Source organism: Nipponia nippon, unplaced genomic scaffold (assembly GCF_047370975.1).
Source record: "Nipponia nippon isolate SJK-2023a ecotype South Korea unplaced genomic scaffold, ASM4737097v1 scaffold_4, whole genome shotgun sequence".
NCBI classification, from domain to species: Eukaryota; Metazoa; Chordata; class Aves; order Pelecaniformes; family Threskiornithidae; genus Nipponia; species Nipponia nippon.
This window is the reverse complement of record NW_028262358.1, coordinates 11,498,659-11,750,000: the sequence shown is the minus strand read 5'-3', so window position 1 is coordinate 11,750,000 and position 251,342 is coordinate 11,498,659. Positions and strand designations below refer to the sequence as shown.

At 42.0% G+C, this 251,342-nt stretch overlaps 4 protein-coding genes across 22 annotated transcripts in view; 3 read left to right on the top strand and 1 right to left on the bottom strand.

The window, feature by feature from the left end:
• Positions 1 to 25,135, top strand: part of EHBP1 (EH domain binding protein 1) — a 227,228-nt gene extending 202,093 nt beyond the window's left edge. For 4 of the 15 annotated variants that reach the window (XM_087775725.1, XM_087775732.1, XM_087775728.1 and 1 more), the window contains 5 exons: positions 15,998 to 16,097; positions 17,253 to 17,326; positions 23,935 to 24,049; positions 24,203 to 24,289; positions 24,430 to 25,134. In XM_087775725.1, the coding sequence (XP_087631851.1) occupies positions 15,998 to 16,097; positions 17,253 to 17,326; positions 23,935 to 24,049; positions 24,203 to 24,289; positions 24,430 to 24,544 (491 nt within the window). In that variant the 3' untranslated portion in view covers positions 24,545 to 25,134. Of the gene's footprint in view, positions 1 to 15,997; positions 16,098 to 17,252; positions 17,327 to 23,934; positions 24,050 to 24,202 lie in introns of all 15 variants that reach the window. The other 11 variants (XM_087775735.1, XM_087775738.1, XM_087775731.1 and 8 more) reach the window with 6 other exon arrangements.
• A 2,789-nt stretch (positions 25,136 to 27,924) lies between these two features.
• Positions 27,925 to 32,442, top strand: OTX1 (orthodenticle homeobox 1). Its single transcript, XM_087775590.1, has 4 exons — positions 27,925 to 27,982; positions 29,147 to 29,639; positions 30,216 to 30,367; positions 31,079 to 32,442. The coding sequence occupies exons 2-4, from the start codon at positions 29,543 to 29,545 to the stop codon at positions 31,829 to 31,831; spliced, it is 1,002 nt and encodes a 333-aa protein (XP_087631716.1). The 5' UTR covers positions 27,925 to 27,982; positions 29,147 to 29,542; the 3' UTR covers positions 31,832 to 32,442.
• Positions 32,443 to 36,825: 4,383 nt separating this feature from the next.
• On the bottom strand, positions 36,826 to 197,063 carry WDPCP (WD repeat containing planar cell polarity effector). Of its 5 annotated transcripts, XM_087775256.1 has the most exons (19): positions 197,005 to 197,063; positions 193,892 to 193,975; positions 146,489 to 146,573; positions 144,727 to 144,771; positions 143,469 to 143,519; positions 140,860 to 140,930; positions 140,550 to 140,609; positions 131,205 to 131,319; positions 127,372 to 127,505; positions 122,710 to 122,901; positions 113,360 to 113,969; positions 109,201 to 109,389; positions 106,507 to 106,630; positions 88,222 to 88,285; positions 82,315 to 82,417; positions 55,230 to 55,365; positions 46,292 to 46,392; positions 44,678 to 44,706; positions 36,826 to 38,477 (listed from the first exon to the last, which is right to left on the bottom strand). In XM_087775256.1, the coding sequence occupies exons 3-19, from the start codon at positions 146,547 to 146,549 to the stop codon at positions 38,427 to 38,429; spliced, it is 2,136 nt and encodes a 711-aa protein (XP_087631382.1). In that variant the 5' UTR covers positions 146,550 to 146,573; positions 193,892 to 193,975; positions 197,005 to 197,063; the 3' UTR covers positions 36,826 to 38,426. The 5 variants fall into 5 exon arrangements, with proteins under 5 accessions (XP_087631382.1, XP_087631384.1, XP_087631380.1 ...); XM_087775258.1 differs by lacking the exon at positions 82,315 to 82,417 and having other exon boundaries at positions 38,358 to 38,477; XM_087775254.1 differs by lacking the exons at positions 36,826 to 38,477; positions 44,678 to 44,706 and adding an exon at positions 53,609 to 53,884 and having other exon boundaries at positions 46,343 to 46,392.
• Positions 197,064 to 198,344: 1,281 nt separating this feature from the next.
• Positions 198,345 to 209,993, top strand: MDH1 (malate dehydrogenase 1). The gene is made up of 9 exons (XM_087776800.1): positions 198,345 to 198,389; positions 203,695 to 203,793; positions 204,118 to 204,214; positions 205,195 to 205,370; positions 206,754 to 206,876; positions 207,009 to 207,185; positions 208,890 to 209,003; positions 209,213 to 209,302; positions 209,674 to 209,993. Exons 1-9 carry the CDS (start codon positions 198,387 to 198,389, stop codon positions 209,797 to 209,799), a joined length of 1,005 nt encoding a protein of 334 aa, XP_087632926.1. The 5' UTR covers positions 198,345 to 198,386; the 3' UTR covers positions 209,800 to 209,993.
• Positions 209,994 to 251,342: the final 41,349 nt, after the last annotated feature.

The following is a 251,342-nucleotide window of genomic DNA, read 5'->3' as shown; positions in this document are numbered from 1 at the left end:
TAGATATCTACGTTCATTGAGCCCCTGGAAGAAGGTGTTAAATGCATACAAAAAGAATATATTCAGTTGCAATTCCTGACCCACAGTCCTCAGTGCCAGTGAAATTACAAAACCAGTCCTTAATATATGCTTTAGGTCCATCGTGCCTCCCTTACAGAACGTAAACCTTTAAGGTATTGGCATTTTGTATGTGGGAATGGCAAAATTGCACTGAGTGTCCACCTGCATTTTTTGAGGGTTGTAATTGCAGGGATTAATCCCAGTGGTGTTTCCTAATACACTTGCTGGATGCAAAGCTTTATATTTGAATTGGCTGCAAGAAGGCTGTATTGTGTACAGTATATAATAATATATTATACCCTATGTACTTTTTATAAACAGAGGAAGCAAGAAAGAAAAAAACAAGTGAAAAACCAAGTAGCTATTGTTGTCCCAAAAAAGCAGAATCATCACTTTTACAACAGGGATCCTGTTGTCTTGCTGCAACAGGAACAGGTTAGGAGAGACGATGACATTTTGCAGCAAATAAAGTGCTGATCTTAACAGCTCCTTAAATGAAAAGGACTTTTTTTTTCATTACACATATTGTAATTTCACATCTGCGCGCTGTGTCTGCCGGTTGTTTCAGAGTTCGGGGCTTTGGTACGTAGTTTGTGACGGAGCGTTTCTTTTAAACTCCAGGCGTTCCTGTAGCGAGAGTTGACATCAGCTTCATTTACTCGTATGTATTTGTGAAAGTACTTACGTGAAGATCACAAATATGCACAGCGCAGCTATCTAGTTCTGCAAGTTTAATCCGAGTCCCAGAAAGTTTCATTGTGGCCCTATGCAAATGTATTTACATAGGAATGGGTCTTGGGTCCTTTAAAGAAGGCAACAAAGTTGGAAGACTGAGGCCAACAAATAAATGAAAGTTTCTCTAAATCCATTGGATAATAGAGGCAGTGTTAAGGCTAACCACAGTGTTGAACTAAACAGAGGGATTACTCCTGGGTTTTGCATCAGTTGTTTTCTGCCGGGTGGCCTCACTTGTCAGGAAAAAAAAAAAAAAAAAAAAAAAAAGTTTAACGGGTGAACATTCACATGGCACATTGAGAAAAGAAGTATGCTTAATTCCATCAAAGCTCAGAAATCAGTCATTAATTTATTCTAACCTCCAATTGTTGGTCATTTGTGAAACATCTGGCCTTTAAGTCATAGGAACCTAAACACAAGTACAATGTGAGTTCTGAAGATGGGAATTGGGTGTAGTGGGGGTGCTGTGTTAGCATGTGTACATGAGGGTGGGTGCACGTATGTGTGTGTGTTCCATAGGTTGCAACTGCCACTTAATTTTGGGGACTTTGAAACATATTAAAATGAATCCTTCAGTTAATTTACTCTCGAAATTAGATTATTGTTCATTTGCATCTTGGAAAAGTTCTGCCATTCAAAAGAGTCTCTTTCTTCATGGTGAGTTAACAGTTAGATATTTAGCAATCTTGCAGCTTGCTAGTCAGAAATAGTTTCTAATGAAGTTGAAATTTGAGATAGAAAATGTATAAAAGCTTTCAGGAAAGACATACCCTATTTTCCATATGGCTAAGTAATTGTTATGATATTTGTTTTAAAGCTGGACTTAGACACTCCTGACTGCCCTCTAATTTGATATGGCTGGTCCCGGCGATTCTTCTGGAGGAAACTTTCGTAGCAGAATGCAGTGAAGGAGATAAATAATTTTGCAGCTATAAGCACATTGCAAAGTATAGAAAATAATTTGGTCGCCTTTACTGTCGGGCAGATAACAGTCTTCAGGTTATTTGCCTCTGCTGGGAGTTGGAACCTGAGTGAAAAGAAACGGAATGATTAAAAGCAGATTTGAAATAAAGGTGCCACCTTGGAGCTGGCAAAATTCTGCCTTTTGTTAAGCTTAAAATAACGCCTGCTATTTAATTCTCAGAGCTGGGGGGTTGTTTTTAGTTGGGGAGAGAATATAGTTCTTCATGTCTAGCTTAAATATTGCAACATCTGTGATGAAATTTTGTGTATTTCAGAAGGTCACACAATGAAATTAGATTTTAAATATGATGGAAAAATTTAGATCTGTCAATCCACACGGCTATGGGGGGTATCTCAGAGCTTTCTGTCTTCAGGCACTTACCTGCTTGTACTTTTTTTTGTTTTTAAAGACCAATGTTCCTTCCTTGGCCTGACCATTTACTTTTCTTGGTCAGCAGAGGCTGGCTGCAGCTCTAAGGCTGTTTTGACAAACATAATGATGCTATCCAAGCGCATGACAAAAAGAAAGAATTTTGAAGGTTTTGTAGAAAGCAGCTCTCTCTCTTAATATTTGTTTATCCTTTCCCCCTTCCTAAGTAAATAAATCTTTAATCCCCACTCCATTGTAAAATTTACTGTATCCAAATCTAGACCATTGTAACTCCTTTCAAGCCGGGTTTTATCCTTTTCTACTAAAGGGATATCTGTGACTTTGGTAGCCTGACACACACTATATTAAAAAAATCCGATGAGTAAATTAGGGGTGACTCAATGTATTTGGATTCTTAGCATTTACTTGTCCCTGCCATAGTGTGGCTAGAATTTAGCGACGTGAATTTGAAGCGCGTGGGAATCCATGGGCACTCATGTGTTGCACGGTGCGTGTACGCATGTGCACATATGCACGACCCACCAACACAATACGTAAAAAGTCACGTTTTAACTTTGTTAAAGCCCTCATTTGCGAAGCACTGATGTCCATAGTACTAGTAGGATAGTGGAGATGAGAGGAAAAAAAAAAAAAATCTCTTTAAACAGCTTGTGAAATGTAATGTTTGAAACGGTTCTTTGAGAACGTGCAGATTATGGCTCTCGTAGTGACTCTTTCCAGCTTTCTGGGAAATGAGCTGTTGACATTCTTTTGGGTCATCATCCGAGATAGGAGGGCAACCACAAGGATTTAGCAGATAAATTCATCCAAAAAGACCTTTATCCATTTCATTGCAACTTGGAAATGTTCATGTCGAATAGCAGCATTAATGTAGCCCTTTTAGCCCTTCAAAGTGAGCCTTATATTTAAAAAAAAAAAAAAAATCAAATGACCAGAGTAATAACTTCTTTAGGTCTTCTAAGAGGTAATTCATTATTTACATAATTCTGGAGCATAAACCCATCTTTCCTTCAAGAGGCTCTGAAATAGAATTAGGGGTGAAAGAGTCTCTTTTGAATTCTAATCAGCTGGATCTGTCTCAAATTCATTTCTAGTTTATCGTAAACAGTGGAATTTAAATTAATTTCTTCTTATCTTGTCTTTTGAAGAAAACTAGCAACATGTTTAAAAGGTTTTATTTTTAAATACAGCTCAGAGTATATTTTATTTAGGAGTGTTTGTTCTTTTTTCTTTTTTTTTTTTTTTTTAACTTTATTAAACCAGGTGTCGGGCAGGATGGGTTTTGACAGCCAGACAACAACTATGCATTAGCATAGGTGATTATGAAATAAATAGGGGAAAAAAAAAAAACAAAAACTTTTTGACTTGAACTCGAATGATACTATATAGGCTGAATGTGCAGGCAAGGTTCCCACAATGCACTGTGAAAACCTAGGCTAACAACCACCCCGCTGCGTTGAAAACCCCCAAAAAAGACAAAAGCACAATGAAATAGAAAGCTTACCACCGGTAGCTTTCAAAACGACAAACTAGGCAAACTATACATCTCCACCACTCCAATTTTGTCAGAATGCTAATGAGCTTGCTCTGATCTTTACTCGGCTTCCCGTGTTTTCTACATCTTCAAGGACCACATGGCGCTAGCAAAATAAAGACAACTAAATGAGAATTTCGAATGCTTTTTGTGTTAGGACCTGGTGCCTTTCAGTTGACGCACTCGTTGAATATTCTCAACTTAAAAGCGTACAACAGGGGGCTGGGTATGAACTTTTTTAGCAGGGGGAAATTTGTACAAAAGTAAATGAGTGTGATGAGGAAAATATGAGAAAAATTTCTGATTAATTTCCACTCTATAATATCAATGACACCTTCAGCCCTTCTCATACTCCTCTAACAAGAGATGCTGATAAAAGATGAATGATTCTGTGTTGTTCACAGTGAATGTTTAGTGGTTTTTTAATAGCGGCATTCTACATAAAAGGCACCAGGAAGTACTCTGCATTAGCAGTTGAGATCACTAGTTAATAGGATGATGTCTTTTAGCTTTTGTCACAAGATTATTAGAAAGGATGGGTTTCTGTTCTCATCCCGGCATACTTTGGAGTGCTTGTTGAGTACAAGTGCTAAAATACAGGTTTCTCAGTATTGTTTCACATGCAAAGTAAAAGCCCTTTTAATGCAACACCTTTTACTTTTTTTTACCAGGTGATTTTTGTCATTGATCTCTTATCTGCCCCCTTGAGCTGTATTAATCACTTGTAGTGGTCTGCTTCTCAATGGGGACTCGATGATGTATATGTGTATAGATTCACTATCAAAAATAAATCCCTTATATGCTCTGCACCTTCACAAACCTGATTATCGAGCTGTATTTACCGGTCTGTATTATACCGTCTTGAATGCTTCTCACTGGAGTCGTCCAGTCTGTAACACAAATTTGCACTGGGGGAGGGAGGGGTAAGCTAGGAGGAGGCATCCTACTCCCTAAGCCAAGTTTTGTCTTTTAAAAACAATTGAATTCGCAATTCTCCTTGGAATTCTCAAAAGTAAATGCAGATTTGTATTCACCAGTGTCAGGGCTTGGGCAGGAAAGTGATGAATGTTCAGTTTTGCCTGAGAGATGAACTCCATTTAAAAATTCTTTTTGTTACCGTCTTCAGGCTCGCAAGCAGGCAGGATGAAAAATATTGGTGCATATATGTAAGGAAAAAGTTGTAGCTAGATAGGGAAATCATCATGGTCTTTCCATATTTTCATATGTTACCTAAATCAGAAAGAATGAATTAATAACACCGTAAGTTTTCTAGCTGTTTGCCAGCCTTGCTTTCCATATACACTGTTGTTCTGCTTAGCTCAGCATATTTAATCTCAGGTGAACTGAAAACTTGCCAAACCACGAGGTGGTAGAGAGTTGTCCAACCATACTGTGAAAGGCAAAGATGCACATGCTGAAGCACAGCAAGAGAAAGGACAGTATAACAATGGCAGTTCTGGCAAGATAGAAAATGTAAAAGTATCACTGAAAAAAACATCTTTACCATTTACCTTTTTACATTTAGCATAAAAAGTGAGTGTGAAAGTGTTTCAAAAAATTCTGAATACGTGAATGATATGTATGTGACACTGGTTTGGGTTTTTGCTGGTGCTAGTTTGTGAGCATTCCCTATTGGAAATACCTAACGATTAGGAGGCTAGAAGGATATTACTAATATCAGTTTGTGTTGGACAGAAGAATAGGTTTTTCAGGCAAGAACAAGAGTTAGTGATTTTTATTGTAACATGATAACAGTTCACAAAACTACGCATTGGTAGTTAATGCTTTTTTTGAAACAGAGCAATGTTATAAAGCACTTGATGAGACGCTTCTCTCTACAGTGTTCAGGAATGTTAACTTGCTGCCAGAGTTATAGTAATGGCAACTACTAAAAGCCAGCCCAGGTGAAAGAAGTGCAACGACATTATGATCGAGGTCTCATGTACAATATATGGTAACTGTGCTTCTATGTTGCATCCAAGTATGACTTGACTGACCTGAATCCCACTGAAGCCCACAGAGCTCTGTAGAAATGCCTGCTAGTACTGAATCCATGCAGTGCGAAGCCATTCATTAAAATTTGTTAATGCAAATAAACTGGCACACTAGTAAGCTGTTTTTCTGACATGAGTCTTCAGGGTCCCGATCTGTCCCTTTCATACACAAATTTCTGCACAAGTATTGGTTTTGTAGTTGCCGGAATTATGCGTTTTGAGCGACTGAGAACTTCTTGAGTTCTTGAGGCTTGTCAGCCTTTCTCCAGTTTCCCTTCTGTCATGTTGCCTCCACAGTCTCTTACTGGCAAGCTCTTTCCTCTCCAATCTCCATCTCTTCCCATTAGCAGTTCCTGTGAAGCGATTTTTTGGTAAAGGAAGACTGTCCGGCCATACTTTTCCAAATACCCAGCATTTCTGCAGCTGAGAAGCTCCCGCAGAAGGAACACTCCATGTCAAACCCCGGAGTTCACAGTTCTGACTCTCTAATTCACCACATCCCTTTGGTCTTAGATCAGTGCATTGGTAGGCAGAAGTTCCCGAGAGGAGACCTTTCTAAGACCAGACATGGGCAGCATGCGTGTTCAGCCTTCCCAGGCCAAGTTCATTAAATCATTAAAGCAGCTCAGCAGCAACAATGACCATATTTATTTTTTTCTCAAAGTAACACAGAATTGCCATTGGCTGGAAGGACTGAACGATAAGTTGGCCTCCTCTCCGTGCACTTCCCTGGCTTGTAGCCTCATCATTGCCTTAAAAGAACCTGTCAACAAAGTGCTTGAAGCCAGCTTGAAGAAGGGAGCCTGAGTGCAGCCCTGCCCGCATAGCAGGAGGCTACTCTGGGAGAGCCCTAGGCGCTATGAATAGACTTGCGAGCCTTCCAAAAGTCTTGCAAGACCCAACAGACACTTGCTTATTTTAACTGATTTCCATCTTTCTTTGTGGTATTGCAGTATAAATGCTCTTTCATGTGGTAGGCATAGTCTTTGGCTTTATGCCTGGAAGTTAGCTTTCACTGCAATCAGTGCCTGCCTGTAAAGAGAAGGCGAGGAGAAAGGCACTTTGGTCACCCCGGGGCTCCCAGCCCATGATGCCACTGCAGTCTGCAGAAAGCCCTGTTATTTTTTCTTGGTTTCTCCCATTTACCACGAAAAACACCTTTTCTGTCAAAACTGGAGACTGTGGGACCCCAGGACACCTCAGCCTAGCTGAACTTGCCCATTTAGCACTGGGAAGCTTTGGATCCCAGATGTACAAACCTGCCAATTCCCAGTAAGGTGTCTTCATTAACACTGGTACAAGGTCACATTCAGTGCCAGTCATCATCTCACCTCAGGCAGTTGCTTGGGTTAAATTCAGCCCTGTCTGTTAAAGAAGTCATTTTATACTGTCCGCCGCCTCTTCCCAGCTCCAGGAGAATATGTTCTGAAGGAAGTAAGGTGACATTTGGTAAAAATGGGATAACGTGCTGCCTAGTAGAGCACAATCCAATGACTTTAAGGTTAACTGGCCTCTCATTTCAGAATCTTACCCAGTCATCACTTGCCAAGTAAACAGGCAACTGGTCTACGGAGTACTTATGAACTAGAGGAATAGAGGAATTACTGTCTCTCATAACAAAGCATCCAACTCTACTTGTCAACCTGCAAGCGAAATAGTTCATCTGCCAGACCATCATCCCCTTCTTGCTGGATTTACAAGCGTGAACTACTGTTTTTTCCATAGCTTCAAAGGTTCGTGTGTATCAGTTAATGGCACGTGTTTCCTGTGCTGCAAGCAAGGGTCTGATGTATATTTTTCCCAAGCCCACGCTTCTTCTGAAGTTGTGCTACATGAGAAAATTTGGGTACAAAAGATACCAGAGGGTAAAAGGTAAAGGGCAAGTGTTGGTTCTGCTCAGTGCTAGGATCCTCGCAGGCACTGTCCTCAAGGCAGGAAGCATCACTTTCTTACAGGAGTCTCTCCAGATGTTTCAGTTGAATCTCATCTCTTGTTGTCTGAATTTTGGGCCACAAACTGTGTGTTTTCTTGGTCTGTATTGATGGTCCCACATTTAAAATACATTTGTAATCTTTATCAAGCCCAAGCATTCTGTTTCTGTTAATTTTCTGTTATTTTCTGGGGGCCACAGCGTTGACTTGTCAGGTAGAGAAAATCAGCCATCTTTCAAGCAATTCGTCTTTTGTGGAAGTTTTGGTCCTGTGATAATTTGAGGTTGCCGAGACTGCAGGCCACAAACGTTTGTCTTCCTGTAAGTCAGTCCCACTCCAGGTAGAATAAATTCTCGCATGCGCTGAGATGTGGTCAGAACCCTGACCTTCTGTTTACACAGCTCTCAAAATTTTAAATAGCCTCTCTGATTTATTATGCTTCAGAAACCAAAGAAATTACAAGTTTCCTGCTTGATATTAAGCTAATTTGATGTGTGCTTGTGATAAAGGCATTCCCTTGGCCATGGCTCCATTTCATTAGGGTTACAGTACTTTTGGGGTCTGAAGTAGAGTCAGAAAATGCACTGCAACGTAACTCTGCCTGGCAGATTCTTGGCAGTTGTTACCTACTTTTATGAGACTCCATTGTGTGGACATCAATGTCTCCTTCTCAGCTGCTCTCAGACAGCAAGTTAGTGGCCATGAATTTGCCTTTCTAATGTTCCTTAGGCATTTTCCCATCCAGTTCAGACTTGGAAAATTGTGCTAGGGCTTCATCTGCTACCTCGCTCTTCTGCAGCGTCACCTAAACAATGGTCCCATCCTGTTTATCTCTTGGTGGCTATTCTTGTTCATTTTCAGTGATTTTGAATAGCTGAGGAGGTCCTCGTTCAGTGAAAGGAAGTAGTATTCTGGAAGAAAGCTGGGCATGGTAATCTGAAATGGGAGGCGTGAAGCTCAAGGTGGAGCAGCCCATCTATTTGTGCTGTGGAGTGCCTACTACAGGGTCCGTTTTGACACTTAGAACTTTGAAGAATTATTTTGACCAAAATTCTGAGCTTTTCCACCGAAGGTTGTCCTCTAAGAGCAGAGGAGGGTGATTTTTCAGAAAATAGGTCTCTCTTGGGATGCCTCAGTTTCACTCAGAAAGTGAAAAACTGCGGATCGCTAGTCTTATAAAAATCTTCAGCGTAGCTTTCAGTTGGGTCAGACACATTTTGTGGTAGGCCTGGTGTAACCCTCCTTTATGAAGAATATCTCTTGTGAATATAGGCTTTTCTGCTTACGCATTTGTTAAATTCAGTAACTCGCATTAAAAACAAGAGCTCGTCTGTGCATAAGCTGCTCACAGTGAGCGAGACGAGAAGACTATTAAAATCAGTGGGAAGTCCGCTGTTGACTTCGAAGGGTTCGAGACCTTCCATCAGCCTTTGTTAGCGATGTGAGGCTGGTCAGCTAAAACACCCGGCATTGCTTCTCGTCCCTTCCCATGTTTCCTTTCCGTAAAGCTGTAATTGCCTCAGTGGATCAGCCCCACGGTCTGGTCCAGAACACTGTCCCGTAGGGAGACAGGTACAGGTTGAACCCAGGCAGGGGCAAGAAACTCTACAGGGGCCGGTTACAGGCTAACCTGGCCCCAGGGAACATTTCATTTAACCTCTAAAAATTAAAGGTTAACTCATGTCCTAAAGTGGGAGGATCCAATTCCTACTGCTGTGTGTGTGTGTGTTTGTTTGTTTGAATATTTATGGCTACAGCTTTGCCTTTCTATATTCAACATTCAACCTGGTTTTAATTCTTGCTGAGCTCTTAGTTTCAACATTGCCTCGTGGTGACGAGTTCTACTGGTAAATGATGAGGCTTTGAGGAAAGATCGTTCTTTTTATCGGTTTTAAACACACCACCTTCAATTTCAGTGAATTTCCCCAGGTTCTTACAAGACAAGATGAGACACATCTGAGAACTATTCTTTATTTGCTATTCATGTTCTCCTTCAGGTAAACAAGCCAATCTGACCGCTTGCTTCTAATACAGAAACTCATAAAAACTCGTCCCTGTGATTGGGTGAATGCAACTTTTTTTTTTCAGCGGGCAAATAAAGGCGGCACGGTACGTTTTCAAAAGACCTTCCCATTAAATTTGTGGAATTCACTGGCGTTTGGATGGCTCTTGGTGGTCATCTAGCTTCTGTCAGCTAACAAATAGCCCAGAAAGAGGAGCAGAGAGAAGCTGGCCAGTTTTTGTCGTTATTCGCCCTGCTCTAGTTCACATGCGCTGGCATTCTCCTGCTGGCCTCTTCACCCAAGTGTGTTGAGTGAAGAAAGCTTCTTCTATTCTATTTTAAAACTGTGTGTAAACATCAGCAAATGGGTAAAGAATGGGCTCTGTCTTAAGTAGGTTGTTTTTCATGTAGTTCTGTTGAGGTAAATGGGGAGACATGGGGAGTTTTCTGTGTTTAACCATGACACCATGGCACACACACTATACGCAGTGCAAATAAAATTTGAAAACAATTACTGCTTAAGACGACATACAAAGTGATTTCTGTAAACCTGTTATTTCTTGCCAGATTGAATGGGCTGGTTGGGGATGCTGATAGAAACCCTTTATTATTTATCTTCAGCAGGTTGTAATTGATTTTTGCACAACAGCTAAATACATTTACATTTAAGGATTTTTAAAAAAATATTAATCTATTGGCTTATCTTGACAGATTTACGACGGTATAAAGTGTGGAGGAGTTACTGTGTTCATCCATTTACACTGTAAACTGATCTTGTCCCTGCATGTTGCTGCTTTTTCTTCCTTTTAAGTGGTATTCACAGTGTTTCGCAGCACTTTCTTCTCAGTTTTCTTAGCAATGTACGGGTTTACTATGTTAATCCATATTGGGTTTACCTAATGACTAGCTGCCCAAATGGCTTAAAAATAATGGGTCTAATGGCACATATATGTACTGATAGCTGGCTAAGCATAAGGGCTGGGTTTGGAAGCATTTTTAGCAGGAAAGGAAAAAAAAATAGAAATTGTTTTTTCAAATTGATTCAGATTTGTCAAGATGCTTCTTATTTAAATATTTAAAAAATAATTAGCTTACAGTGTAAACAAAAATCCATTTGTAAATCCTGAAGAATGTGAAGGAAAAGGTATTTTTAAAAGGCTGCCTGGAAGCTGTACAACGTTAAAATAAGCTAGTCGCTTTTATTGTTCTCAAAAATGGTAACATATAAACATGCTTGTAATTCTTGAGCATTGTAGATGAAAATTGGCTCAAGTTGGTTTTGAATAACAGTCAGGAAAATTGTATTTGAATATGTGTGATGAACCACAGGAGAAAAGAAAGGGTTTTAGGGTAGGGTTTGGGTTTTTTTTTTGCTATCGTTAAAATTCTGGCTATCATTATTTTGGCTGTCATTAAAATGTGTCCCAGTAAGGGACAAAATGACCAAACTTTATGCTGCAGCCCTGATTGAATCCTGCACAGGAGCTATTGCAGCGCAGAATCACAACTCAGAAGTCAGTAGGATTTTCTCCTATCTGAGGGCAGAATTTAGTGTCTTGTGCTATTCTGGGTTTGGTGTTGGGCTCGTTCCTAATCATTGAGGAGGGTTCTGGTAGATGTCAAGTGAAGAGAAGAATAGAGCACGCATCCTTCACCACTCAAGCCAGACAATGAAATTAGAAAATGGCACTGAGAGTTGCTGTGAGAGAATTCCCCTGGATTCCTAGAGGAAGAATCAAACAAGAATGTATTGATTAAAAAAAAAAAAGAAAATAAAAAAAATAAAAAAGAAAGCACAAAGGGGGGGGGGGGGGGAAGAAAATAAATTAGCGAAACCTTGCCTCAGAACCTATCTAATAGTGAAGTCCGACATTAAAAGCTGTATTGTCTTTTTACATAAAGGCGTGTGTACTTACTGTTTCGTCTTAGTTTCTGGTTCTGCATTTTTCAAATCTTTTACCGAGCATTTTGCATGCATATGATGTTTGCAGCACTACGCACTTTTATTTGAAGACTGTTTTCAGAAGTCATTATTGAACTATAGGATAAAAAGGTATAAGCATAATTACGTGTTAAAGAGAATAAATATGTTCTGCTAGATAGTTAACCAGGTGAGGTTAAACAAGATAAGATGAATTCTGGTCTTTTTAGAAAACTGACAGTCTTCATTTTAAGCTACAATGTAAAGTGCTTTATCCTGAGATTAGGTATTGTGGCAGAAGCTAAAACTGCCTTTTTCCCCTAACCGTGCCAGAATACAACCTCCTTTTCTTTTTGCGCTAACAAGACTGCTTTACCACCACAGCCCACTCTAAGTAATTAAATCAATCCTTTGTACTTACCGTATTCTCCTCTAGTGACGGTACTAGATCTGATTATATGCTTCATGCATATTCAAAGTACGGCACTGACAGCTCTTTAATGAGCTCTTACTTAATCAGTACGAACAATGTTCATCTTGTTCTTTTTTTCCTCATACATTAGAGCTAGGAACAGTTGGGGAAAAAATGAAACATCCAGCATTCATTTGAAAAATATATTGTACTTTGAAAAGTGTCTAAGCTGGGGAAGTTGCATTCTGCCCTTTAAAAGTCTGATGGACAAATTGGATTACTAGTATTGGATTAAATAACAAATGGTTAGAGGAGAAATGAGAAAAGCTCGCTGTGATCACAGGCTTTAATATTTTTTGTTACTTATAAAGCTGAAGGGGTCTTTAACCAGTTATTAAAGTCAGGATTAATTTGTAATGGTCCAACTTACTAGCTTTAAAAGGGTTTTGTTGTTGTTGTTGTTGTTGTTGTTGTTGTTTTTTATCGAAAACAATAGTGTAATGCGTGTATTATGGAAAAAAATTTAAGTTTAAGATCTGTGGGCTATTTATAGATTTTCATCATCTTGTACTGGCTCAGATAAGGGGTTTGCATGCATGGGATCGATTTGTTCTCAAACATGTTTTTCACTTCATTTAAATAATCTGTACAGTATTTTTTTTTCCCCCAGAACAACACAGATATTTTCCCAATTTTAATTTTCAAGCATTTGTAGCAAGTCAATTAAATACTTGTTTTACACTTGGAAAGTGGAAATAAAAACAACCCCAGCAGCAGCAGGGTTTTACAGAGTGAAACTGTGAAATTGTGTTGAAGAAAGGCTTTTTCTAATTTTTTTTTATTTAGAAATTCTAAATATGAATTTAGCTTGAAATATCACTGCAGTAATAACACTCAGTTTTTCTTTGTTGAAAGTGTTTCGCATGCATCCTTCCACCAAGGGGGGGGAAAAAAAAAGAAGTAATACTCTAATGGTGGTGTATTTGCTGAAAAGAGTTATTTAAATTTCTTCTATATGGGAGTTCATCTTTATTTTGCTTGCCTGGGAAGAATCTGTTTCAGCTCCATGCGCAAGAATTTAAAAGCTGACAGTCAACAAATAAAATATCAGCATCGACTGCTATTAATATTGCACACATGTGTCATTTCACTGATCAAAAAGGCCTTCGCCGGGGTACAATTGGCCTTTTTCCAAATTGCAAGCTTTTTCTCAGCTTTTTCTTTTTTACTCTTTCTTCTTTTGTTGCTGCCCGGGGATTTGTGCCTATCGCAGCCGATATCACATGACCGGTGTCAGGGCATCACATGGGCCCAAAGCGAATACAAAAACAGATGAAAAATTCTGTAAAAACAATCAAGACTTTGTTAACTCACTTTTAAACCAGGCTATTCTATGGATATTGCCTGTGCTTTGGTGTCAGCGTGGAAATATCAAAATAAAAAACCTGTTCAGATCTGACTCAACAGCTCCAAGCTTTACCTAGATCTTTTCTCGTTATATGTTGCAACTAACTTTATTTAGGAGGAATGCATTAATAGAAAGAAGTTTATGTTCTTACCCTGAGATTGCATGGCATGAAATTCAAGTTCAGATCCGCCATTGAGTCAAACTCCTTTGAAACATTTCTGTCTCTTATTTCTTTTTCAAGGCTTGCAAAGTGAAATGCAGCAAGAGCTTGCATTTATAGTGGCACCTTTTAGCCAGAGATCCCAGACCACCCCAAACCCAACAAATTTAGTGTCATAAATGGATTAAAATGTTACTATGGCCACATGTGTCTGGTTGTGAGAACTTTTTTTCACCGGCAGTGTGGCAATTTCATGCGTCACAGAATAGACCGGTTGTTTTGCAAGGATAAAAAAGGCAATCTATCCCCTTTTTCTTTCCCTCTTCCCCAAATAAATTCCAGCTACTTGGTGCATTTCAACGAAAGGTTGCTAATATTGATTATCATCTACTTCTAAAAGCAGACCCTGTTAGATGGACTAATACAGCAATGCCTTTGATCTGTAACTTAACAGCAAAGTGTACTTATAAGTTTTAATCCTCTTGGGGGGAGTGCTGAACTGGTGAACGTTATTGTAAATGCCGTGGTCTAGTATTTTCTGTGCAAAACCAGAAGTTGGAGGTCTTGGGGGAGAGCATTTCTACGTGACAGATATCTTCCTTCATCGCTCCGTCATCGAGGAGCTGGACCCTGCTGCTTCTTCTTGGAAAAAAGCTGCAGGGCCGTCCCCAGTTTAGGATGCTCTGCCCTTCCCATCTTGCTGCTAGCAAATTGTGTACCCTAAAAGCACCCTTCCAAGGAATGGTTTCATCAACTAGGAGCTTGCCAGGGTGATAAGTGGATACGGGGGCATGTCTCACATTAGAAAGAAGAGCACACCAAATGGCATTGCTTTTTCTTACTGTGTGGGTCCACCAGCTTCACCCCAAGCTGACTTGCTTCCCTGTTCATCTCCTTTTCCTGCCCTTGTGTGGATGCACCAAGCCCACAGGCCACCGCAGGGGGAATCAAACAGCTTGGAGAAGGCCGGTGACCTTCCTTTGCATGCAGCAGGGACATAGCTGGGTGAGGAGGTGGTTCTCCATGCAGATCTGGGCTTGCACACTACCATGGCATTGGGGTGTGAACGTGCGCGTGGCAGGCACGTATGTGCAAGCATTTCAAATGCTCCCATTCAGAAATTGAAAGCTTTCTTTTAGAGCAAACCAATATTTCTTCTGGTGTCTTTCCAGCTTCTGGTGCTGGAAATTGCTTCTCTGCAACTAGAGATCCTATGGTTTAAGTTAATAGGATAGCTTCCCCGAGTGTACAGCACCTTGTATCAGAGATTTCAAAACCCTTTACAAATATCAACAAATTAACTTTTGCGAGATCGGTACGGATGATTATCCCCGTATTACACACGAGGTGCTTAAATGCAGAGATCTGCCCATGGTCTCCCAGGGAAGCAGTGTCAGAGCTGGGAGAAGTACTCAGAAGTCCCAGCTCCTGCTTCTTTGCCACTATACCAGGTTTCTTCCCAGATTAATTTTAACCATAAGAAATAAGAGAGTTTCATAATTCATTGAGGACCATATAGTCTTTGCTCCTCAGCTCAACTCGAGAGATGAGAATAGCAGGTCACTGCAGAGGTGCAGTCTCCGCAAAGGACTTTGAGGAGGTTTCTCCTAGGCCCCCAGCTCAGAGAGAGTGAAATTTGGCTGAGTGGCCCTGCTACATGAAAAGGACAGTCAGGAGCCTTCTGGGCACTCATCTCCCTTTCCCCCACATGGCCCGATGGTGCAGAGGTGGTAACACAGAGTCTTATAGAGTCCAGTAGAGCATAGCACTGCCTGACTGAGGGTCCTGATCCTGAGGCAATGATGAACACGGGCTGGGGAAAGGGGTGCCAGTCCATGCATATATACATGGGAACCCTTAGGCACCTGGACCCCAAAATGATTCGTGTCTGCGCAGATGCTCCCTTTGATTGCGGGTGAGGAGAGGAGCAGCCCTTTCCTGCTCATCGTCTGGAAGAGTGGCCTTAAGCCCAGAGAAGTGGAGCAAGTGCCTGAGCCTTGGCCAAGGGTTCAGGACTGCCATCTCCTCTGCAGCTGCTTTGATCCCTACCACGTCATCCTGACTGCGCTGGGTTCGCATGGATGGAGTGGGTCTTGCTCACAAGGATTGTTTTTGTGTTTGGAGGCCTGTGCTGACGAGACGTCTTTTAGCAACAAGTTTTTTTTCATTGGGAGCGTAGCAACAATATAGTTCTTTCGGAAGAATTTAAAAGATACAGTACTTTTTAAGAGGCGTTTATTTAGTTTGGGGTATCAGCGTGGTAAAGAACACTAAAATGTATGCTGAATAATGTCTGCTTTCAAAGATTTATTTATGGAGCAAGCAGCACTGGGCTGCAGGACTTGTAGTCATATGGTATTTTTACCATTTGAGAGTATGCCTTGTAATGCTCAATGATATTGGAGACCGATACTCCAAAACCTGAATTGAAATATGTAGCTCAATTTGTGAAATGCCACTGAGTAATGAAATTCTTTCGATTGCAGGAAGAAACACAGAAGAAGAAGAAGCTATGATGCAGGAATGGTTCATGCTGGTTAATAAGAAGAATGCCTTGATAAGACGAATGAACCAGCTTTCTCTTCTGTAAGTACAGATGGATACATGTATTTACAAAAGGATGATTTACTAGAACATTCACCCAGCAGACAGATGCAAAACTCTTTTTTTCCCGTTAGACTTCAAAAGTTCCCTCAAAAGTGAGCAGCATGGATGATTTGTGGAACACATTGAGTAACTTGTTTTTCTCATATTTCAGACTTGAAAATGAGAAGCGTGCAATGACACAAGATTAGCCAGAGCTGTGAAAAAAAAAAAAAAAAATTAAAGAGATATTAAGTACAGTTACATTTTCAAAGGCCCAACAGTAGAATAAAATTACATTTTAGAAATGCGCAAATAGATTTGGATTGTGCCTCAGATGTGACAGGTGAAGACTATTCGGAGAGAGAGCAAAATTTGAGTCGCTGCCTGCTTCGTAGAAATCCTCAATCCCATCGCTAGTTCAGCAGCACCGGACTGCTGAAAGGATATTAGTGAATCAGTCACGGTGCGATGGTACCACCGATAATGCAAAGTAAGGACAAATAAACTTTTTTTGCTAGCACTGGCGAGGAAGGGAGAAGACACTGCTCGTTTTTAGAGGCATTCTGCCATCAGTGTTTCTTCTCCAGCTTCTTTCGGTTTGTTTGTATTTCTTTCAGTAATGCCACCTAGTGTAGACGCCTGCATACTTCCCTGGGAAGAGCCTGTGCTCACAAATTTCCTACCGTGTCTGAACTTGACGGAAGATTCTACCTTCAAAATATTAAGCTTTCTAATCCTGTCTCTAATTTTCATTATTCATTAGGGCAGAACGTATATAGGATAATACTTCCAGTGTCATATTATCTTGGTGAATAGGCTGATGCTGGAATTTGTTCATTAGATCCGGGGGAATGTTTTATACTTAGGACATTCCACAACAGCCGCTCCAAGGATGAATATGAAATAATTACGTCCTGTAGCACAATAGAGTTAAATTGACAGAATTAAAGCTGACATTATAGAAAATGAAAAGGCCCTTTTACTGAATATGCCACCTGAGCAAGGTTTTAAGTTTGTGTATCATTTGTTTGGAGTAGCTTAAAGTTAAAGAGAAAAGTCGGTTATGAGTCCTAAAATCAATGTAAGTTAAAGGTTCTTTTAAGTGTTTAATGATTTAGTAATTAACATATTGATGAACTTTTGCAACTTGCCTAGGGAAAAAGAACATGACCTAGAAAGGCGCTACGAACTGCTGAATCGGGAGCTAAGAGCAATGCTTGCTATTGAAGGTAAGAGCAATGCTGGGTACCGAGGGAAGGAAAATGCTTGCTGCTGAAGGTGGCTACCTGCAAGTACCAAACATGGAGGCTTCTCTGAAGCCCAGTTAAGAATTAATGCTGATATTTACATTATTTCAAGTGATAGCACGCAGCAAATAGGCTGGGTCCACGATCACATCCTTATGTTTTATTCCGGGCGGGGAGGGGAAATGTCCAAGATATGGGACAAAGAAATATGGTCTCCTTGGAATAAACTTTGAAAACAAAGTGATGAGGAGGTAAAGAAAATTTGTCCGGAGTTTATTATTTTTTGTCGCAGTAATAATCTCCTGGCTTTCCTGTGGCATTGCGCTGCTTTGGGTGCTGCAGAAAATGGAAGGGGTGACCCACAGAAGGGAGCCTCCTTCCTTTTAATGTTTTAGATGTGTTTTACAACACTATCTCACTGGGGGGGAAAAGGTCTCATCGGTTTTGGTGGTAAAACACTACGTTTGCCAAGTAAATATTTCATCTCAAGCAACACCAGGATTAGTGCAATCCTTTGCACAGATTTTCTCCCTTCTCTGCAACTCTCCCGAGTTTAGTCACCTTACCTGAATGAAAACTCATGGGAAGATTGACACGTGGGATAAATGAAACAATTGCGTCCTTTCCATAGGGCTTTCAAGTGAATTGTACAATAATCCTGGGGATGATTCATAATAAAAAATAAACATCCAGATAGCTTAAACCATTGCTTGCATTATTTTCTTATTTAAATATCTTAAGTGTTTTCTAATGCTGCACCGCTTATACCTCTCAGTCACAAATGCTGTCTTATAGTTCAAAGATGTTTGCTTAAAAGTTAATCCTTTGGGCTCTGTAAAATGGACCTGTTGTCTAATCAATGCAAATTGATTTTGCTATTCTGTATTGACCTCTCAACCCTTTGACTGTCCATGGTAATTTCTTTCTTCACCTGATAAGGTACCTGATCCATAATAGATCAATTCTAATTAGTTTGGAGACTTCACTGGGAGCATAAGTTTGTTGGAAAAAAGCAGCAGGTTTCAGGTAGCTTTTTCATATCACTCCATCTGTGGTTGTATTTTTTGCATAAGACTATGTTCACTGTATTCTTGGATAAACTTGAGTCATAAATATATACATTGCTTTCTGCAGAGACAAGCCAGTTTAATTGGGAATCATACTAATGAAATATTTAAAACATAAAATACTCTAAAACCAGAGAAGAGTTCAGGTACTGGATTTAAAACCAAAGTTTCAATGCTTAATTACCTTTTATGTTTTACTGTCTTGGAACCATCCTAGCAGCAGCCTCTGAATGTCTAGCAGCCTATGCCATTCACATGTTGACTTGAACAAAAATCTGTCCTTTTTTAATTTCTTTTTTATAAGTTCAGAGGGAGATGCCAAAACCCAGGAAGGCCTTCTTTTTTTCTTTTTTTTTTTTTGTTTTTTTGTGTGTGCTACTGGTGATATGGTAAACAGGGGTTTAGGGAGAAAACATAAGTGCTGGAGAATTTTGATTTTGTTTTTTATTCATACAACAAAGTCCACGTTTAGCATTTTAACCCTCAGTAAGATTATTAGTCTGCTACAAGTTTTAGCAGCTATCTGCGTTTACCTAAAAAACATATTAGAGGAGAAACCCTCCCAAGAAAATGCCTGTGAAATGTGCAAATACGCATTTGTGACACCTCGCCTCTTTCTGTGTGCATCAGCGCTGTATTGCTTTCTGCGTCACACATACGCTGGGGTGCAAAGATGCACTTTTTGGGAACCACCGGTAAAACCACACCATTTATAATGTGATTTCACCAAAGAAGCACGGGCTGCCCGGACAACCCAGCGCTCTCTGCACTCAGGCCATTTGGCCGATTGCTAATGAACGCTTGGGCTCTGTGAAAGAGTTGAAAAGACAGATCTCACTTTTACCAGCACCAATTCCGAACCTGAAATATATGAGCAGGAAGGAAAAAAAAAACCTACGTAACAGGACAGGACTGGTTTATTTGTCTAAAAGAAAGGCAGAATGCACCAACCCAAACTGGAACTTAAAAAAAAGTCTTTGAAAGGTGGTAATTACTGTTTTGGTAAATTGCTCTAACTCTTCCACGCGTGACTGTGCTGTTTAAAAATCTATCAACCAATTTACTTAGCTAGTTGATGCCGGGGGGGGGGGGGGGGGGGCAGAGAGAGCCTTGCGAAAGGTAGCAGCCTGCTGATCGCAGATAAAGGCGGTTTATTGGCGGCCGGCCTGCCCTGCCTGCGCAGGCAGCGTGTGGGCAGCGCTGGCGTCTGGAGGTGCTGACCGTTATAATGTTCAGTGATGTGGAGACAGTGTCCTCTTAGCCAACCGCTAAAATGGAGGCACAGGCAGCTGAATAGCCTTTTGGAGTGTTACGGCACTTCACGCGGAACACATGAATGACCGAGGGTGGTAAAAAAGGCGTACTTTTCCCCCCGCCCTGGTTAGCCGTAGAGATAAGAAAGAGAGAGTTAACGCACTGCCTTCTTCCAGCCAGAAAGTGTTCCTCTCTTTCCACTGCCGAGACTGCTCCAACCAAGAAAGGCCTGAAATCCTTGCCTAATAGGCCAAAGAAAATATAGATTACTGGGTTTATTTTAACCTGCACACATGGGAAGGCATTTTGGCTGTCTGTTAGGGAGCCGGCTGGCTCGTGTAAACAAGGTGCTGCATTTCAGAGCCTGATTTTCACTGCAGCCGAGTGGCGGGATGCCTTACTTTCAGCTACCTTTCCTCTCGCTCTTTTCTGTTTTTTTTTTCATTCGGGATTTAATGCCTCCTTAGAAAAGATAAGTTCATTTTTGCACACCTTGGGGTGGTGTGTTCATTTTCTGCCCAAGAAATGGATCTTCTTTTGGATTTTGTACATCTTGATTTATTCTTGGCTTATAGTTTGAAGTGGGTGCTCTTCTAAAAGGATTTATGCATAGGTTCACTATTTTTGTAGTTATGGTTTATATGATAAGCTTTTTATATTTAAAATCAATATGTAATCCTGTGGAGGAGCTTATCCTCTAAAACCCCATTTGTAAATCTATTTTAGCTTTGTTACACCGCGCAGCCACAGTATTCCATAGATTGATTAGGTTCAGCAGCAGAATCCTATCAAATGGCCTGCTCTGATGATGATGCAAACTCTTTCAGGATTGCTAGTTGACTGGAACTAAAGATAAGACCTGACTGCAATCCCCCAATGTGCTCTTTACAAAACTACTGTTAATTTTCATCAAAGTGCCGGGCTTATTTATTATAGTGGCGAGGTTGAAGGTTTTACTACGAGAACTTTCGACCATTTCTATTAAAGCATTTCTATGGGAACCGGCCGCCTGTTTGCTCAAAGTAATTATCAGTTTAAGCAGTGGGGGAAAAAAGAAGACAATATGAAGTCAATGAAGATGAATAATTGAAAACATTTCTACTTTAACGTGAATTTAGCAAACTCTTGTCATTTTAAACTGCCCGTCGCGAGCGGTGGCACGGAGGCTTTAGCTTTCAACACTTCTAGCTCATATACAGCCTCAGAGCTTAATCCTATTTTTGTCCGGAGTGTAGCTTTTATAACAGTATTATTCTGAAATCTTCAAATTAATCATAGCCCATTGTAGCTTCCCAGAGCTGCAGTCAGCCTGGGTAACTATATGTGACAGGTGTTATAGGTAATCCTGGCTTAAAAGGCACAACAGGTAGGAATCCAACTTGAACACAGTTGCTTTTTTAAACATAGGGATGCTTCCCGAAACTGCTGCCCAGCAGTATTTTGTTGGATAAAACAAAATTGCGATGTAATCACATATAAAATGTTATTTAAATACTTCGCGCCAGTTCCTCTTTTAACCAATTGCTACTTGACTATATTTATTTTTTGGCGGGGGGGGAAATTCAGACCTTTTCTAGGAAACAAAGTAAAAATGCAAAGGAATATGTCTGCCAGCAAGTTTTCCTGTGGCGTATTTCGAACACTAATAATAAGCAAATGCAGAAACAAAAAAAACCCCGGTTTTGTTCCCTGAAGTCCTAATATGACATTATTTACCCCACAGGGCTACAAGATGGGGCAACAAAACCCATAGCTCTTAGAAAGGGACTTAACAGAGAAAAAATAGTCGTGAGGGACTGAGTGAAACCTGTACCGAAATATTTTTACTGATGTTTGCTGTTTCGAAAACTAAAACTGCTGCTGAAACTGGAGAACTGGGGGATGAAGGAAAAAAAAAAAAAAAAAAAAAAAAAAAGAAAAGAAAAAGGCTTTAAAAAATAAGAACTTTTCAACTAAGTGAAAACCGTCACAATTGCAAATAATTAAATCAAATCCAGGTAGAGACGGGGTTTTTCAGGTCTCTTTTCATGTAGAGCTTCATGTGCCCAGATGTGCCGGGCAGCCCAAGTCTCAGCACAGTTACCAGCAGAAGTGGGGGGAAAGTTAATCTGAAAGTTGGGGGCCGCGTCTGGGGGGAGCAGACACCCGTGAAAGGCTCTGCCACGTCTCTCTCCTCCTTTTCTGCCCGACTCACCGCTGCTGCCCTTCACGAGGCGGTTTTGTCGCGCTGAGATTGCGTTGCGCGTGCAGGGGCTTTATTTATGTGGGTAAAACCCTCCGGTTTGGGGAAGCTCTGAGCTGCAGAGGTGCAGAGCAGTGTGTTTTAAACGGGTCGAACGGAGGGAGCCTTCCCTAAAAGGAGCAAAAGGGCAAGCAGCGGTGGAAATGGAGAGACCGCGCTGAAAATTAGCACCTAAAAGGCTGCTACCTAAATCAAAACAGTTTTGTCGCAGGAGCAATGGCTTAGATTACCAGTAGTTTTGGCTGGTAGCTTCAATTCTAATCTCTTTACACCTGGAAAATAATTTCCTTAACAACGGTGGAGGGGAAGCAACGTGCTTGAAAAAGAAAGGGGAAAAAAGAAAAGATGGAGAAAAAGAGAAAAACTCCTGGGAAGTTTGGGCAGTGCCCTGCCAGGCCGATGCTCGGGGAAGGGCTCTGGTGCCGCCGCACCGAATCGCTCCCCGCTTGCGAGACGCCGCCGTGCATGTTCGCCTCTCCCAAGCGTGTCCGCACACACGTGTCGGCGTGGGCTTTCCCTGCGCGCGTGTGGACCCGCGAGTCGCTCGTGGGCCCGTGCGCCCAGGCGGAAGGCGAGGGCGTGATAAAAGTGGTCGCACATTCCTGCCTTTCTGCCACTCTTCCAACCTTTATTGCATGATGATGCATCTAATTTTTAATTTGTAAATACAAGGCTGAATTCCCTCTAGCACCACTTGCTTTCATAAAGCTTCTGAGCAGTTTGCTGTCTTGAATAAATTTGGCTTTGGAGGGGGGTCAGGGGGATTTGAACCACCGCATTCTTGCGGGGTTTGTGAAGATTCACATGGTAACCGTGGCGAGCATTGTTCGGGTTATCTGAATAAGCACCAGCCATGTGAGTTTTAACATGATCGCCCAGGGCAATGGAGAGCGCGGGGAGAAAGCCAAAAGGACTGCACCCTCTCCCCTTCGCCTTCGGGAAGCGCGGCCGGGAGGAGGAGGAGGAGGAGAAGGGGGAGGAGGACGCCGCCGGGCCGGTGGCGATGGCTTCTCCCGGTGGTTTTTTTTCTTTTTTGGAGCCGGTGTCCTCTTTCCCCCCCCGCTCCTCATTTGTCCTGCTATCTCCCTCATCATCTACTGCTCCTGCTTTTCATTGTTTACCTTCTTAATGAGGGAGGCGGGGAAGGCTGGGGCTTGACTGACAGCGCCCAGCCCGGACGGCCAGGCTGGAGAGCCGGAGGCTGCGGGGCGGCCCCGGGGGGCTGCGGCGTGCGGGGCCGGGCCGGGGGCTCCGCCGGGCCGGGGGCGGCGAGAAAAACCCCTTCGGGAGAAGCCAGGCGGCCGGTCCTGCGCTGCCCGCCGGCCCCGGGGCTGGAGGGGCCCCGCGGTACGATGTAGCAAGTGTATTTTTACTTCAAAAGGGAAAATGCTAATTAACTGATACCTGCTTTTAAAGTTACTGCGAAGCATATGGTGCCCAGTGTGAGATTCCTCCAGCTGCTCAGAGCAAGCGAGGAATTAGCAAAGAGCCGGGTTGCAGGGCAGCGGGCTTTCCTCCTCTGAGGGGAAAGCCTGGTAAATGGCGGGGCCCGTCCAGGCAGCACAGTCGTGAAAAAAAAAAAAAAAAAACAACAAACAAAAACCCACGAAAACAAAACAAACCCCAAAAAGCCCCGAAACGACCCCAAAACGGCTGCTGAGCAGCCCCAAGGCAGGTGGGCAGGAGAGGCCGGCGGGCTGCGCCTGTCCCCGCCGCAGCTCCCGCCGGGGCGGGCGGCCGCGCTCAGCAACCCGGGCCGGGATGGGCTGGGATCGGCCGGGATGGGCTGTGCGGAGCCGGGATGGGGCCGGGCCGGGCTGCGCGGTGCCGGGATGGGGCCGGGCCGGGCTGTGCGGAGCCGGGATGGGGCCGGGCCGGGCTGCGCGGTGCCGGGATGGGGCCGGGCCGGGCTGCGCGGTGCCGGGCTCCCGGCCGCAGCGGCCCCGGGTCCCGGCGCGTCCGGCTGCGCCCCGGCGGTGGCGGCCGCGGCGCCTCAGCGCTGTTGGTGTTTTGGTTTTCTCTCGCAGACTGGCAGAAGACCGAGGCGCAGAAGAGGCGAGAGCAGCTTTTGCTGGACGAACTCGTTATTCTCGTTAACAAACGGGACGCGCTGGTCAGGGACCTGGACGCCCAGGAGAAGCAGTGAGTCGGGCGAAGGGGGGGACCCGCCGGGCCGCCGCGGCCCCCGCGGAAAGTTTGGGCCAAGCCCGCGGGCGCCGTGGCCGTGGCCGTGGCCGGGGGGGAGCGCGCATCCACGCAGCCCCTCACCGCGCCTCCCGCCGCCTCTCTCCGCAGGGCCGAGGAAGAGGACGAGCATTTGGAGAGGACCCTGGAGCAAAACAAAGGCAAGATGGCCAAGAAGGAAGAGAAATGCGTCCTCCAGTGAGCGGCCTTCCCGCAGCGATGGCGAAATCGCAGCGCGGCTCTTTCTTACGTTTTTAAAATGCCGACATGAGACTGGGGGGGGGGGGGGAACATGTTTTGGAAAAAAAAAAAATTAAAACTTTTTTCCATTTTCTTAGGCCAGATCTAGGCTGCGCCGGGCCCCGCTTCGTTGTTTTTTGGTTTCCATTCAAGCGAACTCGCGTTGTACCATGGTTTCCTTGTGGGCTCAGCTCTCCTGCCAAAAGGGTTTGAAATGAAATCGCCGAGGCCCCGGGTGTGCGGGCGATGCCGGAGATGTGCAGAAGGAGGAGAAGAAATAAAGCCTGTCCTGGTTTCTGTAGCTGGAGGAGGGCTGAGTTTTGAAATAAATACGTTTTTGTCGTAATAGGATTAGAGAGGGGGATATAGGAAAAAAAAAAATCATTGGGAATGGTTTCATCTAGTCCTGCCATATGTATACTTAATAAGCTACCTACATTTTATAGTTAGGTCAGATCCACCCCAGTTATTATTAAAAATGTGCTGTATTTACCAGTGTTTTATTTCAGCAGTTCTACATTTCCCCGGGAGCAGAGCTGAGCTGCTCTCATTTACTCGGGGGGTTTCTCGGGACGCAAAGCCCGGGGAGCGGCTGCGAGCGGGGCAGAGCCCGGCCCGGGGCAGCGCGGCGCTTCCCACCCGCGTCCCCCGCGGGCCGGGCCGCGCCGCCGCTCCGCGTTATTTATTGTGACCGGCCCGCGCCCCCCCCCCCCCCCGCCCCGTCCGTGTGCCCCCACGCGTGTCCCGCGCTCGCATCGTCCCTTCGTGGAGCTCGTCTCGTTTATTTATTACAGTACCGAGTCATATATAAAATTTTCAATAAAAGCCGAATCTTTCTTACCATAACTGCCGCTTTCCTCTTTACCTGGGAAACTCTCTCCATCCCTCCCTCCCTCCTCCCTCCCTCCGCCGGCCGGGGAGGGGGCCCGGGGGCCGGGAAGGGCCCGACCCCGCGGGGGGCAGCGGGGCTCCGCCGCCCCGGGCCGCCCCGGCCGCCGCAGCTTCGCCAACGCAACGAAACGCACCAGAGGGAAAAGTTTTTCGTTTGTTTTTAATAAAACGCAAGTCGGGGAGGGGGAGGCGAAACTTTTCCCTGCGGGGCCGATGCCGCCCGCCGGCCGCCGCGGGGGATGCGCGGCCGGGGGCTCCGCTGCGGCCGCGCAAGGAGCGCACCCGCGGGAGGCTGAGCGGGCGGCGGGGCCGGCGGGAGCCCAGGCCCCGCGGGGACGCGGCTGCCGTCCCGGGAGGGACCCCCCCTCGTCGCCGGCGGCTGCGGGTGCAACTGCGACCCGCTCCCCGCCGCGCCCTCCCGCTCCCACCGGAAAAAAAAAAAGCCCCGTGGAGGGGGGGGAGCGCCCGGCCTTGTGCGAGCGGCCGCCGGCGCCCGCGGGCTGCGCCGGGCCGGGGCCGAGGGGCTGGGGGCTGCCCCGGGCCCGGCGGGGGCTTTGGCCCCGTGCGAAGTTGGGGAGGACGCGCGGAGCGCCCCGCCGGCGGGAGCGCAGGGGCGGCGGGCGGCCGGCTCCGCCGTGCCCCTCCGCCCTCCCCCAAAAATACGGGGGCTGGGGAGGGGGACGCACACGCTCCGAGGGCTCCGCGGCCGCGGAGGGCAGCGGAGGCTCGGTAGGGGAGAGGGCGGCGAAGCCCGCGGCGCTGCCCGCCCGGCCGGGCGCCGGGAGCTGCTGAGCCCCGGAGCCTGGGGCTGCCCCCGGGGGGCGAGGGGGGGCGGGGGGTGCGGGCCGGCATCCCCCCCGCCGGGGGTGCCGGTGCTCGGCTGCCTTCTAATGCGAAAAACTAACTCAGCCCTTGGGCTGCGGGAAAAATAAGTGTGTGCGTACCCCTCCCGCCCCCAGCCCCCGGCCCGGGAACCGGCCGCAAGAGCCCCCCCGCCCCGTGGCCGGCCCGGGCTGCCCTCCCTGCCCCTGCCCTTCCCCGCCGCCGGGGCCGGGGGGACGCGCAGCCCAGCCCCCTGCCCGCCCGCAGCCCCCGCCCGGCCGCCGACCTTACCTGGGCGCAGCGGGGAGAGCGCAGGCTCCGTCCGGCGGAGGGAAAGGGGGGGTCGGGGGGTCGACGGGGACCGGGACCGTCACCCCGGGGGGCGGCGAGACCCGCGCCCGCCCTGCCCGCAGCCCCCGGCCGAACCTGCGGGGAGGCGCCCGCAACCGGGGATTGGGCAACCGCGGTGGCTGTGGGGGCGTTGGGGCGGCACAGATGCCCCCCGGTGCGGGGGGGGGGGGGGCAGCCCCGGGGAGCGGCTGCTGCCCGCCAGGAGCGGGGCTGCCCCGGCGGGGCGAAGCGATGGGAAGGCGGCGAGGGGCGGGGGGAGCGCAGCCCGGCCCGGGAACTGCCCCGGCGGGACCGGGGCAAACCGGGGGGGGTTGGGGGGGGCGAAGTGCCCCCCCAAACCCTTCCTCCTCCCTCCTCCTCCTCCCTTTGCTTTTTGTGAATGGGCCGCGGCGCCTTTGTTGCGGGCAGAAGTGCCCGTGTCGCTGACTTTGGTGGGCGAGCGGAGGAGCTTGCAAACCTCCTTTTCTCTCTCCCTCTCGGCCCATCGTCTCCCTCCCGGCCGGATTAGACGGTTCCCTCCTCGCCCGGGAAAAAGAGGGGGAAAAAAAATAAATAAAATGGGGGGGGGGGGGGGACCCGCGCTTTGGTCGGGGCCGGCGGGCAGCGCCTTTGACCATTAGCTCGCTTTCAGCTCCAACTGCAATTAGAGGGAGTTGATTTGGGGAGACCAACAAAAACCGCGCAGCGGAGCCCCCGACAGAGGTCCGGGACCGCTCCGCCGCCTGCGCGGCTGCTGCGCCCCGCTCTGCGCCCCGCCGCGCCCCGGCCCCGCCGCTCCGCGCCGGCCCCGCGCCGCTCCGCTCTCCCCGCCGCCGCGGGCAACGAATCGGGCTGCGCGGCGGGGCGCGGAGCGGCGCGGTGGGTCCCGTCCCCCGCCCCGTCCCTCTCCCCGCCGCCCCCGGGCCGCCCCCGCCCGCTCACGCCCCGAGGCGCGGAGCAGCCCCTCAATTCCGGACACGCGGGGAAAGGTGCGGCCGCTGCTTTTTTATTCTTGTTTTAAAGCACAAAGTTTGGGCGAGCCTCCAGACGCCGGGGGGGGGCCGGGACCCCGCTCCCCCCGGCCCCCCCGCCCCGCGTCCCCCTCCAGCAGCGCCCTCCGCGCCGGCGCAGGCGGCGGCCCAAACTTTTCCGCGGTTCCCTGGGACGGAGCGGCGCAGGGGGCTGCCCGGGGGAAGGCGCAGAGCTGCGCGGGCGCGGAGCGGCTCCCCCCGCACAACTTCTCTAACGATTCCCGCCCCCCCTCCCCTCCGCGGAGGTTGCGCGGGGCCCTGCGCGCCCCCCCTTACTCCGCCGGCCAGCTCTCCGCGCCGCCGGGGCCGGGCCGGGCGCGTCGGCGGCGGGTGCGCGGGGGAGCGCGGAGCGGCGCGGAGCGGCGCGGGGCGGGGGGGGGGGGGCGCGGAGGGAGCCGGCGCCCTGCGCTGCCATTGCCCGGGCGGCTGTCAGTCAGGCGGGGAGCGGCCGGGGATTGGCGCCGGGCTGGTTACGCAGATGCTTTGCGCGCACATACAAGGGTAGGGCCGGGGGTAGGTGATCAATCCTCATCAGGGCCGCGGCTCCATCGCCCCGACAGCGCGGGCCGCCGGCAAGGTAACGCGGGGCGCCCCGACAAGTTGGGGGTGCGCGGCTCGGCTTCGGGCGTCGCCCCCCCTCCCCCCGGCCCCCCTCCCCAGCCCGCCTCTCACCTGCCCGACCCCGCCCGCCCCCCTCCGCGCCCCCCGCCCGCACCGCACCGCCCTGCGCGTAGCCCCCGCCGCGGCGGCGGCTCCGCAGGTGGCCGCGCAGGTGAGGCGGCCGGGGGCGGCGGGCACCGCGCTCCCCGACGGGGCGGGCGGCGGCGGGACGGAGCGGGCCCGCGGCACCGGCACCCGCGGTGCGTGTGTGCGCGGCGGGTGGGCACGGCCGGGCCGGGGCTGCCCCGGGATTTTCCTCTTTCTCTCTTCTTTTTCGCTCTTTATTTCCCGCTCTCCCCCCCCTCTCGCCGCCCGGGACGGTCCCGCTCCGCCGCGCTCCCCGGCAAAGTTATGCAACGGCGGGTCGCGGCGCTGCCGCCTGCCCCGGCCTGCCGGGGGGTGCCCCTCGCCCCCACCCAAACTGACCGCCCCCGCGGGCCGGGGTGCCCGCGCTGCCACCGGGGGTGGGGAGGGGGGTCCCGGCCTCGGCAGCGGGGGCCGCCCCCGGGGCTCGGCGGGGCCGCCCGGGGTCTCTCCGCCCCTCCCTTCCCCCCCTCCGCGTTTATCTGCTGCTTTTTGCCACCGAGCCCGGCCGCTGCCTCCCGAGCCGGCGGCCGCCGGGTCCCGCGTCCCCCCCCGGCGCTGGCGGAGCCCCCCCAGCCCCGGGACGGGCCCGGGCCCGGCTGCCGGCGCCCGCCGCCCGCTCGGGTGCCTGCGCTCTCCCTCTTCCCTCTTCCCTTTTTAACTCTTACCCATTTCTAATTAAAACGTCCCCGTCTGCTCGCTTTTAAATTAATTATACTTCCCTCCTCTGGTACCTCCTTTTGATTCCTAATCCAATTATCTTTTTAAATAATTGCTTTATCTCTCCCCATCGCCGGGCACTGTTGCCTCTCGGCACTTGCACTCAACTCTCCTTCGTTTAAAATAAAATCAAATACAAATAATAATAAGAAGAAAATTCGCAATCGACGGCCGCCTGCCCGGTGCCCCACGCCGGGGTGTGCCCAGCCGCGGGGCGCCCCTCGGCCGGACTCGGGGCGGCCGGACCCTAACCCGCCTCTCTCCGCTCTCTTCCCAGGCGCTCCGGCTTCGCCTCTGCGCAGGGAAGAAATCCACCTTTTCGTTTCCCGATCCTCGGTGGTGTTTTATTTTTTTCTTTTTCTTTTTTTTTCCTCTTTTTTTTTTTTTTCGCCCTCCCTTTGCCTGCGATCGCTTGAGGACCTCGCGGCGGTGACGGCGGGACAGAACGAAAAAAACTCCTTTTACACCGATTTCATGCTCCGTTTTTTAATTGTTGTTGGCTTTTAATTTTTTGTCTGTTGTTTGGGTTTTTTTTCGGGGATTCTTTTTGTTGGGGCTTTTTTTTTTATTGCCTCCTTTTCCCCCTTCCCCACCCCATACCTTTGCTTTTTTTATTATTATTTTTTATTTTTCTTCCTGCGGGACTTTGGAGGAAACCTGCCTGGCTTTTAGCATGATGTCTTACCTTAAACAGCCCCCTTACGGCATGAACGGGCTGGGGCTGACGGGCCCCGCCATGGACCTGCTGCATCCCTCCGTGGGGTACCCGGGTGAGTGCCCCGCGCCGCGGCCCCCTCCCCATCCCCGCCATCACCCACCCGCGCCCAGGCGGAGGGGAGAAGCTCCGTCCCGGGCGGGTTTGGAGGAGCCTGAGGGGCCGTACGGTTTGGGGTGGGGTGTGGGGTGGGTGCCCCCATTTGCCCACACCCCTGGCTGGGGAGAGCAGGGTGGGGGGGACAGTGCTGTTTCCAGCTGGATTTCCCCCCATCCCCAGGGCTTATTCGTTCCAGCAGGGATTTTTAAGGATAAAAAAGCTTTCAAAAAAAAAAAGTGCGTTTATTTCGACATAACGAAATCTCTCTGTTGCTCCCACTGGCGCCGGGCCTGACCCCTCCCCAGCCCTGTGCCGCTCGCCCTGCCCGCAGCAGGACGGGGTCCGGCCCGGGTGGGCAGTGCCCGGCTGCCGTGGGGCTGGGGGCTGCGGGGAGCACTGCCGCCCCTGGGGTCGGAGGCGGGGATGCTTCGCAGGCCCCTGCCCCAGGGGTGCCGGGGCTCCCGCCGTGCCGGGGGGGTGCGGGAGGTGTGAGGGGACCCGGCGTGACCGGTGTGGCGGTGCTCGCCCCCAGCCACCCCGCGGAAGCAGCGGCGGGAGCGCACCACCTTCACCCGCTCGCAGCTGGACGTGCTGGAGGCACTCTTCGCCAAGACCCGCTACCCTGACATCTTCATGCGGGAGGAGGTCGCCCTGAAGATCAACCTGCCCGAATCCCGAGTCCAGGTACCGGCCCCGCGTGGGGAGATCCTGCACCACCACAGGTTGGGGGGGATGTGGGGGCAGCCCGGGTCGGCTGGCATGACTCGGACCTGGTTCTCCATCCGCACTCATTCCTGTTTCCGTGGGGTCGGGATGCCTGTGGGCTCCCGGCCGCTTGGCTGTCCCACCATGGTGGCATCCAGGCAAAGGGGGACTTTTGTTTTTCTTTTTTATCCTTTTTTATTAATTTTATTTTTATTAATATTGTTCTGTCCCCCTCCACCTGCCGCAGGGCATAGCAGCCCTGCTACCTGGGGTCTTCCCAGGGTGCTCCCTCCAGCACTGCTCCCCAGATGATGATGCCCAGTGGGGTGAGATACGCAGGCAGCACCCCACGCGGGATTCATCCCCCAAAACCATACTTGGTCACTGCGCCAGGGACGTGCACAAGCTGGGACACCCTGGCCGCTGGCCCTGGGCACCTTTGCTTGGGGTGGGATGCGGGGTGGCCCGGGTGCCAGGCAGGGCAGGGTTTTTTTTTGGGGTGCGGGGGTGTGCGGTGCTAATGGCTGGGTGTGGGTGCTGGTGGAACTGGTGCTGGGGTGAGGTTGGTTGGGTACTCCCGGGGCGAGGAAGGGCGGCAGGGAGAGTGGAGGGCCCTGGGCCCCCGGCTCTCCCCGCCGCCCCTCCTCGCCCTGATGCTCATGCCCCCTGCACCCTATTTTGTCACCCCAGGTCTGGTTCAAGAACCGCCGTGCCAAGTGCCGGCAGCAGCAGCAGAGCGGTGGTGGGGCCAAGAGCCGTCCAGCCAAGAAGAAATCCTCGCCGGCTCGCGAGAGCTCAGGTTCGGAGAGCAGCGGGCAGTTCACGCCGCCCGCAGCGGCCTCCAGCTCAGCCTCTTCTTCGTCCTCCAGCTCGGCTTCATCGGCTCCAGCAGGTGCCCCGGCATCTCTCAGCACCCCGGCGTCGTCCATCTGGAGCCCAGCTTCCATCTCTCCCGGTGCAGCGCCGGCAGGGGTGACAGTGCCCGAGCCTCTGCCGCCGGCTGCCGCGTCCTGCATGCAACGGGCCGGCCCCGCTGCCGCCTCCGCCAGCTACCCCGTTTCCTATGGCCAAGGCGGGGGATACGGGCAGGGTTACCCCGCGCCGCCCTCCTCATCCTATTTCGGGGGCGTGGATTGCAGCTCCTACCTGGCGCCCATGCACTCCCACCACCATCCCCACCAGCTCAGCCCCATGGGGCCCTCCTCAGTGCCTGGCCATCACCACCACCACCCGCTGAGCCAGAGCTCGGGCCACCACCACCATCACCACCATCACCACCACCACCAGGGTTACGGCGGCACCGGGCTGCCCTTCAACTCCTCCGACTGCCTGGACTACAAGGAGCCCGCTGCTGCCGCCGCTGCCTCCTGGAAGCTCAACTTCAACTCCCCCGACTGCCTCGACTACAAGGACCAGGCGTCCTGGCGCTTCCAGGTCTTGTGAGGGGCCGACTGCCGTCCCCCCAAGCCGCCACGGACCCCCTGCCTGGGGTCTCCCCGCCGCCTCCGGGGCAGGACTCTGGCTCCGGCTCTTCCTTCTCCTCCTCCTCCTCCTCCTCCTCTCCCTTCTTCGTTAGCAGTGGCGATGCCCCGGGGGGGGGGGTCCTGCCACCCCCGTCTCTACTGACTGATATTTATTTGCTTCCTGCACCCCTCCAGTGGGTTTATTATAATTATTATTTTTTTAAATGCAACAGAAGAGGAGTTTAAAAAGAAAAAAAAAAAAAAAAAAAAGCCTAGCGTCTCCCCTGCCGCCCCCGGGCAGAGGCGCAGGCTGGCTCCTGCCCTGCCAGTGCCCCCCCAGCTTCATGCGGGGACCCTCATCCCCACCGCGTGCAGGAGCCCCCGGCTTGCCGCTCCCGTGCAGCCTCTTGCCGCTGGGAGCAGCGGGATCGATGTAAATACTAGGTCCGTTCCAGTGACCGTGATTATTTTTAGTTGATGCTGTTGGGTTGGCATTTATCTAGAGTCTAACACGGAACAGAACTTAAAAAAAAATATCTTTTTTTGATTTTAATTTTCTTCCCTAAAAATGACTCTTTCTCGGTCTCATGTCCTCTGTCCATCCTCGAGGCTCCACATGAGCTTGGTCGGGCCGTCCCGGGGGTCGGGGGGCAGCCTAGGGGGGTGCCCGGAGGGGAGGCGAAGGGGGAGGGAAGGGCTCCCCAGCTCATCCACAACCTGCAGATCAAAAAAACCAAAACTTTTGGAAAAAATTAAAAAAAAAAAAATAAAAAGGAAAGCAAAAAAAGCAGTAAAAAAAAAAAAAAGTTTTGGTTTATTTTTTTTGGGGAGGGTTGCAGGGGAAAGCAGCTCTGAGTTGGGGCTGGGGGGAATGTGACTTTTTGGAGGTGTGTTTTTTGGTTTGGTGGGGTTTTTTTCAGCCCCTTCTGTCGGTCGGTGCGTTTTTGCGGGTCTGGGCTGCAGTCCTGCCGCCCGGCTGCCTTACCCGCCCCAGGCCGGTGCTTCCCAGCAGCTTTGCCCCGCAGGGGGAGAGGGACCGTGTACGTGTGATTTTTTTGATGCCGTAACCCCACACTTACCCCTTCAACTGTAAGGCAACCCCCCCCCTTCCTTTCCCCCCCACCCCAATAAAATCCAAACTAATCAACGCGGTGGTGTCCTGTCCTCCTTCCTCCCCTCTGCTTCCTCTTCCCCAGCAACCTCCCTGAGGGGCTGAGGCGCTGGGAAAGGCTTCCCAGGGGGTCCCAGCAGGAGGGGGGGTGATGAATTCGCAAGTGCTCTGGAGAGGGGACCCACCGCTGCCTCTGCGGGTGTGGGCTGGGGACCTGCTTTTATGTTAATTGATGCTGTTAATTGGTTACTGATTTATTGCTGCACCGTGGTGCAGGCAGGACCCGCGGGATGGGCAAACGCTGGCTGAAACAGCAAAAAAAACCACCTGGTGGGGCAGCCCCACAAACTCAGGACCACAGGCAGGCCTGGGTGGTGGTGGGGTGTGATGGTCACTCAGACATACAGCCATGCAGACAGATCTCTGCCCCCCTGTGCAGGCAGGTGCAGTGGAGGGATGCTCTGCACCCTTGCTTCCAGCCCTGGCTCCCAGCGTTTCCCTCAGCTGCTGCCGGCTGTGAACCAGCCGGGGAAGGGGGATGAATTATTTCTCGTGACAATTTCCCTGTCTTTTTTTCCCCAGACCTTCCCCGCGGTTGTTGGAAGCTGCCCACTGGTGCTGGGGCCGTTCCCACTCCCACGGGACTGGGGCTGAGGGGACCACCGGGACCGCTGCTACGCTGCTTGGGCCAAGGACGCGCTGGTAGGGTGGCATCCCCAAATTCCCATCCTCCTCCCAGCAGTCCTGCAGCAGTGCCCACTGCAGCTGGGAGCTCTGGGGCTGTGCCATGTGCCCTCACCCCCGGTGCCCCCGAGCACTGGTGGGGCAGCAGATACCATGGGGGGTGAGAGGTGTCGAGGCACTGGCATGGTCCAGGTGGCCACTCTGGGGAGGGCTTTCACCCCTTGTAACCCCCCCTCTCCCTACCCCAGCATCCCGGTAGGGTGCGAACGGGGCTGGCAATGTGCTGTCGCGGCGGCTTGGGAAAAGGTTTGCAGTGGGAAAACCAGCGGGGTCAGCCCCGGGTGCCACCAGCGCAAGCCCCGTCTATCCTTCCAGGGTCACGGCCATGGCACAGCCCCGAGGTGAGGGGTGGCCGATGGCCTCCAGCACCTGCGTGCCGTGGTCGGGAAAGACGGGAGGGGACAGGTGCAGCCAAGTTGATTTTAGGGGATTTTTTTTTTCTTTAAATGCCTGTTTTTCTTGCTGGCTCCTTCAGTGCATATATATACACACATATATTCAAGTATTTTTTTATATATATCTATACATATGAAATAATTGATCTCTTCTGCAAGCACTAGCGAGGCACTCATCACACCAAAGGGCGGCTGTACAGGGAGTCTGAGGGAGGACCATGTGTGCTGGGTATGGCTACCACCAGCCTATGCATCCCCAAGCCTTTCTTTTAATGGGAAAAAGTTATCGTAGCCCTCCTGAAGCTGTAAAAGAAATAAATCTGTGCTGGACACAAAGTGAACTGAAGTTGCTCCCCCAAATTTAGTGAGTGCCTGAGAGACAAGAGCCAGCAGGTGTATAACACACACCCTCCCAACACACATGCTTCATCTTTAAACAAAAATTACAGACACATCATCTTCCTTAACAGATGTGGCACTTAGGGACGTGGTTTAGTGGGATTTGGCAGTGTTATGTTTATGGTTGGACTCGATGATCTTAAAGGTCTTTTCCAACCTAAATGATTCTATGATTCTATAAAAATTGTGTTTCATTATAACTCAGTAAATCAGCGCTCCTGAGAGACGCAGGTGGGAGGGGAGCCTGAATTTGCCTCCCTTGGTTTCGATGACATGGTCCTGAACTTCTGCATCCACCATTCCATGCTGCAGCTGGGTCCAGGATCTGCTTCAGAGTTTGGATCTCCAAGGGGTGCCCACATCCCCCAGAGAAATACCCCTCCGATTTGGGCACCCAGCAGCACCTGGTACCACAGCCCGGTGGCTTCTCCAGCATCCCCCACACCACCATATGGGCTGTGGACATTTTCCAGTCCTGCTCATGCAGAGCCGGAGCATGACAGCGGGGCTGATCGCTGAGCCCGGCTCGTGGTGAGGGCGCAGAGGAGACCTTTTCCTGATCACATCAAATAATGGCTTTGCCCTCAATGCCTGGCTTCTTTTTTTTTTTTTTTTTTTTTTAATTTAATTTCTCCCAACCCTGGAGTTTCTTCAAAGGTCGACAAGTACGACTCGAGAACAGCCAGTTTGCTGGAAAGCAACTAAAATAGTGTAATTTTTTTTTTCCCTCATATTGGGTAGAAACCTCCTCGAAAAACAGCGTGGTGACTAACCAGTGCATTGCCCACTGATGGGTGGTCAGGCCTCAGCCTCCCTCAGTTGGTGCCAGCAGCGTGGGCAAGATGTGACTTGTGCCCATCAGCAGGGGAGCGTGGGCCGGGGAGGGTGAGTGGGTTTGGGGGGTCCCAGCACCCCTCCCCCCCCATTTTGCCAGCTGGGGCTTGGGCGGCAGAGCAAACTTCTCCCACCGTGGGCTTCCCCGAGGCTTGAACAGGCGCTGCTGTCCCGAGCACAAGTCTTGGCAGGTAAAGCAGCACACGCGTTGCCTGGTGCCCAGCTCCGGGAGCAGGCGCTGGCGGGATCGTGGGGCTTTTTTGGGCAGCCCGGTTGTGAAACAGCCGCCTGGGTGACTCAGTGCCTCATGTCTCAAGCAAGAAGGCTGTTGGGTGCACGGCTACTATTTGGATTATTTATTTTTAAATAGCATTTGCTGCCGGATCCTGGTGCCACACTGAGCGCACCGGGGCTGGTGCTGCAGTGCCGAGATGCCGGGTTGCCCGGCACAAGCCAGGGAAGCTCCTGCCTCTCGCCCGAGTGCTGGCAGCTGCCTCCGTGCGTGGGCACCTGCTCCAAAGGCACATGGTGCTTTCTTGCCTTTAAGTCGAGGGCCAGGACTTGGAGGGGGAAAGAGGGGCAGAGGGGGAGGATACTACCCAGCTTGGGCTGTGGTTAGCTTTTATGCTTGGTGCTTCATCGACCTGAAATAATTTATGATCTATTTTATCAGAGTATTTGCTCTGAGTAGAGTCCCTGATTGCAAAGCTTTGCTTTTAAACCCTCTGCATGTGGTAGGGAGCTGTGACAGGAGAAGATGTGAATGCCCTTAGCAGTACCCAGCCGTGCAGAGGTGGGCAGAGGCTGGGCAGGGCTGCTGCTGGCCAGGGTGGCCGACTGCCGCTTCAGGTGCAGGACATGCAAAGTGTTATGGCCAAGCATGAATTACGTTATTAAAAAATCATAATTATAAATTACGTTCTAAGTTTCAGGAGACGTACCCACTAACACCACTTATTACAGTTATTTTGTAGACAGCCTTTCTGGCAGGGCGCAAAGAAAACAGATGATTACAGCTGAATAAGGAGCCATCGCACCTGACCATTTGTGGTTTTCCTTGTGCTGACTTCTACGTTAGCCAGTCACTGCTAATTCATGCACTTTGAGTAGCAATGAATGCATATAAAATCCCACATTGGTTCCACACCTATTTCGAATTTGTCAATAGAAATCTGCCAGTGTAACTCCCAGCCCAGGAACCTGCTGTACTGGAGAGTGCTTCTTTCATGTCGTATGGCTGAGCACAAAAAGCTGCAGGAGAGGAGGGTGAAAATGGTCAGAGGGCTGAAGCCTAAAGGAAAACATATGCCCAGTTCCAGTTAAATCCCTGTTCAACCCCTTTTTTTTTCCAGGACAGACAGGACTTTTCCAAGAAAGCCATGAGAGGATTTTTTTTTTTTATTTTTTTTTTAATGAAAAACTGTGATTTTAGGAAACGGCATTCTGGATCTTAGGTACATTTCTAGTACCACTTCCTGTATATTTTTAAGCTGAAATCCTCTTAGCATGCAAAGTAAATAGATTATGATATACTAAAGGATTAAGAATCACTGTCTGGTGTCAGATTAATCCCTCATATAGACCATCACTTGTACTGACAGAAATATGGCTGCAATTCAGTAAAATAGCTGTACGGCGAAGCAACGCATCGCAGCATCTTATGCAGAACAAGCACGTGATCGCTGCGGTCCATCGTTGCGCTCTGCGTATTTCAGAAACTAAATTTAAATCTATAGGACGCTAAAGGCATGCTCCAGTCCAAGTGCTGCGCGGCGCCCAGCCATTACAGGCACGGCTCTGCGTGGGGAGGTGATGCGGCAGCCTGCTCTGTTTCAAAGCTCTCTTTATTAATTTTTCCCTGTTGAGTGTACAAATCCCTATGCATTGCAGCCCATTCACTCCCTTCAACCTGGAAAGCAAGAAGTCTCCTTCGAATATACTCATGGAAAGGCGCCGATTTGGATAAAGTGCCGAAATGGGTTGAGCCTGTCATGCAGCAGAAATTCAGCAGGATTTTGGCTCGTAGGGGAAAATGGCTGACTGATGGTGAGCACAAATATTTTATTCGGGCAAATGCAGAATTTTTGTTAATAAAATACTTCTAATGGTTTTGGTTTTTTTTTTACACTGTGCTTTTATTTTCAGTCCATTCATTGTATAAATTTGCTGGTTGTACAAAACAGAGAAGCTCGCTGGCTTTGGGTTGCAACCACCCAGTGCTCCCAAAAAAGCTCAAGCTTAACCCACACACGTGGGTTAGAGCCCAAAAATCTGCATCCACACACACTGTGTCTGATCAAACGGTGGGAAGAAAGACCTGCGACGATGTTCACCCCTCTCCACAGTCAGAAAAAAACTAGAGGGCTGAAACAGGTTACGTTACTGTCTCAGTGCATTTTCTCTTCATGGTTAGAGGAGGCAGATTAAAATCTGGACTCCAATGGAATGATGTTTAAGAGGCTCCGTGTCTTTTTTTTCCAGGCAAAATAATGGTTATTCAACTAAGATGATATATCTAGATATGAAAATTGAGAGCATTCTTCGAAAAATGCTGCCAACTGTGAAAGGCTGCTCTTTCACAGAGGTATCCTGAATGAAGATTTTATCTGCTGGTATCTCAATAGGACGGTTTTCAGAGCCTTAAGTGGAAATTCAAATCTGCTTCCAAGTGAAGATTGTTAAAATATATAATGCCTAGAGAATTACAGACTTTCACCTGGGAAGTTTATGGATTCGTCCAATAAACAACACCATCCCTCCCCCCCCCAAATTTTTCCGCATTGTGTTTGTACGATAAATGGGGATCCACAATTATTCCCTTTTTAATGTCTTTGAATGACACGATGAAAATGTCACCAAATTGCCCTCCATAAGCAAACATGGGGCAGTTTGTACATGGACACGTTCGTGCTAACCCAGAAATAATTTGGAGGTCTAAGGGCAGCACTTTTTATAAGCCTTGTGCTTCATCTTCTGCTGGTGGCCAGGTCCAGGGGCGGCTGGAATTTTGCTGAAGGACTTTCCGTGAACTTCGCCACCTCAGTGAAGTTCCCCCTTCTTTGCTTTGGCAGCGAAGGGGATCCCATGCTTGGTCACACCAGCCCGAAGTGCACGACTTTGAGAGAGCCGCCGTCTCTGGTTTCCTGCGGGATGAAAGGCAGGCAGGATCAGGCAGGCTGCAGGGACACGCAAGGAGGAATGGAAACCTTACACGGTTACTGGAAGCACCATCCCAACCCAGGGAGAAGAGACAATTGCAGACGGTGCCCCAGTTTGGCCTGGGAATTGAGGATGCAGCCCTAAGGTGGTGCAGACTGCTGCATCGTGCAAGGCAAGGCACTGCTCCCCTTTTTTTTTTAGGCCCTTTGCAACCCCCCCTCCCCTGCTGCTCTCGGAGAAAGCAGGGGCTGCAGCTCCAGCCACAGCTCACGGTGTCCCCTGTGGTGGACACAGGGTTGGGATGCAAGGCGCTGGGAGCTGAGGCTCCACCTGCCTTCGAGCCCCCTTCCTTGGTGCCTGGAAGCTTACTGGTAAAAGTGAAACTTTAGATTTTTGTTACCTTTTAATTAAAACATACTATGAACACCACAAGGCTGGGTTAACGCCAGCGGGTAGCGAGCCAGGTTTTCAGAGTTACGCAGGGATGGCATTTTGCATTCCTCATACAATGCAAATACGTAATTTAAGCAGAAATTCCCTTTCTGCGCTCAGTGCCTGTGCAGGGTGGAAACCCCAGCCCTCTGGTTTTGCAAAGGGCATGATGATGGGGAGAATATGTGCCCCACCATAACAGGGGCTAGCGTGCCCATGAAATGCATGAAATACTTCGCCTTGGAAAGTGCTGTAGTCTAGTGAGTCACTGCTTTCTTTTGAATTACAGATGAGTAGACAGCCCTTCGTGATGCAAAGAAAAAAAACTAGGTGTGGAGCTGAAAACAAAGGGAAACGTGTGTTTGTCCTGTCTCGGAGAGCAAGACACGCTGGCTGGCATGGGAAGGGGGGTGGCCTCGGCCCCAGGAGCTGGCTGTCGGGGCTGTGTCAGGCCGCGGGAGCACTGGCAAGGGCGGACGGGACTCGTGAGTGACTCCCTGCTCCTTGACTTCAGGGAAGAGGAAAAGAAATTCCCCTAACTCTTGCAGCTTCATAAGGAACCTCTACAGAGCAGCAGCTCCATCTCATGGCATGTGCATTTCACCACAGAGATAGAAATCAGCCTTCGAAACAGCATTCCTGCGTACAACCTCCCTACCTCAACGCAGAGGGAGCACTCGAAGTGAGACGGCTCAAACCAAGTGCTGCATGGACATGGAGTTTTGTTTCCAGCCCGTTGCTTGGCACTACCCTTGCAAGGAGGTGGCCTTGCCAGAATATGACCCCCTGTTAATTCTCATTTGAAGACGATGAGAAAGCATCCCCGACGTCCCATCCGAACCAGTGCTTGCATCCCACCGGGTTATTCCAGTGTTGAAACTCAAAGCATAGCTTCACCACTGAGACTGCTGCTTAGGCAGGTGTCTTCAAGGAGTTTTTGAGTTGCTTTACTCAGTAGCAGCCCTCATGGGGGGGCTGTGTCTATGTAACTTGGGTTTTGGGTGGCTGCAAGCTTTCTGTGGGCTCTCCGTGCTCTCTGAACAGCACTTGCTGGAGGTTCCAAAAAATGAGAAAGATTTTTTTTTTTTTTTTTGCAGCGGAGTCACAGCAGTAAAGCCTTGAGGAGCATCAGTGGCTGAAGGTAAGGGGTGGCTCTTTTTTCCTTAGAGCTGTGTCAGTGCCTGATGCAGGGGGCTTTTTGCTGGTGCTTGCTCTGGGGACCAAGGGAATAGGTGGGAAGGTCAATGCAGGCTGGAGGAAAAAAAAAACCAACACATCACGTTTGACCATTTAGAGTTCAAAGTTGTTTGGGTAGGTCCCTGTTGTTCAAGGCTCAGGGTCCTGAGTGCATTAGAATAGGTATCTGACCTGGGTTTTGTGATTTGTGCCTCTGTCTGGGGAGAGGTTAACAAGAACCCAGCTCTGCAGACCTACCTAAATAAAATACTTCTTAAAAAAAAACAACCCTATTTGCAAACCTTTCTGGTCACACTAATGCAGACTTGGCAGTGTTGCATGGCAAGTCTGTGATGTGGCATCAAGCTTACAGAGGTGTCTAATGTTAATCAAAAGCTGAAGAGCGATAATGACTGGAACCCTCTTCTGACATCTGCAGCTCTTCTGATGTAGCACCCCGGCAATAAAAGAAGGTGTAATAATTTGACAACAGCTGATTTTCATAGTGCAGGAAGAGGGCTGTCCAGGAACAGGGGAAGTCAGCATTGCAGTGCTGCTGCCTGTGGTAATGAGCAGCTAGTCATCCAGAGCAGGAACACATGAATATCCTGACAGGAGAGCATCCACTTGTGCCCTGGAGAATTCAGATCGTGGGGCTTTGCATGGTAATGATGTGGTCCCGCTCTGGAAGGCGAACGGAGGAGAGGTACGGGAAGGCACACCCTGTAATTGAAAAGCCACTAAGCCATCTCGGACCTGCAGGGATAGCAGGATGGAGGCAGTGGTTTGCTCGGTGTCCCCAGGTCTGAGGCAGAACGGAGATCCCTTTAGTCTTCTGGAGTGGGAAATGCAGAGAAACATCTTCCCCCATGCTGCTGTACTGCTGCCAGGAGGCAACACTTTTTCTCCTGGGGATTATTCCGAAGGGCATGATGAAGATGGGAAAGGATGAGAGTGGTAGAGAGAGGAATAAATGAAGGATCCACAGGAAATTATTTTAAACACCTGTTTTTTCAGGTGGAGACTGCCCGATTCCAGGCTGCAGGAATGGCTCTGTGGAAGGACATGCCTGTTGTCAGGATCCATAGGTACTCCTCCCTTTCCTTGGAAATGCCTTGGTTCCCTTGGATAGCATCATACAAAACCTTTCTGGCTGATAGGTATTTAGCTGAGTGATAATACATTAAACCAATCATTTGGTAGCCATAAGGCACCATTGGCTTCAGCATCTCAAATTGCCATAAATAAGCCCAGTCTCCAGCCCAGAAATGACAGAGCAGTTGAGATTCACGTTTTCCAAAGGGTGTTGTTTGTACTGACATTGGTAACCAGGGTGTTTGGAGGCTTAATTTTATTTATCTAAGGCTGGGTGCTGCTAAACAGAGACTCTCTGAACCAACCTACATACTTTGCTCAAGATTATCAAATCCCAGAATAACGCAGGCCAGGAGGGACCTCTGGAGATCACCCTGCTCAAAGCAGCAAGAGTAGGCTGGGTCTGGAGCAGCATGGCCCTTGAGGCTACCCCCATCCCATCTCTAGCCTCTCCTGGAAGACAGGACTGAACATGAACACCAAATCCTGACCCCACCAAATACTGCGGATGGGATGCTCACTTCTCATTTGCTTCTCCCCTGTTGCTTGAAGAGCCGTACCCAACCGGGCCATGCACTGGGCAAGAAAAACTGCAGCTTATCCTCTCTTCTTCGGCAACTACCTAAGACATCCCCACCTTCGTCCCCAGTGATGGGATCCTCTGGCCACCGCTGGTCCCAAACCAGCTTGGCAAAGCCACGTGGTCTGCATTTGTCCTACCCGAGAGCTGAGACGGCTGTGGCAGCCCTTGCCCATCATCACCCATGCACCAAAGGGCTGCAGCAGGGACACACGTGCCCTATGCTGGTGCAAAGCCACTGGCACTGCTGGGGGGGATGCAAGCAGCCCCAGCAATAGCATGGTCTTGCCTCTGAGCTGCCTCTTGCATGCTGTAGGGCTAAGGCTTTCCTCTAGAAAACAAATCTTGTTCAACTGCTTGAGTGTTGTTTGGCTGTGTGACAGCCAGCTGCTCTGGCAGGTGACTGGGAACATTTCATTGCACGATCTTTACAGTTTCAGGGAGGAGAAGCTTCCTCATAGCTGAGAGTGGTAGCAAGTGAGGAAGACGTGCATTATGATGCACCTACAAAAGATAGGGTCCGTGTCAGATACGTCCCCACTGAGGCCTCCATGGCCATTTGCGCTGGGGACAGGTCACTTTTGGCTTCAGCCTTTTGCCAACGAACTGGCGAAGGGGAGGCAAAGAAAATCTTCCAGCTTGCAGCTGCAGAGATCTTCCTGCAGAATTGACTGTGCAAGAAGGGCTGGGTTTTGGGTGTGCTCCCCTTGCATGGCATCGAGCCCAGTATTGTGAGGGCTCCCTCTGAAGCAACGTGCGGGAAGTGGTGGTGGAGGGATGCCAAGCCAGGGGAGCAGGAGGGTGAAAGTGGGACCTCGGGGACGGGCTGTCCATCAAATGCTGGCACTGATGCAGCAGGCTGGTGGCGGTGTCCGGGTATAGAGCTGCTGCTGATGGTGGGTTTAGGTTGGATTTGGGATGGGTTGAACTAAAGCCAGAGGTCAGTCCATCTAGAAAGGAGCTGCTCTGATTTGCCGGGTGCTGGTTCCTGTGTTGGTACCCAACTGCTGCAAGATTTCTGCATTTCTACATGCCATTAAAAGTCAGGAAAGAACGGTGTTGGAAACGTATTCCCAGAAGTGCGAAGTGAGTGTTGCATGGATGACTCTTCTACTCCAAAAAACCTGGCGTGCACAACTCTTACCCAGCACGTCGTTTCCCTCTGCAGCCCAAGTGCTTGTCAGAGCTGCTGCTTCCAACAGCACCACATCTCCCTTCCCTTGGTCCTGTGAGAAGCAGAGCAGCTCAGTAAGGATGGAGGTGTCCCATTTTCCAGTGCACAAGCAGCTCTGGGATGTGTGGTGAAATCAGGGCACCTCCACCGGGGTCACAGAAGTCACATTTTGACCCACCAGCTTTTAGCAATGGTGACTGCTCAGTTGCAGTAACTTTTTGGAACCAAAGGATGCTTTAACCTCTCCCTTGTGTACATCCTTAATGATGTGATGGCAAAGTTTTGTTCTTTGTATTACTCCCATTATACAGAGTTTGTGATCGTGGATTTTATTGTGATAGTCCAGAGCTTTCAAATGAACTTCTCCGTTTATCATTTCAGCCGCTTATGTGGGGGCAAGGAGCATTTTACATGCAGCTCAGGGAAGGAGCAGTTAACTGCTGGATAACCCAGCTGCAAACCCAGAAATCCCACCAATGCCTCCAGACTGTCACCGATGCTATATTTTCCTTTAATCTGTATCCTGAGGCCACCGAAGCCATCAAAAGGTCATCAGGGACATCCCATTGAGTATGGGGATTTCTTCGACCCTGGCGTGGCAAACTCTGTCACCTGCTCCCCAGCCTTTCCCCATCCTCCACCCAGTGAAAATGTGCAGGGGCCCGCAGGAGGCTGCAGAGGTGGGGCTGCGCATGTTGTTCTGCAGCGCTTCGGGACTGGTAGAACAGCTCTTATAGCACAGTTTTACTTGGCACGGGATGGTTTTGTAATGAAAGAAATAAATAAGTGCCATCCTGCTCTGCTGGGAGGTTGAAGTGTTTCCTTTCTTTTTTTTTAATGATCTGTTTGTACCGAGGCCAAACATTGAAAACTTCAGCCTCAAAAACAAAAGTTTCAACAAGAACTGTAATTGGGAGGAGGCTAAAATACAGGCACTCTTGTGCCTTCATCCATGCTGCTGTGGGACAGCTTTTTTTTTTTTTTCCCCCTTCAAAGTAGAACTGAAGGAGTGCGTTGGTGCTGCACGCTGCTAACTCATCAGCTCTGGAGACAGGATCGCCCTATGGATGTGCTCCATGCACACCCACCGACACCCAAGCACACGAGGCACCAAACCAGGCTGGGTGGGAACATCCGCACCGGAGAGGCTGAAGGATTTGGGGGATGGGGTAGGATCTCCCTGCCCACGTGGAGGTCTTCTCCTCCTCTCCTGCCCCGGTGAGCTTCTCGCGAGCTGGAAGCGCATGAGCGCCCAAGCCAGTGCAGGAGAGGGAGGAGGACATAGGACTGGAGGCTGGCGGGGGGGGGAAGGGCCAGTCCACCTTTTTTGGCAGCACCTTGCAGTTAAATCAGCTTAAAGCAATCAGGAAACCATAGGGTAGTATTTCACTCCTCTTTTTACTGTGGTCTCGCTCTTGAAAGCGCCAATATGAGTGCTGGCTAGTTCGTCTAAGATGAACGTGGCTGGAGGACAATAAGTTCTTTCTTAGGTCCCATCCAACAGGCATCGGATAATAATAATTTTCAACTTTTATGTGCTGTGCTCAATTCAAAGCCACAGATGAAGCCCTGCTCTAGCAGCGTGGTATAGGAGCATTTTTACCAATTTCAGCGAGAGCCCTGCAGGCAGACAGCTTGCAGGGACAGGCTCGGGGAGTTTCAGGAAGCTGCAAAATAGAGTAAATAATAATAAGCAGAAATAAAAAAATAAATCAGAAATGCGTTACCTGCTCTGTAGGAACTGCTCTCAAATTGCCTTCAAAAAAAAAAAAAAGAAAAAAAAAAGATCACCATGTTATTTACATTCCATTGAACTTGATGAAAAACCCAAACAAACAAGAGTACTGTATTAGGTAACTCACTTTTTTGATAGGACACAGCTATTTCATAGCCTGTTATTCAATGGATGAATTAAAATATTTAATATATTGCTTACACAAGTCTAAACATGTACGATACGTATATACCCTCAAACGCTACACCAAGTTAAAGCAACTGTGATTTTTGCAGATAGGGCAGTGTGGAGACGTGAGGCTAGCGATAGATTGGGGTTCCCACATCGTCTTGACGGGATCCGTCGCAGGAGTGGGATGCATGCGGCGTGATGGAGCCATGGCTGCAGCACACCTCTCTACCTGTACTGGGGTAGCTCTAGGGTAGTGGAGCTTGATGCAGGCTGCCTGCCCAAGCACTCATCCTGTGTCTCAGGAGGGTTTCACAGCCTGTGTGCTGTCAGGTTGCTGCTGGAGGTGCTTGAATATGAGGCTTCGTGTTACAGCTTGAGCTGAATTAACAGCTGCCAACATCAAAAAGAAGTCCTGCTGCAGGCAATGTGCTTCTGCCCCTAAACTTGGTGCTGTATGTGGTGTCCTCTGATCCCCAGGCAATGCAGTTCAGCTCAGGGGATGGTCAAAAGCCCAAAGGAAAGAAAACAAATCATTTTTTTTGCTTGGGTTAATATGCTGGTGGCCCCGTGTGATCTCATGAATGTGGGCAGAAGGCAGCGGTGAGGGGGAAGCAGGACCTTCCTGTTTCAATGGTGGCAATCTGCTCGTTCAGCTTCACTGTAACGTGGAAGTGCACCCATAGCTGGCTTGTTTGAAGCTATATATTTCAGTTGTGGCTATAGGAACCGCAGTTACGCCTCGACTTTCCATGTCAGTTTGCCTGGAGTTTGCTCAGCTCCTACATACCTGTCAGTATAGTGGTGGGACACTCGGACAAGGCAGAAGACAAAAGTCCCCATCTCATACCTTCTGCAAATACTCTTACATATCCCTGCCTGCCTGACTTTACAGGATGACTCTTTAACCGTAACTTTCTCATCCTGGAGTAGTCCTAGCCTCTATTATACCATTGTACCTAGTAGCCTCTATTATACCATTGCACTACTTTAAATCTGCTATGATGGAGATACTGAATACTGTGCCGAAGCAAGACGGCTGCGTCCATTTACTCCAGAACCCCCCTGCAGAAGTAGTGTAAAATGCTGCTTCACAAGCCACATGAAGGGTGAAGCTCTGCTGCTGGAGGACCTGGCCATTGCATGCTGAATAACAGAGCAACGACCAAATCTAATAAACGCTTTGTCTCTCTTTGTTAAATCACGAATAGCACTGCGAGATAAGGAGATTCATACAATCAGATGATTTATTCTACATTGTGAGAGCTGGTAGCTGAGCCCTCATGCTCTCCCTGCTAGGTATACACAAACCAAGCTCATGCTGCAATGCCACTGCCTTATTTTTCTTCCTAGATCCAAGTTCTTTTTCAAGATAGCAATCACCATCTTTTCTAGCTTCATCCCCTTGTGCATATTTGAAAGCCACTCGTTCACTTACCTTTCTGGCTGCTGGAGAAGGGTTTCCCCGTCGGGGAGGCGGTGTGGCCATCCACTCCAGGCTTATGCTCGGTGTCCTCTGCCTCTCTGCGGCTGGTGGGTCTTTGAAAACAAAACAGAAGTGATAGGAGGGGAGGGAGCAAGGACTGAAGAGTTGGGGAGATGCTGCGTAGCAGAGCAAAGCTGTTTTGTTTATTTTCTATCTTTTCAAGTACACAGCAGCCTATGTAATTCCCTGGCTACAAACTGTAGCTCTTTTTTATCAGATGCCAGTACGTTTGTTGACTGAGTGTCACTAGGATCACTCATTTGACCGTGCAGGCATTCCAGCACCGTCTTGTCATTCAAAGATGTGGTGTAAAGCTGGTGGTTTTTGGAGCAGTTAGGGTTTTGTTAAGCAGGACAGGCTGGGGATGTGCAACACACGCAGCAGGCGCCTGGCACTGCAGCAGCCCTGCATGGAGACGGGCGGGCGGGTCCCGGGGAGAGGAGGATGCCAGACCCAAAAGGCAGATTTTTGCAGTTAAACCCTGTCCCCACACCACCCCTATCACTGAAATCCAAGTCATGAAGGAGCTGCAGGGAGGAAAATGTCAGCTATGCGCTACGAAAAATACGGATGGATTTTTTTTTTCTGTTTTTTTTTGGTTTTGTTAGTCTCAGTTTCTTCACTCATCATTAATCTCTGTTTACGTAGGCGTGTAGAAAGGCAATCCATTCCCAAGGCAGTGGAACTGGAAATCTGGAGGTTATTTTGTGCTATCTAAGCTTGCCGACTTGCCGCTCGTCCTGCCATCCACAAACGGCCAAGTGCCTGGTTAAGTCCAAGGAAGTGCTGCCTTCGGCAAGAACAAGTCCAACAGAGAAAATAAAATAAATCTCTCAAGCCAGGCCAACTGCGATCCCCTTTGGGGGAATTCTCCTCATCTGGGTGGATTTTCTCCCTCCGTGGACGTAGTTGTGTTTGACTCAAGTAGTGTTTTACTCAAGGGTGGCTTTCAGATATGACAGCAGTGTAGCTGTGAGAATGAAAACATGAATGCTTTTGTGCGGCACCCAATTTGTTAACTGCCACAGTGCGACATCTTGCTCAGCTTTGACAATACAAATCATACATTCCAGGCATAAAAAGCCCTTTATTACTGATGAGAATGTAAATAATTAACACAAAGTTCAAATTTTCCCTGCACCTTTGTCTCCACACTACCCGTTGGGCAATAGCTATGCAAGCAGCTGGGCATCTGTAAAGCAGCTAAAAGCAACTCTTTTCATCAGCTTTCCTGACACATTTTTAAACTCTCCCATCATGCTAAGCTTTATTGGTTTAGCGAAAGAAACTAAGAAACTTCATCGGAGACCAGATTATGCTGGTTGCAAAAACAGAGGGATTCTTCTGCTCTTCAACCCCATTATCTCCTCCGTAGTGTCTTGATCAGCTTTCTTACACACAGCCTCGGATTCTGCCGAGACCTGCAAATTGCTTTTTTGGCTGCCAAATTGCCATAACCCTTCTATTTTTATGTTTTAAAAGAGCTTAAAACCTTCCATCCTCTTTGGATGTGTCTTTAAAATTGACCAGTACTGGGAGGATTTCATGTATATCCGAAGGCTTAGAAGATGTTACTTCTACCGAGCTTCTAGTTTTACAGTCAACAGACATGAAAAGCCCAGCGGGGATAAAAGGAACTTAACCAGTTCTGTCTAATGCATATAAATCTACCTAAGAGCTCAAGGCACTGGAAGTACTCAATGCGCTGCATTTATCTGAGCCTAAGATACAGAGATGGGTCTTCAGCCCACATGCCACATGTCCCATTTTGATGCCAAGTTAATATGAATTAAGAGACTGAGATGAATAAACAAGGTCAATCTGGGCTGGGCCAAGTTGAATCAATGTAAAATAATTGTCAGTATTTTCTGTCAGCAACACTGGTTTATCTTGGCTCGGGATTCTTGGCGCTATAGATTACAAAATGTTTTCAGTGGAACAGTTGGCAGACATTTTATTGATTTTTCTTTGTTTTGTGAATGCTGGAAAAATTTCCATTAAGTATACGCGCTGCTCATGTGACGAAGCCAAATTGCTTTTTCAAACTTTTCTTTCTTCAAGTGAGCTAACGCGGTAATATGTTAGCAATCTAATTTAATCAAGAGGACCTTTGTCTGGAATCAAGAGGCCAGAGAGTGCACCTTGATGCATTTCGAGTACTTATGGGCTAATAAGAGTTAATTTTGTATTTTCAAGGTGCTGTACGCACATTGACTAATTAATTTGCCCAACACCCCTTTGAAGTTGGTAACGTATTATCTCAGTTTTACAGATGTAGAAATTGAGAGTGCAACTTTGCACAGAGCCACGTATGTTTGCCCGCTGTCGCATTCTTGATGCACGTGAAGCTCCTGCTGCCTTCACCGGGGCTGAGAAACAGCAAAGAATGAGAAGGGAGGCTGCAGCAACTGGGCAGGATTAGCACTGCTGAGCTGCTGTATCCCACCTCTGTGATGAATTTCCTACACCACATCGCCATATCCCCGCAGCACGCCTCTTAATAGAGTTACTTTGGAACTGAAAATTGCTAGGACAGATAGAGCAGCTTGTAGGATTATTGCGTGGACCCGTGGCAGACCGTATTTCTCAGCCTATATTCCTGTTCTTTTAAGACCAGGTTTGCTTCCTGGTTAAAGGGAACTTTTGAAAAAGATAATTGACGGGGGATGAACAAACAAACAGAAGTGCCATAACGGTGATGAATGCTTATTTTGTTTAATTGCACGAAACAATGGAGTAAAAAATCTGTTCAATGGGTTTTTTTAACGTGACACACAAAAGGGGATGCAGTGGGATAACTCTAATTCTCTCTCTCTTGACGCTGATTTAATAACCAACATATACAGATATGAAAGACTGTCATGCAGTCCCTTCCTGAGGTTTGATCAGTGATGCTACAGATTCAAAATATACAAACGTGCTTCTGAGCTTAAATAAAAACCTTGTAGAGCAGTAGAAATATGTGTATTTTTAAGTACATAAGCAACAGGAAAGTTTTATGATAAAAATCACTGTGATTATATATACACTTTTGCCTTCTATCCTAACCACTTGTATGAAAATAAGAGATATCCTAATTAAAATAAGAGTAGTTCCGGTTTGGGGGATGGGGACAAGGTAGATGGATAATAAGCTAAAAAAAAACCCCAACCCAGCTTCACACACATCCTGACACTACCAACAAACGCAAGATATTCAAATCCACTTGCATTATGGTAAGGAAACAGAATGACACACTGATGGGGAGGACACCCACACCACAGTTACTAGTACCAGTAGCAGAGGAGTGAGTGCAGCCATAGCTCTGTGCTGACTGTTATGTGCCAGGCTCTGACACAGTCACAGGCACTCACTGGTTGACTCATCCAGAAATAAGCTGTCCCACAGGAAGTCAATCAGTTCCTTTAATATGCTCTTGAGAGAATCAGTACATTACCTTGGTCCTCTGAACAACAGCATCCATACCTTCTCAAAATATTTTCCTTTTTTACAGGTAGCAAAAGGGTTATGCAGATTAAAATGTTTCCATAAATAGATATCAAGAATAAGGAGAGAGAGGACAAGAATTGCTATGCTACAACATAACTGACACTTGGCGGGACAGAATGGCAATGGTCAATGGCAAACATAAGCGAGAGATGAGAGCTTTGTCTTGTAAAGCTATTCACTTGACTGTGCATCACTGGTGGTATTTAACTGTCCTGTTCATGGTAGAGGGAAAGCAAGCAAATAAAATGCCTCTATCTGGAGCGTTGTCCTGAAATTTTTATTGCTCATAACTTACTCTGTGTGTGTGTGCACGGTTCAGAAAATTGACTACAGTTCTCCACTGACAGCAACACTATTGCTACTTTCATAAAATGTCACAGCGTTAAGCCGATTTTCTCTGTCTGTAAAACATACTTTAGTCTCAAACTAAGTTCTCTGCTTTCTGACTGTTAAGGCAAGAAGAGAAACCAGATTTTGCCTAGAATAAGTTCTCAGAGAAATAAACCCTTGAGACTATTTTATAAATGATCATTTTGGTTCCAGCCTTTTCTGTCCCTGTCTCCATCCCAGGCTATGGCTTTCCCTGTTAGGCAGAGCAGCAAAGGAGACGATGATGTGAAGAGTTAATTGAAGTGATTTGTTAATCATGCAGCCTGAAAACTGGGCTTCTGTTACATATATGCAGATCTTAGGCTCCCTGAAGGGCATCAGTAACAAGGTTCATTAAGTAAGTTAAACAGAAACATCTTCTGCTAGTCTTCACAGGGCCCCTGCCCAGGGCTTCTGGCCAGGTGTAAATCATGAGATACAGCTCAGCTGTCCCAAAACAAAGGTTCTGTCAAAGCTGAAATACAGGAAAGAAAGAAGTCCGGGTATGTGCTGGAGATGAGCTTTCAGAAACCTGGGTGAGATATAGATTTGGGACAGTATCTGGGTCTGACAGGGGTAGCAGTGTTAGAGATGCAGTAATGTAGGTCAATTGACTTCATGAGTTTGGTGTGACTAGCTGGTACAAAGATGTAAAGCCAAGGCAGACAACAAAAGACTTTGGGAAAGAAGAGCAGCCGTTGAGTACTCTTGCTGAACACCTGCAAAGTCCTGTCATGGTGTCTTACAGAGATTAGGGGAACCACTGCTACCCTGAAGACAGCAGAACCTGGGAGTACTGTCATGTACACTTGAATTCATGCAGGCGAAGTGCATGTGAGCGGTGCTACTGGCTTTGTGTGACTTGCAATTTACTTGTACAGATAAGGTTGTGGGGTTTTTATTGCAAGACTAATGACACTGAACACTGAGGATGGACTTGCAGTGAACAGGTTGATTGGGAAGTTGGAAGGGAGCTCTGGAAGTCATCTGGCCCAATCTTCTTCTCAAAGCAGATTCAACTGTTAAGTTAGATCCAACTGCAAGGTTGCTTTGGCTCAGGTCTGTGACACAGCGGGGACTTTTGATGGATAACAGCAGAAATGCACCATTGGCACTGGCAAACATCTGGAAGGTCAGAAAGAGACCAGCAGTATGTTTCCTCACGTTAAACTTGGAGCAATGCTCAGGAGTCCAGATCTGAGCTGACTCGTCACATCACCAGAAAGGACTCTATTTGCTGTAGGAAGTTACGGTACGCCAACACGCAGGGGAATGAAGCAAATGAAAGCTATAGACTAACTTTGCTCCCCAGACTACACATCAAGTCCTCAGAGACAATATCTCATGGATTTAAATGATGCTGAGGAAGTAAATCAACAAGTTGCCTCGAGTAATACATATAAAGCATGGCTGAAGTGACTTGGCCAAGACAGGAGGCTGTATTGTGCATGGGGTTAGGGAACAGAGAAGAACAGTAGTAAATCCATTGCAAAAATGGAATTTTCTTCTTTTGTTTTTCTTGAGGGAAAAGACATCAGAAGTAAATAGGAAATGATTCAGGATGTACATTTATCTCACTGGCGAGCAGAATACATAAACACCGAAGACTAGCGTTAAACAGCATGAGAAATGGAGAAAGTCAATAATGAAACAAAAAATGACCAAGCTAACAAACAATGAAGGGCCTTTACAGGAGGGAGAATGTGTCCTGATTATTGATTTTGAAACTGCAGGTAGTGGTTGGAGGCTGGGAAGAAGTGGACAGTGGAAATGTCAGATATGAATTTCTGATGCGGGAAATCGGTTAGAATAATAATGTTGCTGTGCACTTACTAAGAGTCTCAGCTGCAAGCACTATACAGCTGCGATTTCATAAACTTCACTGTGTTTTAGTAAGGTGGAGTTGTCGCCATTTTTCGAGTGATTTCACGGAGGCAGCAGAAAGCAAATAAGATCTAATTTTGGGTTCACATGTTGGATCAGTTTAAAGAAATTTCCCCAAGTGCTGAGTAACCACCTACCCACTATAAACTAAGTCCTCTGCCAGTGTCTCAGATTAGGGAGCCAAATCTCTAGCACAGAACAGACTAGACTAGACTAGACTGGACTATTTCAGTTGGAAGGAACCTACAATGACCATCTAGTCAAACTGCCTGATCAATTCAGGGCTGACCAAAAGTTAAAGCATGTTGTTATGGGCACTGTCCAAATGCCTCTTAAACATTGACAGGCTTGGGACATCAACCACCTCTCTAGGAAGCCCGTTCCAGTGTTTGACCACCCTCTTGGTACAGAAATACTTCCTAATGTCCAGCCTAAGCCTCCGCGGGCGCAGCTTTGAACCATTCCCCCGCACCCTGTGACTGGATGCCAGGGACAAGAGATTAGCACCTCCCTCTCCCCTCCCCCTCCTCAGGAAGCCGTAGAGAGCAATGAGGTTGCCCCTCAGCCTCCTTTTCTCCAAACTAGACAAGCCCAGAGTCCATAGTCACTCCTCATAGGACATGCCCTCCAGCCCTTTCACCAGCTTTGTTGCCCTCTTCTGGATGCATTCAAGGACCTTCGCATGCTTCTTAAATCATGGGGCCCAGAATTGCACACAGTACTCACGGTGAGGCCTCACAAACGCTGAATACAGCAGGACAACCACCTCTTTTGACCAGCTGGTTATGCTGTGTTTGATGCACCCCAGGATGCAGTTTGCCCTCTTGGTGCCAGGGCACACTGCTGACTCATATTGAGCCTGCTGTCAGCCAGCACCCCCAGATCCCTTTCTGCAGGGCTGTTCTCCAGCCACTCCTCTCCCAATTTATACCTGTGCCGGGCACTACTCCATCCTAGGTGCAGAATCCATCATTTTGACTTGTTAAATTTCATCCCATTAATTATAGCCCAATGCTCCAATCTTGGCCAGAGAGATGAAACATCGCAATGACTGCAAACTGAGAACTTCCTTATTTATGTGGGCTCCTAACACTCAAAACTTTCCTTTCTTTATACAAATTTCTTCAGATGAAGAAGTCTGATGCAGACTTGGCAGCAGATGCCTTATAGAAAACAATCTCTGTGAAACTGGAGGCAGAAGACAAGCCACAGTTATGTGCTTGTAACCATCTATGGTTTTTTTAAGCACAGAGAGAAGGTTGTTGGGAGTCACCTGTGCCTCAGCAGGTGACCTTCCCATGCAGTTGGCGTTGTCACAGGGAGTGCCTTTAAAACTCACATTTGTGTTGGCAGGCTTCAAGCGCCTGCGGCCAGCCAAGGAAGCTGTGAGAAGTTTTCTTTCACAGCTCCGCAAGAGGCAACCAAAAAACTCTGGGCTCTCCTGGGGGAGGTCAGCTGCAAGCACCGGGTGTCAGCAGGCGGAGGAGCTGGTCGCGTGGGTGGGGAGGTTGCTTTATACTCACCAACCTGGCAAGAGGCAAACAAAAGCCTCGGGAAATCCCAGTAGTTTATGCAGCTCCGGCGATTGCAAGGAGCCACTCGTGAGGCTCAGCAACTTTTGATGGCCCACCCGGGCAGGCGCAGGCAAACGTGGTCAAGCTGGGAGTAGGAGTAAAGTTGAACTCTGCAATCTCTCTCCCAAGACGCCTGAGGAAGGCAGACGCGGGACTGCCAGAGACGTGTGAGTCATAGCAACCTCCGAAAGGGAAAAGGTGAGCTGAAGGGAGGATAGCGTGTTTATACCTTGGGATGAGAGGCATGTTGGGATTAGTCTCTGCTCTAGTGCTCTGTTAAAGGAGCTCCTTTTATTGGAGCACTTGGAAAGTCCTCTGTAGTCAATACAGTCTCCAATGTGATCTTAGTGTCTTTATTACTTGCTCATATCAATACGGTGCTATCTCCATCTCGAAAGTTAAGACAGAATAATTGTGCACTATATTTTTAAAAGCAGGCCCCATCTCCAAATCCATTAGGTATCTCTGAAAGCTTTAGAGACAGTGTTCTGTATTCTAAAAGTTGTAGGCTATGTATAAAAGAAGTATTTCACTAGTGGTGTGCAGCTGGTATAATGTATATTATATCTAATACTGCAAAAGCTCAGTCTCTTCATGTGAGGAAAGACAGGAAACTAGGTAATATACAGATTTCCAGAAGGAGAAAGAAATGTGTTTCTTGCCCACATGAAGAGTGCTCACCACAGTTCTATACAAATGGTTAGGATGATTTGTCAATGTGGAAGTTCAACGTTGTGCTCACACTAGTTACTAAAAATGTTCCTACATACAGTAGGCATAGAAAATAAAAATAAGTGCATCTCTATACTCACTGGGAACAAATAATTGTTTCGTTTCTATCAAGAATGAATGAAGAAAAAGAAGACAAAGAAATGCTTTTTTAATCTTTGCAGAAGAGCTGTTTCATTCTAATTTCCCATCTGTTGCAAGGTGGTGTGCTGGTTCACTAGCAACAAAAGCACTGAAAAAAAAAAGTCGTCAGACCTGTTGTTTCTCTCATAATAGGTAAGTTCCAGGTTTTAATCAACTTTGGAAGAAGGGCATTCTCGAAAGATCATCCCAGGGATTTTGATCACAGGCTAGTGATGAGCTTACAGAAATCTGTAAGGTTCTGATCATGTTAGGTTTTTAAAAGTTCTGTTTACCACCTGTAACTGTTAATTCACTGCATTTCCATTGCTGTATTTCTCTCATCTGTACATTCATCAAGGAAGGCTGTGCTTGCCCAAATGGTTTAATTTTAAAATGGTTGTCCTTGTGCATGTTAAATGCTCAAAAACTATATATGTTTCTGGAGATTGCTTTGTGTCCATGTAATGTACTTCTGGCTTCCAAGTTTTTCTTAGTTCCTGCTCAGTGTTTTATTGTGTTTAGTCATGATGCAGATGACAACCCAGGTTGTCAGGAAAGTTCAGAATATCAAACATACATTTCAAAAGTATTTTAGTTAATTGTCTGCCCCCCCCCCCTCCCCCATTTTCTGTTATGGAAATACAGGATTTTCCTTGGCCTTACAAAACATCTTTGATGATAGACACACAAGTTGCCTGTGTGCCCTTTCCTGCGCTGCTCACCTGTGGGAGCAGCTCTGCGCTGGTGGTCTGATGGCCAGACCGGGAGCAGGCGGGTCGCACTCTCCTCTGTGCTCTGAAGATCGGTCAACGAAAGCTTCGCGAGATGGGTCTTCTTCGTCTGACTGCCCCAGAAGTTCTGTTAAGATTAATAAGATATGGTATCAGGCTTACTTAATTTAAAAGTACCAATCAAGTTGCCAACTGTTTGCCTTAGATGTCAATAAGGACAAGGGTGTCCTCTAGTAATGGATCAAATCGAATGGAAAACCATACGCTTATACAGCTTTCACCTTTGACTCTTCCCCTTGAAAAGGAGGCCAAGTAGCTAACGACCAGCAACAATAAAACATCCAAGAGTTTTTGGAAGGGAGGGAGTGAGCGTGTGTTGGCTTTAGTTAGCAAGGAGCAAATACCTTCTCTAAATTGTCACCTACAGAAGGTCTACCTGGCTGCCGAAGGCTGCTGCGTGTGAGGATTCCACTGTTGCCATACAGATCAAAGTCTTATCGGTGGGACTGTTCCCCCATAAGGGTATGTGTAACTCTTTCCTTTAAAAATAAAGACTTTCCTTAGCTTTGTTTCAAAATACTTTGGTTCACAAGCTAGACCTGAAGTCTTCAAGTAGGTGAAGGAAGGTCCTCCAATTCCCAAGTTCCAGTCTGAGCACTTTAGGGAAGGAAATCACTTGAAAATACACAAACCACGTAAAAATACAGAGGAGGAATTGCATATTCTAGGTGTGAGACTTAAAATAAATAAATAAATAAAAAATTTAATCAAAACCCAGGCTAGCAGAGTTTGGATTAAGGAAAAAAATCCTGTTACAGATAAAGACTTTAAAAGATTTTTCTCAAAATCGTAAGACTCTTTTGCGTTTTTTCCTTTTTAATCCTGTTTTTCTCCCCTTGTTCTCTGCCTTCCTGGATCCTGTATAAGCTAATCTGCACAATACCCATGGCAACACCATGGGTAGTGCAAAGAATATAATGCTCTTGTGAGCGTTGCCATACTGCTAGTTTACATTTTGGCTAGAGACCCAGAATGCTCACCGGCTTAGGAGGGCAAATCTACTTGTAAGCATTTCTGAATCTCCGAGTCCTAAAAAGCTAACGCCCTAAGATTGCTGCAGACTATTTCTACTCTTCATGCTACCAAAATCTTATCAGCATCTGCGGTGCAAGAGAGGGTGAAGTGTGGCGACCAGCTTGGCTTTCTCAGGTAAGTGATACTCTCCATCTGTGCTGCCATTTCCCACATGTGGAACAATGTGGGGAATCACTGAAAACAACCAACTCGGTCAGGGGCAACACATCTCCAAGCACGCACATCACGTTACAATAACTAAGGGAGCTAAACTGGCCCTGGCGTGATTTCTCCTCTACCTTGAATAAAAAATCCAAAGTAAAAAAAAGGAGGGGAGAAAAAAGGTGTACGAGCAATGCTCTATGTCTAGGAAACTCAGCTCAAGGGCAAGTAAAGTAGGTTTCTTTGGAGATCTCTTCTTGAAGCCTGTTGCAAAGTGAGCAGTCAAGAGAAGGAGGGGAGCAATACGGAGAACTTAAAAAGGCACAGGAGAAACTGCTTTTGATATGCGTGAAGAACTCTGGGAAAGGGCTTAAACAAAATTCCTGTTGGTGTGTGTAGGCAAAATCCACCGCAGCTCTTGTGGAATAAACCTCGACAGCCTCTGCTTGGGAACACAGCTCTCACTGCCTTGCTTCCACCTGTGAACCAAGTCTTTGGTCCTGAAGAGCCTCTCTCTTCACTTGGCCTTAGCTTTAAAGGAGGGAAATGTTAAGCCTTTTAGTTTTCTAAATGCCAAAGCTAAGACATACAGTGTGAGTCAAGCTGGTGTAATTAATCTTTTTTTTCTCTTCTTTTTCTTTTTTCACCTACTCAGTAATGTCTAAGGCCTACATAACTTGCCCCCTTAAAGTTACAAACTTTCACCAATATACGATCTCCATGGCTTCTCCTTAGACATCACTCCTGAGGCTGACCTAGCTGCAACGAGCAGTGGCATTTCAGAATGTAAGACCCTGAGAGATGCTGAGAGAGGAGTGTATATTGAGAAGGGAAACAAAATAGGATTGGGTCAGCTTTGTCTTCATCTCTTTCCATCATACTATCAATTTGCATTTTCTTGTACCTGCTGAGAACCAGATCTGAATAAATCACAGCCCTCGCACATCAATCACTTGAGTGTAACTCAAGCATGTGCTCTGGGGGGGGGGACCTAGCGTTTTGTAACGTGGAGTGGGCTACAATTTGGATGTATCCAGTCCTTGTGTGACATATTTCTAATATATGAACGCTATACGCAATTACAACCATGGCCGCTGACTTTAATACTTTGTGCTGTGGATGCAGCACAGCTACACCTGTTAAATAATGCTACTGGATCCATAGGAATCTCATGGAAAACAGAGCAGTCTGTCATATGCAAGCACACTTGTAGCCAAAATTGGGGGATGAGAGGGGTTCTTACCCACAGGAGTGCAAATAGATTTCTTTGCACTTTCATATCTAAATTAAATATCTGAAACTGACCTCAAGTTATGAGGATTGAACCTATTCTAGGCTGGGTATACAGCTGCAGCGTTGCAGTAGAACTTAGATAGGATCAGATGCCAGGAGTGGTTCAAAGCCACAAAACCATCAGATATGAGCTCCAGAGTAAAGAAATAAACATTTTTGTTGTGGGACATTGGACTGCGTTCCCTGTGAGAAGTGCTACAGCAGGAAAAACAAATGTGCAAGGAACACTGTTTAAACAACACAGCCCTTGCCAAACCAGGGACAACATATCCCACATTTAATTAAAAAGGGAAGGATCTTGGCAACAACGCCATAGAGCTGGGAGAGGGTGGTGGTCCTCACATCTAGATGAGGGCTCTGGCTAGGGTTTGGTGCTTAGTAAAGACTTGACTTTGTGCTAGCGTTGGGGATATCACAAGTTGCACCTCAGATTTCGTATTCAGGTAATCTGGGATCTCCCTTTGGCTTATTGCACAATAAACTCTTGCTGTTTTTATTTCTAACCTAGTATTTGCTTATCGTGTTAGGATCTGGGGATTTGAATCTGCATTTGAATTTTAAAAACTTGTATCACGGCTAATATTGTTGTTTCATCATTAAAGTCATTTATCAGATGCAATAATCTGAATTATATTGTGCTAAAAATCTTTATCTAAAAAATCCCATTTGTCATGATCAACATTAGGATAATGTTGTACACACTGCACAATGCACATTCTGCATTTCCAAAATTTGCTGATAGCTGCTATTGCTACATCTAGCGCTCATCTGAAATAGCCAAATGTGTTTCTTTACAAGTCCACTAAAAGTTTTCCTACATTTTAATGAGCAGGATGCTCTCTGGACACCGTACGCAGATGATGAGATCTCATCCCTTCCCTGCTCCTATATGTGTCATTATTTAACTGTATCTATTCTCTTTTGGATCTGTGTCTGCAAATCAGAAGCTGTTTCCATTCTCCAGTATCCTCCACTGGACTTTCAGGGATAAAAATGCATTTTAAAATGTGCAATCCCACGGTAAAATGAAAATCTTCTTTTAATATTGTTTTCAAAATTGACACCTCTACTTAACAGAAGCCATTAAATTACTTACAAAGTAGTAGCTGCTTTTGTAAAAATATAGCCTTTTTAGGCATGAAAAATAAACTAGTTGATAAGCGAGAGATAAGCCATTTGACTTCTTCTTTGTGTGCCCGGCATGGTATGCAGAGCCAATTCTGTACAATCTGATGTTTACAGAGCAATCGTAATGTACGACCTCCTTAGGCAACAGGGACACAAGAAGCCTTTAAAACGCTGAGGCAAGCATTTAATCAGAACTCTTCATGCTGATCTTTGAAAAATTCAATAAGTTCAAAAAATGTAACTCTTTCTAAAGATAAAATATCAGTTTTTTGCTTCAGGAGTTGCAAATATATCCCAATGAACTCCCAGTGAACCACACAGGCTTCAGACATACTGCTCTTTTTTAAAAAAAGAAGTAAATAGCAGAGGTTTTCTGAAAGAAACAAATCAAGGGTCTGAAGAAATGCAAATGGTTAAGCAAAGCAAGTGCTGTAAAACAGTACAGTTTAGCAATAACCCAAACAATCACACATTTTTTGTTAGACATTTAAACAAATCTAAATTATGTTTTTAACCTGAATAGCTATTTCCATGTGAATAAGATCATATCTCCTTTTATTATGCATTAACTTTTTTTTTTTATTTTTATTTTTTATTTTGACCTGTTGAAATCAAGCTCTCATGCTTTTGTGAGGTGTTTGGGTTTTTTTTTAAGCAAATAACTGCTGCAGGAGGCATGAGATTGAGCATGATCTCACGCATTATCAAGTTGCTCCACCTTAACTCTACACCAGGTCTTCTCAAACTACATGAACGTATTTCTAAAGCCACTGGGTAAAATTCTTTTGGTATCAAAATTAGTGGGAACTTCCATTGCTGACTTGAGTGTGGCCAGCTCTTTTTTCTGGCTACAATTGTTTTCCTGAAAGCGTCTTTCTAAATAAACAGATTCTAATAAATCGTTTACTTTCAACAAATTCCTGCAGGGAAACCACACAGCTTTGTGTGTGTGAAAAAATGTAACTCTAAACTTATCCGCTTCTTTTGGTCTAGTTTTCCATGGCTTCTTATTTTTAGATTATTTTTGTGTTGTTTTGTTAATTCCCAGTGCTGACATGTTTTCATTTGACAAATACAAATTGTCGAAATATTGTTTTTATAGCACTTTTAAAACTCATTGAGAACAGCTGTTACTGCTGAGAGAGCTGGAAAAGGTACATTAAATAATTTGTGTTGTAATTTAACAATTTGATACCTGAGAAGATAAGGCACTTCAATCACTACTAAGTAGAAGCAGCCCTTAATGGTAGCATAACATGTCATTATTTCACTAGCTGGATATTAGGCATATTAGCAGCAGCAAAACTGTTTCAGTGAGTGTGCCAGGAAATTTAAGAATTAAAATAAAAGTTATGTGATAAAACTAAAGAAGTAGTTAACATTTATAAACAACTCTTTTTTTTTTTTTTTTTTTTTTTGTAGCATAGACAGTTATATTTCACTTAGCAGTCTTCTGTAGCTTGCAGTGGAACCTGGCTTTAAAACTTTCTGCAAATGGAAATGCCAAGTCTTTACTAGCTCCGGCTGAGATTTCAATCTCTACTACTCATTTGCTCTGCTAGAATCATACACAAAATTAAGCTAACCACTATGTAGGCTGAGTAGTTAATTTTGTATCTCCCTGGAGCCTAAGTAATCAGGTTCCTTAGGAACTACCCTAGCAGTGCCAATATTATTTAATTTAAAAAGAAAAGGTGTGTCCTACAGGGTGATCCAGATGTGGTAGTACCAAGCTGTGATGGGTCGCTAGCTGAAAGAGACTGAATAACCAAGGATTTGCCTCAGTTCCAGGCCCTTTCACTTCAAAGGCTTGACTAGTGTCCCAGCAACAGAGATCTTGCACCTCTAGACTTTATCGGGTTTCCCGAACCATGTGAAGTTTGCTTCGTAATCTTGGGAGCAGGCAAGCGGCTCTCGTCTCATCTGCCGATGCATGTTAACAAGGTGGAGTGCCAAGACACAAGATGAGCAACCTAAGGCTGCTATTGCTCAGTAATTACAGCAGGCACAGGAGGGAGGACATTCCTGGTGACTAGCATTTTCTTTGTTTGGTAAGTGGTACTTTAGACCAGGTTTTTTTTTTCTTTTTTTTTTTTTTTTTCTTTTTTTCATTTTAAGTGACTGTCTAGAAATACCTGTTCTAAAGGAAAGCTGGGCAAAAGCTGCTGGTGAGCAGAGACACTCCCATTGTTTGGCGTGAAGGCTACAGCAGTGGAAATATGGGTGCGTGCTCCAGAGCATCTCAGTGAAAGCATTCAGGGAAGACCTGATTATTTTTAAGTGATGCTCTAGAGACTCCACAGAGGCAAGCCCCAACCCACAACGGGCGCTGCCGAACTTGCGTGTTCCTTCAGCTGCTCTTCGTGACGCCGGTGTACAGGGCACACCCTCTGCTTGGCACTTCCAGCCCAAGGACTGAGCACCTCTGCTCCCGGCTTCCACCCTCCAGGCATCCAGAGCAGGGAGATGTGCCAGCCAGACTGGAGGCAGGTAGGCTCAGGGGAGAAGAAAACCATTTCAGGGGGTTAACTGAAAGAGAAATACATCTGCAAACACAAGGTGCAGAATGGAAGCCTGCAAATAAGTGCTGCCAGCTGGAAGCTGGCCAAACTGATAAAGCAGAAAAGAAATTGAGGGTTAAATGTTTTGAATGCTGAAGGCTTGGAGTTCAAAGAGGAGCTCAAGGAAATTCCCAGCCACCAAATCCATACAAAGAGGCTCTAGGCAAACACAAGCTTTCTGCAGGACAGCTTTATCCCAAACAGAGTTTCCAAAAGGGAATGGTTCGGAAGAATGGTTAAGGGATATCTTTTAGCACCTGGGAGCTCTTGTGCAAGGGAAGATGATGCCCACAGGTGAGGTACGGCTGAGGGGCAGAAGGAGTTGCTTTCCACAGGGAAATGGATGAGAAGTGCATCTGCCCACATTGAGTTGGAAGAACAATGTGTAGCTGTGGATGTATTTTCGTAGAAACAGGCAGAAGGGAGCTGCTCCTCTAGGCCAGGAGGTGAGGGAAACCAGGTCAAGGCTGGAGGTCCCTCTGCCTTTCCTGGAGCATCAGCTCCTGTCCATGTCAGGAGCTGTACTGTACCTGATGGCAACCCAGTCTTCACCAGGTATGTAAGGACTGAGGGACTGCAACTAGGAACTCCTGCCTAAATCCCAGGGAGAAAACACCATTGGAAGGATGCTTCCTTTTCCAAAGAAAATCTCTGTTTCGGGTCTGCATGGGCTACCATTTTCTATGCAATGGACTGGGGGTAGGAAAGCCGCCTTTCTCCATTGCACCAGGAAGCTGTACTCAAAAGAGAGGATGGGACAAATGGTGATGTCTCTCTGATACAACACTCTCCATACCAGGCCCTTCTTGTGGTTTTGTGACAAGGACCCTGAGTTTCCAGCGCTGCCCTCCCCTAGAGGCTATACAACAAGATCACCTTGGTCTTCAGACAACCTTTTTTTTAACCAGCTGAGGTCAGAGTCCTTTACAAATGAGGTCTGCATCGTCATCCTATGCTACAGCGGAGTACGAGAGCGGCACGAGGACAGCAAGGCACAGCTGCGTAACACTAAGGCTCTTAGTGCAGGAATAACATTTACAGGTGGGGAAGGCTGAGTTGTAGTATCAACACTTTTTGAGCAGGTGCATAACTATGCCATAGTGCCGGAGCAAGGCTAGAGTTCAAGAGGTAGCTAATTGTATCTCTCTCAAAAAGGAATTGCCTCAGACCAGTTAATTTGTCAAGATAACGAATTGTAGCAATTCTCGTTTGGAGCTGGGCCACTAACACTGATCTGAACTGTATTTAAACTCTTGATGACAGAGACTGAAAAAGATATTGCAATACTGGAGGTACAGGTTCCTAAAGCAAAACTGCATGTATAGCTGGAGTTGAGAGGCAGCAAGGGCATGCAAGTACACATCCTGCATATCCCTTAGATATGAAGAAATTCCCTGGGGCACCGACTCTGGTGCCTGGGCAGGCAGAGTTCATCTTGAATCTTTGGGAGTGACTGAGGTCCAAAAAGGATAATATAGTACCCATCAAGTCTCGATTTCTGCAATATGAGATAACATGAGCAGAATTTTTACCTCCCCGCTTCTAAAAAAAGAAACAGACCCCAAAAGTACTGATTTGAAGTTATTGAAGGTTTTCTGGTAGCTGCAAGAAAAAAACCCTCCATGGGCCTGATGCTGTGATTCCCATGGCACTGTATTCTCCCAAGCTCCAGGTTGCTACTGCATTTTTCTTTTCTGTGCAGCAGTAGACAGGAACAAGTTTGGAGGAGAGGAAAAGCAGAAGAAAGCTTTGGTAAAAATGAAGGCTTAGCCCAATGACTGTCCTCTGTTTCTGCTGAAAGTGAAGTAGACAGCATCAGGTAAAATGAAATGATGTATGTTCTTGTGCCAGACCTTCTCCTCTGGCCGCCAGGTGTTCCTTCCTCCACAAGAGAAACATGGACCAGAATAAATCCTGTACATTGACTCAGGGTAACTGAAAAGAATCAGGGATGAGCAATACTGTCCCTGAAGGACACTCCAGACATGCTTAGGTTGGAGAGCAGGACAAACTTTCCCTGGGTTTCACTGGGATGCTCCTCCAAAGAAGCCAGGACAAAGCCTCTGCTGCTACTGGCATCTCCTATGAGTGGAGTAGGACACATTGAAGTCTCTTCCATTTGTGCTCCAGCAGTGCTTTTTGGTGTTAGAAAAAACAGGAATGTTTTCAGAAGTAATTTCATGCTGTTAGGTTAAGCAGAAATAATGTCAGGTAAAGACAGAGGAGTATGCAAGACCTTTGATAAAAGCAACCTGACTCTCACCTTGCATTGGCACACCCTCTCCAGGAAAAGGATGCACTGAAAACAAAACTGGTTGTTGATGAGTGTGCGACTATGTCAGTGCCTTAAAAAGCATCAACATGAGAAATTAGCCAGACAGCTCATTTCAGAATATTCCTACTGTGAAAGGTCTACTTAGGAATGAAATTACTTTCTTTCTCATGTTATTCAGAATAATCATTCTCTACCTGTAAGTCCACTTAATTTAGAAAAGCAAAGTGGCTTTTATTTTGGAATAAGTGCATCCACAGGCAGAGTTCTTTCAAAACAGCTAATCTGGTCATTGCCACACGTAAACAAGCCCTTATAAATTGATGAGGATGGTAAAGAACTCGTGAAGGTATGTCCCAGGACTTCTTACTCAATTTGCAAGCAGTTACTTAGACCTGTCTTCCTCAAGGCGAATATGGTGATCAACAGAGCTTACAGAGAGCCAGGTTCAATTTAAACAACATACGTTTGAAAAAGAAATGAGCTTTTGAAAACTGTCTCCTCCTGTTGTTCCCTCAAGTTCCAAGTCTATCTTGCTTCAGCTGATCCTCACTTTTAAATACCACAGTCAAGTGGTAATCTAGGATTTAGTAGATCTCAGAAGTGTTGATTGCCCAGAAGGCTGGGTCTAAGGCTGGTAGGGTCTGGACATCTCCAGACACATCTTCATCAAGTGCGTGCAGCCTCTTCTAGAACAAACGAGTGACTGATAAAGGGTAACTTTATGTTGCTTGCAGCTAGTTTCTTGGCTTTGGCTGCAGCAGAAATGTCTTGCTGTGTGCAGATTGCAAAGAGAGGCTTAAATGTTAAGGTAGAAAATTACAGAAAGAACAGATCTTTGCAGGACGGGTTATGTCATCTTGTGCAATATGTAGGGTGCTTATCTGTTTTTCTTCCCAAGAGTTTTCTGTTGCTAGAGTGCTCCTGGGAAAGAAAGGGCCATCTCAGACTGGAAATCTGGGCTGAGGTTGCTCTGACTGTGTTTGTGGTGGCTTAGTGCATGTGTCCACACAGCGTGGCAGCAGCAAGAGTTATGTGGGAGATGCAAAGTGACCTAGATCAGCACCCTTAATTCCTGCAGCTGTGCTAGTTGCTCTGTCCTGTGCAAGTGTGATGTGAACCAAATACCAGTCATGTTAGAGACTGACCTTGTTTTCTTGGAGAAACCTGTGTAAAAATGGATGTAACAACACTCTTGACACTTACCTCACAGGATGTTGTGAAGCTTAATTAAATGTGCGCAAAAGCATTTTGAGATCCTTAGATGAAAGATGTTTTTACAAATGCAAATTATAATAATTATGGCTAGTAACCACCATCAACTACTGAAACAATTAATTCAGGTTGCCACAGGCCATCACAACAACGTGTGCAAAGAGGCATCAGCCATTTAATGACATATGTTGCGTGAGAACTCAAAGCCTTAAAAATGCTGTAAACAAAGAGGAAAAAACTAGATACTCGGGGCTTGCCCCTGCCAGGTGCAGTTGGTGGAAGTTTCCTCTATTGCTTCCATCACCCCCGTGTTTGCATTGCGACTTGTCCCCAAGAAGAGCCCACCTTAAAGATTGCATCAGTGGGATCATTTTAAGTCCCAATGATTTTTATATTTAACATTGCAAGGAAACTGAAAATAACTGCAAATAGCTTGGCTCACAAAAATCAGGAAATACGTAAATATAACTCTGTTTTTTGTTAAATTCTCCCTCTCACCCCCCAGCCCAGCCCGCTTATAGCATCACAAAATAGACTTTGGCTACAGGGTATTATCCAGCTGACTTTCCAAGGGTGAAAACAAAAGCTAAGCAATCAAGATGTGTCTGGCCAAATACTTAAAGGCCCAGTGCACACATTTAGCTGACAACTGACTGAAATCTGAACCATTTTGCTCAGCCTTTCTTGTTGCTTCAAAACTGATTTGGGCTTAAATAGCTAAAACCTACAGGTGTTTAAATGCTCTCCCTTGTCAGCAGAACAGCCTCATCAGACATGGTCTGAGGATGCGGTCAGACTGGAAGAGATATCCAAAGACCCCACAGGTGAATCCCAAAGAGCAGGCTAGCCCACCTGTGCCCCTCAGGCTTATTTCATTGCTCACCTTTAAAGACTAAAATTCAGAAGAGTAGTAGTTACTAAGCATCCAACTTACCAAAGCAATTAGGCTAAATGCACTGCAGCTAGAAATTTAAGCAATGCACTGAATTTAATTTGAGAATTCATGGTCATAAGACTGAAATCTTTAACATTTAACCCAGCAGCAAATTAAATCAGCTTTCTGATCAAGTGAAAAATTCTATGCTATTGAAGTTTGAAAGTGTGAAGCACACGCTTATTAAAAGGAGTTTTTTTTCTTTTTCTTTTAATGAAGAAAAACTTGGGACCAGTTAGTTGCCTAATCCAAATAATGGAGAAATGGGAATACTATCTGTAAATAAAGCCCAGATTACAAAACAGCATTGCTTTCTGGCCTTTGCCAGACTAATGTGCTCATAGTCAGTGGGTTTCAAGGAAAAAAAAAAGTTACTCATGCTGGAAGGTTGTATAGACTAAATTTACTCCAATATCAATGAGCTTAATACCTGCAGAGTTTAACAGGAGCCAGCTTTCCATGTACCAAAATTGAAAATGCTTATATGGTTTTTCAGTCCCTTTGAAAATACTGACTTTCTATAATAGTTCTTGTGCTTTAAGAATTAGGATACTAAGTTGAAAATTTCTTGGATAAGTTTTCAGAAAATGAGGGCCAAGTTTTTATGGGGTCTGTGTGCGTGCATGTGTCTCCAAAGAAAATTAGCAACAGTGGCGCAATGTATAGAAAACATGCTACGCAGTAGGTACCAACACGTTATTTTAAACCTACAAAGTCTAAAACTTTAGTGTGATGTCTATCACGCAAAGTTGTGCGTTTGCACACACATGCACACATATATATACACTCACAATATGCATATTGACATCCTGTTCCTAAGCTCTCTTAATGACACTTATGCAGTGCTCTGTTCAACGTCTCTTGGCTAAATCCTACAATGTGAGATAAAACTTGGATGCATTTTCTAAGTGCACCTCAAGGCACTAGGACATAAAAGAAGTCGGGGTATTAGAGCACGTCTCATTTTAACCATCTCTGGAGCACCCTGACTGACACTTTACAATTTACAAGAAAGGTGTGGCTAATAAAGCCACTGAAGCAGATATAAGGGCAGCTTGTCCCTGATAGGCATTTACGGCCTGTCACTCACCCACTCCAGGGCTTTGCTGCACAGACTTGCTGATAACCACCAGCACATTCTGTGGTTCTGGTGCCCAAAGGCCTTAAAAGCCGATGTGACCATATTGGCATCTGAAAACCCCGACTGATGGGTTGACACTTTCCTTCCCACCCCTTACCATTAGAAGATACTAATTTAGAGGGAAAAAGTAAAGCTTTGGAAAGGGGACACACTACATTTCATAGGCCCTTTCGAAGGGGAAATGCAACCTTGTAGAAACAGCGGGATTTTCATTCCCAGGCTGCTCCTTCCACTCCCTGGGAAGATCTTCATCTGATTGGTATCTCTCAATTACAGAGTGGCATGAATACCAGAGTGTTTTGGGTTTTTTTAAACCTCATGGAGGTAGTTTACACTATACACTGCCTTCTGCAAACACAAATACTTTCTCTCTGCCTATTTAAATAAATTCTGTCAGCAGGAGCAGCGGATGCCGCTTGGGAAGCTCAGAGCCCTGGAGGGAGCTGTGGGCAGCTCCGGGTGTTGCTTGTGCTTCTGAAGGTAACCAGGAGGAAAGTCCATGGAAGCGATGCAAAGTGCTGATGCCTGATGCCAGGGAAAAAAAATCACCATGGCTCCTGCTGGAGTCCCCTAACCGGCCCATTTAATTCACTTTCTTGCTCCTCTTCTCATTGAAGTAGACAACAGGAGTTTGGAGATAAGATTCTGTGTCAGAAAGATGCTCACCTTTTCAGAAAAAAACATGTTTTTTTTTAAGAGAAGGTAATTAACCTAGACTGCATTCTCTGATATCTTTTGAATACAGCATTGCTTGTCAGCCACTCCTTTCATCACTTAAAGTGCATTTTGTATCCATGGAAAGCAATTAATGTCCAATAGAGAAAGTTTGCCCTTACAAAGCATCTTTCCACATTCCTGCATTGCTGCAGCAATCTTTTCCTTTCCTTACATGCCACCACCAGTCCTTCTCACACAGCCGTGCATCACCCAGCCATGTTTACTATCTACCTGGTTATTCCTGTGTCCTTGTAGTCCTTCCTTACAGCCTGATTCTGCTCCCTCTGCCTCTTCTCTGACTTCGGGTGGAAACTCTTCCTTGCACTTCATGTTTTGTGGGACATTTTTGGACTGGTTTAGGCTGCAGGTGGGAACTCAGCCCATTGCAGGGAGAAGGGATCAGTCAGAGGGAAACTGTCACCGCGATCCTTTCTGATTTATAAAGAGCAGCTTGAAGCAATACTCTCTCTACAAAGAACAGTGCTCAGTTAAAGCAGGCTAACAGCTCTCTGCTGCTTTCAGGTCTATTTTACTAATGATTTTGCTTCAAAATCAGCAAAGTTACCTTTGGACTCACTTAAACTAGGTGAGAGTGCCACGTGAGCAGGTTGTGCCTGGCCCCGGAGCCTCTACTTATACTTATACCTACCCTGGGGCCCTGATGGAGCAGGGGGTACAGCCAGCTACAATGGACAGTGCTGGGGGTTTCTCCAACTGCTAGCCCAGCTGGCGTTTTCATCTGCTCCCTTTGTACCACAAAGAAGAAGAAGAATCTGGTCTGAAACCACATGTAAAAATAAGGAGCTCTTCAATTTATATTTCTGAAGTCAAAATAAATGTGTAGGATAGCAGGGAACTTTCAAGCCCCCACCAGTACCAATATAAAGAAAGGTTTAATCACTGCTATTTAAAATAGTACAAAGCGAAAGAGAGTTAGCATGCAAGTAAACTAAAGTATAGGAGACAGCTTTCTAGGCAAGCTGAGTAGCATAATGAGTGGAAGAACATCATCGTGGCAACTCTTAATATGAAAACGGTCAATGATTACATCACAATCTTATATTAGCAGGTGGCTGGAGCCATTTAATCAGGCGTCTTTTCTATTCCTAATGCCTATAGTTATCTACTATAAAGACAAGGTCAAATTGGCATGAGATTTTTCTTCCCCCACCCCCAACTTGAAGGGGGGCAGGGCTACCAAATTTTTGAAGTCTTTGCTCTTGTAAAGAGAACCACAGCTATCCAACTTGGGGAGCTGTAGCAGAGATGGCACCTGACAATCCTTGCCTTGGCTAGGATTACTCTGGGCTGTGCAGTCGGTGCTCAAGACACATCACTCCTGTGTCATGCAGTTACTAGAAAACTGGAGGTAGCTAAAAGAAAAGCCAGCATGTTCAGATGCTTATCACAGCAGCATGGTGTTACTCAAGATTTAATCTATCAACTTAAAAAATACCCCACCAAATTTAAGTGATGCTCACAATCTCTTCCATCTCAAAGCAGAAAAGAGGAAGGCAAAGCTGAATCCAAATAATTTTCTTGCACAAGATTCCCTGATCCTAGTGAAGGCCAAGCCGATTTAGCCATTATGTTGACCCGATCTAAATCTGATTAAAGTTAACGGTGGAAACATTTCCAGTTCCAAACAAAAGGCAAAAAAATGCTATTCTACAAGTACTTGAGGTATTCTCAATCTTAGAGGCAACTGGAGAAAATTTTTAAAATTAATTTTGTTCTAAAAATACTTTTTTTCTCACAACTGATTTTTATTTTAAAACTGTACTAACTTTCACAACTACCATGTAACCAAAAGCTCTTTGCTACATTTACCATCTCATTTTGGGAAGCGCCTGAAACTTTGTTTAAAACAATTGCAAACTCCTTAATATATGTCATGTTTTTACTATTTCTTCATCATGCATACCACTGATACACCAAAATAAGGTAGTATTTCAGACACAAAAAGTTGCTTTAAAACTAGTTTTTAAGTTTTTGTATCCTTTTCTTCTGAATGAGTGGAAATTCTAGGGTTTTTTTCTAATATAGTATTTTAACCAAATGTGCAGGACCTATCTATAAGCATCAACATCGGCAGGCATTAACTTACATAAGTAATTTAAGATTTACATATGGACAAAGCAGTTTACCTCCTGCGGACTGCAAATTACTAATAGTATTGACTGTTTCTTTTGCCCCAAAATAGGGTGTCAGATCAGTGTGTGCAGAAGCTCTTGCCCTGGTTTTGTAAATATTACACATCTTCGACAACTGCAGCACCGGGAACCTGAGACACACTGAATGAAATGCCAACAGACTTATGTGTTAGTAAATAACTTCAGTTAGTAAATAACTTCAGTCAGGTGATGGAAAAACCTGAAATACAATGTTTCTTGCTTTCTTCAACGTTCTCCTTCCTCTCAGTAGCATATTGTATTTTTCCTGAGTCAAAAATGAGAAGTTTAGGATGGGGTGGCATCCCTGCACGCCCCGGAATAGTCTTTGGGTATCATGGTTGTTGTCACACTGACACCTAATGGCAGATATGAACTAGAGTATTACGGCTGATTTCCCAGGGGCGTGTTTTTACCCTATGCTGTAAAAATTCCTTCAAATCATAGAAAATAAGTGAGCTTAGAAAATGGACTTCACCTGACTGTGTGGTTAACCTCTGGGAGGGCAGCGCTGGACACGCAACACCAGTGGGGAGAAGCTGAGGGCGCAGTGCTGAATTAGCATGGCAAAAGCGAGGAGCTGTGGCATGGGACTTGGGTGCTGCTGAAAGGATGGGCAGCCCGTCACAGAGAGCCCACACAGCCCCCAGAGGAAAACAAAAGCACTGAAGGCTAAATTGAACTGGCCAAAGTCGTCCAGTAGGTTGATGATGGCTGGAAAGGCCTAATTTGCCAAGCCACTCTCCACGATATTAGAAAAGTCATGGCAGTCAGGTGAAGTCCCTGGGGACTGCAAAAAGGGAAACATTGCACCCATTTTTAAAAAGGGTAGAAAGGAGGACCCTGGGAACTATTGACCTGTCAGCCTCACCTCTGTGCCTGGGAAGACCATGGAACAGATCCTCCTAGAAGCTATGCTAAGGCACATGGAGGACAGGGAGGTGATTTGAGACAGCCAGCACAGCTTCACCGAGGGCAAGTCCTGCCTGACCAACCTAGTGGCCGTCTATGATGGAGTGACTGCATCACTGGACAAGGGAAGAGCTATGGACGTCATCTATCTGGACTTCTGTAAGGCCTTTGGCACGGTCCCCCACAACATCCTTCTCTCTAAATTGGAGAGATATGGATTTGATGGGCGGACTGTAACTGGCTGGCTGGTCGCATCCAGAGGGTAGTGGTCAATGGCTCAATGTCCAGATGGAGATCAGTGACAAGTGGTGTCCCTCAGGGGTCCATACTGGGGCCAGTGGTGTTTAATTTCTTCATCAATGACATAGTGGGATCGAGTGCACCCTCAGCAAGTTTGCAGATGCCACCAAGCTGAGCGGTGCAGTTGACACACCTGAAGGACGGGATGCCATCCAGAGGGACCTGGACAAGCTTGAGGAGTGGGCCTGTGTGAACCTCATGAGGTCCAACAAGGCCAAGTGCAAGGTCCTGCACCTGGGTTGGGGCAATCCCTGGTATCACTACAGGCTGGGGGATGAAGGGATTGAGAGCAGCCCTGAGGAGAAGGACTTGGGGGTACTGATAGACAAAAAGCTGGACATGAGCTGGCAATGTGCTCTCGCAGCCCAGAAAGCCAACCGTATCCTGGGCTGCATCAAAAGAAGCATGGCCAGCAGGTTGAGGGAGGTGATTCTGCCCCTCTGCTCTGCTCTGGTGAGATCCTACCTGGAGTGCTGCATCCAGCTCTGGGGTCCTCAGCACAGGAGGGACATGGACCTGTTGGAGCGGGTCCAGAGGAGGGCCACAAAAATGATCAGAGGGATGGAACACCTCTGCTATGAAGAAAGGCTGAGAGAGTTGGGGTTGTTCAGCCTGGAGAAGAGAAGGCTGCGGGGAGACCTTATTGCAGCCTTTCAGTACTTAAAGAGGGCTTATAAGAAAGATGGGGATAGTCTTTTTAGCAAGGCCTGCTGCAACAGAACAAGGGGTAATGGTTTTAAACTAAGGGAGGGTAGATTTAGGCTGAACACAAGGAAAAAATTTTTCTCGATGAGGGTGGTGAAACACTGGAACGGGTTGCCCAGAGAGGTGGTAGATGCCCCATCCTTGGAAACATTCAAGGCCAGGCTGGATGGGGCTCTGAGCAACCTGATCTAGTTGGAGATGTCCCTGCGCATTGCAGGGGGGTTGGACTAGATGACCTTTAAAGGTCTTTCCATCCCAAAGCGTTCTACGATTTACGATCCTATGATATGATAATTTCATCCAGTCCCTGACCTGCTGTGTTGTTTCTGATCCTGACGAGTGGGCAGCAAAGCTCTCAAACACACAAGGGAACAGGTTGCGACCGTGTAGTTGGTAATAACATATGAAAACAAGGCATTGACTAAGGCTCATGCTTCCTTCAGAAATTTTTGAGGAAATCAGGAATTTTTCCAGAATGTTTTACTGTTAAAATTCTGTTTATTATGGTGATCAGAGTGGAGTGCTGTGGTCCTAATTCTTCCCTTACATACCTAAGAGGCAACAGCAGCACAGTCAGTGGGACCATCTGGGCTTATGCTGCAGCAGACTATGCCCACATGGGACTATGCCCACAGCGGTGAGCTAAACATCTCACCATTTGGTGGCTAAAAGCAAGGGCCTAAGGTGAGCACTTTGTGGCTGTTTTTCTTTGGCCACAATGCATCCTATGTAGCAAAATAAATAATTAATTGTAGCCATATTCTTTCATTTGGTTAATAAAAGTTTGTATTATTTAGCAGAAGTGCAGCGAAATTTAGCAATGAACTTCAAGTGATGATTCAGGAGAAGTTTAGACTGAGTCCCAAATCCTTCCTTCCATGGGTTACGTGGCGCAGTTCAAGGGTAAGCTCATGTAAGGCTCCTGATGGTTCATGAGCAGAGCAGCAACGCTTCTAGGTGACATAAGATCAAGTCCTGGGGTTATTCTGCAAAGTCTTTGGGATGGCCCCAGAATCTGCTCTTCAGATGTACTTCAGGCGTATTTGGATATCTCCAGGGGGGATTTTCAGCAGTAAGAACATTAGCAAAGGAAATGACTAAATTTAGCAGAGGTATATGAATAACCATAGTATGATGTAGCAGAAGGTAGGTTATATCAAGGGAAAAACATAAGGTAGCGGTTGTTATGAAACAGTGTTATATTTCTGAAAAAACAAGCAGTCACACATAGGTTTTTAACGCAATTCTACAGGAAAGAATATCGTCCTCCATGTTGCTTTACAGTGAAGATTTTTAAACTATCAGTTAAGTGGTTAATCCACGGGATCTAATTTATGTGAGAACTATACTCTGACTTTTTACTGATCTTGTGGTACGCAAGGACTCAAAGCTGTGCTCAGAGCCATCACTGGTGAAGGACAGCAAGAAAGTCCTTGTAACTCCTGCCACTGGTTCCTTATGAGAAGCCAGGGCTGAGCTCTGAGCACCACCCAGACAGGGCTGGTGGAGTCAGGCATGGCAAGCCTCCCCGCTGACATCAAACACAGCCTTGCAAACACATTTGAAAGAGACTGCTTTAAATATGGGCAAGAGCTGGGGGGAAGCTGTGCCCTCCCAGAGGGCAGAGGAGAAGCAGGGACAGGGGTGCTGGGGAGCTCGAGCCCCCGGGGAAGGTGGGTGTTACAGTCAGGCCCTGGGCTGGGAGGGCAGGAGGCAGAAATCAAGCGGCTGTTGCATCTTTGGTTATCATAAAGATGAAAAGGTGGGACCTGCAGTGTACCTGCAGTAAGTAACTAATTATAATGATCACCATACATGCTTCTAAGCTATTATTAATGATATCTTTTCATCATATTATAATATTTTGCCATTTCATAATATCAACGTTGCAGAGATAACCAATGCTGCTTCACAATCTAATTATAAGACTGAATTTTGCAGTTTGAAATCTAGCACGATTCAGGACTTTTGGTATCTTGAATGCTGTGAAAAATATTATTGAAGGGCAGATATTACTCATGCATGAGTTCAGGAGTTGCAGTAGTCTCATGGCACTGAGATTTAAAGTAAAAAGAAGTCTCAGTGCAGACTAGCCAACAGGAAGGATATTTAGAGAAAAGATATTTCAAATAGCTGAAATGAAATACAGAGTGTATGTTGAGGGAAGGAAAAAAGTCATTAATTCTGGATGTACTTACTGCCTTGTATTAGGCACTGTTGATCAGTTTTTCACCAACACTTTTTCTTAAACAGCCCCTTTCTTTTCTTCTTATGGCCAAGTTTGGCACTTTAGAAAGTGCAAGACTGACAACAGCGATGGGTGCAAAGCTTACTCTCGGGCCCTGCTGAGCTTTTGCCTATGGCTTTCACCAGCAATATCCTGATCAGAATGTCACCAGCCCTGAGACAGGATTTTAACAGGGAACTTGGTTTTGTTAGGCTGAAAGCATTCAACAAGAACTAACATTAGGTCATCAAACACCTTTGCTTTTGTTGTGGGAGTTTTTCAGGGGTGAACTCTCAAGCAGTCTCTTGTGCATGAGTCTTTGGAGGAAAACAGCCTCAATCCCTGATTTTGCCATGGGCAATTCCATGGTATCCCCATTTAAGAGCCTGTGGTGTGGCTGGGGAGTGTAATGAAAGAGGAGGCAATAAATAAATAGTCCTTCAATGTTTTTGTTTGTTTGATCAGAAACCAGATGTGCAAAGATTCTCATATTTACAAGAGTTGGCCCTTCTGAGCACAGGAATCTACAGCCTTCTCCTGATGTTGACTATGCTGTATCTGATCACTACTTCTAAAACTCACCGTCATGGGGAATATTTGGTGATAAATCTTCAGTAGGCCATTATAAAAAGACTTAATGTTGAAATATTACGATCGAACATTAAATTGACACCTCATGTCAGCCCACCATTATACCTCTTTTCAATTCCTCTGCTGTCATGCCACTGATGTGATGAATTGCAGCCTGTCACATCACGTTACGTTACGCAGAACAAAACACATACCAACTGCCATGCAAATATGTGTTTGCCAACTCTTTTCAGTGCGTAGAAATGCAACCTGTGAATTCCCTATCAGAAAACTAGAGGCTCAAGGATGGCTCTAGGGTGTGTGAGACAAACATGCCTCTGACACACCATGAACATACAGATACACAGCTCTCAGCCAGCTACAGCAATTATGAAAGCACCTCCTGCTGTGATTATTTCTTGTTCCTTCAGAAAAGAAGGCAGCAGTGGATTCTGTGGCTGCTGATGTCACGAAGCAAAATATAAATACGTAATAATTAATCCAGTGCTTGTGTTCAGATTCGGAGCTATTTTTAAGACTGGCCAGATTTTGGCTGTGTATGTGTAAATATAACACCCACTTATGTACACACACACGTGCATACTATAAGATGTGTGAATATACATTACGTGGCTTTTAACTGCAGTCTTTTAGCCTACATGTGGGCCTTTTGAAGCTAATGGGAGATTTACCAGGGGCTTTTTCACAAAGCTGTAGGCAAGACTGGAATCCAGAACATATGAATATTATACTGTAATGATATAGTGTAAATCATCTAGTTTGACCTACAGTGAATTAGAGGCCATTAAATTTCATTCAGGTATCCTACACCGAGCCAGAAAAACTTGTGTTTGACTAATGCATAAATTGTATTTGGCTAAAACCTATTTCCCAGAAAGGTATTAATTTAGTCTCCATGCAAAGACACTTTCCCTGCATCAATTTCTTTAATAGTTTGTTTCAACAGTTATTTTAACTATGTGTGCTTTTTATTTAAATTGACTTCAGTCTAGGGAGTCAGTGCTGAGAAGTCAAATTCCTACTTAAATTCCTAGCTATAATGTCAATGGATACTTGAGTACTGAGTTGCTTCTCTTTACTTCAATGCCACGCCATGGGCATCCCTTCGATATCTTTTGTGCTGAACTATTCTTTAGCATGTAACATCCTCACCCAAGGAATATCTCTGTGAATTGTTTTCACTTTTTTCACTTACTTCTTGATATGTTGCCACGGAAAACAAGTTGTTTACTTGGTAATTTGTGTCATCCATTCTCTGTTGTCTATGTGCATCAACTTTGCTGGAGGTTACAGGGATAAGATGGAAATATACCTAAAAGATCTGAGATGAGAGACCTTACATACCTTGCAATAACCTAATTCTTAGTAGAATAAATACACATCAGACTCAGACAACCCCTTTCAATTTCCAGAATTTGAAAATACTGTCATTTTTTGTTTATAAACCAGTCATAGTATGTGGCTATAGATATAAAAAAATTAACTCCCTAAAGCTGGCTTTTCCAGTTACTGATTTTTCTTTTTTTCTACTCAACACATCATCTAAAATGAAGGCAAAAATTGGTTAATCTGTGACTTCTTGGTAAGACTTTTTAATATTAAATAGGGCATAATTTTACTGCTGACAGATATTACAAAATATAAGGATCATTAAAATTAAAATATTAAGGAGAATAGTGTCTTCATTTCAGGCATATAGTGGTGCTTTTTAAATCAGGTTCTGTAGTGGGTAAGAATATGTCCCGATAAAGAAGGGAAAAAAATGGAATGCCATGATTATTCTAAAGCTTGACACAAAACTATAAATCTCTTTCAAGTGAAGATACACAGATCTTTGTGTAGACCTCTGCGGCTAAGCAAACCAGCTAGCCTTTGATGTACTCATAATTATTAGGGGCTGAGGATTATGTCTTTAGGCAAAGCTGTCTAGCAGTGGGAAGGTACAGATCAAAACTGACATCATGACACAAGCAAGCGGAGAGGTGAGATGAGGTGGAGCCAAAAATAGTTTGGCAGTACTATAGACCTTAAGTAAAATGAACGACTCCATTTTTCGAAAAGAACACAAGGAGGGGAGCAATTAGTGCCTGTAAGAGCAATTAGTGCCTGTAACCTCTTGATAGAGTAAAATCCTCACTACTGGTTGGAAAATTAAAAATGTAATTAACAAAAAGCTACACATGAGAATAAAGAAGATTCAGCAGATCCACTTGGTTATACAGGAACATATTGTTACACACCCAATGAGGCAGGTATGCCAGGCCGTGAATTCAGAACTACCACTGCAATAGCCATGCTGGGAGCACTGGGTGCCACTGGCTCCTCTTGAAACCAGGGGACTCAAGCAATCTACATCAAGTAGAGCATCCTTCCCTATCAGGCTCTTTGTCATTTTTTTGTAGAGGGCGGGAGTGCTGGTAATGCCAGGCCTACACCTGAGCTTGTTACTTGCTAAAATCCCCCATCCAAAGCCCACTGAAGATGGTGGAAATCTTTTCATTGTGTTTAGTGGGCTCTGTATCAAATGCTGTGTGTGGCTTGACATGTGCAAGAAAGTGTACACGTGAGCACAGTTACATCATTTCAAATTATCATGGATCTTCAAAGACACTCATCTTGTGTGGCACAAAATTAAAAAAGTGCTTGTGGAAACTAATTTTTTGCCATAGGTTAACTGCCAATCATACTTAAAAAACATTTTTCATTAAAATTGTTTTTCTTGCTCTCTGGGGAAAAAGTCCAATTATTAGAAAAATAAAAGCAAAGGATTTAATTCCAGAGGTTTTGGTTGATTTAAACTGAAAAATCTAAATAAATAAATAGGACATCTAACACTTACACTGAAGGGAGTAGAGCTCCAAAAAACTGTAGCATAAATGGGTGTCTCCTGAGCCTTTCCAGATCACAGTTCATCTGTGTATTGGATAATATCTTTTAACAGGTTACACAGTGAAATAAAAATCATGCCATGAAACAAAAGGCTAAGATTCTCAGTTAACTTGAAACTTGATAGCAAGAGAAAGATGTGTGTGCCAAGGAAGAGTAGGAAATGAAGAAGACTTTGTCATCAGCATCAGAGAGGGTACATAAGGGTAAGGAAGAAGTCTATTGCTTGATAGATGAAAGGAGTCATTATGGATCAGAAGAGGAACAAATGTTGTCAACTAGGCTAACGCAGGGCCAGAGAAGGTTACAAAAACAGGGGGACAATTCTAAACACGGTCTTGAAATGCGAGCAGGCTCGCCAGGACTGTCAGGAATAGGGGAAGACCTGAGTAAATTACAAGTGATTTGAAGGTAGCAGACTGTATGCAAGACCAGACTGGTATCTCAGATGCACTGCATGGAAGACAAAACGCTATAGCATGTGTCATTATTAATCATCACAAAGACTGTGTAAGCCATTCAATATAAAATACTATCACAGAACTAAGAAGAAATGAATACATTTGAACTGGTTCAAATAAATTCAAATTAATATTCAAACTGGTGATGTTCTTTGTCAGTAAGGTGAAACATTTAAGGCCCCTACATTTTGAATGTCATTTTAGGAACAGTGTGGGAAATTAGATCTCAGTCTCTGTGAGAACTGATAAGATTTCCTGTCTCACTTGCACACATTATGGAATATTTCCAGAAGTGTTTTAAAATTCTATTTTAAGTGGAAAAACCTCAAGCGCTTTCATGAGACATTACTGAACCACCAAAATGTTAGTCAGTCCCATCTAGCATTTCAGAACAATGCAATTATCTCAACATCAGTGTTTTTATTAAGATACCTCTGTTAGAAATATTGCCTAAACATTAGCGTAACTAATATTCTGAATTTAATTCTAAGTAGAAATAGAAGGTTTCCCAATTTGCCTTTCAACTATGCAGCAGTTATCTGTCTTGTCACAACATGAATCCCTTTTGGGTGAAAGCTATTGATTTGAAGGTTAAAATCATCTTGCTAGGCCCTAATGTAATTTGTTGGAAGTTGGCCTTGGGAAACTTTCTGACACTGACTACATATGCTCTTCGTTGGATATTCATTGAGCAATGATGTCTGAAAGGCTGAGTTCTTCACCTTCGTAATCATTATTAGTTATGGCATTTCTTAACAGGCTGTGCCGTGTCAGTTCTTTGCAACTCAAGTTTTACATTAGCAACATACAGTTTACAGCACTGAAGAGATGCACTCTTCTACCACGGACAACACTGTACCTGGTTACTTGTGTTCCAGGAGCGTAAATGTGAGGCTACACCCATAAACAGAATTTATTAGTAAGCCTACAAACATTGTCAATATTGAAGAAAGTCCTCTCTGTTTTCATCAAGTGAAATGAAATGCACAGAATATATTTTCGGCAAGGCTACATGAGAACTCCCTGACCTCGTTAAGGAACCTGTAGATCTACTACAGAAATAATTCAACAGGAAATCTGTGGCAGAGGAAACCACAATATCTATGGCCACAGGTCTGCTGATCAAATGGGAGTGGGGAAAGACGAGACAGGTAATGCGGTCTCCGAGATGTATAGTACCATTACTTCAATCTTCTCATGCCTCAAGATGCATTTTCACAGGCTGTCAAACATAAAATTGCATGAGAATAACTTTCTTTAGAAGACTTTAATCAGTTGAACAAAATATCTGATTCTGCCAAAACCATAGCAGGTAATAGCAGCAAGCTCACTTGACACTTCATCTTGCTCAGCAATATTGTCACGAAACTAATACGCTCTGAAGTTCTACAGGTGTTTTTACCACACAGACCCAGACATTCTTAGCTTTGATGGTGGCTTCTTCAAAACAGAGCATAGCAAACCACGATCATGTGAGGAACTGAGAAGAGCTAAAATTCAGAAAATTTTAAAATAATCCATCTATTTCTAGTTTTATCTTGACACAAATCTTGATCTAAGGTATGTGAGGAATCTACTAATGATTATAGAACTCTGGGTGACATCTATAAATTTAAGCTGAAATTATATTGTCGTTCTACATTATTTGTAGGAGCTTGAAACTTTTCCAAAAGTCTGAGTTTGAAATATATTATATTTGAAGTGATCCCTGTACACATAAATATCTTGACAAATTAAATATATCAGGGGCAAGATGGAGCACTCTCAAGGGCTTGGGAATCAGCCAGGAGCACTGACTCATGTTATTTCCAAGTAGTGTTGAGCTGAGTTTTGGGGATGGGCTAGCTCAGGAAATAGCAGATGTTGATATATGAGAACAGTTCACATTTGTACCATTTAGGACCAAATATTATACTATACTATATATGCAATATGCTGTAGAGAGGCCAGATATTATCTAGGAAGGTGTTCAGTATAACTTGGGATCAATAGCACTGATTGCACCTTCTTGGCTCTGTTTGCTTAGGTTGCTGCCTTCTTGTAGAAGCCTGAAGTGGGTGCTCAAGAAGCTTGGGGGTGATTTGGGAAGTGTGACCACTGGTGAACTGAGTGGCTGAAAGCCCCAGAGAGCCGGGACTAGATGAAGAGGACCAGGCTTACGAGATGATTAGGGGACAGAGACCTGTTTGAAACTGCATTTTAAAGCTTCTGGCTCTGGCATGAGTTCCCCCCCCCCCCCTCAAAATGTTAGATAAATATAGTAATTTACATATAAAGCACTTGACTTGTTATCTTTTTTCACTGGGACCACAAAGTTCATGCCTCATGATATCTTTTTTGCTAACAACAGCCTATGAAATAAAAACATCATCAAGAAAGGACGTTGGAATAAAGTATAATAAAACAAAACATGTGGCTGAGATTTCACATGTTTAAGATGAGATTCAATCTGCAGTGAAACGAACTCATGGGAGATTCCTGTTTATTTTCATATAAAATGAACTCAATGCAAATTCATTACTGTTTATAGACTGAATCTCAGTGACAGTTTGTGACAGGGGCACTGAAAAGTATTTTAAATCATTCTGATAGTTAATTATTTAGCAAATGAGAACACTTTAAAGACTTTATCATATAAAATGACTTTAATAATTTATGCTTATGGGGCATTACAGAGGTAACTGTAGGACTGCTCTGAAGGAGGGGAAGACTTTGTGCCTGCACATTTGTAACTGAAGTGTAGTATTACATCTGATATGCAAGTAAGACATTTGTGATCATCTCAGGCTTCTTCCCTGTCCCTCTCTTTGTGTATGTGTCTACAATGCTATATAAGGCTCCCAGTAAACTTAAAACCCGCCTAACTTCAGAAATCTAGTAATAGTGTTAGTTTGCAAGGAATTAAACGAAGACACAGATTAAGGCTTTTATTTTCTGGATTAAGTGTAAGAGAATAAATAGTGATCAGAGATAAGTCTTAGGTATCTTAGTTATATTAGGTGCAGAGGACAACTACGTAAGAAGTAAGAGAAGAGACAGCAAGGGAGATGTAACTGTGCGCTTTAAAGAGAGCCCAGTAACAGATGACCGAAACAAATGTCGTTTCTGGCAATTCTAGTGGTGAAAGGGCTTGCTCAAAGGCCCAGCTATGGTGCAAAAAATGCTTCAAGTGACTTAAGCTTGAAAATGAAAGACCCTGAGAAAAGAGCTCAGGACAGGCACTGCTTGATTTCTACTCTGCTGCAAAGGGAAGGAAGCGATACTGTATTGCATAGCCTTGAAAGTCATGGATTTATACGATATATAGAAATAGCCACATAAACGCACATACCCGCCTCTCCGCATTTCTATATATTTGAATGGCATTTGCTTGTATGCTTTGGGTAAACACCAAGACGTACAGTTCTAAAAGAATCCCATGTTATTCAAGATTTCAAAGGTTTTGTGACTCCTTCTGAGTCTTAATCATATTCTACTTCTTGGCATGGGACAAGGACAAAAGCTCAGTGATTTCCTCTAATATTCAAAGACACAAATAAGCAAAACAGCACTGTGCATATTTTATACAAACATTTTGTGTTCTTTTTTCCCCCCTTTGTCTACTTTCTCTCTGCTGGAGGTCAGCTACCTAGACTTAGACCCCTTCTGCTTGGTTCGTGCTATAGGCCCAAAATCAGAATGGTCTACATATTTGCGTACATCTCTTCATGACAATTCAGAGGAAACATAAGGAGAAAGTGAATGAGTCATAAGTTCCCCTGCCTGAAAAGTTGTCTGTGTTTGAGCTATTGGTCTAACCCTAATTTTTGTATCAATATTCCTTATGGAACTGCAAGAATCCCACTGCATGCAAAGATGTTGCTATGAGCCTGTGCTCACATCAGTAAATGTTTCATCTGAATGCTGCCAAAGCATTCATGATGTGACTCCAGTTATTGGTACAGTGTGCATCAGCAAATATTTAGAGGTGAATGAGATTGCCATAGCTGGCCTTTTATGCTGGTATGAATAAAGATTTTCAGATTCAGACCCTTACCTCTTGCACTCAGTTCAGTTTGTACAGCCTAAACTTTTCTATACAGTCATAGTATAAATCTTTTTTACTTCGTAGCTATTGCATTGACACAATCCTCACGTGGGTACTGAAAGGCAAAGCAATGTTACTTTTATAAGCCTCCCTCTTTAGTTATGAATAAAAATACTGTCTCGCTTTCAAAGAAAACAATGCAATCAAAACAATAACTCCCCTACAAATATAACACGGTGTTGTACAGGACAAGTATTGATTAAAACAAAAAGGGCTTTTTAAACACCATTAATTCTTACCAATTCTAGTAGTTATTGATTCTGCATCAATGTCATTAGCCTTTTTCTTTGCCACTTCAGCTAGTGCCAATTCACCCTTATCTAGTGCAAGGTAATGGATGTCCTTTGGAAATAAAAGAGAAAAAAAAAGATTAATCTAAAATTAATCTCATAGTAGTAACAAAAGGGATTTTGGAAGAAAGAGGTTCTTTTATTATTTAGATCACAAACACAGATGGAACTGATGAACCTACCATTACATTTTAATTCTCTCCCAATGCAAATTTATTATCTTACTTGTGCTGTTGAATACAGCAATGAATAAAACACTGACCAATCATGCACTGATAAAAGTGAAGCTATTGACTCAGTGTATGAAAGAAACCAATCTGTCTGCTTTTAAGGTAACTTCTGTTGGTGCAATGTGAATTAAGAGAAGGTTGATAGGAGGTGGCTCTGTGTAAACCAGATCTGAAGTACGGGAACTCTTCTGGCTGACAGCCCCTGTTTGCAGTGTGTTAAGGTTTCCACCTAGTACATGAGCTTTGGGGCAAAGCTCTTTTGGGACTAATTTTTGTTTGGAGGTTGTCATGTTACACTTACTGTTCTTTGAGTAAGGTGATGGTGGTCCTCTTTGTGCTGATATTGGAGGTAATAATAGCAACAACAGTTGCTCAATGGTTTTAACACCCACAGATGTGACATGATTCCTGAGTCACTCTTGGACCACAAGGAGCTTTCCAAAAATCTTGTTGTCTAGCAGAAATAGTTGCCAATACTCTGGATCCAGTCTTTAATCTAGGGTTAAGAATCAGAGGGCTGCAGCAGGGACGTATCATTACATAGTGAATTTCAAGGCTTTTTATTGTGTGTTAACCTTTGAGGTGAAAACCACCTGTACTACACACAGCACAATTTGTGGGAGAATATATTCCTGCTGACAAATTACAGTCTCACTGCCCTTGGTTTTGACCCCTGAAGTAAAGTTTCATCCTTGACCATTAATAAAGAGACAATTAACCCCCTTCTCCTTTGGTGTCACGGCCACAGGCTGCTCTGTGCATGAACTGAGACATATGAAGTGAGGGACACCCAAGAACAGTTGGCAAATTTTTTTTTCCCCAGTTCTTTGCTGAAGATGCCATTTGGTATCCAAAGATTTAAGTAATTCCTGGCCATTGTTCTGCAATCTATCTGCACGCAGGAATTTAAAGGGAAAAGGAGTATTTGCTGGAAATATTGACCTCTGCATATCATAAAAGCAACTATATTCTCACTAATGCAGAAGATTTCAGGTGAAACTGTCCTCCTCACTGTGAGTTTACTGCCATCTTCATCAATATGACAGAAATTCTTACATGAAAAAGTGACCTTACTCTAGAAAGAGAATCTAGATGAAAAAAGTGAGAGTAATAGTGTTATGAGAAAAAGATGCTGCTTTTATTATCCCCTCATTTAATATTAATAATAAATAAATTAAAACAAAAATAAGAAGCAAACTGAGAATGTTAGGGAAACCGAGACCGATTACGGAGGAAAACCTGGTACTGACTTGCAGGATCCCAACAGTCTGCAGGAGACGGCAACATTTTCTAATTACAAACACAGGTGTGACAAAAAAATGTGCAAGTGTCTTGGAGCAAAGTAATGAGTTACGAACTTGTTGCGAACTCTGTACTTCCTCTCTTTGTAGGTCTAACATAGTTGTCAGGAGAAAAGGGCCTGAGTAGCAAGGTATGATTTCTATGAAGATTAAACAGTAGATATTGTCAGCTTATTTAGATAACAATAGAAAACCTAAGGGCTCTTGAACAAGTCTGAACTTACAAAGATTTGAATGTATAGGCAGATTGTTTTCACTAATTTAAAATGCATTCTGACTATGCTTAATGACTGTCTTTTTGTAGTTTAAACTAAGAGAAGTACTGTATACTTCAATGCAATTTTCAATAATAAACTTGGGGAGGGGATGGAAACAACTGCAGAAAATGACAAAGTTCTTTCAGTTAAGAGGTTGTGCATGCTGTGTCTATCAAAACATCTGTTACTTTCAGATCTTGTTTTTGCCCATGTGCTCTGTTTTGAGTAAAGAAATGTAAAGATGCTACAAATTCATCGCTAACAGGGGCATTGTAAGAAATAAAGATATAACAGTAGGCTGGGAAGTGGCTTTCTTCGTGATTCCTCAAGTTGCTGTCACAAAGAATAAATAAAAAAAAAAGTAGCACTTGCTTCTATCTCTGAACAAGCTTTAGAAAGAAAAGATTACAGACATAAAAACTCCTAATTAGACAATTTCAGATCAAATTTAGGTGTTCCTCATTCAAATAAGCCAGCAAAATTGGATCTTTCTAAGAATTTATAACTCTCTGAGTAGAATAAAACTAGAAAATAAATAAAAGCGAAAGAAGAAACACTGGATTACAGGGCGCCTTAAAGAATGACAGAAAAAAAAGAATTAAATCAGCTGAATATTCATTACAAATTTTTTCACACAATTATCTAAGAATTTATCAGTCCAAAGATCACATCCCTCTCAAAAACAATGGCGACAACAAAAACAATTTCCAGCCGCTTATCAGGAGTTTGCTGAAAGGGCTGTATTTTATCATTTAACAGTTTGATTAGTTTTTGGACTACTTCCTTTTTGCCCTCATCTTTGTGACTCACAGAGCTGGCCCCCCGTGAGCAGAAGTCATTTGAAACACTGATGTGCATTTGTCTATAGGATATTTCTGGGCAAAATTCCAACATTTCTTCGAAACATGCACTTTCCTCATCAGTGTATCACCCAAGATCTGACAGTTTTATTAAAGTGTCTTTTCCTTGCATTTTTTGCTACCTTTGGTACGTGGGATGGCCTTTTGAATTTTCAGCAGCTGAGAGCTGGAGCATACTACAAAAGGATTTCAAGCTAACAACCCTTCTATTGCTTGATCTTTTCTGTCACAGATTGGATCAGTCACTGTCCAATAAATGTAGCTGTTGTTCGTGATATGATGTCCTTTTCAGTTCTATTTTTTTATTGAACTTTGTAGGAGATGATAATAATTGATGGACTTAGTTGTGACGTGAGGGTAAAGCTTATGGGGAGACACAGCAGTGTCTGTGTGTCTTGTTATGGCATCATACTAGTGACGCTATAGCTATAGGACTAACTTTTAAGCCTTTTTTTTTTTTCTTTTTCATGTCTATGAAAGAAATTCGCCCTCCGATAGTGTTCTCTCAAACTTCTTTGCAATCTCAAAACAAATAACAGGAATGCTGCAGAGCCCTGTTTGGTGAAAGAGATGTTCAGGATAAATTCTCCAAGACATAGGACATTTCCTTAGAAGTCTCAGAAGATGGGCATTCAATGTTTGGATCCTCCTCAGCCTCTGTTGTATCTGCTCCTCTCTATACTTTCCTTTTTTGTTCCTTCTCTGTTCCCCTTTAATAAACAGGTTTTTTTCTTTTGCATTTTGCTTATGTCATCAGATATCTTTCTTTAGTCTAATATTTCTTCTTGAAATCCCATTAAATTAACTGGGAATAAGGTGGCGTGACTCCTAAAGCCACCTGAGGTTTTATAAATGGATTTGGTTGGTCTGTAAAACAGCAATACAAATAATTGACCTATAGATTAGTTATTTGTACTGCACATAATTATAAATGCTTCAAATATAGGTAAAGTCAAATTGTACGTTCTTAATTGCATTTTGACCTATATAAACAGTATATACAAATCATTCAGTGTTAAGCAGAAGTGAAGGATGCACAAACCTTGCTTAGCAATAGTATTGTTACACTAGTGCCTAGAAGGACTGTAAGCTTTCAGGGAACAGGCTATCTAATTTTCACACAGTATTTAGTGCAACAAAGCCCAATTCCCCAGAAACTCCCATGGCACAAATAAATACTTTTTATGAGCTATGCACCTTTAAACTTCTTGAGTCCTGTGCTTAGCAGTGTTGCAGCAGTGCCACTGTTAGCTTATTGTAAAGTTTGTTCGTTAGTACCTTACTTAGGAGATGAATTAGCAAAAGAACATTTCCCCAGAGGAGGCAGAGAGTTAACAGAGGATTCAAAGAGGCAGGTGTGTGTGCTGCTTGTTGCATAATTTAGGGGAAACTGTGAGGAATCTCAAAGGTAACGCAAGCAGAACAAGGACAATATAGAACTGGTTTTGATCTCATAGTAATGTAAGCCAGGAGGAACCGTGTGGAAATATATATTTACGTTCAAGAGCATTGGCGAGATGGGAAATGGAGAATAGGTGTTGAAAGAGGAAAGGGAAAACAAGAGTAGGAAAGGATGGAGCTAATTTCTCTGTGAACACTGAAACTCCTCTTGAAGAAAGTTGAAGAACCTTTTTCTTGAGAGGAGGACATTTAACCACTTGTGGACCCAGGTACTGACAGTCCCTCCTTCTTGTTACCAGCTTTGCACCCATCTCTTGACCCAACACTGGTGTTCCTCACCCTGGGACAGAGGTGGTCCCTCAGTCCTGCTGTGAGCGGAGGGAAGGAAAGAGAAAAAGATCATGTAGGAAATGCTCTCAGTCCTATGAGGGCGGGCCCTTAAGACGGCAGGCCAAATGCTGGGTCATTGTCTGCCAGAATGGCTGAAATTACTCAGGGAAAATTTATTATCTGTATGGTGGGAGACTCCAACAAAAAGCTGTAACCTGCCACAGACAGATTACAGTCTGAATCTTATATGTGGCTGTAGTGCTTAGCCTGATTAGGCATCAAATTTGTATTGAAGAAGTTACATTAAATAAAAAGAGAAAAGGAAAAAGCTGAGCTAAAAAGAGGAAAAATCGAGGAGAGTAAACATAAAACATGCAATGAATTTCCTAAAAGTCTGACATTTCCATCACATTCTTTTGATGCATACTTAGAGAAGTTTATCGCAGGATTCACATCTTTCTAATTAGATGGAACAAGCCAGATGATTAGAGCAGTAAAAAAAACATCAAAAGGTTCACACAACTTTTTATATAATTAGAAGGGAATTTTCATAACCCACAAAAGCAGGATTTAATTGTGTAATTTAACATACAATTTAAATATCAAGATCAAACTAGCAGGGCAAGTGACTTAATGGGATAAATGATATTAACATCTAGTGTCAAAGCTTAATTTAAACAACAGAATGTCTTCATTATGCAAAAGAGTCAAGCAAACGAATCGTTCAAAGGGCCTTTTTTTCAACAAACCCCTTTCCTATTGTTTCTTTGAAAACAATGAAATCAGCTGTGGAGCAGCAACATGCTGAGAGACTAGGAAAGCATGATTGGCTTTGTCCATCTGACCTCACTGTGACATTGTGGTGCAAGATCTTATAAAACAAGAGCCTCCTGCAGAGCTCACACAGAGGACTTTTTAAGAGCTGGTTAATTTTACTTTTGTAGCTAATTAAATGGGAGGGGGAAGAGAGTACATGAAATGTAAAAACCCTTGGGTTGACACTGCTGAGCTTTGTTGTTTTAAAAGTACCTGTAGAAGCGTTCATAATTTGTCACTTTTCACAAAACCCTAAGAGACAAACTAAGAGCATTCAGGATCCCCAGGATATGGCCAGCTCTTGTGTCCAGGATTCAGTAATTGTACTTCTTAAAGGAACATATTAGAAATATATAAGCTTATTAGAGTGAAAGATGACATTCACCCACATCAGGACAGATGAAGAAGGGGAAAGTTCAAAAACATATACATTAATTCCTGGAAAATAAAGAATAGCCTTTAGGCCACGCTAGGGAAAATGTCAATGACTCTAAAGACAATTCCTATTGACGAGTTTCACGATGGCAAAGGGCAAACCAGGTAGAATAGTTCTGTCTTCAGTATACGCCTAAGACTGCAAATGACACGGATCCATTTTAATGTGCATAAAAGCTGACAACTAACATCCTGGCAACAGCCTCTGTCTCCAGAGATGACTCACCATAAACAGGTCCCGAGCACCTATGTCAACAGCTAGCAGAAATGCTTTTTCAAATCTCTGATACCTGCAAGAAAAAGGAAACATGTCACTTACTAAGGATAATTTAAGAGCTGCATCGAATTTTGTTAATGGGCAGATGAAGTCCTTCAATTCTCATCAAAGGTGTTGCCAAAGCTTTACTGGGGAAACTTGATACGCTCATACTCAGATTGCAGAACTATGAGGCAGGACAGCGACTAGCCTTAACCTTCTTCATCGTTTAAAACTTTCAGTTGTGTTCAGTGTTGAGTTCCATCAGATCTAGTTGAATCTGAGGGGAGCTGCAGGTACTGTAGATCATAACAAACTGATCCTTTGAAAGACACCAGCCACAACATGCTAGCCCAAATAACATTGGTAGGAACCTCAAAATTCCCTACAGAAAAGACTAATCCCAAATCTCACAAGACTTCAGAGGTCCTTCTAGAAGTTTGCATTGAGTTTTATTCTCACAGACCCCTCAAAATGGCTCTCTGAAAATGATAATCCAGTCGAGTCATGCTAAACAGTCATGAATCCCCAGGGACTGACAAAGGTGGGGGGGTGACACTGCTTTGCCTTCTAACTCCCGCAGCCCAGTATTAGCACAGACTCCTGAGAGTTTTCTGAAGATCCCATGGTGAAGAAGGTCGTGTCAATGAGGTAAAACAAGGGGAAAAAGATCAAAATCCCCAAGCAAAAATTACTTCTAAATGTGCTCGAGAAGGCACCACCTGAGTATCACCTAGAGATGCAGCAGAGGAGGAAGGGAGCAGTGTGGATGTGGAACTTCACCTTTACCATTAACCCAGGAGGGCTGTATCATGGCAAATTGAGACCATTACTTTGGTGGGTTTGAGGGCTTGCTGAAGAACAGCTCCTTCCATTTGTAATGACACAGACTGCCACCTTCTTCCTACCCAGAGACCATACACCACCTCCTGGTAATTACAGTAAATATCTACACGTGATGGAAATACTGTGGAAGGCTGTATATGTCCTCTTCTTTGCAATCCTTGGAAACTCCACAGAAGTAGGAGGAAACAAGCCACCCATCAGAAGCTTTCTGAGAATATATACAACATCGCACTGGCAAACACTAGTCACAATGGGAAATTCTGCACTGGGCTAATGCTCTCTTATACTAGATGTAGACAACCACTATGTGACAATCACTCTCTACTGTGAGAAAGTGATTCTATTTGTACGCATTTTCTTTTACGGCATGTTTTAAACTATTTAAAAATACCTACAAAAATAGATTTTGTTATTATTTTTAGGTATGGAAAAACAACAAAATACCCCAATGTTATTTCAGTTGTGAAGTAAAAGATTGATTCTATATAGAATGATTTCTGTATTTTTCCCATTACTGGTAAAGTTTCCCCCTTTTCACCTGTTAACAATTTCAGCAATAAATCAGTTGTAGATGTTTGAAGTTCGGGAAGGAGATGACTTTTTTGCCTCAGTGGGGAAAAAGCAGCATTGTGATTTCTTGGTGTTAGAAAGGTGTAGTTCGTTCTTGCCCACTGAATACTGTCAGACAGCATCATATGGATGCCAGTATTTATACAGTTCTGTACCTTGAGGGTATCTTAGGAAACAGTGGGCAATGTGTAGCTCTTCTTCAGGCCAGTGTGAGCACAGGGGAAATATGGGAATCCTTCCCCTTGGTGGGTGAAGGAGTTCCATATGATGTACCCTATGGAGATTCCTGTTTCTGGTCAAAGCCTAAGCGGTTTTCTGCCTCCCTCTTGCTATAGCCTTATTGCTCTCTTCTCTTCTACCGCACGCTTGGAACGATTCAGCAGATTGTGAGATAGAGCCGGCAAGGACTTTTCCTCAAGGAATAACATTCGTGACAAGAAGGCATAATACATTAGCTTAAGTAGAAAAGGAAATGCACTCTCCAGGTGAGGTTCCTAAGAGCTGGAGCGGGGAGTCCTTTCCTCCCTAAAGCTAATCTCCCTGCCGTGTCTTCCAAGCACTAATTTGAAGCCCTCCTCACAGAACCTGTTTAAGGGAGGGGAAGAGATGAATTAAGGTTAACCTCTTGATCACTGGGGAACAGGCAGTGCACCACCATTTTATCATGCACATCTATGTATCTGAAGCTTTTCAACATGCTTTCTATGAAGGATTTTCCATTAAAATACATTGTGTTGTAATGCTGCTTCTGAAGCTATGCTTTAATTAAGACAAATAAGTACACATTAAAATATGTATATCTTGAATAGCTATCATGTATATCTTTTTCTGGCCCATTTTTCTTTTCAATTATGGATTAAATATACAGTCTTAGTACTTAGAAGGGAAATTGGAAACTGAACAGAAACTGGCTATACGACTAGCTAAAAAGAATGTCTGCATCATTATTTTGTTTTTCCAAAGTTATAACTATACAGACTATTTGAATGACATTTGCTTTGGCCAAGGCAAAAATGCCTGCAACCAAAAAACGTAAAGTAACTTTTTCGTTTGATTGACCTGCAGAATGGAATCATGGCCTTAAAGCTGTCATTTCTTTGCTGTTTCACAAAGATTTCAATTTTTTTTTCCTTTAATCAACATACATACTTCATATTCATAAAACTGTGAAGTTAGTTCATTATTTTCAGATCTGTACTGTGGGAAAAAAAGGGGGAAAAAAAAGACTATCCAAGAAATGCTCTTCACAAAGCGAAAGAGCTGGAAATCACAATCACAGATGCTTCATAAATTATTATAAGTGGAATTGCTTTAAAATAACTCGGAGGTTTTGAACAAGAGTGACAAGTTTGCATTACTTAGGCAAACAGTATTAAATCAGTCAAGAATGTCCAGGTTTTTTTAAACCAGCTTAACTAGAAGATACTTGTTATTCTGAGTCTCTTTGGCATGGAAGTTGTGTTGGTTTTATTCTATAGGAACAATTAGAGAGAGTCCTGTACAGCACGAGACTGACCTGAAGCTAATTTTATATGCATGTTTTGTCATGGAAGACCTCTTGCTATTGCTAGCACACTTCAAATAGTTTATCAGCTCCTCAAACAAACACAAAAAAACCCAAGCAAAACAGCCTCCCTTTTGTTCTTGTGCTACAATTACAAGGTACAATATTTGCTTTCTAAAATGGCATCTACAGGGTACTGGTCTTGAAGTCAGTGTCTTCCCACCCCTCCCTCCACCTTGTTACTTATTGCTTGCCTCACAATAACTCCCGCAATCAAGACTTATATGTCTCTTGAAAAAGAGAGATAAGGAAATCTGCCTGTAAACCATGAAGTTCAGCTACTTGTTTGGTCAAAGTGACAGCCAACAGAAATATGACCTTCAAGATTAAAACTCTCAAACTGCGATTAACTACATAGGATAGATAGGAAAACATTTCCCTGCAAGCTGTTTAGCACATACAATATTAAGTTCAAATTCTCATATAATAAAATAATACTGTTATTATATGCACTTACGCAAACTTTCTACATATCCTACAAAAATGTAAAAAGATGGCTATCAGTAAGTCTGTTGTATGGACAAGGAAACAAAGGGGAAATGTGAGTGATACGACAAGGGTCATGCGGGTCAAAAATGGTCGAGGCAGAGAGGAATCCAGACCTGCCTTCCATGGTAGAGCGGCAGATCTGCTGCCTGCTTCTATTTTGAGAATTTGACTTAACTGAAAAGATGCCAGGAAAGTATTTTATTTTTAAATAAAATATATAAGAAATTTTTTAAAATATAATTTTATCTATTAACTTCAGTGAGGCTACTGTTGGTTTTCACCAGCATAAATAAAAAGAGAATGAAATGCCCAAGGTTTCCTCCTGCTGGATGTTCAGAACTAAGGTGATTTTAAATATTGTAGATCAAAACCATGTGCATGGATTGGGGCGTGGGGAGAAGGGAAAAGAAGTCTTTTCAGTTTTCATGAGAGGTTCTACAAATATATCAAAAGGCAGAATTTTGTCATCTGTATTCCACAACACCTAAATTGAGTGTGGTCACTTAAAGATAGAGATGCATTTTCCAGGCTGAAAATGGTCAACTTAAAGATATTTGTAAGATTTATCCATAATATTAAAACATCTCATAAAAAGTCCAGCAACCAGAAAAAAAAATCATGTGGAGGGAGGAGGAAGGGGAGAGAGAGCAAGCTCATGCAAGCAAGAGAGAAATATAGTGCAGAAAAGATGGAAACATTTCTTCAGGGACTAGTTACAACCAACAAGCCTTCTTAGACATGCCCATCGACCATGTAAGCATATTCCTTGTGCTGGGCTGATAAAGAAGGGCTGCAGCAGTTTTTTTCCGTGTCTTCAATAAGGGTACACAACATTTGGAAAATAATCTGCAGGGGAAGAGCTGTGGCACAAATAATATTTATAAGGCAATTCTTTTTAATGGAAGAAATTTCAGAGTCCTCCTCATCTCACAGTCCAATCAAGGGTGATATGCATTCAAAAAGTGAATATTAAATATGCACTGAGCAAACAGAACAGGGAAAAATGAATATTGAAATAATTTACATGTAATCAAACTACACTGAAATTAAGTTTTAATTGTTCAGTATTCTGTGATGCATATGCAGATTTTAAAGTATTCAGAATATCAATCAAGTGTTTACTTACATCAAGCAATTGTATTTAAGCATACAAAACAGATGATGAAAATATGTTCAATCAGCTACAGCTCCTAACATTTGCTGCCGGGTTTACATGATCACTTTTAATTCAGTTATTTCATTTAATATTTCAATTTAATAGCTCATTCTTTCATTCAATTTCTAGGCATCTTGCCCATTTCTTAAACACAATAATAATAATTATTCATAAAAGAAGCTGTTTCCCATAAGTTCTCATATCAGCAATTTTTGGAACAGAAATGGTTTTAATGTTTTTTTTTTTTTCCTCAAAAAGTGTTGTTGTTATCTGAAATATTTTCCTTTTAAATTAGACAATATTAAAATAAAGCACAACATCTGTAAAATGACTCTGCACCCTGTTTCAATGGAATTCTGAGCTAGAATAATTAGAGATTATCAGGTTAAAGAATGTAAAAAGTGTGTGGCTAGGTTGCTAAGTGGTTGATTTAAATGGGGACAGATTGGTTTTCAACCAACTGTTGAACATAACACCACTGATTTAGATATGTAGCTGTATTTCAGAATACAGCTTCAGAGCCCATTTAAAAAACCTTGGTCCAGGGCTTAAGGTCTTATATATTCCGCATGAAAAATATTGATGTGTAATGAAGTCAGGTATAGATGGTGTAATTTCAGTGCATCCTTAAAATGACAACCCTGAAATTCTATTGACCTTCAAGGAAATATTTTAAAGTAAAATTTCAGTAAATTCTGAAGACTTAGATTGCTATGTAACCTTTCATATATAAAATATAGTATTAGTCAAAGAATTATCTCCTGCATTGTATAGTGAATGCTGAAATACTGACACTTTACTTAGAGTTCCTGGAGAGGAATAAATACATCAAGATCTCACATTTCATTAAAAAAAGCAAAACACCTTAAAAAAAAGTCAACCAAAAACTGATACCATTTTACCCTAATGAGTTCAGTAGGACACCATATTTTAAATAAGACAGTTGCAGAGAAAATCAGACCACTGAGTGCAGCCCGAAGACCAGGTACTCTCCAAAGAACCTATCCTTCCCTCTCTCCCCGAACTCTGAAGTTTGTGTCAAAATCTCATGATTTGGGGCACTCAGTCTCAAAATTTTTGAATTTACTTCATAAGCTCTTATTATTTGTTTAGATAACATCTGGAAAATAGGCTTTCCCCGATACTACTGACCTCCGTTGGCAAAAATCAATTAATTGCTGGGTATTAGTTTACTGCAGCTAGACTATTTCAACACTAATGTATGTGCAAAGGCATATGAAGAGTTTCACATATCACAATCAGAAATTTAAACTGTAACTGCTGTTTTTTAAGACAAAATATTCTGTGAGCAGCGAAGAGTACTGTTGATTAGTTTCCTATGCTTCCTCCTACACAGGCCTCAGCACGGTAACTCCACCTGTTCCCTGTGCGCTCTGCCAAAATATGCTCCAGACACTATAGTGCCCTTCTCCCAGCTGTGCATACTCAGCTCCCTCCCAACAATGGTTTGAGCAAGAGGCAACATAGACTGGGTTTGCCGTTAAGCAGTGCATGTCTCGATTGGCAGAACATGTATCTGCTGAACTTTCGCTGTAGCTTTTTGGGAGGAAGATAACCTCCTGCATCCTATTTAACCCTAACTGGTTGCTGATTTTCACAAAACTGGCAGGCATTTGCTTATTTCTGAGACTTCTACCCTCTGTAAAGTTGGTTGAGAAGCAATGATTCTCTAAGTTAGCAGGGAACTGACAGAAGAATCCATACCTGCTAAGTTACGACCTCTGAGATGCTAGTGGTATTATTTTGCCAACCTCATGCTATTATGCTACTAGTTTTTTAGATTATGAGCTCTTTTGAACAGGACACACAAACTTCTGAGGGGGTGTCCACAACCTTGTTGCCTTCTAAGATGCTCTCATACTGGTGAAGAGAAAGTGCTGCAGAGCACACCAAAGGCTAATGGAGAAACAGACACCAGGTCTGTATGTATGTGAGTCAAGGGGATAATTTTCCAAATTGTATTTTAGATGCAGAAGCTCTAAAGGCAGTCCAGGTATAATCTATACATCCCTTCAGGCCCAAATTTAGCAAAGCATTAATGTATGGGTTTATGACCTATAATTTTCTATGGGCCCTAAATATGGGCATGTTAAGTGAAGTGCTGGATTTGGGGCCTGAGTGACTTGTTTAAAAAGAAATCCCTTATGGAACCTTTCAAAGGTCATACACAAATAGGTCTCCAGTAAAAGTTAGTGAATAACCATGAGAAAATTTGCAATGGGCACAAATATCTCAAGCCACCCAAAATCTCTGTTACTTGAACTATACTGTCAAATTACGTATCTCTGAACTAAAGAAAGTCCACCTATAACTTTATAGATCATTGGGTGTAGTACCGAATGCCCTTCACATCAAAGGACACCCTCTGGTATGAAACAAGAAAACAAACCAACCAACCAAATTAAAAAATAGGAGGAAAGAGAAAGCTAATAAGGGGAGCCAGACAGTATGACTCCCTGGCCAGAGAAAGCGCTTGAGGGCTGTAACTGGCTGTGAATCTTGAAAATAATCTAACCATGCGATTCCTATCTTTTAGGATGATATGCTGCTCTAGGAAACCTAAATGTATTCTTGTGTGAAATAGTTCAGGTGACTATGTTAAACATACATGCAGTCTCCGGACAGACTTTCTATGTTCAAAGAAAAGCTGTCCAGGCATTTTTTGAGTCAGATTTTCAAGTGAACCAAAGTTAATTTTTGAACGAAGTAGTTTAGTAAGAAAGCATCATTTAAACTTTTAAAATACATATTGAGTAAGAAATAGCCTTGATGTATGAAATATTCTAGAAAAAGCAGTAGTTTTAGCTATAAAAAAGCTACATCATTTATTTGTTGACCTTTTCTCAATTAACTATAAAATAGCACTAGTTTAAAACTATAGAGCTGTCTTATGTCTAAACCAAAGAAATATTAGTTAACAGATCCTGATTCTATGAACATTTATGTCACACATTTCCCATGCAGTGTTGGTCAGTCGGGGTTAGCCACTGAAGAGGACTACTGTTGGGAGCAACAGCAACATTTTCCTACTGCATAGCATAATTCTTTCATGTCTGTCAAGTGCTCTGAGATTTTCAATAGCAGGCGCTATGAAAGTCTGGGGAGCAGCAATTTATTACTATTATAAATTATTATTATAAAAATTGAAACTATGATGGTTTATTTCTTTTTAAGCTAGACTCAGTCTTTTCTCGTAATGTGTACTTACTTTGAATTTCCCACACTGTATTTCCTTTTTCATACTAATTTTCCTTCAAGAGAATATATTTTGTTGCCATAGCAATATTTCCCTACCTTCCAATTTTATCATAGTGGCTTTCCTTCAGGTTCCTCTAAGCTGCAACTAACACCCACCCAGCCAACACAGCCTCCCTCCACCCCCAAACCTCTCCGTTCCCCCAACCTCATACTACTTAGTAACTTCTCAACAGTCTATCTTTATCTTTAAATACAGACACACTCCAACATACTCTTCCAAAGTACTCTGGGCTAAAAACAGATGTTAATTAAAAATGCTGATAAGAGTCAGTGACACCTGTTGTTTCACATTTATTTTACTCAACCCTGTCTCTTAAATCCTAGCCTTTATTGCATTAATTCGCTTTTGCTTTTCTTCTTTTCCAGCTTTATCCCTCTCACTCTGGTGATCATGTAAACTTAACAGTATGTCTTGAAAGCTGGATTTTACTGAGCAAACATATCAGCATGTCTACACACTAAAGACAGCTCTATAACAGAGGCCCAGTATCATCACTATGGTTGAGGATGAGTTGCTGCCTCTATAATAAATCCCTATTGTATATGTGTGATATCTCTGCAATTTCAAACTGCAGCAGATGGGAATGTGGTATTAAAGTTAAGATGAACAGGCCCTTTTCCTCCTTGACTTTCCATGAGGTACCGCGCCAATTCTCCCTCATGCCTGACATTGGATAAAATGCGTTTTTTTTAGCGCTAAGACTTCTCAGAGAAAATATTAGCTCAATATTTTCTAAAGCTGGCTGCCTAAAGATAAATATCTAATTACAAAGTCATGGTGCAGGGCCAAATTTTGAATACTTGTTGAGTTACAGGTCCATTACAGTATATTTACTTTTTTTATCTAGGTTTGTCAATAGCCAATATTATTTCTTTATAATAAAATAATGCAGTGGTAATGCTCATAAAATTCCCACACATAAGAACTCCATTACAGCAAATATAGCCATAGGAGAGCCAGGCAAGAAATTCTCTAGAACTTTGATCGTATGAATTTCGGCACCTTTTTGAGGGAGCAAATGGAAAACTAATGAGTATTTTATGCTATTTCTGTACAGCACCATGTACAAGAATATAAAACGTAAGAATGACCACTTGCTCGGACCGAAGGTACATTTAACCTAATACCTTGCCAACAGTTAGGCACCTAGGAAAGAATATAAGAACAGGGCAAGCATATGGTGATACTTCCCTAAGTAGTCTCCAAGTCTCCAACAATTTGTGGTTCAGGGATTTGCTGAGCCAGAGGTGGTTTCTATGTTGATATTCCTCAGCGTATTTCTCTTCCCTGAACCTTGCCTTTCAACTCATACACAATTTTATCATCCACAACATCCTGTGGTAAGGAGCTTCATATTTTAATTATATGTTACACAAAGACTCACTATACTTTGAAACTGCCACATATTAGCTTCCCTGATGACCTCTAGCTGTTGTATTAGAAGAAGCAATGAGCAGTCATTCACTGTGCTCTTTCTCCCTAATGCTCACAATTTAATAGATCTCTATCTCAGTTGCCTCCTCTATAGGTTGAGGAGTTCTAGTTTATTTAGTCATTCCTTTCACTAAAGCTGTTTCATGCCTTTAATCAACCTGGCTGCCCTTCCTAAAGCTTTTTGAGTTCTACTATATCCTTTTACAGATCATGAGACTCCAAAACTACACAAAAAAATTCAGGTGAACTTCACTGTTTTGTTGTCTATTCCTTTTCTAAAAATTCCTGGCATCCAATTTGCTTTTTGTACTTGTGCTGAGCACTGAACTGACTATTTTCTAGCTGCAGAGTTATAAGACCAAGTTCTTCTTCCAGAATAATGGTGAGCTCAGACTCCATCATTTTATACATGAAGTTAGGAGTCACCCCCCATCGTGTTTCACCGAGTCCTGTGAAGCCCTTTTGCTGTTCTTCACAGCAGGCCCTATCTTTACTAGTCTTAATAATTTAGTATCATTAGCAAATGCTGGCACCTCACTATTTGCTCCTTTGCCAGGCTATTTATGAGTATAGATTTGCTACACTTATAATTTCCATTGGTGACCTCCACTGATAACTGACCACTTACTCTGCTTCTTACCTTTTAATGAATTACTTATCTATGAAAGAGGAGCTTCTCTCTTATCCTGTAGCAGCTTAGGCTTTTTTTAAGACATTTTGGTGGGAGACCTTCCAAAAAGGTCTTCAATGGTCAAACTTTCATCAGTAGCAGATGGATATCCATTACTGACACGATTGCTGACACCAAAGAATTTGGAATTCTGAGACATGACATGCCTTTACAGAAATCCTGCTGACTCTCCCCAATACAACACATTTGTCTGTATGTTCACAATTGTTTTTAATACAGTTTCTACTAATTTCACTGGTATGGAGGTTGGACTTACAGGCCTATAGTTCTTCAAGGTTCTCCAGGCTGTTTTGAAAACCGACATAATATTTTCCATGTTCCTGTCCTCAGGTGCTAAGGTCATTCTAAATAAGAGGTTATACACTACAGTGTGTATTTCAGCTATTTTATGCTTTATATTTAGAAATTCTGGATGAATTTTAGCTAGTGCTGGTCATATACTACTATTTATCTATCTATAGTATAACCCCTTTTACTGATACTTCAACACTTATCAGTGTAAACTAAGAAACATCTCCATCCTCTCCTATCCTGGCCAACTGGTCAAAAGGGGATTTTTAAAGAGATCTGCATGCCTATCTGCTTTTTCTGTCTTTCTGTAAACCTTTCTTCATATATTTTTGCTAGTCTTTGTGCCTCTCCCATTACAGAAACTATATCTGAGCATCTAAGATCTTTCTGTTAACTGGCCAGTAATAATGTGATACAGGAGCTAGACATTTACAGTGCAAATCATTCCATTTATCTTCAAACAGCTCACCTTTACATGGCTAATTTAAGCTAATCAGGTAGGCTCCCTTTATAGTTAATTGATAGGGATAGGGACTGATGTTTGATTCTTCACGCTTATCTTACACATCTCCCTTTGATAGGATTACTCATCCTTTGGGCGCCCATGTCTTTATACTAACTACAGAGGAAGCCCAGATGAGAGTGTAGGACATCTAAATTCTACATTATTAAGTCAGGAGAGGTGAGGCAAGACACTACATCCAGTTATGGGACAATTGACTCTTGCTGACTTTTGTTCTAAGTTTTACTTATGGTATCCTTTCCTTAGCTGGCTCTTCGGTTCTGAAGAATCATAAGACGGAGCTCTGCATTTGAAGATAGGAAGCGTAGGACTGCCTAACTGTTCAATTAGCTCTTCCTGGAGCGTACTGGGTGGAAGTGGGAGAAAAGTCAGAAAAACGAAGCTCTTTAGGGAGGAAAACAAACCATTTTTTGCACGCAACAAATGGATTACAGATTGCCAAGCCACGTTCTGTTCCAATCTGATGAGCTGAGCTCAAGACAGAATATTGTCAGATGGTCCATATACAGAAAAGTGAAGTGTAATGGTGGAGCCTAGGAAAACTCTGAAGATGAATGGAGAAAAAGTATCTTGGTAAAGAGATGAGACATGAATCAATCTGGGAAGACTGCAAGGAAAAAAGAAAACATCTTAAATTCAGGTTCTTGGTCAGGACCTCAAGAAGAGATTTTTGAGTGTCACTCCAGAAGGAGATACCATTAGTGACGATGTAGAACTGATGGGGAGGGAATAACTGATGACCTGCAAAGGAAAGCTGAGGCTGACTTACTGAAGCTGCTCAAGGGTGGAGACGTTGTTAACTAATTCTTGAGTTTTTGTCCATGAATATGGTATATTTGCACTGTTTCTGCATTTGATGCATGCCCAAAGCCCCTCAGATTTCAGGGGAATTGCACAGCTGGTACAGCAGGAAAAAGCCACCTACAGATTATCAGTTACACAACACAACAAAACAATGGTCTCTATGTGGGCTCAGCTTCTAAAAGTAGCAATATCAAAGTCAGATTAACCAGCGTGTGGGAATAGCCTTGGCACAAAGATTGTTAGTCCAGCATAGCTATTCTGTGTTCCTTTTTCTAGTGCAGTCCCATGGGTGGGGACATAGCAGAGAACTGGAGGACTTATGGCACTCTGGGCCACCAAACAGCCATCTGTTGGTGGCTGTGGGAAATAGCTCCATATTAGAGTAGCTCTGGGACTGCTCTAAGCGTGTGGGAGGGGCCATTTTTCCCATGCTCCAAGCAATGTCTCCCATTAGGTTCAGCAGAAAATCTTGCCCAAATCTCTGACAGATTTTTTGTGGTTTATCTTCATGGGATTTTATTCTCAAGCAATTATGTCACGTCATTTGTTTCCCACCCCCCACCCCCCCCCCCGATATTTTGCTCAATATTTCTTACATCGTAATCACCACTAGAGAATTAAATCCTGGATCCATTCCTGTGGCATCAAAGCATCTGACTGAAATTGAAAATTGTTGTGGAGCTGGTTTAAGAAAAAAAAATCATTAGCAACATAGGACTGTAGCAAAGACATTCTAAACTTTTCCTGAGATATTTAACTTCTTTAACTGCAAAAATAATGCAGTTCCATTAAATGGGTGCCTTTATTTCTTGTTTCTAAAACAGGTCAAGAAGCATGACCAGGGGAATCTTTTCATGTGCAGTTCCATCACAGGAATTGAAATTCTCATTTATCAGTGCTGTGGTAATACGAAAACCTTTGGTTTTGATCGTTTTCACAAGATGACAAAAAAGGACTCTTCAAAGTCCCCTCCAGAAGGTGCTACTTTAGTCAGAATGCTGCTACTGAACTTAGTCCCATAGAGATGAATTCTGTTCATGTGGCCACCATAGAGAACCTGACTGACATCAGTGGTCATTTTATCTGAAGGCATAATTTAATGCCTAATAGGTTACCTTATGAATATAAAAGACATTCTTAGTCCTGAGCCATGTCATTATTAATGTTTATACATATTTTGTGACACACTATGTACCAATATAATTATAGATTCTACTGTTAGGGTGCTCTTAAAAAGGATCATAAAAACTCTTTGCTCACTCTGTCCCTCAGTTCCATACAGTTGGCAGCAGATGGGATTGGGAACTATTCCTATGGAGTTGAGGCATTTTTTCACCTTTGATTTAAGGTCCTATTTAAGATGGAATACTCACAGTGAATATCTGCTTTGCAGATTGCAGTGTAGTGATACAGGAACCTGCTTACCAAGGGGTAGTTAGTACTGCATATGTGGTGTACCTGCAGGGCGAAAGAGCTTTATTTTAGCTTTTCAAAGGCTGTCTTGGACTTAAGTGATAACTGACTGTGTCAAGGCATCATGTCAGGTAGTAAAGCAGTACACTTCAGCACTCTTGAATAGTGAAGTGATTCATAAAAATCAGTACTGGCTGGAAGCAGATCTCCCCTGATGCTAATGACCAGCTACTTTCTCATCTCCTTTATGAGTGTTTATTTACAAAGGAGCTCTATCAAGTTCTGTGTGTAAAGTCATAGCACTTTATGAATGTTCTGCCCAACATGCAGCTTAATTCTTCTTTGCGTTTAACCAGTGGCATCTTACATTGAACACTGGGAAGAGTACACAACACTTCTGAGAATATTTGCGAAGGAGTAAAAACAGTAACAGTAAAAACATGGTGGAGGTTTTAATTTTTGGATTCAGACAAAGGAGAATCTTCCATGAATCCATCCAAAATTCTACCAGTGAACATGATCAGAGCTCCACTTTGCTCTTGAAAGAAGCAAATGCACTATCTTGTTATTTACAACAGAGCTTTGCTTTGTAGGGAAACATATTTGTACCGTGGGGAAAAAAAAACCAATGACATTCTCTTAATGGAATTATCAGATGGGAAGGTCCAAATGGTTTTGAAACTTAGTATTTTTCCATGTAAAAAAAAAAAAAAAAAAAAAAAAGAGGCAAAAAGATCCTTAAACTGCATATTCACAAACACAAGAACAGAATTACAAAGGAGGAAAGGGCATAGCAGAAACACGGACCTGTGGCTGCATTCTAATTCTACAACTCCTGAGCTGCATTTCAGACTTTACTTTCCAGCCCAGCCTTTACCTCCAGCTCATGCTACGTTACTTTCTCGCTGTCTCTCTGAGAAAGACAGAAAAATTTGAACAAAACAGAGCAGGCATGTGGTTGTGCCTGTGTGTCAAACAAACAAGATAATTTCATGCATTAGAAAATGTGACAAGTACAATTTACGAATGCTTGATCAGAGTGAAGCAAAGCCATGAGTCAGCGATGCCATAGTTAACGAGTGAAAAACTATTCCATCCCATTCCATGTTCTGTACACGGGTAGATGAGGCTGTTATACAGAGGCAGGAGGTTGTGCAGCCACTCCCCCATTACACAAACACACTTAGTAGGCAGCGCTCAACAAAAGGGTGGGGGCAAGAAGGTTACAGCTCCCCAAGGCTTCCTAATAAATCCACCTCTGCTCAACACCTTACATAATGATATAATGCATTATATTATTATAAGCAGTGACATCATAATAAAATACCGGAGAGCTACTCAAGTGGCAAGGAACACCTAAGATACATTTCTATACTTGTAATTCAGTTCCTGTATTTTTTAATTATAGATAAGAATTTAAAGTAAAAATAATTATTCATTCCATAAATACTGTTGTAATGGATCCCTGGCATATAATTAAGAGGCCTTTAATTTTAATTTTGTATACTGAACGCCTGTTTTTGGAGGTATTCCATATTCTATATTCAGGGCCTATACCTGCAAAGCTCTAAGCTTCTATTTTCATGGAAGCTGAAGGTGCTGCATGGTTTCCAAACTTAAGAACTTAGCTTTTATAATGATGGATACAAATAACGTGGCTGCATCAAATATGTTGCAAGGCATTTTCCTTCCTTCTAATTGCAATCCATTTCAATCGTGCTGTCAGTGTTCCTTGGACCATCTCAGGTTGCAGCACCATTTTCTAACCCATACTTGCTATACAGCCAGTAATGACAGAGCATCTGCTTGCTAAAGTGCCTAATACCTGAAAGAGGGAACATCACAGCATTCAGTGTTTTCTAGAAACTGGTCTCTTTGACGGTAGAAAAATAGTTAGCCTATAATCTCACTGATGATGTGAAAATGGATGTCTCCAGTTATTTGCAACTGAATATACAACCTTTCAGCCTACAGTAAAGATTAAAATCATTGGCACATGATTATTACTAGGTGAGGATAGCCTTTCTGAAAAGGTAACTGTATTTCTCAATTCTAGCAAATGCAGACACTCACATCTTAAAAAGTACAATAACTGGCACCTTTTTGGCAGACTCAGCAGGCAGGTCAAAGATTGTCTCAGCATGTAGAATGAATTAATATTTCCCTCCCAAGAGTGGGTCCTTCTAGAAAAGGCTTAAGGCAGATTGGTGGGGCATTCAAAATAAAGCTGGAGAGGGGGGTGAAAACTTTTTGTTTATATGAACATTTTTCAGATTTAGATCTAGAAACATTTACGTGTTTTGATGTTTTAATCTTGTATGAAAGACTCCACCTTTCCCTGTCCATCCCTTATGTGTCTGTTCTCCTGTATAGCCCACCACACATATCCTAAGCTGTCTTCCCCCATTTCACTCTGTACTCCCACTCTGCCTTTTTGCAGGACTCTGTATGTCCCCATCCCTGCCTTTAGTCCTTTGTCCCCAATTCGTTGTCTTCTACTCATGCTCCTAACCCCACTTCTGAGTTTCTCCCTGTGTGTTTTAGCTCCATATCCTCTAGATTTAATTTCTGTGCATCTGCTGCTTGCTTTCTCTGAAGCCCAAAGGAATTGCAGAAGGCCCTACTCTATTCCAAGAAATATTTTTTAACTATCAGCCATACTTACAGTGCACGTAATTTAGGAAGCGCTATGTTTCCTCCACTTCTTGCTGCAACAGGGTACAAAGCAATCACTTTGCTTTTGTCTCCTCGTGCTCACGAGAGAGTAACAAATGTCCCCTAGTGCTGCATCAAGTTGGCACTGACAATTTACAGTGCATCTGCATTCAAGTGTTCTTGTTTGGTCATGCAGACACATCTGCAGTAACACAAATTCACTCTGAAGAGATTCATTAATTCTTTGTAACTAACCTGCAAGTACTAAATGAATAAGGGTAAAAAAGTGAATAAATCAAATAACAAAGGTTGAGACAGAGAGCACATAACTGACTTAAAACGTAGCCTTCCTGACACCACACACTCTGACAAACAGATAGTGGGAAGACCACTCCATTTTCAGTGTCCTCATGGGCATAACATGGTGACCTGAAAAGGCAAGAGCATAATTGTCTCCTCACTCTTCTTCCTGTTCTGAACCTGCAGTTGTAAATGCAGGCTAGCAGAAGTGGCTTGCCTGGCTGGCTCCTCACAGACGGATGTAATAGCAGCGGCTGCAACTTTCATGTGCCTGAAAGAATTAGTGAGCATTGTGCGTCCCTATGATTCTCCTAGACATTGCACTGCGCCTAGATGGCATTTTCTCACCCAGAACCATGGTTTACCATTCCTCCAACAAATCTGTAGTACTCTCTGCTTAGCCTACATTCAAATCATTCTAGTCACTTAAGAAAACATCTAAAAGGAAATAAACACCAATTAAGGCACAGCCACTTTAATACAATAAAGATCAGCTCTGGACGTAATTTCCTTGCTTTCTATCAGATAAATCTCCCATTTTCGAACATTTCATTTTGTACTTAGATTATGTCTTCTCAGATAAGCTTTAAGCATTACCATCTGTTCTGCAGCAATCACATGATCCTATCACTTTGATTCAGTTGAATACAAATCCCTTTGACAATAGGGAAACAGCAAAATAACACACGTTTGTTCCAAAAACTGCCAGACCCGTAGATTGTTGAAGGGCTGCTTTGTAGTGGAGGTAAAAGACACGGGGAGACTCTCCTACACACCTCCTGCCTGTGCCCCACACTGTCCAGGCAGCGTTCTGACACTGGAGCTTCTTGTTTGCTAGCGAAATTGAGTCAGTGTTTCAGCTGTGTTCAGCAGCCCCAAGGGCTGAAAGCTTAGCCAGGGCCCCATGCCTCTGCATGCCTGCTAGCATTTGGAAGCAAATCCTGAGTCAGAGGGAATACACCTTTCTCTTGCAGATGTAAGAGCACTATAGTTACACCTCTCAGCAATCTCTGAGGCATTCTTTCCGCATCTGTCCTCTGCAGGCAGCTGGCCCACAGCCACTACAGTTGGCCATTGCAGCAACAGATCTTCCCTGCTGGTTTCTAGGATAAAGGCAAAAGCAGAGTTTGTACCCACTATTGTGGCCACATCTATTAAGAAACCTCCAGTGAAAGGCTGGTGCATACTATGCAGATATTTGAAGCATTCTTCTACTTAGAATAATTTCCCCATTGGAATGGACCTGTTAGCAGAAAGATGATCCTGTTCAGATCCAAAATGCAGAAGACAATATAAAATACTTCTCTTTAAGATTTAAAAGAAGCACAAACTGTACTATCAAAGTAACTTGCAGTTCCTAGCTTTGTATATGCAGACAATGTACATAACCTGGATGAATCACCGAAAAAGGTGCATTGCAAGTCTTCTCACTACGTCCATCTACACTCCTCCTCAACAAGAGGTTACAAACATTGTATCATTCAGAAGGTAATTTCGCCTTATTTTCACCCACTGGATAATTCTCAGAGGGAATGTTTCAGCTGTATTTGTGGTTGAACACATGAACCGATTAAACTGCTGTATATTGATATTTATAACTGATTGAAATTTAGGCTATCAATTTATTATGAAGGAAAAATACAGCAATAAACGAATGTACTACAAATTCTAGCTGAATTTGATATTATGACTCTTCTAATGTCACATAATTTACAGATGAATGCAACATTTCATTTTCTCCTCTTATTTTCATGGCACTGAAAATTCACTGAAAATTACTGGAACATGAATTTCTGTATGAGAACTTTGAGGATGAGAATAACAAAATGCTCAGATTTCAATGGTGCAAAGACACAAATGTCTTGGACCATACACCGTTCATTTGCATTTTAGCATCTATTTAAACTCAGTATTTTCTCCAAGTTTGTAAGCTGTTTCAATAGTTAATCTGCAAGCAGTTGGTGAATATAAATCTCGGAAGCATGCTATCTTTTTTCTATCAAGCTAAAAAGGAAAGGGTGATTCATTTTAAGTGTATTGATGATAGAAGAGTTCTGAATAGCATTTTATCTCCAATACTGTACTTGAAAGGAACGAAGCGCAAGTTAAACAAACAGTAACAATGAATGCATTTTTTTTCAGGGGTGGTCTTCTTGGAAAATGTTAACCACATTAAAGTAGGCAGTTACTGAAATATGCAATTAATTTTAAGTTGATAGAAGTTGAAACTGTCATTCACCTGAGCAGGTGGTGGAAGAACCTTCTTGCATATCTGCTGATTGGGTCCCTGTACTCCAGCACAGTTGTATCCAAGAGGGATCTTGTTGGAGCATAAAAGGTTCCAAGGCTTGCCTCAAGCTGTGCTGTGAAGTTCAAACACAACAGCAATGAAACAAGTGAAACTGCTTCAATTACAACAGGTTGCTCATGTTTGCAATCAAATTCCTCAAACACTGATGAAATGTGATGTTGTTGTAGGAGAGATGAAATTAAAATATGACAGATTGTACAAACACAAATGTGCATATAAACTTTCACTTTGAGGCAGAGTTGACGATGACTTTGAGCAACGAAAGCTGTCAAAACGATGAAGTCTATAACACATCAAGTTCTCACCAGCAGTGTACAATTAAAAGTGACTCATAAGAGTAATACAGTTTGAACAAGTTTGTCCAGTAGAGATCAACTCTCAATTAGCTCAAATCGTCCTTGTCCTCTTAGGCAAACAACAAGGAAGTTCAGTTTTTCAGGGATTATTCTGTTTGGTCAGCAGGTGACAGAACCCTTCTTGGGATGGCCTTGAGGTCTAAGGAACCTCCTTCAGTCCACAGTTCTTTAAAAACTTTAAACAAAAGGGTTTAGAAACCCTAAGGGTTTGACTCTCCTACAACGTGTAGTGGTGGGAAAATGGATAACCTCCCTTGTAAACAATAAAATAAAGCCCTTTTGTTACAGAAGTTCTCTCTGCTTTAAATACTTTCTGACTGCTATAACTCCACAGCTGGAGCTCTTAGACATTTTTCTACATGTTTTTAATACAAAATTATAAATAATATAAGAAAATACACAGTATACGTTTGTGCCCCACATGCTTAGCTTAAAGGAAATTTCATGATCAGTAATATTTATGTTATGTGACTTCTGCTTGAGAGTTAACACATAGTACAAGTCCTTATAGGCAGAACAGGAAGAATTTGCTATATATTTGCTATATAGGTTCTCCTTTCAGAGTGAATATGCAAACTGCTACTGCTAATCAGAATTTTGTGTGGGCTTTAAAAGCAAAATGTAACCTATTGTCTCATTAGGCAGACAGAATCTCATTGATTTGCTGTTATTAATGTTTGATTGAACTAGCCATTTCTGTATTTGCTGATAATGGTTCTTTACTTCCAAACATAGTTACATTTTATTTTATTAGGGTTGATAGCACTAAATGTGCTAATAGTACTGTGTTAGGAACACAGGCAAACTGTTAGTAAATTAGGTTTTGCGTTATCTTAAATCTAGACAGTAAGATAAGTTGAACTTTAAAGGTATTTTCTTTCAAAGCAGCAGTCAATTTAGACTAAAATTGAATACATCAGTACCTTTGCAAAAACAAGCCATACTCTCTTGCCATTGCTGTTTTCCTGACAGCATGTTTTGTACTTCTGAAATATTTCAATGTACATGGAATACGAGTAACTACTAGCACAGTTACAGATTCATTAGATAGCCCAGCTTGATGTTGAAGGCAGAATAAAGATCTCAAAGATAACTGCCCCATCGCTATAAATAAAAGGCCCCACTGGGTTTTGCTAATAAAAAAGAAAACAAATTACCATGTCAAATTTGTTAGATACATATAGAATAACTCCTGGACAGAATGAAATTCTGTCTGCTGTAAACAGTGTTAGGGAGCTGCATGGGGGGAAACACACAGTCATCTATTTATAATGTGCATATTTTTACAAGAGTTTGACAACCAGCCCTTTTCATGGGTCCTTTTAAAAGCATGTTTTATTTAGAATTGATACGCTATGTTTGCAATGCAGAGATTTTTTTAATCAGATGCCCCAAAACGGGATAGCCGATGGCTTGGCAGCAACGTAGGACACCTTGGAGTTTTTCTATCATCAAACACACCAGAATCCTAAGTATTCTTTCTTGCCACAAAAGATGCCTGGTCCCCAGCTGTCTGCCTGCTAGACTGGAGGATAACACCTTCACTAAATCAAGGCACTTCAAATCTTGAAGTCTATTGAGTTTCAAGATAGACAGCAAATCAAGAGGAAGGCATCACACCAGGCTTCAGCAGAGATGAGGCTGAACCTAAAATTCATCATTTCTTGTGAGGAAACCCAGCTACTACTGCAGGGGGCCAGAAGATTACAGTGAGGACAAATGCTATAATCCTAAAGGAGGCAGCAGAGGATAGTGTATTCAAAGCCTTTGGATCTTGTAATGAAAGAATGACCCTTCAAAAGCACCTTAAAAACCATACTAAAATCTCTTGTGCCCGTTGCAGGAAAACGTCCCTCCTTAAGTTGGTGCTGTCTCAGTATGAATATGTAACAAACATTTAAATCCTATATTAACTAACATTAGTCTGTAACATAAGCTAAATTTATGTAATGTAATAAAGTTAGAGCACATATAAGATAGTGCTCTATATATTAAGTCATGCCTGTACTATATATATATTAAAAAATGCATTATTTTAGTATCACTATTGATACAAATGAACTAAATTCAATCAACACGTTGATCTAGATTTTATTGAAATTACTTGTCTACATATGACATTTGATTATGGAATACCATAATCTGGCTGACTGCCTGGATTCTCACTATTGTCTTCTTTATAAAGTCAATAAATATATTGTCATAATCCACATATGAATTACAAAGACACCACAAAAATACATTAAAAATACAATCGGTCCCTTACCTTCTCTGTCTGGGGTAAGCTTTTGTTTAAGAAGGTGATTGACAATGGCACTCAAGCATATGTAACACTGATGACCCATTGTGTTCCAGTTCATGGTGTTCAGGACATTAATTGCCTCATGTATCTCATCGTAACGAATGTACTGGTGGATAATTTCCACAAGGCCCAGCTGTCCTCTTGTGATCATACCTTTTACAGGAAATATTAAAACCAAAGATAGTGTTATGAGTATGTAAACCAGTAGCTGACTACTTTTCAGCACAGTTAAAAATAATTGCTGTTGGTTAGTATTAGGAAGTGTAAGTTAATAGGTTTCACTATGAAATTTTTATGAGAGGGCTCCTTATTATCTTGTTATATTTAGACTGATGGTGCTTTGGACAGCAGAGAAAAGCCATCAGTGAACTTCACACACGGAGGTTGAGTGAATGTGGCCAGTATCTCCTAGTGACAGCATCATGTAAAGTTTGTTTTAAACATGGTAGAAAAAGCTTATTCCCAGGTTATCAGTATTGTATTGGAGGTAATAAATTCATGTTCCTCTACTACCTCCTTCCCATAGGGAAATATTGCTGGGCAACACTAAAAAATAGCATTTGTCTCACACAAACATACCTATCTATACAAGTTTACAGCAGCTCAAACTTCAAAGCAGCAGTTACTGGATTACTCTCCATGTTGCAATTGCTCTAGAACTTACTTCTAGCTTGGCAAAATTCTTTAAATGAAGCATTTCTTCTGTGAGGGGCTATTATGAAAGATATCAACATTTAGGGACCTTTCAGTTACAGTTACACGTGAAACCAAGAACATGCTTGCCATAAGGGAAAAACATGAGCAACACATTGCTCACTCCATGAGAACATGATTTATCTACAGCACTCTATCTCTGAAAAATAGAAATTAAAACTCTCAAATTTTCTTGACTTGTAGGTCTCAGCTTCTGAACAGAAAAGGTGACTGAAAAGCTGAAGAGAGTAATGTTATTTATTGTCTCTGACTACCCATATGATTGTGTGACATAGGCCACATGTGGCATTTTAGCAATTCTTGCTTGCTTTGGGTCACTGTGCTAGAGTATTCTTTATCAGTACTGCTCCAGATATTAGAAAGAGACCGGAATAAATTTACTGTTCCCTTCTCTTTAAATAAAAACATAATGTCATTTTTTATTTTCTCGATTTATATTCTGATGTTGTTTGTCAAAACTAATTTTAAGGAAAAAATTCTGATGAGAAAGGGAACAAGCTGAATTTCAACACTGATATTAAAGCCATAGGATGGCATATACAGATCTGAAGCTTTGGGAAAAATAAGCTTACATATTTATTTTTTTGTAACAGAAATATTTTAGTTTTGTAGTGTCATTAAAGAAAAGACATTATTGTCTATTGTATTTCACTTTACATTTGCATGTATTAAAGCCTATGGACATTATACTGTGTAATAGCCATGTTTAACCTGTATAGGTGTGATAATACCTGATTGTTATGGTAGGCTTTATTCTTCCTAAATGTTTAGTGTTTTTAAGTATTACATAAGTTGGGCAATCTTCATATTAATCCCTAAGTGAAGATGAAAATACTTATTTGCATGCTAATTAAATATAATACTATATTTAAAACGTCTTTCAAGGCCAGCAATGATGAACCACTGGCACCAGTCCCAAGTTCGGCATTATCCAAGTTCTGGGTTGACATCAACGACAAGAAGCCGCAACAATTTTGAAAATGAGTTTGGCATTAGACACCAAAAATATTTGCCATTAATGTTTGAGGGTAAATTTAATATGAATCTTTTCCTGAAATATATCTGGCTAGACAGCGCAATGGAGAATCCACAGAACTTGTCCAAAATCATAATATGTCAGCTGGAAGTTAAAAACATGTTTGCCTATTGTCATTGACATAGTTTCTTAACAGACTTTTATGGGAAACAGTTCCGCCATGAGTTAATTATGGATTTTATTTCAGTCCTGAATGCCTGTCTGGGTTTTGCTGTCATGGCCCCCCAAATTTTCCATATAATTTATATTTGCATTATTTCTTAAATAGCAGAGATCTAAAAACCGCTGAGGTTGGGAAGAGGGGCTGACTAATCAACGCAGCATTACCTTGGTAGCGTGGCAAATTGAGAAGAGGGGTAAAGCTGAAAACCAGGATGCAATAGAGAACAGCATATTTTCGCACAGAGGACTACAAAGAAGAAGGGAGAGAGGGAGGAATAGAGAGAGCTTTGCCTTCTTCCTAGAAGAGATTTTACAGTAATTATACAGAATGAATTTTAAAATGTGATAACTTTCAGCTATAGAGGTCAACATCTTCCCATTTGGATGCTTGACTTCTCCTGGGTGGTACGCTTCCAGGCAACCTGCTTGGGAAAAAGAGGTGACAGCCAACTCACTGCCTAATTGATTTAGGAACGGTGCCCAGGGAGACAGTCCAATTAAGTTTACAAGCTGGCAATTAGCAGGAAAGGCCTCTAAATCCCTGCACTGAGAGCCTGCTTGCCTTCGTAAGAACATAAATGTGCTAAAGATAGCAAGGGGAAAGCTGTGCTTTCTGGAAAGCTGTTGTGAGAAAACCCCACAAGGGAGGACTGAAGAAAAGCAAGGTAGATGTGGGTAGAGTGCCTTCTGCTTGACAGGTAAGAGGTAATTTAGAGGGTTTTTTTAATGGCCAACATGCACAAAACCATCAAAGAGCTGTTATAATTAGTGTTCTGGGGTACTCTGCAACTATTAAACCTGTCATTGAACATAACGCAGCTGAATTATCTCAAAATAAATTGTAACTTTTAAACAGTATTTTAATAGTATTTTTGGATAACAGTAATAATCTGGATCAGCTCTTTTAAAACTATACAGCTATAAGCCAATCCAACATTTCTGTTGCTAACATCCTATTATACTAATTTAGCTTTTTGCAGTGGCATACTTAGCTAATTTTTTAAATACAGTCTTGCAAATGTTTAGGTCTGCAGTACTTTTAGACAGGATTTTTCCCCACAAAAGCACATGCATGTCTCAATCAGTAAAGAAACAAAGTAGATTTTCAAACCTTACTGTCACCTAGTTTTTTTTTAAAAAGGCTTCTTCCTAATCTCAATAGCTTTATACAAAAGAACCATAAAAAACCTCCTGTAAAGATCTACAAAGGCAATCCTGTTTCCTTGGACAGACAATGGGCAAAATGCTGAAATTTTCCAGGATGAGTATATTCGACATGGCTGTCTGCCCTGCTGAAACACTGGCTTGGTAGTCAGAAGATTTAAGCATGATTGTTTTTTTAGCTCTCACAGTGGGTTTGCACCACTGTAACTTGCCTGACTTGAATGGAATGAATACAGTTCTCACTGATGAGCAACTGCAGGGGTTTTATTCTTAGTTCAGCCACTGACTCGTGTAACTCTTGGAAAGCCTTTTAGCCTTCCTTTACTGCTTCTTGTTCTTCTGTTTGTACAATGAAGATAGTTATGGTTTTACTGTCTTAAAAGTCTCCTTACACTTAAAATGAGAAGGGCTATATAAATTCTACAGTTAGTATTATTACTACTTCTTTTATTCACAACTCCTGGCAAACGAATTGAGAGACCAAATTTCTCTAAAGGTTATGAAAACCTTCCTTCTTGTGTGAAAAGTCTTCAAGGAAAGAAATGGTGTAACTTCATGTACTGAAGTCAGGAAGAACAGAGTACTAGGACAAATATACATTATAATGGAAAGGACAGGGACAGTTGCATCATACACGCAAAAAATAATTTAGGAAAGAAAATAGCATTACTATCCTATTATTAAAAATAGCTTATTTTAGCTTGTTAGGGGTATTACTACAGAATAAATACAATTCCTAAAATTATACACTACAGAATAAAAGAATTTTCAATATGAGAAATTGTTATGCTTTAACAGGTAACATAGTGGGACCCTGATCCAACAACAGATCAAGGTCCTATTCTGCCAGACCCCACATGAAAAGATACTAAGTAATCGTGAAACAACGAACTCCTTGGTTCACGTCTTCAGGTATCATTGGAACTATATGCTTTTAAGGCTATGGTCCCATATATCTAAAATGAGGGTGTTGCTTTCAAACTACAAAAAACTTGCAAGGTACAGACATTTCCTTGAGAGGTTCAACAGATGTGCTCAGTAACTCACCAAGTTTAAAGTGAAGTACTCCAAAGGGTCCTTTGTCAAATCTAACCAACAAAAGATCATGAATATCTGTGCTGTCAGTGCTGGCAGATGCAACTTCAGGAGCAGCCCACTGGATCTGGATGAGGCTGCTAGGCACGTCGAAGTGTTTACTGAATTGCAGAGTTGCCTCAGGTGAATAGTCTTGTGCTAAGAGCTGAATTTTAATTGGGGACAGTGCCGTGTCAAAAAGTTGCAGCTCCCCTTGAGAGCTGCCAACCATGAATATGGCTCCAGAAGGGTGGTAGGTTATTAAAGCAGGCAACAGTTCTGCTTGGGCTAACAGAGTCACTTGGTTGTAGGCTTCATAGAGAATTATTGACGAATCTTCGCAACCCAGGACTAGTTTGTCTTCTGTGACGTCTCTGCAACAGCTGATGGCCTTGGATCGTAGCGGTATTCTGGTGACTGCCGCACACTGAATTTTGTTCCTAACACACTTGTAGATGCAGCTGTCAGCCATGGGCTCTTTGTCTGCGGAGATGGAGTGCTCTACCGTGTAAACCTGATAAGGCTGACTAGCGCTGAATCTAGCATCGAGTGGATCCCATTCTGTACGGACGTAACTCAGAACCTGAAAAAAATCCAAAACATTTTGGTAGTCATTTGTAACAATTTATTCTTACTTTGATGATTTAAAAAATAGACTGCTGCAAATATGCTTTCTCATGAGTCAGTAAGCTAAAACAAATACGCATTTTAGAAATGGAGATGTAAAATCTACTCTCTTAACTTTTAAAAGGTTAATTCCTTTGATTAAAAAACCTTGCAATATCGTTTGAGCCATATTTGTTTGTCCAGAGTATATAATAGGTTAGCAGAATAGAAGATGGAAGAAGGGATGGTCCTAACAGTGTTGGTAAGAGGAGAAATGAGCAGCTGACTGATAGAAAAGAATAACTGATTATTCACAAGTGGGGTAAGGGAGAAATCCCAAAATGTCTGGAAAAAATTATAATAGGTTACTCTGAGCATCACATGTAGAGGATTTTAGATCATTTGCTCTGGGCCATGGTAACAGAAAATATTACACTGTAGTGGTAGAAACAATGACATGTTTAAACAATGTCTACTGTCATTGCCAGAAGAGTAGGTGGTAGATATTCTTTGGTGCCATATAGCTTTAGATGCAGAATGAATGAATTTGTGATAGCAGAAAAGAGGGACCATTTAGGGGTACTTGAAGGTTGAATGAACTGGAAGAAGAACACAAAGGCAGAATATGATACAAAGACAGCAGCTGGCAAAGAGCAAGAATTTATAGTGTGGAAACATGGGAAGTACCATAAAGTGATGGAGGCAACAGTGGAGACCAATGAATATTCATGCCCTACCATATATGGGTTTGAGCGAGAGGTGTAGTACAGGACTCAAGCAGGGAAACTGTGGGAGAAATATCACCTGTAAATAAGTTACAAATTAGCCTATGAAAAGCTATTTCTCTGAAAGAGAGAGAAAACCAATGTCTCTAGAAGAATGAGAGTAGTGGAAGTCAGTCGAAACTTGCTGGTGTTTGTTCATGCAGAAATAAGGAGTGAAAGGAAAATGTCAAACGGAGCCAAAACCCGCCCTCAGGTATACCCATAACATTCTTCACACTATAACTAAAGCTGCTGAGCTGCCACTAATTTTGGAAGCCCCTTCTTTTGATTCCAAGTGGTATGCAAGTACCATTTACACAGAAAGGGGTAACAAATGTGATTAAAAGGCAGAGAGAGGGTGAGAGAGGAAATCTGGAAATTTCAGGTTGAAAACAGAAAGGTACACATGATGTTAAAGCAGTTTAAATTTGATTTCCACAGATCACAAGACCAACTGAACATATAATTTAGCCTTTCATCCTGCAAAGGAGGAGAATAAGAAATTAAGATTTTTTTTTGGCATACCACCCATTATTACTTTAGAAGCAACTGATGAATTTATAAACAAGTTATTCAGACTGATTAGGATGTTTTGTTCTGACAGTTTACTCATTTTGTCAGCAAAGAGGTTTCTCATCCAAAAGAAAGAAAAAAGGATTATTGGAATTCTGTGGCTGCAAACCAGCTGCCAGTAATACAAAAGTCTTAGCTACTTTAAGATGAGTAGTTAGGGACGTGCTAAGAACCACTTCATGCAAAAGCATCTAATACAGAAGCCAATGCATCCCACTTGTGAAAACCAGGTAAACCGATTTCAACAGAGTAGTGATCAATGAAAATATATACCAAAGAGGAAATAAAAGATTACTTATATAGTCTGAAAAACATTTTCTCACCTCCAGCATTGCCTCACCAATGACTTAGCCTCTGCAACTAGTCATTTATGCCCCAAAAATGTGCAGTGGCTACTGTGCAGATGTTAGAACTGCTGAAACGTGTAGCTTATTAGGGCGTTAAATTGCATAGCAAGGAAACCCGTAAAAGAGGTTATTGTGGACAAAGGATTACTGTGACCACAGAGCTCTCTAACCCCATATAAAGAAAAGGTGAAGTGTTATTGTTTGTTCTGCAGTTTTCCCTAAGAGTATGTATAGAGACCCAGGTAGCTGCCTTTCAAATATGTGAAACAGAAATCTTGCCCAAGCAAGTCTTCAAAGCTTCCATAACTTCAGTGAAATGAGCCTTGAGGCCCTCTGGGACTCAGATTTCTGTCTTCCTGTGGCAGGTTTCAGTGCACTGCATTATTCATCTACATATTTTGATCCAAAACCAGTGTTCCTCTCTGGACACCTCCTCACAAGCTATAAGAAAGTCATGAAGATCCACACAGTAACAGGCCTATGAGAGATGAAAGACTGAAAGCACTATTAAATTCTGAAGAGAGACTGGCCTTGAAGGTTAAGACAATAGAGAAGAAAACACATGAAACATTAATTTTACAACTCCATAGGAGTGACTGCTGGAAAACAGCAATGGAAAAAGTCACAGAAAAATAAATGTTGTCATCTGATCGTTTGAGAGTCAGTAAGCAAACTGAACCTAATTAATTATTTTGTTCTGCCTTGTTAGAACAAAAGTGAGACAAAATGTTGCTCACTACTTTGAATTTAAAAGGAAGTAAAATCTTACATTTTGGAAGGCTAATTTAATGAGCCTTGAGATGAGAAGCTTCCTAGCTTCACATAATTTTGAGAGCAAATCCTTGAAATGAAGTCTAGGGTAGGGCTGGTTGCTATATATAACTCCATTCTAAATTAGGAAGAAGTTCCTGTGAGGAGAGAAAGACTATTTGCTGCATTTCAAAACATAAATTTTGACATAATGTTTAAACAAACTAGGCTTAAAGGAAACTTTTCTAGACACTACTGTTCATATTCTGGCTGAAAACAAGAGAAACATTTCTCCTTAGATTGGAACAGATAAGCTGCTTCTCATGCATCAGTGGCCTCATATGCCTCTTGGAGGAAGAGTACCAAGCCGAGAGACCTCTTTGTTCTGGTTTCCAGTTTTGCTGAGTCTAACTGGTATCTGGCATTCTGAAGGGGGAAAAAAAATGGATATTCTCTTTCATCTGAGAGGGAAGATTGGAGTTTCTCTGTCACAAATGACTTTTATTATTAATTCTTCGTGCAGCGAACTGGAAAACTAAAACAGCGAGACATACAACTACAGAAACATGTTAATAAGGCTAAGATAATACTTCTGAAAAATAAGAAGTCTAACAATGAAAACTTTTTTTTTTTCTCCAAGAAGATGGTACTCCACTACCCGCCAATTGTTTTTCTATCTGGTAAGTAGCCACATGCTAGTAAATGTAGTGCACATGGTGCTTTAGCAGTCCATTTAAAGGAATTCACTGGGATTCCTTCCCAGTGAGCGGTAGTTCTCTGGAACGCTAAAGGGGAACATTAAAATAGCAATATATCTTTAAGTTAACAAAACATTTGCTTGGGAAATGGGAAGGCAAAAGCTGGAGGAGTTCCCTCAGAAGTGGGTAGGATAACTGTAGGATTTGCGGAGGAGGGGACAGGGCAGCGGATATAAAAAGACAGAACCATAATATCATGTGGCGGGGTGTATAATCCCATTCAACGTTAAGTGCTTTCCATAAATCTTGGACTAAGCACTTAGCCTTGGATTTCAAGGGAAGACTTCTGGAAGTACTTTGCATGAAGTAAAGCCAATTACTTTCTGTAAAACATATAAATAATAAAAAATTTTAAAAGTCCCCTTTAGTTTTGCGATATCTACACTACAAAAATATAGTAACTGCATTTAAATATTGTCCACATAATTTATGCATATTTCCCTTATTAATGTGGCAGTCACGCACCCCTACTGCACGTTTATATTGTTTTCCACTTGCAGTACTGGCCTGTGCTCTGCATCAGCTAATCAGCAGTATGAGGGATACTATACAGGTCAAGTTCTCAAATCCTAGAGTCAGAAATCATAACAATCCAAGTAAAGGAATCTGTTAATCTGGGGCGGGGGGGGGGCTGAATTATGCTAGTTAAAATACTTTCTTTCGTTTTATGTTTGAAAGAAATAATAGCACTAGCTTGTGTGGGCAGTATCACTCTTCTCAGTGCAAATCTTTGAACACTTAAAATTGAAGTATTTTGCATAGAGTGCTGGGAAAGGATAAAGTCCACATATCAAAACAAACAAGAGTTTTAACTGGTAGTTCTTAAGCAGAAAATTGGCTTACCAAGCAGATAAAAAAAAGAAAACAAAAGAAACAGAGAAATAAGCTTGCTGTGACTGAATTGTGTGTCTTTCAGATGAGAAAAATGTTTGATTTATTTTATGGATGTTAAAAAAATTGCTTATTTAATTTCACGCAGTGAGGCTCCAAATAACAACAAACACTTTAATTAGAAACGTAGAGTGGAAAGTCTAGTGCACACTACAGTAAAACAGTTTTAAATACAGCACTGTGAAGATGGAAGAAAAAAAAGCCCTATTTTTAAACATTTCTAAAATAAAAATGCAAGGCTCCTACTCTAGGTTACTTATTTGGCTGCATTGTATTTACAGTCCCACAAGCAATCTTATTATTTAGATCTTCAGACAACATTTATTCTTATTTTCTTTCAAAATTTATCATGATCATCTTTATCCCATATTATTCATTGAACTTTTAACCCAACATGACATCAAGGATTTTACATTCTTTGCTATATGTGTGTGAGAGGTATTTCAGCTATTCAGTCACACACCATAGATGTTTTTCTGACTGCTACAGTAATTGTAGGATAGCTCACTCATAAAAGATCTGCTGTGCTTATTTCACAAGTTTGAGGCACAATGTGGAAGCAATAACTATTAAATATTACCTCTTGGGAGAAAGAAAAATAATATTCTCTCTCAAGCAAATTATTTTTTCCACAAGATTGAAGTATAATTTCAGTGATTCACACTAGCACTAAATGGAGTGAAAATAAACATGGCAAAGACAAATGCAAAGTACTACAGTAACTGAGCTCTGGCATCATCACCCCCTGTTAATTTATGTTTGCAGAATAAAGTTCATGTTGATTTTAACATGACTTTCTCTCAAAGCATTTAATCCAAGGATGATTTCACATCAGATCCTATTTATTCATAGCAAATTGTTTGAAATGATTTCTGGAAGATTCCTCTTCTGGTTTTGAAATCAAAATACCAGCATTATCTCCACAGGGAGACAATTTAAATCACATCCTTGGTCATTGGTACTTTAACAAAGAAGAAACAAACAAAACCTAGTAATTAAATAAATAAATTGGAGAACGGATGAGTTTACTGGAGGAAACCAATGCATGCAAGAAAGCAGACAAAGGTTCAACAGACGAATACTCCTGCAGCAACACACATGCACGTATATAAAGGTACATCGCACGCCAAAGCAAAGTCATATGTTAAAGAGAAAAGCACTTTCATTTCTTCAGGGGACGATTCCTCACCAAATCTTACAGCATTCAACATAATAAACACTCATCTCAGAAAAAAAATGAAGGGAGTAAAACAAGTCAAGATTTGCAAGGAAAAAGTTATTTCTGTTTCTAGAGGAATAATGTCTATCTTTAGCCTTAATAGTAGCAAATGTGAAAACATAAGCCACACAGCACAATTCAAATCAATTTTATAGTGCATTTAAAATGTAAAATGTATTTCCTCCATTAAGTTGAAAAGCTGCTTAAGTACACAATACCCCAAACACTGTATGTGCAATGTGAATCATCCCAATGCAGAACATGTAGTTACAGGATATTATCATGATGAGGGGTTGAATTGCCTTGTCCCAGAGCTATTCCTGTCCTCATCCTAATAAGCACTCTTCTGGTGGGCAGCAAATCTCACTCAGAAAATTCTTCCAGGGAGGAAGTAGTATCACCTAAGTGCCCCATTTACCTTTCCTCTGCCACAACAATGAGAGTGTCAGTAGCTGGCAGAGCTTTTTGTCGTTTCCATAGGTCAGCACCAAGGTAGAACGGCTGTGGGTAGCACCCATTCATTTCCTTGGGCTTGGTTTACTTTTTCACAAACCCAATATGCCAAACAGCTCTTTATGGGCTAGACATTCAGCGGTTCCTGCTTTTCTCTTAATTCTCGATAATAATGCTGTTTTATCCAAGTGATACTACTATTTTCAAGTAAAATGTTGGTGGTATTATTTTACTATACTTCTTTTTGATAAATGCTCCAAACTGAATCAGTTCATGCTTCTCATTCTTCTTCTGTTGACAATAATAATTTACTGGGACAAAATTCATATTATTGGTAAAATATGATAAATATGGATTTACTGTCATGCATAACAATGGCATGTCATGTTTTTATTCCACGTCTATACCTGAGGAACACTGCAAGTGCTAAGGGAGTAGAGGCAAAGACAGGCAAATAAGCATGCTTACAGAACCACAGTATTTTTGGGGTATCTGACCTAGAGAGTAACTGTTTAGCAGCTGTCTAGAAATGCTAACTACATTTTTGCTCATGTTTAAGCTATCAAATGAATCAGAAGTTAAAGTTCCCCTCCAAGACTCTGTAGGGGAAAAATGTATCTCAGTTAATTGCAGATTGGGGGTTGATGCTACTTCTAGAGCTGCTAGGTTATGACATCCCCCATCCATGCACGGGAATTTAACTACTGCCCATAAGGAGCGCTAGAGAAATCAAGGAAAAAAAAAAAAACAAACAGTACCATAGGTTACATGTCACGGATACATAGGGGAAGCATACAGGCAGAGTGTCTTGAGCCTCACACAGCAGCCCACTGAGCATCCAAGAGATAAGTACATGGAACAGACTTATTGACAACCAGCAAGACAGTTTGTTATCTATATATGACTAAGTTTTCCATAGCCATGGCATAGTGCTTGGTATTTTACTGACAAATACAGGAAAAGAAATTTCATCTGAAGATCTTAGAATTAAAACAGGCAAGTACAGGCAAAGAATCAGAAAAGGGAAAACAACTGAACAGTTACATTTGGCAGTTCTGCTTTTAAAAATAATTTTCTTATATTTATATTACAATATGGGCTAAATTAAAAGGATTATGAGTTTAGGCCTAAAGGTTCAGTGAATGCTTATTATCATTATTGTGTGGAGCACCAGTGATGTGCTTGGGACTATATTAGACAGCCTCAGCCGTGAGCAATTTAGAGTCTAAACCAGAAAAGGATAAAACAAGGTGTATTGAAAGATGCAGAGCAATGCTGTAATGTGGAAATCTCCCTATAATATATAAAATTAAATGGAGAAAGCTTTAAACTGACAGGTTGGTTTCTGTGAATTTCTTAGAAGAAATGAGTCTCTAAAGAACATCTCAGAAAACAGAGATTGCAAACTATGTTGGCATTAGGGATCTTTCTGGAAGACACGGGAAGGAAACAAAAGGCATGGGAATGTCGCTGTCAGAACCTGGATATATGGAAGTCATGGTAAGAAATAAGACTTGAAATGTTAGTAGAATGAAATTTCATAATATTAAACTGGTACAGGGGCTAGGCTGAGAAAACTTACAAAGAATAGATGCACGTTTTAGCTACCGGAGTAGTTTTTATATGTGATTGGGCATAGCTGCAGGGGAAATCGAGAACTGCAGGTGTATATCAGGCAGAGGAGAGAGATGAGTCAAAGATGACCGCTAGTGGAGAGAGGTCAATTGAAACAAAGTAAAGAAGGCAGAACTGGAGGTAGTTTAAACTTAAATTCTACAGTGACTAATAACTGAAATAAGAAAGAAAAGCTGTCTCAACTACCTTTTCTCTTTTGCTTTCAATATATAGAAAATCCCAAGGGAAAAAAACCTCACTGAAATTAGTTATCAACGTAATAATTCCAAGACATTAAAACATTTACATCTTCCCTAATTAAAGAGAACAGGATGTCTTTTATAAGAGCAGCTTATTCTAAAGTGTTACTTAGGGTTTTTCCCTACAGGGAAATAGCCTGTAATAGCTGCTCCAGAACAGCTATTCCACAGCTGATCCTCAAGTTTGTGCTCTTCTCCCACAGTCAGTGCCTTTTTAGTGCCTTAAAGTGGACTTTATGGACTTTAGTCCATGTTAACACATTAAGCTAAACTGAAAATAAAATTTCAAATACAGGAGCATCTATACAAGATGCTAGTCCAGAACAGCTTTTACATTTTAAATTCAGGCTCCAGATCTTTTCAGAGGATGCCTAGATGGCCTCATTTTTAAGTTTTTACCTAACATAAGAAACTGGATTCAAATATTCTTAAATAAATGAAATAAAAATGAAATAGATTAAATAGAAACATCTGCCAAAAAGGTAAGCTAAGCAAGTGTCAGGAAGAGGGTCAGCTTGTAGCCTTGTTCTAACTTGTAGCTTACATTCCCACCTGTAGATGGGGAATTTTGACTTTTTCTTTAAGAAAAAAAAAGAAAAGGTCCCTGATTTCATCAATACTCATAGCAACAATTTAAGCAGCATCTGGGTGTACCTAAAATTTTATAATAAAGCACTTAAAATAGATGTAAATGCCCATCAGTTAACATTGCAGACAATGTAAAATAATTGCATTAGACAAGCATGCAACAGCTACAGTTTCTAACTCAGATTAGAGTTTTCTAGTGGTACTCCGACACTTTTATTTTCAGTGTTAGCAGCTCCAAAGCTATTCCATTATAAAGACATAACTTCCTTGCTACATTTCTCAGACTGCCAGTTTTGATGTGAAAATAGTAAACATCCTAAATAAAGTGCTTTTTTCATTAAGTAACGAACCTTTGTTTTTAAGATTAGAATGGCTGGTCTTCTTTTGTTATGTTTTTATCATATCTGTTCTTTATATCTACCTGAATATGCATTTAAGTTGAATAGTTATTTCTCTAGCAAATCCAAAAAATCATGTAACAAGAGAGTTCAGCACTTTACCTCCAATTTGCCATGTGCACAGCCTAACAGCAATAGGTTGGCTCTGTCCCTCTCACAGGAAATAGGAGACCAAGGCCATGCTCCATCACTAGTTGCTGACCACCAGCAAATGACCATATCTTGCATACAGTTTATTGCCAGGTGACGTTTCATCCTTCTACCTTCTGGTCCAAGTATATCAATATAAGAAATCTGATGGAAGAAAAAATGCAGGAAATATTTGAGGTGATAAAATAGCATAGTAGGAGCAATTGGGAGCATTTACTTTGGATATGTGAAAGAGAATGTATATATACACAGAGGACTGCGTACATATATCTTCATATAGGCTGTCTGTAAATGTAAAAAATATCTCCTCAGACAGAAAACGACATGCTCACACTTTTATCTGTGGGGAGGGGATTGGGAAGGAAAGGAATGTGAGTTAAGACGGAATTTACTGCAATGACTCCAATCAATACCAAAATGTACAGTCATGGTTGCTTGACAGCATCGACCTACACATAGGATTTAAGCTTAGCCATATTAAATGACAAGTTCTGCAAAGCTGACCAGGGAGCTGAGGCTAGTGTTTAAGACATAATCAAATATTAAATGTATTCCACAGTGTTTGAGCAAACATCTATCTTTCTTTTTCCTCCCTAAATTAAGGAATCCAAATACAAACATCCACTTTGCAAGAGAATATATACTTTTCTGCATAATGTGGATGAGCTACAGCATCATGCGTAAAGTTTATGCAGCTCTTGAGAATTGTGCCTCTTTCTCAGGAAGGATTTGTGGAATTTATTATTCAAACTCTGTTATTTTGGAGCATGGTTATTTGAAAACATGAGCAGTGCACCATCTGGGTGACACATGCCAAGGAAATATAGATTGCACCGCATTTCTGCTTAAGGAATTAATGGAAGGTTGATAGCTAGGGGAAAAAAAAACTATCTTGCCATTGCTGGTCAGCAATAATCGAACCACTTTCTGGGGATTAAGCGCATGGCTAAGCCTACTGGACCAGACACTAGCAAAGGGCAGGGGGTCTTCTTATCAGAGAAATGCTTCTGGAGCCAGTCTCACTACATGACAGATTGCTTTCATATTCCTGTCTGCAAGGCAACAAAGGATGGCAGTAATGCGATAATGCCAGAGTGCAGTGGGTGTTAAGAACCCGTTGCATTTATGTATTGTATTTAGTAAATAATCAGGCTCATCCAAACTGTGATCTCACCACTCAACCAAGGCCATTAAAATCAAGGTTAATGCTTTAATAATCCTTTGCTGTTTTTTATATGGTCAAAAAGAACCCTTTTCTATTTGCATGGTCATAATATTATTGACCTCTTCATCCCCTGAATACACATCAAAAGGAACTGAAATCAAAGTAATTACCAATGTTGTTCTCTCATGGTAAACATTTAACTCCTTGTACTGTCTCCTCCTTCAGTAAATTGAAATGGATTAAAAAAAAACACAGATGGGAAAAACTTGCAAAAGGTCAATATTTTCAGAATATCCTGTGGTTTACTTGTCAAAATACCCTTTAGAATTGTAAAGATAAAACATACATAAGTTAACAGGTAGCTGATACTTGAATTAAAACTATATATAAATAGTTAACTTGGTGACAACACATTTATTAGGATGGAAAAACACAAATACTTTCACAGGTATCAATTAGCGCTGTATTGCAGAGTTAACGGTTCATAACAATTTCACATGTAATAACAGTCACAAATCTTCTGTAAACCTTTATGTCTTGCATTAGACATGGCACTTTCAAACATGGACTAATGCTACTGAGAAAAGGTAAATGATAATAGTTGTTTTTATATTTTGCTGGTCTTCAAGACTGTAGTGATTCATACAGTAAGTCTTCCTTTCTTTTTTCAAAGTGTAAATAAAATCCAAGGTGGTATCATTTAGAAAGGAAGAGGATAGAGAAAGTAATTCTTCCATTTAGGTATGTATTGTGTAAAACCCCCAACTTTTGGATAAATATCAAACTGTGAGGAGGAAAGTACGGTTGACTTGTTCTTATTATTAATAGCACTCTGTCAGTCCAGCACCGCCTAGCACTCCCCGCCAATTTTGCCCACCATGAGGCTGGACAGTGAACAACGTGAAGTTGATTCTGTCCAGGTACCAAAGAAATTACAATGTAAATATGTCAGAAATTTAATTATATCATTACATACGATTGTAAGCAAGCATTTTCCTCATTTTAGAAATGGGAATTTAAACCCAAATACCATGTATATTTCTCAAGGCTACACCAAAAGTCAGAGGCAAAGATGAAGGCTACACTCAAATTTCCTGAATCTTAGCTCCATATTTTAATCCTGTGGTAGTTTTATACCAGTGCAAGCTACCTTTTAATTGAATTTCTCTTGGGGGGGGGGGGGGAAATCAACACTAAGGAACTGTTTTTTTCTAAAGCGTGTATTGTTACAAGTTTGCACATTTGCAATTGAGGACCATCTTTTGTTTCTTTTGTTACTACTGATAGTGACGCTACTGTTGACTGTGTCTGTGATCTTGTAGCTTTTGTAAGTTTGACCAAAAGCAGCCATGAAGAACTCTAATTCAGTGCAGAGAGCTGACATAATATTATTGCAGTAGTGAATAATACTTTCTGCTGGCTCACACTGGTGCAATTTTGAAGATAATAAAAATTATATTTAGCTGCCTAACTAGCAAGCCTCACACAAAAGAACATTAAATTAAAAAATGCAAATGCCTTTTTTTGGCTGGCAAAGAAATAATCCATAGTGATTCCCACTGATTTCAAGAGAAAGCAAAGTTAACATTGAACATGGAGGCGTTTCTAGAAGCTCAGCTGTGTCAGCAAAGAACTGAACATAACAACCCTATTAAGGAGTAGAGCAGATATTTCTGGTTTCCTAGGGCAGAGAGAGTTTTCTATGGATTAGGCTTTCCTTCTTTCCCAAGAAAAAAACACCATAACCATTAGATCCAAATTGTGCCCAGCAATACCCAGAATGAAAACATATTTTCTAAACATAAATTAAGTAGGGAGCTATGGCCCTCACAATTAGATGATGAAGGCATCCTTCAGCTCACCACAGCTTCTTCATTAAAGTTTAGAGCTATTAAAAAAAAAGCCCCATACTACACACCATCCTTGCTTCTAAAGCACAACCTTAACAAACACCATAGGCCAGGCACAAGCACACAACATTTTAAAGTAAACTACGTATCAGCTCAGTTCCTGGTGAACAGTGAACTGTCTCAAATCCACGTTATAGAGGTTGGATCAATCTCGCAAACACAAGTCATTCCTGAAAAGAGGCCCTGAACTGAAACAGCCTGGAAAATGTATTAGATATTCATCCTAGCAGAAAGTACTTCTACCAAGCAAGTTAAAACGTAATACGGCAAAACTTAAATTAAACACATCCTTAAAAAGCTTGACTTGCAGATGCAAACTCCCTTATGTGAGGAAGCAAATTACCGAGGAGTTGTCAAGGGGAAAATATTTGCTAGTACAAGATTGTTTTTCTTAACATTTATCCAGTCTGAAATAAATACAAACTCTCTCTTTTGCTTACTACATCTTTCTACCTTTCTTGGGCAAAGGCCTGTCTCTTCTTCATTCTTGCACTTAACTGGATGCAGCCCCTTTCCTACTCTGCCTGTTCAAAGTTAATTGCCTTTGGTTGGTTATTTTTTCATACTGTTGTAGCAACAAGCACTTCCACCTAAGGTCAGCTACTGCCCTGATGTCAAAGACCTTACGGTTGAAATAAGTTATGTCTACACAGCCCAACCCATCCAAGACACAGTGTAATTCAGCTTGAGATGAGCTGGCTTCTACTGACATCCAAACCGGCTAGTTTAAAGCCAGCTCAGCTATCTCTAGACTACCTTTCAGGTACTGCTGTGACTGTGGTATAGACACACCCATACATAAAGGGCTGGAAAAACAGAGTATTTTAATCTTCGCTGTGTAAGTAGTGAATTGAGATACAGAGGCACCAAGTCACTTGCCTAAGGTCATATACGTAGTTTGTCAGTGGTGAGAAACTCAGCTTCTATATCTTGAGTCCTAGCTCAGCAGCTTAATTGTAAAACCAACTCTCCCAACAATATGATTACTGTAACTAGAGGGAAAATTAAGATTTCTGCAAAGAATTACAACAGTCTTGGAGCTCAGACAGATGACTGAATTATCATAACTTCATGAGTTCGTGTATATCAGCTGAGCCATAGTAATTGACAATGCGTGCATTTTTAGCCCACAGCAAACAAGAGGTAAAACACATTAGCTTAAATCTTTTACACTGAGGTTTACCATTACAGGTTTTGCTTCATGCTTGTTAGATGCTGAGAATGTGCAAAGGGTCAGTTACTGCTGCTCAACTGACACAAGGTAATCTGCTAAGCAGGAGTAACTCAACTGTGTGTCTGAGCCCTTAGCCTAAATACAGTAGAAAATTGGATCGCTCTTGGCACAGTATTTTAACTCATTAACTCAGAATGCCATATAATTTTTTCTGATTTTTCAATAACTGTTGTTTTTAGAATTTGAGCTGTTCTGATCAGTTATAAAAAGGTTTCCAATTTATACTGCTATATGTTATCAGCAAGTACCAGTGATTCATAAGGTAAAGTTACTGCAGTATTTACAGTCACCATTGATAGCTATACCTTAAAGTCCAAACAAGAGAGTTTTTCCAGTCTTTTGTTTACATCAGGAGAATCTGTCTTCTTTGTAAACTGAATAAAGCAGAGCTGGTTATGGTCCTCAAATGACAAGATGATGAAATTGTCTGTAAGAACAGCTGAAAAACAAATAAAAGTTGTCACCACTGTAATACCTGTTTCTAGTAACAAAAATTACTGAGACAGTGCAAAAAGCAATTTTTTCAAGACAGTGTCTTAAACATTACACTGAAGCCTCTGTAATCTCTTAAAAGACATCAATGTGTCATCCTGCCAGGACCTTCTTGGAAATGAGAAATAAAGCCTAGGGAGTACTCCAATTAAATCTGAATAAATTATCTCATCTCAAGTTACCACTACATTCAAATATATGTTTTACATGAATGTTCCACATTCGTTTTCATGTTGGTTCAGCCTTCAGTTTTTTTTTCTTACGGTAAGATCCACCAGTATTTTGGAAATGCACCTAATACAGCATTGCTTGTGTTAAGGATGATAAATGTAAATTAGTACCTGAGGTGTATCTGGTACTTTGACAGTGTAAGGTTCCAGGTGCTGCTGCAGACATCAAGGAGGCTGTTACATACAGGATTATGCTTTAGAGGGGTTATGAATTTGTTGAAAGCTTCATATGGGGGTACCCAAACAATACAGGTAACCAAGATGGAACAGACTCCCTTGGAGTCTGGAAAAGTGCAGTGGAATCCCTGCTGTTATCATAAGGGGATGCTAGACCAAAATAGTTCAATATAAAAATGAATAACTAATTTGACAATGAGAATTAATTAGATAATGGTATCTAGGATTTTTCCCAAGTGTTACCCAGTTATTCAAGCAGTGCCCACATTTAAAGAGATGTTTGAGAAAGAAGTGAGTCATCAGGGTAACTAGTACCAGATCACTGAAGAACTGTTAATGAGAATCAGGTTTAAAGTAAAGCTAGCAAGTTGTTTTCAGAAAGTAAACCTCTGCTAAAAGGAAAATGTCAAGTGGAACCGGATTTAAAAACAAATAAACAAACCCCTGCAGAACAACCCCTGAAAAACAAACAAAAAGGAGCATTTGTGACTAGTATCCTAGATTCCTAAATGTATTTTATATATCCTTAAGTAGATTGACAGTTTAGTCTTACATATAAGCAGTGAAAACTGGCTACTCAGCTTTGCTTTGATATAGTCTGATTTACAACCAGTTTCATTTTCCAATAGTCATGTACTGGCACAACTCTGAAGTATCTGGTACGCAAATGCTGAAGGGTAAAGTTTAAAGACAAATAATTGCTTCTGAAATGTAACATTAACACAAGCTTTTGAAAAAAAAAAAAAAAGAAATGGTGATAAAGTATCTGACATGATGAGTTAGAAGCTATAACCGAGATCCTAAACACACATGAAAATTTAAAGCCACTGGGTATAATATTCTCAATATGTACACAGTTAAAATATTTTTATACCCTCGCAGGCACAGTTAACATTAAAGATGACCTACAGCACACCTCAGATGCTTCTGAAATTCATTTTGGTTGAAGGAAGGAAAGCAGGATTCAAAGTTTTCACCTGTTCACCTGTGCAGGTGCGAACAGGACTAGCAATCCCTTGATTTTCAATATCTGTGGTTGTCTGGGGGAGGAGTGGAGAGCAGATTGACATGAATGCAACCATGGGCATAGTTAGACCATTATTCAGAGAGGACCCATATGTTGCAGAGTCAGATTACCCTAAAAAGGCAGGCACAGCGTAGTTTACAGCTACAACTACTATTCTATTTACTAGTACTGCAAGACCCCTGTGCCACAAAATAATTTATAAAATGAGAAATACTATTTTCTTTTAGGAAAGCCATTTTTCTATAATTTCTAATTAAATTTATTTTTTAATTTGCCTATAAATAATAAAAATCAGGAGGATTTTATTAGAGGCAGGAGAATTATAAATGCAATCTTAATTCTGTATTTTGTGCACACAATCTGACCTTTATTCCAAATGTTAAGAGGGTATGCTACTCTGAGTTAGAATTACAACATTTCCTAAGTGATTTTTGCAGATTGTAATATTATCCATTTCTACATATACGCAATTGTTAAAATAAGAACTATTACTTTTATACAGACATCTTGCATTAAATATCAAATTTCTTTTGGCCAACTTTATCATCACAACCCTAATTCCAACCTAGATTTGGAAAGACTTGCAGTTATGTTGGATTAAAGTTAAATTATTCTAGGACAACATTCTGTCATCTTTCTCACATAAGGATATGTCAGTATATAAAATTGTATTTTGAACACTATTTGTATGGGTAACAAAAGTATCTTCTTCTGGTTTTCCTGAAAAAAACACCAACATATTGCAATGACAGGTATTGCGGGTTTTGCTTTTACTGAATAGAAGCAGTCCTGTTTCACCTTCAGACATGAGTATTACCAAACGTGGAGATTTAAGAAATTCTTGAATAAGTGAAAATAAGGACAAACCATTATATAACATTATTTATAGCAGTTTCAGTGGTATAACTGTAGGAAAACATATTTCATATTTGTTGCTTTATTATTGCTTTAGCTGTAAGCTTTTTTAGTTACCAGTATTTTTTAAAAAAAATATTTGTATTTCTATGATATATTAAGCCAATGTAAGGCAAGATATGTATAATTTAATTATATATTCATTATTTATGATTTTTTTTTAAAAGACAGTATTCTAAATAAGTTCTACATAAAGCTTCAATTTGGGTATAACCTTAGCTTTCACACTTTCCTACTTTTTGTCACCTGAAAGTATGAAATCCTCCCTCTGGAAACAGAGGGCAGAAAAATCTGAGATGGAATTAGTAATCTAGTAACTTAAGTGAAGAGTGAAAAGAGAGTCAAGACATTAAATGTGTTTTACACTCTCTGTGTAACTAGTTGATAAAAAATGGTTAGGGTTAATTTTTTTTTGATACTAAAGATTCTACTAACATAGTTACATTAATGTTATTTTCAAGATTAAACTACAATATACTGATAAGAAAAGATCAGAGGGACACAGTATTGCAGCTTTCTTAAATAACCAGGCCAATATTCAATAGACGCCTGGGTATGGAAGAAAATAAATCATTAAAGATCAAAGCTAATTCTAGCACATATTTTTATTAAAAGGATGTAATTTGGGTCTACTTTTAAAGAATTTGGAAGATAATGTACATGTAATTCGGCTCACACCGAGATTCCATATTCTTGATCATGTAGATGCCAAGATACTGACACATGGTTGGGTTCTCAGTGGAACTCTGTAGACACACATTGAAAAAGCTGTAGTTGTACTATAAAGCTGTTGAAAACTAGTACATTTTTGTAAGTTTTCTTCTGCATTAAACTAAAATTTCATTTTTAGTAGTCACTACTTAATAACAATACTGAGATTCTGGAAATCTAGAAACTAAATCTGAGCACCTCCATGTAACTAATGTTATCCAGCCCTTTCTAATACGTAAATATTTCAATAATACCTATCCCATGTAATTAATCAGTTGGCTAATGTTCTGTTCTGTCCCATTTTCCCACTTATGAAATAAACACAAGTTCAAATGGCGTGTTCACAGTGATTAAAATGTGTTAGAAACTTAATTTTAGAAACCCATTCAGTATTTGACAAGCCTGCAAACTTTGATGTTAAATATTATTCTTAAGTCTTCTTAGTCCTGAGGGTTGTAACTATGGCTTTACATGCAATTACTTGTGTTTGAAGTCCCCAGTGGCAATAATTAGTCTACCTGTTGACATACTGTTTCTCTACTCTATTGTTAATGTAGGCAATTGATTTGCACGTGGGTGTAATTACCATCACTGATGGTGTCGGAGATGAGCTTCCCCACCAGGGTCCTGTCAATCACCACTTTCTCCAGCTGTGGCCCAGAAAGGCTCAGGGACACCAATATACCCGAGTGAAAGAGGAGCTAAATCCAAATAGTGAGAAAACAAGACATCAAGAATCATTAATAAAGCGAAACGTTCCAAGGTACGTATTAGCAGCTGTCCATTACATAGTAATCTAATTTTCAAAATTACAAAAAAGACTTATTGTTGATGTGAAGATGTCTTATAATGACTTTGAAAGCTTTTTCAATGAAAGGGAGAGGTGTAATACGACACTGAATTATACAGGAGGACACTGAATTACAATTGCTGAACACTTGAAGAAGATGCACACTAAGTCCCCACATGTTGCAGAAAACGTACTGAATTAGTTTGTTAAAAACGGAGATGGAAATTCTGTCCTGAATAAGGGATGATGCTGATCACTCTATCATCCATGGATCTGTTTTTTTCTGTATAAAATAACTCATAGCCTGCATGAAAAAACATATAAAGTTGGGCTTCATGTAATTTTATATTATTATCACAGATTAAAATCAGCACCTTTTTGCTGTCCTTGTTATTTCTGATCATTCGTATATTGTTTTAACTTAAATAATGGTTCCCTACCACAGTGATAGCTGTGGGCTCCTAATAAATCCATATACTCCTTGGCATAAAGCTATAGATGTCTCTCTTAGAAAGAAGGAATTTAAACCATTGGACAGAATAGTCAGAGACTTATTTCAGAGTTAACTGAATATTTCTGCCTAATTAATCTTAATTAAATGGTACATATAATCTGAAGAGTAAGTCACAGTACTCATCAGCTCCTTCTGATGCCGTATCTTGTATGAGAGAGAGAATGCTCAGTGGGAGGAGTTATGAAAACCATTTCTTTTTGCATAATTAAACCGTTACACTTAGACATTTTCTGAATGCAACTATTACAGCAAAGAAATTCAGAAAATAAACCCCATAAAATTCCCTCCCCCATTGTGAGTTGACCTCACTTTGCCAAGCTACTCCAGTAGCAGGAGTACATGAAAAGCTTTATTAGAGAGATATTGTTTTCTTAATAACTTGGTAAAAGATAAAGTCAGGGGTTTATAAAAAAAATTTCTTACTGTATTAGTTGTTTAACTCATTGCCAAACTTGGGTTCTACAGAAACCTTGATGTAAAAACAGTGAAAAAATCACTACTGTGACTTTGATCTTCACATGCAGTACTGAAAACACAAGTGTATTTTAATTCATCTTCCAGTCACCTCTGATCCTGCAAGCTGCTAGACTAGATGACCTCAGTGTATAAGTTAAAAGTTTCAGGCCAGCTCTCATTCCTGCTACAGGGCAGCAGTTCTGAAGGACTCATATTGGTAGCTAGGTTCATCTCCCTCTAAGCAGTAAAAAAAAAAAAAAAAAAAAAAAAAAAGTCATAATTCGTTCAGCAGAGGCTATACTAGCCCTAAACTTTCTTTTCTGCCAAAGGAATCCTCAGTGGAAAGACCGTTGCAGAAACATACAGAGGGCTCACCAAAGGCCAGAAATCTGGGACTCCAGCTCTTACTTCCACCTAACAGCAGATTTTTAAAGACATCTCTGTGCTTTTATAAAACTTACTACTAGAGAAATACTTGCTCTTGTAGTAGAATTTGGCATAAAAATCCCTGTTTGTATACCAGAGCTGTGAGACAAACATGGTTGCATACTTTTTAGTACAACACACTGGTTCATAAACACCAGGCAAACTTCCTTGCAGTGAGATCCACTGGATTGTATAATAAATACAAAGTACTGGGTACAGGAATGTAGTGATCTGATTGAGCTTGCCTCTTGCGCAATGCTCTGCTCCCAATAATTTAGTTATGAAAATTCTCAGTTATACATATTTTGCTATAGTATTACAGCTCTGCGCTCTCTGTAGCAAAGAACGGGACAAGCATATTTAAATAAATTACCTTCTTGCCCTGACTAATATCTTTAACCAGTATTTTTCCAATCTATCTTCCTGTCAATTCACAGTAGTTTGACAAGAAATTCTAGTGATGTCTGCAATAGAAACAAAAAATACCTGTGATGTGAAATGAATTTGTTAAGAACAAATGATCATTTCCCATCCTGTCAAAGTCTAATCATGCATTCATTTGATAAATATATATAGTTAATGTTTCAATATTCCCTGTCATGACAGATGTCCTTTAGGGTTTTGTCCTAGTAAAAATGTTAGACACAGTTACACTCATGCAGCTTTTACTACAATCTTTCAAAACTTCAATTTATCCTTATGTTGAAGTTAGATTAGATAAAATCACAATTTATTTCCAACTTGATAATGTTAAGTCCAGCAAGGTTTGACTACGGTTAGCTATAATTGTCCAAAGAACCTAGTTAAAAAAGTGAGGGTTGAAACGCAGAAGTTGACAAACTACGATGTAAACAATGATCGAGCAAAATTACATAAATACTCTAGAAAGATCAGGTCTAAATTACTGAATGAGTATCAGCCTGCCAGAGAAGAGTAAAACACCCCAAATCCTTCAGTGCTATGTACCAACAAGAGAGCTGGTGCAGTCATATAAACAAACTCTCCAACTTGTGTCTTCCACAACGCCTTTGGCTTGGGAGCTAGGTTCTTCCCTCAGAAAATGTTACTGTAATGGTAGGTTGCTCCCATGCTTCCGTTCCTTGTCGGGAGTGAGAAGAGCATCCTGGAGTTAACCTGGGAGAATAAGCTAAATGAATCAGAAGTCTGTGTGTAGCCTCTAGGTTTCCCTGAAGAGTAGGGATATACACCACCCATCCAGGTGAAGAGGAGAGGCAAAACACAGGAGAAAATGTGTTTTGATCTGTAGACGGTCAGTGACCTTGAATGACTGCATTATTGAATGAGGCCACGTGCTTGTCATTCTGCTGACACCTAATATGTCCATTCAACACACTGTACAGAGACATGCTTGCAAACTCTTGGTTTGAGAGCAACAAATAAGGTTAGGATTCTTTCTCTCTTAAATGTTTTGGGGTGTACATTCACTTTATGCCTCTATGTTTGTTCCCTGGTAATGATACAAATCACACCTGTTACAGAGCTAGAATAGAAATCTATGAAAACTGCTCCAGTGTATGATGCCAAGACATTTATATAAATGCAAAATATTGTGTTAATGGATGTGCTTTGCTTTACATCTATGAAACTAGTCATTAAACCAATTATGTGTATTTTCAACATTGCAGGGATTTCTCTATGCTATCAGTATGGCATAATAGAATGACAGAAAGTAGGTAAAAACAGTATCATTTCCACGGCTTTTATTGTTTCTCCCATTGTGCTCCCTCCTTCTTTATTTTTACAATAAAACATTCTTTCCCATTATTCTCCACAGAATTTTGAGATATTTGGGCAAAACTTAAATTTTAATTTATCAAATTTTTGCTATAATAACTTATCATGGTTGGTAATATGCCTGTGCTCCACAGGTTTAAGTCCTTCCCTCTAGGAACTTTACAGTCTAAATTTAAGAAGTAAATCAGAGACCTTACACACTATAAGGCCATGTAAGGTCAGTCTTTCTTCCACCTCCCTTTAAAAAACCTTTGGATTAGAATGGGGGCTTTTTTAAGAATAGTTCTTAAACTTTACCATGAACTACAAGCAGGTGTTTAAATAAAGCGGGGAAGTCTTGAGTCACTAGCCCCGGAGGTATTTAAACGACATGTAGATGTGGCGCTTAGGTACATGGTTTAGTGGTGGACTTGGTAGTGTTAGGTTAACTGTTGGACTTGATGATCTTAAGGGTCTTTTCCAACCTAAATGATTCTACGATTCTATATTATCTTTCATCAAAAATATTCTGCAAAAGATAAAATATTTGTGTCCTGGAATTGAAACTTCACTATTTCAATTCCTTACTCACTGTGTAGTCTATGCAAAGACTGTTACATGATAATAAGATTTAGGTGCTGTTTTACATAAGCTTGCATAGTTAAGCTCATATTTTGGTAGATGGGAGCAGTCCAATCATAAGCACGAATGAATATAAAGCAAATGGGGAAGACTGCAAACTTGACTTGAACACAGATACAGTGATCCAACTCCAGAAAGCACTGCTCAAGGGAATTGCCCATCATTGCTAAAGAATAAAAGCAAACATAACAGGCATTATTTACACAAAGCACGAAGTCATTCCATCTAACAGATATCAAATTAGGGAAAGAAGCTCACAATAATGAAACACATCACAAATTTTTCAGACTGAAGTACTGCGATGTGAAAAATAGAAATCAGAAGAGTCACCTCTACAGGTTTAACAGTCTCAAGGTGTTCCTAAACAAAATATGAAAGCATGACTTCATACCTATTGGAAAAACAGGCATAGGCTTTGTACTTGAATGTAGTCTGAGTAAAATGTTTGGGCATTTGGTCATTCTGCCTGCTGGGAAGGAAGGGCGACTTAACTTCTGTGTTAGTGAGGATCTGAACGTGAAGACTTTGATAGAAGGAATTATGCACTTTGTGTGCCAAAAATGGTTCTCCAATGAGCAAGAAAGACATAAGAAGGAGCAGAGGATACCCAGGGAAAGACTTAGCCCTTCCCTTCCCCAATAGCAAAGTGCTCCAATATATATTTGAGTTACTTTTTATTAAGCAAAGGACTTAAGTACAGGCTCATGACTTAGGGACTTTAGTAGAACTTAAGCATGTACTTAAGTGGATTCCTTTATCCTCAGAAGCCTTAGCCCTTGACTCCTCATTCATGCAGCTTAGCTGCTTAACAGCCCTTCTACCTAAAAAGATACCTGCAGAGCAAAGCCAGGATTTGCTTCTATCTGATTAAAATTGGAAGAGAAGGAAAATATGCCTGTAAAAAATATTGCTGCAAACTGTTTTCCCTTACAGAGCCCAACCGACAAAGTAATATGCAAAAGGAGAAGAGAACTGCAAAGCATTTCTTGTTCAAGCAGGTTCCCAGGGTTTTTCCCCACCTCTTCATTCCAGATTGCTTTCTTAGCCACCCTACCGTAATTACTCTGTTGCATGCCTTATTACAGATTAAGTTATTGTTGTTACATGTTGCTGTTTCACAATAATCAATGCATTTGTACTTCTAGCTCAAATCTCTAAAACCACACAACACATTAATGGCTGTGATCAAAAGCAACCAAAAGAATTTAATATGAGGGCAGTGTTCCTCTTAGTAACTGGTGATGGGTACTAGCTTCTCATGTATTCCAGCCAGAATGTCTCGATTTTGGTATTGGATGTGCTACTGTATGTCACCACATATCTTGCTAAATCAGCTTGCTTACGGGCATTGTAGCTGACGTAACAAGCCATGTCAGCAAATATTGCTGTGTATCTCGACTCAGAATCCAGTTCTAAGTATGTCAATTATGGTAACATAAAAAGCAGTCATATACATATCTAAATTGCAACACAAATCAAATTAAATCAAATCAAAGTAATTTAGCAAGGAATATATACATCTTTTTCGTTAGCAGGTAACAGATATGATTCACAGCTAGTGTTTGGCTTTCATACAATAAAACAATTCAGTGTTGGCATGTGTTTAATTCTATATCGTAATGCAAATGTAAAACTAAAAAAAGGTGGAAATCAAATGTTTCAGCTAGATCTCATTAATTTTTACTACCTTATATTGTAAAACCAAACCTGAACCAATGGTATCGTTTCATAGGACTGATTTCCTGATTTTGTGGCAAAATTTAAAAGCATTCCAAAGAATTAGAGAAGGAGACCAGGAGGAAAGGAAGCAGCCAGAGCTGAGTTGAGTAAACTCAACAATATTGATAAAACTAACTCCTTAGATTATTACTCCTCGGCAGGGAAAGCCAAGGAGTAAATTATTTATTTAATTATAAACAATACAGTGGCATCTTATTGTAAAGACTTCTTGTCTTTTTTTCCATCATCCTTCTTTTATGGTATATTTATTTTCCTTTGACACCAACTAACTGAAGATTACAGGATTATTTCAGCAACTCATCACAGGTCATCAAAGTTGGGGTTCAGAAGTACCATACAGAGACGGTGTGCATTCAGATCCTATTGGAACAAAGTAGGAATAGAGCTAAAGACAAGACCTCGGTCCTTTAGGGCTCAACTAAGCTCTTTTAAATAGGAGAGCAAGCTCCTTGACAAAAATCCCTGTACAGTCTAGGTTATGTTTACATGAACTGGCACATCATTTATTTCAGAAGCTCTAAGCAGTACTAGAATGTGTACTTAGGACCGCAAAAATAAAGGTCAATGGATTTTTTTGGCAATGGAGAAGGAAGTAAATATGAAACTTCTAATGCATTGATTGTATAAAAAAAAGTAATAGGAGAAATTTTGATGCATAAAATGAAAGATTAAGAAAAGTAGAAACCTGGTCCAGCATTATAGTAGTTTTAAGCAAACTCATATAGAAGATCCAATTTTGAGAAATACATTCATACGATGGGCAAGATAATCTGCATGCAAACTAACTAGATTTTTCATTGAGGCATACGCATGAAGTCTAATTGGTCATTTGCACACAAACGGTTAACGTAACAGCACACTTATTTTTAGCAGAAGCATGTTTAAATTTATAGCCCCCAATTTTTGCCTGTGGGCTAGTTAGAAGCTGGCAGTGCTGGAGGAAGCAGTGAGAGATGAGGAATATTGATGTTTAGGTTCCAGAAGGCACACTAGCAGCAGTCCTTTGCTTGTTTTTCACAAAATTTGAGGGAAATCATACTACTCTTAAAGGATAGTCTTGTGATCATTGTATCACCTTTCAGATTTTTTTCCATTTGTTCTGTCTTGCTAAAGGTACAACAGCCATTGAGTTTTTGGATAGCACATTGTTATTACAACACAAAGGGAACTCTTCCCGGTTCAGCTAAAGATATGGCAGATTGAAATATATAGAACATTTATTGAAAAACGTGATGGTTGTTGAATTAAATATTTTAATTTCTATAAATGAATTTATTTGTCACTGTATTGCTACTAAAAACAAAGGGCTAAAAAAAAAAGATACTATAATTAAACCATATACTCAACTTCAGCCCAAATCACTGAAAATTATGACAGTCAGGGTAATTCACTACATCCTCTCCATGCTGTTTGTCTGACATGTTGCTTTCTATTACACTTGAAAGTTAATGCAAACATGGACTCTTCTTTTTCCACTAGCAGCTGTTCTGGTATCCATCCAAAATAACATGTGAATACAGTAGGTCGCACCATCATGTGATAAGCACTTTCTGCTGAAACAGTTAATTAGTCTCCTACTTAGAACTAAAAAAAATAAATGTACAACATCTTTTCCAGAAGCTTCAGAACATTTGTATCAAAAAGGCAGAGTCCTGCAAAATTCCTGCAAAATGCTCAAAGACAGCTGAGCAGCAGAAAACCAAATTGTTTGACATAAAATTTGATAGAAGACAGCTTTTCTGTTCTAGACTTTCCCAAAGCATTCATTTTTCTCTGTTTTATTTTCATTTGTTGGAGAACTTATATTTTCAGGAAGACAGAAAGTGGAATAAGACAATTGTTTTGGCAGAACATTCTAAACCCTTTTGGAGACTTCAATTATCAGCCATTATTATATAAAAAACCATTTTGTTTTGTGATTGAGAAACCAAAAGCAGAATTTAAGGACAGAGAAATGACTATGATTTTTATCTGTAACTTTAACTCTGGCTATACAAGCCATGTAAAAACCCTAAAAAAATATTCAATTTATCAAGCTACCCCTTTACATGATTCAATCATATAGAGCCAGACCTAATATACTAAGATAAAACACATCCGTCTCTTTTCTTTCCCATCTTGTACAAGAAATAAGTAAAATTGTATTTGTCTGCTTTTTGTTCATGTAAGCCTGAAACTACTGAGAGGATGCTAAGTCAAAAAAAAAAGTTTTATACAGAATTGATAGTCAACTGAAGGTGTTATATTATAAAGGCAGGATGATCAAATTTTGGCAAGAAGTTCATTGTTCATTGTATGCATTAGTAAGGAATGCAGATAGATGCAGATAGATGGGAGAGGAAGGAAAGGAAGGAGAATGATAGAGGATAGGAAAATGATAGAGGGAGAATAGACAGGGAAAGCAAATGAAGAGACAGCAAACTGGGAAGCAGATTAATAGATTCATGGCTAATTGACTCAGTACTTCTTAACCAAATTCCTTTCCTAATCAGGACAATAATAACAGAAAAGGAGTCATCTAAATTAGCATACAATTAATATTTAAATCAGTTCTAGAGGATTAACATTCACAGATATATACTATGTAATCTGTACACAAATGATATACATTTACTAGCAGTAAGATCTGATAGCCAAATGTAGCTTAGACAATGACATCTTTATTATTGATACAAAAAGACTATATACTATTTGGCATGTCAGGTATTTAAAAATTTTGCTATTCTTATAGAGATTTCTGGAATTGCAGCTGTATAACGTTGGAATATTTAATATTCATCCTGCTGACACACATTTGGAACTACTTGAATTAGAAGAAAAAAATTATGAATCTGAAAAAGCGTAAAAGTTAGAACACAAAATTTCTTTTTAGAAACAATATTAGTAATATTTACAAATATTCCCCATGCCAAAGCAGCTTCAAATATGATGCACATTCCTCACAAACAATGAAGACCGCAGAAACTTATAAAATATATTACATACGTTTTTCAGAACAAGCTCACGGTTAAGGAGCTAGAGCACGTGTCTTGTTCAGATCTCCCACCTACCTTACTGTTCTATGTTAACGAGGATGTGAAAAGCTGTTTCTCGTATGCAATATGTGGAGCTTACATAGACAGAGAACATAGCTACATGTGTGCCACATATCACAATATCTTTTGTGCCATAACTTGATTAATGATCTAGCTGGTTTAGAGTTATAGCTTCCCTCTCATATTACACAAGCACAAAGTAAAAAGATTTGTGACAGACATGCAAATAATTAAGATATAAAAATGTAATATAACATAGATTCCAGACCTGTCTATATATTTTAACTGCTCCCTTAGCCTGCTGTTTCAAGGTATAGGATGCTTACAGTTTCCCCAAATAATAATAATAATCTCACAGAATCAGGGCCCTTTAATGTAATTTTTCTTGTTGATAAAAAACTGATTTTTGTTTTGTAGCATCTATTTCAGGTCAGAAATTTAAATAAACACAATCTAGGTAATAAGAGCCCACACATTAAAAAAAACCCAATGATTTTCTGTGTTAGTTAACATTTTAACACTACTGCATCAATCACTGAATGGCTGTTCGGCTCCACTGACTAAACATTGCAAGAGCTTGTCAAAACATTTTACCTGACAGATATGTTTGTTCTTCCACTTGCTCAGCATACATTGACTGTTTTGCATTAAGTCCTAAAGGACAACAGAAAACAGAGAGTGGAGCTGGCAGTACACATTGTCACTATCAGTTAACATACTTCTGATTTTAAAGTTTATAGATGAAGCATGCCACACAAAGATGCAGCTGTTTTAGAACAGCCCACCAGACAAAAGCACATTTATGATCACTGGGAGAGTTGGATCTTTATGAAAATTAAAGCTGTTGAAAGAGGTCTGAAAACCGGATTATACGCTGCTGTACTTGAAACTTTCTGAAACATACCTCAACCTCCTTGAGTGTATCTCGCAGTTTGTCTGGTCGCTTGTTTTTCAGTATCCAAGGATAATCTCGAGCTGGCAAATAAAAGTAAAAAAAACCCAGAAGACAGAGAAATGTGTAAATATAGGCGACTGTACATATATGTGCGTGCATATATACATATATGCGTGCGCATGTGCGTACACAAGCATACATTTATATATAATAATAATAAAAAAAACCCTGACAACTTTCTTCAAGTTGAGCTTCCTTTTCTGTGGAAACACAAAACTACGATTTCTAGGAGTTACCTTAAATGTAACACTTACCTATAACTGGAAGGAAATGGCTATGGTTTCTATTGGTTTGTATTGTCAAATGATATCCTTTTGAAAGGCTCTGTCATAGAAACAGTTAGCATGAAATATCCACACTGACCATGACTTCACCATGGCAATTGCGTACAAAGCTCTTAGGATGTAATATTGTACCCAGCTGCTAAGAACTTGCAATGAGAAAGCATCTCACATTCAGTATGTTACCTCAGATTCAAGTTATCAAATCCTAAACAGATGCTATTCTTTTGAACTAGCATTTCATTGCCTAATTTCAAAAAGCAGGCACTAATGTTTCTGCAAAATATATATGCATGAATATATGCATATATAGAGGTATTTACAACAGATAATTGTGAACGCCATAACTTATATTATGGAGTATAGTTATTTATAGGATTTATTCTTGAAAATTTGGTCTGAAGAATCTGCCAAGTCAAGCAAACAAGAAACTACACGACTGCTACAGTCCTTTAACAAATTTGTTGACGTTCAGCAAACTATTGTGAAAATTCTGGCCTAATACATTAATCCTGAAACCAGGAGGTAAAGCTTTCTCTGGAGTTGATAGTAATCGGCTTGTTTCATGGCTACGAATCAGGCTCTAACAACTTGTGAAATTTCGTCATTTAGAAGTGAGCAGTTTTCTGTTCATAAGTATACAATAAAAACCATGAGAAACTAGAACATGTTGACTTTTAAAAATCTAGCCTATTTAAAGGAAACCTGATGAAAAGTTTTGAGCTCTAAGCTGTCAGTTTGTATGCCAACTTCCAGATTGAATGACTTAACAGTTGTGTGTTTAAACCTCCCTGCAAAAAGGAGTTTACAATAGAAGTGCTATAGAGTGAAAAAATGAAGGATTTCATATATCAACAAAAGAGCACATCAACGTACAACTTCTCTTTGTATTTTATTGGACTGAAGCCAGTGTTAGTGGAACTGTTATGATAATATTAATTAGGCACGTAAGATCACATTTTCAATGGGTGCCTTCATAAATACTGGAATATTTATCGACATAGGCAAAATGGGAAATTGCCTGTACAGATACCAAACTATATATACAAATCAGCAGCTGTGAAGTCACCCAGTGCTCCTCTTTAAGAAATGTGCTATACAGTGCTTTGTGCCTAGGCCACCCCTATATTTACAGCAACAAGGTACAGTAGCTTGTGTTCCTTTTGCATGTTACACGTATAAAACATAACAGTCGGGGCTTCTGTATAACGGGGTTTATCTGGGCCTGCTTCTCTTTTCATACGGGCAGCGCCTGCAAGATAATGCTACACAGAGCACAAGGCATGTAAATCCATTATGCTCCTCCCTACTTATAACCCTTTCTCACCTCCCCACCTTTACAGAGCTGTATTGATTCTGACTGACACACAACCCTCCACAGCGGGTATAGATTTACCACATGGCTGTGTGCACCTTTATACCCATCCCCAGCGGGGCTTCAACCTGCTCAAAACACACCTTACGGTGTTGCAAATAACTTATCCTTCCGGAACACATTTTGCCTTCAAATGCATGCACAATTCCACATGAATTTTCATTATGATGAGATAAAATGTTAAGGCAATTCTTACAGCATACATATTACTTTGTGAAGTTGTCTAAAAATCAATTACATTTTTCAGAGTTGTCATGTAATAATGCTTGAACATTAATGAATGCTCTGAGCAGTAATACCTATGCAGGAGTTGTAAAACTTGAGCTAAAGAAAAGTTGTACTAATATAAAAAAATCTTTAACTGTCACAGTACTGCTGTGTGATAGCATAAACTGAAATTGCTTTTAATCAGATAATGCAGGAACAGTGTAAGTGTTTCAAAGCTAAAAGCGTTCTATGAAGGCAGCTGATCATTAACCTGGAATTTGATTTTGGCTGAAAGTATTTTAGTTCTAATTTTCAGTTTTGAGGCAGTTGGTATTTCAGTTCAAGAGCTGATTGGCAAAATGTTTATTGCTCATCTGCTGAGTAAATTTCCTAAGGAAAAATCTGGATTGTGATTATTTTTGTGGTTCCTCTTGACAATGGATTTGAGAAGCAATACACACTACCATGCTTAGTGACACAGAAAAAAAACGGATTGCAAATATACCAGGAAGGAGCAATTACAATTTTTCAGTTGTTTTGTGCTGTGTAGTTCTGTGACCGTCTGTCTTAGATGGCACGTGCAGAAAGTTACACTGGAAGCAGTCTGAGGTTATTTTAATGCTTTTCCATGGCATCGCCAATCCAAATTAATAATTTGGTCTTACTGTAACAAGAAACTCAGAAAATGTCCTTACATTCTGCTAGCTTTTGCTTCTCTTCTAAGTAACCATGCTTCATCTGTGATGCTAAAGGAAAGAAAGGATGAAAAGATGAATGATAATCCTTACGACTGCTGTCAGCAAATATTAATATTAGAGAGAAGATACATACAGTTTGATAAAACACGGAAATTTAGAAAAAATTAAGACAGCCCCGATGTTTTCACCTCGTAAGGCAGATATCTTAAATTTGCAGTGAAAGAAAGGCTTATGCAGCCCAACAGGTGGGCCGGCGTTACCGAGCCTCCAATCTCATCAGATAGCGAAGTGAGATGCAACTGAACCCAGAAGAGAAGCTGAGTCAGTCTGTCAGCAGAGCCATGGAGACAGCGTATTAACCACGAAACTCAGCCCACGGGATGCCCGCACAAGCCTCCGCTCTAACCTGGCCGCAACGAGGAAGCAACTCTAGCCGAACAGACCTTTTGGCCCATCGTGAAACTTCTAGGATTAACAGGATTAATCAGATAAAGAAAATTGATCTTTCACTCTGCAATGGCCATGGCAGGCAGCAGGCAGGGATGCGGGAGGCCGGGGCTGGCGCTCCCGCGCGTTCACGATGCCCTCTGCTGGGATTGCAGCAGACACCCAGCCCGCGGCCAGGGTCCGGCTGCCCGAGGCTGCGGCTGCACCGACCTCGCGGTGACGGTAGCACGGTGTTTTGGTATCCTGCAGCAGGTGAAAGGGCTGAATAGAATATAAAATAGAATATAAAATATAAGAATTTAGCGTATAAAATCCCACTGAGGTTTCTAATGACATAAAGGTTGTTTTTATGTAAGTATTTCTCCAGTTCTTTTCTTCTGTGGAATAAAAAGCTTTTTAAATACTCTGATGTAACTTAGGAGAGAGAATCTCTTTCTGTGCTTCCTTACTCTATAGAAATACAGAGGCATATATTAACAAGAATAACACAAGGAAAAAAATTTTTCGCGATGAGGGTGGTGAAACACTGGAACGGGTTGCCCAGAGCGGTGGTAGATGCCCCATCCTTGGAAACATTCAAGGCCAGGCTGGATGGGGCTCTGAGCAACCTGATCTAGTTGGAGATGTCCCTGCCAATTGCCGGGGGGATGGACTAGATGACCTTTAAAGGTCCCTTCCATCCCAAAGCATTCTATGATTCTATGATTAAGAAATTCAAAATTGCATTTTTCAGAGCCAAGCAGTTGGTGCCAAAGATTGAACATCTGTAAGTTTTGTTTAGTTTTAGTTATGGTTATTTATATTTTACCTGGTTCTTTCTTGTCATAGTACTGGTGGATCCCAATATCTTCATCTATATAATTGAATGTAAATATATTTAATTATGGATGTGACACTGGAAACAAAACACAACTTAGCAAGCAAGTTCAGCATCTCGATTTTGCTAGCTGGAGCAGAGCATTAGGTGATAAAATACAAGCAACAGTGGAAAAACTACAGTGTATAATCTGCATACCAGTAGGACTTTCATGACCCAGCAAGCAAGGGCTTACAGGTCCTTACATTTATTTGGAGCTGTCATTTCCCTGACATACACTTTGATTCTCTTCCAGCTGCCAACATGCGAAAGTATTTTTACCACCTTCCTACTTCGCATCTTTTGTGTTCTTTCACAAGGAAAGGTAAGGATCACAGTGAAAAGTGTACCTTAGAATAACTTAAAATGTTTCCTGATGACTGACACAGCTGAGCTAAAGATAACAGGATTTTTTTAAGATTCATGAACTCATAAAGCTGCCCTTTCAAAGGATCCATATTCTTAATCTATAGGTATTATTGTCTACCTGGTTCCCATGGCAAAGAAATTTGGATGTTTCAGGTGCCTTTGGGACTGCAAGCCACACCAGCCAGCTTCTGATGTGGCTGACTGGTAAATACTTAGGCGTGCCACAGCAAGCACCATCAAATAGCTCCAAGTATGGCTTTAAGTTGCATTGTTTATAAATAATCAGTTTGACACCACCATTTGTCTCCTTCTAAACTCAGACAGGTATATACTATTGGGAGAAATTCCTTACATGGAGGAATGCAGGAAGGCACTGCAATGGCAGACAGCTTTTAAAACAAGACAGCAGTCCTCCCTTCTGCCTCATAATTTTAGAATGAGTATTGTAGGCAAGGAATAAATGGACAGAGAGGAAGCAAGAAGGTAAAACGTGGAAAATAGGCACAGTAGGCCCCAGTATACCTTTAGTTACAATAAATCGCAACTATGTGTTTGCTTAAACCATCAGGCTTTTCTATGAAATGCAGCTTTTGACTTTTTTATATTATTGTTGTTACAGAACAGTTCTCACACAAAGATGGGATGCCAAGACATATTGAGTCAATATTTGAATAATAACATTCAACAGAATATTAATTTATATTCAATTTAATTGTCAATAATATTCAAAATAGTATTTCAACAAAAGTATTGTACACCGCAATTGGCATTAAGTGTCATAAATAATATTTTGATATGGTCCACTTATAAACCAGTGGGGGTTTTTTTAGTATTATATTTCAGCAATAGCAAGGCAAGATGAAGGAAGGTAATTTCTACATGGCTAGTAATTAGTCATGTGTCTCCTGCAACAATCAATAAATAAGATAAATATGTCCATTTAAGTATACAGTTTCAAGTAATCATGCAAAATACCCAGAACATGCAGTAATTTTTATTTTCATGCTAAGTACAAATCACAATGCCTCTGCAAATCACTTGACTATTGATCTTCATTCACCCAAACTAGTCATTAAACCGAAGCTTACAGTCAAGTAGGGCATAGCTTCCGAAAAAGGAAAATGCATCCAATTAAATATAATCTTAACATTTTTTACTTGAAAGGATGCTCTAGTTCTATGATGAGATAAGCAAAGAAGCTGACCAAGATCAAACATCGTACTGGTGCCTAATTCTCTTTCTCCTAAGTATAAAACCCCCTTCATTTGGGTATTCAGAATTTTATCAGTTTAATATTCATCAACAAGCTTTTCTGTTTTGTTTTTAGTAACGGGTAACGGCTCACCTCTAATGTGTAAGTTAGTCTTCAAAGACCACAGGAACATCTCAGTCAGGCAGAAAGACATCTGGTAGCAGATGGAGCCTTAGCACTATCGAAAGAAGGAAAGAAACTGCATGAGCAAATTAATTACTCTCTGTCACCAGTGAAACTGCAAGTATTTTGACAACTAAGCGCTAGAAGAACCTAGCACCGATGATATTTTGTTATATGTAAGTTGCAGTTTTCAACTGCGATAAAATGAATGATGCATAGGAAAGAATGGGATAAGAAATGTATATATGTCTATATATCCACCATATATAGACACAAATCAACATTTGTTTATATTTACAGCTGCTCTCACCAAAGCGAATAACATTGTGCTTGATGCTTCTCATATACATATTATAATCTATTTTTACTGTATGGTTATTACCTTGACACATGCAAAAGTGAAGCCACTACTTAAAGATCTGGCTTAAATAGGAGAATTTGACTTTCAGGCCAAATTTTTTAATCACTGTACATTGGGAAGTGTCAATATAGCCAAGAAGAAGTTTTGAACACATGATATTTGCAGACATTACAGTGCTAAATATAAAAAAATTATGTCATTCTAAATAAAAAAGAGAACTTACATTAAACCAATTAAAACTGACAAAACAACAGATGTGAAGCATATAAAATATATGAGTTGAAATATTATGTACATTGACTACAGTTATAAAGTGTTTACTGTGGTTTTTTGAGCAATCCATCTGAATATTCCCACTAGAGGCTGTGTTGTGTTTCAAAGGAGCATTGGGAATCTTCTGAGACACAGTAATCAACAGGCTTCCCTGAGTAATTTCCTGCAGTGCTGTAGTTACAAGTGGGCCATCAGACCAATTACTTTCATTTCTTCCGCTACACCGAAGAATCCACTGAAAGCTGGACTCTGAAGGGGAGTTTACACAAATACAGCACACTTCAGACCCACTACTGGTATGGTACTGTACTTGAACTTTTCTTTTTTGAAGTGGACTCTTCATTTCCTTTCCATTAGTGCCATCTAGATAATGAACCAATTACAAGACGATTGCAGAATTCCTATCAAATGGAGTATCAGATGTTTACGTCAAGAGTAGTATGATGAAAAATACATGCAAGAATCTCAGGTAGCATCAAGGAAGCTATCATAGTCCCAGCAGAGCTACGAGACCTTGAGGTATTATCACTCAAGCTAATATGTATGTTTTGATGCACCGCCTAATCCACTGAAATAGCACCAACTGGAAATAGCATTTTCTTTACACTGATCCCCAAATGTACAAAAAGGCTTGCTGACTTACTAAATCCCATAGTTCTAACAAAAAAAAAAAAAAAAGGCAAAAAATAAAAGCCTACAACACACGTCTAGTAAATGGAATAGACTTTCATCTTGGGTGAGAATGAGGTCTGGAAAAAAAATGGGAGGAGATTAGTAGCATGGTCGTCTGTTGAACATGGGAACCATTTTTAGCATAAATATGGATGAGGGCAGCCCCTCATTTTCCATGTGGAATACAGTAAAAGGAGATTGTACATTATAATTTTCTTATTTGTTTTCTCTTTTTTTCCTTTCTTAGTTTAGCAAGTGAAACAAAACTTGCATTCCCCAAGGCCCATAGATCCTAGATTAGAATCTCTCACTAATAGGAAATCATTGAATTGAGTGAACTTCTACAAATCCTATCATGGGTTGACTGAAAAAAACAGAAGCCTTTGACTGGCAGATGATCTGTTCAGCTGGAGAGAAGGCACATCTGCCCAGAAGACAAGGTAAGACTAGGAGACTTTGGCAATACAAATAATCTAACATAAATTCCCCAAATTACTCCAAAGCTCTTTGGAGTCCTTTTAGTTGTGTCTTCCTATTGAATATAAAGCTATCTCATAACATTTTAATGCTGCTGTGTGTCTTCCAAACTGACAGATCAGAGAAGACTTTCAAGTCATTTTTTCACTGAGTGTCAGAGACGTAGAAGGAACTCTCCAAAAATCAGAAAGAAGCTTTCAAATGAGCACTAAATAGTCAGTCTCTGAGACACATATTTCTAAAAAATTTTCCCCAAAAAATGAGAAAAAAAGAAAGTTTGTAAGAAAATGTTAAAACCCCAAAGACTTCTAAGAACTGCATTTCAGTTCTGCACTGAATAACCTAGATGAAACAGAATTCTCCATGTACCTAAAAACATAAAAGCCATTTTGTTGATTATTCTAATCTTGAGTTTAGCTTTTTGCTTCTCCCATTCTTTGGACTCTGAGCAGTCACAAAACAGCTAATTATTTGAATGCTGGTTACTGTTGTGCCAGTGAGAATGGACACCTGCCCAAAAAGTACTGATCCAGTCTACCAATACTTTAATCTGAAATACCTTCTGATTAGTTATACTCTACAGGGGGGGGGAATAAAAGAAAATTTGCTTCTGTAACAAAATACGGCATTGTAAAGTCTGAATATTTTGTTCAGAGGAATTATTCTTCCTTGTTCCTTTTGAGGGAATACACGCCACCTTTCAGAGTTGTGCAACTACATCTCACCATTTGCCACACCATTATATTCCAGTACAATGGGGATGAGGATGATGACGACAAAGGGATCTTTCTGTATTTGAAAAGTGCGTCTCAGAATTTACAATGTTGCTTTAACTACATGAGCTAGGCCCTGCTATTGCAAAGAGGTGGGTATGAAAAAAATATAAAAATTCCTCACGTTGAGCTTTAAGGACTCCATCGTCCCTCTTTAAAATTGAGTAGAATTTGGGAAAAATGGGATAAAATAACTCTATTGTTAAGGTAAAACTGGAATTCAATTTAATAGCGAGCTCTTTTTTCTGGCTCACGCAACACTGACTGTCTGCTTTCACAATATCTCCACAAACAATAGGCAGGGATATTTTGGTGGTTGCAAAAGCTTACTGACAAATGGAGATGTTCTGCAATGGTTAGCCTGCTCCAGTATCTGCGGAAGGAACGCTTTGCTTAAAAAAAAATTCTCAGTTTAGTAAATCTTTGTTTAACCACTGATACAGAAAATAACCATCTGGTCACCTTGTAACATCAACAAATGCTGAAATTCATATCTAGGGTCCACTCTGACACCTTCAATTTAGCTGTTGTCGTGCCAAATAATTAGGAACCATGCACTGCACGAGTGATCCAGGGCACCAATATTGTATTTCTCCTCTTTCCATACAGTTACTTGGGAGAGTGGGGTGTTTGTGAAAGGCAATGCGCAGCTCCTGAGGTGAGTGCATCCCAAGAATAGGAAATGCTGACTACAACAGACTATCTGAACTGTGCAGTTTATGTGCCAGAGTCATGGCTCGGTCCCACAACACTGTCCCAAGTCCCCCTCTAAGAGTAATCCTGTAACTGCCAGGCTACGGGACAGCATTTGACAACCATTTGCCTATTCCATGGAAGGTGGGCCAATGTGCTCCCAGAAATCCAGCGTTCCTAACAAAAGAGCGATAAACACGGGGGATCCCTCCAAAATATCTCTGTAGTATGGGACACACTCCTAGGAGCAGAAACAAGGTAAAATACAAAGCTGGTCAGAAAGCAGGCACCTCTATGCCACAGCAGTTACAAAGCTACTGCAATAACCTGTGTACACATCCTAGACAAGGTGCTTCAGATGTGGGTTTGGGCAGATATTATAGGACAAAATGCCCAAATAAAAGAAAATGCTGCAGAATCCATTTTCACTACTCACATGGTATCTAGACTTTCTTGGCAAAAAAAAATATATATACCAGGAATTATTTTATAAGAATCATAGAATCATTAAGGTTGGAAAAGACCCTTAAGATCATCGAGTCCAACCGTTAACCTAGCATTGCCAAGGACAATCAGGACAGGCCACCCTTTTGTTTTCTCCTACTCCAGATTGCTTTCATGTTCTACAGGTCTAATTTTTTTCAGAAAAATGGAAAATATAATAGCCACAAGGTACTCTAATTCAGAAAAATATGGGGTTTTTTTTGTTGTTTGACTGGGGATTAATTACACAATAGCTCTACTAGCTATAGATTCCAGAACAGACTACCCTCGATCTTAGTTCTGCCTCCCTTCCTCCACCCCTCCAATGTTAACATCCTATCTTTGGCATCGCTACAGCTCATTCCCAATGTCTGTTCTGTAACTCAGACACCAAATGTTCAACAAACAAGTTAAGTCATCAAGTCATCCTACAACTTATTCTATGTTTCCGTGATATAATATTTGGAGCAGAAATCATTGCCTGTTTTTTCTTCCTCTTCATGACCAATTTCTCCTTCACCAAGGAGAGAAACTCCCTGCAGCACAGATATGATTCACAAATGTAGTATTTGACTCTGTAAGATAAAGTTTAGATCGAACTATGTGCATTAGATCAGTAGCTACTTGCTCTACGCTTTAAGTTGATGAAACAATTTATTTGTGTAAAGCATGGAAAATAAAATTTTAAACATACCATCTTTTACATTTTTAGCTACATCAACTTAAAATTTACTGTAATTATTCACTTAAAAATAGACCAGTAAAATTTTTTCTCAGTCATGTTCCCATAGATAATAATTGCAAAATATTCTCCCAATCTTACAAGATAGGCTTCCACTTTTTACAGTTGTATGAAGCCATAACCTGTTTGATATATAATAAACACATACAGAAATAAAGTCAGTAAAATCATGAGAATTTGTAAAACTTCATTTTGTATTCTGGCATTAAGCAGCAACAACCCAGATTCTTCCTTCACATCTGCAATTTATTCCACCAAAAGTCAGTAGCACAGCAATTAAATGTAGCACTGCTACATTTATGTATGTATATTAATAGTTTTAATTTGGTTTAAGAAAATGAGGCTTCTGTTTGTGTGTCAGTCTAACCTTTTTAATTTTTTAATCCGTTGATCAAGCTAAATCTAATTTTCTGATTTGTTTTCTCAGAAAAGAAATTCTCAAAAACATGTAATTCCTGCAAACACTGTGCAAATCTGCAGGTGGGCACAAGGAAAGATTGTCTTAGTACCAGAACTGAGGGACACATAGTGATAGCTCAGGCCCTTATCCCTTTTCTTGCTGAAAAAGGGGGCAGATGTGGGGACTGAGAAGAGCATATATTGTATAGATTGGCTATACCACTACCGCATACGAGACAAGCACAAAGCGCACGTCAGCTGGGCAGGGGGAGATCACTGGAAATTCTTTAGTTCTGTTGCTTGGTGAACGAATTGCCGTACAGACACTGCCAAATGTACTTGTTCCTCACTAATGGATACAAGAGAGTAAGCACGCTACTTCTCATCTGTGACACTGGCCCAAGCATTTAGACCAAATCATGCAAATAGGTATGTGTGAAGTTTCTTGCTCCTGTGTAGAAATCTAGTGACTATAGGAGTCCGATCATGTTTTAAGGCCTTGGGTCAATGGGTCCATTAGTAAGATCAGCTCTGAATTTTTAGCCACAACACTTTTAAATTTCACAAATGTTTGGATTTAAGACATTGTAGAAATAGCACAGAATGGCGTAGTTTTAATTTGGTTAGCAGTTAAATCGGTGCAAAGATGGCATTCTGATCAACCCTCCCATTGTGCAATCCTTTCTTTGGACTGCACAGTTTAGCAATTCTATCACCTATGCAGAAAATAAACTATTCTCACTTCATTCTTAAATTCATTTAATTGTGGAAATTTAACTTAATTTTCTGATAAGTAGAGGTTCTAGTCCTCATCTTTCACTTTGCACTGGCAAAGTCTGAGATGCGTGTATCGTAAATAGAAGCTCTGCAGTGCATAATAAATGGCAGTCAGGGTCACAGTCGCCTTTACAGTGAGAGTGTGGTTAACCGCAACAGTGAATGCTGTTCTGTCACTCAAGATCAGATCAAAAATGCCATGGCTACATAAAACAATACTGACCTGATAAAATTTGGATCAAATGGATTACTAATTCTTCTGTAATGGCAACTGCAAGCCGGCTTTGGTAGTCCCCATTCTTTCTGCTGTCGGCACACATGACTAGATCTCTTGCAGCTGGCCCACTGGTATCTCACCAGCCCCCCTCTTCTCCCCAGTACCTCTGCTTCCAGATCATCACAGCAGCATGTCACCTTCTGCTTTATAAGCAGGCTTGGGCTCGTCCTTTTTCTTTTTCTTCCCTTTTTCTTAGATGCTTGTTGAACTCAGACACCTCCTTGCCTGCAGCTACTTTTTCTGAGCCTAGGTCAGCCCATCCTCACTACTACTACTCCTGGGACTGAAACTCCTTGCCTGAGATCTTTGCTATCTTTCGTAGCACAGTGGGCTTTATTCTTATGTTTATGTAGTTCTCCTTTAAATCCCTTTTCCACTGAGAAAAGAAGTGTAGATTTTGTAGTATAAATGAAAATCAGGTCCCCTGTCCGTAAGACCAACCTCTGATTTTACGAAGTAGAAATACAGGTATGCTCTTATAAATCTACTCAGTGCATAATATTTCATATTATAATATTGGTTTAAGAATCTTTTCAGCTAACACAAATAACAAGTTGTTGAATTATCATAAATCTTAAGTTCTAGGCAAATATTTACTGTTGCTACTTTCTTTCTCTTCAGACTTCGATGACTGGGAATATTTTTGCCAAACACCTGAATGAAGCAAATTCTTTTCCTTATTCTAACTTCCCCAGTCTAAATAGGAAAACTATTTTGTAGATGGGTGAACACCACACAAGAGCATTCTGTATTAAAATACACAGTGAAGCTTCTATTGTAAGAAAGGCCAAAATATGGCTTGCAGAATAATAATTGAAAGGAAATACATTATCTGATAACTCAAGAATTCTGGTATGAAAATTAAACATTGTAAATTTATTCCCATATGCTGTGAAGTTTTATCATGCTCCATTGAATTAATTTTTGTGAGGTTTGTTTTATTGTTTTTTGAGTCTGAAAATAATCCTTTTTTTTTTTTTTGCAATAACAGTTATATTTACTGAGTTTTCATACTTTAAGATATTTACATATTTAACTATAAAATATACATATAGCTCCTTAAGAACATTAAGACTATTGGACACATACTAAGAACACTGAAATTCTGTAAATGCTGTAAAACAGAACAAACATTGTACCTCCAGTTGCTATCAATGAAGATTACTTCTTGCGCAATTATCTTGGGCTTAATGCATTTATACTCAACTATTTTAACTGCGTTCAAAATGTTGAGGCCCTGATCTTGCAACTGGTTCTGTAGTGATGGTCTCCTTTACCACCATGGCAAAGCTCATAGTAGGATCATGTCATTAAACCGTAACAAAAAAAACCCTGCTGCCAGACTTAATTTACATTAATATTAAGCACCAGTGTTTGAGATATTATTATAGAACAGATTAGTTGTATGTGGACAAAAAGCCATGCAGGTCATTGTTCAGGATGTGAATTGTTGGCTGAGAGACAGCCGTCCAATTCATCCCCTGAGCTCTAAACTAAAACTCTATCTACTAGATAGAGGGTGCTGAAGTTCAAGGACACGTGTGGAAATAGTACAGGAAATCTATATGGGGGTAACCTGTTGCCACCTAATTGCTTGTTCATGTGTCAAAACCGAGGCACAATTTTTGCTGAGTTGTCACCCAAGTAGATGATGACAGGATCAGAAACTAAATTCTTGCCTACTGCCCAAACCACACTACTGCCTCTTCTACCTTCAGAAACACACTTCCAATATGTATTATTGGTACGCTCTCTTGAAAGACAGCTATAGCTTAACTGAACAGATAATACGATTAACAACAGTGAAGCAGAATGAATTTGAGGGAGGTAATGCCATTTAGCAAGAAGATACTTCGTTTATGTATCAGCCACACCTCTGACAACATTAATGAAGCTAGGAATCGTTCTCCAATTGATACTGCAGGCAAGTATTACAATCTACAACAACTCTCTGGCAGAGTGGGTGTGAAAAGTTAAGAAGGTCACAGAAAATAGATATAATTGACCCGGGTTTTTATTTCAGAGTGAAAAGTTCATATACACATTTTGATAAAGACCCTGAAGGCCTTTATATAAACCAGATAGTAGATAAGTGATTCAAACTACAGATAGCCAGTGCTGACACATGACATAAGGTAATTACAGAAGTACTAAATGTCAAACTGTTTTACGCTATTCTTTTAGACAGTGATTGTTGTTGTAAATTAACCGATTTTTCAATACTAAAGGTCAGTGGGTCATAAAATTTCGTAACAGTGATTTCTTAGGGTCAGCCAAAAGAGAAGATAACAAAATCTCTCTTTTTTTAAGCTAAGCAGAAACGAGCATCAGAAGGTGAAAGGACCTGCAAATTATTCAAGCACAGGAAAAGTCCTTGCTCCGTTGCCTTACCATGGTTGCAACTCCTGTTTGCAAAGGAGGTTTGTATCAGCAGGTCTTTAAAATGAGAACACCAGTCCACATTGGAAATTAATTATGTAAATGTGTGGGTTTACAGCAGTACTATTGACAGCAACAGATCTGAACTGTTTCTTCCCGCTTACACTTCTAGGCATAGGCATTTTAGTTCATCAACTGGCCTTGCAGCATGGGCTGCTACTGTTAAATAAACACTGATCAGAACAATAGTTATGTCCAAAGCAATGAGTTAACCATAGTTCAATCTGAATTTCAACTACACTTGCACCTAAACAAATAGGATTCTTCTATATTTTTATGCAGCGTTTCAGATTTAGCTATCAAACTACTAACCTGATCTGTAAGGATGTCAGTTAATTTTTTTAAGCACAACACTGAAAACATAGCATGAACATCTATTTAGTTTTCCTCTTGTTTATGTTCTGTACCAACAAATTTCTCACTGAACTGTACAGCTCTTGCCTTTAACATTTTATACTAACGCATGTTAACTGAGTACTTGTTTAAAGAATTTTCAAAAGCACATTGACAAACACGTTGATTTGATTTACAAATCTTGCAAATCTGCAAGCTGTCTTTAAAAACAGAAATATATTTCTGAGTACATTGTATGAGCTGAATAAATTTACTAGACTAGACTGACTATTTGTAGATCTACATCATCTTTAAATGTATTTTTTGTATTCTTTTTCAGAATGTTTTGCCATTTAAATAATTTTCAGTAGCTTATTTATGTTGACCTATTTTCTTCTGTTTTGTTTTGATACAGGCATTAAATTAGGCAAGCAATAAATTAAGCTTCACTGATATTTGAAAATCACCTTTGAATAGCCATTTGCAAGGCTCATTGAGCTTCTTGTTTGCGAGCATTTATTTTTAAATTTTTTTTTCTGCTATACTTCAATTCCAGTTAATCCAGTGAGACTTGTATCTTGCTTTCTTCAATGTAATATTAAAAAAAAACTACAATGCCTGTGTGTCAGACTTCCTTTTAAGAAAGATTTGATTGCAAACAGAAACAAAAAGCTTTTCTTCTTTTGTACTCCTTTATGATCTTCAAACAGGTTTCTATGAAAAGGACTAATATTTTTTCAATTTTAAGCCATACTCACCTTTGCAGTTAGGAAAGACAAAAAATGAAAATTTCATGTTACAATAATTAATTTCTGATTGTAATGCCACAGTATAGTTTATGCTATGTTCTAATTATGCAGATATGCGTTAGGGAAAATAACTTTGAAGAAAAAAATTCATTTGTTTAAACATTTTCATAATCACATTTGAAACTGTTGAGTGGTGGGGTCATATATAAAACAAAATGTACACAGATTTTAAAATTGAACTACAAACTACTCTACTACTCTTAGGAGAGCCATGGGAGTAAAATATTTGGTTTATAAGTACAGCTAGTTTCAGAAATCTATCTTACTCAAAACCACAACCAAAATAGGTCCAGTCCATAGCGTGAGACAAACGGCAAGTTGGGGCGGGGGGGGGGGGGGGGGGGAGGCTGGGAGAGACAGAGAGGAGAAAGATCAAGGCAAAACTGAGTATTTTTTACAGAAAAAAAAATTATTTCAGCAATCCAGTTACCAAAACCAAAAGAAACATTTCCTGCCAGAGAATTAACTTGAGATGCTCAGTTAATTCACCAGTTTACTCACGACATGAGCTTCTCTTTTTAAGCATTCATGTCTCTGGCAGTGACACCGATCTGAATGTGGCTGAACGGGATGCAGTCTTTCCGAATCTGCTGACGAAGAATCCAAGGTAATCCCGCCTTTTGTCCAAGTTGCCAGACTGCTGTCTGTAAGATGGACGGCCACATGACAGCGTTCGGCTACCGCAGTGGTTAAGTGCTGTCCAAGAACACATACATGAAAGAAAAATGTGGCCGAATCTCTTTCTACTGACTATGTAGGGGACCCAAACTGACTACAGTACTAATACAAGCATTTCAAGGGCCGAAAGCTCAGTCCATCTTCATTCTACCTATTATGTGAGCAGAGTAAGACAAGCTGTCAAGAAGATACCTGCCCTTGCCTTTGACCAGTATTTAAAACAGCTTTAGTCTCAAACCTGTCTTACAACAGAAAGACAATAGATTTAGTAACTGCCAGCACTATCCCTGTAAATTTTAGTATCCATAGTAAAGAAATTGAGTTTTAGGATCTGCAAGAGATCACATAGATAGCGGACATCATCCAACAGTTCTTAAGGAAGACTCTCCTCTTGCTAATAATACCATCACCACTGGATGAAAACTGCTAGGTGTCACTTCATGATCAGCTTCATCTGCCTCAAAAAGCAGAAAATTACAGTATCTTTATCTGATATGCTAGATATTGACACTGATGCAGAGGTAATTTCATATACCAACCCCAGTTTCATGTCTTGAAAGAATATATGTGATTGCTCTAATTTCTGGTCGGCATAGGCTACTATTTCTTCTGAATTTCTGTAAAATAATGCACTGGTGGAATTTGTACATTTTATGTTTTATAATCTTCTTTAAATGTAAAATGGGCTTTTAGTCAACTCTTATACTTTAGAAACAACCAGCTAGCTTGCAGCATCTTCCCAACGTGTAGTTGAATTATGGAGAGAAATGTGAATTAGTTCTCCAGAGAAACGACCATCTATTTTTCTAGATAATACTGGTGATGTACTATCTGGCTTCAGGCTTACTGTCTGTCTTGTCCAGCTGTATATTGAGTTTGTTTTCCTAGTGGACAGATTTGAAGGAGACAAGATTGACATAATCAAAATACGTGCCTCCTTACTATCTTTAGTCACAAGTTAGCATATCCAGTATATTTGATCATCTATCCTTTCTTTTCATGACAATGCTTATTAGCTCTCCTCCCATCATTAACTGATGGATTTATGGTAATTGTTGAAAAAAAGTAATACAAAGCAGCTCTTGCTAATATAAGGAATGTTTACTGAAGGAATCAACCCTCCAAAATCTGTTAAAATTATAAAGTATAATACCAGAAGGAGTAATTAGCTTACTACAGTATAAGATTAGGCAGACTCCTTGTTCTCATTTAACCATTGTTACCTGTCTGGTTCTAATTTTAAAATACCAGTTGTGAACTCAACCAGTGATTTACAACAGCTACTCAAATGCTACCAGCAGAAAAACCCATCTAGCTAATTTTAAAAAAGTTTGTAACTTAAAACTGGATCCTGTTATCATTCAGCTCAGAGGAAAACCTACTGCTGGGTCAATTGGTCCAAGCTCCTAGCGAGCAGCATGTGTACACCAATATTTTGTTCCAAATTACAGTACTACTATGGTTTGCACAAGAATAGTACCAAACACTGACCAGATTAGGGCTAAAATTTGCTGGGCATTGTATAAACTGTTACATTACAGAATTCCTTAGTAACGTGTTACATTGTTGTCATGGGTCTAATCTAAAAATCTCTTTGAAAATCTATGAACAATTACCTTCAAAACGACACATGACATAACCTTCAATGCCTAATATCTTCAAAGAACTCACATGCTACCAGTCATTCTGTGTATTCATTCAGAAGCTCCAAATTTTATATAGAAAGAACAAGATGTTCACAATATCCAGTTATTCTGTTGCTTGATATGCTTAAGAAGGACATTTTACTTTTGCCTAGATTCTGCTCCCAAATTAGAAAAAAATTGACTTGAGTCTGAACCAGACAGTCTCGGTACTAAACAAAAAATGTATACCTTTTAACAGCTAAAAGAAACACAAATAATCATATAATCATATAATCATATAATCTCTTGGAAGAATTAGAATGAAATTAGTTATACAACAACGCATGACAGCTTCACAAAGCACACCCACTGATGTTGAAATTTATATTACTTAAATATGTATGCAAATACTAAATTCCCAAGTTGTTAGGTATGATGTTAGGGAGATTCACGGATTTTCATTCCACGTGTTCTTGCAACGTAAACATCGCCTTTTGAGAAGGGCCCTTACAATCTCAGAAAAGATATCTAAGTGATGTATATGTAAATTTGGAGACAGCAGTACCAGCAGCCCTTGATACAAATATGGTACTATGAGCATATCAACATATACAGGTGCAATAAAAATGCGGACACTTATGCCTGAAGGGACATTTTGCTTCCCTTTTTGTTTAAGGCTTAGGAGGTTATATGGCTTCATAAGAAGCTCCTGAAGAAGATTTTTCTCCCTCTCCTTTCTGAGCTGAGTGCCAGTTCCTCCAGCTGTCAATCGACATTTTGCTAGAGAAGGTCTTTGGAAGTTTTCGCAGCTTTCAAAAGCAATTGAATATCAGGAATCCTCAACACGAATCTGAAAACTGGTGCAAAGATGTACTAACTTCTCCAGGAGGAATATTTTCAGAATCACCATCTCCATGGGCTGGCTTTGACAAAGATTTGCAGGTGGCAGATTTCTTTGCTGAGCGCATAATTGAGATGTACTGCTTTGTAGTATGTGCCACTTTTGAAATTTAATGACTTTTATTCAATGGGTCTTAGGAACCAATTCCATAACAGCAGAATTTTCTCTTAGAAATCTTCCTATTTCCATTCTCCTTCACTCACCTTGCACCAACGTCCTGGGTCAGAAGTGCAGGCTTTAAAATAGTATTCCTGGGATAAATGGCTATAAACCCAGTTATCTACTCTGCTGTCTGCCCATTCTTACAGCAAAGACATACCGTTTTTAAGTTTACTACTGAATGAGGAATCATGATGATTCTAGAGAAAAAAAAAATACTGAGAGTTTTATTTTTAAATCCTTACTAGCAATGGCAAAAATTTACAACCTGCATCCATTTTACTATTCTTGCTGCAAATATATGCAGTGGAGTTATAATGAATGCATCTATTTCTAAAAGAGGCAGTAATATTGTAAGCAAATGCTATAAAGTACAGATGCTCATCTCTGTCATTAATTAGGTAAGAGACCAGCCCATTTTTTACTTGCATAGGGTCCACGTATATTTTCTTTTGGTTTTACATTAACAATTACAAAACGTAATAATTTTGCTGCTTTGAATCATTCCACCCTCTCTGAATCCCCTTTAGTTATCCGCATTTTAATCCTCTGAATTCCAAGAATAGTACTCCACAAAGTAATGCAAATTAAAGAAGAAATTGGGTTAATTCTAGGAAACACAAAATGATTCTTCATTAAATCTACAAATACTTAATGTTAAGTAAATTGGGTTTTAAGAAAAGAGAGCTCCTTGGTGCAGAAGCACCCTCTAATGGCTGGCTACTGACTGCTCTGAATAACAACTGGAAAAGCAATTTAATGGGTCCCCTAAAAAGGACGGGAAACTGCTAAGATACAAGAGAAACAGAAATGTGAATATACATATGCACAAGCACATATATATTCACATTTCACACACATTCTCCGTTGCATATCCTTAACACAAAAAAAAGAGCAACATAAATCTGATAAAACTTTTAAAATTAGAGCCTGTATTTCCTTTTAAAACTATATTCTCAATTTAGTAGATGAAATAGCTTTTTATGTTTGCCCAGGTTTCAATCATTCTTCAAAATTTTAAGATAAACAGAAACTGACTTTCTTATCTTATCTCAATTAACTTTTACAAAAGAAAACTAGTCCAAAAAGGCTTTAAGAAAAATGCTATACTAAGTCCAAATCATGCAATAATTTAAGCTGGAAGGAACCTGGAAGTCATTGGGTGCAAGCCCCTGCTCAGAGTTGGCCAGCTCTGAAGTTAGATCCCAATAGTGGAATACTAAGTTTAAAATAAGAGAGTTACCTTCTTTTGGTGCTAAAGCTGTACTAGAGATACTGGAAATGTAAACCATTTCTGCTGTCTAAAAATATGCCTTAATATCTTTTTTTTTCCTTCTTCTATTCTATGGCTTTGCAGATTTTTTCTGAAAATACCCAAAATTTGCTCATATAACTGCATTATTTTACCTCCACACTAGTCTGTATTTAGCATACAGTCCTTTATTATTAGCTGCGAAGTATAATATCTCAGTGTTCATACAAAGCCGGTGGCAGATAGAGCAGTTAATAACATGAAAGTAATGAGGCTAACCGACCAACTTGCTTCTCAACATCACTTTTCAAATCTCTTTGGGCTAAATTTTCAGCCAGTGTGTGGGGAATTAGCCATAGAAATCCCATTAACGTTAATGAATGTTCCATGGTTAACTCCCCATGCTCTGTGCTGAAGATTTACCCCTATATCTCTAAAATAAATATGTGCAGATGCCAAAATTCTTTTTATAGAGCCTGAAGAAATTAAGGACTCTATTCTCAAATAATTGACTTATGCACATGTATCTTTTTCCCCCATGGATCACCTTCTACATATCAGAATGGGTGTAATGTCTGCATTATTCTCACTGAAAAGATTATCCAAAGTGCATGTTTACTGCATAGAGACCGGGTTTAGTTAATTGTATATTTTACAAAAATAATACATATATTGAGTCAGATTGTCCCATAGTTAAATACACGATGCACAGGTTGAACAGTATTCAGTATCGTTAAGAACAGCATGTATTTGTACTTACATTTCTGAAAAGACAGTATTTAGGAAAGTCATTAGTCTGAAAGAATTGGAAAGTATCATATATCCCTACAGAAAGAAAAAATACAACTAGGGCAATAAAAGCCTCTGCAAGCAGTGGCTGAGTCACTGTTTAAAGATGGTGGAGGATGTTTGTTACATCAACTAGGAAAATATGACGCTGGGAAGGGGTTCCAGGATCAAAACCAGAAGCTTCCCTCTGTTTTTGAAATGTATGTGGGGGGCGGGCATATTTCCGTCATCTTTTCAACTCCCACTTGCAAGAATATACTCTTGCTATTTTTACAATTTTAATTTAGAAGCCTACTTGCCTAGATGAGCACATCATTTCAAGCTCCATGACGGCTTAAAAAAAAGTGCCAAAACAACTTCTTTGCCAAAGCTATGCTTTGCTTTGGCAAAGCACTAAAATTCATGTTTATAAATTTTTGGCTTCACTGGTATTGAAGTACATCCATAAGTGCTTTATTTATCTGAGGGCTGCAACTGCCCATAAAGACATAAAATGGTGTTGACCTTTTACTATACTAAGACTTTCAGGTTTCTGATGCATTTCAGAGACGTCTCAATCCATTAAGTCAATGAACTGCTTCAAACCATATTCACTTGCTAAAATTTGGGAAACAAATCTTCAGTAACACTCTCTTCATACATGAAGATTTACCTTACCTTCCTTAAAATGACTATTCTTGGAGATCAGGCTGGAATAAGCCAGGTATAATACCCAATTGTCTGCATCATCCCTAGAAACAGTTTACTAGCATGTTAGCACTACAACCTCAAAGAGGACAGTCTACTTCCTCCCTGAACACAGAACCAAAAAACCATTTACATGGAGCCTGTGCAAAGTGTTTTATCTGAAAATAATATACCAGCTAAATCAAGATAGAGGAAACCCCCTGAAATTATGCAGTGAAACCATATTTGAGAAAATTAACTCAGAAAAACCACAATCCTTCTGGTTATACCTGGAGCTGAAGATCGCGCATTTAGATAGAACTTCTTTTAGCTTATGTGCAGGCTCTTAAAATAATTTCTAGATCAAAGATTAAATGTATAGTGCTCCTAAGAACACCAAACTCTGTGATTATAAACCAATACTCTTTCAACAGGAAGACATTTAGACAGATTCCCTCTTTCCATTGAAAGGTCTTTCATACAAGTCTTTCATAGCCAAGATAAAAAAGGGAATTTTTCTGGTAGCATTCTTCACAAAAATGCTTTCAGCTAGAACTGGGGAATCTGGAATGAGGTAAGGCCAGGCTGGTGGGGGTGGGGAGGAGAATCAGTCATGTAAACAGGTTTTATATTGCATTTATTACAAACTTCCCTTATTTTCACTTGCTCCTTTGGAAATTAGCACAACCATGACTGGATTAATTCTCTGTGGGTTTCCCTCTGTACTATTATTGAGCAGTCATGGGAAAACTCAGCCAAATGAGTATGGCTCTAGTGAAGCCATACATCTAGGAAGAAGGGCAATCACCAGAACACAGGGTTTGTCTAAAAAAAGACATTCAAACAGATAGGGCACTTAAGCTGACCTCCCTGAAGTGATGTCCTCATACTTTAACTGAGCTGAATTTTTAATGTTTTATGTCACTCTAAATGAAAATGAAAAATTTTATAGAGAATATTTGTTGGTTTTCTGGTTTTACAGACACATTCCTACCTATTCTTTAGGCAGCCTATCACATTTCATCCCTCATTGCAGTGCTTCACATCTGAGCAGGTCTTGTATCCATACCTGTGCGCCGTCCACAGCTCCAAGACTATGTGGACTAAGTGAAACCTCCCTCTTTAAAGTGCTGTAAGGCAACCAGGAATGTCTCTTTTCAGTACGATGAGAAACACAGACATTACAGCAGCCACATCATTCTCACACCTACAGATCATGAGAAAACAAAAGGCAAAGACTTCGGCATGCCTACTGCCACGTCCAACATTTCCTTCCCAATGATTCACAGTTGGTGTTCCCTTTCCACTGCTGCATCCCCAGAGAGGGATGCCATCCTGGTAAACAGCAGCAGTGCTGTCTCTTTTTGGGTTGTCCAGTGGTTTTCTGAACACAGACTTCAACATCTCCTGGGAACCTGCCTCAAGACAACATACTCCGGCATCAAGACACCTTGCAGGGATTTATTCACAGCAACTAAATTGCTGACGTCTGTTCTCCTCTGACCTGCTCCCCTATTGATATGCTCGACAGTATCAGCTGGAGGGCTTAAGTAAGTCCACACTTGATGCTGTCCACTTATGGCATCCTATAAAGTATTCTTTCCCATCAAAATTTTTGTTTGCATAGGGTAATGGGGGAAGGGGAGAGAGGGTAGGCACTTTTTTCATCCCAGCACCACTTAAATATGTTGAGCGCTCTATTTATAAAACGTCCCCACTGCATTTCACAGCAGCCGCCTCCCTAAAAGCATCGGAAATTTCCACAACAGTCCCAACAGCTGATTTCTCAATATTCAACTAGTTTGCAACTGACTGGCATCACGCGAGTGTAATGAGCTTCCAGATGGTAATGGCAAAATGCCTGTTGGCACTGCCAAGAACTGCCCTATCTATCTGTGGCAGCTCTGGAGTGAGTTCAGAGATGGACAGTGGCCTACGTTATGCTGAATTTTTGCTTCCACCACTGGTCATCCAAGTTGTGCATCATCACATTGCTTCCCCATATAGATCAGCAACTAGCTGATCTACCCCTAAAGCAGCACTCCACCAAATAAAGCTGCTTCAGATAAATGTCCTGGGGAAGTAACTACTCTATTCATCTACCCACTCCTTCTCCTTCATTAGCTGTATGGCCACAACTTCAAAAGCTTCATGAAATCACGGAGCCAAAACCATCTCTCTACATGACTACACATGCACGTGCACAATCTTATTTGCATTAATGATTATCACGATCTATGACATATGCTCTGTGCTGCCCTACAGCAGTTCAAAACGGAATGGCAAAATTAATGGACACAGGGAGAGGAACCATGTAAGTTTTCCAGCTTCATTCCCAATCCTAAAATTTCTGCAAGTATTCCAGGCACTGACATATGAAAAAAATGCATAAACATGTAAAAAAGTGATTGATCCACGGCATGGAACTGAGCAGCATAACATTGCACTATAGGTCCTACCTCCAGGATACTCAGTGGTTGAATCACAAAAGTAGGGAACACAAAATATGTTAGTCTAGCGTACCGAAGTTAGAAAAAGGCATTTCAGTTTGATATAGTCAAGTTGCTCCACATGGAGTAAACAAACTATTCCGGTTCCCCCAAGCGCTCTTCATATCTGACAACACCTTTCTATACAGATCCTTAAGGATCAGCAAGAGCCTGGCATACGGCAATTCCTGCATCGATACATGTTTTAGGGCTTTTTAAGGCAATTCACTGCGATGAAGTCTCATAGCTGTTCTGGACTTTGTCCTTTCCAAGGATTTCTTCATGAGACGTGTGATATTTAGTAACCACATTCCTCACTTGTCAGCCTTCTTTCAGGATTGCAAAACACACACCTAAAAAATATTCCATTGCTCGATCACGCTAACACAAGTTATATTAATTAAGAATATGTTTGTGTAATTACATGGGAGAGGTGCTTTGCACAGCAGTTAAAGTACATGCAACAGCTATAATAAGCAACCCTGTGTGTAAGATATTATTACAGAACAGGGTTCTTGGTCTGAAAGAGAGAAGTAATTTAAAAATTGATGCCAACTCTTTGGTGTTTTCTAGGTCACATAAATTGTTATTAGGACCTGATATATTTAAATAACAAAGCACATGAAATCATATTTTATCTGACTCAATAGGAACAATCATTCTATAGCATTTGCTGAATAAAGTCAAACACATTTCTTCCAACAAGTTAATTAAAAATGTATCATTTACATACAACAACCAGATCTGAATGGCTATTGCAAAACTGATTTTCTTTTGACCGCTTCACCTAAAAGAATAAACACTGATGCAATCAAATTTTTGCATCTTTAAGTTATAATGATTACTTTGTTTAGAGCCAAGTCTTCTCACAGATCCAATAAACAGAGTTGCACACACTCTGTGATAAAGATGTGCAGGCTAAAAAAGCTATTAGCAGGACAGCCCAACTGTCCTTCGGCAAGCAAGCTCCCATTTACTGCTCGAAACAGGTAGCAATACATAGAAGTAATGTGCATACGCTCAGCAAAGCCATTTTTATGTTTCCTTTTTAATTTTAATATCAAAGTATTCCAAAGCTCAATTATGCTTCATTAGTGAAACTGTGACTATCCCACTTAATTATTTTAATATCTCAGGATTAGACAAGGAATGCAGAATTTTGGTAAAGCAGACAACGAAGGAAATGCATTGACTGTTCCAAGAAGAAAAAAAAAAAAAAAAAGCTGTATTTCATGTTTTGAGCCAATCAACGATCAGCCACAGATATTGTATTACAGATGATTGCTTTAATCCTAAGGCATTTTAGGGTGTATTTGAAGTAACACAAGGGAAGCTTGTTTTGATATATTCACAATATAAAGCTGCTAGGAGATGGCTCCTAGGTTCACACAGTGTGAACTAAGTTCTCTCTCCCCCTTTGAAACCAAAACGGCAAATACTTGCAAGCAGACTTAAAGTCAAAATAAGACAATTTATCACACAGCTCTTTCCTGAGATATCCCTTTTCCTTCTGCATATCACAAAACCAGAACTACAGGCACACTCCCAATTCATCCTGTGTTACAAATCTTTCATTTGCAACTCCTAACTTCTCTGTACACATTTCTCACAAGTTTTTAAGCACCGTTTTCACCTTCACTGACTTCAGAAACTCAACAGAAATACAACTTTACACAATGGCACCACCTAGTGTTCACAATATCAATCTTCAATCCTTACACTGAGCTCAACAACTTCCCTTTCCCTCACAGCTGATGAAAAAATATAACTATTTAAATGAGAGCACATTTCTTTCAAACGAGACTCATCTCATTTTCTGCCAGTTTGCATCTGTGTCTTTCATACTCAAAATTACCTACAACACAACCTCTGCGAGCATATTCTTTATTTAGTTACCAGTTGGTTTTCCTTTAAAAGAAATGCTTAGGTCGTGATGGATGACCTGTTTTGTGATCAAAGTCAATAAAATTGTCTCTAAAGCAGGATTTAATGGGTTAGTTAAATGGAAATCAAGCTGCACATATACGTATTTTAAACCATTACCCAAGAAACTAAATTTTCTGTAAAAATGTAAGTCTTGAAAAAAATGTTTACTTAAAAGATTAAAGGCAGGCATTATAATATTAGAAAAATGTGTCATCCAGTGCCCAAGCTTGTATTTTATTGTTATGGGCAGGCTGGCAGCCTTGCCATTTAGAAGTGTCAAACCACCTTACTAATTTTATAAGTGTACTTAAAGTTGTGAATAACTTTGCAAAACTTCATCTGTGTGAGCTGAAATACAAATAAATCTTCACTAGGTTGACTCTTCTTTTCTGGAGGTGGAAAGTGAGGTAACTTTGCAGCAAAAATGGTTCAGTTGCGTAAAACTATTAATTTTTTTCTTTAAAACAATTTTCCAGGGTGGATCTTTATCTTTTAAACACATCCCCTACTATACCTAGGCTGGACCTTAAAAAAATCTCTGGCCTTTGGTGGGAAAAAACACCACGTTGTTCACAACTGCTCAGTAAAAAACACGCAGTTTTAGCAAATAAGGTTGACAAAAGTTCCATTCCTACTTAGGATACTCCAGTCTCCCTGTTCTCCATGCTGATTAGGCAGTACCTAACCCTTTCAGCTCCCTCCCAAGCCACTACGCACCATGCTCCTGCGTCTCAAATAAAAACATCCTATTATTCCCATGCAGGCTTAGTCCAATGCACACTGGATAGAGGGATTCAGAATAACCTTCCCAATTTGCTTGCTTCAGAAGTTGGAGGCAGAACAAGGCCCCCAAGCAGAGTTCCCGAGCCCAACAACTACTTTCTCTCCATTACAGGCACAGCTGATCCCAAGTACAGTTCTCATACACAGCATTTTAGGTAACAGCTATGTTTTGAAATGCTTAGTGCCAATGAAAGAAAGCACAGATGTGGTCTCTGTCCCTGAATCTTAGTTTAATTTTATGGTGGTTAAAGCAACCTGAGCCACATTAGAAAGACTTCTTCAACACCTCACCTTCAACATATAGCGCAGAAATTCTCTGTCCTTCTTGTAATACTGCAGGACTTGCACTGCAGAAATATTCCCATCCCATTAATCTCACCTACTTTTCTCAGTCTAAATGGTTAATATTTCCTCTCCATTTCATATGCTCCTCCTCACAAACGTAACCCTTGCTTTAGATACAATCCTTCTCTCTATTCTAATCTTCCACCTGCTAATTTCTTCTTTATCTCCTGCAAGCATTCATGTAATTTATTTTCAAAAAAATAGTTAGATCTTTTAAATTGCTGGCTATACTCAAGTCACATTTGCTCAATATAAATAAAGGCAAAATCTGTAAAGGCAAATTTTATCAAAAAATACCTACACTTTTTCTCAGATATTTACAAAGGATTCTATTGCACAGTATTTGAGGCCCCTGATTTAGTGGTCCCACATCCCTGAGTCACCAATACCATGAAAACACCAGTTTTCTAGAACCTTCTTGTGCACTCTTTTTGCATATGTTCTTTATAAATCTTTTGTCAATGTTTTTTAGCGTTACACCTTCAAGGGAGTTCAAGTCAGTAGGTTAAGGGAGGCACAGCATGGGGAAGTCAGGGGTGCGTTTTATACACAGGAGGGCACAAAGTCATTGCTAATATTACTCTTAAAAGATGATGCTGGGTAGTAATGGGGTTCATTACAGTAATCTCTGAAATTCCAGAATAGATTCCTAATAAAAACAGTTCAATTAGTTGGATACCCTGTACCCCAACTTGTTCTTTAGATTGCAAAACCTTCTCAACCTTAAGAATAACATTACCTTGTTCACTATGAGATAGCACAAAACGGATCGTCAGCAACTGTGCTGCAACACCCAGATCCCCAGCACAGAGGGTCCTGAGAACGGAGCCTCTTTAAAAAAAGCCAAAGCTGTTGATCTTCCTTCAGTTGTGCTGGTACAACCATTTATGTTCAATAAATATATGCCATATATGTTCAATGTTCAATTTAAAACTGGTTCAATTCTCTGAATCAGCTCATCAGGCAACGCTACAGTTTACCAATACAATTACAGTAGTGATGCAAGAATGAAACAAGAGCTGTGTCAGCTGGCAGGGCTGCCAAAAAGATGCCTCTTAAAACTGCATTCTCAGGAGAGATATAATGTGAACCACTGGTATCTGCAAGGTGTTTTCAGCTGGAGACAGCTGGACACAACAGTTCCACGAGGAGAGGATACCTCAGAAGGTTACTGGAACAGTCCTCTTGTTTCTCCCCACTAGAGCCGCAGAAGTTGAGTGGGCACTGCCACCAAGCAAGCCTATCTTCTATTGACCTAAAAGCTTTGACTGGGGAGCGATGGTTTACCCTGAGACATCCGTACTTGTTCTTTTCCCCCGTTGTTCATCCCCCCGGACTGCAATACCACAGGCATTGCATAAGAGCTTCTGAACAACCACAAGCTACAGCCTGACATATTAAGAGAAACCAAAACCAGTCAGAGTTTACATTAATATGCCAGATTATAATCTGGGATGACTCAACTTGTTTTTATAAGCAGCAGAGGCTGGAATAACTAGAGGCATCTCACAGTGAGATGTTCCTCACAAACTGAGCCATGCTTGCATGCTTTATTCTCGTGTTCTGCCCACTCATTCTCTGTTCTCCACACGGTAGAAAGGGGAAGCAACCTGCTGTATGCTAGCTCCTCTGGGAGGCCAAGACAGCAGCAGCACATCAGCAAGCCCCAAATATCTTGCACTGAGTTACAGGCAGGGAAACAGAAGCTTTTTCTCCTCTTTTTTAATTTCTGAAGGAAAGAGCAATGAAGGTTATCAGTTCAACCGCTGAAGGCAAAGAAGTAAACAAACTGAAGACTGTGACAAACATTTTTGTCCTTCGTAAGTAAAATGGGATTATAGGTAATCTGAAAATTTAAATTCACTGCACTGCTTGGTCACAGCCTAGAAAAATGAGGTATACTGTGTCAAATGAAAATCAAAAGGCAAATTTAGGAACAAATGAGCTCAAGGCCACACAATATCTCTGTGGACTGAAAAGCCACAAAGGTGACAAATTCCTAACAAAGATGATGATGACGACAAAGGCAATGATGAAAAAAAGAAGAACGGTATTTTGACAAGCAGATATACTAAAAGCTGTTCAAGATTGGGCTTGTACAATGAAACCTGGAAGCATAGCAGGGACTACACAGAAACCCCCGCTAGGATGCAGGCCTTTCTCATGAGACTGCTGTTACCCAATTCCTAAAGTAAATATGAAACAGCAGAACAAGCGAATACGTATTCCTGATCAAATAATCATAATTGGAGAGAACTGTCATTGATTGCATGCAAAATACAATTGCATTTGCATGCGTGTGCCAGAGCTATGACTCCTGTTCAACACAAACAATCTAATTAGATCTGAAGAAGTTTAAAAGTTTTTGAGAACTGTAAGTCTTTGTTTGGGTCCTTTATAAGCAGAAAAATCCTGAATGCAAAACCACTGATTTCCATGCAGGTAGAAGAATCCTGTAAATAAATCCTTTTAAAGATATCTTTGTTACCGGAGAGTGTATCTAGAAGGTGAACTGGACATCTCTGGACAGCTAAGTATTGCAGTACTCATGGCATTTAATTTTTTATTCTTTATCTACATTGCTTTTGAATGTGGACACTGAAAGACTGAGGGAGAAGACAAAGGATACAATTGCTCTAGCTCAGGGTGCAGGGCAGATTATCACAGGACAGATGCAATAGCTCTCATTCCAGTTGTCTTTTTTTTGGGGACGAAGGGTAGACACCCTGTTGCAGGGTGTCTCAGCCACTTGTGAAATGAGTATTTCACAGTTCTGAACTGATGCAAGGTACAGCTCAGCGCCAATGGTCCACTAGCACCAATTTCAGTTCTCCTTAATTTGCCAACCTGTAATTTGTGGAGCTGCTACATAAGCAACTGAATTGTCCCTGAAGCAGAGGCAGCGCAATAACCAGAACCACCATCCCAAGGTAAACTGTCCTGGGTTGTGAATCAGATCCCTGAGGCATCTCATGCCCCTGTGAGCCCCAGTTTAGAAGCAGCAGCACTTGGCACTCTGTTTGGTTGATTAATGCATACTTCCACCTTAAGGGGAGCCTGAAGATATCGCTAAGAGTTTGATGAGTCCATCATGCTGATTGCTTAATGCAGATGGTCATACATCACCTTTCCTTCCCAAGTAGACTTACATAGCAAATATGAAGTAAGTAGCCAAAATTTCCTTGCATTTAGAAAGGGGATTTGAGAAAATGAGCTCCTTCTTAAAAAAGAAAAAAAAAAAAAGGCATGCTAAGCTGTTGTGTTGCCTAGCAGTATAAATTTGTACCTGTGCTACTTGAGGATATAGAAGGAAGACATTACTGCTGTATTCCACCACTCACTTTCACTCACAGTGAACTGGGATTTCTCTTCACCAAGGGTGTGACATACCTGGAAGCCCCAACAACACGAGGCCCAGCCTAATTCAAAGGATCCACGGTGATAAAAAGTTGAAGAAAGGAGAACCAAACAGTGGTGCTGAAGCACGTTATCTGCAACAATGTTCCAGGTACTCACAGAAGGTAAGAGTGACTGACTTTGGTTTTAGGCTTTATATACTGATCAGTCGTACTGAAGTATGACTCAATTTTAGAGGAGGTTTTGCTGTTAGGCAGAAAAACAGTGTCAGAGCAAAAGCTAAGGGAATGGGGATGATTCTCTGTGTAAGCTGTAGCAAAGACCTCTTTTTTCATGCTAGAAAAAAGTTCATAATCCGGTAGGCTGTTGCTCTGCACTATTACAGGCCATCAAGTTTTATTCAAGACATTTGATTTTTCTTTTCTTCAGTTTCAGACTTCACTTTCTCTCTTCTCTTTGCAGCTCTCATCCCACCTCTCAGAACAAGGCAGGCTTCCTGCTCTGCGTTACAGCCTTATGCCATGTCAGTCCAGATATTGATAGGATCAGTCAGGATCAGTCTTTAGGAAGGAAGTCCATCTGTGTCCCCTGTGCCAGGAGTCAATCTCTGCTCATTCTCTCTCTGTGTGGAAGGCTCACATGCAGTCTGGTCAGTTGCCCAAAAGTGAGACGAGTGCAATCAGTGAAGATGCAAGCTTTCGAAAGCTAACTGTTGAACCTGAAGGTCTCACAAGACATAGGCAAACTCCAATTTTTCAAAACCTAATTTAAAATGTCTGCTCTAAAGAACAGAGATCAGTGACTTCAGGATGTGGGAAAAAACCTTAAAAAATTTAAAGAGAAAGAAAACCGTCAGCAATTTTTCCTAGCTTCATCCTTAGACTGACTGGCAAAATCTTTTTGCTTTCTTCTTCCAAAAACCAATAGCCCTAGACAAACACATACTTCAGTTACAGCAATTAAAGTCATAAGCAACTGAAAATAAGTTCTTACAACAAAGAATTAGGCAACCTTTCTGCCCTCACCTACAGCAAATCATTCAGTCCACTGAACAATTTCATATGCAGTTACGTATTTGGAAATGTCATTTGTTCTTTATATGTGTCTAAGTGATTCTCAAATTTATGTGGGCTTGGATATAAATGTTACACTGTACACCACACCTAAGCAAAGTATACAATTGACAGCAGGTAAAATCCTTCCTAATACAATATCTGTTTTGAAGGGACTACATCAGTCTTTATTAAAAGCAGTATTTTAGTACTCCATAAAATTGTGTTTATTTTCTATCCTTAAAAATGCTAAATGGAGTTTTGCTATCCTCTCATAAACAGAATGCTAACAAAAAAAGTAAAAATTTTATGTTTATGTTATCTCTCTCCTGAAACAACCCAAAAATTAATATTTTTTTATTCAAGGTGTTTTCTTACATTTAACATTACTGATATTTATATCTAAACAGTATTTAAATGAGTCACCTGAGCTGGAAGAGGATCTGAATTCTGATTTAACTCGGGAGAAAATTATTCTTTTTTCCACAAAGAGAAAACTGCTCACAATAAAATTATTGCCTCAAATCTTCGCTCACCTCCAAAATCAAGCCTGATATTTCATTACATTTCCTCCTTCTGCAGTTTGAGGGATGCTTACCGTGCTTGTGTTCACGGTGACAAATACGGATGACAACCAAGGAAGCAATTACAATAAATGTCTGATCTGCCTCCACTAAAAACATATACTTCAGCTTCAAAACAATATGCCACTCAAATTGAGCAAACCCTACCCAACACAAAAATTACCAATGTTTGTCATGTCTGAACACATTTTTGGACTAAATTAAACAAGCGAGTCTTGCCTTTGTCAACTCTTCTCAAAGAAAAAGAATATTTAGCAGCTTAAAAAGCAAGTTCATATAGTGTGGTTTTGTCACTTTTTCTTAAAGAGAGAGTTCTGGGCACTTGTAAACTGTGAAAATTATTTTTTTTTTTTTTAAATGGTATCTAGATTCTTGGTGGATTTCACTGGCAGTTGTGTTTGCAGCTTTGAAGTCTCCTCCAGGTCTGTCATTTGGTAAGGCTGTTGATGGGTGCCTGGGGTGCTTTGTCCTCCGGGAGGCTATTTTCCTTTAATTCATCTCTGATTAGAAGCAATTTATGCATTTTCATCTGTTTTATGTAAAGATCAAAGGGATCATGGATCCCAATGTTGACCCTATTATAGGCAAAAGAGGCAGGCTGCACATTTTTGCTTGGTTTCAGTTTAAGCCTCAATGCACCCGTACATACTACTCAGTTCTTAATCTATCTCTCATAAACCAGCATTTTATATGGAGACCAAGTAGCACCTATTCTTTTCCCTGTAAATATGTAGATGTTTTTATATTTATATAAAACAAAGTTGTGGGGTGAAATTCCCATTTTCAAATCTGCTAAGATAATTATTTGCCCAATGAGAACAAAGAGATAAAAGATTAAATTCAATATTGCTATAACAATACTCTTCTTAACGGTCCCATTAATAAATTCATGACACTTCATCTAATCGCAAACTGATTTAGCTGGCCCTGCATCAGAAAGTTCTTTCAAAGCTTTCTCAATCTTTTTTTAAAGTCTTCAGGTTACATTAAAGAGAAAGACTGACTTTTACATAATTTAAATATAAATTTTTCACAACTTCGAAATTTATTCCAATACAATCAGTATTCAGTAGCCATTGATATTAATAACATTGACATTAACATTGTTGCCATCAACACAAGAGCAAGAATACAGATGTCACTGAAACTTACCTTAAGTGAAAGGAACTGCATAAGGAAGTTTTATTTTATTACTATTTTCTTAAGCAAATTCAGTGCATATGTCAGCAAGCATGCGGATATGGGAAACTTCCAGGATGTTGTTCCAAGCCAGTAAACACACATTGTAAATGCAAATGCCTCTTCTTGCTTCCAGTCAGTTCAACCTGACTCCTGCTCTATAAGGCTGAACTCTTCCTTTTTCTTACTAATCATGTGTAGAACAGGGAGAAAATATTGTGAAGACCAGCAGATAGAACGGGGGAAAGCCCATCAAAAATCCACTTCTGTGGAAAAGGCATAGCACTATATCTGGGAAGGCTTCTCATGTGGCAACATTAGGAGAACAAAGACTGCCATGGATGGTTTGCCATTTTAAAGACAAAGAATTAGGATTGTATTAGTAAGCAATGTCCTGAAGAGGATATTCCAAATGATGGACTTGGAATAAATGGTGGCTCTTACCTTCAGAACAGTGGAGTCTACCCTTACCAACTTCATAAACTTTGCTGAAACCTATCATGGTGATTCTTTCACAAGAGCGACAGAAGGGCTGCATGAAGCAATAGAGGTTCAAGAGAACAGCAGTGGAAAAAAAAAAAAGACCAGGAACACTACAGCTTATTTGTTACCAAGATAATCCTAACAAGACAAGAATATCTAGAATTTATATGTTGGAAAACAAAAAAATATCCATTACATTGTAAAGGACTTTGTAATTTTCTCCTCCATGCCCCTGTTTTTGCTCAACCTGAGTTACCACACGCCATTTAAAAAAACAAAAACAAAACCAAAACACTTCTTCAGGGAACTTCTTACCATTCTACTTATGAAACTTGTGACAGTTTCTATGGATTTAAAAAAATTAATTCTTAAATGCATTACAACGTTCTCATGCACTTGTGTGCTTCCATAGCAGCCATCGTTGGGATTTTGCTGGTTATTCCCAGTCTCCCAGAGCCAGGCGTGTGGTAACTCAGGTTGAGTGCAAACAGGGATCTGGAGGACAAGATCACAAGGTCCATTACAAGGTAATGGCCATTTTTTCTACTTTCCAACACTTAAAAAATCTTGAAAGCCATAGTTCCAAAACCAGACAGGCTGAATTCTCAGCTTGCATCCTTAACACCACTGCACTAAACTCAGGTCTTTGCTAGTTTATAATGCATCAAACTCAACGAACATGCAGAAGAGGTACTACTACCCCCCCCCCCCCACCCAACTCCAGCTTATAGGACAATTTAAGAAATAATTACAGTAGAGAACCTCAGGCTGTCAATCCTACCCATAGAAAAAAAATAATAATTGAGCTCTCCGAAAAAGTGTCTGAATTGAAGACAAATTCTAAGACAAAAGCAGCCATAGGGAAAGAAACACCACTGACAAAGATAACACAATTAGAAGAGCTCTTTAAATTTCAATAGGCAAGGAAACTTATAAGATACTTAGGGGTGAACATCCCAGGAGAAACAGAAAAAGTACACAAAGAAAAAATTACATGCTGCTTTTAAAAGACAAAAATTACCTTGAGAAAATAGGCAAACTTCCAAATTCATTCCTAGGGAGCAACAACCCTCTTCCTTTTTCAGGTCTGACCTACCCCTTGCCTAGGGATCCCTTAAATTGCATTCAGAGACATATAATCAAGTTTATATGGTAAAGGAATGGGGAAAAAACTGCCCAAGGCCAAAGGAAGGTCCAATTTGGGGGAAGGGAAAGATGGTGGGGCAGGAGGAGAAGAGGAGAAGGAACCCTTCCTTTCCTCTCAGAAAATTGTTACAAAGCCACACACAGAAAGGCCTTGCCTGATTTTTGGTAAAATTTCAGGGTCTTTTACCACTTAAGCAAAAAAATTATCTTGGAATCTATTAAAATCTGAAAGGACATAAATGGAATTTTACATGTAACAAACTGACATAGGAGAAAAAAGGAAATAGGAATTAAATGCCTCTTGTTTGTTTGCTTTTTATGTCACATTATGCTCCTTTGAACCCCTGAAAAAATTTCCTTGGATTTTTCTCTGAGCCCTCAGACCAAGACATTTGACAAAAGGGGAAACAGGTGGCTTGACTGAAAATGGTTTATTCCTTGTGAGAAACAAAATTTGTCTGCTAAAAGTACTTGACCTAGTTCTCTTCTCACGGAATCCAGGAGTTCACTCCAAAAAACTTGTGGAAACACTTGGCATTCATATCTTATAATTAAGTAGAAGATAAATTACCTAGCTAGTCTCAGAGAAAGACGTATGCAGTTTGTTTCCACATTGCCATGAGGTATTATCTAATGCTTCTGCTTATTTTAAATCTAAAGGTCTGTTTCAAAAATAAAGAGAATCTGTTTGCTCCATTGTTGTCATGATGTATGATACTGATGAGCACCTTATAACATACAGTCTAATTAATTTTAGACAAAGGCTTATTGTGCTAAATATTAATACCTCTAAAATAGTCTTCCTAAATAGGGAGTGCCTCTAGCACTGTAAACTTAAGATATACCAGTGTGCCCATGAAAGCACACTGGGCATCTGGCTCCAGTTACCTCCACGATCAATGCATCAGCACAGGCAACGCAAGGCCCTCTGGTTTCCCAAACCAAGCCCAGCTCACTGACTCCTCCATCCAGCCCTTCCGCTCTGAATGCCGCCACAGCTCGTGGCAAGACTAAAACCATGCAAAGGCTGCCTGCCTCTACCTTCCACAGCAGGGCAGAAAATCACCTCCTGGGGCTTTAAAGCTCAGTCGATGTATCTGAATTCAGAGAAGGCTCTGCAAGGAAGACAGTTCAGAAGCTAACTATGAACTGCTACATGCTCACAGAAACCTCGTGATTCTGGACATCAGAAAAACAGCCACATTAAAAAATGTCACGATGGCCCCTCCAAAACAACAGACGCAAATTCACGGATATGAGGTCAGTTGATCTCTCTGCCCTGCTGATTTTGACAAGGGGTCAGAGTGGTTAGGACAGAAACATCTCTCCCTAGCTGTTGTTGTAAAATGATGAAGTCTATACAACGACGTACGCAACACTCAGCTGCATAGCTGTGTTCTCAGATATTCTCATTCCCTCACACTTTGTACGGTACTTAACTTTCACTTATATAATTTACAGAAAATCTGCAGACAAAAATCAAAGCATTTATCCCAAGGTACCTCCATATACCACTCTCTGAGAGCAAGACACTATTTTTTTCTGAGAATTTGGTCTTTTATTTAAGATAAACACTTTCTTGTATGTTATTTAATGCAGCTGCTTTTATCAACACTTGAAGAGTAATTCAGGGTTTTTTTCCAGTATTCCATACCCCAAAATATCAAGGCAACTAGTGGAACAGACTGCTTTGCTGAAATCTCAAGGTACTGGTTGGACTGATCCCTTCACACAAAGCCTAAGCAAGCAGTTTGGAAAAGGCCAAAGATGGTGCTCCACTGCAGACTGAGTGGCACAGCATGCTGCGTCATCCAACAGTCTACAAAAGTGACACAGAGATTTGATGTGTGCATAATGTAACCATTACACTGGCAAAAAACAAACATGATGCTTACGTGATTTTATTGAGAAATTCTCTGTTCGTGATTGCTCAGACACCTGAGCAACTGTTTTGCATATTATGCATCACACACATCCCAACACAAATGTAAATGTGATGACAGATTTATTGTTTGGAGATATGATGCTCTCTGTGATTCTAAGTCTATCCTGAACTAGTGCAATAGCCACAAGAAACACATACATGCCATGGTCAAAATTTTCTAGCAAGCCCAAAGAAACAAAGAAGTTTCCTGTATTTGTCATATATTTCCTGGCGGCCCAGAACAGAGAGAAACAGTAGATACCTTCTGAGTAGGCCAACACTGTCTGGAGGAGGAATTTCACAGAGAAAGGAAAATGGGTATTTTCTTCGTGTGCAAACACTTGGCATACTTCCATCACTTCCTGGCTCCTACACTTTAAGCTCAGAAGAACACACCAAGTACTATGTTAAGAGGCAAACCTGAGCATATGCTTACGTAAGAAGTTTAGTTTGGGTAGTATTTCCAGCTCAAAACACTGACGCGTTCAAAGTGTTAGTTCTGGTTAGAATACCAAAATAGAATACAGAAGAACTAAACTGTTTCTATATATTGCAACTGAAAAACAGAACAGCATGCCGCCCACAAGTAGAAGAGAGAGTCGTTCAGCTGATTCTACTGAAAAAGTAAAATTTACAAAATTTCTCCCACCTGTTCAGTAACAGATTAATGACGAATTAGATTGTGACCACAGAGAAGTTTTTCAAGTCTGTTTTGCAAGACAGTAATTTGAAAGTAATTCCTTTAAAAGAAAATTAAAAAACACAACATGACAAAAACTGAATTTTTCACCTTAATAAACTTTCTATTTTCAAATTCTCTGTTTTTCTGGTTTACGCAAGTAAAGACGAAAATAGTTTTTAGTTTTATGATCATGTACTTTCAGTTTTGCACAAAGTCAGGTATCTAATAAATCACTAGAAAAACCCTTCAACAATTAGAATTAAAACACTTGTTTTAGAAAGAGACATGCAATTTTATGTAGCAGGCTTTTAGAAATAAAAGCCAGTTAAAAAAAATCTTTTGATCTCAAACATTTATGTCTCGGATTGACTTTTAAAGTCTATAAATCTTCAACATTGTTCAGATATATAACATAAACATGAAATGTGGCAAAAGTCGACAAGTTAATTTATTGCAGTCTGTAACCAACAGTATATGTTGATCTTCAGAAAAGATAAACTAGAAAACAGATGCTCGTTCTGTGGAGGAGATAAAAGCAAATGGGAAACTCTGAAAGTGTTCCAGAAATGCAACACATACATCATTTGTGCTAAAGGCAACACCAACATTTTCCCTTAAACGAAGCAATATATCAACATGTAAGAACAAGGAAGCATTTTTCTGTCAGCAGAAAACACAGAAAACATTGCCTGTGATGAGTAAGCGATCAAACAAAAAAAAAAAATGGCAACAAGAATGACACAGTACTTAAAATTTAATTTTGAATGTGCTTGTATGCCACAACATATATGGGTTGTAATCCAAAGGACATACAAACAGTGAACAGCACTGTAACTTGTCTGATTTTCTATGCATTGGTGATCTACAAGCGCTACACTACCATGTCATCCTCATATTCCCAAACTTCCACATTAGGTTCCCTGCTTTGCCCTCAAGTTTCCCCGAATACTTTCTACATCACAGTCGGCTCATTCACTTCTCTGTAGCCATGCCCTTTAATTCCCTTTTCCTTCCTCTCCTCTGCCACTACCTGCAACTCACACGTCAGCCAAGCACAAACCAGGACACTATGGCTGGTCCGAAGCAACAAGCTTCCTCAGCAATCAGTAAGTACATATTTAATGATTGATATCGAAGGCCAAATAAAAAAAAAATCCTTGAGCTCAGGTCACAGACTTTTCTTGAGGAGTCTGGGGAAGGGAATACCAATTTGGATGTCCTTAAGACCTCTACCTTACCCATCAAATCATCCAACAAGCTCTAAAAATGAATGCGGGAACTGAAAAATGCTGTTCCCTTACTCAGCAGATTTTGCTTACAGGAGTCAGGTGATAAAAAAGGGGAAATAACAGCGTTCTGAATATAAATGCATCTGTTGTCTACCTGGAAATTATGGCTGCTACTATAAGCTAAGTGTTAACTCTACCTCCAGTTCATAATTTGAAGACAGGAAAACCGTCAGCTACATTTCTTGTTAAATAACTAAGGTTGCAAACCCAAGTTCATTCTAATAGTTCAGCACTGCAGATTGACTAATTTAGACTCTAATTCAATAGAGACAAAGAGAAAGTTTCCATGACCAACAGAACTAGTATTTACTCACTCCAGGAAAGTAAATTTTTACAAAAAACGGCTTTCAGCACATTCCAAATCTGTTTTAGCTTTAACGTTAACTAGCAAAACTGTGGTGGTTTGTTTTTTTTTTTTTTTATTTTCCATAAAACTGTATAGCATATTCATTAAAAACACCCATCCTTCAAAACCCTGAAAGATCCATAGATCATAGTCACATAGAGTAAGTCACTTACTGTGCCCCTCCTAAAGTACATTATCCCATTGTAACTGGCACTGTCTAAAATCAGTATGTAAATCCGTATTCATGTTTCACTTTTGAAAAGTAGAGCACTTATAAATTGGCATTAGGACCCTGAATTCAAACACTTTGTGGTTATGACAAGACTTCACTGCACAATAAGCATGCTACTGGGCAATAAATGCCATTCCCTGATTCATTTTCAAACAATTTAACATCTTAATAATCAAAAGGAATGTTATCCAAGCTCTGAGGAAAGATGCAGGGATGAGTGATAAGATAAAGTAATGTATCTTCAGAGAAAAAGAATGAAGGGTAACTCATTGTTCCCAGAAAGAAAAGGTAAAAATTACAATGCACCTCTACCTGGTGAAAGCCATACGTATTTCAGGAATGTTTTCTGCACTTTTTCTAAAACGTAGAAGCAAATGAGAACAAAACCTAATTATTAAAACAAGGCAGCTGTAATAAAGGTCATGAAAAAATACATTTTGGTGTGTATAGAAATGTCTTTCCCCAGAGGGATAAAGTTCCTTATGCCCCATTTCTGCCATATCCAACCACAATCCCGAGTTTGCTGGGCAGATCCACTTTTTCATCACTTACACTTCATAGTAAAAGTGTGCCCTGGAGCTACAATTCTAAAAGGCAAACAATAACTCATTTCATAGCTCTTGCTTAAGTGTGGAAAGTGAATTCTTATGCATTTCTCAAAATCAGGAAGAAGTAGGACGTATGAATATGTTTGTCAAGTAAAACCTGGGAGAGGCCCAAAAACACTTGAAAGTGTCAACAGGATTTGGAGGGGCAAAAACCTCTTAACTTTTTCTGCACAGAGAACAGGACAATAGTTGTCATGCTGAGGAAACCGCCTCAGTTCTTGCTGAGCTTATTTCTGCTCTCACATTCCCAGGTATCAACTGCAGTTAAACAAAAAAAAACCCACAGCTTTTTTTTTTTTTAATACCGATCATCAAGATAGTTGTATCTTTTTGCAGTATGATGAGTGCCTAATTACAATGATTCAAATCTCTTGTCACCTCCAGGCTAGACTACAGATAGCAATGGTTTTTAGCCAGCGCTGATAGTGAACATGAACTTGACACAGCATGCAATGGTTTGTTAAGCATGATATAATATTAAAAACATCACTCCCCTTTTTAATCTAGCCAGGAGGAGGAAGAAATCACATGATTTTGAGTTCAAAGTTGCTAAATCCCTTCTTCATCAGGGAAACATGCTTGTCTGACTACATTTTCAGGTTGAATGCATTTGTCACTCTATCATCTTTCTCCACATTCAGTCCTGTTTTGAGCCCTGTTGGCTTCAGACAGTTCTTTCTCCTCCTAATTTTGCTATAATTTTTCAGAAGTTCCTTCAGCTTACTACCCATTTTTCTTCTTGGGAAATGGTTATATGCAGGCTGGGCCCTCTAGTGCATCTTGATGTTAATGCACTACATTCCCAGTCCTTTTTGCATTGTTTTCCTCTACCAAGAAACTTCTGAAAGAGCATTTACTCTGTCCACCTGCCTTTTGCAACTGGACCCCATCTGTGCGTGTAGAACCTCAAAAGAAGCAAGAGTTGACTGAGTGATATCCACTCTAGTTGTACTGTCGCTTATTGTCAAGACTCGAACTCAAGCACCCAGCCCCATGAATGGCACCTTCTCCTAACCCGCTGCAAAATCAGCACCAAAAGCCCAGCAGGAAACTCAGAGATGAGGACAGAGAAACAGCTTCCTCACCAGGGGCAGAAGTTCAGGAATGAAACCTGCTTAATACTTCACATACAGGTCCTTTTTGAGGACAGTGATCTGCACTATCCCTTGAGATCAAAAGACTACAATGAGGCGCATACACACACACACACACGCATGAGGCCGGGGTAGGAAATTGTAAACAACTTCAGATCCTCAAAATATGTTCAGCTTCTGTTTAAGCCAGAGAACAAAACCCTGAGGGTGTAATTCTCTGTTGCTATGCTGCATGTCCTATCCATGCCAATCAAACTTCAGCATTTAGAAAACCATCTTGATACTCCTATATCACAAATTTTTTGATTCCTCAGGTTCTCTTTCATGACCTTTAACATAATTATTCATCTAATCTCAAACCATTTGCTTGTCTTTCACTTTTAGTTTCTTAAGATAAAAAAGACCTTGCTATCACGCGAAACTGGAGATGGTTAAAATGTTTTAAATAAAAAGCTGCAAGTATATCTAAACAGATATTTTTATGTCACTTAAAAGATTTAGGTTTTTAAAGTAATGAGTTAAATGTTTTTAAAATAGGCAATATTATGCACATAACCAAAATTTACACTGACAAAGCCTGCAATAGTCTAGGGAATAAAAACCAAATCAGTAATATAACAAAAAAACTGGCCATGGCACAATTAGTATGAACAGTATCAGAATTATCTGTATTAATTCTCAACACGGCATATACAGCTTCACTATGTATGACCTCTAAATTGATAAAATCACCAAACATCACCAAACATAGATGTGAACGTCCTCTATATGAATGACTGCTCTTTACACTCTGATTAATCTTTTCAGCCACAATAATTAACAAAGAAAAAGGAAGTCTAATTGAATAACAACCCGATGGTATAGGCAAAGTTGCACATTGTGTTACAACTTTTCCCAGGTAACTGAAAACGCAATGCACCTCTTGGCTGCATCACACCCAGCCTATGTTTCAAAAGAAATTGTTGAAAGATATTTTTTTTGTAATGGATTTTAAAACAGTTTCTGCCAGCAAAGGCCTTCTCAGTTTTGGAGGGAAAAATGTCATTATGGGAACCCCGTAAATGTCATAGAACATGAGGAAATAGCATACAAGTGACCAAGTTTTCTAATAGACCTGGAGTTGCCTGATGAAATCACTACAAGGCGGAAGCATTTTGAAGTTTGCTTTTCTTTCTCTGCAAGATTAATTTAAGCTCTCTTTTTAAAACCTTCAAAAAGTGTTCATTACCATTGAAGTTGTGTATATGATTTGCAATCAAAAGGTGTGACAAATCATGAACAAGCTTTTGAAAATCAAGAATGGTCTTATGCTAAACTGTTTAACATAAGGATGAAACCTGTCCTGACTGATTTTTAAATAAAACAGATTTAAATTCATAACACTGACATTAAGCGTAATGGAACAATAACTATTTATGGTTCCTCTGTGAATTCTGGTAGTAAAACTCTGGATGTGGTCACAGAAATTATAAATCTGCATTTCTTATCTGGAAAACAAAACAATTATAGTAATTTTCTGCTATTACAAGCAATTGTCTTTAATTACCTCAATATATTACTTCATTGTCTGAAAAGACAGGATGTCAGCGTGAATAGCATTGGTTTGGCAGCCCCAAATTACCAATAACCATCAAAACGGTGCACGCTCTCTCTCTTCCCTTCCCCAAAGAAAGAATCTGAGCTTTCATAGAAGCTTGACTTTCTACCTCAGTATCACACAAAAATAAAAAAAATTGAAATGAAAGGAATTGGACAGACAATTTCAAAAATTCCAAGTGATGTGTTCATGTCGTAAGTTTGTTCTTTGCATCGTGCATATCCTTTAATTATCAATCATTTCACAGTTTGACCCACTGTTTCTAGCAACCCATTTCTCATTTGACTCCAATTTACAGCAAAGGTAAATGGCAATATAATGGAAAAAATGGTACTGCGCAAACAATCTATTACTTGACAATAATTCTGCAGATGGCAGAATGCCATGCAAGGATGCCTCTACAGCATCAGCCAACCACTGGCAAATTCCTTGCTTTTGCAGGGTTTCAAAAAATGGGAAAAAAATTTACAAAAATGAGACAAACATAACAAAAAATCAAATATAGCAATTACCCACTACCATTTTTGCTGTGAGTGTATTATAGGTCAACTTTTGCCATGAAAATCAAATTACTGTCATCTTGTGATCTAAATTACACATTTTTACTCCTTTACGTAAACTTGTGCATCAATAACTGGTTGAAGTCTTTGACCTTGTGTTTGTAATTCTGTAATTCCATGTATTCCAAAGAAATTTTTATCATTTACAAATTTTGGAGTGTGATTTCAACCACAAAGATTGTATTTCCCCCCCCTTTTTTTTTTTTAAACAGTTCATCCAGGATTTATCACTTAAGGACATTGTTTAAAAATACATTAATTCTGAGCAATTTGGAAAGATCTTCTCTCAAGTGAGAGCTGTGACTGAACATCCTAGTTAGCTGCAACATTTGGCTCTTTGCATTTCCACAGCTGTAAAAGATATGATTAAATTAACTCATCCACACAAGTTTAATCTTCCACATAGGCAGTGCAAAACAAAACCAGTAAATGGCTTCAGCTGGCAGAAGGAGAGTTAAGTAATTTCTGTATTTTACACGATCCTTTATTTTACAGAAGTCTTTTTTTATGGCTGATACAGTATTAGGGGTCTTCTCACTTTCATCTGTGGATTTCTTTTCCCAAAATCTTTGTCCGAGTTGGGCTTGCTCAAATTAAAGTCATGGCTGCTGTTACATTTCTGTGTGATGCCTCCTTTTCATCCACCTTCACGTTAAGGGAAGCAGCAATATTTTCACCAGTATCATTATTTCTTTACTTTTAAGCAGAAGGCCAACAGCATAATCTTCACACTAATCCGTTAAATAGATGACAATTATTATATACATGAGAAAAAGATGCAAAATTTTCATTCTTCTGCTTACTTGCCCCATTCAGCAAATAGTGCATTATTTCCTTTCATGATAATAACATTTCTTTGATCCCAGCAAAGAAATTTGTGAAAAATTAAGTTAGAAATAAATGTAGAATAACTAATTTACATGGCCTCAATTACAAAATGACATCTCCTGCAGTTCATCGATGACTAGGGAGTTTTAAAATGCACAGCATGCCATCTGCTGAAAATCAAGCAGCAGCATCTTCACAGGTATGCCACTCCTGCAGCTTTATGCAATATCTGCACTCTCACGTCCTTGAATTCAGAATAACCTCAGCACAGTACATATTTTAAAAGAACACTGATGCCGAAGTTGGCATTTATTCACTGACATTATAGGTGGCATATTTTATAGGCTGCTTTTTAAGGAATGTTCAACCACTTGCACATTGTGCGTAATTTCATGATCACCGCAGTGAAGTTCAGCTATGCGCTAGAATTTAATGTGTTGCACAGTTTTGCCAATCAGATTCAGAAAACAAGTATGACAGCAGTGCAGTTAATTTATTAAGTCGTGGGCTGAATAGGAATACAACTTGATATATTGCAAAGCAGAGAGACAGAAAAAGCCACTTAGGGGGTTTCCTAATATCACATATAAAAAATTCTACCCAGAAAAGAAACCAAAACAAAAAACCTTTTAGCAAAAGAGAAAGAGTTAAACATCATCACTGACAGATGCCAAAGAAGCTAGTCCAACTAGATCTTTATGGAATCTAAATATTTAATTTGCCCTTTGATTATATATCAAGTAATCAAGTTATTCTGAAATCAAATAGTCCCCTCAGGAGTAAGGTCTGCTTACTACCTAAGTATTTACTCGAATGAGACTGCCACCAATGCCACTGTTTCATTATCTGTCTGAATTTTGTATTTTAACACAAGAATGGCACCGTGTTACGAGTTTTCCAGTACCAAACTTACACTGAATTCCACATGAAGAGGCCTTTGCAGCCAGCTGAAACAGTAAAGAAGTTAACAGCACTCCTAACAGATATGGGACTTTGCCAGCAGAGTCTTCAATGAACATTAAGCTTTCACATGAATTCCATCACAAGCTGCACCTCATTCACTGACATTACATCATCAAGAGTTTTGTTTCAATTTGAATGTATTAATTACATTTACAAAGGAACTCTTTCAAGATCTAAAAATCAACACTTAAAAAACCATATCTGCTTCCTCACATGTAATGAGGTACACAGACTGCCACAGGAGGTCCCTATTCACCATTCTGCTTTGTGTGACAGCCTCACCTTGTGCCCTGTAAGATCGTGGAAAAGATCCTCCTGGAAGCTATGCCAATGCATCTGGATGACAGGGAGGTGATTAGAGACAGCCAACATGGCTTCACAAAGGGCAAATCGTGCCTGGCGACTTCGGTGGCCACCTACGATAGAGTGACTGCGTTGGTGTGCAAGGGAAGAGCGACTGCTATCATCTACCTTGACTTCTGTAAGGCCTTTGACACGGTCCCACACAACATCTTTGTCTCTAAATTGGAGAGATATGGATTTGATGGATGGACCATTCCATGGATAAGGAATTGGCTACATGGCCAGATCCAAAAAGTTGCAGTCAACAGCTCAGTGTCCAAATGGAGATCAGTAACAAGTGGTATGCCTCAGGTGTCTGTTTCTGGACCGGTACTGCTCAATATCTTTATTAACAACATAGTGGGACTGAGTGCACCCTCAGCATGCCTGCAAACAACACCAAGCAGAGTGGTGCAGTTGATACACCTGAGGGATGGGATGGCATCCAGAGGGACCTTGACAAGCTCAAGAAGCAGGCCAATGTGAACCTCACAAAGTTCAACAAGGCCAAGTGCAAGATCCTGCACCTGGGTCAGGGCAATCACCAGTATCAGTACAGACTGGGGGATGAATGTATTGTGAGCAGACCTGCAGAGACCGACTTGGGGATATTGGTAGATGAAAAATAATTTATGAGTCAGCAATGTGCACTGGGCTGCGTAAAAAGAAGCATGGCCAGCAGGTCGAGGGAGGTGGTCCTCCTCCTCTGGTTTGCTCTGGTGAGACCCCACCTTGGAGTACTGCATCCAGTTCTGGAGCCCTCAGCACAGGAAAAGCATGGACCTGTTAGAGCGGGTCCAAAAGAGGGCCACAAAAAAGATCGGAGGGTTGGAACACCTCTCCTATTAAGAAAGGCTGAGAGAGTTGGGGTTGTTCAACCTGGAGAACAGAAGGCTCTGGAACGACCTTACTGTGGCCTTTTAATACTTAAAAGGGGCTTTAAGAAAGACTTTTTACTTGAGGGCCTGTAGTGACAGGACAAAGGGCAATGGTTTTAATCTGAAAGAGGGTAGGTTTCGATTAGATATAAGGAAGAAATTCTCTACTATGAGGGGGGTAAGACACTGGAACAGGTTGCCTGGAGAAGTTGTGGATGCCCCATCCCTGGAAGTGCTCAAGATCAGGTTGGATGGGGCTTTGAGCAACCTGATCTAAAGGAAGATGTGCCCCGCCCCACAGCAGCAACTTTAAAGTCCCTTCCAACCCAAACCATTCTATGATTCTATGATAAAAGCAGTAGGCAACTCATTACAACTCACTGCATTACATTCACTGCATCTGGTCAAGTTATCAGAACAAAAACTGGCAAAACAATGGATTGGGAAGCATCTACTTAAATACACAGCTCAGGTAAGAAAGAGTGGAAATGGCTTCGTACAATAGCACATTAAGCTTTAAATATAAAGAAAAACAGAAGCAAATGTAAAGAAGTCACTTAATGTAACCGTTATCAAAGAAACATAATTACACAAAATTTTTATGACAATAAAATTGGAAATAAAGCCATGTAATAACACTGATTTTGAAGTCCATATAGACTTACTCCTTCCATATATATTTCTAATGCATTTTACAAGCCTTCCATTTCTCAAGGAAGACAGACTCAACACTTACAAAACCACCTAACTGTACTCTAAAAATGCCAAATATTCTTCAAAAGAGCATTTCTTGAGTTTGGTCATTTCTTTCCAAAAATTACACAGCAAGAGGGTGTTAGTGCCCCGAGGTGGATATTCTTGCCTTCTAAGAGGTGCATTCAAGTAGATAATTTTCTCTCAGACTTTATACAATGACAACTGCATCTGCAAGACAGCGTCTCACTCCACTTGCTCAGAAGTTTGGGTACAACTGCCTGAGACCAGCTACGATGGAAAAACAGTCAGCCTATGAACCTTCAGTAGGCCTCAGCTCCCATTAAATGGTATGTGGCAATTCAAAGCCCACGAGTGGCCCGCAGCAGGCAAGCTGGTGTCCACCAGTACTACAGTCGAGTTCCCGGCAGCGACAGCAGATCTTGCAGTAGGGCTGCAATATTCCACTAACTTTAATTACAGAAATCAGTGACATTAATTTGGCAAGAACTGAGTCTAGCATTGCAGTTAAACTAGTGATACTGTTAATGAAATTCCACTAATTTATGTCCCACATGGCTACGTTGTACAAATAGGTTTATATATGCACGATATACATGTATATCTATACTCATAGCCCTGATATCCACATGATGAAAGACAAAACCATTTATTAAATTGCATTTATTATGCATCTTAAACCATCTGGAGTACGCTGTTCTTTCGAATTCTCTCTGCAGTTTTTAAGTCTTTAAATCACATTCCTCCCCAATCTGACTTGTCAGGCAAGTCACAATGGTCCAATTTCACAGGCAACTGGCCCACTATTGTTAAATAAAACTGCTTCTCATGAAACTCTAAGCAAGTATGAAATATCACAATATCAACATTTTCCTGGAAACTACTCTGTCGACATCAGTCAAAAGTGCAAACAGGGAAAAAGTCAGCTACAGGTGGGGAAAAAACCCTACTATTTCTCTAAAGACTGTGGATCTTAATTTTCCAACAGAAACATACCACATGCCCTTGCTCTGCCAAATACTGAGATACTTAATCATATGGTAAGAAATATATTCACGCTAGAGATTTTCTAAACCTTTTAGAAATACTCTTCTGCTCTTTCCCCAGAATCTTGTAAGCTGAGGACTCACTTCTGAAACAGCTTTGCTATCAAGTATGGCATATATAGGTTATAAAAAACATAAAGGTTTAATCAGCACTTTAAGTTCACTAATGGGTTTGCCAAATTAACCAGACCAGAATTCTGTAAATTTATCATTAAACCCCATTTTGTATTTGCATATTACCTGTCTCTTAAGAGTGTATTCATCCTCTGTTTTAGTGTTTTATATATTTACAAAGATACTCTAAAGTTTTGTCTTAAGAGAAAAATTGCATAGAATGAGAAAAACTTCCGTGGTAATGTTGGGATCTTATAACTTGTAAATTAACAATGAAAGAACTGAGATAAGTCTTTGGGAGTATATTTGAAGTTTTAATGAAAGAGTCAGATTACAAAAAGCCATAGTGAGAGTCTTATATGCGGAAGCTTTAAAGTTAGTTGCAATGTATTAAAAAACAACATTCAAATAAATTATTTTTCACTGCAGTATGCCAAGTTTTTGGAGATAGAATTAAAATTGGGCTTTCATTTTAGACCAAGTAAAGCATAATATTAGACTATAATACTGCATATACTAGTGAGATCCAAATGCCCACAGTGTTGCAAGAGAACATTTTCCCTCAGGCATTTGAAATTTAATGCTTCTTTAATATTCTCTGTTGGATATTGTTAGAATGGAATTTCAAATATTTCCTGCAATTTGAGTTAAAGATTACTGAATAATGCTGAGCAGCAAAAAATTTTTGAAGCATACATCTAAAGCTGGCATAGTAGCTTAATGTCCTGTTGTTTCTTGCTTTAGCAAAATTAATTTCTACAGTCTTCAACCATGAATTCAAGCACCACCTGGAGATACAAACCCATAATTTAACTGTGGTGTATTTCTAGCTCCCTTGACTAATACACTGAAGCTAGACCCTGGATGTCAGACAGCTATAAAAGGAAAAGGCCATTTTGTAGCAATACTTTATATCCTCCTAAGTCAGACAGCGGGCAATTTGAAAAACAGTATCTGGCCCATTATTGTAAATAAATGGGATTACCTGTCATGAAATAAATGTACATGGTTTTGCCTATATAAAAAGTATATATTCTACTATATAGTCAAGAGTAACACCTTTCCAATAGGACTCATAATATTCTAAAGGCTTTTATCCAATTAAGATCCAACCTTTTCGCTGTACACGTTAGTGCATTACCATGGTTACTCAATACAGGTGAGGGTAGACTGCATATTAAACCTAACAAAAAGGCACAGTTGTTATCATTCTAGAAACAAACCAGAAAAAAGACTAACTATAATCATGATTCTCTTTGCTTGATTACTTCATGGAGAAGCCTCCTTCATCCAAAGATGTAGCTACTTGCTTTTGCATCATTTGTGTCCACAATATAAGTGGTCATGCTCCCAATTTTGTTCCACGGCCATGCTTCCCTTATCATTCATACTGGGCACATGCAGACTCACTCCTTGGCTCTCTCCTACCAGAAGCCTGCCAATTCCCCTCAAAATGGCTTGGAATGCTGCTTCAGACAGTATGACTACTGTGAGTTCAAATGAAGTAATTCCTCAACACCATCCCAGCCAGATAATGCAACTCTAAATGCCTTCATGACACGCCCAAAAGTTTTAAACATTGATCCTCAGTCTCATGCTGTAAGAAGACCATTCTCATGGGTTCCAACACAACTGTCATCAACACTCTGAACTGAAAAACCAACAAAAATATATGCATGCATGTTCTGGAGCTGCAGGAAACTCGAAGTTATATAGTATGGGTATGGCCAATAGACTCCACAAAGCTGGATTCACGGGCCTACGCTTTTATTAAGAGACAGGGACAGTTCAGCCTTACAGCGTGCAACTGACTGAATACAAGCATGTACAGAAATTGAATACTTGTGTTTACGGGAGCAGAATGAATAAATACAATTTCTTCTTTCTTTCCTCAAGAATCAGTAAAAACACTGAATATGGACAGCAACACTAAAGCCATCCATAGACTCCACTGCTGCTTAAAAATCAATTTGGATGACATTGCCAAAAGACGGCCAGATACCAAAATGAATCTGTGAAGCAGCAGAGAAACCTCCATACAGGAAACAAAGTGTTTAGTTTCCTCTTAAGCTTATTACTGATAAAATTATGTTTCACATGTGAATAACATCATTAAGATAAAAATTCATCAGTATTTTCCTTCTGTAAAAAGTTAGTTTTGAAACAATTAACTTTAAAAAGTCAACATCATAAGACATCATTCTCCCTCCCCAGGTATTTCTATTGGTATTTTCTTTAAAATATCATTCAATACTTGGGGGGGGGGAAAAAGGGGAGAAAAAGTCAATCTGTATAACAGCAGCTATTAACAACTTAGTTCTGTGAAAATACAGAAACAGGTAAAAGTGGATATTGTAAAACAAGCTGAACTATTTTAAGCAAACTGTGTGATCATAATTCATTGAAATAACCTTAATGAGAACAGCACTTCTAATTATGCAACAGGTTTGGCCTGGAAGAGCATCCATCAGTCATTCTCACATGGAAAGGATGAATAAAGGAAGCAGATGGATTCACCCATCTGCACTGAGTCTAAAAAAATGGAAAGTAATCATTATGGCTTGTAACTTCTTGTATCAAAAGTTATTCCTTGATTATCAGGTTATCATGAACAAGTGAAAAGAAAGTCATTTAAAAGAAAAAGCAAACATTTCAGCAGAAGCTGTTTTGACACTTGACTAAATGCTTACTTGATTTTAAAAGACTTAAAAGTACATCAACTTAATGTTTAAGTCTAGTTTTTTTGGGTTTGGGTTTGTTGGGTTTTTTTTTAAATTGTTGCAATGAACTAACTTAAGATTACAAGGTTTGATTTTATAAGACTTGAATTGTTACACGTCATATCTTCCTTAGAATACCAACCTGCCTCTTCTGATTTGGTTTAAAACACATCAACACTTTTGCTAGGCTTTATAAAACAAGACGAAACTGAATGAAGAAGCTATTGCACAATACCAAGATAATTTTTAGACGTTCATTAAAAAAAGCATATTTTCAATTACTCATATGCTTACAGATAATGCATTAACCTGCTAGTTTTACTGAACAGGAACATATTAAAACAGGCTGGTACAATCTTCATTCAAATTCCTCAAAAAGAAGCAATGCAATGCATATGCCGTGGACTCCCACCTTATCAATCCAACAATTTCATAACACTCCAAAAATCAAATGAACTGAGGAAACGTACCATTTCCTGTGATCAATGCATAGGTGACATTCTTTGTACATTAATCCCTCATCTAACACTCTTCTTGTTGCATTTTAATTGGGAAGTCACATTTCCCAAGGAAATTGCTTTATTACTTTTATACAGTCTGCATGGAAAAAGGTGTCTTTAGATGTACTTTAATGCAAGCATTTCAAATAGTTAACTCACTGAATCCATGACTTCCAGATTACAGACTGGCAGTTTTCACCACAAATGTACATTCACGTTCTATAGTCTGGAAACCCACTTAGCAGAACAGCCAAACAGCAAATACAGAAAAGCACTTTTTGTCTTACTCATGCCATTCTCCTGTTTGCAAAGGCTGCTTTTGCTCCTCCCCTCTTTCCATTTCCCACCTCCCAAGGGTTTGCAAAAACCTCTACTGCCTCAGTTCACCTACCATGGGAAGAAGTACCTAATTCACTCAGAAGTTACAAGTCACAATCAACCTCCTCCACACATTGACATTAGCGAGTAGAAAATCCACACGTTGTCACAAAGCGTCTGTTCAACCACGCAAAAGACAGATTTGTGTTAAGGTAAAAGAGAATCCAGTAAGGCTGTTTCCCATACACCAGGAACACAATCCTTCTGTTCTCTTTCCAATAATTCAGAGATCAGCTTTGCTGAATTTACAGCTAATATACCAAAGTCTTTGTGCGTGTGTATGTGTGCATTTTGGTTGTTTTGGTTTGGTTTTTTTTAACAGGCATTCTCTATACCCTTTACTTCTAAGAACTATGAGAAGAAAATCCTCCAAAAATGGTTCACAGATGGTAGACGATAACAGATCTTCCAGAATCTCGCAGCTTTGTCTACAGTAGGGTTGCTATTATCAAGCCACCGTGCTACCACAACCCCTAGTCAGTGATGGAGCCCTGCAATACCTGAACTGCACTCCAGGCGCCAGAGGCCTCAAGCATCAGACCAAGCACCTGAGAGCTACCACAGACAGCAAAGGAGGCCTTAACTGTTACAGTGTCCCCTGGCAAAAGGACAATAGGTGTTTGACTATTAACCTACTTAGAAATAAGAAACAAAAAAGATTATTCTGGTCACAATTTTTATTAAGATTTGACTCATGAATAGTTCATAAAGATGACTAATACACGTTACAATCATGCTATACATCATTTGTGTCTCTTCATAGTCAGTAGGCACATGAGTACAGAATGTTTTATGGCATCCTATTTACCTATTAAAAACCTACTAAAGGTTGTATAAGCAGTTAATGAATGATTACCTCTAATTATATAGAAACCCAACTAAACTATTAAGAAGTAAAAATGAAGCCATAGGATAAAATGAAACCAGTTCCATAAAGGTAAAATTTCTCTTTAAGAAAGAAAGTTTTCTGAACCACAGAAAAAAAAAAAACCAAACCAAAACCCAAAAACAGAGTTATCAACAGAATTTCTAGATATACGTTTCTTCATACCATTTAGTGCCTATGCAGTATCACATAACCAAAGTTTAGAAATCAACAATGAAAAATTAGTTTTGGACATTAACACTAGGAATACAAAAAAATAAATCATGTATAAAAATATAAATTCATAACAAAAATGTATCTATTTTCATTTTCTAAACTAAGATCTTATTTGTTCTTGCTTATATCTACATCGGTATAATTTTTAAACTGTATTACAGATTTCTCACATACTTTTAAAAATAGCTTTTGATCCTCTTAATCCCATTTCAGCTTTTTTTTTTAATGCTTTATTTTATTTCTGAAAAATCCCTTATTATTATTCCTTCGGATCACAACCCAGAAGAGGCTTCCAAAATTATTCCAATTCTACTATTATTTCTAGGATTGAAACCGGCCATTATATAGCTAATTTTTTTTACATAGTCTTAAACATTTAAAACGTTAGTTATATCACACAGACTTAGCTAAAAGAGACATGGTTTTGTATTAAAAATTGTGAGTAAATGCATGAGAAAAGAAAAACTGTATTATACATGGAGACAATAAAAAGCTAACTTCACAAATTATTGAAAATTAAGTGTAAAAACTTACCTAAAAAAAAATTCATCAATTTCTACAGATGGCAATGAAGAAAAAGAAAATCCCATCCAAAATACAGTTAAAGAACACAGCCAGCTGTTAACAAAGAATAATTAATTTTAAAATATTTAAAAAAAATTGAGAGAGAATTCTGGCAGACTACCCTTCAAAACTACTAGTTGCCTTGAAAAATAATACTTAATCCCCACAAAATGGAGATTAAAACATCTTAAGTGTGTTGTTTAATTACACCAATTTCCAAGTAATTCAGTATCTTTGGAGTGGAAAAACTGTAAAATGTATTTCAAGAATTAGCTTAGAGCCCAATCCACACGCACACTAAATATCCATTACTTCTTTTGCATGCAACATATTTTGATTTATGCAGCTCTTTGGCTTAATGCGCTACACAAAAGACACACGCTAACAAAACATGGGGGAAGCATAAAAGAATATTAAAAAATTACACCAACACCTTATGATCTCAAAAAAACACTCGCAACATAAGATGCAAAATTGTCAAGAAAATTATAAGACAATAACAAACAGGAGGAAATCCGAAGACTGACAAAGCTGACAGGAAAAACAGCATTTAATTTAGAATGTAAATATCCCAAACTTTGTAAAGGTGTTAAGACTAATAAATCAGCAAAAATAAGTCAAATACACCACACTTCTTGAAGATAAAGAGCACAGATTTGGAAGACTGTGTTGCAGAAACTCGAACACTGTATGTTTATAGATTCCTACAGTGACAACAGTCTGAAGACAGTGGCATGATTTTAACAGCACGAGAAACACTACCAAGAGCCAACACTTCCTACAACACCAGACAGGTTTATATCCAGCAGCAAAGGATATAATTTAAAAACTAATAAACACCAGGAAAAGTTGTAAAAACCAAATGGGGAGACAAAAGCATCTCTCATTCATTTTTGTAAATTTACATTTTGCTTGGAAGATATTAAAGCTTAACAAGTAGAAACAAAATTTAAGCCAAGTAAGAAGGAAATAGGAGAATTGTTAAGTTTCACTAACTTTAAAAATTACACCACAATCACACAAGGCAAAACTTTAAGGAATCTTTAGTTAAATCAGCACAAAAGACAGTGCAGACAGTCTTAAACCAATTTAACTCTATCTCGGACTAATTATGTGGGAACAGATTTAAAATAAACTGATACACGAGTCTCTGACAAACAAAAGCATTTACACATGGCTTTGCGCCATACTGATTACAAATCACTTTCAACACATGTTGTTATCTATAACAACAAATAATAGAAGCAGCACAAACTTGGGCAAAAAAAAATGAGTGAGAATGAAAATGGAGCCTTACCTACAGAACAAAGTTTAATTAGCTTAACCGAAATCCACTAAACCAATACAGTCTGCTATGTTGACACACACAAATCAGTTTACAGCATGCTAACATTGCTTTAGCTGAAAATTGATAAGGAATCAATTTAAATTTAACTGGTTACACTGAGTGGAAACTACCTTTTTCCACATCGGGTTTTTGTACATTTAAACTTTAAATAATCTTAAATAGTGTTAATTAAGTCTGTACAACGTCTGGGTGAGAAAAAGGTTAGAGTCACTAGGGTAAAGTATCTTGGGACACTCTGGAATAATCTGACTGGAAAACAAGCTCCCTTCTACTTACCAACCTTCTCTACATTTCACAGCAAGCCAGACCTCAGCTTTGCTTGCAGCTATTTGGCTTTCAAATTCATCCCCAGAAAGGAACTTGGGTACAATCTTCATATTAAAAATGTACGGTTATTAACCGATATAAATCAGGATAGTTTGACATTTAAAATAAACTAAGTATGACTGTACCTTTTCAACCCTGACACTGCAGTTCTCTGTACTGCAGAAGCTGTCAGAAGTTCAGCTAAAGACTTGTTGAAGCCACAGGAAGCTTTGAGTTGTGGCATGAGCACGATTAGCAACGAGACTCGCTGAAATGAGAACACTTTGCATGACAAGCACAAATATTTACGTTTTACACCCACTGCCCTAAAGGAGTAACTTATTTCTGTCCGAGGACTGAAGAAGAAATTGCGTAAGTGTACACGCTGTTTAGATTGTTTTAAAAAAAAAAAATACAATCGACTGTAAGGACTAGAGTAAGATTTGAAACTAATGCTGCAGAAAAATACTTGGACAAGTGAGCCTTCACAAAAGACTTAACTAAATTACAGAATTTGTCCAATAAGGAACCCTGTCAGGATCTGAGGAAAAAAAAAAAAAATCAACTGCGCCTTCCAAGACTCTTTTATAGCACAACACCGCGGTTTAAGAATCTGTGGCTTTTGCTGATACGTTTATGCTAATGTCAGCCTCACTTTAGGCACAGACCGAGAGAGTTTACTTCAGTCAACAATCCAAAATACAACTAAATGAGCAGTTTTATTTTTCTACAACACGTCACTAGTTCAGTCACGCTCTTTTAACAACGGGATAGCACAGGTAAGCTCCCAGTGTTCCCTACTGCAAGTAAATAAAAGGAAAGCGGCCAAGCGCAAGCTCACAGGACTTTGTAAAGCGTAAGCGTAGCTATGCACCTCCTCCTGAAGGGCCGAACGAAGGGCGCCACAGGCAGCGGGGAGGGGAGGCGAGGGAAGAAACCCGGGGCCGCCACGGGAGCCCGAGGGCAGCGGGCTGGGGCTGCCGGGAGGCGCCGGTGCTCGCAGGCAGCTTCCCAGGAGGAGGCCGGGCCTGAGGGCAGGCCGGGCAAGGGGCTGCGGGGCGGAGAAGGGAAAGGGGCGGCTCTGTGCGCCCGCAGCGCGCCCCGGGCTTGGCCTGAGGAGAGGAGCTCCCTGCCCGCGCCCCCGCCCCGGCCCGTCTCACTGCGCCGGGCGGGCGCAGGAGGGTGGGAACGTGCGGGCAGCGCCCGTAAGCGGCCCGGCCCCGGCGGGATGCCCACCCCAGGGAAAGGCACGGCCAGGCCGCGCACCCCAACCCACCGAGCGCTCCGAGGAGACGGGGCTGGGGGGGGGGGGGGGGGGAGGGGGCGGCAGAGAGGGCCGCCGCCGCCGCCAGGGCCCGGTCCTGCCTGCCCGCCCGCCCGCGCCGCTACCCGCGCCCCCGTCACCCAGCAACCACAAAAGCAGCGCCACCTGCGCAGGCGCAGCAGCCACGCGCTCTCGCGGCGCGCGACGTCCCCAGCCGCTGTCTCCTCCCGCGCGCACGCGCCTCCCCGCCCGCCCCCGAGTACGCCGCGCGCGGCGCCCGCCCCTCCCCCGGCGCACGCGTGCTCCGAAAGGCCCGCGCTGCCGCAACGCCCCGGCCCGCCGCGCCCGCGGGCGCATGCGCAAGGCGGGAACCGCCTACTGCCCCCTAGCGGCTCCCGGGCCGCCGCTCTGCGCTTCGGGCCGGGCGGGAGCGAGCTCTGTGCAGAGGGGCCGGGACAGGCCCGGAGGGCAACGGTGTGAGGGTCAACCAGGCTCAACCAGGCTCAGCGCCGGGTCCTGCACTTGGGTCACAACAACCCAATGCAACGCTACAGGCTTGGGGAGGAGTGGCTGGAGAGCTGTCTGGCAGAAAAGGACCTGGGGGTGTTGGTTGACAGCCGCCTGAATATGAGCCAGCAGTGTGCTCAGGTGGCCAAGAGGGCCAATGGCATCCTGGCTTGTATCAGGAACAGTGTGGCCAGCAGGACCAGGGAGGTGACAGTGCCCCTGTACTCGGCACTGGTGAGGCCGCACCTCGAGTACTGTGTTCAGTTTTGGGCCCCTCACTACAAGAAGGACATCGAGGTGCTGGAGCGTGTCCAGAGAAGGGCAACGAAGTTGGTGAAGGGTCTGGAGCACAAGTCTTATGAGGAGCGGCTGAGGGAGCTGGGGTTGTTTAGCCTGGAGAAGAGGAGGCTGAGGGGAGACCTTAGCGCTCTCTACAACCACCTGAAAGGAGGCTGTAGCGAGGTGGGGGTTGGTCTCTTCTCCCTAGTAACAAGTGATAGGATGAGAGGAAACGGCCTCAAGCTGCGCCAGGGGAGGTTTAGGTTGGATATTAGGAAAAACTTCTTCACCGAAAGGGTGGTCAGGCATTGGAACAGGCTGCCCAGGGAAGTGGCTGAGTCTCCATCCCTGGAGGTATTAAAAGGACGGATAGATGTGGTGCTCGAGGACATGGTTTAGTGACGGACTTGGCAGTGATAGGTTAACGGTTGGACTCGATGATCTTAAGGGTCTTTTCCAACCTGAACGATTCTGCGATTCCACGATTCAATGAATGGGGCACGGGGGGGGCGGGTAACCGCTGCCACGCCGCCAATCGCCTCCGGGGGCGAGGCGCGCGCGCCCCGAGGCACGCTGGGAGTCGTAGTTGTCCCCCACGCCTCAGCTGCGCGGGGCGCGGGAGCCGCGACTACAGGCCCCAGGCGGCCGCGCGGGGCGCGCGCGCCCCGCCCCCCCGCGGCACCTTAGCGCAGCGCCGTCGCGGCCGCAGTCGCGCTGTAGAGGTGACCCCCAGGCTGCCAGATTCGCCGCTCCTCTCAGCCATGGTCGGTACCGCTCCCCGAGCCGGGCGGGCGCTCCCTTTCGGCGGCGGTTGGGGCGGGGTGGCGGCGGGCTGCGCCCCCTCGGCGGGGCGGTTGGGGCGGGGGGCTCCCCTCAGGCGGAGGTGGCTGCGAAATGGCGCCGGATCCCCCCCGCCTCCTCGCCGGGCGGCCCGCAGGGCCCCGGGGGGTGACCGGGAGGAAACGGGCCCAGCGCTCGCCTCAGCCTTCACGGGGTCGGCGCCGGGGTGACCTTCTTCCAGCCCGGGGACTCGGGGGTCGGGGTCGGCCCCTGCAGCGCCGGCCTAGCACCGTCCCTGCCTCCCCTTTGCTGGCGTGCGGGGGCGGTCGGCCTGTGGCCCCGCGGGGGTCGCCCCGGCGGAGCGGAGCGAACCTCCCCAGCCTGGCGCTGGCCCTGCAGCCGTTTGATCGCGCCTTCTGCTACAGCCGGCGCCTCGCTGGCCCCGTGGTTGGCGACGTTGCCTTCGAGAAGATGGGGCTGCCTGCTCCTTCATTTCATGAGACATTAAAGGTTTTGGGTGCAATTCTGTGTTAGCTCGAGGGGAAATGCCTGGAAAATGTTTTCCTCTCTTGTTTCATCCCTGCTTGCTGTCAGAAATCCAGCCGTTTATGTAGGCTCTCCAAGTTGTCAGGGAGTCCTAGTTCTTGTCCTGAGGTTACACAGGTGACCTGGCGTGCTTTGCTTTTCTGTGGCATATATACACACGCAAACTTGCACAGAGGCTTTGCTTTCCTTTACAATAATGAAAAATCTCCATGTTTTTCTAGGCTTTATACCCTGGTATTCAAACCTTTTCTTTTGGTACTTGGCTATAGAAAAGATGCTTGCGTGCTCTGAAACGTGGCTTATTATTTCAGCTATATGCTAAAAAATACTGAAATCTGTAAATCTCATCTATCTTTATTCTCCACTCTTATTTCTATTCAAAATATGGATTCTCAGGAGTGGCAACAAGGCAGCAAGTTTTAGTTTGTACATGAGCTTTCAAAGCATTGGCTGCCATGAATTTGCCGATCTCCAGGAGAACTGCTATTTGAAACTTACTTTGATGCCCAGACTTTTTAGAATGTCACTGTTTTTTATTTTACTTTCACCATTCTAATTATGCGTTAGGCATTGGGAAAAGGCTTTAAACTTCTGAAACGAAGTCATGTGTCTATTGATACAACTGCTGTTAGCTAAATGAAATGGAAAAAGGTTTTAAGGGCGCTTGTCTCAAGGTCATTTCTTAAGGAAAGAATTCCTTTGGAATTCAGTCTATGAACCACAGCACTGCTGGGGTTGCTAAAGTGCACAACTGTTTTGCCAATACTTTCTACCACACTTCCAAATACATTTATTTTCACTGCAACTCTGCTTTAAAGAGGGAAGAGCAAAGGGAAAGTTTGTTAGGCAGGCTTTAGACTTTTGAGGAGATACAGTTTAATTTAATGCTTAAAGCGTTCTTGTCAAGCAAGGTGAGATAGCTTAGTTGGCTTTAATGTTCAGGAATAACATTAGGTTGGTGATATTTTACAGACAGTTACGTTTATCAGTAATTATGTTTATAGAGGTCCTTATAACTGTAATGAGTAATGCAAAGTCCATCACTTGTGTAGACAGGATATGGATTTTCTTGTTGCTACATTTGATAGATTGTGGGTTATTTCATACTACACTTTTACTTACCTTTGTAACCTCCTGAATCAGTTTTGCAGTGTAGTGCTGTTTTCATGTATGGCACTAATATTTTAGATCTGCTAGTATCAGCAGTAATCACAGAGATAATTTAGGCACTGAGTTCTTAAGCCAAAGTGTATGTGGGGGGAGGGCATTAAGCCCATTTGGTATTGTAAGCTTTGCTTTTATCTGTGATAATTTAGGAGAGGGCGAAATCCTACATGTTTGCTGAATTAGAGGGAGAAGAGTATCTGGGGATGAGATGTTCACTTTTTTTTTTCTTCCTTTTTATCATTACCTTTACTACTCTTTCAGTTTCCTAAAAGTTTTTAAGTATACATCGGCTCTATGTGAAGTGGGGAAGGCTTTGAAACGAGATAGTTCAGCTAGATGTCATTTAATTTGTCCTCTAGTTCTTGTATACCTGGGAGTCAGTAAAGGTCACCTCTGTAGTTATCACAGCATGAAAGTATTCTTATCGAAGCGCAGTGCAGGAGCCAAGTCACGGATTAAAGTGCCTGAACATGAATGTGTGGAGCCTACAACTTCCATTTGGGAGCTACTCAAACACCCACCCTCCAAAAGTAGCCTCAGATGCTCAGTGATACCGATTTTCATGTGATGTAAGTTTTCCAGGGAGAGTTAACTACATTTTGTAAGAAGCACGACATTTTTGGCTTGTTAATCTAGCTCCTGGAATCAAGAGAGAGCATGAAAATTTCTTTGATACTAATTGCTAACAATTGGTGCGGGGGCAAGAGGGTTCAGGGAAAGCTTGTATGTGAATCCAATGTACTGAAGGCTTGGAGAGAAAAAAAGCAAGTAGGCAGTACTCCTGGCTTTATTTTAGCTTATGTTTCTTCCTCCCTTCTCCAGCCCAAAATGGGGGGAGAACAGGAGGAATGGGAGTAAACAAACATAATTTCTTTGAGAAGGTGGAGCTGAGTCATGACTGAAGGATTTTTTTTTTTAACAAGGCTAAACGTTAAGTCTGTCTTAGTTAAAAAAAAAAAAAAATAGTCCTACCTCCTGCCTTTCTATCTTCCACTGCTTCCCTCGCCTGTTGTTATGCTAAATGCTTACCATAATGCTAGTGGGTAGTTTCACATTTTTAATGTGTAAATCAGATTAACATATAAAGTGCCTATAATGGAGAAAATTCTTGTTGATTTTTCCCCTTTTGTAACACTACTTTAGATTGGCTCACAGGTTGCAAAGGAGAAAGAGCCTAACTTCTTAAAATCTTTCTTCCATTCACTGGAAATTCAGAAATGAATTCACAATTGATTTCAGATACCATGTAATTCAAAGAATATGTGTTCTGCTGTTATCTGTGTGAGTTCTGGTGTAGCATGCTTAGCACAGGAGCACTTTTTATATGCTACTGATATGGGATTTTGACAGGCCAAGGTTTTGCAGCACAGTAATTTTCCAGTACTTATTTTCCTAACTAATATGAATAGCTGCCTTAAAAGAGTGTTCATTGTTCCTTTTGCGTAAATAAAATGTAGGTTCTCCTTAAAAACATGCTGAAAAGTTGGCTTTAAAATCATTGTAATGCATCTTAATCTGTGCTGCCCATCATCATTCCAACATTATGGTACATTTGGACGGTATAACTTCACTACTCAACAATAGTGCACTAAAACTAGTTTTGAAATTTAAAACAGCAATAATTGTCTGCTCTTCTTGCCCCTCCTTATGGAGTTTTGACAAGGTTTGAGGGATGAGACTCACAGGACAGGTTCAAAATAAAATAATGCAGTTCAACACCATAACCAGTAGCCATTTAACCAAATATTTAAAGAATCATTCTCATAATGAAGCCAAAATCATGTTGAGGTCTAAATCTGTGAGTTCAGTAGTTTAACTTCATCACTTATGCTCTCATTTTATCTAGTACGTGGTAAAATGGGGTACGTGGCCTCACTTTTATAGTTATCTAATGCTAGCTTGATGCAGCCGTACTTGGCTGGTCACTTCTGCAGAGAGAATACACTCAAATCCCAAAATGGTTTTCCTATAAATATCGATGACAGGAATGTTGGTTGGAAAGGATCTTTAGAGGTCATCCGGTCTGACCGCTTTCTTGCTCTGAGTCTGGAGGTTGTCCAGTCCAGCCTGATAGTAAGGCTTTTGCTGTTGCTAAATCAGGTCATACATGTTTTTTCATCTGGGTCTTGAAAACCGCCAAGGATGAAGGTTGCACAGACTCTCTGGGTACCCTGTTCCAGTGCGGCAGTACCACCCTAATCAAGAATTTTTCTCTTAATTTGCAGCCATTGCCCCATGTTCTGCCATCTGCCACTACTAAGAGGTGTTTGGCAGCATTGTTTTTGTGACCTTTCTCGAAGTAGTAGTAGTAGGCTGCTGTTAGATCACCCCTTGTCCTCTGCCTTTCCAGACTATGTCCAGCTTCCTCAGCATCATCTTATAGGACATGAACTCTGGGCCCCAACCGTCTGAATAATGCTTGCCTGGACCACCTTTAGTTTTTCAACATCTCTCTAAAGCTCAGGGTCCCAAAACTGGGCTCAGTATTCCAGCTGCAACCACCAGCGCTAAGTGAAATGTCTGCCTTTGCCCTGCAAGCTACACTTTTCATAATGTACCCCAGTATGCAATTAAATCACTTCAGGCATAATTGAATGTGGAGGATGTTCTGTCCATAATTCAAACGACCATCTTTTAATTATTTGAAAAAGTGGGCATGGGATTCCAGCAGGCTGGTCAGGGTCTACTTGTCCTAGCACAATCTGCCCCAGCCCTATTGCCTCTAGGGGAAAAAGGGAGATGCAAAAAATGGGCTTACAAAATATTGGGTTATGAATGTCCTTTGGCATGTGTTCCCTTTTCAATATTAAATAACCTCTGGAGTTCCCCAAGTCCTGGTTCTGCTTAACAAAATGGACTTCTGCTATAGGGTAAGCCATTTTTTTCCCCCTATTTGCAATATAGCAATGTGTTGGCAGTCTTCTCCCAGTCTTTTGGAATTTTGGGTCAGTTTGACAATGGACAGTTGTATTATGGATATTAGTGTCTGTATTTGATCATAATGTAGCTTTTGTCTGTGGATTTATTAAATTGCTGCATAACAGTTTAGTGAGGCAGTAGTTTTAAGTCCACTGGATTCCTTGGTTTCTGGCATTCAATAAGTCTTCGGTTGCAAGTAAATGTTGAAAATGGAAACAGCCCTCAAAATTGAAAGAATCTGAAAACTGGTGAAGTGTGACAGCTCATAAAACTTCTGTAGTAAGTTTGAAATATGAATGGGTAATCTAATGAGTGGGTACATGTTTTAACACCTTACGCTAAAAAGGCAGCATTGTTAAAAGAAATAGAAAATTTTTCAGATAGGTTGTCATTCCTGGCATTTTGGAAGCTTTTCCAGGAATAATTCTTAGGGGTATTTCTGCAAGTATGGTCTGTGTAAAAGCAAGTAGAGAAATTGCTGGTAGTTGTAGCAGAACAGAGGTGTGATCCCAGGAGCTGGCCCTGATCCACGTTTAGGCACGTGCTTTCATCCAGGTTAAATAATCATAACCTTATTTCTGTAGTAACTGTTAATTTTTACCGTTCTCAGATCATGTGAGCCTACACTGTGGGTAAGTCTCTGTAACTTTCTTCCAGGGTGAACCTATCAGAGTCCTGGTGACTGGAGCTGCCGGGCAGATCGCTTACTCGCTGCTCTACAGCATTGCCAAGGGAGATGTCTTTGGCAAAGAACAGGTAACTCTTACACTGAACTATCACTTGTCTCTGTTGCGCAGTGATGAATAAGCTAATGTCAGAACTGCAGTCCCTGAGACTTATTTTCTTGTAGACCCTCAGAATGGTTTGCCAATATGCAAGTAATTTATTTCTTAAGTGGTGAAAATGGAGTCCTGCTCTATTAGGCTAGCTTTCAGTTGTTGGTCGTGCTGAAGTTTTTCGATTTTCTGTAAATGGATTTTAAGTCTTGCACAAGACAGCAGTTTCTAGCAGATAACAAGACAAATTAATTTTCAAAACCAATTACGCGCAACTTGTACTAAACCATTTCTTTCTTTACAGCCTCTTGTTCTTGTGCTGCTGGATATCACCCCCATGATGACTGTATTGGAAGGTGTAGTGATGGAGCTGCAGGACTGTGCCCTACCGCTGCTGAGAGGTGGCCAAAAGGAATTTTTCTTACGCCTACAAGATGTTCTAGTACAACTATTGCATTTATAAGTTCCTGTAGCTGGCAGGAAGTTAAGTGGAAGAAAATATTAGATGATCCTTCTTGGTTTTATATTTTGTGGAAGATAATTTAATTTAACTTTGGCTGTAGCTAGGAAGAATGTCATCAAATGAGTCTTGCCTAAAGAATTGACTGCGCAGATACCTGGGTTTTGGTTTACATCATCTAATCCTGGGTTGTCAGCATGTGCAACAAATTGTCAGATACTTGTGCATTTCTGCATTGTATTCTGGCCTAGTGGTAAAATAACAATGAATCTTTAGATACACTTACATGCCTTTACTAAGTAAAAAAAATTGTAGTCTTTAGAAATATCTTCTGCATAAAGACACAAATTGAAAAATCACTCAAGTCATGTAAACAACTTCTGATAAATCTAAACAAGCAGAAGAAAGGGAGCCAGTAGATGCTACTGTAATTATTACAGTACTTTAAAAATGTGTAGCTACCAGCTCTTGTACTTGTAAAAACCAAACCTTCTTCAGTTTGAATTGTTAAAGGGAGAGGAAAACTTCATTTGTGTTGATACTTGCCACTAAGAATTTTTTTGTAAAAGTGAAGAACAGCAGATATGCATACATGTGTATAATATGCATATATAGATATGTATATATATTTGGAGAGAGACACATGAAAGGCATCTTTTGACATAGATTTCTCCTGTGTTTTCAGAATTTATATCTAAAGCTTTAGATAAATATTTGCATATAAATATTTGCTAGTAAACAGTTTCTAATCTGTGGAGTTAGAGCCAAATGACTATATTTGTATTTTTGGAAGGAGAAGGTGGTGCTGTTGTCAGGTCAGATTATATACTATTTATGAATGAAAGAATATTCCCGTTAACATTTTGCCATGAGTATTTATCTTACTTAGATTTTTTTTTTTTTCCCGTTTCCTTTTTTTAGAGGTCATTCCAACAGACAAGGAGGAAGTTGCATTCAAAGACCTTGACATAGCAATTCTGGTTGGCTCCATGCCAAGGAGAGAGGGCATGGAGAGGAAGGATTTACTCAAAGCAAATGTGAAAATTTTCAAGTCTCAGGGTGCAGCCTTGGACAAGTATGCCAAAAAGACTGTCAAGGTGAATATAGAAATTGAATTTCAAAAGTTAACTCTCTGAGTTATGTAGAGATCTAAATACATTGTAGAATGATATTGCACAAGCAGGAACCTATTGAGTGCAGGCATTCCTTTCCTTAAGCCCTGGAAAATACACCACAGTCAGGGTTAGTTGAGATATAGTATGTTGAATAGGTAGATGATTTAGTCCTTAATTCGTTTGGTGAAAAAGGTGAGTCTTACATTGTGTTGCCATAGTTCACACATACTCCGAACTGGTTACCAGCAATTTGGGGCCAGGGGGAATTTATAATCTGTATTAAAAAAATAAAAAGCAGTCTTCTGCTCATTATCTCTCTTCCCTGGGAGAACTAAATTATCTGCATGCAGCTGCCTACTTCATTCATATCCGTCTGTGGCTTTAACATAATGACCCTTAACTTCAGTATCATATGGAATTACAGTTCCACAAAAAATCAGCTTTATTTAGGTTGTTTGCATCTTGGTCTTTGGAGCATTGGAAGCTTTTAATTGTTCTCTCTCAGATTCCTTCAGTGCAGTTAATGGGATCATGTGGCCGCTCTCCTACTGCTCTTAATCTCAGACCCAGACTCCGACTGTGCTTTGTAACTGACTTTTTAATGTCTACTTCCTCTGCTGATGAACTTCCTACTGCTTCTAAAGACTTGTTTGCTTCTTTGTACAGTTGGAATAAAAGCTATCAATATAACTATTGCAGAGTAATGGAAAATTTACTGAACTCGCTTTCAAAAGGGGAAATACAAAGGGAGGTTTGCAGATTAGCTTGTGTGATTGAGAGTATTTGGAGCTTGACGTTAATCATTTGAGGCACATTAGTAGATGAAGGATGAACAAAAATCAGTTTTCCATAGTAATAAATTGATCTAAGTTCAGGCAGTATTTTACTTCTAACTGCCTATGAACATCGAGATAAGTAACTGTTCTGGCTTTTTTGTTATTATAAAGCAATTATGTAAAGCAGTGGCAGCCAGTCTAGGAACCATTTAAAAGGTGATGGTGAATTCACTGTGGGTCGACTAGTGTGTATGTATCATGCTTTCCCTGTATCTAGTAGCATGGGGTTTGAAGCTAGGCTATGTGTCAGTGTGCAGATCTCCCTAGAAGTCTTGTTCTCTTTCACATTTGAATGTCAACTTATAAAGAAGATACCTAGCTAGAAAATATTTTTCTGTGCAGTTATAAAAGACTCAGTGACTATGAACAACACACATATGAAAAAACCTTGTTGAAGACAATGAAGAGATTTAGAAAACTTTTTGATAGTTTCTTTGAAGGCAAAGCTGTGTATTTCACTTGAGGGAGCTGTTTTGCAGAAATAGATTCTTCATCTTTCCACATTCCCCTTCCCCTTTTTCATTTTTAGGTTGTGGTAGTTGGGAATCCAGCAAATACTAACTGCCTGATTGCATCAAAGTCAGCCCCATCAATACCAAAGGAAAACTTCAGCTGCTTAACTCGTTTGGATCACAACAGAGCTAAATCTCAGGTAAAAAGGGCCTGTTCAAAGTAGAATGCTTTCTGTTGTCTCTGCTAAATACAATCAGAGCAATGCTTTCAAAGAAGCCTGTGAATTGAGAGGCTGAAGTTAATACAATGGACATCTTTAATTCCTGATTAGATTGCTCTGAAACTTGGTGTGACTGCTAATGATGTGAAGAATGTCATCATCTGGGGCAACCACTCCTCCACTCAATATCCAGATGTTAACCATGCGAAGGTAAATGTGAAGGGAAAGGAAGTTGGAGTTTATGAAGCTATAAAAGATGACAGCTGGCTGAAGGGAGACTTTATCCTGGTAAGATCTTGGGGCTTTTTTAAATGGTCATTCTGTGCTTCTGCTTTCTGCTTTCTTCTAACCTCATATGAAATTGTAAACTCTGTAAATGACTGACTGAGTGAAGCAGCTCTTCCTATCTCTAAGTCATCTTCAGATAGCTTGCCTCCATCACTTATTTGCTTTTCAAAAATTTAAGGCATTATGAAACTTATGTAAATACTACTAGAAAAAGCCATTTGGAGTGCTAAAATGCTTCAACAAAAATAATTTTGATCATAGCTTAGGTGCAACTCATCTGGCACACAAGCATAATTGACAGTTTGCTATGGAGACTTTTTTTTGTCAGCTTTGTAGATGAAGTAGGATGATCTTCTGTTTGCTGCTCCCCACCCACCAAAAAAAGCCAAGCAGCTCTCCCCCCGCACATGCGTGCGCATGCACACACACACACGCTTTCCAAATCTAAATCTGCGGCCTTGTCAGCAGCATTTCTGAAAAGTTATCTGAAAAATCTAGAAAACACCTGCAAATGTTTTAATGTAGAGTAGTAGTAAATAATAATGTAGGACATGGTTTAGTGGTGAACTTGGCAGTGATAGGTTAACGGTTGGACTCGACGACCTGAAGGGTCTTTTCCAACCTTAACGATTCTATGATTCTGTGTAGTAAAACAAAATAATGGTATTAATTGATGAAGAGCACAGGCTACCTAAATGCAATATAAAGTGAAACAAGGATTAGTAAAGCCCTTGATGAACGTGACTCCAAGTAGCTGTGCTTTGCTTGGCGTTGCAACGTTACTGGCATGCTGACAGCCAGGTACTATACGTAGCCAAGGCACCTTTAGTTTGGGACTGAGGATATGTGTTGTCATATGACTGTGCTCTGTCCTATCTTGTTTTTGGATATAGCATATTCCAGTTTATGCTTGTTGCTACAGAATAAATTATTCTATGCCAGCAACCAAAATTCATGAGCCAGACTGTAAGCAGAAACCTGTCCTTGTCCTTGATCCTGCTGTATCCTACGTGTATCCAAGGCAGGATACTGGTTTGGCCTTGTAGGTACATTGTAATGCTGGTCTATGCTAGAACGCTTTGCCTAAGATAAGGAGATTTCATAATTGCTGCTTTCTAGACTGGTGTCTGGTTGGCATACAGGCTTACCAAAACCTATTAAAAGACAAAAAAATAGAAGGTTTAAGAAGCTATTCTAATTCCAAGAAGTGCAATTCATAAGTACAAAATTTCTAAATATAAACTTGAGTATAGGGAGGTAGGTTCGCCTGTCTTCAGGGATTAAATTAATTTTATGCATTAAATAGTGTAGGATTGAGACCAGCAAGTAGTTCATGTTGGTATTCATCAAAAACCCCCTTAATTCCCAGTGTTGCTCTGAGACATGTGTTACTGTTGACATACATGAAGTCTCTTGGTAGTAAAAGCTTGAAACATCTGATTGGTATGAAAGAAGTTACTGGGCTGCTAGCTGTAAAGCAGGTACTAAGAAATGAGCCAACCTCTGAAATATTCCATTATGTTCTTGTCTTGGCAAAACTCTTCTGGATTGTGTGCCGTGTTCACTTAGTGATAGAACTGTATCTTGACTGATGAAATTAAATAATGTTTGTAAGGCAGTCTTTCCTTCTGGCGTTTACTAACAGCGTTTAGACCAAGCCAAGATTTTGCTGCTTTACAATTTAGCATTTTTTCTTAATTGCAGACTGTTCAGCAACGTGGAGCAGCCGTTATTAAGGCTAGGAAGCTGTCCAGTGCGATGTCAGCTGCCAAAGCTATCTGTGACCATGTGAGGGACATCTGGTTTGGCACTCCAGCGGTAAGATGTTGCTCTTAAGTGCTTGTTTGCCTAATGCTTTGATTACATTCCATTGTCTTTGACCTCAAGTGTGTATGTGTGAGAGGGGGAAATAACCTGTCTTTTTCTGGAATAAAGTGTGTCATAGGAGATGCAGTATATTGGAAATTAAAAGTTTGCTTGCCTCTAGCAGTGAAAAATGTATTCATCCCTTCCTCTTCTGTTTCCAGGGTGAATTTGTTTCCATGGGAGTAATTTCTGATGGCAATTCTTATGGTGTTCCTGAAGACTTGCTATATTCATTCCCTGTTGTGATCAAGGTACTTAGATTTAAATACAGTTTAGTTATCTTCTGCAAGACCTAGCTGAACTGTCGTATGAGCTAGTTAACAGCTGTGCTTCTAGTATGGGACTGCAGTTGCTGAGTTGCAGGGGTTTTAGCAGTCTTTCACAGACAGGACCATTATTCACCATTTTGTAGTAGCTGTCAAATAAGTGCTGATAGAAGAGTAGAATCTTACATGACTAGCTGGTGCTGGTTGTATTCTTTATCCGAAAAAGAAAATTAACTTCTGCCTGATGGGTTTTTTAAGGCCATAAACTTTGTTTCTTACGCTGCAAAGTTTCCTTCATGCAGACTGAATGGGGCTTGTTCTCATATGGAGGGGCTTTTTTATTTGTTTTCAAACAGGACAAGACCTGGAAGTTTGTTGAGGGTCTTCCTATTAATGATTTTTCTCGTGAGAAGATGGATCTGACTGCTAAGGAGTTAACTGAAGAGAAGGAGACTGCTGTGGAATTCCTCTCCAGCGCATGACTAGGTGATGAGGAAATACAAAATCATTTAAGAGTGGAAGAATCTAAAAGTCGTCTCTAAGTCTGCTACCAAACACTATTACTGTATTCAAGTCAACTGTCTGTGGCAATTGTGCATTTTAAAGTTCATATGCTTACTGGTACTGTTGTGCCTATTGAGTTATTAGCAAAAAGATTATTAAAGAAGTGAAACTAGTTTGTTGACCAAACTTTATCTGTTCAATACTAGTTGCTTTCTGTGTACGATACAGAATAATTGTTTGCCTCGGCCTTGACTACTAACGCACAATCTGAGTTTTGATTAGGATTTGGCACTATTGGAACATGTTCTAGTCTATGATCACTTCGGCATCCTATGGCTCAACCGAAAATGAAATTAGAATGCCAATAGTTCTCCTTGAACCAGAAGTTCCGTGACTCAAGTCTGTCACTGGACAGACTCCAAGTATATACTGTTCACTCTGGTTATGCTTACAGTCTTTGTCAATAGAAATATTAAAAGATGCTTAATCACATAATGGCTAAGAGTAGTCTTTTGCACTTTATTTGCACGTTTTAGTTATGTAACTAGAAGAATTCAGTAGTACAACATAAAAAACCCTGAAGACCTATCTTAAAAAACTGAGGGAAACTAGTTTTAAGAAGCTTTATTGATGACTAGCACTTCTATTTGTCTTTCCCAGGCAAAATTACTTTATGTCAACATCAGACACAAAAGCCTAAAGGCAGATTTGTACTCCAGCACAACAGTTCAAAAGCAGCGCTGGTACTGTGGCTCAGTACTAATTTGATCGTAGCTTCAAAGCCTTTTGTCCCAGGAGACAAGGAATTACTTGGTTAAGACCAAGTGAGGTTAATATACTTGCTTGAGAATTTTTCTGGTGCAGCCTATGAACACTTTAACTTCAGGAAGGTTCAAATATATTGTACTGTAATTATTCCTTTGCAAACACACAGGTGAATGTTCCTCTAACTCTTCTCCTAGACTCCTGCTTTGTCTGTTCCTGCTACATTAACCCACCTTACGTAGACTTAAGGTATTTAGACTAGGTTTGTTGTTCTGGGAGTTTCTTAGATGTACTATCTGTTCTGTTTGTTTTCTAAGCACCTTAAGTACTTCCCGCTCTGGCTGCAGAGTGCAAACTCTCGTACACAGTGTCAGTGCTAAGTTGTTGTCTGTCCTGTTCCAACATAAGCGTTTCTGCCTTCTACTAAAGTAAATCTTGGGTCTGTCATACGCGGAGTCATCACATTTCCCTTTTTTCGTTTGTTGTCCTTAAATGAGGATTCAAGAAGTAGAACTGTTTTGACCAAAAAAAAAGCTTAAACTGAATTCTAAGCAAATTGAATGGTTTCTTTGAGGATTTATCAACTGGAATATAAAATAAATCGGCAAACATCAATAAGCTTATCCTTAAAAATAAATGCTCTCACACCATTACTGTAGCTATTAAGTACAGTGACAGTAATGCGGCAAAGACTTACTGTACATAAATGGCTGAAAGGGAAAACAAGCATTTCAGAAAATGGGAATGTCTGCTGCAGCATACATCTGTCTTTTTGCAACAGTTTGGGAACTTCTGCAGAAAGCAGGGAGGTAAGGAAAGCTGCCAGTGTGATGACTGCCTTCTGGTGTTCCGTACAAAGTCAGTAAAATCTCTTTTCAGCATGAACCCGGGGACCAAAGGAATTCCTTCCAGTAATTACCATGCTACAGCTTATTTTAAGACTGTGTTTTACAGTGAATGTTACAGGAGATAGCTACAGTGCACACTGTTACTCAGTTTAAAAAGGCCACAGGCTAAGTAAAGGAATGAGTACACATCTGTGCCTGAAAACCATAAATAAGATACGATAAATCCTGTGGGGTGCAGTATGTTTTGTGCCATACCTATAGAAACATCACAATGTAGGGAGGAAGCTTTAAAAAAAATCGGGAAGATCTGGCTCTTCAGGATTTTTTGATGTTTGTTTTAAAGTAGCCTTCTCCAGGAGACAACTCACTTCTTGTACAGTGATGCTTAAAACACTTGGTGTATCAGAACAATAGCAGAGTTAACCTCAGTACTTCGTAGACTATCTCATGATTTATTTACCTCTTCAAGTTAACGCTTGAATCTAAGTTTTAAGCACTGTGAGTTTTAACCACTGTTTGGATTTCTTCCAGACTTCTGTGAAGCAATTCAGCAGGAAATCTCTCGCATGCTCATTGACTACATACTTGATTACTACCCCACTACTTACATGCTCTCAAACTAGCAATGGTGGATATTCTTTGTATTCATGGTTCTGAACTGTTTTGTCCTCTGTTCTGCTTTCTCCAGTTTTTCTCTTCATATTTCTGGGAGATTCTCTCCTGCTGCGGTTAGCTATCTTTTACTGTGGCTTGTGTTACTTTGTACAGTTTGCACTGTTTTTGCAGGGTGCTTTGCTCTTCTCTTAGTAGGTGGCACGTGAAAATATGCACATGAAAGCGAAAAGAGTAGCCATCTGCTTTTCCTTCTGCCTTTCAGACTGTTAGAGTTTTCTAGTACAAGAGGAAACTTGCACATTGCTACTCGAAACTTACGGTATTAAGTAGTTTGCTCTTCACTGAAATGTTTCTATTCTGTGATTTATTTTTTTTAAATTTATTTATTTTTTTAACTGTTCATGGGCTGGAGGACATGATGTACTAGATGAGGCTGAGAGAGCTGGGTTTCTTCATCCTGGAGAAGGAAAGGCTCAGAGGAGATCTTGTCGATGACTCGCTAATGGGAGGGCACAGAGAAAGCAGAGCCAGGCTCAGAGGCACACAGTGGAAGGTCAAGAGGCAACGGACACAAGTTGGAACACCAGAAACTGGTTTTATCCCATCTGAGGGTGATCAAATACTGAAGCAACCAGAGAGGTTGTGGAAGCTTCATCCTTGGACCTGACCCTGAGCAACCAGATAGAGGTCAGCCTTGTGTTTGCACTGAACGACTTCTGACCTATGTAATTGAAAGGCACTGAATATATTCACGCCAACTGCATCTTTTAAACAACTTAAAATACCTAAGTATCAAAAGTTATTCTTCGGTTAGCGATGAGCATATTTTCAGTACATACTTTCTGTGCAGGAAGGAATTTCCCATCCACTTTTTACTTGCTGATTATTTCCCCAAGAGAACAAAAGTTAGGACTTCAAAGAGCAACTCCTGAATGAGTTGAGTACATACAAGCATTCTTTGAGAAATGAATCCTGGGGGAAATTTAGAATTGTCAGATCCACTTCTGGAAGGTTTCTGGATGGAGCATCTGAGAACATTAGGGCTCCTGGCTGAGTCTGTGCGTTGGCAGAAAGGCTCCCACGGAGCACCTGGAAAACGCGGATCCCAAAACCTCCCTTTGTGCTGGTGAAAGCTGTACAAGGCAGGCTGCTAAGCTGATCTCTGTGCTTTCCATTCCCAGCAAGAATTCTTATGAGGGAGAGAAGAAATAAAGCTTTTCCTCAAATGAACAAAAAATTGATTTCAAGTTTGTCTCGCATCATTGTCGTTCTCCTGCTGCAGCTATTCTTGCTATTTTTTACAGTGATTGCAGGTGAAGCTGGAAACTCTAGCTCTTACAAATGAATCTAAGTCAACATTATGCTGATGCTCATCACAGACATTTGCACCCTGGGCATATTTATAAGGCATCATGTCGTATAAAACCAAAAGGATTTGAATCTCACTTTGCACAAGGGAAGACAAGAGAACTTCTCTGGCAAGTAAAACAGATGCAACATGCTTTCAAAGCATCAGATTTACAAAACAGAGGAAAGTTGTCCTGGAAGAGTTTATGAGAGTTACGTCTTTTTTTTCTTCTTTTTTTCCCCCCCCATTTCCTGTGGTTTGAGGATTTTTTTAAATTTATAGACACATTTTGCATTCCAAATAGCAAATCCTAGAGGATAACTACAGCTCAGTGGAAATGAAAGAAGAACTTACGTTAAATATAACTATGTGCAACTGAAAATGCTGATATGTTGTGTTCAAATACCAAGGGTTTTTTTAAAAACATTCCAACAACTTTTTAAGTGGCAGCTTTGCAGAGGAGCATGACAAATATTGATGTATCAGAACAGAGGCTGAGCAGTCACCTGCTTGAAATAAAATACTGTAACTGCAGGTAAATAATTTTAGATAGAGATGCAGTCTTCAGCTTGGCCAGAAATAAGCCCATTCTTTTGGTTTTACAAATTCTTTTATTGTGCATATTAATTTATTACTAAAAATTTAATTGCACAGATGCTTTCTTTTTCCAAGTCTGCTCACCATATTCATCAAGTGGTTTGTAGCTAAATGACAAAGGGTTTGCACAGAGACCTTTGCCTGCTTTCTCTCAAAAAACCATAGTCATCATACACCCGAGAGTGATTTGATGCTTAAATGCATTAAAAGCTCAACTCAAGCTAACTCATATTTGAGGCTCTGAGCGTTTGTTGACTCCTGATGAAATACACCACATGAACAAATCTGTGGCCACTCAGGACTTCTCAGTCGTGTTGTCTTCACACCATAGCAACTCTGTTTCTCTCCGTGGCTGAAAAGCCCCGTAATTCAGGCTATCCTGCTCCTGCAGCACTCACTCCCTCTCTTTCCTCTCTGTATCACAGCTGAAGAGCAAAGCTGGCACAGAGCAGCTCGGCAGAGGGAAAAGGTAGCCGCTGCCTTCCCGGCAGATGGCACTAATACATACATCGTGTGCATCCATACGCACGCTCCCTATATCAGACCAGATGGAAAACCTGTCTGGAGTTCAAAGGAGCCACCTGGCTGTCCTTACAAGCCCAGACCTTCGTGGCTATCATTAAGCTGCACATATCAACCGTGCAAGATTTTATTGTAGCAGGCAACCAGTAATACTTGGAATGAAAGTGAGCTTTCATTTGTTATCAGGAGTACCGGAGCGAGGAGATATCTGAGTGACTAATTCCAGCCCAGCAGCTCAGGTCAGCTTCGCTGAGCTGCTGAGCAGTGGCTGAGTTGTGCATCCCTTAGCGCTGGGGCGCTCAGCAGCAGCAGTGCACGTGTACATGTGCAAAGGCAAAATACCCAAGCTAAGTCAAAGGCTGAGAAAATATAAATTTCAGTTTGCTAAACTCCATTTTTTTAAACCAAATCAGCATTTGTAAAGCCACAGAGCTGTGCCTTCTAGAAATCCAGTGTAGCCCTCTGTTGTGAAATTTTCATCGATTGTATTCATATATTCAGTTTGCTTTCTCATTCACACGTGTTACTGAACAAACACAGACAGCTTGAGTCATTTTAAAATGAGACCAACAATACACCTTGGCTGATGTGACCCGAATGAAAAAAAAATCATTATATGATTATTTCCTGAGCCAGTGGGAACAGAACCCTTTCAAAGCTCGAGATGAAAGATTTAGGAAGCCACTAATAAACCAGCATGGGAGTTATTTGGGGAGCAATTTGAACCCCTGCTGAAAGCCCACTGATGGAGACTTAACAGTCTGGCTGAAAACTGGCTTTATAAGAAACCAAACACAGCAACAGAAGTGGGTGGCTTTTGGGAAAAACAGCAAGCTGCACGTTTTTAGTGCCACAGTAAATGCTGCCTCGCGTGGCAAGCCCAGCAAGGTCTCTCCTGCAGACGGTGGTGTTTCTCCTGGTTGGGAAGGTGGCAATAGCAAGCTCTGCCCATACCTTTGCGCTTGCACGCTCCTAGGAGGACAAAATGACAACATTTGGGCTTTCTGCTTGAAGGAAAGAGTAATAAGTATTTTTAGCTAAATCTCTTCTGCACGCTGAGCTGACAACAGATGTCCTTTTTGTATGTGAGGATGCCTGACTTGAGGAGAGCACAGTGTGAGCCGCTTACAGCAGAGGGCTTGAACGCAAGCCCCAGAGGTAAGCTTGCTGTTCAGCAGGACTTTAAACAGAGGATATGCCACTTCCTCAGCACCATGAGCGTGGGTATGTGGTGATAATTGCCACTCAGACCTCCAGTTCTGGGTGAAAAAAACACTTTCTCAAAGGCAGGTTCTTCCTAGAAGAGCTCCCTGAAGCTAAACTCAGAGGGAGTCCAAAAAGGTGAAGAGCCAAGGAAGATGGGGAAGAATGAGGTTTATTCCTCAGCGAACAGGTCAAAGGAGAGAATTAACCCCCCAAAGTATCTCTATGTTTTCTAAGTTAAAAAAAAAACTTCCTAAAAGGCAATGTTAACATTTCTTTCTGATATTAAAAGGGAGATTGACTCCAAAGTAAACATAAGCCATGATGGGCATGGCTGTGTTGTGCACATATCCCACAGGGACATGGGGATGTGTATTAGCGATGCCCATCACTCCCAGCTGGACTGAGGATGGAGAAGGGCAGCACACATTAGACGAGTGAAAATACAGAGGTCTACTGGGGCTAAAAACCAGGGAATACAGCTCGGTAGGAAGCAAAAAGTGAGAGTCTGCAAAGTTTCCACTTTATCTGTCGGAAGGTGCTCATCTCACAGGTATACACTTGTTCCAGTGATCCCTGTGTCCTTGAGGTGAGGGTCTCGGGAGGGGAGCACGTCTTTGGGCTGATAACTGCTTAGCAACTGTACAAAGAAGTGGCGGCTCCAGCACGACCCAAGCAGCAACCAGCTGCGACATCGAGCCGAAAGCCCAAGTCCCGCAAGGAGGGGCAGGAGGTCAGCAGGGGACGGCTTGCAGTTAGCGTTGGAACAAGGGTCAGGTAGCCACGCAGAGAGGTGCCATTTCTGGTTACAGGCCGTAGTTGCAACATTATAGGGAAAGATAAGGAAGGCAGGTTTGGACGATTTCAAGATGGGATTGTGCTGCATCCAAATTTTGCCATTGGACCTTTCAGGCGTTTCATGACTGAAAAAGGGCAGATTGTTTCCTGAAATAGTTACAACTAACAGACATATCACCATCCAGCTGTTTGCAGACTCAGAGTTCAAGAGCAGCAGCTTGATTTGATAACAGCTTCCAGTGCAGGCTTGTTATCAGTTAGAGGGGGAAAAAATAGATTTGGCAATGTCCTGCCTTCACGCTGCACGGACATCAGGGAAGATGATATCTGACTTTGGAGCACCCTGGGTACAGTAAATATCACTCTGGAGCTGCTCTGGCTGGGTAGTCACATCCAGCTTTTGAGATAATTATCTAACTAAAATTTGTTATTCCTTATCAGGAAGTCCCTTCCTAATTCTCTCTTCGTATTGCTCTCCCCGGAGCATCACTGGCCAACAATCATGATGCATCTTAAGCCTGCAAATGACATGGCTAATACCAAGGTAGTTTTAGCAGGGGCGTCTGTTGGTGGAGAATCCATTGCAGCTTCCTGGGATGGCTGTCTCACCAGCGGAGGCAGAGAGGGAGCAAAGAGCTCCCAAGGGCTGTGGGTCTTTGTGCAGGTTGTTCCTAAGCAGGAAAACCTTGGAGAGAGGGAGACCTTGGAGAGGCTTCATGTCCTGCTCTCCTCTGGTCTGGCATGTCCCCTTCCCTCTGCACCTAGTTACTATTAGACTTGTAGAGCAAGAAGCTTTGGAGAGGCTTTCTTCACCTTGAGCACACCAGGATTGTCCTACATAACTCCTCCTTTGGAAGAGGACAGTGTGTGTATCGCTGATGGGATTCTACTATAAGAATAATCTGCAATGTTGGTGTTTATCCCGGGATACTGTCAAGTGAAGTGTTTTTTACATGGATCCTTGAGCTGAACGGTAAGTAGTGATTCTGGCTCTGCTCAGCAGGTCGGACAGCAGCAGAGACAGCTTTCTGCACCCACACCTGCAGCTGCCTCGATGCTTTTTGTCATTAGTGGTTTTCAATGCCAAGACAGCCTTAAATCCTAAATAAATAGACAGATAAATAAATAAATAAAATTAATTTTACAACGCAAATTTTTCCGGAGCCTCAAGATGGAGCTAGTGGAGAGGGAGTCACACTGGGAGGATTTTTTTCCCCTCAACCTGTGAGCCTGGAGAATTTAAATACTTGACCAAGAGAAAACAGACAAATCTTCCAATTCTGCAATTACAAGGCTGAGGGCCCAGGAAACTCTTGGACAGGAGAGGGAAGGGATCAGCTAGCCCTCATCCCCACGGAGATGGACACCTGCCTCCATCCAACGGAGAGTATGTCTACACTCTCATGTAGCTTCTCCTTGGCAAGGAGAATAAACTCCAGACACACGTTGTGTTAGACGCTTGGCACTGCCCCTGCTGGTGACCCTCTCTTCCATTCCCAAGCAGGAATAGCACTTGAGATCAAGTTACGAATTCAGGAAACGAGTTCTGCTGCTGGCTCTGCTGGAGACATCCTGGCCAGCAGCAGCCAGATAACCCATCTTTGCCCCTCAGCTCCTTTTAGCTGATACTTGCACAATGAGTTGAAAGTGTTGGCTGGAGGATGCTATTAAGGGCATAGTCAGAGTTTCCTTCCAAGCACTTTGGAGAAGACAGGGTGGCCGCACACCAGGAGACACTGGTGTGAGAGGCAAGCAGGGCAGGAAAGCTCAGCCTCCTCTTAATCAATAAGCAAACCACAAAGCAAGTAATCCTGACCTATTAACTTCTGCTCTCCCAGAGAAGTTAAATACAGGTGAGGGTGGCTATGCTACTTTTGTGGACTTTTAAAGACTAGCAACACTTATTGTTGTGAAATACTGTATCACAAGAAACCCAAACACTGTTTGGTAACATCTCTTTAGTGTGGACCGGTGGTGATGGTGGTGGTGGCGCCTGCAGAGCAGAGCACCCTGCTCCACGATAAACATCTGCCCCCCCTGAGAAACAGCGAGAGCCTCCCTGGAATCTCTGCCTTCCTGCGTGGAGACGGAGGAGACGAGCCGCGTGGAGACCAGCCAGAGGCCACCTCTGCAGGTTTTGGGCTTGTTGACATTGCTGAATGGAAATACCTGGAGGATGGGGGGAACCAGCCAGAGGGTTACCAGCCATTCCCATTTCTCTCTGCAAAGCCACAGGAGATGAGGTTGGCTTTTTTTGGCAAGTGCCAGGCGATTCATCTGCATGTTGCACAAATAGAGAAATAATTAATACAGGCTCCACGTAAGCCATACTCCTATGTAGCTGCATTGCTGCGAAACTGGACGTGGGATAAATTAAGTTTCTCTTTAGGGCTCAGGCTGGTAACAGTAAAATCTGAGGACCCGTTTGGTCTCAGCTGCTACAAACCAACTCCCCATAACCAAACCCCTGGCAGCAGCTCCCCAGTGCCATCCCAGCCTCCCCTGCGGGGTTGGACTGGTGTTAATGGGAATGACCTGTTCTTGCTGGCACAAAGGAGCAGTGGCCAAGAGCTGCTGTTTAAGGGCATGGTGGAGCGCATGAAAGTTTTGGGATTTCTAACTCAGCCACTTACAATTACACAGTTTACTAGGAAGGCTTCTGTCACATAGGCATCCTGTATTTATTCTGATTGCAATCCCAGGTCTGATGTCCATGCAGAATCCATCTGAAATTTATGTACTTCCTACACCAAATCCATGTGAATACCTAAAACAAAAAAAAGATTAGGATCTTATTCTGCAAGATTATCACAAGTTTCCTGAAGGGGAAAGAGCTCTATAGCAATATTTCTGAATTTTTGCATGAGCTTTCTATTACAAAAATACAGCAAGGCTTTGTCATCTTGCTTGTCAGCAGCCAATTGTTCGCTCAAATGTGTAATCATAGCATGTTTGTTTCTATTTCTGTTTCTCCATGTCTGTCCAGTGCAGCGTATGTGGATACCTTCCCAGCACTCCTGCAGTTTTGTGCTGTGGCGTGAAGAGCACATTGTCCTTTTGTAGAGCAGAACTGATGTCTGCCTCTGCCACCTTTCCATGTACAATGAGAAGTTTACAAAATGCCAGCCCTTCCTCCCTTTTTTATACCCCCCTTTCCCATGGTGGGGCAAAAGAAGGAAACCCGTTTCACCATCTCCCAGGCACGTGCCCTTCCCTGAAGCCAAATCAGCTGAACTGCACCAGTTTATGTCTGGCAGCAGAATTTAGACAAGCCTGTTGCCACGACCATGGGGACACCGATGCTGAAGGCTCTTCGAGCTTTTAATAGCTGATCTGTGAGTAAATGGACCACATCATTATACATCTCCTGGGGACCGGCATTGTATTGGGCAGAGAGGGTGAGGGTTAAATGAAGGTATGAGGTACAAAACACGGGATGGTGGGGCTGGGTGATACCTGAGGGTGTTTTGCTGCTCCTGCCCTTGCCCTGCCAATCTGCCTGCTCAGAGCAGGGAAAGGCAACTGAGGTCCTCAGCAAATCCCTGCCATGACTAGTCCCATCTTACAGAACAGAGCACGCCCTAATAAAATATAAAATATTAAAAAATAATATATTAAAAATATAAAATAATAAAATAAGTTGCTAATAAAATATTAAAAATCAAAATTCTCTTCCTAGCCTGTGCTAATGCATTTGTTAACAAGCCTGAGATGGGCCAGATGTCCGAGTAGGGTGAGGCTCAGTGGCGGTGCCTTGCCATCCTTGGGCTCTTGCGGCCATAGCTAGTGCCTAGGCCAGACTGGCGGACGAAGCTTTGCCACTTCAGATCTTATCCCCCTTCTTTTCATCTGTTTTCTCTTGTGTTGGAGCTTCCCACTCCTGTTGCTCACTTGTCCAAGTAGGGCAGGTTTGCACTAAAACGCAGACCGTGAACTGCAGTGGCCGACCTGTAAATGGAGCTGGCAGCCCTTGGAGGAGGTGCGGGGCAGACAGCAAAAGCCTCCAGGGCTGCCCAGGCTTAGCTGTCAGCACTCAGAGTTTTGGGTATACAGCAATTGCTGAATAATTAATTACCTGCTCGTTTCTTCCTCCCATTCCGGCTCCTGGGGCTGCCTACCGGCACACTGACAAGATCGTGTAAGCACATGAGCAGACATGTACATATGTATGTGTGTGTATCTGTGTATCAGATGACTTTTGGCAGCATCCAAGCAAGATCATCATTGTCAGTCCTGTTTGATGGAGCTTGTTCATGGTTGTCTGGATGAACGCTAGACCTCCTTCTGCTGAGAAGAAATCCTCTTTGATTTCAGCCCCTTGGGAAAGCAGCACATCAGGATGGCTTTTTCAAGGCTTTCTTCTTTATCCTCCCCAGTCTCTCATCCCTTTGCTCTCAATCAGATTCCCAAGGTCTCACTCTCAGAACTTTGGTTTCTTTAATAGCAGGATGCCGTCTGTCTGTTTGTCTTTCAGTCATCCCACACATGCTGCTGGCTCTGTTTCTATATTGCTTACCACATGTGTGGGTCTGGCACTCAGGTCTTCTGCATTATATGCCAGTGGGGTTATGTGAGTCAACAAAGACCAAGTTTTCCCCCAAGATTCTTGCTGACATCCTGAGCCTCGCTTGGGTGGTGTCACTCCTTGCTCCTTGTTTTTGGGTCATCTTGAGGTCTTTGCCACTTGAACAGGGTGTCGCTTTGGCTGACGTGCCCGGATCCTGGCCACTTTCTTATGTGCCAAAGCAAGCCAGGAGCACTGGCAGGAACAGGGAGACTGCATGTGGGGAGGTGGGCTCAGCAGAATGATCTGCAACCCTCTTTTAGTTCCTCCATCCCTCTTCAGTTTCCCTCCTTTCAGCTGGTGAGCAGTAGATCAGAAGAAATCATGTCCTCTACTAATCCAATGGAGGTTTCTTAGCTTGCTGGCAACTTGTGGCAACTTCACAAGGCTGCAAGGGGCCCTAAAGGTCCACAGAACACGGGAGGTGTAGGAGAAGGAGCCTTGTGGTTTCCAGCTGCATGTCTGCACTGATGTGGGGCATGCATCTCTCCGTTCAAATGTGCATGGAGACAGTCATGCAAACAACCTTGATGATTTATTTAACTAATCTAGAAATGCTGGAAGTTGCTTTGAGTGGAGAGGACACTGTCAGGTTGAACGTGATGGATAAAGACTTGAAATCTATGAGCTTTAGCTGCACCGTGCTGTTGACTTCCAGGTCCCCACGTTGACTGTACCTCTACCACAAAAGCATCGTGCTAATGGTGGAAGTTGAAAAGCCAATTTGCTTGAAGAGTTTCTAGGCACAAATCAGGAGGATAATGGGAGACCGCCCACAGGCACCCACCCGCAGCCCTGATACACCGACGTGGGTGTGTTGCCACCTGGTCTTTGCGCCAAACACAGTGCAGACCTGTCCTGCTGTCATGGCCATGGTGAAAGGAAGTGGAAAAAAGGAAGGGTAGCATGGGATGGTGGTAAGGCTCAAGGTGCAGACAAGCTCCTTGTCCTATTGCCTTCACTAGGTATCTGCTGGAGGTTGTCTTTGTTGAGCAGAAAGGACACAAGCTGCTTTACAGCATGAGAGGGAAGCTAGTCCTTGTCATGCTCTGCTTTTGCCTTTGCTGAGCCTTTCTTGCTGTGAGGCCACCTGGTCACCTTGGTGAGGAGGTCATTTCTGGATGTTCCTGTAGAAGCACTCAGTTAAATTATTTATGCATTACAAACATGCATAAGAACCAAAGTAAACAATGACAAAAATAGTTGCTTTTTTCTATTTGGGTGTCCAGGCAGTATCTAAGTCTGTAGGTGAAGCAAAATCTGTGGGGATGGACAAAATCTTTTATTATACCCACTGATGCATTTGGGAAAATCAGACTCTGTTAGACATGCAGGTCTTCACAGAAAGAAGAAATCCTTGTTTTTTCCAAATACATCACTTGGTTTAATTAAAAAAAAAAAAAAAAAGTTAATCTTTGAGGAAGAAACAACAAGAACAGAAAGAACTTGAAGTTGTGCAGAGAGAGGGAAAACAACCTCCCCTGCAAAGGCTGAGTTTACATGTACATCACCTGGCTGGGCCACCTCCTTGACTAGCATTGATGCTCTTGATGTATACAACAGATCAAGTGCAGATGTGTGGATGGACTACTCTGGTCCCCATCAGCAGAAGGTTAGTTTATGAGTGTGATGGTTCCTTAATGCCTTGGATGATCACAGACTGCACTTCTAGTTGACTCAGGCCAAGGTCCATCAGACACCTGGGACCTGCCTTGGACCCGTCTGTCCTCTCTGAAGCCAGTGAGGAGCCTCACACTGCACCTAACTTGATCGTGCAGTGTTATGCCCATGAGAAAAAAGCCTGTGAAGGCTTTGCAGTTAAAGAGGTTTTGTGCAGGGAGCAGAGACATCTCATAAAAACAACACGTGGTCCCAGATGATTAGTCTCTCTCATGCTAAAGAAAGCAGCAAGAAGAGATCGGACAGATGGGCTTTCCACTAGGAGGCCAGCATGACAAATGCACCAGAAATGAATAGCAAGTCACCTCTCTCCAGTATAAAAAATAAACAGGTTTTCTTTCGTGTAGGTAATCCCAACCTTTTCATACCCAGCATGACAACAGTGAGTCTTTCACAGGTCTTCATCCTGATTGTATCATATCCCTGCCCACAGCCAGCCAGCAACAAACACTTGTTGCTATCGGGTATTTTACAGAGACAGGACATTACTGCAGAACACGGCTCCTGTTGCTGCTACCATCTCAGGGAAGTGAGAGTCCGCTGTTAGGAGCAGGACCTTTCTGTGTTAGAGGCCAGCCTTTATCACAAACACATGGCAGGCACAGCTCCAGGAGATGAAAAATGTCTGTAGACACGCACACGCATCGCTGGTGCCGGAGGGACTAGTGCTTCCTGTAAATCCTTGAAGAAAGGGAATGTGTTTTGCAGGAAGAATACCGACGGTTGTTCTTCCAGGAGGACAAAATGAGCACTGGGATAGCTTCAAGCTGGGCAGGAGTTTTAAACACATGCAGCAAGGGGAAAAGAAAGCAAAAAATAACATTTTTCCCATCAGTGTCTAATAGACAGGTGTTGGAGTAATTAATTTCGTTTTCAAATTTCCATCAGTGAAGAGCCCATGTCCTGGTCTGGTTTTGATTCTCTCTGGCCTAATTGCCCGTTTCTCAAAGATGTGTATTTTAAAACCTCAGGAATTTGAAAATAATGGGCTCATGGCCTTATTATCCAGCACCGGGTCTATTTGCCATGTAGTTGTAGAATCATCCATGTTGGAAGGGACCTCGGGAGGTCCCTTGTCTAACCCCTGCTCAGAGCAAGGCCAACAGCAAGGTCAGACCAGGTTGCTCAGGGCTTTATCCTGTCAGGTCTTGAAACTAAGGATGGACACTGGACAGCCTTTCTGGGCAATCTGCTCTGGTACTTATTAATCTCATGGTGATTTTTTTCCTCTAACACCTAGTGAGAAAATCCCCTCTTTCAATTAAAGTCTGTAATCTCTCATTTGCTGTGCACCAGTGTGAAAAGCCTGGCTCTGTCTTCTTAGCAACCTCCTTGTAGGTGTTGGAAGACCACATTTAGGTTCCCCCAAAGCCTCCTCTTCTCCAAGCTGAACAAGCCTCAATCCCTCAGCCTCTCCTCATACACCATGTTGGTCTCCTCTGAGGTCTCTCCAGTTTATCGACATCGCTGTTGTACTGGGGGCCCCAAAACTGGATGCAGTATCCAGATGAGGGCTAGTGAGTGCCAAGTAAAGGGAAACCATTGCTTCCTCAATCTACTGGCTGTTGTTTTGATCTAAAAGTGATGAATACTCAGGGAGATCAAATCTCTCATGCAACATTTTGGGCTTTGTCTGAAATGGGCACTAGCTGCTAAAAAAATCATTAGGAGAGTGGGTTTTTGATGGAAATTATAGATTAGACTTGTCCCCTTTAGCTCCCACCTCCAAATTTGACTTCATGTTTCTGGCATACTGGCAGCTAAAATATTTTGCACAGGTTGTAGAGCAATGAAGAGGTGGTGTTTCCCTGAAGCCAGCCACCAGCACCCAAACCAAAGGTGCCACTAGAACCACGAGGTGTCCCCACAGGGCAGCTGCACGGGCTTGGGGAGGACTTGGAGGGAAGGCACAGAAGACACAACCCTGCAGTCCTGGACATGAAGATCTGCCTCTTGATATTTCATACTTTTAGTTGTTTGGGTTTTTTTAATGGTGAATTTTTACTTTTTGGCTTGTGGTAGCAACGGTGCTCCCTTTTCATTCAGAGAGAAAAAGACCCAATCTTTCCCAGTCTCCCTTGAATCCCTAACTGGAGTAGGTGCAATGTAGGTGCAGGAGAAAATAGAAGTACCATTTACCTTGTCCGCCCCTGTTCCCACTGCCCTGTTGTCTCAGGGTGCCTGCCAGGTGAAGGCAGGGATAAATGATGCTTCTTAGCAAAACAGTAACTTCACAAAAAGTGATCATTTTGGTGCAGAAACTTTCCATCCTCGTTCCTGGTCTTTTGATCCAGAGAGTAAAAGGGTGGCTTAAGTCGATTTAACTTCTCATGGAGATTATAGCAAATGGGTCTTGAGGGTATCAGTTCCTGCTGATGTATGATTATTTCTACAAGGTGAGATTAGAAGAAGTTCCCTTTGTGTCCCAAAATATGCAGGAGTCTGGACATTTTCCCAAGCAGTTCAAATCCTCCCAGGCAAAAAGGACAGGAGAAGCAATAGCTCTTTGTTAGGCTCTGAGCTACTTGATAGACACAACCAAAAGCACCACCGTGATGTGAATCTAGCATTTTCTTTCTTTTCCTTTTTACCCCAGCATGGAAACAAAATGCTTTATTTTGGTTCACAGAGAAACCTTTGATGATGGAAGAAAACCCCATAGATTTAATTTCTTTTTGGTGAGTGGGGAAAAAAAAGGTGGCTCAGAGTTTCTACATTTACATTTCTACTCTTCTACACTTCACTATCAGGCCTCCCACCCTTACTGCTATTAATTGAACGAGGCTGTTATTCTAAAATATAACACAGGGTTTGGCTGGTGTTGATGCCCTTCAGCACTGATCGTTTTCCCTTCCAGACTAGAGAAGTCAACAGAAGGAAAGAACTGACCGAAACATATCTGGTGAAGGGTCTCTCCAAACCTACAAGTTAGCTGCTTTGAGACATGGCTCAGAGTAACCTGCACTGAAAGTCCTTGGTCTTTCAACCAGGTCTTTTCACCTGGATAATGACCTTGGTCATGCAATGAGTGGGGAGTAACCTCTTATCTTGGCTTTTGGAATGGAAATTGCTGACGTGTTCAGTGAATGCAGGGGGCTGGACAGTGTACGCAGGGTAACTGCCTTCCCATATTGGCTGTAGGGAGGACAGAGGTACCCCACGGCTGAAGGGTTACTGCAGCTCCTCTTCCAAATCCCAGGCTGTCTTGTTACAAGCCACCAATGACACCGCCAAAACTCTTGCAGCTGGCATTTTTCCCTCTTGAGGCACCCAAGCAATATGCTTTGTTGACATGTTCGTCAACACAGATAATCTTGGAAAAACTGCTTGAATTCTGTGGGGAAATAAAGCCAGAAATATTGCCTACAAAGTTTACCTTACCATATATCTTCATCAGAAACACGAATCATAAAATCCCCAAATACTTCATCAGTGAGAGAAAGGCTGTCGTGTTCTGGACCCTTATTGCAAACACCGTAGCCTTTCTTTATGTCATGAGCCATCTGGTTCCTGCTACGCCTGCAAAGGAGGTGATGAGGCCCACACCTACCCAGGGGTAAAATTTCTCTTGGCAATTGGAGTGGTACCTGAGCAAATAAATGGGCTTCTGACTCACAGTGCTTCTACGTGGTGCTCCTCCGCCTGTGACGTGGGCAGCACTGCTGGGCTGCAAAGGCAGAAGGGAAAGGTCAGGGAAGTGGCTGCAAAAGAGCCATCCGTCTACGTATATCCTTAGGCACACAGTTAAACAAACAGAAGAGCAGTGAAAGAAGTTATAAATGATCACTCAAAGTTTACCTTGGCTTTTTTTTTTTTTTTAATTTCTCTGGAAATGTAAACATTGGGGTATCATGGCACAAAGGGGCTGCTGAATATTTTTTTGAGAAGGTTGAACTGGAAAAGGTCGAGAAACGCAGATTGAGTGACCTCAAACTGAAAATCAAAGCCACAGAGATGCAACCTGATCAAAGCTGTCTTGTGGTTTCCCAACCACTTTTGCTATTGATTTTGACTGGGGTTTGGTTATGGACTTTTATCAAAGCAGGGCCAGTTACAAAATCAATGCTGCTTCTCACCCTTATTTTCAGTCCATTATATGCTATTGATAGCACACGGTATTTTTCATCATGACAAGTTTTTATCTTCCCCTGGTTAGTTCACGAGCTTCATCTTAAGATACCTTTTGCCTGTCCAGTAGGTAGACACTGTACGGTCCAGCCAACTTATCTGTAATGAGATCCCTCATTTTCAGTTTTAACATCCTTCCTTTTCATTTTGCATCATGTGCCATCATCTTCCATTTACTTCAGATAAAAGGTCTGTTCTTTTTTTTTCCGTTTTAGGATGGGTTGAGAATAATCTTTTTTGTGTGTGCTTAATAAGAAAAAGAGCTTTCCTGTTTTTTTCTCTCAACAGAAGGTGTGTTTTTGACTCTAGCACAGGTTAACCTACTTTTTGAAAGCGAAGTGAAGATAGTCAGGAATGGTGATTAGCAGTATGAATTTCAAGAGACAGGAGAAAACGAGCAGATGAGCCAAAGGAACCAGTATCTTGAAGCTCATAAAACCAGTGGCTGAGCCCCAAAGAGAGGGGACACAAAAAGGAAATGTGTGACTCTGGTCATAGACAACCTGGCTGAGAGGATGAGGAGGTCACCTCAACTTAGGAGGAGCTGATTAAGTGGAAATGAGAGGAGCGGGAGGAGAGCCAGGCTGGTCTGAGGGATAATCACAAAAGCCACCGAGTGTGGGAGAAGGGGAATGTGGGCAGAAATTAGAGAATTTAGGGCAATGAAGAAGGAAGGATGGACTAGCCCTGTGGTAAAGAGAAAGCAGGCAAGGAGATGGGACAGAAGGTGCCGGTGGCAGGTGGAAGTAGGATGGAGAAGAGGTTGGTGTGTGGAGACGTTGGGTGGATGGTATCCATCTTATGACCCGACCCGCTGCTCGGGCAGGCGTGAGACGAGCAGCAGCACCGTGATGCCCAATGCGTCTTCAGAGGAAGTGAGGAGGCAGCTGCGAGAGCACGTGGCAGAAGTGTCTGTGCCGCAAGGCACCTCTGCTTGCCAACCTTTGGCGTTGGCAAGGCAAATCAGATTAACTGGGAAAAAAGCAGAGTACAGATGGCAGACAGCATGGCTGAGGGCGGGAAGGGTGGGGTGAGTTGTCTTGCCCCGCTGAAGTCACAGCATGGGGGCAGAGGCAGAGGGAAAAATGTTGCTCAGGAAACTTTGTCACTGCCCTGAAGAAGTCCGGGCAAAGTCCAGCAACTGAGGAGGAAATCATGCAGGTCAAAAATCAAGACCGAGGCAGTCACAGTCAGAGAGCCTGTGCTTGGAAATGACCGTCGGTGCAGAGCTGGGGCAGGGCTTATGAAATATTCCAAAAATCCCATGAAAGAGGATGTTCCTCTCACCACCACTGAGTCAACTCTTTCGGTTCAGTCAGGAGCATGTGAGGGCTGTAAGGGCCTCTCCGTGCTGGAGCAGGCTCCTGTCCCTGTCCCAACCCAAACCTTGCCGCAGAGGGATCCCTCTCTGGACCTGGCAGGGATCCAGCACAGCTCAAGGTGAGGGTCTGGAGGGGCAGAGGACAGTAATTTCTTCCATTTCTGGGCATAGTTTCAACAGCCAGCCAGGCATATCTAATGGCCAATTTCATTCAGGTGTGCAGCTGCACCAAAGGCGAGCAGCAGCCAGCCGGCTCCTTCTCCGATGACTGAATGCATGGTGTGTCCTGCAGCAACCCCTGGAGCTGTGGCTTGCTTGGAAATTCAGCCAAACCCCCACCTGCAGCAAAAAGACAATGCAAGGGGAGGCAAGAGTCCAAGCTGGAGAAAATAGCATCAGGCCATCCGTGCTGCTCCTGCACAATTTTCTACCAGTGCTTTTCTAAGACAACTCATGTCCTTAACACTTGAGTTAACTCGGAGCAATCAGGACACGCCTCGCTTTTTCTCCTGACTCATATCCTGCTGTGCAATTGAGTACGCAAAAGCAAAAGGTTGTGATGTTTTTCAGGCCACCATCACTTAAACAGTTTCATCCGAGACCATGAGCTGATTTGCCAGAAGTCTGGAAAGCAGGCGGCTCCCAGGGTACCACATTTCCCGAAAACGCGTGCTCATTATATCAAATGGAGGCAGCATCTTTGGTACTTAGACTTGAAGGCTTTTCTTCCATTTATGCCGCTTTGACGGAATCAATATTATAAAGATGAATTGTTTGGCCAAACTACTGTTTCCCTTCCAGACTCCCTAGGGTGAACACATTTGTGTTAGCTTTTGTACACGAGCACAATTTTTCAGAGATTTATTACATTTATGTGAGAAGGGGGGAAAAAAGGCAAGTCATTAATCCACCCCATACCCACCTCTGTCTAGCTGTGCCACAGAAGATATGACGGGGCTGGGAGGTGTATTTGCACAGTCCTATTCTGTTTGTTCTCTCTCAATAACTACTTTAGCATCCTCCTTGTGTAGCTGTATAATCGCCATTAAATTTGAGCTCCTGAAGCAGTCACCAATTTTCAGAGCAGAGAAATATAAAGAAGATAGAAAGGCCTTAGCTATGATTACATCCAGTATCTATCAGTGCTGAGTATTGTCAGTGCAGCCCTCCATTTTTAAGTGTTTCTTTCTACTCTGTTTTTTATGACTTGATCCCAAATTTGCTTCATTTGAGAAGTGACCGACAGTTTCTCTCCCTGTGTCGCAGGTGATCCAAGACTCCTTTGCTATGTATAAAACTGCAAGTGATGCTTTAGTGAAGCACATTATAAATACTGTAAGTGAAATCATGCCACCAGTGGAGATAGGAATAGTTTGGGTCTATCATCTCCCTGGATAGTTTCATTCACAGGCACATAACAAATTTTCCCAAGCAGTTGTGGGGCAGGCATAAAAGAAGAACTGTAATTAAAAAAAGCATAAAAATCAATCTCAAATAGTTAAATCAGAGCTGGAAGGATAGATTAGATATTGTGATTTATGTAGCTATTCACCCTACCCAAAATGCGAGTACGGCATCAGCTTAACTGAAGGCTTTATTCACTACCAGTTCTGAGCATAATAACTGAGCTCCCATGTTGTTCAGCTTGCCATAATCACTGCATTCCTGGGAGAAAGAGCTTGCATTGGATCTAGAACAAAGTGGGTGCACTGCAATAAATGTTAATATTTAATCACCTGGAGTTTGCCAGCCCTCCGGCACACGCAACGGCAGAAACCGGAGCCAGGAAGCAGGTCCTCCATTCACAGTGTGCACACACTGTTCCGCTGATACCAAGGATGAAACCTTGAACTTTTTGAAGTCCCTTTGATAAGATGAACTGAGTCAACCTAGGAGCTGTTGTGGTTAAAAAAAGCATTTAAAAAAAGTGATTTTCTTTGCTTTTTCTGCAATAGCCCCACTTGATATTGAGCTGGACTCAAAGACAAACCAGGGATTTTCCTGGTTACAAAGAGCAGAAAACCTACCCACCTAACGTATTTCTAAAGCAATATTTAAGCTGATTTGTATTTATTTCATCTGGCCTTTCACTCTGCAGGGCTGCCAGGTGATGGGCAGACGTGGTCATCTGTGGCCATCTGGGAAAGGCAGATCAGCCAGGACTGAGCCAGCCTCGGTTTCCAGTGCTGGAGTTTGCCCAGCCCTCGTCAACTCTCACCTTCAGAGGAGAAGTGCCACCAAGTCACGGGTCTTGTCTGCCAGCACCCCAGCCAAAAATACTGAGCCTGACTTTTGAGGATTTAGAGAAGGAGGGGACGACAGGTGGAAGATGTATTGTTAGAAAGGAGAGGGTATTTTTATATATATATATATATTATATTATATATATATAAATATTTTTTGTTGTTGTTGTTGTTTTCCTTTTCCAAGGAAGCTGTTGAACCAGCTGAGATACATGACGGGATAAAAAAGAGGAGATTTGAGACACTTGGACAACTACAAGCTAATGAGGTCTGGGTCACTGCAGCTATCACATCCCTACCAGGGGGCTGCCAAAGTCAGAGTAAGATTCAGTGAAAAGGCATGTCTGGATGAAAGTGGCAACGAAGTCTGTGTTTTAAGCTTACTGTCCAGGGACAAACCGCTCTGTGGTGTGGGACACGAGCGGTCACAAAATGGGATGTTGCTTTTAGGGGGGTTAGGCTGTTTTGCCAGTTCTTGTTGAGTGAATAGCTGCTGGAGATTCTCATAGGGCTTTTTCAAGAAGATGATGAAAGTCACAAAACAATTTTATTGTCCCACTCCCCCCTGCAAAGCTCCTGTCTTTTCTCCTTTGCTTCTACCAGCATGCGAGCATCTTTCAATTGGTGTCTAACCTGACTCACAGCCACAGGTGCTCTCCCTTATGCCTTTTGCTCTGTTTGAGAGAGTAACGTCAGAAAATGGTTTCCCTTCCAGTGTTAGCTCTGGAAGCCCACCCTGGCAGTGCAGCTTTGCATGCCTGTCTCGCCTGAGAGCCAGCAATTAGCAGGTGTTGCATTAGAGCTTCTTACATGGGCTCAGCCGCACCGGCTCAGCCCTATTTTTAGCCGGGGCCGAGTTCACCGCCAGGGCTGCAGGGCTGTGCGAAGTGATGCACGTACTAAGGGGCATCAACCCCTGAGGGACACCAGTTTCCTACAAATCCTTGCGATCATCCAAAAGTCACTAAACTGCGTAAGCACAAGCAAATGCAGCCTTAGAACCTTGAATTATTGCTCTTGGCTCTCCCACAAAACCACCATGCTTTGCCTTAGGTGGTACCAGGAGATCTTTGGGTTTGCTCCCTGGTGGATGGAAGGGCTTTTCCAACCCATCTGAGACTCCTGCACACAGCCTTGGTGTCCTCACACCCACACAATGGAGAGGTGGCCAGAGGTGATCACTAGCCCAACTAGGCTGGGTGCAAGCAAGAGCAAGTTCAGAGCTGTCGGCATCCAGCGGGATGTTATGTGTGCATCCGTCTAGGGCATATCTTATTTTGGGAGAGGTGGCAAGGCTCCCTGCCGCATCTCCTGGGAGCTGCGTAAAAGTCATGCCAACAAACAAGGATCTATTTTAATCACAGCCCTGACAACTGTCCCTCCTCTGTGGGCGTTTGAAATGTCATCTTAAAGACAGGGGGCTTGGTACATGCTGTACAGTTTAATGAAAAAAGTCACGTGGAGCCTCGTGGATAGAGGTTTGCTGAGTTACACTAGGAAAATTAAACACAAGTCATGCTCCAGCTGGGTTTTGCATCACTACATTGACCATATTAAATTTGTTTTTCATGTGATGGTAGTGGAAGGCCAAATTCTGTCTTTGCATATCCGAACACACGTGCTGTCGTTGAACTGGGACCCAGGACACCACAGACGGGTTCATTTACCTCTGGGGGAATTGCTGCTCCTCAGTAGCAGAGCACAGTTCTTTAATACAAGCTGGATGTGCCCCTCTGTGGAGCAGATTTTGGTTAATGTCCCTTGCAGTTTTCTGTGGGTACTTCTAAATCTGGACATGCTTAGCCCCCTAATTTCCCATGGAAATGGCAAATGTCTCAGTGGGTCTCATTATAGTCTGGATTTACAGGACAGTCTTGGAAAAAATATTGTATTTAACAGGAGAAATTGCTGGTAGAATCATTGGTAGGAAATGTACAATTCAGAGAGGCAATGAAGAGTTTTAAAACTACAGCATTTTAAAACTTAAATTCCCCTTGGTGTTCACATGTTTTTTTCTTGCATTATGCCATTTAACACTTAGATGGCAAATGTTTATGGGCAGAATTAATTATAAATTATTCATTTTTACAGCAGGACACAGGTTCAGTCCTAGTAGTTGCTTGTACGCTTAAAGTTACTTGCACGCTTAAAGTTGCTTGCTTATACCCTTGTTTGGAGGATTAGGAAATGAAATCTCTTTAACTGAATAGCACTGGCCATCTAATTTTTATTTCTCAAGTAAGACTTCATAAAACATTCACAGCAACTGCTGAATATCAAAAGAACAATATATGGCAAGAATTAATGGCATATATTTAGCATCTGTTCCCAATAAAATGTGTGGGGAACAGACAACTGGATAAAAAACGAGTACAGGGACTGCATATAAGAATAGCACTTCTTAAGAACTGATAACAATAGATGCTGTCTCCTGTACTAGGAAAATGTATTAGTATTTTATTGCTGTGTTTATTATTTAACCACAGGACAACTCACAGCCACTGAAAATATTCCACTGAAGTCCTAGCATGCTGCCAAGTCCAACAAGGATGTATTTTCAAGAGAAAAAAAGCACAGAATTGGCTTCTCCTCCCCATCTGAAAGGGGTACAAGAAGACCAGCACCACTGGAGCCAGTGGGACCGTGATGAGGAATGGCTCAATAACCCTCTCCTGACTCTCTCCGCAGCAGTGAGCGATGAAAAGCGCACTCAGCGTGTGGTGCCATCAATGCAGGGATTGTAACGCGACTTTCCCTCCCTTCCTGAGGTCTGTCTGCAGCCTTCCCAGCACAGAGCTGCCTTTTCAATAGCTTCTGCTATTTTCAGTGCCTTTTAACCGTCTCGCCATGTGACCAGCTTGGCCTCAAAATGCCAGGGGGGACACGGCCAGGGTCTGCTCCAGGAGAGCGAAATGGGAGCACTGGATCAACCTGGAAGACGTGGAAAGCTGTGCACAAGGAATTATAAACCATTACCTTACTGCGTGCTTGAAAAAAAGGTACAGAGAAGTTCAGCTAGCCAGAGCTCCCCCCAAAACACTTACAGGAAAGATTTAACGGGAGCGATGCACTGCCAAATTCCTCCCAAGCCAGCATCCCTCCTCCCCAGCCCAGTTTTTCTAACAACAGGGCATTAACTTCCCTTCCCACAAAGCATTACTGCCTTGTCCGGCATTTAGCTCTTAAGCATCCCATGCCCTCGCAAATGCTGTGCTCCCATGTGTGCACCCTGAGCTAATTTATATTTGCTGTTTATGCTGGAACATTAATTTGCCTAGCAACCATAGATATTTTTTCCTTGCTGGTTTACTATTATTTATGTGCATTCGCAGTGGCAGCTCTGCTATAAACAGGTTTTATTAGGGCAGCATTTTGCTTGGTTTTCTTCCACGCTGGCTCCTCCACACTGGCTCAGCCGGGTGCTGGTGCACTTGCGGGAGCAGATGGAAACGTACAAAACCAAACCACCTGTAAGCTCAGGAGCTCGTTTGCAGTAACGAGCTATTTGGCCCTAAAATCTCAGGCAGAGAGGCAGGCAGAGTTTGCTGGGCTGCAGATATCTGCTCCAGGCTGTAGCTCAGGTAAAAGGGTTTCTTAGAGGCTTTATGCTGCAGTGCCTGGCTTCTGGCATCCCCCTGGCTCCTGGTGCGTATGGAATGTGTGACCCAGTTCCCCCTGAGGCCCTATCAATAAGCCAGAGAGAAAAATGCCTCTTTTCTCACTTTGCTTCTTCTCCACCTTGGCACTTGCAGGTGAGTATTTTTAAAGCCTATCCCTCTTTCTATGGCAGTCCTGGTCAGGTCTGCCTTTCTCTTTAGGTGCTTCCACCAAAGGCACCAAAGACTTTTTCTGCATGTAAGATTCCCACTCTGCTTGGACACCTCTTTGCCCATTGCAGAGCCAGAAGAGGTGCTGGGGAATGGTTTGGTGGGAGAGGGCTGGTTGGCTTGGCCAAAACTGTTGGGGCTGTGCTAATGATTTACCCACAGAGGAGATCAAGATCCTGTGCTTAGGAATACCCCTGGTCACCTATGCAGTGCACTTGCTGGTGTAAAATGAGGCTGTGAGTCCAGGGTAGAGGTTTTGGACCTTTCCTTCCTGGGATTTTGGGTCCAGACTGTGCTGATGGAGTGGTTCTTTCTGCAAACACATTTTCTTGGGAAGGGAGCTGGCAGCCTGCATCTCCTCCCCTTGGGAAATGTGAAGTTACTGGAATACTTCTGTATCTCTTTTTCTTAAGGCTTTTGTTAGACACAGCCTCACAATCATCCTGTCCAAGCTGGGAACATGCATTTGAGGTTTTTTTTTTTTAGCACTGGGGGCCAACAGGCAAAGAACAGGTTGTATCTGCACTCCTAAACCCTCTCACCCCCCAACCGTCTCCAAGCTGCCTCTGAGGAAGGTCACCAGCCAAGCTGTGGACCTGGGACACTCTGAAGTGTTGGGATGAAGTCATGGATGACCCATGTCCTGTGCTGCTGATGTAATTACAGCAGAACTGCAGGATTCACAATAGTGGCAGATACAGCCCTGAGATTTTAAATTCTGTTTCCATGTTTTCTGCTTGCTAACTTGCATGTTGCTAGATATCTCCAGTTTTGGTTAGGTGTAGAGTCTCCAAATGATCTAAACCCTCCTGAGCTTTGGAGGAGCTGGATCAGAAATGAGCAGCTGGGTCCTTATTTTAGAAGAAACCCCAAATCAGTCTCTGAGCACCCCATACATGGGAAAAGCATGGATTTGAATTTAGATGGCAACTTTGCAGCTCTGGCATTTCTCTGACCTTGCAGCTGCCATGCTGCAGAGGCTGGTGTAGGTTCTGTCCTCTGTGTGGTGCAATCCAGGCAGCACGAGAACAACGAGGGAGGCTTCTCTGCTCTTCCTGAAAACATTGTGCTCCCCAGAGGACTGTAGCTGTGGCAAACACTGAGACCCCAACCCACACACTGATGCAACAGGGCTGGCGTTGAAAGCCAAGCATGCTGCTGCTCATAAAGCAGAGGAGCAAATCTCCTGAGCTGAGGTCCATCTTGCTAGTGACAGCTTTCACAGCAAAGCTACAGCATGTCTGGAAGTGCCTCCCAAGCTGCTCATGGTCCAAAATGCTCCTTTTGCATCTGGGACAAGGGATGGGTTCAGGACTCTGGTCCTTCTAGCTGGTCCAGAGGAAACAGAGAGGGAAGAGGCGTTGCAGCTGAAAAGGATGGGGCTGCCTGGGGGAAAGAGAGAAAGAAAGTGGGGGGGTGGGGAGGGAACATCATGGCAGAAGACAGTGGTTGGGGGAAAAAGCAGGTTAAGGGTAGGAAATCTCTGCAGAAAGAAGTCCTAGAAGGAGTGCGGGAAGAATGAGAGAAAGTGGGAAATTCCATGACACCAAAATGATTGCAAGAAGGTCGGCCAATGTGCGCTTTTTTTGTATTGGCTGTGATAAGGACATAATCCAAAAGTGTTTTGAGCTCCAGCTGTGCCAGTCCTTTGCCCCACTCTGCCTCTCTGTATCCTGGCGCAGCATCTCTTCCGGATCAGACATTTAGACAGGTGAGGGCAGGAGGAAGGTTTCAGAACATGAAGAAATCTGTACATCTTTTTATTTGTTTTAATATGAGATTGCAGAGCCATGCAGACATGTTTTTTTTCTTTAAATCAGAAAATGCTTGTATACATACATATATTTATTTATACACAAGCATCTCTCCTCCATGCAGGAACAGGTTGCTTCTCAGTTCTTTATCCTATTTAACCCATAACTTATCCTAAAAGAGCCATGGCAGCAATCTGAGCCCTAGTTTTGTTGACAGAGGGATCCATGCTCATTCCATCCCATCCCTTCCACTAACACACTAGGTGTGGGGCTGCCACTGTGTTATCCTACATTGTTCCCCAGCAAAACCTCCAATTGCAGGAGAAAGGTCCTTCCTAAGATCTCCAATCTGCTGACGAGCAAAGGTGACCACAGAGGTTTTCTGTACCCCCTGCTTGACCGAAGTGCTGGTGCTGGGGAAGGGCAGGATGCCTGGGCTGAAGTGGATGGAGTCCCAGTTTTCACCAGCCAGGATCGAGCTGTTCTCCTCAGTACTGCCAGCTGGGCATACTGGTTTGGCTGGATTTTCATGTTCTTTTACTTATCACAGGTTACCTTGGAGCAGCAGTGCTGCCTCTGCACATGAGAGCGCTAATCTGCCCTGGGAAGTGAGTGGGAGGGAACCTATAGTATTTTGGCTTCTCTGCATAAACTCACGTGCGCTCCCCAATGCTCGTACCCAGGACCTTGCTGTGCCTACGGTAAATAGAGGTGTCGCTCCCATGAGTTCAAACACACGAGCTACCTCCCTCCCTCTCTGCCCCACAGGCTTGGGGAGCTGCTGGGGTTGGATGGAGCACGCTTGCTGGCAAAATGCTTTTCCTGCATTATTTTACTCGCAGTGAAACCTAAACACTTGGCTGCACCTAGTTGCTGACTCAAGGCCATGACAGATGATGCTGTAACCCAAATGTCACCACGGCAGTAACCTTATACCGGGTGACTGGGGTTGTGAGTCTCATGACTATTGTCATATTTTTGGAGCTGTGCTTAGCGTGGAGATAAGGCTTCCCTTTGCAACTTCCTTTCTCTGCCAAGATTATGGCCACGTATGCGCGGTCCTCCGCCCTGGGACACACCACCAGCAGCTTCTGGGAGGGTCCTACGGGGCCAGAGCAGCTCTTGGGCTGCTGGGGCTGGCAGGTCCTCTCTCTTTTGGGGAGGGTGGTTCCCTGTTTGCGGGGTGCACTGGCCACCTTGTTCCCAAATGGTCACCTCCAGGCCATGAGACCATTGTGCATTCCTGGTGCTTTCGATTCAAAAGTTTTGTGGACAGTGGGCTGATGTCTGTTGCTTTGAGTTATTTTAAAACAACATAGGAAGCTCTCTTTCTTTCTCTGTATCACTAATATGGAAAAGTTGAGCTCTTCTTTTCAGGTTTGTATCGAGTTTAAAATATGCATAAAGTTTAGGGAGAGTCCATCCATGGAAGTGCTGGCAGAATCAACCTGGAGGGGAGTTTTACTGACTTGTTAAGGTCTTAAGATACCCCTAGAGGCACCCACAAATGGACTCAACAAGGTTTTGTTTTGCTTTTGTTGGATCGATATCACTCAAGTCTTCAGGTAATTGCCTGAATACTTTTTTTTTTCATTTTTATTTGTTGTGAAGGATCTGTCTCTCTGTGACCAGAGAGATGCTTTCATCTCACTTGAGGACAGATGGGGCCTTTGAGAGTCCCATCAGCCTTGGATGCTGGTGGTCTGTGATGTGTGTCGGTCCCTCCAAATGCAGATGGACTCATCCCATTTGCTCTAAGACCACTTTACATCATCCCAGGGTATTTTAAGGCCAGGTCAGTGTAAAGTGGCTTTTGTATTAAGGAGTATCAGGCCCAGAGATTTTGTAACTCCACTTATTGCAATCCTCATAATCAGCTTGAAGTCTCTAATTAGCTGCAGTAATGACTCAGCCCTGTCAACAAAGCTTGAAGGTGAAGGGTGACACACTAGAGTCGCTGTCTTATCTGGGAAAAGCTGAGATGTATTGTGCCTTTTTTTTTTTTTTACAGGAGGGCCTAGCAGCTAAGAAATTTACCCTCTCCCCAGGTTTCATTAATGGCATTAAAAAGCAATTCAATATGTTCAAAATCCATACCCACCTCTCTTCTGACCAGATCAGCAGTCTCTCTAAATCAGCTTTAAAAGATCCAGTTGCTGAGTGGTTGGGCTTTCTGGAGGCCACCTGTTGCATTGCCCTTTGAGACACACCAGGTGAGACCTCAGTTTATTGAGTATCGCGGTTTTCCCCAGGGAACTGTGGTGCCCTGTGCCCCGTTGGTGATCCCTGCCAAGCTGAATCCAGCTCCAGGCTGGTCCATGGAGAAGTGGCTTGGGAAGGAGAATATGCCCATCCTGGCCAAATTTAATTAAAACTTGACAGGAGAAAGGAGGAAGTTCTTGACAAAGGGGATTATGAAATTTGAAGGGAAGGCTGCTTTGCCAGCTCTTGTTGAGTGAATAGCTGCTGGACTTTCTTGAGTCCCCATAAATGGCTATAATTTGCTTTTCAACAGCTTCTACTAATGGTTTTGCAGAAGCATCTCACTACACTTCATGGGAGCTTCCAAACTTCTGGGCCTCTAAAAAAGGCAAAAGTTACTCTGTGCCTTCAGCTGAACTTGTGAGCTGATCTCACCAAATGTCTGCCTCCAGGTAAAAAGTCCTGTGCTTATTTCTTGACAAGCTGTCGTGTTCCCAGCTGCGGGGCTTTGTGTCCCCACCTCCCAGCCATTCAGGTGAAATCTGGTGTCCCAGAGGGTTGCAAGCAACAGATAGTGATGGGGATGCTGGAAGAGGCTCAGGAGAAGAGCAAGAAGCTGATAAAGTACTGCTCGATCCTTGAGGTCTTGGTCGTTTGGGTATTTAGCATTTTTAACACCTGTTGCAAGGTCCTCTGCTGCTGGGTCCTATGCTGAGGAGGTAAAAAAGGATCCGCAGCAGCAAAGATATTGCTGTGCTCAGCCCCGCAGTGCAGACATTGCAGCTTCAGTCCTGCAGCACCATGTAAAACATCCACGGGGGACTGTGAGGGGCTGCAGGGGGCTTGCGGGGGGCTGCATGCTCTCACTTCCATAAATAACATGCTCACTATAATAACTGCAGTCCTCTTGGGAGACCCCTAAAAGAGGTACCCTGGCCAAACAGGAGTACGGGGTGGTGCTCCAGCAGCCCTGCAGGCTGCTATGACTAGCTCTTGATTTGCCATGGTGGCTTTTGGGACCTCTCTCCCTTGGGGATGAGCTTGCCGAAGGGTCTGGCATGTGGATCCTTGCAGGCTGGGGGACTGCAGCACCCCATTGCGTTCCCACATGGTCAGAGCTGGCAAAGGGTGAGGTGCCTGTGAGCAGGGAGCCGGTGGCTGTAACAAGGCAAGGTGGTGGCTCTGCAGCTGGAGGCAGGGTTTGGCCATGCTGTGCGGCTGCTGGAGCGGAGCCACCTTTGCATTGCCACTGGGACAGAGGGTGATGAGGACAAGCTGGCACCTGCACTGGGCTGGGAGGAGGTGCGAGGAGCTGGCGGGATGTGGAGCATCTGCTGGAGCTCCAGGCTCAGGAACAGCACCGAGCAAAAACAGCACAGCCTCTGGAGAGGGAGCACCTGCCAGTTTAACCTCTTGCATGGCCATGTGGCTTTCTGGTCTTGACTTTTTTTCAGCCTATTTAACCCTTTAAATGAAAAAAAGCCTTTTTTCTTTCTTTTTATCAGTCCCAAACTTCCCAAAGAGGCAGAATGGCAAGCTCTGCCTTAATGCCCAGTGTGGCGATGCATGGACAAGAGATGCCAAAGGTCAGACTAGCTTGGTCATACTATACATATAGCCCATACAGAGTGCTTTCAGCTGCTGCCTGGCCCAGCACCGGGTCAAATCTGTAGGGCTGACAAAGACAACAGCATCATCCCCTTGCCGCTAACACAGGAATGTGGCCCAGCATGCTCACCATCACAGTAAATCAACTTGTTGCTTTCCTTATTTGAGGCTTCCAGCTGGCAACTCTGCAAACCACCATGGTTTGCCCTTCCTAATGGATCAGTTTCCAAGCTTTTTTACTGAAAGCTGCAGGATTTGGCTCTTCCATGCAATTTGTATTCAGTGAGAGCTGCTTGCTCCTGCCTGCTCCTTGCTACCCTGCGATGCAGCAGTCCTTGTTGCAGTCTCTCTGGAGCCTGATCTTGGTGGCATGTGAGGTCATTTCCCACAGCTACAGATAAAGCTTGAGGACCCAGAAGGGAGAAACTGCCTGTGTTGTAAAGCTAGTGCTCCACAACTATAGACAACTGGAGTGGAGAACATTTATTGCCCTTGATAAGCCCATAAAACATTTCTGGTTGTTTCTGGATTTCTCTGTTGAAGTTATGTAGTAGAAGATTAAACTTGCTCATGTTTTACCGCATAGCTTAAGCAAACCAGGGCAAAAAAAAGAAAGTGCTCCTGGACAGATCAGTAGTGGCTGAGGTGGGAAGCTTGGCTTTGAAGCTCGTGCTTTCATATGATCAGGACCCAACTGCAGAATAGCAAATGCTCTTGGCTTTTAGCAGCTTTTGATGGGGCAAAATACAGCTCTTGGACCACATTGCATTATATGCTCCCAGTAACAAGTATATCCCAAGGCAGCAGAGACACCCCAGGACTCCTGTCCTTCAGTAGCTCTGGCTCTTTCTGATGCCTGGCATGAGGTTGTTCACTCAGGCTGCTCACTGGCCCCATGTTGTTCAGAAGTCGCACGTTCAGAGACCTGGTTTGCAATCCTGCCCTCTCTTTCTGAGGTCCTTAGCAATCATTGATTGTGCTCCCCTTGATAAGGGGCTTTTTAGGGCAAGGAGTACTTCTTCTGGGCTTGTTGTGTGCCTACACCAGGGAAGGTTTAGATTGGATATGAGGAAAAATGTCTTCACTGAAAGGGTAGTCAAGCACTGGAACAGGCTGCCCAGGGAAGTAGTTGAGTCCCCATCCCTGGAGGTATTGAAAAGATGGGTAAATGTGGTGCTTCAGGACATGGTTTAGTGGCAGACTTGGCAGCGCTAGGTTTACGGTCGGACTCTATGATCTTAAAGACCTTTTTCAACCTAAATGATTTTATGATTCTACCCTAATAGCAACTTGATCAGGATTGAAAATTTTAGGAGCCTCCATGAAAATGTACCAGGGACAGAAAGGTCTGGCTTTGTTTGTGGTGTTTCATTCTTCACGGCTACAATCAAAGCACAATTTCACTGCTGGGTAAGAAGCTTAGCCAGGACCTTGGGATTTAGCCCTTGTTGCTACCCCTGCAAATACAGCCTCCGGAGGGACTTCCTCGTGGACACCCACTCCCAAATTTGGGCCACAGAGGTGTGGAAGGCTTTAGAGAGGCTGCTTGTGATGCCTCCTACAGGCTGTTAGAGGTCTGCTGCAGTCAGATGAGGAAGATCTGCCTGAGACAGGCTTCCCCCACCAAGGAGGATGCAAAGTGGAGCACAAACCTAATCGGCACCTGGCTGGGTTTTAGTGCTTCTTACTCACACGCTATGTTAGGCAGCAAATCACTCGGGAGTGCTACGGAAAACCAAAACGTGTGCACCAGGACCATCCACTTCTGCCAAAGAAAACATCACTGTGCAGTAAATGATTAACAGGAAAAATATTGCACCGCTCCCCTCCGAGCCTCCTCCAGCAGTGCTGCTGCCCTCCCAGGACATGATGCTGCTTAGCAAACGTGGTCCCCTCCCTTGCTGCCCAGTGTGCAGGCAGCCCAGACAAGCATGGGAGGGACTCACAAGCCTTGAAGTCACTATTTCTGATCAAGAAATGGAAAAATCTCTTCTATGGTGAGGTGCCGTCACGTCTTCTCAAGGTGCAACCATGGCTTTGTCTCACCCACTTTTGCTAGAGACCTTCTGTATGGTTTTGATTTGGTGAAGAGACTTCCCCTGTGGCATGAGGCTGCTCACTGGCCCCTCTGGCCCCTCTGCAGTCCTTTTCTCTGCTGGTGCTGTGTCCTACAGCCACCGCCTGGCCCACCAGGACCATGAGTGCCCTCAGGAAGGCTCCAGGACGTCACTGAAGGCATGGGTTGTACCTCAGTAAGCATCTCTGGCTAAAACACAGTAAACGTGATTTATAATCAACAGACAGATTTGTCATCCAACAGATTTGTTATCCAACATTCAAAGGACAGTACTGTGGGCAAATTTTAACCCCCTCCACCTCAAGCCTGGGTGGAAAGGACAGTGGCTGATGATGTTCCCAGATGATTTGTGCTGCCACCAGCAAAGCCTGAGCAGCTGTGACATGTCCAAATGCATCCAAGACTCCATCTCTGCCACCAAAATGAGATTATGGTGGCAATATGTGGTGTGGGCACTAGAAATAAATTGCTTGCTGACTTTTCATCTGGCTTCTCCATGACTATTTAGTCCCGTGAAGAAAACATTTTAGCAGGGAGTCCAGCTGAAGTCTTTTTTTCCCCTCTGTAACTAAGGAAGGGAGGCAAACATGGCCTTAATTAAAAGGATTTACTAAGCACTCTTTCTGGGGACGGTCTGTGAAACAGGATTGTTTCAGTGGAAACAGAGCAGGGAAGTCAGGCGTGGAGCAGGCGAGAACTAAAAGGATGAAATCCACTGATTTCTATTGGAGAAGGGGGAAAAGAGCAGGGCAGGCTTTGCGGGGAGTCACTGTCCCACCACAAAAATCCTTGTGAGCAGGTCCCAGGGGCTCTGGGGAGCTTGCCTGGGATGAGCAACTTGGCTAAATATGCAAGACACGAAAGAGATGAGAAACATGTTCATTTATAGCAATAAATACATGATCTTCTCCTTTCTATCATAGACTTCATTTTCAGAGAATGTGCCCAAAATGAGCACATCTAAATTTAGAACAAAATGAAAGCAGTAAGTCAACGATAACAATGCTATTACTTGAAATTGGTTAGCAGCTGGCATTTCTTGCCTCCTTCCTACATCTCCTTAAATATAAGCACCCGAAGGGACAGTAGGGGCCCAAAGGGACCGCATGTTCTTTGCAGATTTCTTTCAGGGGCAGGACATCCTCATTGAGCCATGGCTCCAGGCTTGAGGCCATCCTGACTTTTGGTCCAGCAAGAGCCTGCCAAATCTCTGTGAGTATGTCTCATTCCTCTGCTATGAATTTACTGCAGCCTGACCTCATGAAGGTGGTATTTGCACCACGTGTTATGTCTATGAGAAGCAGCTGTGGAGAGGCATTCGGCTGTCGGGAAGCCTCATGTTGCTGATGAAGTTTTGGGATGCAGCAGCTTTGGTTGTGTCTTTCTGTTGGATCTTCTCGATCCTGTCACCTCAACCTGCAGCCCACTAATACAAAGCAAGCCAGTGGGTCCAGGGTTTCTCAGCTGGCTCCCCCAAAGGCAGCACTGAGGACATGGCACAGCTGAAAACCTGGAGCTCACCACGGGCTCTTTGGGCTGCTCCATCCCCTGGGTGCTTGGCAGCAGCACCAGCATGGGATATGCCTCCTTCAGCTGAACCACAGGGACCCAGAGAAGATCAAGTGGCCTGGAGAATTTATTTTATGCTTGAGAATGGGTGATATTTGGTTCCTTACCCCAACAGGGTGGTGATCTGTCATAGAAGGTACTGGCTTGCCACAACCATTGCAAGAAATAAAATGCAAATGGATTTATTTTATTCATTTCAGGGGGAAAAAAGGGTCACTTGGACACACTGGGGCTGGTCTTCTGGTTGGTTTTGCAGCGTCGTAGGACTAGAAGTTGGCTGAAGAGCACTGTTCCCTCTCTGGAACAAACTCCATCGCACTGCTGCGCATGGGCTTGTGAGTGCAGGCTTCATTTTCCCTCAGAAACTAGCTGCTTGGGTAACCAAACAAAAAAAAAAAAAGGTGCAGATTTGGAAAAAAAAAGGTCACCTCTCTGGAAGGGACACTTGGTGGGAAGCCAGTTCTGCAGAGCTGGGGCTGGTGCAGAAGCCCAGGGTACGGCCTCTGGTACACTGGAGGGCAGGGCTGCTGCACAGGTTTGGGCTGCTAGACAAACACGGTGTTAAACAATGTGAGTAGGTCTTTCCCGTGTGTTTCTTTTCCTTATTTAACTTGAGGATTATTGCATGTGTTACGAAACCTGGCAGCAGTTAGAAGGAAGCTAAGATCTTGTTTTGTTTTGTTTTTTCCTCTTTAAATTTGACAGTGTGTGGTTAATACGGTATTGCAGATGGAAGAAATAGACATAGAAGTGGTTGTTAAGTAAGTATTCAGCCAAATTATTTTCTTGTGATGGGTGGGGATAGGAGATGGGCATTTTTAGCATAGATAAATTTATGGTTCTAATTTGTGCCTTAAATTTCCCTATAATTAAGGATTATCCTCTTCACCTTAAGCCTCTGCTGCTGTCCAACTCCATGAGAATACTGTGTATTCCCCTTCTCATTCAGATTCTAATGTTACCTTAAATTAAACTTACCTTTAAAAGAAATACTAACATTTTGTGCACCTCATTGCATGAAGCATAAACTACTGTATTTAGGCATATATCTCTTAACTACTTGAAGGCATTCCCTGTTGTCATAATCTGGGATTTTGTATTGAAACGTGTCAGTAGTTCCAGTACCTCCTGCATGAACAAGAATAGGAGCTATCCAGAGAGGAGATCAGGCAACTGCAGCCCTAGGAATGGTCCACCAGGAACCTCACAAAGCCCAGCAACGGCAAATGCTATAGCAGAGATGGAGATGGAGCCAGGCTCCTCTCAGAGGTTGCACAGGGGAAGGACGAGGGGTAATGGGCACAAGGTGGAAGACGAGATGTGCCAGTTGGATATTGGGAAAAAATGTGTTCTCCATGAGGGTGATCCAACACTGGAGCCCAGCAAGGCTGCGGGATCTCTGTCCTGGGAGATGCAAACCTTGTCCCTGAGCAACCTGATCTAGCAGGGCTTAGAGGAGGAACCTTCAGAGGTCTCAGCTCCAGAGGCCCCCACCAGCCTCTCTTCTTCTGCAATCTGTTACTCATCAGGAAAATGCCATGATCTATTGGTGGAGAAACCGGAGAAGTCATAATCACTCCTTTAGTCTTGTTCTTAACCAACATGTTTGTTTTTTCATTGCCAGGTTCACCATGACCTAGTGCACGTCCTTTTTTTCTGCAGGTCCAACACTTAAGACCTAATTACTTGCCAGTCAAACATCTCTTCATGGCCTGCTTAGCCAGGTGGAGCAAGAGAGGACTGGGTAACCCTCTCTCTCCCCTCACCTCCAGCTGCTGGTCAGTCACCAAAATCCTCCTGAGATGTTTCACCAAACCCACAGAAGGAGTCACCAGAAGGGCTAGTCCTAGTCCTCTGGGCTAGGACTTTAATCAAAGTTTCTGTGCTGACCTGATGAAGTCAATGGGCCCAAACAGGGCCCTGGATGGTTCATTGTTAGAAAGGACAAGCTGTAGGTTGTGATGACTGGCTACCAGGCCTGATAAAATCACTCATGAGGGGACCCTCAAAGCCACTGCAACCCCACGGACACAGCTGTGTTGGCCCACAGGGTGTCACACCCAGCCTTGGGCTGGGTCAGGCTACCCAGGGCTCCAGGACAAGCTGTGCTTGGTAGCACAGCTCTGTAATTTCCCATGCTGGACGAACGCTGAGGTTTGTGCTCCTTGCTGTATCCCCTGTGCCCCTGGAGTGGGTCTCCTGGTGCAGAGGGAGAAGCTACAGCCGTCAAGTGTGGACACAGGGCAAGAAGGTGGCTGCTTCCTTTGCTCCTCCCCATCCTGATGCTTGAAGGGTTCATGACGTCTCTGTTTTGCCTCTCTGACTGTTGCATCTCTCTTGCTGGCATGGAAATACCAACAGCAGCCTTGGTGCCTCTTGACATAGCCTCCTAGCCCACCTGGCTTCACCAACAACCCCAGAGCAGGACATTTTGGTGTTAGCATCCCCAGCCAACCTCAACGGGGCAGCTAGGGATCATCAGAGAGACTCACTATCCAGTGGCTCAGCCCCTTCCCTTGCAGACACAAAGTGTTACTATCACCTCCAGACCCACATCAGCCCCTGCAGTGCCAGCATGACATCCCCATGCCAAGGTCCACCATGCCCCTGGTTGCAGGGGACCTGCCTGATCGCAGGTGCAGACACTGGGAGGTGGGTGAGCCTGGCACAGCACAGCAAGGCTCTCCTCACCTGGGATCTCTGGGTGGGCACACAGATGTCCAACCACAGCCATCTTGTCTGAGCTAGGTGCTGGGTCCAGCCTTGAGTGCACAGGGAAAATGGAGAAGGCTTTCACCCCGGTGCAGCCGTAATGAGCTGTTTTCCTCCCATTTCTCCAGTGCTTGGCTTCCAGCCCTGAAAGGAAGAGCACCGTGCCAAGAATTTCTATGGCCGTGTCCAACGGAGCGAGCTAACACCTGATTTGCCCTTAATTACAGCTGTGGGAATAAGCCCAAGGGCAAATGTGAAAGGATGACGACCGGGTGGTAAGAAGGAGAGGACTCGTCTGTCGTTTGCCATAAGGGCTCGTCCTGAGGGCTTTATTTCCTATGAAAAATTAGCGGAAAGACTTTGAGTGTGTGGAGAAGCAGGTCACGGGACAGGACGCATAGAAACCTTGTCTTTCCCTCTGCCACACCAACACCTCCAGACGAGAAAGGTCTGGAGAGCCCTCACAGCCTTGCATCGGGAGCGACATGCATGCCGTTTGCATGCCGACGTGCCACGAGGCACCAGGCAATGCAAAGTTACTGCAAGAAGGGAGTTAAAAATAGGTGCCGAATTATTCCAGAGCTTTTGTCCAGCCTATTTGTGGACAAAATAACCCCCATTACCTTGTGACCCCTGAGTAGCTCCAGCCATCTCCACCACCACCACCCCCCCCCCCCCCAAACCAGGAGACCCTGCCCCTGCTGCCTCTGTTGTGTTCCCGGGTTGCTATGTTACAAAAACACTATGAAAGAGTGCTGCAGCTCCGAGCAGGAGCATCCGAAACCTACAGATGGTCCCTGCTGAGGTTGTTAACGGGGGATTTTTAGGTGCGACCAGGTTCATTTCTGATCCAGTGGCTTTCAGCTCTTGCCCCAAAGGTGTGCTGCACTTCCTTGCTTTAAACATGTAAAAGAAAGAGAAAGAAAGCCACAGAATAAAAAAAATATTTTATTTACTTTATTTTATTTATTTATTTATTTATTTATTTTTACTTTACTTTAATTTAATTTAAAAAAATTGGAGAGGAAAAGCTTGCACAATGATCGCCTGAAGCACCTCAACAGTTTGCTGGGATGCTCGGCCCCGCTTACAGGGGTCTCCCCGCCCGTGCCCTGCTTGCGCAGCCCTTGCTCAACTCCACCCGGTTCAACGCTGGAGCAGCCTTGCACTGCTGGCCATAGATGGTGGATTTTTTATACTTTTTTAAACACTTGGGAAAGATTTCAGAGGAATGTAGACGCAGGTTTCTGCACCCCATGTTGCAGTCCTGGGGTATCACGGACTGGTGCCTGAGAGGGATATTTTTTAATTATGCAATTTGAAAGCTTTGATCTGTTTGGGGCTATTAAATTTGTTAATGCAATGCTTTACATCCTCCTGGGCTTGCACCTGAGCATGTATTATTTTCACTCAGCTGCTCCCCAGCCAGCAGAGGCAGTTCAAAGGGGAACCTGGAGTGGGACCGATGGTGCTAGCTGATGAGCCTCTTCTCCTTGTGAAATATTGTGACTGGGTGTTGGTCAGAGGAAACGAGTCTCCAGAGCATCCCAGGAATCCGTCAGGTGTGTTTGCATTTACGGGACAAACAGGAGGTGGTGGAGCTCAGGCGGAGCGTGCCCCGCGCACCCCAGCCAAGGGGGCTGAGAGTTTGATTTTTACTGTTTGCAAGCCGCTCGCTGTCTCTTCCTGACAAAATCCGGATTTAAAAATAATGAAAAAATTATTATTATAATATTACTGCATATAATTATACATATTCTATATATTTTATAGATTTATATATATTAAATATTTGCACATTTATATTTATATAATAGATAAAACCTATCAAATATATAGAATATATATAATTATATATAATAATATATATTTATATGAAATATATGTATATGTATTATACACATATATTTTATATATATTTATATATTATTATATATTATATATAATATATATTATATATTATTATGTATATAGTATTATTATAATATATATTTATATGAAAAATAAATAAAATATAAGTTTATATAAAATACATACACACACATCCCCAAGGATGTATTTTATATATGTGTGTATATATATATGTATTTTATATAAACTTATATTTTATTTATCCCCATCCTTGGGGATGTGTGTAGCATGTCTGCTTTGCTGGATGCCCGGACACATCGCCTGGGATTATATGTATATATGTATATAATATAAATACACATACATAAATTCCTGGATTTATGTATATTTATATTATAGATAAATATACAAATATATCTTTATACAAAATATAGAAATATATAGGATGTATATAATCATATATATTTTTATATACACACACACATACATATCCAGGAATATTAGACAGTGCTTTTCCTAAAAGCAAGACCCAGGGGAAAAAAAACTGAGGGCAGATCATTTCAGAGGAAGGGCAAACCTATAAAATTAAGAAAAATATTAAAAGCTGCAACCTTCCCCCCTCTTTTCTCAGTCTCGGGTGCACACCAGGCCCTGCCAGGGCGGCCAGGACTTTTTCTTGGCATAGCCAAGCCCTTGGGCTGTTCCTGCTGTACCCTTATGCCACAAATTAGGCTGAAGCCCCTGCTCTGAAATGGCCTCAGAGGGGGGTTCCTAGGGAGAAGGGGTCTCCCCCTGCCCGGCCCGATGGGGCTGGGGATGTGCCTTCACCTTGCAGGGAAAAAAAGAAACTTAGCTGGGCATCAACTTTCAGCTTAATGGAGAAATGGCTGTAAAGCATCTGCATTACTATTTATATTACTTGGACAACAAAAAAAAAAGGTTTTTTTTCTATTATTCCCTAGTCAGTAAATTAAAATGTTCACACCTTGGCTTTCTAAGCGCCTCCTGGCCACATTTCCCTGGCATTTGTGCTGTGTCTTTTCCCCCATAAACACCCAGATTTCCATTGTCTGCAGATCCTGCTCAGCTCGGGCGAGGCAGTTAATTGGCAATAAATGAAGTGGCTGAAAAACAGACGAAGGGTGGAAGGAAAATAAATGTCTTTAGTGGGAAATTGCACAGAGAGAGCTAAGGAAGGAATAAGAGAGGGAGATGAAGGGATGATGCTGGGTACCCAGAAGGACTTTTTCACCTCTCCTTCCCACCATGCCAGAAACGAGCCCATCTGAAAGGCGACTGTCCCAGCCAAAAACTGCTGGTGCTGAGCCAAAAGCAGGATGTGGAGAAGGGCTGGAGTAAGGGCAGGAGGGACCAGCTCTTTTGGCAGCATCTTGCATTGGCGTCGGCTTCTCGGGTGATGAAACCAAAGGAAATCACTATTATTTTATTTTTTTTATTTTATTTATGAGGCGTGTTTTTACGAGGCATTTTATTTATGAGACATAAAAACCAGGCGGCGGTTTGGGTTTGGTGCCTTTTTCCCGTTGTTGCTTACTCTTACGTCCCCGATGCGGTCCAGCCCAATGTTCCGGGAAGATGCTGAACCCCCTGGGTGAGACGGTGACATCAGGCACGGTGGGATCAAAAGCTTGTTTTTTAATTCAGGCCATTTCGACCTCCTGTTGTTGGCGTTTCTATAGCTACTTACTTACCCCAAAATGTTGGCGCAGACGGACGGGCTGCCGGCACATCGCTCCCTGCGCGTCCCCAGTTGGTGTTTTCAGGAGCAGCGGCACTGGGAGGCTGCATCAGCTTGCATGCGTCCTGCGAGAAAAACCTCTCTCCTCATTTTAATCTAGCTCCTGGGGAATTAGTTTCTTTAAAATAAGGCCAACGACCTGTGCTGCATAGCTTCTCCTCTGTCTGTCCTTCAGCTGACGCCTGCCGAAGGGTCTGTCTGTCCGGCCACCCCCAGCAATTCCTCCCAATTCCTATCAGTCCCATCAGCTTCATTTCCTTAATCTTCCTAAAAAGACACTGTCAGAGCTCTGGGCACCCAGAGTTTTACCAAAATTTGCCGTTTCAGATGGGTTGATTCTGGTTACCTCCATACTAAGTGACGTGGTGACCTGACCGACACCATCAGCGCTCAGCCTGGATTTTTCCCTTACTTCCACAAAACTCAGTGAAGGAGGAAGAGTTTTCTCCTGGATCCACCGCAGTGAGACAGGTCACTGGAATTAGTTTTATTGCAAGCAGATAAAAAGTTAGCCCTGTTTATTGCCCTGTAAGTTATGCCTGTAATTATCTTGTAAAAGGATGGCTGTAAAAAAGTTGTTCTGGTACTATCTGGAGATTGTCAAGCTTGCATTTTTGGCTTGCAGACATTGGATGTGGGATCGTAGCAGCGCTGAGCTGTAGGAATGGAGTGCCGGGTTTAAAGCAAAGCATTTTAATTAACAGTGCAAGCACAAGAGTGGGGCTGCTCTTGCATTTAAGGTAACAGCAAGCTCCCATCAACATTTGGAGAGAAGGATCAGGACTTTGCTGAAGTACTGGAGCGAATCCACGGTTTTCCTGCTGGTGGATCCAGGGCAGAAAAGGAGCATCTTCCCCGATGCGGCGAAGGCAGCGTGCAGCGAGCCGTTCCACCCGTCTGGAGGTACAAAGTGCAACGGGATGCTCCCAAGCCGAGCGGATCGGGATATGAAATTCATGGAGCACTTTAGGTCTTAAGCATTTTTAGTTTTCTTTAGAGAGGCAGAAACAGGCAGATCCAGATGGGACCCCAAAATGAACTGATTGGCTTATCCTGGGGGCTGCCTGTTTTTCCCCAGACTCTACAGGGAGCCTCAAGCACCCGGCTGAGCCTCAGTGCCTGCAGCCAGGAGGGACGAAGCTCACCCTGCCCGTCCCAGGCAGGGCTGCCTGCCTCTCCCACCCAGCCATCTCTTGAAACTGGGGTACCCCAGCAATTCCCATGCCCCTCTCCTCCTGGAAGCAGGGCACTCGTCTTGTTTGCAGTTCAACTCGGTATGGATGTAAGGGGCAGTTCAGGTACGTTTTGGTGTCGTGATTATTGGCGTAAAGGGCTGCACTGAATGATTGAATCGTTTGTTACATATGTTTTTATACACAAGCATATATATAAGAGCCCATATAGACTTAGCGGGAGGGAAGGAGCGCCCCTGCTTCCCTGAAACACGGCGAAGCCAGGCGCACCCACCCACGCTGCCGCCGAAGGTGGGCTTAGGCCGACGCTTTGGTCTGCAGAGGGGCATCGGAGCCA

Coding starts and splice junctions, on each gene's coding strand:
- OTX1 (XM_087775590.1), top strand. CDS start 29,543: ATGATGTCTTACCTTAAACAGCCCCCTTACGGCATGAACGGGCTGGGG. Junction 29,640..30,215: donor TCCCTCCGTGGGGTACCCGG/GTGAGTGCCCCG, acceptor GCTCGCCCCCAG/CCACCCCGCGGAAGCAGCGG. Junction 30,368..31,078: donor TGCCCGAATCCCGAGTCCAG/GTACCGGCCCCG, acceptor TTGTCACCCCAG/GTCTGGTTCAAGAACCGCCG.
- WDPCP (XM_087775254.1), bottom strand. CDS start 146,549: ATGTCTTTCTGCCTGACTGAGATGTTCCTGTGGTCTTTGAAGACTAAC. Junction 122,902..127,371: donor TCTCTTGTTTGGACTTTAAG/GTATAGCTATCA, acceptor TTCTTCCATCAG/ATTTCTTATATTGATATACT. Junction 113,970..122,709: donor GTGCACATGGCAAATTGGAG/GTAAAGTGCTGA, acceptor GATTTTTTTCAG/GTTCTGAGTTACGTCCGTAC.
- MDH1 (XM_087776800.1), top strand. Junction 205,371..206,753: donor ATGCCAAAAAGACTGTCAAG/GTGAATATAGAA, acceptor TTTCATTTTTAG/GTTGTGGTAGTTGGGAATCC. Junction 209,303..209,673: donor CATTCCCTGTTGTGATCAAG/GTACTTAGATTT, acceptor GTTTTCAAACAG/GACAAGACCTGGAAGTTTGT.